The 288,358-nt window shown below is 41.2% G+C and overlaps 3 protein-coding genes and 1 non-coding gene across 19 annotated transcripts; 1 reads left to right on the plus strand and 3 right to left on the minus strand.

Moving 5' to 3' along the window:
• Nucleotides 1-9,163: 9,163 nt before the first annotated feature.
• Nucleotides 9,164-141,373, minus strand: NEK1 (NIMA related kinase 1). Of its 8 annotated transcripts, none has more exons than XM_061424914.1 (34): nt 141,283-141,373; nt 137,778-137,926; nt 137,265-137,361; nt 129,451-129,548; nt 128,503-128,586; nt 128,319-128,386; nt 128,112-128,198; nt 125,831-125,885; nt 123,367-123,567; nt 118,880-118,940; nt 115,217-115,368; nt 100,678-100,737; nt 100,386-100,445; nt 100,244-100,291; nt 100,003-100,077; nt 94,240-94,403; nt 82,717-82,819; nt 56,783-56,866; nt 56,281-56,364; nt 55,772-55,849; nt 54,789-54,884; nt 51,885-52,016; nt 49,936-50,001; nt 49,771-49,855; nt 47,042-47,194; nt 43,085-43,261; nt 38,685-38,805; nt 28,428-28,516; nt 26,993-27,240; nt 21,303-21,445; nt 15,938-16,149; nt 14,615-14,745; nt 14,312-14,444; nt 9,164-10,397 (listed from the first exon to the last, which is right to left on the minus strand). In XM_061424914.1, the coding sequence occupies exons 2-34, from the start codon at nt 137,892-137,894 to the stop codon at nt 10,384-10,386; spliced, it is 3,576 nt and encodes a 1,191-aa protein (XP_061280898.1). In that variant the 5' UTR covers nt 137,895-137,926; nt 141,283-141,373; the 3' UTR covers nt 9,164-10,383. The 8 variants fall into 8 exon arrangements, with proteins under 8 accessions (XP_061280898.1, XP_061280894.1, XP_061280895.1 ...); XM_061424910.1 differs by having other exon boundaries at nt 49,627-49,855; XM_061424911.1 differs by lacking the exon at nt 100,678-100,737 and having other exon boundaries at nt 49,627-49,855.
• On the minus strand, nt 90,363-90,469 carry LOC133253575 (U6 spliceosomal RNA). The gene has a single exon (XR_009738350.1). It is a non-coding gene; the product is annotated as a U6 spliceosomal RNA (small nuclear RNA).
• A 17,865-nt stretch (nt 141,374-159,238) lies between the features above and the next one.
• On the plus strand, nt 159,239-248,617 carry CLCN3 (chloride voltage-gated channel 3). Of its 7 annotated transcripts, none has more exons than XM_061424920.1 (14): nt 159,239-159,330; nt 169,945-170,120; nt 217,458-217,615; nt 220,603-220,702; nt 221,974-222,161; nt 223,245-223,367; nt 224,453-224,659; nt 226,673-226,753; nt 227,667-228,212; nt 229,648-229,834; nt 232,511-232,909; nt 237,962-238,178; nt 244,567-244,642; nt 245,992-248,617. In XM_061424920.1, the coding sequence occupies exons 2-14, from the start codon at nt 169,961-169,963 to the stop codon at nt 246,148-246,150; spliced, it is 2,601 nt and encodes an 866-aa protein (XP_061280904.1). In that variant the 5' UTR covers nt 159,239-159,330; nt 169,945-169,960; the 3' UTR covers nt 246,151-248,617. The 7 variants fall into 7 exon arrangements, with proteins under 7 accessions (XP_061280904.1, XP_061280908.1, XP_061280905.1 ...); XM_061424921.1 differs by lacking the exon at nt 159,239-159,330 and adding an exon at nt 159,452-159,542; XM_061424924.1 differs by lacking the exon at nt 244,567-244,642.
• Nucleotides 248,618-251,461: 2,844 nt separating this feature from the next.
• LOC133252379 (histone PARylation factor 1) lies at nt 251,462-276,791 on the minus strand. Of its 3 annotated transcripts, XM_061424926.1 has the most exons (9): nt 275,540-276,474; nt 268,880-268,996; nt 264,970-265,129; nt 263,079-263,268; nt 261,687-261,785; nt 255,832-255,982; nt 254,081-254,168; nt 252,600-252,772; nt 251,462-251,702 (listed from the first exon to the last, which is right to left on the minus strand). In XM_061424926.1, exons 1-9 carry the CDS (start codon nt 275,600-275,602, stop codon nt 251,571-251,573), a joined length of 1,173 nt encoding a protein of 390 aa, XP_061280910.1. In that variant the 5' UTR covers nt 275,603-276,474; the 3' UTR covers nt 251,462-251,570. The 3 variants fall into 3 exon arrangements, with proteins under 3 accessions (XP_061280910.1, XP_061280912.1, XP_061280911.1); XM_061424928.1 differs by lacking the exons at nt 268,880-268,996; nt 275,540-276,474 and adding an exon at nt 276,628-276,791; XM_061424927.1 differs by lacking the exon at nt 268,880-268,996 and having other exon boundaries at nt 275,540-276,467.
• Between the last annotated feature and the right edge of the window lie 11,567 nt (nt 276,792-288,358).

The following is a 288,358-nucleotide window of genomic DNA, read 5'->3' on the forward strand; positions in this document are numbered from 1 at the left end:
GCATACAATGACTATTTACCTCTTCCCTTTCAATCTGGAGACCTTTCTTTTTCTTATGTTTGCTGTGACGAGGACTTGAGTAATGGAAAATCTTAACTTTGATGTACTTGAATTTATCAATTTTTCCTTTATAATTAGTACTTTAAGAGTTGTTTAAAAATTCTTCCCTACCGTGAGTTTGCTTCTGAAAACTTTAGTTTTATTTTTCACGTTAATATTTTGCCTGGAATTGATCTTTGCATGGAGTAAATCAGGGTCCAATGTCCTTCCTCCCTCCATTTCGCTCTTCCTTATTTCTTTCCCTCCCTCCCTTTTGCTCCTTCCTCACTTCTTTGCTGTATTAGATACACTGTCCCAGCACCAATTATCTATGAGACTCTTCTCTATAATCCAGGAGTGATACTTCTATGAATTTCAAATATCCATATACAGATGAATCTGTTTCTGGGATATCTATCTTCTTCCACTGGCCTACTGATTTTTTTCTGCACTATAACCTCATATTTTAATCACTATAACTTTATAAGTCTTGACATCTGGAACAACTAGCCTCTTTTTTTGTTTCTAAAAGTCTCTTCACTATATCTGGCTTTTTCTATTTTTATATAAATTCAACAATGACCTTATCAAATTCAGATTTAGATTGTGATTGCACTAAATCGATAGATATATCAGTTCAGTAGGAACTGACATTTTTATCCTGTTGAGTCTTCTAATTCATGAATGTGGTACACTATTACTTTCATTTTTCTGACTCTTGATAATATTTTACAATTTCCCCCTTGAGGATTACATATCTTTTGTTGCTTAATATTTTTAATGCTATCATAAATAGAACTTTTTATTTTCTGTATTTTTCTTGATGATACACAGAAATATAATTTACTATTTTTTTTTAATCTAGGAGCCTAAAATCATTTATTCTAAAAATTTCAGTTTTGGGGTTTCCTATGCACATAAGGGTTTTATCTATGAAAAATGATTTTCCTTCTTTTCAAAACTTCCAATTTTCTTATATTATTGCACCAAGACCCCCCACCCAGTAAAATTCTGAAGAGAAACAAGAATAGTTGGCATCCAGTTTCTCTCTCCATTTATTTATGTCTTTTAAAATTTCTCTGTGATATTTTGTACTTCTCAGGGTATAAAGCTATTTACATACTTTGTCAGATGTATCTCTAAAGTATTTAAAATAATTTATGCAATTTAAATGGGCGATTTAAAAATTCAATTTCTGACTGTTGCTAGCATATTGGAAACCAGTCAATTTTGGTTTATTGAGCTCAGATCCTGCATTCTTTCTAAATTCATGTATTAGTTCTAGCAACTACTTTGTAGATCTAATCATGTTTTCTACGTGGAGAATCTTACTACTTGTTAAAAAAAAAAAGTTATATTCCTTCCTTGCAATCTGGATTATTTCTATTTTCTCTAGTGTCTTATTGTACTAACTGAAACTTGCAGTACAATGTCAAATGGAAACAAACATTACCATTTCCATCACATATCATGTTAGCTGTGGCCTTTTTCATAGATTTCCTTTATCGAGTTAAGAAAATTTCCTTGTATTTCTAGATGTTTAGATTTCTTATTAAGAATAGGTGGTGCATTTTCTCGAATACTTTTTCTGAGACTATTCAGATAACCATTCAATGTACTTTTAAAACTTTGTGTCTTTATATGTTCCATGGTGTATTTTCTTCATAGTTTTTGTGCATGAGGTTTGTTGAGTTTTTTGAATCTCTCTCTACAGTTTTAATCAAACGTGGAAAATTTTCAGCCCTTTCTTCAAATGTTTTTTAGTATCTCCTCCTTTTTCTCTTCTCCAGAGATTCCAATTAGACATAATTAGGCCACTTGGATTTGTTCCAAAGCTCCCTGCTGCTCTTATCATCACTACTATTATTTTCTCGGTTTTATTACTAGAAATCTAGTTTCCACTGCCATGGTTTCCTTCCTTTGCAATGTCTAACCTGCCATTTATTCTCTTCAGGGTATTTTTCATGTGACATGTGGTAGGTTTCATCAAGGTTTTCATTGGGTCTTTTATTTCTTCTAGATCTATTTTTTGAACATATGTAATATAGTCATAACAATTATTTTCTTTTTTAAATTTTTTATTTATTTTTGGCTGTGGTGATCCTTGTTGCTGTACACAGCCCATCTCAAGTTGCAGCATGTGGGGCCTACTCTCTAGTTGTGGTATGCAGGTTCCAATCGCAGTGGCTCCTCTTGCGAGCATGAGGAGCTTCAGCAGTTGCGGCTTGCGGGCTCTAGAGTGTGGGCTCAGGAGCTGTGGCGCACAGTCCCAGGTGCCCGTCTTCCAAGACCAGGGATTGAACCTATGTCTTCCACACTGGCAGGTGGACATCCGACCACTGGACCACCAGGGAAGCCCAATAACTATGTTCTAATTGAAATCTCTGAAGTAACTATAATTTACATGCAGTTTAAAGAAATAGAGATCCTAGATACATTTTATTCAGTTACACCAAATGTTAGCATTTTGCAAAACTATGGTACAATCGATATCACAACCAGGAATACTGGCATTGACATAATCCATCTCTTTTTCAAACTTCCCCAAGTTCTCATCTACCAACTGTGTATATCTCCAATTTCATCACATATACGTTCATGTATTCATCACCAGAGTCAAAATAAAGAACAGTCACATCACCACGTGCGTCCACCAACTCGCCTTTTTGTAAACACACTCATTCCTACTCCCTGACGAACACTGATGATCTTCTCTAAGTTTTTGTTACTTTGGAAATATTATGCAAATGGAATCATATAGTAACTAACATTTTGAAATTGGCTTTTAAAAAAAAATTGACATAATTCTCTGAAGAGTCATCCAAGTTGTTCTGTGTATCAGTAGTGTTCCTATCATTGCTGAGTAGTATTCCATGAGGTAGATGTACCAGTTTTATTTAACCATTCACCTGCTGAAGAAACTCTGGGTTGTTTACAGATTTGGGCTATAGCAAATAAATCTGCTATAAGCAGTTTGTACATGTTTTTTAGAAAACGTATGTTTTAATGGCTCCTTAGATAAATGCCTGATATATCTGGGTCAGTTGCATAGTAGGCAGATGTACCTTCATAAGAAACTGCCAAACTTACCTTCCCTTCAACAGGATATCCACAATCTGGTTTCTGTGCACCCTCATCAGCATTTGCTGGTGTCTCTATTTTTTATTTCATTGCTTCTGATAGGTGTGTGGTGACATCTCATTGTCAATTTGCATCTCCAACAGCTAAGGATTTTAAGCCCCTTTTCATGTACACATTTGATATTTGTATATTCTCTCTGGTGAAATATCTATCGTGTCTTCTACCTATTTTTAATTAGACTGATTTTACTGTTGAGTTTTGAGAGTTCTTTATATATTCTGGATATTAGTCCTCTGTTGGACTGTAGTTTTCTTGCAGTGTCTTTGTCTGGTTTTAGTATCAGGATAATGGTAGCTTTGTAAATTAATCTGGGAGCATTCTGTCCTCTTCAACTTTTTAGAATAATTCAAGAAGATAGGTATTAGATTTCCTTTAGATGTTTGCTACAATTCTCTGTGAAGCTGCATGGTTCTCAACTTGTTTGCTGGCAGTTTTTAAAGTTATGAATTAAATTTTACTACTAGTGATCTCTCTCTTCTGTTGTCTCTTTTTTCTTGATTTGTTGTTGACTGGTTGTTTTTTTCTAGAAATTAGTCCACTTCTAGGTTGTCCTACTTTGTGGCATATAACTGCTTACAAGCAGTCTCTCATGATTTTTTTGTGTCTCTGTAGTATCAGTTACTTCTTCGTCTCTTTCACTTCTTTTTTGGGTCCTCTCTTATCCTTGGTGAGTCTGGCCAAAGGTTTGTTAATTTTATTCTTTCAAAAAAAGAAAAAAAAAAACAACCCCAGCTCTTGGTTTTATTCAATTCTTCTATTATTTGTTTTGTATTATTTATTTACTCTCTGATCTTTATTATTTCCTTTCTTCTGGTGATTTTAGGTTTTGTTATTCTAATTGTTTTGGGTGGTAGGTTAGGTTGTTTACTTGGGATTTTTCTTACTTTTTGATGAAGGCCTCTATTGCTATGAACTTCCCTCTTAAGACTGCTTTTGTTTCATCCCAAAGATACTTATATGGCTATCACTGTCTCAAGGTGTTATTAAGTTTCCCAATTTCATTACTCAACCATTGGGTTTTTATTAACATGTTGGTTATTCTTCATGTAATCACTTTTTCTTGTTTCTCTTTCTGTGGTTTCTGTTTTTGTGCTGTTGCGTTCAGAAAAGCTTATTGAAATGACTTCTATCCCCTTTCATTTGTTCAGGCTTCTTTTATGCACTAGTATGTTGTCTATACTTGAAAAAACATGGGTTCTGTTGCTTGGGGATGTAATCTCCTTTAAAGTCTAACTGCGCTATTGTTTCATTTAGAATCTCTGTTGTTTTATTTTCTGCCTGGAATTCTGTCTGTTGAATGTCAGTGGAGTGTTAACATCACCTACTGTTATTGAAGTCTTATCAATTTTTCCCTTTAAGTCCATTGATACTGGTTTCATGTACTTTGGCTCTCCTATGGGGGGAGCATGTATGTTAAATAATGTAGTATCTTCTTCTTGTATTGATTAGTTTAGGATTATGTAGTGTCCTTTATCTTTATGACTTTAAATTCTGCTTTGTCTGACATGATTATTGCTACCCTCACTTTCACGTCATTTCCATTTGCAAGAAATATTGTTTTCATCCCATGATTTATATCTGACTCAGCTTGCTGTACACCAGAAACACAATATTGTAAATCAACAATATTTCAATTTTAAAAAATAAATGTTTACTTTCCAAATATTTGGGCATTTTACTACTTCTCTGTGTGACTCTCTTCATTCTGAAACTCTGTATTGCAAATTCTGGCTGCGTCCTCTCTCTAAATTCTAACTTCTACACTTTCAATTTAGGGAGATTCCGGAGTTATTTTTACGAGTCCCCTTTAAAGAGTTATTTGTATGACCTCCATCCTATTTTTATACGGTAACCTTGGGCAATCACAGGGTTTAATCATTTGTTTCCTTTTGTTGTCTGTTACCCACTGTCTGAGAAACACAGCTTCCCGTCTTTTGTCCAGTGTTTTGAGTTATTAAAGGTGGCAAGGTAAATCTCCTGTATTTTACTTACGGCTAGCAGTGGAGTCAAAATTAATTTTTATCCATTTATCAGACATCCTTATTATTTACATAATTTAGAATGACAATTATTTTCTTTTAGCCCACTGAAGGTACCATTTCACTGTTTCACTGCTACTGTTGAAAAGCCAAGAGTCCGTCTTTAACATTCCTTTGAAGCGTAGTACGTCTTTTTATTTTCAACTTCGTTTATGATTTTTCCTGTCTTCTATTTTACACGTTTAGTTTGAAGATACCCGGCATGCATCTTACTCTATCCTCCTTGAAATTCACTGTTCATCTGCAGTCTGTGGATCAGAGTTTTCCAGTAGTTCAGAAAAATGCTCAGCCTTTCTCTCTATGAATAACTTTACCCCTTTGTTTTTTCTAGGACTCTAATCAAACATACATTAAACATTCTCACTGAATTTCTTTCCTTCTCTTGTATACATTCCGTCTTTTTCTAGGTGTGCTTTATTATGGATAATTGCTTCCAGTTTGTTAATTCTCTTTCCTGCCATGTATACTGTGCTGCTAAGCATGTTCACTCACTTTCAAAACTTTGATTATTGTATTTTTCATTTAAATGAATTCTATTTGGTCCTTCAAATCTACTTCACTTTTTAAACACAGTAAGTATAGTTGTTTTACAACACATCTCTGATAATTCCACATCTAAAGTCTGTGCATATCCTGTTCCTGTAATTTCCCACTTACATTGCCTTAATTTCTTCTGTACCATTCTATCCTTAACTCTGTATTATTGCTCTTACATTTTTGTTTTACAAGACACAAAATAAATATGCCTTCCTTCAGAGAGCCGCTGGAATGGCTTCTGCTAGGTTCATGGACCACTAACAGTTGGGAACCACCACCAGTTGGGAACCACCTCAAACTATGTTTGAATCTAAATTCCCCAATCCACCCAAATTTTGGTGCTCAAGATACAAAAGCAATCAAGGGCTAGTCTGTGGCTACAACTTTGAGGGGATCTCTGGTCCTTTTCTCTTCTCCTCTGGCAGTCCCTGAGTTTGGGGGTCTCCTTGAGCTTTCTGGAGCCTCACCTTGACATGGAATTTCCTACAGGATCCTCCAACATGATGGATACTTGGCCTTACTTTTGCCCCTTTAATCTATGAGTCTGATCTACCCAAGAGTTAGGCACTGGACATATACTCCAGTCAGAAGTGCCCACTTTTTCTTAAATATTGTACTCATCTCTGGGTTGAGGCTTTCTTCAAAGTGCCAGCCTTTCAATTCATCATCTTACCTCACCTGTTTTCAAGTGTATATGAAACACACATATACATAAGCAGTCTTGAAAGATCCATCAATAAAGTTATAAAGGGTAGAGTACATGCTAATTTATGGATAAAAAGCCAACTTTATTTAGTTTTTTTGAATCAGTTCAGTTCAGTCGCTCAGCTGTGTCTGACTCTTTGGGACCCCATGGACTGCAGCATGCCAGGCTTCCCTGTCCATCACCAACTCCCGGAGTTTGCTCAAACTCTTGTTCATTGAGTAGATGATGCCATCCAACCATCTCATCCTCTGTCATCCCCGTCTCCTCCTGCCTTCAATCTTTCCCAGCATCAAGGTCTTTTCCAATAAGTCAGTTCTTCCCATCAGGTAGGTAAAGTACTGCAGCTTCAGCTTCGCCATCAGTCCTTCCAATGAATATTCAGGACCGATTTCCTTAAGGACGGACTGGTTGGATCTCCTTGCAGTCCAAGAGTCTTCTCCAACACACAGTTCAAAAGCATCAATTCTTCAGCACTCAGTTTTCTTCATGGTACAACTCTCACACCTATACAGGACTACTGGAAAAACCATGGTTTTGACTATACAGACCTTTGCTGTCTAGGGTGGTCATAGCTTTTCTTCCAAGGAGCAAGCATCTTTTCATTTCATGGCTGCAGTCACCATCTGCAGTGATCATGAAGCCCAAGAAAATAAAGTTTATCACTGTTTCCATTGTTTTCCCATCTATTTGCCATGAAGTGATGGGATCGGATGCTATGATCTTCGTTTTCTGAATGTTGAATTTTAAGCCAAGTTTTTCACTTTCCTCTTTCACTTAAGAGGCTCTTTACTTTCTCTTCACTTTATGCCATAAGGGTGGTGTCATCTGCATATCTGAGGTTACTGATTATTTTTCCCAGCATTCTTGATTCCAGCTTCTGCTTCATCCACCCTGGCATTTCGCATGAGGTATTCTGCATTTAAGTTAAATAAGCAAGGTGACAATATACAGCCTCGACGTACTCCTTTCCCAATGTGGAACCAATCCTTTGTTCCACGTCCAGTTCTAACCATTGCTTCTTGACCTGAATACAGGTTTCACAGGAGGCAGGTAAGGTAGTCTGAATTCCCATCTCTTTAAAAACTTTCCAGTTTGTTGTGATCCACAAGTCAAAGGCTTTAGCATAGTCAATGAAGCAGAAGTAGATGTTTTTCTGGCATTCTCTTGCTTTTTCTATGATCCAATGGATGTTGGCATTTTGATCTCTGGTTCCTCTGCCTTTTCTAAATCCAGCTTGAACATCTGGAAGTTCTTGGCTCACATATTGTTGAAGCCTGGCTTGGAGAATTTTGAGCATTACTTTGCTAGTGTGTGAGATGGGGAAACAGTGGAAACAGTGTCAGACTCTATTTTGGGGGGCTCCAAAATCACTGCAGATGGTGACTGCAGCCATGAAATTAAAAGACACTTACTCCTTGGAAGGAAAGTTATGACCAACCTAGATAGCATATTCAAAAGCAGAGACATTACTTTGCCAACAAACGTCCGTCTAATCAAGGTTATGGTTTTTCCAGTGGTCATGTATGGATGTGAGAGTTGGACTGTGAAGAAAGCTGAGCACCGAAGAATTGATGCTTTTGAACTGTGGTGTTGGAGAAGACTCTTGAGAGTCCCTCGGACTGCAAGGAGATCCAACCAGTCCATTCTAAAGGAGATCAGTCCTGGGTGTTCTTTGGAAGGACTGATGCTAAAGCTGAAACTCCAGTACTTTGGCCACCTCATGCGAAGAGTTGACTCATTGGAAAAGACTCTGATGCTGGGAGGGATTGGGGGCAGGAGGAGAAGGGGACGACAGAGGATGAGATGGCTGGATGGCATCACCAACTCAATGGACATGAGTTTGGGTGAACTCTGGGAGCTGGTGATGGACAGGGAGGCCTGGCCTGCTGAAATTCATGGGGTCACAAAGAGTTGGGACACGACTTAGCGACTGAACTGAACTGAACTGAGATGCATGCATGTGATTCTTTTAAACAGAGAGGTAAATTAGAATAGTGTGCTATTCCCAGAAACAGGACATTTCCATAGAGTTCTTTTATGTATTAATGCTAAGTATACTGCTTCCTACTGAATCTATTTCTTTTCACTCTTTAGAGGAGATAAATTTTAAAAGAATGTGTAACTAACAGCACAGGGTAAAGACAAGAAATGATCTGACTGTAGCCATCTATATAAGTGAATTTATTCATGTGACAATGCAGTGCCCTTGGATGTGAAATGCAGGTAACAGTAAATTATTCTGATGGCTATTGTTTGCTCTATCATTCTATGAATCTACAGATGCTTCAAGACTTCTATACCACCTACAGCAGACCATACTTAACAATAAAAACCCTCTTTCCCACTGGTACAGACATTTCTGTAATAACAGCCTATATCCACTCACTACCAACTGACTGAAGATGCCACATACCCTATTCTTTATTCCTATAGATGACATCTTTTGAAACATGCCGAAACAACTCTTTCTACTGTGTTATACTGCCACTTGCTTTTCGAGGTTAGGTTAAGAATGTAAAACTACTCATGCACAAATCATTCTTATCATTCATGACTGTAGAGAATTAAAGTACAGAATTCAGATATTCTTCTATTGAAAAAAAAAAGGAAATTTTTGGTAAAATGATTGAGAATTGTAAGTTCTTTGTAAAAGCACCCTATTGAATATAGTGTTAATAAATAAAAGACACCAACAGTGCACTTCAGGTTGATAATAAAAATTTAATAGTAACATCATAAAATAAACAAACATATAAAAATCAAATATTTAGTTCTGGATGTTAGAAATAATATACATAATAAATTCAGCAGAGTACTGATAGTGCTGCAAGATAAGATTTTATGGTTCAAATTACATATTATGTCAATCAGACTGTTTTGTTCTCAGGGTTTCCAATATGCTGCTTTTATTACAAAAAGCATCTGAACTTCAGACATCTCTAATGATGTATTACCTGGCATACTGCCACTGAAGCTGTGTGACCACTGTCTTAATGATCTAACTAAATCTCCTCATAATGTAATTAAAAGAGGTGAACATTTCCCCACTTTGGAATACTAGTTACCAAAACTGTCACAGTGTTAAAGTAAAAATGATTCCTTTCTCCTTTTGCATTTCAATTAAAAAGCACATGCATGAGAGAAAGTTGAAAACAAAAAGGGCAATTTTATGCTATATGCTAGGTCAGTGCTCAAGTCCACAGACTAAGTTTAAAGGTAAACTTCCTGGTTCTGGTCCTTAAGTAAAAATGGAACTAATGAGCCAACTTCGTAATTATCAGGAAATACATGTTAGCTATTCTTTCATAATCAAATCTTTCAATGATTTCTAAGACTCTTTTGGTATCCTGTTTTGGTTGAGCTAGTTCAGGAGACACACTGGTTGAAAAAGGATTGAGAAAACATGTTTTAAGGTTGGAAGGTCCATCTCTGAAAAATAAAGATTTAAATATAGCCCTTGAAAAGGTTATTTAACCCAGAATTGCTGGACATGACAAGTAGACAGAAAAAAAGAGTTATGTTTAAATGCATAAATAAAAAACTGTTGGTAGGTTTTTCAAAACAGAAGTAATTCTTCCAACTCAAAGACATCTGCTGAAAGTCGAAGTTACTCTGCTACATGATTCATCTTCTTCAAAGCCATTGAGTCAAGTCAGAATCACTGTGTCTTAAAACTTTGGTTGGATGACTTACATATTCTGTAAGAAGTAACTATAACTCAACAAACAAAATAGATATAAAACTAGAATCTTAATTGAAAAATGGCATGTTTCTCCATCATTTTCATATAGTCAGCATGCCCATCTGAAATCTAATATTTCATTTGTAAACACTGCTACATTTCCCACTGAAGCTTGTTATTCTGATGAACCAAAATTTAAATGCTTTCATTCAGTTGATAGTTAATGAAAGTTCTGAGGATTATTCATCATTATCTGTAGAAAAAGGAAAAAAATTTAACTCACTCGCTGAAAATCAAGCTCTATGTATTTACTTGGTAAAAAAGTCATTATTTGGTCATGCTAAAGAAAAACAGCCTTAATGTATGGAATTTTTATTATAATATCACACACTCCTTATAAAACATGCAAACAATATAATAAAGAATTAAGTGGGAAGCAAAAATCATCTATAAGCCAAAGACAACCAAGGCTAATAATTTTATATAAAACTTTCCAGACTGCTTTACTATGCATACGCAAATACGCTTAAAAAAATTAAACAATGCAGTTGTGAGACACAACTTTTTGCCTTTAAAACATGTAATGGATGGAAAGATGGATAAATAAGGGATAAAGGAAGATTATAAAATGCTAATGGCAGAATCTAGGTGTTGGACATATGTGAGGTAATTGTAAAACTGTTTCAACGTTTTCATATCATAAAAATTTTACAATAAAGCATTGAAAAAGAATAAATTATGGGTAAGTTCCATGACAGTTTCAATGGCTGTGTAGTATTTTTTGGATATAGTGTATTTAAATTAACCATTTATGTTTAAAGACATTGTGGTTATCTCCAGTTTTTCATTAGCCTAAAAAACACTAAGGAATAAATTAAACAGACTGCTTAATTTAACCTGAAGGATGAAGAGTCTGAATATGAACAGAACTAGTTTGATACTCTCCACAGATTCACTCAAATGCAATCATTCTTCTGGCCTCATGCCATTAACTTCCATATGCCATATGGAAAGGGCCCCACGAGATCCAAATATTGTAAAAGTTACTGAGCATGCTTTCAGTCTATTATAGGACTGTTTCATAAAATGGAGTTCATGATCTCAAATAAGTCAAGAATATACAAGTGTCAGATAATGTTTATATTTTCATTTTGATAAAAAATAATTATTTATATATAGAAAAAAACCACATGTTCCATAACAGTAATTCACAATGGACAGACATTTTCAAAGACTAAGACGAGTTTTTCACTGAGGTCTATGGACTTAGATTCTTGGAGTCTGAAAAAGTATTTTCCTTTTTAGAGGACTTCACATGTTACTTCAGTTGGAGGAACACTATCATAGTTTGCTCTTTTCAAGAATCACTGGACATTTTTCCTTGTTTCAATTCCAGGAAACACTGTCCTCTGAGTAACTGACACATTTTGTCTCAAGTAATTAATTAGGCTAATTAATTAGGTTTCCTGCTTTGCTACCAAGATCAGCACCAAACTGGTGCTGATTATCACTTTCCCAAATTGTAGAGATTCTTGGACTATGAGTTCGTGTTCCTACTTCAACTTGGCTTAATATTATATTGCTTGCACTCATTTGCCTAATATGTTGACTTTTCCAAACACTTGTTTTTAACTTAATTTCATCTTCTCTATGTATGTATGTGTATATATGTATATATATGTATGTATACACAGTGTACTATATATAATGTAGTCAAACCTTTTTTGGCTGAACAAGATAGAATATAAATAAATCTTATGAAAATTTCTATGGCCAAATTAAGCATCAACATTTTAAATCCTCAACTTCTGTCTACAAATCATACCTTTAAAGTAACAATATTAATTTTGACAAATATTTTTAGAAATGAATTCTTGTCCAAAATGGGCTTCCCTTGTGGCTCAGCTGGTAAAGAATCTGCCCGCAATGCAGGAAACCTGGGTTTGATCCCTGGGTTAGGAAGATTCCCTGGAGAAGGGAAAGGCTTCCCACTGTATAGTACATGGGGTCGTAAAGAGTTGGACATGACTGAGCTACTTTCACTTTCACTTTCTTGTTCAAAATATTCAGAATCAGTTTTTAAACTCACTATAAAAGTTAGGTTCATTATTGCATGGTAAGATACTTAAAACAAAAAGATCACATATTATTTATCTTGATTACCTACTTTATTTACTAAACTTGATTCCAAGTAACTTTAAGCTTTTCTCAAAAAAACTGAAAGCTCTCAGAATGGATGTGTATCAAGAAAGACAATCAAAAGAATATGGTATATAAGATGTCAGGGAATTTATGAAAGAGAAGTTTCAAGATATTTTGTGTAATGAAGTATCTTCATTAGAATAAGTCTGTATCTCTGCTTCGAAGACAGTAAATATTTATTTGGATAAGTACGTTCTTGTATTTTTTCCCCAAAGTGGTATTATTGTCCACTGACTTCTTTTTTTTAATAAAGAAGAGATCCCTTAAATTTCCATTGACAGGTTCCATAGCAATCACTGTGAGTATAAAACATGATTCTGTTTGTGCCTGTCTATCTGTGATAATTCTTAACTACTACATAATCAGGCACACAAGTAGCATGAACTATTATAAAGGAAGTTGGTTTACATTCAATTGGTTCCTTGCCACTAATGGCCTGAACGTCTCCCTGGCAGTTACTCTGTGGGCTTATGAAGAAAAGTAATGAAAATGCAGTGGGTTTTAAAGCTGTAAGACTACTTACTGTACCTGAAAGATTTTCTAGTTTTGATTTAACAATAACCATTGGAATTTTAACAAGACTTTTACCTCCATTAAAGTAATTCAAGAAAGATTTTTTGCTGAGCTTATAGTCAATGTAAATAAGTCTACATAATTATAAAGTTTCTCCCAAAATAAAATACTCTTGAATTCCGATTTTAGCAAACTTAATTTTTCATGAGTCCAAATACCACATATTTCAATAAAATCCTACCCCTGAAATATGTCATCTGAGCACTCCTCTGAACATGCAGTCCAGGTTCTCACCTCCTCATGCCCAAATACCTCTACCATTTCCATCAAGTGCTCCTTCCCATCTTGCTGCAGCTGGCAACACACGGCACCATGGCCAGACTTCTCACCACAAAGTGCTTCTTCCAATACATTGTCCTTTCACTTCTAAATCCTTCACTGGTTTCATCCATGTGTCTTAAACATGTCACACTGTCTCATCACAAAGACTAATTTTCCACAGGAAGCTCCTAGTATGGTCAGTCTATCCTAACACAGTAATCGCTGTTTTGTTCTTTTCCCCACAAGTCACATTCTCTATGTCTCTTTTCATTTCTCCCAATCCAACCTCCCTTCTCTAGCCCCTACTGCACTGAAAACATTTCAGGATGAGCATTTTATGTATGGCTTTACACCTTCTTTCCTATGTCTTTTTCCTAAGGAAATGGTACACAACATGTAAGTAGACCATGCCCTTCACTGGCCACAAAAATGAAGTGCCAGGCACCCAGGAGCCTCCATAAACACTCTGAAACATCATCACAGTGGAAGAGATGGGAAGTCACGCTCCATCTGATAGCAAATGAAACTAATTTGAGACAAAATAAATCACTTCCTGTTACATGACCAGCTTGTCATAGAATCGGGACTATAACTCTGGTCTCTAGATTCAATGCTTAGTGCTCTGCCATGACCAAGTGAATAAGAAAAAATATTCTTTAATAACTTTTAATAAAGTCAACACATTCTGAGTGATTCTACAAGTAAATATTTTTGAAATATAAAAACGGTTTACACTCAAATCATGATAGATGAACTGCACTTACTGTCAACAGAAGACATTACATTTGGTACTATTTAGGAGAAATTTTACATATGTGTCTAAAAATTTAATTCCACCTCCTTGATAAGAAAGTATTCTAATTTCCAGAGCTGTCCAAAAAGGAGGCTTTTTAAAAATCTCAATTCAAACGTTACTTGCAAATTATTGACTTAAAAAACAAGCCAATACAAGTTTATCCCAGAATCCAAGTAACTGTATCCTTATACAGTTAATTGCTTAAAAGTACTAGATATTAATATAATTCCAATACATATTTCACAAAATACATGTGATATAATCTAATCAGTTTACATTTGTCATTTCATTTTTTGCACATTTATTTAAAATATAAAGATGTGAGGAAATCTTACCTTCTTGATAGGCTCCATCTGCCATGACTAAATGAAGAATCTTGGCATAAAGATGCTGATGTTCATTTCCCAAAATATTCTGAACTATTGTTGAACAAATCTCAATATTTTCATCTTCATCTTCATGAACAGCCTATACCAAATTTCCAAATATAAATATTTGAATGTTAACCTTCTCTAATTGGAGGCTTTATTATTTCCAGTAAGTCTACTGATCAATAAAAATCACTGCCATTTCACTACTAATTCAAACACAGAAGATTTCAAAATTAAACTAAATGTTTTAGCTGACATTTTACTTGCCTTTATTTTTTCATAAACCTCAAAGAACTTTTCGAAGCCTATTTCCTGTTCCAGGTGAAGCCTCAGTTCCTCTAAATGATTAAAGACACTATCGTATTCACATTCACTAGTTATCTCCCCATCACTGTTATCTAAAAAACATAAATAAAAAGAAGACATTTCATGATTTAAAAGGCTGAATAAAATAATTCTTGCCATGACTGACTCTACTCCCGTGATTGGGATAGACTACTTGTACTTTCCATATAAAGTTTCTGTCACTATAATACTTGTCGTGTATATAGTTAACCAACATATGTATATATAAATGTCTTAATAACAATGATACTTTAGAAATGTTTTCTTTCACAGACATTAGCAGTAAATCATATTAAGAATAAAAACATTCTAAGAGATGTCAGCTACTTGAGTTTTTAAAAAAAGGAAAAAGCATACCCATATATTCTATACTGAGGCAACTAATCCTAACTACTATTTTTAAAAACTTGATATTAAATATGGGGCAAAACATGAAAGAGCATGCAGATGACCTAAGACACATATCATAAAACTTGGAAGACATCTAAAAAGGATTATAAGTGCTTTATAAGTTTTATCTCATGTACATGCTCAACCAAAGTAATCTGAAAAATTATAATAAAAGAAAACTTAATACAATATTATTCCTTTTCACATTATCTCTTCTTCTCAAATAAATCACTGTTTAAATACACAATTTTTCAGTGCATCTTAGGGTCAATGATATGAATAAGGAATGTTTTCAAATCAAAAACAAAGTATCAAGGCTTTAAAAACTGCGTTTAGTTTAATCCTGCTGGTTGAGCACTATATGTGGAAGCCCTTTGTAAAACACAAACAGCTAAGAAAATTAAGTTACCATTACCGGGAAAATAAATCAAGAAGTGAAGGATAACAGGATAAAAATGCTTCAAAAAAGCATTTCCATACTTTGTTGTTGTTATTGTTTAGTCACTAACTCATGTCCAGTTCTTTGCAACCCCATGGACTATAATAGCCCACCAGGCTCCTCTGTCCATGGGGTTTCCCAGGCAAGAATACTGGAGTGGGTTACCATTTCCTTCTCCAGGGGATCTTCCTGACCCAGGGCTGGAACCCACGTCTCCTCCACTGGCAGGTGGGTTCCTTACCACTGAGCCATATTTTAGTGGAAAAGAAATGGAGCAACGATGCATGCACACTGTGAGAAAGAGAGTGAACAAAAGTCAGGGATGCAGAGCAGAGTCAGCCTTATTCAAGGCTGGAAGTGGCTCATGTCAGAGGTCAGAGAGAGACACTCTGTTCGACGTCAGGGCCACCACGCACCCGAGTGCCACTCCTCATTGAGGGCGCTCTCGCTGCTGGGGTTGTCGTCCTCCTCGCCCGCGTCCGTGCCGTTGGCGGCCTGCTCGGCGTCATCACTGGTCTTCAAGCCCGACTCCTCCTCTTCGCTGTAGTCCTCCCCTGGCTGCTCCTGCAGCAGCTGCTCCATGGAGGCTTGGAGCTCCTGTAAGTCTGTGTCAGCCTCTTCAAACACACTGTAATTTAAAAACTACAATATCACCAAAACTTTTCTTTATTCTGAAATTCTACTTCAATTCAATATGCACACACTCCTTTCCACTTAAAATACTCATGATCTGGAAAACACCTATTAGTAGTATTTAACAAAGGAAGTAAGTATTCACACAACTGATAAATAAAGTATACAACACATGTTCTGGAATACATAAGCCAAAAGATGGCTTATATAAAGCTGTCCTGATTCATCAAAGAGAATCATGTAACTATCAACATTATTAATTCCTTAAGTTTTAAAAAATGTTTCAACATTTAAGGGCCAGACTAAATATTCTATTTTCATATAGTTTTAAAGGTTAGCAAAATCTTGGTGTGGATGTATGACAGCTATGCACCAACCTCACTGGGGTGGAGGTGAGAGGGTCGTGCCCTCTTTTACTTTCATTCAATTACAAATGTGGAAATGAACTGATTTACACAAGTAATACCGTACATTCATATAATGCCTTAATTTCTAAAGCAGTTTATCCTATTATTTAAATTTTATCCACACAAAACTCACTTTAGAAACATGAGAACTATTAATCAAGGTGCTCAAGTGACTTGTCAAAGCCAGACTGTCAATAAATGACAAATACGAGACTTAGTGCTAGGCCTTCTGCTCACTTCTTCAAGATCCCAGAAGCACTCAGCAGCTCCATTCCTGAGGAGCTGCTCTCTTTCCTTGAGGCGAGCAAATGGAAAAACCTGTAGACTAAGAGTTAATTCGAGTACTAGATGCACGAATTCCTCTGAAAGAAGAGGGACCCATATTGAGGATTTCAACTTGCAGAAAAGCAATATTAAACAGAACACAAGACTGATGAAAGCCTTTCTTAAAGTTTAGACTCTAATGAAATAAACAAGTATTTACTGAAGAACTAAAATAATATTATTATGAGACCTTATACAAAACTTTCATTAATAGAAAAATAATTTTTAATGCAGAAATATCTTTATTTTGTACTTATGTGTACAAACACCTATACTTTGACATTGCAGCAGCTACAGAAAAGCAAATGTCATGATCTCATCAGAATGAGGAAGACAGAGAGTGTCTAATCTTTTGGATCACCCTTCTCAGAGCATTTAGCTTAGCATTTCATTTTCATACTAACATATCACGCAAATCTGCTAGGTACCACTGCAGTCCAAGGGACTCTCAAGAGTCAATTCTTCGGTACTCAGCTTTCTTTATGGTCCAACTCTCACACCCATACATGACTACTGGAAAAACCATAGCTTTGACTAGACAGACCTTTGTTTGCAAAGTAATGTCTCTGCTTTTTAATATGCTGACTAGGTGGGCCTTAGAAAGCATCACTATGAACAAAGCTAGTGGAGGTGATGGAATTCCAGTTGAGCTATTTCAAATCCTGAAAGATGATGCTGTGAAAGTGCTGCACTCAATATGCCAGCAAATTTGGAAAACTCAGCAGTGGCCACAGGACTGCAAAGGGTCAGTTTTCATTTCAATCCCAAAGAAAGGCAATGCCAAAGAATGCTCAAACTACCACACAATTGCAATCATCTCACACGCTAGTAAAGTAATGCTCAAAATTCTCCAAGCCAGGCTTCAGCAATACATGAACCGTGAACTTCCAGATGTTCAAGCTGGTTTTAGAAGAGGCAGAGGAACCAGAGATCAAATTGCCAACATCCTCTGGATCATCAAAAAAGCAAGACAGTTCCAGAAAAACATCTGTTCTGCTTTAAAAAGCTTTCTGCTTTTTAAAAGCCTTTGACTGTGTGGATCACAATAAACTGTGGAAAATTCTTCAAGAGATGGGAATACCAGACCACCTGACCTGCCTCTTAAGAAACCTATACGCAGGTCAGGAAGCAACAGTTAGAACTGGACATGGAACAACAGACTGGTTCCAAATAGGAAAAGGAGTACGTCAAGGCTGTATATTGTCACCCTGCTTATTTAACTTATATGCAGAGTACATCATGAGAAACACTGGGCTGGAGGAAGCACAAGCTGGAATCAAGATTGCCGGGAGAAATATCAATAACCTCAGATATGCAGATGACACCACCCTTATGGCACAAAGTGAAAAGGAGCTGAAGAGCCTCTTGATGAAGGTGAAAGAGGAGAGTGAAAAAGTTGGCTTAAAGCTAAACATTCGGAAAACTAAGATCATGGCATCTGGTCCCATCACTTCATGGGAAATAGATGGGGAAACAGTAGAAACAGTGTCAAGACTTTGTTTTTTTGGGCTCCAAAATCACTGAAGATGGTGACTGCAGCCATGAAATTAAAAGATGCTTACTCCTTGGAAGGAAAGCTATGACCAACTTAGATAGCATATTCAAAAGCAGAGACACTGCTTTGCCAACAAAGGTCCGTCTAGTCAAGGCTATGGTTTTTCCAGTGGTCATGTATGGATGTGAGAGTTGGACTGTGAAGAAGGCTGAGTGCCGAAGAATTGATGCTTTTGAACTGGGGTGTTAGAGAAGACTCTTGAGAGTCCCTTGGACTGCTAGGAGATCCAACCAGTCCATTCTAAAGGAGATCAGCCCTGGGTGTTCTTTGGAAGGAATGATGCTAAAGCTGCAACTCCAGTACTTTGGCCACCTCATGCGAAGAGCTGACTCATTGGAAAAGACTCTGATGCTGGGAGGGATTGGGGGCAGGAGGAGAAGGGGATGACAGAGGATGAGATGGCTGGATGGCATCACTGACTCGATGGACGTGAGTCTGAGTGAACTCCCGGACTTGGTGATGGACAGGGAGGCCTGGCGTGCTGCGATTCATGGGGTCGCAAAAGTCGGACACAACTGAGCGACTGAACTGAACTAGGTTGGTCATAGCTTTTCTTCCAAGGAGCAAGTATTTTTTCATTTCATGGCTGCAGTCATCATCTGCAGTGATTTTGGAGCCCAGGAAAATAAAGTTTGTCACTGTTTCCACTGTTTCCCCATCTATTTCCCATGAAGTGATGGGACCGGATGCCATGATCTTCGTTTTTTGAATGTTGAATTTTAAGCCAACTTTTCCCTTTTAATAAGAAGATTAAGATCTTTTATGATATGAGCACTGAAAAAACTGTCTTGGGGACTTTAAAATCTGGTCCTGAATTTTCGTTTTAGTAGATTTTTTGGATAAATGACCATATAAAGTTTGGATCAAGAAATATGTTTCCCAAAGAAAAATGTCAAGTGAAATTTCCCTATATATATGGAGTAACTTTCTTGGAAAAAACTTAGTTTTCAAATTTTCAAAATAATATTAAAAGCTTCGAACTTTGAAAATAAAATTATCAACCAGTAATTAAAAGAATATCTGCAAATAAGCTATAGCTACTCAGATAGAAATTGATTACTTACAAAAATTTTTTGGAAAAATACTGTTACCCAGGATTTTGTCAACCACAGAGGTGCTGAAATGTTGCCCTGTTCTCCAACTGGCTTAAAAATACAACATAAAGTGCTTAATGAGCAACCATAGCCAAGCAGAAGCAAAGATAAAAAGGTGACTTTTCTTCCAAATTTTGAGGGTACCAGCTAAAATCTACAGAACTCTATATGAAAAAAAGTCAACTTTTATTTTTTGCTTGCTATGTTGCATGGCTTGTGGGATCTTAGTTTCCAACCAGGGATTAAACCTGGGCCCCTGGCAGTAAAAACATGGAGTACTAACCACTGGACCACCAAGGAATTCAAAAGTCAACCTTGAAAGATAAAGTCTGGTTAGAAATTTAAAAACTAACAGGGAAGCCTTAAGAAAAACAAAAACAGAAAACAAAATGCATCAGATACAGTGGTCTTGGCTCAAGAATTATAGGGAGAAAAATTGTGAGACTGATACCAAGCTTTCAATCAGATCAAAACATACATTCTTTCTATGGAAAGGCAGAGGTAAAAAGGAGAAACTGAAATTCCATGGGATCACAAAGAGTCGGACACGACTGAGTGACTGAACTGAACTGGCCTGAAATTTCAAAAGATCAAAAAATAAATAATAAAAACAGTAACATTTGGCAACCTACTTTCCTGATGACTTGAATACACTTCTCAATTTCTCTGGTTTTATTTCCCCAAAAGGTCAGCAGCATGTGTCAGATGCTGAGCAGGCTGACCGGCATCAGGGGAGGTGAAGGGTGTTACTGTCTAAGCACTGCCAGTTCCTGCTGCTTTTAGAAGTGTTGGTTAAATTTTCCTCCAGGCTTAAGTAAGATTCATCAGGAATCAATAAGGAGGGAATTTTGTGAAAGCAATTAAGTTACATGTAGAACTCACATGGGAGTATGTGTGTGTGTATGCATGCATACACACACACACACACACACACACACACACACCCCTATTCCACCTGCTAACTCCCCACTGCTGTGGATTGGAGTCACACCCAGCAGAGAAGTGTGGACCGAGCTTTCTGGCATCTCCCTGGGGAAGAGCAGTGAGTGCTTTCCAGTTTCCCACTGCAGTCCCTGCACCATGTGGCCTCACACTACAAACAGTCATCACCTTATTGACATTCACTCAGTGAAGCACCAGCCATGTCAAGCATTGTGATGGGTGCTCAGGGGCCAATAACACAGAGAACTTCCTGGTAGTCCAGTGGCTAAGAATCCACTACCAGTGCAGGTGACATGGGTTCAATCCCTGGTCCAGGAAGATCCCATATGCTGTGAAGCAACTAAGCCCATGAGTCACAACTAATGAAACCATGTCCCTAGAGGCCATTTCCATAATAAGAGAAGCCACTAAAATGAGAAGTACTCACACCTCAATGAAGAGTAGCCCCTGCTTGCTACAACTAGAGAAAGCCCACGTGCAGCAACAAAGACCCAGCAAAGGCAAAAATTAATTAATAAAATTAAAATTAATGAATAATTAAAATTAATAAATAAAAAATAAAACTAAAAAGAATAAAAATGGCGGAGAATACAATGGTGACCATGTCCTTACATTCCTCAAGTGAAGTTAAGCTACAGTATTTAGAGGCAGACACACATAACAAAGTTTACATCACTGTACTTTAAATACGTTGTAAAAAGTTAAAGGAGTAGTGAAAGGTCAGCTACAGATCATGCTTGAAAAGTGTGGCGGAGTCACCCTGTCTAGAACATGTGTACACTCAGAAATCCTGTTAGAGTTGGTATCTAAAGGCAATTGTGCTCACATGTCCTCAGAGTCCGACGGCCCTTCCTTAACATGCTCATCTTCCATTTCAAGATTGTCCTGACGTCCATCTCCCACAGTGGGGACATCCATCAGTGTTCTGAACAGTTTGGAGAGGTCTGGAAGTGAACATGTCCGCAACATCTGAAAAAAAGCAACAGATTTCTTATTAGGAGTGAGACAGTGAGAAAATTAAAATGAGAGGAAAAAATTAGAAAATTGGAGCTAGTAATAATTTTGTTATATATATATGTATCAACCACCCGTTTAGAGCTAAAAGCTTCTCAATCTAAGCTGAGAATCTACTTCTCTTAAACTTTAGATCAGTATTTTATCAAAGATGAAACTAAGCCTGTGAGTGAGTTCTGCTTGGGTTTCTCTGAGAAGTGGCCTTTACAAGTCACAGAGGGTCTTTATCTGGGGAGCACACATGGAGTGGAGCTGGAGCTGGGTCAGGACTTTCTCACTCACAGCTCTCCATCCCTCTGCCATGGCATGTCTGCTGATTCTTCCTTTCACTTTCTGAAAAGTACACTGTCCAAGATGCTCTGTGTGCTTTTGTCCAAACTGGCTAAGCACCATCCCACACAAACTGGTTACCCTTTCTATTACTTTATCTTACTGGTCAACACTGATTAAATCAGAGGCCTTCAATTAGAGCAAAGAAATTCCCACTATTGCCTCCCTGAGCAATGGACTGAGAGTGGTAGGTACCCTTCCCACCAGAAAAGACGGCTGGAAAGACAGGCACTTGATGTTCACGCTGAGAAGCACCAGGAGCAACGGGGTGAAGAGGAACTGAGCACACTGAGATGAGAAAGAACAGCACAGTGGAGGTACTTAAAATGTGAATTAGTGCTGCACATAGCCAGAATAATAGGAATAGCCCCTGTCCAGCACTCTCAACAATCAGAGTGAAGGACAGACAGGGCTATGATACACACATCTAGAGAAGTCAGTCTCAGGGCTGGGTCAACCCTACAGGAATCTGTAAGACCTGAAACATGACTGTTAAGGCCCAGATAAGATTCAAACACCAGATGGGAGACTGTGCAGAACACACAATGTTAACTGAGTAAGAAAAGGTATGTACTTGGCCAAATCTACTGGTACAAACTGCTTTTGATAATAAAAAAGAATAGATTTCTATTATTTGAAGATAATTTACATATTACAGCACACAAGAGGAAAAAAATGGTTATATGGTACAAGATGGTACAGATACATACTGCCTGGTTAAAGTATTTAACAATGGTACTGTCAGCAGAATTTACACTTGACTTCTTTGTTCTTCTAATGGTTTGAGCCACGTATATTAGAAACCCAGAGGCTGCAAAACATGCAGCCAGTAACAGTTTACCCAGATACATGCTGATCAATAAAAACAAACAGCATATATGCATTATATATTTAAATACAAGGGGACCACACAAAGGGATACAGTATTTTTTTAGCTGAAATAAATTTTAGCCCTGGTAAAATCACCTCAATTCTAGTTTCCTTCATTAAAATAAACTTCATTAAATAAACTTCATAGCCCAACACAAAATAACAGAATTAAAAGAAATTTCAAGAGGTATGTACCTCTCGGAACAGGTTTACACACTCATCAATCCAACAATTCCTATAGGTCCTGTATTTAAAATCCTAATATTCACAGTCTTTTCTGACAGACTATCAATGTTTCAGGTAGGATATTCATCTTCATTCATCTTCATACAGAAGAATTTTATATAAGAACACTTTCAGTTCTGTAATTCTGAGTCTACTAGATCTTTTTCATATTGTTTCAATAATATTCTATAGTTCTGACATTCACAGAAAGAAATCCTCCTGAAAATAGCTACTAATCCAGAACATGCTGCCTGAAATCTTACTTCATTTCTAGTTAGACTAATTTTTTCCACAATTTTTTGTAGCATAATTTATGCAGCAAACATTTGGTACCATTATAAATCCTCTCAGATTGTGAGAAGATCTCATCTTTATGGAAAGCAAAGTTTTAGAAAACCTCAAAACATTTTTTAAAATGCAGTTCTTTTAGATTTCTCATCCTTTGTTCTATTTTTTCTTGACAATGAAGACAACCATGTAAAAAGTGAATGAATTAAGTGCTAGCTGCACTAATTAGAACTTCACATGAAATGCTACTTAATTCTATCAACTCAGTTTTTCATCTATAGTATTTTTCATATAAAATTATGTATTATTCTCCAACTATACTACAAAATTGTTCATGATGAGCACATTTGTTTAATGTCTACCTATTGCAATTCAACTATAACACTAAACCCTCAAAATAGCTTCTACAAATATTTGCTCACTTCAACCCATAAACAAGGCTAAAAACGGAATTAAAACATCAAAACATCATGAACACTTAACAAAAGCAAAAATTATGGACATTATCTAAGAACTGATAGTTTAGCAAATCAAAAGAAGACATTTAAGGCACTTGTGCTCTTTGTGAACTGTACGTTAATACTTCCCCTGATTCTGTATTTGCTGTACCAAGGCAAGAAATTCTCAAGTTTTTATAGAAATCAGTCTTCCACTCTACTCCCCATTTGAGAAAGTATCAGTGGAACACATCTGGTCTCTCTTAAGCCCTTATTCACTATCCCATTAGATAAGGAAGGTCTAGTGGGAAGGACCGGAGAAGGCGATGGCACCCCACTCCAGTACTCTTGCCTGGAAAATCCCATGAGCCTGGTAGGCTGCAGTCCATGGGGTCGCTAAGATTCGGACATGACTGAGCGACTTCACTTTCCCTTTTCACTTTCATGCATTGAAGAAGGAAATGGCAACCCACTCCAGTGTTCTTTCCTGGAGAATCCCAGGGACGGGGTGCCTGGTGGGCTGCCATCTATGGGGTCGCACAGAGTTGGACACGACTGAAGCAACTTAGCAGTGGGAAGGACAAGTAGGTTTTCCACTGGGCAACCTAGTGTCTATCCTTATGTACCTCCGATTGTGAGAAGATCTCATCTTTCAACTACTTTTTCCTGACTCATTACAAATTTACCTTCAATAATCATTTATGTGTTACACTTTCAATTCTACTGATACTCTGTTACAACTGTCTTATGAAAGCCGCCACTTTATATATGGTGTTTCCTATCAGAAACAATGCAGCCAAGAAGACAGTCTAAGTCTAGATCTAGTGGAAATGCTCCTTCAAAGTAAAAGTAAAATTAAAATGTTTTAAAATAAAAGTTGAAAAAAATAAAATAAAATAAAATAAAAGTTGAAAAAAATTCATTACCAACAGGGCTTCCTAAGAGGCGTTAATGAATTTTTTAAAGTGATAGAAAAATAAAAAAAAGTGTGTATGTGCTCAGTCACTCAGCTGTGTCTGACGCTTTGAAACCCCATGGACTGTAGCCCGCCAGACTCCTTTGTTCATGGGATTTCCCAGGCAAGAATACTGGAGTGGGTTGCCATTTCCTCCTCCACGGGATTCTCCTGACCCATGTATTGAACCCAAATATCTTCAAATTCTACAGTAAGTGATGAAGAATGGTTAACATGTAAATATAAAAGACTTCCTGTCATAATTTTTACTTTCTCTAAAAGATAATGAATACTTAAAGCAAAAATATAGAAATGTATTATGGAATTTATCATACATGAAGAAATAAAATACATCACAATTCCAAAAAGGACAGGCAAGAGAGTGGAAATGGAAATGTACTGTTGTAAGGTTCTGATGCTATAAATGAAGTGGCATAATATTATTTGAATAGAGACTGTGATAATCTAAAGATGTATACTGAAAACTGAGAAGTCTACCAAAAGCAAACAGTAGAGATAAAACACTAAAAAAACTCAATCAAAAAGGGAGAATAAAAGCAAAAAAGGAACCAAAAAGAAATGAGACAAATAGAAAACAAATAGCAAAATGATAACTTTAATTCAATCATATTGATAATGTCAAAAATTACATTAAATATAAATGACCCAACCACTTTGATTAAATGACTGTCATATGGTTAATAAGCAAGACTCAACTACATGACAAGTACAAAAAATCTATATGAAATAAGTCTGATTAAAAGGAAAGGATGTAGGGACTTCCATCATGGTCCGGTGATTAGGAATTCACCTGCCAATGCAAGGAACACAGGTTCGATTCTGGTCTGGGTGGATTCCACATGATGCAGAACAACTAAGCCTGTGTGTCACAATTACTGAAGCCTGCCTGCCAGGAGCCTGTGCTGTGCAACAAGAGAGGCCACTGTAATAAGAAGTCTACGAACTGCAAGGAAGAGTGTCCCCACTCACCACATCTAGGGAAAGCCTGTGTGTACCAACAAAGCCCAGATCACCCAATAAGTAAATAAATAACCTTACACAAAAATAAAATTAAAAAATAAAGGATGTAAAAATCTGTTCCTTGTAAACACTAAGCATAAGGAAGCTAGAATGACTATATATTAAAACCAGGAGGCAAAGTGTATTTCAGAACAAAGGGGTAGGTCTAGGGATAGAGTGAGTCATTTCATAATCATAAAGGGGTCAATTTATTAAGAAGATATTATTAATTTATATTCAATTGACTGGAAATTTCAACAGTGCTTTCCCAGTAATTGATAAACAAGCAGAAAGAGAAGAAAGGATATAGAAGACTTGAATCACACTATCCCACAGAGAGACTTCCTAACAATAAATATATCAATTCATCCAGAAAACAGAACAAAACTAAATTCTTACTCACTCAATAACAGAGCTTCAAAATACATAGAGCAAAAGCTGACAGAACTGAAAGAAGAAACACATGATTATACTAGTTAAAAATTTCAATATTCTATTCTCAGCAACTAAGAGTTAATGTGAAAGTATTAAAGACCAAAAAAAAAAAAAAATCAGTAAAGACAAAGAAAGCATGAACACCAACACTGGACTTAATTCTTGACATTGACAGAACAATTCACCCAACGACAGAAGAATCTACACCCTCTTAAGGAGATCTGTTAGTAACAGTCAAGGAAAGGAAACTGGAGAGTGACACAAGATATGCCAGAAGGCAACAGATAAAATAATTATAAAAGAAGAGTATATTTCAACTGTTGAAAGAAAAGAGCATAGGAGATCTGCTGGTAAGGGATGATCTTGGCAGCAGCAGCTTCAAAGGAGGAGTGGCTCACGGCCACACTATGATGTACTGGGAAACGAGGGAGGGGAAAAAGCAAAGACACAACAAAAAGCTGTGGGGTGTGAGCTGAGGGGGATGTGAGCTCATGGAAGTTTACCGTTCACGATGGGAACCATCAGAGTGTGGGTGTGGATGGAATGGCCCATCTCAGAGAAAGAAGTTCACGACACAGGCCAGAGAAGAAAAAAGAGACAGCTTCCTCGAGAGGCTGAGGGAGATTAGGCTCCAAAGATTAAGAAGAATTTCCTTTAATAGAAAAAAGGACAAGCACAGAATGACTTAACATTGAAAAAAAAGAACTTTGGGGAATTTCCTGGCGGTCCAGAGGTTAAGGTTCCCTGATGCCCCTGAAGTGGGGCCCAGATTCTACCCCTGATCAGGGAACTAAGATTTCACATGCGACATGTCAGGGTCAAAAAGTAAAAAAATAAATAGATAAAAAGAAAAACACCGTCAATATTATAGTTTATCAAAGAAAAATAATAAATGTGAAATGCTATCAAATGGATAGTTTTCCATTTGAGGAGCATACTTGCCTTTGGGTTGTTTGCATCAAATAGACCCGTTGAAAGTCCAATCAGCAAGGAATTCTGTTTTTTATTCCTTGGTGGTGAATCAGAGTGAGATCGAAGTGGAAAGGATTCTTCTGGTGAACAGAGAACTGACTGAACCTGAGAAACTGCTTTCAGATGCTCAGAATAAACCACTTTATGGAAAAATGGTTCTGGTTGCATAGATTTATCTATATCGCGCTTAGAGGGTGGAGAATCATCCACTCCAGGTTCTGTGGAATAAAGGAAAGATTACATGAACAGTCTATACAATACTCAGCTTTCTAAGTGATAATGAAAAAGTTCAGTATTTAACATGAATTATAGGCAAGAAACTCCATGTCTATCAGAAAACCAAAATCAAAATATATATGTGATTTCACTACCTTACAAATAATCTTCAACCCCAGGGTACGTTTAATTTGTTAAATACTTCCATTATATCAGAAGTTAGAAAATGTAGACACAAATCCAAAGACACGTGAGAAAATACTGTTTAAACACTCATACTTAATAGTTCCAGTTCAACTTCATTTCTATAGGTAAGATATTAAAAAACTGTACTTCTTATATTTTAATTAATACTATTAGAAATAAGAAAACCACTTATTTAATGTCCTCAGATAATGGCTTAGCTTTGACAAGCAATTCTTTTTGTTTTGAACATTAAGTAAGATAACTGATCAAAAGCTTTCATTGCCCACATTGACAAACAATACAGGCTTACAAATGTAGAGTACAGCAACCATAAAAAAGATTGAAATTCTGCCACGTGCAGCTAAATAGATGGATTAAGACAATATAATGCTTAGTGAAATAAGTCAGACAGAGAAAGATTAATACTGTATATCATTATATGTGGAATCCAAAAAATAATACCAATGAATCTATATACAAAATAGAAACAGACTCAGAGACATGGAAAACAAACATGTATAAACCAAAAGGGAGACGGATGTGGAGGGACAAATTAGGAGTATGGGATTAATTATTATTATAATAATTATATAACTATTGTAATAACTATATAGTTATTAATATAGTGATATATTTTATCAATCATCAATAATAATTATTATTTATTTTGTATTCCGCACAAAATAAATAACCAAAAAGAACCTACTGTCTAGCACAGGAACAATTCCCAGTATCTTGTAATAACCTATAATGGAATCTAACCTGCAAATTAAAAAAATGAATCACTAGGCTATGCACCTGAAGCTAATACAGTATTATAAATCAACTATACCCCAAAAATGTAATAAAAAATAAATACAGAGTCCAATGCACTATGCCTATAACGTTTTTTAAGTGATTAAGGTGAATGGTAAGCAATGCTCTCTATTAACATACAGTCCAAACAGAACAGGTATGCTAACAACCTTTGAGAAAGTAATCAGGCCAATGCTGTGATGCTCACCTACATAAACCTCACTAAGGTGATCCACACTGCTCGGGGCTTTATCTTCAGAAAGTTCATTTTGCTGAATGGTGATCCTATCTTCCAATCTGCCATAGATAGATAGACCAGTTACAAAAGCAAAATTTACCTGAAATAAAGATACTCTCAAACACAGACAAGTAGAGCACAGGTCACTAGTGTCCTGTGATCCCACTTTCAAATATTCTTCTCACAGTTACAGTGGCCCTCACAAGCACATCCTACCCTGCAGTCGTTCAAACCTCCACCAGTCAGGCTCATTCACGACACCAGCCTCAACATTCTCACCACAATGGTTCCCAGAGTGAAGCCTCTAGATGCCAGTAACACATGAGAACTTGTCTGAAATGCAAATTCTCAGGCCTTGCCCTAGCCCTGTGTGTCAGGAGCTTTGAGGGATACAGCTGAGCAAGCTGTATCCCTTTACACCAAAAAGTATCCCATTATAGCAAAATGTTGTAATGATTAAGAACTACCACTTTAACTAATCAAAATGCCTCATAATAGCAGAAAACAGAACACAATTATAACATACTGCTGCTGCTGCTGCTAAGTCACTTCAGTCATGTCCGACTCTGTGTGACCCCATAAACGGCAGCCCACCAGGCTCCCCCAACCCTGGGATTCTCCAGGCAAGAACACTGGAGTGGGCTGCAATTTCCTTCTCCAATGCGTAAAAGTACCATGCAATATCTTGCAACTATTTAAAGGACGAAGTACAGATCTGTATAACCGGATATGCATCAAGGGTCAAGGTATATTATTAAGTAAGTAAAGTAATTTTCAGACCAAATGATATAAAATGGTATTAGATTTGAAACAATGCTGCTCAGCACAGTAAAATAAAAAGAGTTTGTACACAAATGTTTTAACTCTTAAAGGAAGTGAACTGATTTATGTAAAGAATTCACAATTTTTCTCTCAATAAATGTTGGGAACTAAATTCATGTACTATTTGTTAACAAAATTATAAAGACGAGAAGAGTATATTCCAAAAGGTACCAGTAATTTATTTCTGGGCTTTTGGTTATAGTTCAGTTTAGTTGCTAAGGCATGTTCGACTCTTTGTAACCCCATGGACTGCAGCACATTAGGCTTGCCTGTCCTTCAGCATCTTCCAGAGTTTGCTCAAACTCATGTCCACTGAGTTGGTGATGCCATCCAAACATCTCATCCTCTGTCACCCCCTTCTATTCCTGCCCTCAAACTTTCCTAGCATCAGGGTCTTTTCCAATGAGTTAGTTCTTTGCATCAGGTGGCCAAAATATTGGAGTTCCAGCTTCAGCATCAGTCCTTCCAATGAATATTCAGGACTGATTTCTTTTAGGATTGACTAGGTTGGTCTCCTTGCAGTCCAAGGGACTCTCAAGAGTCTTCTCCATCACCACAGTTCAAAAGCATCAATTCTTCAGCACTCAGCTTTCTTTATGGTCCAACTCTCACATACATATATGACTACTGGAAAAACAACAGTTTTGACTAAGCAGAACTTTGTTGGCAAAGCAATGTCTCTGCTTTTTAATATGCTGTCTAGGTTGGTCATAGCTTTGCTTCAAAGGAGCAAGTGTCTTTTAATTTCATGGCTGCAGTCACTATCTGCAGTGATTTTAGAGCCAAGTCCCTCACTGTTTCCACTGTTTCCCCATCTATTTGCCATGAAGTGGTGGGACCAGATGCCAAGATCTTAGTTTTCTGAATGCTGAGTTTTAAGCCAGCCTTTTCACTCTCCTCTTTCCCTTTAATCAAGAGGCTCTTTAGTTCCTCTTCACTTTCTGCCATAAGGGTGGTGTCATCTGCGTATCTGAGGTTATTGATATTTCTCCTGGAAAACTTGATTCCACCTTGTGCTTCATCCAGCCCAGCATTCTGCATGATGTACTATCAGATCAGATCAGATTAGATCAGTCGCTCAGTCGTGTCCGACTCTTTGCGACCCCATGAATCGCAGCACGCCAGGCCTCCCTGTCCATCACCAACTCCCGGAGTTCACTCAGACTCACGTCCATCGAGTCAGTGATGCCATCCAGCCATCTCATCCTCTGTCGTCCCCTTCTCCTCCTGCCCTCAATCCCTCCCAGCATCAGAGTCTTTTCCAATGAGTCAACTCTTCACATGAGGTGGCCAAAGTACTGGAATTTCAGCTTAAGCATCATTCCTTCCAAAGAAATCCCAGGGCTGATTTCCTTCAGAATGGACTGGTTGGATCTCCTTGCAGTCCAAGGGACTCTCAAGAGTCTTCTCTAACACCCCAGTTCAAAAGCATCAATTCTTCGGTGCTCAGCCTTCTTCACAGTCCAACTCTCACATCCATACATGACCACAGGAAAAAACATAGCCTTGACTAGACGAACCTTTGTTGGCAAAGTAATGTCTCTGCTTTTGAATATGCTATCTAGGTTGGTCATAACTTTCCTTCCAAGGAGTAAGCGTCTTTTAATTTCATGGCTGCAGTCACCATCTGTAGTGATTTTGAAGCCCAGAAATATAAAGTCTGACACTGTTTCCACTGTTTCCCCATCTATTTCCCAAGAAGTGGTGGGACCAGATGCCATGATCTTAGTTTTCCGAATGTTTAGCTTTAAGCCAACTTTTTCACTCTCCACTTTCACTTTCATCAAGAGGCTTTTCAGTTCCTCTTCACTTTCTGCCATAAGGGTGGTGTCATCTGCATATCTGAGGTTATTGATATTTCTCCCGGCAATCTTGATTCCAGCTTGTGTTTCTTCCAGTCCAGCGTTTCTCATGATGTACTCTGCATAGAAGTTAAATAAACAGGGTGACAATATACAGCCTTGGCGTACTCCTTTTCCTATTTGGAACCAGTTGTTGTTCCATGTCCAGTTCTAACTGTTGCTTCCTGACCTGCATATAGGTTTCTCAAGAGGCAGGTCAGGTGGTCTGGTATTCCCATCTCTTGAAGAATTTTCCACAGTTTATTGTGATCCACACAGTCAAAGGCTTTGGCATAGTCAATAAAGCAGAAACAGATGTTTTTCTGGAACTCTCTTGCCTTTTCTATGATCCAGCGGATGTTGGCAATCTGATCTCTGGTTCCTCTGCCTTTTCTAAAACCAGCTTGAACATCAGGAAGTTCACGGTTCACATATTGCTGAAGCCTGGCTTGGAGAATTTTGAGCATTACTTTACTAGCGTGTGAGATGAGTGCAATTGTGTGGTAGTTTGAGCATTCTTTGGCATTGCCTTTCTTTGGGATTGGAAAACTGACCTTTTGCAGTCCTGTGGCCACTGCTGAGTTTTCCAAATTTGCTGGCATATTGAGTGCAGCACTTTCACAGCATCATCTTTCAGGATATGAAATAGCTCAACTGGAATTCCATCACCTCCACTAGCTTTGTTCGTACTGATGCTTTCTAAAGCCCACTTAACTTCACATTCCAGGATGTCTGGCTCTAGGTCAGTGATCATACCATCGTGATTATCTGGGTCGTGAAGATCTTTTTTGTACAGTTTTTCTGTGTATTCTTGCCATCTCTTCTTAATATCTTCTGCTTCTGTTAGGTCCAAATCATTTCTGTCCTTTATTGAGCCCGTCTTTGCATGAAATGTTCCTTTGGTATCTCGGATTTTCTTGAAGAGATCCCTAGTCTTTCCCATTCTGTTGTTTTCCTCTATTTCTTTGCATTGATCACTGAAGAAGGCTTTCTTATCTCTTCTTGCTATTCTTTGGAACTCTGCGTTCAGACGCTTATATCTTTCCTTTTCTCCTTTGCTTTTTGCTTCTCTTCTTTTCACAGCTATTTGTAAGGCCTCCCCAGACAGCCATTTTGCTTTTTTGCATTTCTTTTCTATGGGAATCGTCTTGATCCCTGTCTCCTGTACAATGTCACGAACCTCATATAAGTTAAATAAGCAGGGTGACAATATACAGCCTTTCCTTTCCCAATTTTGAACCAGTCCGTTGTTCTATGTCCAGTTCTAACTGTTGCTTCTTTACCTGCATATAGATTTCTCAGGAGGCAGGTCAGGTGGTCTGGTATTCCCATATCTTTAAGAATTTTCCATAGTTTGTTGTGATCCACAGAGTCAAAGGCTCTGGCGTACAGCAGAAGTAGATGTTTTTCTGGAATTCTCTTGCTTTTGCTATGATCCAACAGGTGTTGACAATTTGATCTCTGGTTCCTCTGCCTTTTCTAAATCCAGTTGAAGTTCTCAGTTCATGTACTGTTGAAGCCTTGCTTGGAGAATCTTCAGCTTTACTTTGCTAGCATGTAAAATGAGTGCAATTCCGTGGTAGTTTGAACATTCTTTGGCATTGCCTTTCTTTGGGATTGGAATGAAAACTGACCTTCTCCAGTCCTGTGGCCACTGCTGAGCTTTCCAGATGTGCTGGCCTATTGACTGCGGCACTTTAACAGCACCATCTTTTAGGTTTTGAAATAGCTCAGCTGGTATTCCGTCACCTTCACTAGCTTTGTTCGTAGTGATGCTTTCTAAGGCCCACTTGACTTCGCATTCCGGGATGTTTGGCTCTAGGTGAGTGATAACACCATGTGGTTATCTGGGTCATTAAGACCTTTTTTGTACAGTTCTGTGTATTCTTGCCACCTCTTCTTAATATCTTCTGCTTCTGTTAGGTCCATACCACTTCTGTCCTTTACTCTGTCCATCTTTGCATGAAATGTTCCCTTGGTATCTCAAATTTTCTTTAAGAGATTCCTAGCCTTTTCCATTTTATTGTTTTCCTCTATTTTTTTGCATTCATCACTTACAAAGGCTTTCTTCTCTCTCCTTACTTCTCTTTGTAACTCTGCATTTAGATGGGTATATCTGTCCTTTTCTCCTTTTCCTTTTGCTTTTCTTCTTTTCTCAGCTACTTGTAAAGTCTCCTCAGATAGCCATTTTGCCTTTTGCATTTCTTTTTCTTGGGATGGCTTTTCTTTTTTTGATTATAAGGCAATTTTAATTTTGCTAGTACTTTTTCTGCTGCTGAGTCACTTCAGTTCAGTTGCTCAGTCGTGTCCGACTCTTTGCGACCCCATGAATCACAGCATGCCAGGCCTCTCTGTCCTTCACTAACTCCCGGAGTTCACTCAAACTCATGTCCATCAAGTTGGTGATGCCATCCAGTCATCTCATCCTCTGTTGTCCCCTTCTCCTCCCAACTCTTTGGAACCCCATGGACTGTAGCCTGCAAGACTCCTCTATTCATGGGATTCTCCAGGCAAGAATACTGGAATAGGTTGCTATTTCCTCCTCCAGGAGATCTTCCCGATCCAGAGATCAAATCCACATCTTTTATGTCTCTTGCATTGGCAGGCTGGTTCTTTACTACTAGCACCACCTGGGAAGCCCCATAAATGTGAACTCATTTAGTTCATTTCAAATTTAAATAATTTTTTACTTTTCCAGTTTTAAATTCTGAGTAACTCTTATTTTTATTTTAAAAAGTTATTTATTTTTAATCATACAAGTAATATATTTTTTCATTCAAAATGTAATGCTTGATTCCTCAGAAAGGGAAACATAAAATATCATTTGCTACAGCAATTCCACTCTGGATATATACTCAAAAGAACTCAATAAAGATGTGCAAAGACTTGTACACAATGTTTACAGAAGCACCATTCAAAACAGGCAAAAGGCAGAAACTACCCTGGAAATGACCATCATCATCTGCTGAATGCTATCAACTGCACAATGTATAAAAACATAGGCTATAGTCATATAAGGAATATTATTCATGAAAAGGAATGAAGAACTGATACATCCTATAACACAGACAAGCCCTGAAAGCAGTATGCTAACTGAAAGAAGGCAGATACAAAAAGCCACATACTGTGATTCTATAGGAAATGTCCAGAATAGGCCAATCCATGAAGACAGATCAGTGGTGGCAGGAGCTGGGGAGGTGAACATGAAGAGTGGGTGCTTATAGGTACAAGGGTTCCACTGGGGTCGAGGAAAATGTACTGGAACCATAGAGTATAAAACTGTACACTTCAAAATTATTAAAATGATAAAATGTATATAAATAAATATATTCATATATTTATCTCAATGAAAAAATTTTTTCCTTTTAGGATTTCCCCAAACAATGAAAATCCCAGTGGCTTTTACTATTATCAGTTTTATATACATCTTATTAAACTTTTCCCCTAAATTTATATACATTTATATATGCTGAGAAGGCAATGGCACCCCACTCCAGTACTCTTGCCTGGAAAATCCCATGGACGGAGGAGCCTGGTGGGCTACAGTCCATGGGGTCACTACAAGTCGGACAGGACTGGGCAACTTCACTTTCACTTTTCACTTTCATGCACTGGAGAAGGAAATGGCAACCCACTCCAGTGTTCTTGCCTGGAGAATCCCAGGGATGGCAGAGCCTGGTGGACTGCCGTCTATGGGACGGCATAGAGTCGAAGAGTCGGACATGACTGAAGTGACCTAGCAGCATATATACACTTAAGAACATTTTATAGGATTATCACAGTATTGTTCTAATATATGGAAATGCTTTTTATTCAATATCATCAAATACTCTGGACATATTTCTGTATTTATACAAGGAGTTGCATTTAATTTCAGTGCTGCATACTACCCATTACACAGTATACTTTGTTGTTGTGACTTTGTTAAGTCGTGTTCAACTCTTTGTGACCCCACGTACTGCAGCACACCAGGCTTGCGTGTCCTTCAGCATCTCCCAGAGTTTGCTCAAACTCATGTCCACTGAATTAGTGATGCCATCCAAACATCTCATCCTCTGTCGCCCCCTTCTCCTCCTGCCCTCAATCTTTCTCAGCATCAGGGTCTTTTCCAATGAGTCGGCTCTTTGCATCAGGTGGCCCAAGTATTGGAGTTTCAGCATCAGTCCTTCCAATGAATATTCAGGATTGAATTCCTTTAGGATTGACTGATTTGATCTCCTTGCAGTCCAAGAGACTCTCAAAAGTTTTCTCCAGCACCACAGTTCAAAAACATCAATTCTTCAGCACTCATCCTTCTTTATGGTCAAACTCTCACAACTGCACATGACTACTGGAAAACCCACAGCTTTGTCTAGATAGACCTTTGTCAGCAAAGTGATGTTTCTGCTTTTTAATATTTTATCTAGGTTTGCCATAGCTTTTCTTCCATGGCGCAAGTGTCTTTTAATTTCATGGCTGCAGTCACCATCTACAGTAATCCTGAAGCCCAAGAAAATAAAATCTGTCACTGTTTCCATTTTTTCCCCATCTTTACCATGATGGATGCCATGATCTTAGCTTTCTGAATGCTGAGTTTTAAGCCAGCTTTTTCCCTCTCCTCTTTTACTTTCATCAAGAAGCTCTTCAGTTCCTCTTCACTTTCTTCCATTAGAGTGACATTATATGCATATCTGAGTTTTCTGTTTCTCCCAGAAATCTTGATTCCAGCTTGTGATTCATCCAACCTGGCATCTGGCATGATGTACTCTGCATATAAGTTAAATAAGCAGGGGGACAATATACAGGCTTGATGTACTCCTTCCAATTTTGAACCAGTCCATTGTTCCATGTCTGGCTCTGACTGTTGCTTTTTGTTCTGCAAACAGTTTTCTCAAGAGACAGGTAAGGTGATTTGGTATTCCCATCTCTTTAAGAATTTTCCACCATTTGCTGTGATAAACTGTCAAAGGCTTTAGCATTGTCAATGAAGCAGAAGTAGATTTTTTAATTCCCTTGCTTTTTCTATGATCCAACAAATGTTAGCAATTTGATCTCTGATTCCTCTGCCTTTTCTAAATCCAATTTGTACATCTGGAAGTTTTTGGTTCATGTACTGTTAAAGCCTAGGTTGAAGGATTTTGAGCATTACCTTGCTAGCTTGTGAAATGAGTGTAATTGTACAGTAGTTTGAACATTCTTTGGCATTGCCTTTCTTTGAGATTGAAATGAAAACTGACCTTTTCCAGTCTTGCAGCCACTGCTGAGTTTTCCAAATTTGCTGGCATACTGAGTATAGCACTTTAACAGCATCATCTTTTAAGACCTGAAATAGCTCAGCAGGACACTTAGAACAGTGTTTTGAGCCACTTCCTTATTCCTGATCAGACTATTTCAAATGATTTCCTGTGACTCTCCTGAAATAAACATTCTTGCACATGCTTCTCTGTATCCATGTCCAAGTCCAGCCCACCTCCTGTTTTCACAGATAAAGTTGCACTGGAACAGCCACACTCACCTGTTTATGTGTTACCTATGATTGCTTTTGCAGATCAAAGGCAGCACCGGATAGCCACATCACAGAGCATATGGTCAACAGGGCCAAAAAAGTTCACTATCTGGCCCTTTACAGAAAACATCTGACAACCCTTGTTATGAGCAGAACAAAGGAATGAACTTCCAATTATTATTTTAAGAAGGAAGGTAACAAGAACACCAAAATATGACAGTGATTTCCCCGGACAAAAGGGAACTATAAGAGGATTCTCCCAAGTACTAATACAAAAATCCTGAAATTGTCATACTGAGTGAAGTAAGTCAGACTGAGAAAGACAAATATATGATATTGCTTCTATGTGGAATTCAAAAAAAAAAAAAAGGTACAAATGAACTTATTTATAAAACAGAAATAAAGACTCAATTGTAGAAAACAAACTTATGGTTACCAGGGGATACAGGAGGGGGATAAATTGGAAGACTGGGATTGACATATACACACTACTATATACAAAATAGATAAATAAGAACTTGCTGTATAGCACAGGGAACTCTACTTAATACTCTGTAATGGCCTATATGCGCACAGAATCTGAAAAAGAGTGGATATATGTATATTTGATTCACTCTGCTGTACAGCTGAAACTAATACATTGTAAATCAACTATACTCCAATAAAAATTAATTTTAAAAATTAATGGCAAAAAAAAAATCACAAAATGAAGTATTAGCAAACAGAAGTACATTAAAATTAGCAAACAGAAGACCAAGCAGAGTTTACTAAGGTATGCAGGATAATTCAATATTAGGTAACCTATTAATTTATTATGCTGATAGATAAGGGAAAACAATTACATGAATGGTTCCACTGATGCCAAAAAGTCATTTGATATAATACATTTCAGACTTTTTAGCCAGTAAAATGAGCAGACACTGCTTAAGCTAGAAATTATAGTCATGCCTAATGATGGTTAACATTAGAAACATTTCACTGAAGTTAAGAACAAGAGAGAGAACCCTATTTCCAATATTTAACTGTATAAAATGTACTAAGTGATGCAACTGGAGAGAAAGAAATGAGTGTGAAAAAAACTGGAAACACAGAAAGCCATCATTATTTTCATGATTGTGCATATGAAACATACAAAAGATTCAACTGAAAGTCTACATGAACAATAGTAGGATACCAATAAGAGAGTGGTAACAAAACAACACAAAGAAGGTGTAAGTTTTCATATATACCACCTTATAGTTATCATTAATAAAATAATCACAAGATGATATAGCCAGGAATAAGCTTACCAATAACAGTGCAGAGCTTACATGAAAGCTTGAATTGGGTGGGAAGGGGAGGCGACTATATTTATATACATGCAAAGTAACCTCACTAAAGGTTATCCACTGTAGCATCATCTGTCATAGCAACTAGTATAGGACACTAATTAGAGCTATGGTATATCCATATATTGGAACACGACGTAGCCTTAAAGTAGCAAAAAAGAGGAAGCCCTCTGTGTATTAATATGAAAAAATTCCCCAATTACTGACATAAAATGGGGGAAAAAACTCTGTGCCTTATAATGACAACTATATTTAAAAGTGAAGGTGAAAGGTGCTCAGTCGTGACTGACTCTGTGACCCTATGGACTGTAACCCTCCAGGCTCCTCTGTCCGTGGAATTCTCAGGCAAGAATACTGGAGTGGGTAGCCCTTCTCTTCTCCAGGGGATCTTCTCAACCCAAGGGATCAAACCCAGGTCTCTCGCATTGCAGGTGGATCTTTACCATCTAAGCCACAAGGGAAGTCCATTTAAAAGTGAGGGAGACTATATCTTCGCTTTTGCTTCTGTATATATTAATCATGTTTGGAAAGAGGACAGAGTGGGAATTTGCTGGGTGGGGACAAAAGTGGGAAACAGACCTTTTACTGTATATTTTTATACACTTGCTGATTTCTGAACCTCATGAGTGTGATACTTATTCCCAAATTAACTATTTTTGTAATTGACTTAATATTATGTTACTCCAGTATTTCCATGAAAGGCATGACATGAAGGGAGCAGGTGTGAAATGCAAGGGAAGAGGTGACGTACTCAACCTCCTCTGCTCCTTCTCTCTCAGTGACCCACATGTCGAGAACAGGTTGGGGCAAACCACCATCTCTGTCTGCTCCACTTGGCTCCTGCAGCACTTCTGCCTCCAAGTCATCAGGCTCTGCAAGGCAAAAACAGGGCAAGACAGGTCTCAAAGCAAAATCCACTTAGAGAAAACAAAGTAAATCTCTTATAAATGATCACACCTCGTTTCAGGCTAGTGTCGTAATTGCAACAAAAAATCAGTAGTTTATCTATAGATCCTTAATCTTACTGTCTTTACACTCTAGTTGTTTCTGAAATAACAGACTTCTCCTTTTGCATTTTCACTGCAATAAAAATACCCAGAAGAAATATAGTGTACTCTGTATTTTTCATTATTATCAAGAAGTTTTTCTTCATTAACATTTCAGTAATATACAAATTGCTTTCTAGACGACATAAAAACTTATAGAATTAACACTATCTATGGCCAGAAATATGGAAAGAAAGTAGAATATAATATGATTGATTAGTAACTGATGGGAAAGTTCAATCTTCAAAAAAAAAAAAAAAACCCTCTTACCTGGACTTTCACAGTGAAAAGGCGAATATAACTAGGATGCTAAACCTATTTTCCTAAACCCTCAAATAATTAATAACCAGGGAACTATCTCTGTTCTCTGGCAGTGGCTCATTTTTCACCTGAGTGATATTTCCCGAAAGTTAACAGCAATGAGAAGAGAGTTTCTCTCTTCGTTTGTTAATTTCTCTTTTTCCTGTCCAATTATCTAAATTATTAATACTTTCTTGTTTCAGCCACCATGGCCATTCCTTTTTTTCCTTCTCTATTTTAAAAGTTTCTAATTAGTTGTCCTGTTTTAGAGAGATGATTCGTATTATACCAATTCTTAAAATTTTTATCTTTTATTCAAATGATTTTTTGGTCACCCTTACAAGTAAGCACTTGGAGGAGGAATGTCCTGCTCAAAATTTTTTAAACGAGTAACTGTTCTCTGGCACCTTAAGCCACATCAATGTGACTCATTCCACAAACTAGATTTGTGACTGTACTGCCCACAAAGGCAACGATATTTACTACATGGCTCTTGCAGAAAAAGTGTCCCAGCTCTAATAGGCTATACAGTCACTATTATTAAATATACACCTAACAGGTTCTTTTTTTTTTTTTTTTTTTAAGAAAAGACATAAGATACCCATTAACTAAGATTCTAATGAACAAGAATATTTCACAAGACTACAAGGTCACACATGTGGCAGCTGTCCAGCCTTCCTCTCATCCAGAGAGGGCTCTGTTGTCCCAAGTCCCTCAGTCTGGATCAGCAGTGTGATTGCCTGGACCTGTGGGGTACAGCTGGAGTCCTGTAGGCCTGGCCACATCCAGCCTTTTAAGAGAATCAGCAGTTTCCACTTTGGAATCTGGAAGTTTAAACCACCAAGAAAGCAGTTTAAGGACCCTGGAGAGAAAACATGGCAAGGCCCTGAGACTTAAAGCACAGGAGTGGGACCCAGCAGCGCAGGCCCAGCTGAGCCGAGATGCCAGGTGTGGAGTGACAGCATCTCCCACCCAAGTAAGCGCAGCTGATGGCTCAAAACCACTGAGCGATACCAGTTGATGCCATGAGGAGGAGAAGGAATGTCCCAGTTCCTAATCCACAGCTCAGTTCAGTTCAGTCGCTCAGTCGTGTCCGACTCTTTGCGACCCCATGAATCGAAGCACGCCAGGCCTCCCTGTCCATCACCATCTCCCGGAGTTCACTCAAACTCACGTCCATCGAGTCAGTGATGCCATCCAGCCATCTCATCCTCCGTCGTCCCCTTCTCCCAATCCCTCCCAGCATCAGTCTTTTCCAGTGAGTCATCTCTTCTCATGAGGTGGCCAAGTACTGGAGTTTCAGCTTTAGCATCATTCCTTCCGAAGAAATCCCAGGGCTGATCGCCTTCAGAATGGACTAGTTGGATCTCCTTGCAGTCCAAGGGAGTCTTCTTCAACACCACAGTTCAGAAGCATCAATTCTTTGGCGCTCAGCCTTCTTCACAGTCCAACTCTCACATCCATACATGACCACAGGAAAAACCATAGCCTTGACTAGACAAACCTTTGTTGGCAAAGTAATGTCTCTGCTTTTGAATATGCTATCTAGGTTGGTCATAACTTTCCTTCCAAGGAGTAAGCGTCTTTTAATTTCATGGCTGCAGTCACCATCTGCAGTGATTTTGGATCCACAGAGTGTGAGATAAATCAAGACAGTTAAGTCACTAAGTCTGGGAAGCAAACTGCTTTGCAGTGAGAGATAACTGAAACAGAATTTCCTATCTGTAGATAGGGTGTTGACACAACGAAGGTTAGATATGTGCACTAGTTTGGGGACAGGCCAGCATCTGACACTGAAAGGTTTCAAGGAGGCTGTGGTGAGAGCCTGGCCCATGAAAGGCGGTTACTGGAGGCTGGAGGAAAGGGCATTCTTGTGACCTGGTGGCAGAAAGTGGCCCTGTGACATGAAAAAAGATGAAAGAAAATGCACCTAAGAGATTCAGTGACCGAGCTAAGGAGCTATCTGAGTAGACCATTTACAGTGCCAGTGAGATTCCTAAGGCAGCCACTTATAAACTACAAGGAGAAAAAGGTGAGTTGAAAAAAGATCAGTGTAGCTCATGAAGAGAACTCAGAAGAGGCAGTTTCTCAAGGGAAAAGATGCCTCCAAATAGACACTAACCTCAGGCAAAGTATGCCTGAGGTCTCAGGGCATGGTCTCAGGGCAAAGACAGAGGTCAAAAACAGAAGGCCGTAAGACCTTCTGCTGGGGCACAGAGGATTTAAAGGTCTGTCTTTCTGACTCTTGCTGTTGGACAAGAAGATTGCTGAGCATCTCAATTGCCTTCCTCACAGAAACTGCAGGTAGAGGGCACAGTCTCAAAAAAAACAAACCCAAACCAAATACCCCAGTGGTTTTTCACTAAATGTCAGTAACATTCATACAAAATTTACAAAATCATTAATACTTGCAGAAGCACTCCCCAGCGTGATTGAAAGGAAAGATATAGCCCAACAGAAGAGCCTTTGAGGGTACCAATGTTTGGTGGGAGGGAAGCAAGCCAGCCAAGCTACTCCTGGTGGGATCCCATTTCTATGTACCCACAATCTTGTACCTTCCCTATTTTTGACAAGGAGTCTCACATCCTCTTCATCACTGTTAGATTTATGAGTGAAAAAGCAAGTGAAAAGAACTCTCTAGGTCTTCAGATTGAAAGTAAATGTATTCAAAGAACTGCACCCAAAGAACCTCATTTAAACACAGACTTGACCTTGAGGACAACATCTGAGCCAATGTCATAATAAGATGTGGCTATGAAGAGTCAGTGTATTCTGCATGTGAGGGGATGTAAATAAGTTTGGTAAAAGGGCAGACATTAACATTAAAGATGGCTACAAAAACAAAGACTCTTGACAGTCCATTGGACTGAAAGGAGATCAAACCAGTCAACCCTAAAGGAAATCAACCCTGAATAATCTATTGGAAGGACTGATGCTGAAGCTCCAATACTTTCGCCAGCTGGTATGAAGAGCCGACTCACTGGAAAAGACTGTGATGCTGGGAAAGACTGAAGGCAGGAGAAGGGGACAACAGAAGATGAGATAGTATCACTGACTCAACTGACAGAAGTTTGAGCAAACTCTGGGAGATGGTGAAGGACAGTGAAGCCTGGCATGCTGCAGTCCGTGGAGTCGCAAAGAGTTGGATATGACTAAATGACTCAACAACAACAAAACATTTAACCCTTTTACCCTTGAGAGGTGTCTGTTTCCCCTCCCTCTTAATCCAGGCTTGTTTGTAACTACTTTGACCAATGAAGTACAGCAGAAGCAACCCTGTGCCAGTTTGGAGACTAGCTTCTACGAGTATAAGCAGCTTCTGCCTGTGTACCTGTGAGCCATGGAAGACGTCAGACCACCCTGTTGGACAGAGTACAGAGAAAGGCCTGGAGGCTGTATGAAGAGGAAGGGGCAGGCCTCACCATCTTTCAGCTGTACCAGTCAGGACACCAGTTAAGCCCTCTTGGACCCACGAGACCAGGTCATCACAGAGATGACAGCACATGCACTAGAAAAGTACGGCGGTGAGCCAGGGCTTGACTCAATTCCCAACACACAAAATGAGGAGACAGAGTAAAATTGGCTGTTGTTCTAAAACTGGGAGACAGAGTAAAATGGATGTTGTTCTAACACTACGTTTTGGGGTGATTTGCAATGTGGTGATAAAAAAAGACCCGGTACTGGAAAAATAGTGAACCTAATTTGAGATGAATCACCCAAACATAAACAAATATTTTGAAGGTTTATAAGGAAGACAATGAAGTATTATTAAACCAAATAAATCTTTTGCCCCATGAAAACATACCCTCCAAATCTCCTTCTGCTTTCAATGCTGTCTGTGGAGATGCTTCACTAATGTTTGGACTGTTTGTCTCAACAGAAGAATCAAGAGTAGCTGGTGGGTTCATTTCAAGTGGAATACATTTTACTTTTTCTTCTTCAGTAATTAAGGATTTGAAATTCTCGCTTTCAGGAGAAATCTCTGAAACAACAAAAATGAAAAATCATGCTATGTTCTCACACTGACTTGACTTTTATCTGCAATAGCATTTAGAACAAAGTTCACTCTCACAGCAGGTAACTACTAGTTAAGTTCTGTTATGTACTAGAAATTAATAAATGATTAAGGCACATGATAGTCAAATTAAATTTAAATTCAAAGGCATTTTTGTTATAAAGATACTGTTTTTCAGGTTTTTCAGATCAGTTAGAAAAATGTTTGACTTTACTTAAAAATCACAGCTCTCATTCAGTTTTTGAACTTAAGACGTTTCAGCATCAAAGCTGTGTATGACACAACAGTGTACGAACCTTTGTGAAGGACTGACACTTAGTTTAATGACTAATTTACTGTGTCTGGGTGTTTATGGTGTTCTCCACTTGAGAAACCAGTGATACTCTTTCCTGAGTACCTAGTTCTCTGTACATTCTCCTCTAAGCTCTGTACCTCATCTGTAATTACTGATGACAAGCAGAGCTATGAAGATGTATCAAACTGTACAACTGAACAGGATATTTTTCTAAAATTATGGTGTCATACACAGATGATATGACTGACCATCAAAACTCTTCTATTCACTGGGACTGGGTCTACATTATGCCTGTGGATAGACATTTTAATGATTATGAACTATACAAATTTCTTAAAATAAAATTTATTTCTTAAAATCTGCAAATATACAGAATGAAGTCATATCATTCATATGTATGTAGTTTTGTAATAATACTGTCAAATTAATAAAAATATTTCACCTTTGTTGTATGAATGTAATTTTATTTTTCAAAACCACTCATATATGGTTTTGTTGAGTGATTACATATGTATGCATAGGAATGCTTTGTTCAAATGTATTTCAGATTTTCAATGATCATAAACAAACCTTAACTTTTTGTATAAAAACCCTTTATATAATATAAAATGTATAATATTATATATAATACTCAGAATACAATTATTTTGGTAAGTTAGTTTGCATTTTTAATGTCTCAGTTGCAGCATTTAGTTATTTGAAACATACTGAAGCTTGACAATAGTTACAAAATAATACAGTTACTTGATAATAAAGCCACAAATACCAAGTGGTGAAAAAATTTAAAAATAAAAATAAATTTCTAAGGTGGTTAACATGGTTTATTTGCCTCTTCCTTTGGGTGAAACTTTTACATCTATACAGAAATGTCAGAATTACATACACACATACATATGTGTATATATATATCAAGGTGCTATCTTTAAAATTATGAACTCAAGTTTTTGTGTGTTTTTGTGGCAAATGCTCAGAAACTTTCCATCCTTTTCACTGCTGTCTGGAGAGCATGGATTTGCCCGAACAGCTCACTGCAATGACTGGAAGACACCCAAGTCAGCCACATCCACTCCTTGGAGATGCTGCTCTCCAATTCACTGCTGGGAGCTCCCACCCGGGTTCTGTCTTAGCTAACCTGCTAGATTTATGTCTACACCTTGAACAAGCCTCCCGGATCTGGGCTGGTCAATTCATCCCCATGATGCTTTCTTCCCCTCACCTCAGTCACTCCATGTTCACATCTTAGAGATCCTGTCACTAAACACAGCTCCTCAGAATGTTCAAAGTTAACTGTCCCACCTCCTAACCCCTAACATCCTGTATTCCCACTCATCACCCTCTGCTACCCCACCCAAACCCGACCAGGACTCACAACCCACTGAACCTACCACAGATACTCTCCTTACCTTCCTCATTAAAATTTAAGCAAGAGTCCATCATTAAAAACATTCTCCTCCAAAGGTCCTCAACCCACTGTATTTCCAGCAAACAATTCCATCTTCTGTCTGCCATGTTTGAGCACACGTGACTGAAGTAGGTGGGGAAAAGCAGAGAGCCTTGCTCACTGTCTCTGCTTAGTTCATCATCACTAAAGTCAGGCGGGCCCTCTTTGCTGCCCACAGTCCATCTGTAACCCTGGACCAGCAGGAGCTGCCTGGTTCAGTTAACCCCCTTAGGGAACAAAGTTGTGAACAGGTATCTGTGAGCTGTTTTACCTTACTTCTTCCTAGTCAACAAGAACAAAACTACAGTGTTGCTCAAGCTTTGGAACATTTTCCCTTCACCAAGCCTCATCAACAGTCTGACAGTGGCAGAGGTCACACCTGTGATCTGTTCAGTCTGACTCTTCTGCTATAAAAAAGTATCTATTAAAACCAGGAACAAGCACCATGAAGACTGAAGACTGGTCTACAGGCTTTCAAATGCAATGAGAAGAAAAAGAAATGATCAAATAAATACTGGACAAAAAAACTATTTCCAACTATTGATGATATAATCTACACATGTAACCAACCAAAGGAAAACCAACGTAATGGAAAAATAAGCAACACACTTGACTAGGCACTTCAAAAAAAGATTGTATACATCTTACTAAGAAATTTTTGGATAACACACGAAAGCATGAGCAACAGAAGGAAAAAAAAAAGAAAAACAAAAAGCGAGACTACATCAGAGTAAAAAGCTTCTGCACAGCAAAGGAAAAACCAATAAAATAAAAAGGGAATCTACAGAATAATAAAAACTATTTGTATACTATATATGTGATAAGAGTTTAACATAAAATATTTAAGGAACTCATACAACTCAACAGCAAAAAAAATCTGGCATATTAAATTTTTTACCATTATTAATTAATGATAGCAATTTTTAAGTGGGCAAAGAATAATTAACAAGGACCTACTGTATAGCACAGGGAGCTCTATCAATATTCTGTAAAGATCTATATGGGAAAGGAATCTAGAAAAGAGTGGTTTTCTGTATATATATATAACTGAAGCACTTTGCTGTACACCTGAAACTTCCACAACACTGTCAATCTATACTTCAATAAAAATTAAATTTGTTTTAAAAAGTAAAGGAACTGAATAGACATTTCTCCAAAGACATACAAATGGCCAACAGATATATAAAGAGAAGCTCAATATCACTAATAATCAGGGAAATGCAAATCAAAATCACAATGAGAGATCATTTCATTCTTGTTACCATAGCTATTATAAAAAAAAAGGAGAAAAGGAGAGACGACAAATACTGGTGGGGATGTGAAGAAATGGGAACCCTTGTGCACTGTTAGCGGGAATGTGAACTGGTGTAGCCCCTCTGGAGAACAGTACTGAGGTTCTTCAAACATGAAAACAGAACTATACAGCAATTCCATTTCCGAGTATTTCTTGAAAGAAAATTAAATCTGAATCTTGAAGGGATATCTGCACTCCTACATTCACTGGAGAACTATTCACAGTAGCCAAGACATGGAAAGAAACTGAGTGTACATGAACAAATAGATAAAGAAAATGGGGGATGTGTGTGTATATATATATACACACACACACAATGGAATAGTATTCACCCTTAAGAATGAAGGAAATCCATGGAAGATATTATTCTAAATGTTACAAATAAGTCAGACACAAAAAGATAAACACTGTATGATATATATAAATGGAATCTAAAAAGCCGAACTCACAGAAACTGGAACAGTGGTTGCCAGGGCCTCAGAGGTGGGAGAAACAGGGAGATGTCTCTAAGGGGTACAAGCCTTCAGCTGTTTACATTTATGTTTATGCATAAATTTCTAGAGCTCTAACACACAGTGTGGTTAATTACAGTTACCACTAAATGTACAGCTGCTAAGAGAGTAAATCTTAAGTGTTCAGGCATCACATACACAAAATGGTAACTAAGTATGTTTTTAACATTATTTCTAATATAAAAAAAATAGCTTCTCTGCTCACCATTTCTAATAGATGTGTTTTCCAGTAGTTCTGTCTGAAGTTGTAGTTCAGCTTCTCCAAGTATCCTCAGAACAGAATCTGTAGGACTTTTCCCCCAGACTTTTCTTGGAGATCCACTAGGATCTAATTTAATAACCTCTCCCACTGTATGTTCTAAAATAAAAAGATATAAAAAATTTCAGTGATAGAATCTAATAACAACATTGCATTAAAGGCAGATTCTAGTTTTAGGAAATATAAAAATGGAAAAAATGTAAGTTATGTTTCTATAACATTTTTACTTGAGAAAAAAAATTTTAAACTAAGAATAATTTGGGACAGTACAAAAATAGATAAAATATGTTAATATTTTGTTTCTATAAATTGCAGAGAATAGAAAAAAAAATCCTAAGACAAACGTGATATGGATTAAAAGTAGAGAAAACTACTCTAAGAAAATTTGTTTTATCTTCTTTAACCTAAGTAAGCAACTGACACTTCCTATTTGACAATAATAATTTGGGGTTAACCTTCTGAATAAAATTTTGCAAAGCAAAACAGAGAAAATCACCTACTGAAGTTTGAGTCTTCAGAACATTCGGTAATAATTAATACATGAAGCATATAGGTACCCAGCAGTAATAGACAGGATATACTCTCAAATATTATGGGGTATGTAAGTGATACCAACTTTCAACAGTGACCAAATACATGATACATATTTTTGTGTACCCGTCCATGAAAGTAAATACCTGCAAGTTATCAGACAATATTCGGTTTTGTTTAGGCAAAATGATTACCAGTAAGAAACGATTTTTAAAAGGATGGTTAAAAAGATCAAAGAACACTGAAGAGACCCATAACTTACAGCCACATGGTATCTGATTGAGGTGACAAAGCAATCTGAATGGGGCTGAGGGGCTGGAAGTCAGGTGAAGGGGGTGAGGGATGGAAGGTGGGGACCAGGGTTGTACACAGACAACACTGTGAAGAGCTCATGGAGGAATTCAGAAATGGGGGAAGGCTGAACAACAGGGTGAGGAAAGAAACAAGGAGGCCACCATGCAAATGACTTAAGAAAAGAGGGGAGGAGGGCCGTGAAGTAAAGTGGCTAGACTCCAGTGACACGAAGTGAGCGGTGAGGAGGCAGACAGGACAAAGCAAGTGGCATGAAAACCACAGGGAGCCTGGCTCAGGCATGGGAAAGGACACTGGATTTTCATGCTCCCTGAAACCAAGGTCAATCAGGTACTGAGAAGCATGGCAGGCTGTACTTTGACTCTCAGGCTCTTTTCTGTAAGGTTCCACCAGGGGGCACTGCATCCCTCCCTTGCCCTCACAGCTCAGCTTCCAGAAGGTGCTCCTCCCTCACCTTTTACTCACTCCTTAATCCCCAGATTCTACTTCTGCCCCCTGACCTCTAGCGACACTGCTTTCACCAAGGTCACAAGGCCTCCTCTGACAAACACCGTGCAGATTTTCTAGCCCTCATCTTGCCCTCCTCCTCTCTTCCCTTTAAATTCATATAACACTCTCAATTTTCCTTCCCTGATGCATCCTCATTTGCTTTTCAAAGTTATTCCTCTGACATACTCGTAGACTTCCCATGAAGCCCTTACAAGCCTGTGTGTGTGTCTGTGTGAGACAGTAGGACTCAATACATAACTGCCTGCTGTGGAGTCTGTGAACTTTGCTTCAGGGTATTAAAAAGAAAGAATTCTACCAAAATGGCCCATCAAAAAAACCACATAAAATAGCACTCAGGCGGTGATCAGATCAGCCACCTAAAAAGCGAACCCCCACCAGCATGTGTCTCATCAGTTCCCTGCTGCACTCCAGGGCCGGGACAACGTGAGACAAGGGCAGGGGCTCAGGAATCCTCGCTGAGCAAAGAAAGGGATGGCCTATGAGACTCTCCACAGGCCTGCTCAATACCGCCCCGACCTTCCCAGATTCTGCCCAAGTGCACTCTTCTGATTCTCACCAAGAATTACTCCTGGTAACAGGTGACTCTAAGGTGGGAGGAAGGGCTGGAGTAACACAGGTTACATGCGTGCCATTCGTTCTTGCTTTCACATCACAGATCGTTGGGAAAAATCCTCTCGTGGGATTTCCCTGCTGGCACAGTGGATAAGAATCCACCTGCCAATGCAGGAGACATGGGTCTCCTGGAAGATTCCCCATGTCTCGGAACAATTAAACCTGTGTGTGACAACTACTGAGCCTGCACTCTAGAGCTCATGTACTGCAACTGCCTGTAAGCCTGTGCACCCAGAGTCTGTGCTCCACAAGAGAAGCCACTGCACTAAGCCTGCACACCATACCAAGAGAGCAGCCTCTGCTTGCTACAACTAGAGAAGCAAAGCAACAAAGATCCAGTGCAATCAAAAATAAATAAAATGTTTAAAAAGAGAAAGCTTAAAAGGGTGTTTAAAAAAAAAAAAAAGGTGAAAGCCCTCCCACGTTGAAGCGAATGGTTTTCTCCATGTCTCACTTATTACAGAACCCCCTCCAGGCTCTCAGCCCCTCTACGTGGGGCGTCCTCAGTGTCTGGCCACACGGGGGCCTGGGTGGACCAGACGGCACCTGGGCACACTCATACGCACTTTCTGTCACAGAGAAGGAAGCGTCCAGGGCCAGTTCGTCCACAGGAAGCACAAGCTGGCCTCCTGTCTCCCATTTTTTTCGATCCGATGAAACTGACTTTTCTTTTTCCAGCTCTTTGGCATCTTCATGAACAGTTACTGTACCCGTTTCACGACGACTCTGCCTTCCCTTTTCATCTTCTTGAACTTTAAGATTTTGATTTAATCTACGTAGTATTTCTCGTTTACTCTGAAACAGTTAAAATGTTGTATTTTAATAGTGTATGATTAAGTGGAATGATTGACAGGAAATTTGAAAACTGTACCTACTGAAACAGCACTGTTACTCTTCTGCATTTCTTCTGAGGTTTCTTGGGCATCAGTTAGACTTTGGTCCTTTAAACACAGAGTAAGAAATAATGTTATTTTAAAGCATACCTTAAAATTTTTGGTATTTTTACTTTTTGTTTTTCATTAGCATTCCATGCTCCTTGTTTTTTTATTCCTGTAAAATGTTAACATAGCTTCCTTCATTATCAGCAATGAGAAATAATTACTTATTATCGTCTAATAGCTGTGATATATGCTAGAATGGCCAATTCTCAATTATTGTCACATTTCTGGGTTACTAGATCAGATATTTAACTATATCCCCTTCTTCTTATTTAACTATATCGTGTTCCACTGTGGCACCTGATTTTTGATAAATATAAATATATGGCAGAAATTTTTTAAAAATTAATTTTTATACTCAATTAGAATTAGGGATGTTTTGACAGATGAATAATCAAGAGAGTGTGTGTTGTTTGTAAGCTGTCTTTATGTCTCAGGTACATACATTGTTATTAAGCCATTCAGTTCAGTTCAGTTCAGTTCACTCGCTCAGTTGTGTCCGACTCTTTGCGACCCCATGAATCGCAGCACGCCAGGCCTCCCTGTCCATCACCAACTCCCGGAGTTACTAAACATAATTGAGAACTGGCTTTTCTCCCTAAGCAAAGAGTAACAGTAAAGAGTCCTATGTACTTTGTGCTAATGCTAAAATAAATTTTGTTTTCTGATTAGTATAATCAAAGTAATTAGACCAACTAATATATGAAATACATAAAAAAAGAAATTAGTAGTTACAGAAACCATGAAATCAAAGGTACCTGGAAGACTCAGGGTAAGGAAAAGCAGTTCTCAAAGTTTTAAGGAAGTGATATTTACCAAGAAAACCCATAAAGGAAAAGCATTTGGTTACATGGATTACCTCAAATTTTATTAAATAGTGGTCAGTTTCAGAGTTATACCTGTAAATCAGACAAAGAGCATTTTACCCAGTGAAGTGGCAGGAATTAGCAGTCGCTACAACCAGAGAGGTGAGCAGCTACATGGGGTGAGACTGGGACTGGGCAGGGCCCACACCTGGCATCTGAGGGGTGGAGTGAAAAGTGCAGCACACAGTCGTTACCAGAGAGGAGAGGAGATGAACCCTGCTGAGCAACAGTGCTTTCCTACAGGAAGTTCTTGAGAGTTAACCAAGACTGGTACTTCCTACATAATCTTATTTCCAAGATAAACACAGAAGTTTTAGAAAATTGGTGTGCCAATAATATCAGTGCTGTCTGCCAAAACTGAATGAAATTCAACAAATAATAGGCACAGACTTCAACAACCAGGAAAGGAAAGAATCAGGTTAATGTGTAACATGACTCAGGAGACTGTTCCTTGGCCCGCTGAGTTCCAGGCTAGAATTCCACATCAGGAGTCCCTTTCCCTCAACCTCAGAATAGAGTGCTTCCCATTTCATCCTGATGGATACCTGATATGTACTTCCAAGTTTAAACTTTTTACCTGCCCACAGTTCTTTGTTTTACACTCCATATGGCATGATAGAGATTCAAAAGTAGAAGCTTAAAGAAATAACTGATTAATTAAGTGAAATTATGCTGAGTCCTCTAACATTTGCTATACCAAGAAATGAACTTCTGCTAATTTTGACTGCCAGGGAGTAAAAGTGTTTTTTTGCATTATTTTTCACACATTTCTATATGTTCAAGAGTCTTTTAGAGTATTAGGGAATCATTTTAATATATTTTTATCTATCAGGTGGTCTTATATGTGAAACCTAAGAGCAGTGAGGCTCCAATACTCAAGAGTAAACCATACATGAAAATCTTAAGAATTTTTTTCCCTAGAAAAACCTAATCAGACATTAGGAATTTAGGTAATTTAATTAAATTTAGTCCCTTTAGTATTCTTTGACTTTGGGGAATTCTAAATTATAGAAAGCTTACCATACACACTTCCTTCAAAGCCGAAGTCACAGAAATAACAGGTCTCATTGGCTGCTTTGTTGGGGAACCCCCCATTTCCTGCTGCCCTGACGGCGGAGACACATCAGAGTTCTTTATTCCCTTGGCCACCAACTGTAATAAGAATGTAAGCACATTGGCCAATTTACATTTGCATGAAGAGACAAAGTGGTATACATATAAGATCACTGCCTATACACTCAAACCGCAAGAAGTTTTTTCATTCCTCAACTTTCGCTGTGCAAGGCAATGTACTAGGTGCTGGGGAAATATCAGTGAATAGACAGACACGTCTCTGGCTTCACATACACAGCCATGTGTCCCATGGTGCTAAATAACTCCTTTCCACCACATTAACAATGTTTTACAAATTGCCTTCTAAAAGATTAAACGTTAGTGCTCTAATTTCAACCCTTACAAAATCTGGCAAAAACAAAAAAAAGCTTACTTACTAATCTTATATTTCAAAAAGGATGCTTCTGCAAATTCTAAAGTTTGGTACAATCTTAACGTGAACATCAGTTACCCATCCTGAGAGCCCTGATTATAAAATGTCAACATAAATAAGAAAGGAAAATGTGCAAAGTACAGGTAGTAAGATTTACTTCACTGAAAATACCATTTGTTTTTTTCTCATGTTTTTGCTTTTATCTTGCCATGGAGACTCTGTAAACAATGTGAAATCATGTTCTGAACTTTCAGTAAGTATAAGGAAATGGCATTTCTCAGTCTGCTCACAGGAGCACGGCAGCAAGTCACTCCCAACTTCTCTCTCTCTTCTTGAAACAAGTAAATAAGAATTTCTGATGAGAAAGTATCAATATCAATATTTCAAACTAGTATTTATTGAGCATGTTCTAAGCATAAGATAGTAATCCAATTCTAGCATTTAGTTCTCTGATCTTTCATTTTATACCAACAACTATTCTGTTCAAAAGGAGATGGAGATAGCCAACATAAAACTGTAGGAGAAGAACTAAGTTGGAGGAATGATACTACTTGACTTCAAGACTTACTGAAAGCTGAGGTTATCAAGGCAGTGTAATAATAATGAAAACAGATCAACGGAACAGACCAGAGAGCCCAGAAACAGACCTACACAAATACAGTCAACTGCATTTAACAAAGGAGCAAAGACAATTCACTGGAGAAAGCACAGATTGCTTATCAACAAATGATGCTAGAACTACTGGACACCCACAGGCAAACACACAAACAACCTGACACCCTGACAAGTACTCACTCACAACTGATTACAGGCCTAAATGTAAAATTCAAAACTTTATATAAAAACCCCTAGAAGATAACACAGGAGAAAATCCAGATGACCTTGGGTTTGGCAATAACTTTTAGATACAACACCAAAGGCACAATCTATATTAACTTCGACCTTAAGAGAAAACTTAAGTTATAGACAAAAATACTTATTGATAAATGTTATGAGTTAAACAGGGCATGAGAACAAAGACCACCAAATTCAGTCCAGCAGGATCAAGATACAGGAGGGAGAGCTGTGACATTCTTTTCACACTACTCATCTTGGAAAAAAAAATCTTTTCTTTTAATCAACAGAAGGTATTTTAATGAAGAAAATGTTTCACACATTATTATTAAAAATCTACTCCATATTATACTAAAATCTATATGGCTGCCACATATATGGCTAATGCCTAGTACAGACAGAGTCTCTGAAGATATCTGATCCATGGTCTAAGAAAGTCACTGGCATCTAATAAGAAGGATCCTGAGCAGCCTCCAGGAAATGCTTACACTTTATGATCAAACATCTACTTGTCTCTCCCTGGGTCAACTAAACAGACATAAAGAACCTGAGATAACAAACAAGTAAAGAAAGGCAAATGAAATCTAAACCAAATAACGAAAACAAACAAAACATCCTCCTAACTCTCATAATTACTTTAAAACAAAACTAATTCAGTTATTAAAAAATTAAGGGTAATTCAGAGTAACTACTGAGATGTGGCAACACCACTATAAGCCAAGCAATACATTTATTAATACAGGAGAACTTGAGCCTTCTGTGTAAATATCATGGATATATTATTTTTAGACAGAAATGTTAATGCTATTCAACATTAACCAGACTGTAAGATAGAAGACCATCGTGTATTTTTTAATTTGTGAAAGAAGAAAACATTAGATTCAGAAAGATGATTGACATAAAAAAAAACCATAAAAATTAACTAAGTTAAGAAGAAAAGTTTCATAGACGAAAAATGTAAAACTTCAAAACAAATATAACTCAATTTGTTACAAATTGATTACCTGGCTAATTTTAGAATATCTACTTCATTCTAACAAGCTTTGTAAAAATTCAATCAAAGTTATTTTTTTTTTTTAATGTGCAAAAGGAATAAAACACTGATCTGAAAGTTTCATAAGTGAGGGTTAGGAAACAAGCTGCTTTGGAAGCTTTTTCCACTAGCTATTTTATCACCAGGTTAATACAGTCAAAAGACTTTTCTATACTGTTTATATCTTCACAAAAGGTTTTTAATTATCACTGTAAAACTGTTTCTGTTTTATCTGCAATTACACTAGTTGCTGAAAAATTAATTAACAATGACACCTAATGACAAAACTCAAAATTTCACCAAATACTGAGGCCAGATTTATAAACATATGAAATTATCAACTTAACTACTCTTGGAAGTATAGATAAATACAAATGCTATTTTATCTCACCTCACATCAAACACCAAAATAACTTCCACATAGATCATCATCCTTAAATGATGAAAGAGACAGAGACGCAGGAAAATGAATGAGAATAAAAACACAGAATCACAGGATTGTGGCTGGCACAGCTCCCTTGAGAGCTGGGAGGGTGGCAAAGGCAGGGTCCTCACAGGGGCCTTGGCTTACATGCTCCTCCCACACTTTCTTCTCTCTCTCATATGCCTCCTTCCGCTTGCGCTCAAGCTGCTCCTTCAGGACGGCTGCACGGGCACTTGCCTGGGCCTGGAAAGGAGGACAATCCACAAAATTAACGCCAGAAAGAAAGGCACGGGGTTTGCCTTTCTTTCCTGGTCTAAAAAGTATTTCCATATATGCTTACATACAAACACACATTAATCTTTTTTGGTTAGAGTTGTGTGTAAGTGTATATGTGTACAGGCTTCCTAGGTGGCTCAGTTGTAAAGAAATCATCGTATATGCAGGAGAGTTGGGTTTGATCCCTGGGCCAGGAAGATTCCCCTGGAGAAGGAAATGGCAACCCATTCCAGTATTCTTGCCTAGAGAATCCCATGGACAGAGGAGCCTGGGGGGGCTACAGTCCATGCGGTGACAAAGAGTCAGACACGACTGGGTGACTAAACAACAACAGTATATGTGAATGCATGTCTATGTGAGACAATGTGGCTGAGAGTATGTGTGTGTGTGTTGGTGGGGGGGGTGCCCCTCCAGAATACAAACAGGCTGCAAACCCGGCACCTAAATCAGGTGTCAAAACACAGCAGCTGCTCAATAAGTATCTCTGGAGTGAAAATAAATGAATGTACATTCAAAAGGAAATAAACATGGAAAACTTTTAAAACATGACGATTATGCACAAACTTGTCTTCACAGAAATGGACACTATGTTTTTCATTTTCACGGTTACCATTTTCTCTTTTTAAGATTACTTGTGTGATAGTTCCATGTATTTATGCCATGCTTTCATCAAATTGTTCTCCATAAATAAGATATAAAGAGAGAGAGAAATGCTACTTTTCAGAAACAAAGCGAGGACAAAGAAAAGTTAAGGCAAAAGAATAAGGTGATTTAACGATGAAAGACTTAAGAACACAATTTTCTATTGGGTTCCCTTTTCTCTAAGAAAACCCCTATCACCTTCCAGTACATACCTTCAGGGCTTCCACTTTTTTACGCCTCACATCGGCCTCCTCACTTCCTTCTTGATCTTCAGAGCTGTCAGTTTCCTTCTACAAAATAAGTAGTGAACACAGCAGCACTTAGGATAGAACTGCAAATTCACTGCAGAGTTTATATGAATAAATAAACATCTAAAAATGAAAAATGGTAACTTATTCAGAGCTACAACTTGAACTCTCCAGAACCATCAACTCCTATGGACACTGGGAAAAACAGATAAAAACAGAGTGATATAAAATGTCCCCTTTTATATGTCCATGGCTACTACTCACACTTTCCTCTCAGAATTCCTCTGGAACAACAGGTCTTATCAATTTTAAGTCATATAAATATGATTTTCTGTATTCCTATATAGTTTTTTTGGTCTTTGACTTTCACTGTCTTCATGAGATTTTATCTTGTGTTAGTGGCACAGCATTTTTAATCTCAATATATTATAATGTCATTCAAGTACTTTTTGAAAAATAGATTTTCAACCTGCCTTTTCACCACGAAGCTTGGCTCTAATCTGTTGGCGTTCATTGAAATTCTGCAATCTTATTTGTCTTAGTCTTGCCAAATAAACCTACAAAGAAAAAAAAAAGACAACATTTCAATTTAAAAAAAAACTACCAATATTTTTACTGCTAAAATGTTTTTAATTTAAAGAAAAGTGTTAATGGGAATATAAGAAATAAAATTTTGAGATCTGGTTAATGGAAATGTAATATTAGCTTTCAAGTGTTTAATTTAGATCAATTTATTTATGAAAAGAAATACAGTGACAAAAATTTTTAATTTTATTCAAAGAAATTGAAATCAGAATACGGAAAAGCAGTTATGGAGCAAAATCATAACACAGTATGTCAGCCAAGATATATTATTAACAGGTCCCTACAGACCTACAAATCCTCCAATCACCGTGAAGAACGTAAACCATGCAGGAAAGGAAGGCAATCAACTCAAAGTGACGGTGCCAGGCAGCGAGCATGCGGGAGGCGTACCTCTTCCTCTTTGTTTCTCGGCTTCCCTCCTCGTGAAGAGCTGGGCCTGCCTCCATAGAGAGCTGCCAGGTTGTGCAGGATGCCCTGTGCGTCACGTAATGTACTAAGTTTAAAGAATGACTATAGCTACAGCAGCATCTTACCTAGGAACAGCCTGGGGCCACTATTTTTGCTGGCAAGTACTGATCACATCTAGGTGATTACCTGATAAACAGAAAACAGACCCTGGCATTTTCCTTTATCAACTTAACCAATGCATTCATGGAACAGAAAAAAGCAATTAAATCCCAAACTTAGTCAATATTAACAGAGACCAGCTACACTTTTACTAGCCACTTAAGTGAACAGAGTTTTAAAAACTGCTTTGGAGGTCAGCTAAACTCCAAATCAAAATCTCTCTCTACAAAGGCCCATCATGTCTACATGTTTGCTTACATACTAAGCACACACACGACAGGGAACGTGCTAGCTGCAGTTCCCTGCTTGCAGGCTCGCCACATATCTAGACTGCAAGTGACCCGCCCAACCACATAGGGACTCGTGATCTTATGGTTTATCCCAAGGGTGCAATAAGCTCCTTGCCAAAATGACTTGTAAGGACCCCGCTCTCTTCCTGTAGCAGCAGTGGTGCTCCAAGAGCCTCCCAGCTTACTAATCAAAGCCCTCTTCCCTCTGCCCATCTTGCCTCTATCAGCTTGCTAAAAGTATACTTTTTGTATTTGTCACCTATATTTTTCTGCTTCCCATTTATGTGTTAATCTGCTGCACTTTGGGTTCTGATCCCACTATGGCTCTGAAAAATTTCCAAGGCTACCAATGGCCTCCAAGTTCACAGTGCAAATGTACCCTTTTGAGCAAATTATGCAATTACAATTTCTACTGGAAATTAGTTTTGATTGTATCTATTTATGTCAGTATCTTTTTCTCTCATAAAAATCATATAAGTTCACCATAGGAAACATATAAAATAAAGACAAGACATTCATAATTCTACCGTCTGAGAAAGTTTAACAGTATTTTCCTCCAGATTTCCTTATGTGCCTATGTAGGAAATATTTTAGTTTGAAATATTATAGCTAACAACAGAAAGAAGAAAAGGAGTGTACAGGGACGTCCCATGTACCCTTCATCCAGTCTCTCCGAACTGTATCATCTTGTATTACTGCGGTGCACTATCCAAACTGGGAAGCTGGGCCTGCATGAACCACAGGATTTCACTGCTTACACATGCACATTTTTATATCTGCAACAGACCATCTTATTACACACACAGCTTTGTTAGACCACCATCAAATCAAGATACTTAATTGTACAATTACTGTATCACTTCACAGCCACATTTTCTACTCTATCCCTGCCTGTCAACTGCTGATCTATTCTCCATCTTTACAATTATATTTCAACAACTTCTATATATATACACACAGTATGTATCCTCCTCCAGTTAACGGTTTTCACTTGATTTTACTCCCCTGCAGTCCATTCAAGGCAATGGACACAAGACTCAATGGTTTGTTCTATCTGAGTGTTGAGTAGTAGACTAAGGTATGGAAATGCTACGCTTTATTTAATCATTCACCTGCTGAAGGACCCTTGGATTTCCCGTTTTTGACTATTAAGAGTAAAGTTGCTAGTAACACTCATGTTAAAAGTTTCTTGGGCTTTCCTGGTGGCACAGTGGTAAAGAATCTGCCTACCAATGCAGAAGAAGGTTCAATTCCTGGGTTGGGAAGATCCCCTGGAGAAGGAAATGGCAACCCACTCAAGTATTCTTGCCTGGCAAATGCCATGGACAGAAAAGCCTGGTGGGCTATAGTCCAAAGGGTCCCAGAGAATCAGACATGACTTAGTGACTCAACAACAAAATGTTTCTTTGTGAAAATAAGTTTTCTCTGGGACAAGTAGAATTGCCTACTCTTGGTATTGCAGATCCATCTGCAGTTTTAAAATGGACTGCCAAACAGTTCTGCAAAGAGGCTATATCAGTTAACATCCCTACCAGCAATGTTTGATGACTCCCTTTTTCCACATCTTCATCAGCATTTGGTTTTATCACAATTGGGTAGGCAGTGATGCATTATTGTGGTTTAATTAATTTGCATTTCCCAAATGGCTAATAATGCTGAACATCTTTGCATGTGTTTATCTTCCATCTGCATATTCTCTTCAAGGAAAGGTTTAGAGTGTCTTCTGCCCATAGGTAGGCAGATTCTTTACCACTGTGCCAAACATATACAAAGTTTTATATAACTTTGTACAGTTAAATGTTGAGTTTTTATATGTTCTAGATACAAATCTTTTGTTAAACATGAGGTTACAAATATTTTCCTTCAATATATAACCCGTATTTTCTTCCTCTTAACAGGGTCTTTTGAAGAGCAAAAGTTTTAAATTCTGATGAAGTCAAATTTATCAAGTTTTTCTTTTATGGATTGTGCTTTTAGTGTCAAGTCTAAGAACTCTTTGTCTAGTCTTAGGTCTTAAATTTTCTTCTTTTCCTGTAAGTTTTACAATTTTCTCTTTTACATTAGAGTGCATGAACTGTTCTGTTTTATACAGTGTGAGGCTGAAGTCAAGGTTCATACTTTTGTCTAACAATGATGAGACATTTCTTGACTGGATTGTGATGAGTGACAAAAAGTGGGTTTTACATGACAACCAGTGATGAGAGCTCAGTGGTTGGATCAAGAAGAAGCTCCAAAGCACTTCTCAAAGCCAAACTCGCACCATAAAAAGGTCATGGTCACTGGTGGTCTGGTTCCCGTCTGATCCACTATGGCTTTCTGAATCCCAGTGAAACCATTACATCTGAGAAGTATGCTCAGCAAATTGATAAGATGCAGCAAAAACTGCAAGGCCTGCAGCCAACACTGGTCAACATAATGAGCCCAATTCTTCCCCACAACAATGCACAACTGCACATCACACAATCAATGCTTCAAAAGTTGAATGAATTGGGCTACAAAGCTTTACCTCATCCACCATATTCACCTGACTCCTTGCTAACCAACTAAAACTTTTTCAAGTGTCTCAACAACTTTTTGCAGGGAAAATGCTTCCATAATCAGCAAGAGGCAGAAAATGCTTTCCAAGAGTTCGTTCAATCCCGAAGCACAGATTTTTACACTACAGGAATAAACAAACTTATTTCTTATTTGCAAAAATGTGTTGACTGTAATTGTTCCTACTTTGATTAATAAAGATGTTTGAGCCTAGTCATAATGATTTAAAATTCACAGTCCATACCTGCAATTACTTTTTCAACCTAATTTATAAATTTCAAAACACGCTTGTCTAAATCTATTTTAAAATGTTTCTGAGATTTTAATAAGAATTGCAAATTTAAGAAGACTTGCCATTTTTTATTACACATTGAGACTTCCAATTAACGACCATGGCAAGTGTCTCTAAATATTTAACAATTTCGTCAAGATATTATCATTTTCATGGCACAAATCTTACATGTTTATTATTATACTTTTTCTCCCCACTTTGTTTGGGGCAACTGTAAATGGTATATTGCTGTTTTTTAAATATCAGTTTCCATTTCTTCATTGTCAACGTACAGAAATCAGTCGACTTTTGTGAAATGATCTTATATCATGTAACTATAATGAGTTCATTTTTTAGTTCTAGGAGTGCTTTGGTATACAGCCCTTGAGATATTCTATGCAGATAATCATGTCAACTGGAAACAGTAATAGTTTCATTCCTTCTTTTCAAATCTGTATGCCTTTACTCTCTTTTTTGTTCCTTACTGCACTAACCAAAACTGCCAGCTGCTGCTGCTGCTGCTAACTCACTTCAGTCGTGTCCGACTCTGTGTGACTCCATAGACGGCAGCCTACCAGGCTCACCCGTCCTTGGGATTCTCCAGGCAAGAACACTGGAGTGGGTTGCTATTTCCTTCTCCAATGCATGAAAGTGAAAAGGGAAAGTGAAGTCGCTCAGTCGTGTCCGACCCTCAGCGACCCCATGGACTGCAGCCTTCCAGGCTCCTCCGTCCATGGGATTTTCCAGGCAAGAGTACTGGAGTTGGGTGCCACTGCCTTCTCCAAAACTGCCAGCAGTATGATAATTAAAAGTGGTGAGAGTTAACTTCCTTGTTTTTTTCCAGACTGTAGTGGGAGAGCATTCAGTCCTCTACCTGTAAGTATTAAGTTACGTGTGAGTTTGTTTATAGATGTGCATTATGAGGTTGAGGACAATCCCACTGATTTTCAGTTACTGACAGTTTATATTATGTATGTTGATCTCTGTCAAAAGATTTTCTGCATCAATTGTTACGCTCACATGATTTTTCTTTAGCCTGTTGACAGGGTGGAACAAAACAGACTTGGGTTTCCAGACTAAATCCTACTTGGTTGTGGTTGGATTCAATTTACTAAAATTCAGGTTCTGGCCTACTTTTGTGGGCTTTACTTCAATACAAGTCTGGTATTCTGAACTCTTGTAACGTTACTCTGGTCTGCTTCACTACGCTGGTGCTGATGCAGCTCCTGCTCAGGCCCTTCTGTGAAGATGAAGCTGCTTTCCAGGTCACCTGCTGTTACTGAAGATATCCTGATGGGAGGCGGGGGCGGGGGGGTTGCCACTGAGCTTGGTCTCCTTGTCATTAGGCAGAGCATGGGGACACTTTGTGTAAACTGCTATGGATAGATGGATCACCTGCTCATGTACTAGCTGTTAAGTGGACTGGGATAGTCCAGGGCTTTGCTGCCACAGGTGGGTCAAACTGTCCTCCAAGTCACCTGCTCATGCTCTAGTTGTGGAATGGGGCTGGGACAGTCTGGGGCTTCATTGCTGCCCACAGTTTAACCCACCCACCAGGACCCCCAGGGCAGACAGTGGGATTCCTCTTTCCCAGTATGTTGGTGAGTGAGAGGATTTTCTTGTCTTTTGTTGTTGTTCAGTCATTCATCATGTCCAACTCTTTGTGACCCCATGGACTAAGCACACCAGGCTTTCCTGTCCTTCACCATCTCCTGGAGTTTGCTCAAACTCATGGCCATTGAGTTGGTGGTGCCATTCAACCATCTTGTTCTCTGGCGTCTCCTTCTCCTTCTGCCTTCAATACTTCCCAGCATCAGGGTCTTCTCCAATGAGTCAGCTCTTTGCATCAGGTGGCCAAAGGACTGGAGCTTCAGCATCAGCCTTTCCAATGAATATTAAGGGTTGATTTCCTTTAGGATGGACTGGTTGGATCTTCCCGCAGTCCAAGCGACTCTCAAGAGTCTTCTCCAACACCACAGTTTGAAAGCATCAATTCTTTGGCACTCAGCCTTCTTTTCTTGTTTAGTTTTGTTTTTTTATCTATGTCTATGGTAGATCTGGGAATTCCCTGGTGGCTCAGATGGTAAAGCGTCTGCCTACAATGAGGGAGACCCAGGTTCAATCCCTGGGTCAGGAAGATCTCTTGGAGAAGGAAATGGCAACCCACTCCAGTATTCTTGTGTGGAAAATTCCATGGACAGAGGAGCCTGGTAGGCTATAGTAAATGGGGTCGCAAAGAGTTGGACACGACTGAGTGACTTCACTTTCACGGTGGATCTGGACTGCAGGCATGTCCAACACTCAGTTCATGAAATATAGGAGAGGTGATTTCCAGAGTGTTACTGTATTTAGAGGGAAGAGCAGGAAAAAGTAGGTCCTGGAAGACTGGAGAAGTTATTTTTTAGTAGTGAGGGTACTACAATATACTCCACGGTAAGACTAGTACTGCTACTGCTAAGTCGCTTCATTTGTCCGACTCTGTGCGACCCCATAGATGGCAGCCCACCAGGCTTCCCTGTCCCTGGTATTCTCCAGGCAAGAACACTGGAGTGGGCTGCCATTTCCTTCTCCAGTTTCATATCATACATGACTATATATATGTACTTTGATATATGAGTATATAAAATTTAAAAATCTCTAGAACCATGAATATATTTAAGTTATGCCTTTAAATTTGTATTTATCCATTGAATATATAAATGTTAAATATGTACATAAATTTAAAAAATATATTAAAAAAATAGACTAGCACAGGTGACCCTTAACCACTGTGGATGTGAACTGTGGGTGGGTCCACTGATACAAAGATGTTTTTCAATAGTAAACACACAACCTGCGGTTGTTGAGTTCATGCATGGATGCTGAACTGCAGACCTGATTTGGAGGAATCACGTATACAGAGCATAGGTTTAAGTTACCTGCAGGTTTTCAACTGCAAGGAGAGTCAATGCCCTCATCCCCACATTGTTCAAGGTTCAACTGTGTACCCAGGTTCCAGAATTACCATATGACTATGTTTTAGTCTTTACAGCAACCCCAGAGGCAAACTCTGGAACAGAGGTTGTCAAACTACGGCTTACAGGTCAAATCCAGCTCGCCACCTATGTTTTTATGTTTTATACTCTAAGAATGGTTTTGCACATTTTTAAATGGTCAAAAAAACAAAAGTATTTCATGACCATATGAAAATGATATGAAATCCAAATTTCAGTTCCTAAGTAAAATTATACTGGACCTCAGCCATGCTCATTCATTCACACAGTGTCTATGGTTACTACCATGTGACAATGCAGAGCTAGTTATGACAGAGATATTATGGTTTGAAAAGACTAAGATATTTACAGAAAAATACCTGCCAATCCCTAGATTATGGAACAGTACACAGACCAAACTTAGTGTTCTACCTCCTGGGTCTATTATTTTGCTTGATAATTTATATATATTAAATATATTCTTTTCTATGTACCAAAAATTGTATTTGAGCAGGACAATGAAGGAATTTTTTAAGAGCTGAAAAAAATATCTTCTCAAAATAAACAAGTTAGTGATGAAGAACTAATTTGCTGCTAGGATACTCTACAACAAGAATGAGCAAACTACAATCCTCAGGTCCCATCCAGTCAGCTGACTGAAGGTTTCACCAGCACAGCTCCGCCAATTATTCGCTCAAGTTTTCTCTGCCACGCAGAGCTGAGCCGTTACTTAGGACAGCAAATGGGCTGCAAAGCCTAGAACACTTACCATCTGCCCTTTTACAGGAAATATTTGCTATCCCTGCATTACAAAATCATCAAGTTCACAAGTTTTACCTAAAGTAAAGCAAACACTAACATGGGATTTAGGAACAAACAGCAAAGCAAATTACTTGGAAGAATGATCTTGAAAGTCAGACATACTGGGTTTGCCCGCTGCCTCCAGATATATCAAGTGATCTTGGGCAAAACTACACATGACTCTGAGTCAGTTTCAAAACCTGTGACCTGGGAATCAAAACCCCCACTCCAGAAAATTCCTGTCAGGATTAGATTCTAAGTAACTTTAATTTTTATGAATACTGTTCAGAGAAAGACAAACCACTTGGCTTGAGGTCCTACTTGTTAAGAGTTTCCTTAACCTGCATTTTTTCTATTAATATTATGTGAAAAGGGAAAATTTTGAATTTGCATACAAACACATGGAATTACTCTGAAATACCTGGTTCCTTTAAATCACAATTCAACCTAAAAATTATTTATGTTCCAAATGCTTGTTCACAGGACAGAAATTTTGATTTCATTTTGCCACAGGAACAATGTTGTAATTCATTAGGATTATTCCAATATAAAGCAGTTAACAAAAGGTACTGATCAAATAATTTAACTACAGCAGTTTTACAACTTCAGAGGGTTAATCTTTAAGACTTAAAACTTAACTGTTTAGGTTTGATTATTTATAAAGAGATTTTAGTATGAGAAAACACATTTTAGGTTTCAGATGTGTATCTGTCACAACCTCTTTACAACTGCTTCTTTTTCTCAGCAAAATAGGCATTTTACAACTGGCTATAAGAATAAACCATAGTGTAAAGGTGTATAGATTTTCAAACTGTACAAACAAGTCATAAACATTAATATTTCTTAATGGAAAGATATTTATGTGCTTCCTTAAATCAGTGGTATTAATATATTTTTCTTAAAGAGTAAATAACCATCACTGTACTGTTCTGTAGGTATAGCTGTTACGTAAGTCTCAGAAGTTAGAATGCTGAATGCTGTCAGAGCCCCAAAATAAGCAGTAATGACCACTATGAATGTAGTCCCCAAATAATGTTTCTCCTCATTCATCACATCGAGGTCTCTGTTGATCAGTCTCTCTTGATTGTTCAACGTTGTAAACATCTGACAATATCAGCCAGTCAGTCGGTTCAGTCACTCAGTCACCATCAGTAGTGATTTTGGAGCTCAGGAAAATAAAGTCTATCACTGTTTCCATTTTTTTGCCCATCTATCTGCCATGAAGTGATGGGAATGGATGCCATGATCTTAGTTTTCTGAATGTTGAGCCAACTTTTTCACTCTCCTCTTTCACTTTCATCAAGAGGCTCTCTAGTTCTTCTTCACTTTCTGCCATAAAGGTGGTGTCATCTGCATTATCTGAGGTTATTGATATTTCTCCCGGCAATCTTGATTCCAGCTTGTGCTTCATCCAGCCCAGCATTTCTCATGATATACTCTGCATATAAGTTAAATAAGTAGGGTGACAACATACAAGCCTTGACGTACTTCTTTCCTGATTTGGAACCAGTCTGTTGTTCCATGTCTAGTTCTAACTGTTGCTTCCTGACCTGCAAAGAGATTTCTCAAGAGGCAGGTCAGGTGGTCTGGTATTCCCATCTCTTTCAGAATTTTCCAGTTTATTGTAATCCACACGGCCAAAGGCTTTGGCATAGTCAATAAGCAGAAGTAGATGTTTTTCTAGAACTCTCTTGCTTTTTCGATGATCCAACAGTTCAGTTCACTTGCCACTCAGTCGTGTCCGACTCTTTGGGACTCCATGAACCACAGCACACCAGGCCTCCCTGTCCATCACCAACTCCCAAAGTCTACCCAAACCCATGTCCATCGAGTCGATGATGCCATCCAACCATCTTATCCTCTGTCATCCCCTTCTCCTCCTGCCCTCAATCCTTCCCAGCATCAGGGTCTTTTCAAATGAGTCAGTTTTTTGCATCAGGTAGCCAAAGTATTGGAGTTTCAGCCTCAGTTCCTTCCAAAGAACACCTAGGACTGATCTCCTTTAGGATGGACTGGTTGGATTTTCTTGCAGTCCAAGGGACTCTCAAGAGTCTTCTCCAACACCACAGTTCAAAAGCATCAACTCTTTGGAATTCAGCTTTCTTTATAGTCCAACTCTCACATCCATAAATGACCACTGGAAAAACCATAGCCTTGACTAGATGGACCTTTGTTGGCAAAGTAATGTCTCTGCTTTTGAATATGCTGTCTAGGTTGGTCATAACTTTCCTTCCAAGGAGTAAGCGTCTTTTAATTCCATGGCTGTAATCGCCATCTGCAGTGATTTTGGAACCCAGAAAAATAAAGTCAGCCACTGTTCCCACTGTTTCCCCATCTATCTGCCATGATGGGACTGGATGCCATGATCTTAGTTTTCTGAATGTTGAGCTCTAAACCAACTTTTTCACTCTCCTCTTTCACCTTCATCAGGAGGCTCTTTAGTTCTTCATTTTCTGCCATAAGGGTGGTGTCATATGCATATCTGAGGTTATTGATATTTCTCCCGGCAATCTTGATTCCAGCTTGTGCTTCCTCTAGCCCAGGGTTTCTCATGATGTACTCTGCATAAAAGTTAAATAAGCAGAGTGACAATATACAGCCTTGACGAACTCCTTTTCCTATTTGGAACCAGTCTGTTGTTCCATGTCCAGTTCTAACTGTTGCTTCCTGACCTGTATACAGGTTTCTCAAGAGGCAGGTCAAGTGGTCTGGTATGCCCATCTCTTTCAGAATTTTCCACAGTTTATTGTGATCCACACAGTCAAAGGCTTTGGCATAGTCAATAAAGCAGAAACAGATGTTTTTCTGGAACTCTCTTGCTTTTTTGATGATCCAGCGGATGTTGGCAATTTGATCTCTGGTTCATCTGCCTTTTCTAAAACCAGCTTGAACATCTGGAAGTTCATGGTTCACGTATTGCTGAAGCCTGGCTCGGACAATTTTAAACATTACTTTACTAACATGTGAGATGAGTGCAATTGTGCAGTAGTTTGAGCATTCTTTGGCATTGCCTTTCTTTGGGATTGGAATGAACACTGACCTTTTCCAGTCCTGTGGCCACTGCTGAGTTTTCCATCTTTGCTGGCATACTGAGTGCAGCACTTTCACAGCATCATCTTTTAGGATTTGAAACAGCTCAACTGGAATTTCATCACCTCCACTAGCTTGGTTCGTAGTGATGCTTCTTAAGGCCCATTTAACTTTGCATTCCAGGATGTCTGGCTCTAGGTGAGTGATCACACCATCATGATTATCTGGGTCGTGAAGATATTTTTCATAAACCTCTTCTGTGTATTCTTGCCACCTCTTCTTAATATCTTCTGCTTATGTTAGGTTCATACCATTTCTGTCCTTTATTGTGGCCATCTTTTCATGAAATGTTCCCTTGGTATCTCACTAATTTTCTTGAAGAGATCTCTAGTCTTTCCCATTCATATCTGACAATATAATGCATGTCTAATACAAACTGACAAAGGAAATTATAAAACTTGCCAAAGATGAAAGGATTTCATGAAAATAATGATAGTGATGCTGGAAAATAATTCAAATTACATGAAAAACCATTTACAAATACTCAGTGGTTGAATAAGTTATGTGAATTTTTAAAAATGGCAAGGAATTATGATGTTGTTCCTTCAAAATAGTACTGGAATTAAAAAATTCAGAAATGATCTTTGGAGAACTGCTAAAATCTCAACCATTTCTTTAAAAAAAAAAATCGCCTTCTTTCATAACACAGTTATAAAAGTAAACCATACAGAAATTTTGAAGTGAAGGGTACACCATCTTTCATCAATCCTAACATGAAAATTTTTCACATTTTAACATCTCTGAAATGGTGTGCATCTTATAATCAATGGCATCTTCATGATCTGTTATAATCTTATAAACTGTAGGCCCGGTAGCAGTTATAACATAGGTGTAAACATACGAACTTTATTAGTTTTCTTCTTTCTTAGTGTCATAACTGGGCAACCTTAGTTCCTCAGTTTCAAGTAAAAAATTCACTTAGTGGCTTGTTCAAGAGGAAAACAGGAGCCTAGTAGTTACTGAAGACCTTCCACTGATTTCCTCTGATGACAACAAGAAAGCACCAGCACCAAAGCTTGCTGACTCTTGAAAGAAAATACCAGAAACAAAATTTGGGTCCTCTTAAGAAATGCTGAAATCTCAGTGCACGTGGTGGTACCGAGTTTAATATCTGGGAAAACATGAATAGCAATGACCCTTATTTTAAAAGGAATGACTGGAAAAACAAATTATGAATGTAAAGTAGATTTAGGAATGAACACCTTTACCAATTTATTTTATTCATTTTCCTTTTTACGAATGCTCAAGTATAATATAATAAAAAAAAATCAGAGAATTATTTCAACAAGTATAAAACAAAAAGTTTAAGTGATAAAAAGCACTGTATCAAGTTAAATCAGCAACTTTTTCTCTTTTAATCATGTATAACACTATGCCTTATAGTTGTAACTTGGATTTTATAAAAAACATATATTACTCATTATAAAATTCTATCTGAAAAATTATAATCCTTCTCAAGTTCCTTTCAGAATATAGACTTGCAAATATATACAAAATTCTGATAAATATAAGACAAAATAATTTTTTAAAGTGCATTTTTCAAGGTAAAATCCCAAACAAGCTTTTTTTTTCTCTCTTTACTACAAAATGTGGGGATTTACATTAAGCAGGTCTTTCCGGCATCAAAACTGCTGGGCTAAGGAGGGTTTCTTGCATGAGATGCAGGGCTGGCTGACTGTGCCTCGTGTGAGAGTCAGGTCCCAGGTTCCTGACTGTTTTCAGAGCAGCTTGCAAAGGTCTCCCTGAGATGTCTGCCACATGCCTCTCCTCAAGACTCCCCAGCTCATTCATCAGAGCTGATGAACTTGGGGAGAGACCATGTTTCCCTGTTTCAGCCCATGCAACATAAATATGCAGTACATACCTACAGCACAGGATCAATAGTTTTCTCACAGCAATAATGGAGTGTCTACTCTATGAAGATACACAAAGGTCACAGAATCAGAAAACTGTATGTAAACTAAGATGCTGCACAAATTAACAGTAACTGTTGCTACAGTTAACCACCATCCCTTCCTAAGCAGGAAATCAACACAGTGGCGGTAGAAGCATGTTTACTCTTGCCCTGGAATCTCTACCACATCCTCAGCCATAGCCCACAAATCAACAAGGCAACAGAAAGGAACCATGAGCTCTCTCCATGAAAATAAGCAAGATGGAATCTCAGGCAAAAACTAGAAACAGTGCCACCAGGGGAACTGCAAAGTCTGGTAATGCTGAAGTGTAAGGGATGAAGAAGGGAACAGGAGAATCAAGAGCAATAAGAAAGACAAAGGATAGAAGCCTCGTGGGAAGCTACCCAGGTGTAATTTACCCTATAAACACTAGACAACCACTGAGTAACTCTAAGCAGATGACCACTGTGTTCAATTTTGCTTTGTTAAAAGCCACTATATTATACTAATTTGTTACACAGAAAAACAAAAACAAAAGCCTAATACAAGGAACAAAAAGATTATATTTTGATTAAAAAAAAAGTCAATGCACCAAAAAAAACCAGTAATTTTAAATGTGCTCATGCTTTTTAAAAATAAAAAAATAGAAAGGAAAACCTCACAGAACTGAAAGGAAAAACAGATACATCTACAATTATATTTGAAGACTTCAACTCTCCTACCTTAATATCAAACATGTTGGCATACTGTCAGCACAGATCAAGAAGGACTGAAAAGCACCATTAACTCACTGTGTCTAACTGAAATACACAGCACTCCACCCAACGACAGCAGAGTACATATTTTTTTCAAGTGCATGTGGAACATTCATGAATACAAATCATATCCTAGGTCAAAGTACGAATCCTAACAAATGTAAAATGACTGAAGTTAGAGAAAGTATGTCCTCTGATCATAAAATACAACGGGGAAACAGTTACAGGCAAAAGTAGGAAAACATCCAAACACATGGAAATTAAACAACTCATTTCTAAGTAATTCACAGGCCAAAGAGAAATTTCAAGGGAAATCAGAATGAATTCTGACCTGAATGAAAATGAAAACAGAACACAGCACAATTTGTGGGTGAAATTAATGCACTGCTACCAATATTAGAAAAGAATAAAAGTCTCATCCTCAGCTATTTAAGCTATAACCTTAAAAAACTAGAAAAGAGCAAAATAAACAGAAATCAAGCAGAAAGAAGATAACACTGTGAATGTACCTCATGCTACCGAATTGTGTATTTTTAAATGATTAAGATAGAGAATTGTATGTTTTGGGTATTTTACCATAATAAAAACATTTTCTTTTTTTTAGATGGAAACATCCATCCTTCATGGATCATAGAGCTAAAGGTTAAAAGTAGAACTATAAAAAAATTTTTTTAAAGTAGGAGCAAATCTTTATGACTGTTGGATAGGCGGAAAGTTTTTAGACACAATAGCAAAAGCATGATCCATAAACCAGAAATCTGAAAACACTTTATCAAAGTTAATACTTTTTGTTCTGTGAAAAATACTGTTAAGAGAATGATAAGGCAAACTACCACTTAGAAAATACTGGCAAGTTACTTACCAAATAAAAGACTTATCCAGAATATAAAGAACACGCAAAGCTAAACAAATAACAATCAATCAACATCAACAAATTATTCAGACAGTTCTCTAAAGAGGATATAAGGATCACAAATAAGAACATTAAAAGGAATTCAACATTATTAACATTTTGAGAAATGCACATTAAATCACAATGAGATACCCCTATACATAATTAGATGGCCAAAATAAAAAAATAGTGACAATGCCCAATGCTGATGAGGATGCAAAGCAACTGGAACTCTTGTTTACTCCTGGTAGGAAGGTAAAATGGTACAAGAACTCCAGCAAATGGTTTGACTTTTTTGAAAACCCAAGTTAAATATACATGTACCATATGATTCAGTAAACCTACTCCTGGGTATTTACCCAATAAAAACTTAACACTTGTCCAAAAACTTGTAAATCAATGATACAACCAGCAGTACTTATAATCATCAAAAACTAGAAACAACCCAAATGTCCCTCAATGAGTGAATGAATAAACAAACCATAGCACATCCATACAATGGAAATCACTCAAAAATAAAAGAAAAAGTTACTGATAAATGCAATAGCTTGGATGAAAATGATTAAGGTGAGTGAAAGAAGTAAACCAATAAGGTTCATATATCATTATATATACCATACATATCTTTTTGCCTTTTCATACTTTCCAAACAAGGGAAACAGTGACAGACTATTTTCCTGGGCTCCAAAAACACTGCAGATGGTGACTGCAGCTACGAAATTAAAAGACGCTTGCTCCCTGGCAGAAAAGTTATGACCAACCTAGACAGCATATTAAAAAGCAGAGACATTACTTTGCCAACAAAAGTCCATCTAGTCAAAGCTATGGTTTTTCCAGTGGTCACGTATGGATGTGAGATTTGGACTATAAAGAAAGCTGAGCAGCAAAGAATTGATGCTTTTGAACTGTGGTGTTGGAGAAGACTCTTGAGAGTCCCTTGGACTGCAAGGAGATCCAACCAGTCCATTCTGAAGGAGATCAGTCCTGAATATTCATTGGAAGGACTGATGCTGAAGCTGAAAACTCCAATACTTTGGCCACCTGATGCGAAGAACTAACTCAATGGAAAAGACCCTGCTACTGGGAAAGACTGAAGGCAGGAGGAGAAGGGGACAATAGAGGATGAGATGGTTGGATGGCATCACTGATTTGATGGCCATGGGTTTGAGCAAGCTGCGGCAGTTGGTGATGGACAGGGAAGCCTGGCTGCAGTCCGTGGGGTTGCAAAGTCGGACACAACTGAGTGACTGAACTGAGCTGAACTGATACCACACATATATACCACATAAGATATTCTTGAAAAGACAACACTGTAGTCATGGAGAACAGACAATAGCTGCCAGGCTGTTGATGGTGTAGGGACAGCATGACTATGCTGAGAGACACCAAAAGAGTTTTGGAATTATGGAACTCCTATATCCTGACTACGGTGGTGGGTATGTGAATTTATACTTGTGCTAAAATTAATAGAACTGGAGAAGAAAAATAAAGTTGAAGTTATTGTGAAAGTTAAAGTTGCTCAGTTGTATCTGACTGTTTGCGACCCCATGGACTATACAGTCCATGGAATTCTCCAGGAAAGAATACTGGAGTGGGTAGCCTTTCCCTTCTCCAGGGGATCTTCCCAACCCAGGGATCAAACCCAGGTCTCCCACATTGCAGACAGATTCTTTACCAGCTAAGTCACAAGGCAAACCCATTATTGTATTATAATTTAAATAATAAAAGGAAAGTTATTGTATTATAAAAAAGTCATAAGAAAGTGGTATAAGAAAGTTATTGTATTATACATTAAATAATAAAAGGAAATTTAAAAATTAAGGTGCCAATGAAACACCCAGGAAATGATGTCCAGAAGGCAGCTAGACAGCATAGAAGTTAAAGAGTAGTCTGAGTAACTGAGACAGACTGTGAGGTCACTGGTCCCTTGTAGAATGAGATCACTGCAGGGTACTATTTATAGTGAGAAAATAACCAAGGACAGAACACCCCAGAAAATATCAGTCTTTAAAAAGTGAGCGGAAAAGAATCCTGTAGGAAAAGATATTAAGAAATAAAAAAAAACAGAGAAAGAAAAACAAGGAGAATTTGGTACCATAGAAGGTAGTGAAGAAATTTAGAAGCAGTAACTCATGAGACCAAATGTCACAGAAAGGTCAAGTAAGATAAAGACTGAAAATACTATATTATATCTGAGAAGATGGACAGTGATAACTTCTATATCAACAGGATTCTGAACACTGGGTGAGCAACAATGAAGAGTAGTGCTTCATTCCTTTGAGGGGCCAGCTGTGAAGAGGTCCTCCTAGGAGCAGAAATGTGAGAAACACAAATGTATTTATAGGCTATGCGAGGGCACCAGGGAAGAAGGAAATGATCAGGAGAGAGGAAACAAGTGATGGAGTAAGGAGGACCCTCAAGTAAACAGACAGTATGGCACAGAAAATAAAGCCATGAAAGCATGGGTTCTACAGTCAGAACATGGCATTTAAACACGCAATCTACCATTCAGTCTCTGTAAAACCCAAACTGTCATGTTAGCTTCTCTACTTCTGCCTCAGTGAGATGTAAGACTGGAACACTACAGAAGCCACCTCAGAGTGCTGCTGTGAGAAGTGAGTTAATACAGGTAGAGAACTCAAAACCATGCCTGACATATAGTAGTTCAGTTCAGTTCAGCTCAGTCACTCAGTTGTGTCCGACTCTTTGCGACCCCATGGACTGCAGCACGCCAGGCCTCCCTGTCCATCACCAACTCCCGGAGTTTACGCAAACTCATGTCCATTGAGATGGTGATGTCATCCAACCATCTCATCCTCTATTGTCCCCTTCTCCTCCCGCCTTCAGTCTTTCCCAGCATCAGGGTCTTTTCAAATGAGTCAGTTCTTTACACCAGGTGGCCAAAGTATTGGAGTTTTCAGCTTCAGCATCAGTCCTTCCAATGAATATTCAGGACTGATTTCCTTTAGGATGGACTGGTTGGATCTCCTTGCAGTCCAAGGGACTCTGAAGAGTCTTCTCCAACACCACAGTTCAAAAGCATCAATTCTTTGCCGCTCAGCTTTCTGTATAGTCCAACTCTCACATCCATACATGACCACTGGAAAAACCATAGCTTTGACTAGATGGATTGGCAAAGTAATGTCTCTGCTTTTTAATATGCTGTCTAGCTTGGTTATAACTTTTCTTCCAAGAAGCAAAGGTCTTTTAATTTCATGGCTGCAGTCACCATCTGCAGTGATTTTGGAGCCCCCCAAAAATAAAGTCTCTCACCATTTCCACTGTTTCCTCATCTATTTGCCATGAAGTGATGGGACCAGATGCCATGATCTTAGTTTTCTGAATGTTGAGTTTTAAGCCAACTTTTTCATTCTCCTCTTTCACTTTCATCAAAAGGCTCTCTAGTTCTTCACTTTCTGCCATAAGGGTGGTGTCATCTGCATTATCTGAGGTTATTGATATTTCTCCTGGCAATCTTGATTCCAGCTTGTGCTTCATCCAGTCCAGCATTTCTCATGATGTACTCTGCATGTAAGTTAAATAAGTAGGGTGACAATATACAGCCTTGACGTACTCCTTTCCCGGTTTGGAACCAGTCTGTTGTTCCATGTCCAGTTCTAATTGTTGCTTCCTGACCTGCATGACTTCTTAAGAGGCAGGTCAGGTGGTCTGGTATTCCCATCTCTTTCAGAATTTTCCACAGTTTGTGATGATCCACAAAATCAAAGGCTTTGGCATAGTCAACAAAGCAGAAGTAGATGTTTCTCTGGCACTGTCTTGCTTTTTCAGTAATCCAACAGATGTTGGCAATTTGATCTCTGGTTCCTCTGTCTTTTCTAAAACCAGCTTGAATATCTGGAAGTTCACAGTTCACGTACTGCTGAAACATGGCTTGGAAAATTTTCAGCATTACTTTACTAGCATGTAAGATGAGTGCAATTGTGTGGTAGTTTGAGCATTCTTTGGCACAGTACGCACCCAGTAAATTGACCAATGTCAACAGTTAGTAGCCTTATAATCATCAAATAGGATGGAATGGGAAGAATGGAATGGGAAGATTACTTCTGAACAGAAGAAATTATATCCTCCTCTGAGACTGGAGAAAACAAGCAAATACTGGGTATAATTATGGATAAATTTATAAGTATGGAGGGATAGCTCTGACAGCTCAGTTGGTAAAGAATCCACCTGCAATGCCCTGGTTTGATTCCTGGGTTGGGAAGATCTGCTAGAGAAGCAATAGGCTACCCACTGCAGTATTCCTGGACTTCCCTTGTGGCTCAATTGGTAAAGAATCCACCTGCAATGTGGGAGACCTGGGTTCGATCCCTGGGTTGGGAAGATACCCTGGAGAAGGGAAAAGCTACCCACTCCAGTATTCTGGCCTAGATAATTCCATGGGTTGTATAGTCCATGGGGTCGCAAAGAGTTGGATACGACTGAGCAACTTTCATTTCACTTTTAAATATGGGGGCAGAAAAATCTGATGAAATGTGGGGTGCATAAGCCAACTTTCTCTGTAATGATTATCTTCACAGAGAAGGAAGAAGGATGAAATCATTGAGCAAATGGACAAGGGGATAGGCTGCTGACCATGGAGATTTAACGGAGTGCTGAAAAGGACCACACTTCTGAAACTAGAGGCCATAAATCCATCTAACACTAGCCATCACAGCTGTCACTTTCTCCAGCAGTGTTCAGAAACCTGAGTTGAAAAATATTACTGAGTTACACATAATAGAGAGGGATATGCCAAGTCAGAAAGAAGGGCTCCCAGGAGCATGGGCTAGTCAGTTCAGTGACTCCCAAGAGTTTTCAAATCATCTCTTTTAGAAACCACATAAACGTCCATCAACTGAGGATTGAATAAACAATTTAAGGTATACTCACATGATGGAATAAGACTTAGGAATAAAAAAGAACTAAGGATACACACCACCCCAAAACCATATATACTGTAAGATATTTCTATATGAAATTCTAGAAGAAACAAGAGCACAGCCTATGGCTGGCAGCAGACTGACTGCCAAGAGGCAGGAGGAAACTTCCTCCTCCTGTTTAGTTGAGATATGTGTGTAGTTGCTAAGTCGTGTCCAACTCTTTGCGATCCCATGGACTGTAGTCTGCCAGGTTACTCTGTCCATGGGATTCTCCAGGCCAAAATACTGGAGCGGGATGACATTTCCTTTTCTGGGGGAACTTTCACCCAGGGAATGAACTCAGGTCTCCCACATTGTAAGTGGATTCTTTACCATCTGAGCCACCAGGGAAGCCTGGTTTTATTGAGATACAATTGCCATATAACATCATTAGTTTAAGGTGCACAAAATAATTTAATATATGCATACACTGAGAAAGGATCACTATGGTAAGTTTAGTTGTCATCCATCATATCACATTCAATTTTTTTTTTCTGATGGTGGTGCACAAAATAATTTAATATATGCATACACTGAGAAAGGATCACTATGGTAAGTTTAGTTGTCATCCATCATATCACATTCAATTTTTTTTTTTCTGATGGTAAGAGGAGGAAGCTTTTAAGAAATGATGGAACAGCGCTATCCCGTGACTGTGGCAGGGATTATATGACTACATACTCTTGTTAGCACTCATCCAGACACACACCTAACACTGGTGAATATCACTGTATTTAAACTTCATGTTAATCAACCAATTTTTTACAGAGCTCTGTCTGGACTCCTGGGTAGTGCTCTCCCTCAAGTATGTTGCTAAAGTCAGTTCCTCTACTTCACCTCATCCACTGTCCCTGACACACTCTCTCAAGTCAAAGGCAAAGGGACCATGGAGGGCAGGACTTGGAGAAGGCTCCCAAGGTTTCCTGACATTCACCTACTCCCCAGAATTGCAAGCCCTGCACAGATGATCCCCAGGGCTGGGAATACAATGGGGTGTACCCCCAGGACTGAGTCACATTAAATGGGATGCTGCTGCTGCTGCTGCTAAGTCACTTCAGTCGTGTCTGACTCTGTGCGACCCCACAGACGGCAGCCCACCAGGCTTCCCTGTTACTGGGATTCTCCAGGCAAGAACACTGGAGTGGGTTGTCATTTCCTTCTTCAATGCATGAAACAACTAATCTCAAAAATATACAAGCAACTCCTACAGCTCAATTCCAGAAAAATAAACGACCCAATCAAAAAATGGGCCAAAGAACTAAATAGACATTTCTCCAAAGAAGACATACAGATGGCTAACAAACACGTGAAAAGATGCTCAACATCACTCATTATCAGAGAAATGCAAATCAAAACCACTATGAGGTACCATTTCACACCAGTCAGAATGGCTGCTATCCAAAAGTCTACAAATAATAAATGCTGGAGAGGGTGTGGAGAAAAGGGAACCCTCTTACACTGTTGGTGGGAATGCAAACTAGTACAGCCACTATGGAGAACAGTGTGGACATTCCTTAAGAAACTGGAAATAGAACTGCCTTATGATCCAGCAATCCTACTGCTGGGCATACACACTGAGGAAACCAGAACTGAAAGAGACACGTGTACCCCAATGTTCATCGCAGCACTGTTTATAATAGCCAGGACATGGAAGCAACCTAGATGTCCATCAGCAGATGAATGGATAAGAAAGCTGTGGTACATATACACAATGGAGTATTACTCAGCCATTAAAAAGAATACATTTGAATCAGTTTTAATGAGGTGGATGAAACTGGAGCCTATTATACAGAGTGAAGTAAGCCAGAAGGAAAAACACCAATACAGTATACTAACGCATATATATGGAATTTAGAAAGATGGTAACAATAACCCAGTGTACGAGACAGCAAAAGAGACACTGATGTATAGAACAGTCTTATGGACTCTGTGGGAGAGGGAGAGGGTGGGAAGATTTGGGAGAATGACATTGAAACATGTAAAATATCATGTAAGAAACGAGTTGCCAGTCCAGGTTTGATGCACGATACTGGATGCTTGGGGCTAGTGCACTGGGACGACCCAGAGGGATGGTATGGGGAGGGAGGAGGGAGGAGGGTTCAGGATGGGGAACACATGTATACCTGTGGCGGATTCATTTTGATATTTGGCAAAACTAATACAATTATGTAAAGTTTAAAAATAAAATAAAATTTAAAAAAAAAAAAAAAAAAAGAAAAGTGAAAGTGAAGTCACTCAGTCGTGTCCAACTCTTCGTGACCCCATGGACTGCAGCCTACCAGGCTCCTCTGATGAGTGGCATTAAAACAGTGGGTTGACCATTAAGTGCCGAGTTTCCCTGGCTGGTTGAAGAAGCAGGAGGCAGGGAGTTGATCCACATGGAGTTCTTTGCTGCTGAGATTATGTGGCAAACAACTGAGCATGGTCTCAGTCAATCTCTCCAATAGCGAAGGCCTGATTCCCACAGCAGAGGGAGGGACGGCCTGCTGACACCATGAAGGCACAGCTGCTGACACCGCTACCTGGGCTTCAGGAGACGAGGGGCAGAGGACAATCACAATGTGCCAGAGTCCTGGCCTGGAGAAACAGTGGGTCATAAATCTCTGTTGCTCTTAGGCTCCTTGGTTTACGGTAATTTGTCACAAAGCATGGAAAAGGAGAGATCAATTTTAAACAGGCCCTCTATCTCATCATAAAAATGTTTCAATTTAGAACTCAAAATCTGCGAGACCTTTTCTCCCCACTCAGCCCTTGCTTCTGATTCTCTGGCTCGGTCTCCAGTGTACATATTCTTGTCTAACTCGAGACTCTAAACTACTCCAGAGACAAACTATGCCTGGTTAAGCTTTAATTAAGTAGTCTTCAATCAGTTAATTAACCTACTGTCCCCAAAATGTTTAACACACTGCCTTTGTTATTTAATTAGTGAATAAAACAATACACACCCAAATACACCAAAAGTAAAAATTCTTCACTTTTCTAAAGTTTTATGTATGTATATATATTGTCACCTAGGGAACGAAAAAATCCTAAATAGCTTAAAAAAATGAATCTTGAAAAGTCATATAAAAATCACTTATCTCTAAAGCAAAATTTTTTAAAAGACTTAGTTGGGTGCATTTATTTATTAACTGGCCATGTAGCATGTGGGGTCTTAGCTCCCGGACCAGGGATTGAGCCTGTGTCCCCTGCAGTGATAGCATTAAATCTTAACCACTGGACCGCCAGGGAGGTCCCTAAAGCACGTTTTTTTAAAAATAACACAACAAAGTGAAAATAACAATTTCTGACTGTAAGATGGACGAACAACACCATGGCCTCTCTTCCTGCAAAATTCTAGACTAGAGAAGTTGCTGTGTTAAGTGAATGCATATCAGCACTCAAAAACAAGCAAAACTCTGGGCAGTCCCAAGAATGGAAGGAACCCAGAGGTGAGGCAAGTACACAAATGGGTTTATGATGACAAGTGACACAAGCACAGCACGTGGGGCGAGGCCTCAGCGAGGGGGTGTGAAGGGGCCAGTAGCCACATGCTTCCAGAAGAGCTTGCCTGGCCCCAGCAGCTCCCTGAAGAACTAATGACAAGCGAGTTGGAGGGAAAGGCCAGGCCAGTGCTCCAGGTGACTGGTGATACCAGGAAGGAAGGGGCTCTCCAAAGCCCAGAAAATAAGCTGCCAGGGATGTGTCCCACCTGGCGTCTACTCTGACGGAAAACTGGGCAGAGGACTGAGCAGATCAGCATGTACCATCTCGCCAGGGGCCCACCCGAACAGAGGCAATGAAGAGTGAAACAGAGAGCTCCATACGTGACTACACCAGCAAGAACACCAACCGTGCAAGGAACACCAGTACCATGAAACAGGACACAGACTTAAAACACTGAAGACACCAACACTGCCAAGAGAGCACCAAGAACAAGACCCTACAATACCTAGAGTACTACAAGAGAAATGAGCACATGATCAAGGAGTCTTCAAGGAAAACTAAGTAGCTTCATGGACATGAAAATACAAGTTTCTAAAGTTAAGAGAATCTCATTGGATAGGCTGAAGAGCACAGCAGACAAAATGAAAGAATGTATTATGAGCTGAAATTTGGGCTAGGAATCCTTCCAAAACAGTAAGAAGGGAGGAGGGGATTAAAAAAAGAAACAGAAGAACAGAACAAAAGACATTTGAGGCAGAGGTTCCAATCTATTCATTTAATAGGAGTTTTGTCAAGGAGAAAAAGGAGAAGCAGCAATACCTGAAGAAATGGTAACTGAGAATGTCCCAGAACTAAAGGTGAGTGTTCAGACTGAGAGCATCTGATTAGCATCAAGTCAGGTCAATCAAAAAAAAAACAAACTGATAAATACTCAAGTGATTATTTCAGAATATGAAAGGTAGAAACAAATAGTCCAACATGCTTTCAGAGATGAAAATCCCTTATAGAGGAGCACAAAGAACAGCGTCACCATGCTCACGAGTCACAATGAGATGATGATAAGGCAGCAGCTTTAATGTGGTCTGGGGGAAGCCTGTAACCTGGATTCTTCATCCAGCAAACCACCACCCAAGACTTCACCTGCAGTCAGTAACAGAGACCAGATGTGCCCTCCCACCTTCAACAAGGAAAGACTGGACAAAGTATATGAAACGATTATTTTCAATCACGGGCAAATAGGCAGCACAAGACAGTGATCCTTGGGAGGAACAAGTGAGGTAAGCTCAGTCACTGCCCATTTCCAGGCTGCAGCACAGGGAGAGGGGGTCCCTGAGCCAAGGAAAGGGCAGTCAGAGTGTGGGAGGTGGAGGAGCACTAACATCTGCAGGAAGAGAGTGCTGGAAGCTGCAGAGGTTTCCTCTGAGTGACAATTAGCCTGACCTCACCAAATCCTGGGTCAGAAAGAGACCCTGGAGAAGGAATAGGCTACCCACTGCAGTGTTCCTGGGCTTCCCTGGTGGCTCAGATGGTAAAGAATTGGCCTGCAATGCAGGAGACCTGGGTTCGACCCCTGGGTTGGGAAGATCCCTGGAGGATGGCATGGCAACCCACTCCAGTATTCTTGTCTGGAGAATCCCCATGGACAGGGGAGCCTGGCGGGCTACAGTCCATGGGGTCGCAAAGAGTTGGACACAAATGAGCGACTGAGCAAAACACCAATTCCTCAGGCTCACTGAGGGCTGGGAACACGCCATGCTTCTAACAGCCAGATTGGAAAGGTCTTCAAGTCAACAGAGTATTGGAGGACACCAACATAGTATCACAGCACTAGGGCACTGCCTCAGTGGTGCAGCCAAGTGAGTCCTAGATCAATGGCTGTGCTCCACCTGCCCAGCAAAGTTTAGAGGCAAGCCCTGAAAGACTCAAACTACCTTTAACTAACAACACTGCACCCCAGGGTAAAGTCTCCACACAGTTAAATACAAAAAATCCAAGATAAAATACACAGTGCCTGGCATCCAACCACAAACTACCAGGTGGGTAAAGAAGCAGGAAAAGATGACCAAAATGAGAAGATAAATAGCCAACAGACTCAGAAATGACAAAGAGGGAAGAATTGGTAGACAAGGTGATTAAGAAGGCTATAATAATTACATTCCACATGTTCAAGAAAGGAGAGAAAAGCGTTAAGTATTATATAGACAGACATGGAAAGTATAAAAATGACCCAAATAAACTTTAAGAGAAAAAAAAAAGTATCTTAAAAATACATGTCTGGATGGGGTTAAAAGGAGAGCAGATTGCAAAAAGCAAACAAAAAGACTAGTGAACATGAAGATTTAGCAACAGAAGCTACCCAAAATGAAACATTGGAAAAGGACCAAAAAGAGATGAACAGAGCATCAGCGAGCTGACGTATAGGTGCTGAACACCCAGAGGAAAAAGAAGAGGAGAACAAAAAAAATTTTTGAAGAAATAATGGCTGAATTTTTCCAAGGTACATCATAATCAAGTCACTTTCAGTGATAAAGAGGAAATGTTAAAAGCCATTAAAGGAAAAGACACATCAAACACTGAGGAAAACGTAAGAACGCCAGCAGACTTCTGGTCAGAACAGGACTGCCAGGATGTAAGTAGAGAAACATTTTAAAGAATGGACAGAGAAAGAACTCTCAATGCAGAATACTATTTTCAGAAAAAATATTTTTCAAAAAAGAAGGCAAAATGTTTTTTCAGACATATAAATGCTAAGCAAATTCAACAGTAGACCACTACTACAAATTAACATTTAAGTGTGAAGACAAAATAAGTACATTTCCAACAAATCTTGGACAATTTCTCTCTGAAAGGTTCCAAGAGTCATCTCCATCATGAAGACAATAAACTCAGGGGAGGACAGTAGATGTAAGAAACAGCTCTGAGGTGAGAAATGTGTACATCTTGCTAAGTCTAATAATTGTTTGAAAATATTTCTAATTAATATCTGTAACTAAAATTCCAGATGCTGTTAACATGGGAAAAACAGGGCAAGGGAAAATAAAGCAGGTTCTCTTCTGTCCACAGAAAGGATACATATACATATTAATTCCAGATACTAGAAAAACAAGCTGATGGGTGTTAAAAATATAAAGGGGGTAATCATTAAAAAATTTACTATTTTTCAATAATATTATTTCAAAGAAAAAATATCCTAAATTGGAATAATTATATTAACTCGTAATGATGTTACTTATCAACTTATAGTAGATGTAACTATAAAAAAACATTTAACTATACAATTGGCCTATTTCCTACATAAGTGTGCTGCTTCACGGGGTGCTGAGCTAACAGAAAAAATCACCATTTGTTCTGTGGAGAAAAGGTGAAAAGGCAGTGTGCCACAATTGTGAATATGTGCGTATCAAAACCAACATCTACTAAAACGATCATTTAAAAACTGTTAGTATTTTCTTGAATACATGACTTATTCAGTTACCTGACTGAATAATTAGAGGCTTTAAAATACATTTGGTCCTAATTTGCTTTTGAGTAAATGCATAGTTACATGTATATCTATCCAAATGTTTGTTTCTCATTTTTCTTCTACAATTCTTTGCTAAAGGATTTAAAACAAAAAGCATCTAGGGCCAAAAAAAGCAATGTAAGAACTTATTTAACCTAAATATCTGGGTTGCTATACCTACTCTGACTCTTTTAAAAGGAAGAATGCAACTATGAACTTTCAATTAACTAAGGCAACAACAGAACTTCACACTTGGCATAAAAGAAATTGCACAAAGAGAGGTTTAACACCCTGCAAATGTTCAGAGGTAGTGTTTGAAAAGGATGGTGACTCTTGTCATTTATACCTACCTTGTTTCAGTTCTTCACTCTAAATACTATGTTCAAAAATCTCAAAAACAAAATCCTACCATATGCCCCTCGGCCCGAGCTTTGTTCTGCTTTGCTTCCCGTCTTCGCTGTAGAAACTCTTCTACTTGTTTTGCTCTTTCCATAGCTGGCTGCCCCTTCTGCCTGAGGAATTTGGACAAACAGCAAAACTAAAAATTCTGAACATCAAATATTACAAAAAGTTTAAAATTACACGGAAATATTTTCTTTAGAAATATCTGCAAAATATGAAGGCTGATATGAAGTCAAGTCTTCCTATTTAATGCATCAATAGCTACACACATATCAGTTATCAACTACCTAAATCAGTCACTATTATTTTTAAAAGGGGCAAAATCTACGCTACTATACCAAATCTTAACAAGTCTTCTTTTGTGTTTATTTAATCTATGCTACTTATAGACACATAAAATTATTTCAGACCATACTTATAGAAGACTCTCCATAGTTTCCAAGTAGTTAAGCTTATTTCAGAACTCTGCATCAAATATATTGATCAGTAGAAAAGTAAGATTAAAGCTGCAAAGTAGCAACTTCAAAGGTCATCAAAAATAATGAAAAGTTTGTGTGAATTTTAAAAATTAGGGTAAAAAGTGAAATCTGAATTCCTTGTATGTCATAACTATTAAAAAGTAAAATGGACAGATTGGGGGAAAATCTAAAAGCACATTTATTTGTTTCAATCTTTTCTGTTTATGTTTCTGTAACTTTCTCTGACAGCTACAAAAGAATGTAAACATGTTGGGCTTAGACAACAATGAAAAAATATCAGTAACATTTCAAGGTACTGAGAATAATCAAAATCACAAAAGTACCCCAACCCCCAGTTAGGGGTTGGGGGTTGGGAGTTAGCGTTAAATGGGGACAGACTTTCAGTTTAGGAAGGTAAAAATTAGGGAGATGGATGATGGTGAGAGTTGAACAACATGAAAGTACTTAGTGACACAGAACTGTACAGTTAAATATGGTTAAAACAGTATGTTTTATCGGGCTTCCCTGATGGTTCAGTGGTAAAGAACGTGCCTGCAATGCAGGAGACACAGGAGATGCAGGTTTGATCCCTGGGTCAGGAAGATTCCCCAAGAGAAGGAAATAATAACTCACTCCAGTATTCTTGCCTGGAAAATCTCATGGACAGAGGAGTCTGGCAGGTTATAGTCCCTGGGGTCACAAAGAGTCAGAGACAACTGAACATGCACGCACACATATGGAACTTTCCAAGTATTTCCTTGTATTTTCCAAGTCACATTTTGAACATCTAATACATACTATGCCTGTTACTGTGTGCTAAGCAAGAAAGATACAAAAATAAATAAAACCAACTCCCCGTAAACAAAGAACTCACTGCATAGCATCAACTGCAGTAATTTGTAAGTAAGGAAGAAAGATCAGGGAGTTATTAGCTGTGCATCTTGGATATTGGCTATGAAAGTGCACCAACTTCCTATAGTGTAGGACCATGTGTCTAGGACCATAATTATGTTCAGAAAAATACATGAAATAATGCCTTCTCTCTTCCAATAAACATTTCTGATTTTCATACCCCAGTCATTTCTTTTATATGTTAACAATTACAATTGACCATTGACCACCACAAGTTTGAACCACGTGGGTCCACTTATTATGGGTATTTTGCAATAGTAAATACTACAGGACTAGTGGCATCCTGTGGTTGGATGGCAATCACCAACTCAATGCACATGAGTTTGAGCAAACTCTGGGAGATAGTAAAGGATTGGGAAGCCTGGGGTTGCAAAGAGTCCAACACGACTGAGCAACTAAATAACATGTCCATAGTTGGTTGAATCCACAGATGCAGGGGAACCTCAGAATGGAGGGATGACTATAAGTATAAGCAGATTAACTCCTGTATTGCTCAAGGGTCAACTGTACTGAGATATATAAAAATTTGAAATGTGAAATTAAGCTGTAAAAATTTTAAATGACTCACCATAAAGCTATGGACGATAATGGCCTAAGATTCACTTAACTTATGTAGTGCTTAAAACAGATTCCTGTAAAATTTCACCACCGGAATCTTCTAGGACTAGATGATCTCTATACCTCATTAAGAGCCTTTCCTGGTTACTAATATTGCATTCTGAAACTTGAGCAAATTCTCTGATGAACTCTAGGAGTTTTTTGGTAGTGTTTTTAGGACTTTCTATGTATAAGACCATATCATCCATAAACATTGACAGCTTTGGTTCTCTTCCAATTTGGATTCCTTTTATTTCTTTTTCTTCTCTGATTGCTATGGCTAGGACAATGTCCTTCATATATATAGGCAAGGCTGTTACAGCCCCGTTTATATAAGACTGGCCTAAAGAGGGCAGATAAACTTTCAAAGAGTATGACACACAGACATGTCACCTGAAACTGTGTCTACTGATAAGGCTCTTATGAGGAGTCCTGGATGCTTACACAACTGCATACAATTAGACAGAATCTCTGCTTTGTATCCTGATGGAACTGACTTCATCTTTTAACCTTTACATAAGTAAAACACTGATAACATTTTTATGCTTGATTTCCCATCCTAAGATAGTATGTCCACTGTCAGTGTGGGCCTTCAACTGACATACAATAATTTATATTCACTGACTGATCTGATTCACTAAATCAAATAATTCAAATACTTTAGCAGAAACAAATTATTTTAATAAGAACATGACCACACACATAACAGCTTTGATTAAAAGAATGTTCACACCATTTATGTATATATAGATCTATTTTATTTACTTATGTAATCTATTTAAGTTCTGCTTTATTGAATGGCTTTTCCTAAACTAGTTTAAATGATCAAGTACACATAATCCACTGCTTTTAATCACACACTTAAAACCTGTAGTGATTTTTGCTTACTATTATTTCTTTTTTATTCTCATTTATCACTGAGTATCAACTATTACCAATAATGTATCTGTATCTGAAGATATAAAATGTATAAAATGGAATTCCAGGAATGCAGGGTGTGTCCAACATATAAAAATCTATCAAAGGAATTTTGTTGTTTTCAGTCACTCAGTTGTGTCCAGCTCTTTGCAATCCCACAGACTACAGCAGCCCAGGCTTCCCTGTCCACCACCAACTCCCAGAGCTTGCTCAAACTCATGTCCATTGAGTTGGTAATGCCATCCAACCACCTCATCCTCTGTCGTCCCCTTCTCCTCCTGCCTTCAATCTTTCCCAGCATCAGGTTTTTTTCTAATGAGTCAGCTCTTTGCATCAGGAGGCCAAAGTACCAGAGCTTCAGCTTCAGCATCAGTCTTTCCAATGAATATTCAGGACTGATTTCCTTTAGGATTGACTGATTTGATCTCCATGCAATTCAAAGGACTGTCAAGAGTCTTCTCCGACACCACAATTCAAAAGCATCAATTCTTTAGTGCTTGGCCTTCTTAACACTCCAAATCTTATATCCATATATGACCACTGGAAAAACCATAGATTTGATCAGATAGACCTTTGTCAGAAAAGTAATGTCTCTGATTTTTAATAAGCTGTCTACGTTGGTCATAGCTTTTCTTCTAAGGAGCATACATTTTTTAATTTCATGGCTGCAGTCACCATCTGCAGTGATTTTGGAGCCCAAGAAAATAAAGTCTGTCACTGTTTCCATTGTTCCCCCATCTATTTGCAATAAAGTGATGGGACTGGATGCCATGATCTTAGTTTTCTGAATGTTGAGTTTTAAGCCAGCGTCTTCATTCTCCTCTTTCACCTTCATCAAGAGGCTCTTTAATTTCTCTTCACTTTCTGCCATAAGGGTGGTGTCATCTGCATATTTGAGGTTATTGATATTCCTCTCAGCTATCTTGATCCTAGCCTGTGCTTCAACTAGCCCAGCATTTCGCATGATGTACTCTATATATATGTTAAATAAGCAGGGTGACAATACACAGCCTTGATGTACTCCTTTGCCAATTTTGAACCTGTCCATTGTTCCACGTCTGGTTCTAACTGCTGCTTCTTGACCTGCACACAGGTTCTCAGGAGGCAGGTAAGGTGGTCTGGTATTCCCATCTCTTTAAGAATTTTCCACAGTTTATTGTGATCCACACAGTCAAAGGCTTTGGCACAGTCAATGAAGTAGATGTTTTTCTGGAATTCTCTTGCTTTTATTATGATCCAATGGATGTTGGCAATTTGATCTCTGGTTCCTCTGCCTTTTCTAAATCCAGCTTGAACATGTGGAAATTCTTGATTCATGTACTGTTAAAGCCTTGCTTAGAGAATTTTTAGCATTACCTTGCTAGTGTGTAAAGTGAGTGCAATTCTGTAGTAATTTGACTATTCTTTGGCATTGCCTTTGGGATTGGAATGAAAATTGACCTTTTCCAGTCCTGTGGCCACTGCTGAGTTTCCATATTTGCTGGCATATTGAGTGCAGCACTTTCATAGCATCATCTTTTAGGATTTGAAATAGCTCAACTGGAATTCCATCACCTCCACTAGTGTTGTTCGTAGTGATGTTTCCTAAGACCTACTTGACTTCGCCTTCCAGGATGTCTGGCTCTAGGTGAGTGATCACACCATCGTGGTTATCTGGGTCATGAAGATCTTTTTTGTATAGTTCTTCTGTGTATTCTTGCCACCTCTTCTTAATATCTTCTGCTTCTGTTAGGTCCATACCATTTCTGTACTTTATTGTGTCCATCTTTGCATGAAATGTCCCCTTGGTATCTCTAATTTTCTTGCAGATATCTCCAGTCTTTCCCATTCTATTGTTTTCCTCTATTTCTTTGCATTGATCACTGAGGAAGGCTTTCTTATTTCTCCTTGCTATTCTTTGGAACTCTACATCCAGATGGATATATCTTGCCTTTTCTCCTTTACCTCTCACTTCTTTTTTCTTCTCTGCTATTTGTAAGGCCTCCTCAGACAACCATTTTGCTTTTTTGCATTTCTTTCTCATGGGGATGGTTTTGATCACTGCCTCATGTATAGTGTTACAAACTGCCGTCCACAGTTCTTCAGGCACTCTTATCAGATTTAATCCCTTGACTCTATTTGTCACTTCCACTGTATGACTTTAACAGATCAGATTTTGGTCATACCTCAATGGCCTAGTGGTTTTCCCTACATTCTTCAATTTAAGTCTGAATTTTGCAATAAGGAGTTCATGATCTGAGCCACAGTCAGCTCCTGGTCTTGTTTTTGCTGACTGTATAGTAATATACCTTATTAACAGAGGACAAAACTAGTTTATAATTGATTCTATGATTCCTTATAATATTTAGAAATCTATACTGTCTTCATTTTCACACACATTTCCATTTACTACTTAATATATACCAAAAAGAAGAATTCATACTCATATTCTTATCCCCCACTGATGTAGTAAAACAGTACTGAACTGTGAACACAAATTATATATGTGTACAAGGTTCCGAAGGATAGAGGGAAAAAATCAATGAGCTTCTTTACAGTCATTCTGTTCATTAAACATTATTAAGAATTTACATGTGCATATTCTATTTTAGACAAATTAAACAGACTATATCTCTTGAGCTCCAAAATTATTAACACTTATAATTAGTAGAACACTAATCTAGATTAAGAGTAAAGGAATGATTAACATAAATATTGTATAAGCCACAAATACACAGTAAAAAATTAGGAATTTGGAAAGTGAAATACAGACATTAAAAGGCTAAAAAGAAATAAACTCCTTTTTATCCTGACAAGAAAAAAAGGAGTAACTTATTTTCCATCTTATTATAAATGCATGCATAAGTGGGTCTGGGTAAAGTACCTCATATCTATGACTCAAAACCTTTACTGATACAGGAAATTTAAAAATTTTGAAGGATGATTAAAAATTATTTCAAGAGGTGAAAACATGAAAATAGGCAGCAATCTAGGTAACAGAAATAGTCTGAGTAATGAAAAATGAGTCAATATGGTATAGAAGAGTTGGGGGGTTCAGGGTTAATGAAATGAAAAAAGGATGCTGAGGGTGTATTCATTAAGCTTCCTCCTCTGTTTAAGTGCCATAATGTCTATCAGAGGAGGCAGAATTGTTGTCAGCTTTACTCAAATAAACCTATACAGAGAAAAGGGCTTGGGAAAGTAAAAGCTCAGTAAAGTACATATGTTACTTTACTCAAAATAAAAAACAATGGCACTCAAAATAAAAAAACAAAACAGGCACTCAAAGCTTTCAGAAGATGATCTCACATGATTGAGGTTCTAACTGTAAAAGCTAATTGAACCTAAGTTCACCAGTTGTAACAAAATACCACTCTGGTGGGAGAAGCTGACAAGGGTAAAGGGACAGCACATGGGAACCTCTGCACCACCCTCAGTTTTTTTTTTTTTTTTAAACTTTACAATATTGTATTGGTTTTGCCAAATATCGAAATGAATCTGCCACAGGTATACATGTGTTCCCAATCCTGAACCCTCCTCCCTCCTCCCTCCCGATACCATCCCTCTGGATCGTCCCAGTGCACCAGCCCCAAGCATCCAGTATCGTGCATCAAACCTGGACTGGTGACTCATTTCATATATGATATTATACATGTTTCAATGCCATTCTCCCAAATCATCCCACCCTCTCCCTCTCCCACAGAGTCCAAAAGACTGTTCTATACATCAGTGTCTCTTTTGCTGTCTCATATACAGGGTTATTGTTACCATCTTTCTAAATTCCATATATATGTGTTAGTATACTGTATTGGTGTTTTTCTTTCTGGCTTACTTCACTCTGTATAATAGGCTCCAGTTTCATCCACCTCATTAGAACTGATTCAAATGTATCCTTTTTAATGGCTGAGTAATACTCCATTGTGTATATGTACCACAGATTTCTTATCCCTTCATCTGCTGATGGGCATCTAGGTTGCTTCCATGTCCTGGCTATTATAAACAGTGCTTCGATGAACATTGGGGTACATGTGTCTCTTTCAACTCTGGTTTCCTCAGTGTGTATGCCCAGCAGTAGGATTGCTGGGTCATAAGGCAGTTCTATTTCCAGTTTCTTAAGGAATGTCCACACTGTTCTCCATAGTGGCTGTACTAGTTTGCATTCCCACCAACAGTGTAAGAGAGTTCCCTTTTCTCCACACCCTCTCCAGCATTTATTATTTGTAGACTTTTGGATTGCAGCCATTCTGACTGGTGTGAAATGGTACCTCATAGTGGTTTTGATTTGCATTTCTCTGGTAATGAGTGATGTTGAGCATCTTTTCATGTGTTTGTTAGCCATCTGTATGTTGTCTTTGGAGAAATGTCTATTTAGTTCTTTGGCCCATTTTTTGATTGGGTCATTTATTTTTCTGGAATTGAGCTGTAGGAGTTGCTTGTATATTTTTGAGATTAGTTGTTTGTCTGTTGCTTCACTTGCTATTATTTTCTCCCATTCCGAAGGCTGTCTTTTCACCTTGCTAATAGTTTCCTTTGTTGTGCAGGAGCTTTTAAGTTTAATTAGGTCCCATTTGTTTATTTTTGCTTTTATTTCCAATATTCTGGGAAGTGGGTCATAGAGGATCCTGCTGTGATGTATGTCGGAGTTTTGCCTATGTTCTCCTCTAGGAGTTTTGTAGTTTCTGGTCTTACATTTAGATCTTTAATCCATTTTGAGTTTATTTTTGTGTATGGTGTTAGAAAGTGTTCTAGTTTCATTCTTTTACAAGTGGTTGACCAGTTTTCCCAGCACAAAAATATGGAACGCTTCACGAATTTGCATGTCATCCTTGAGCAGGGGCCATGCTAATCTTCTCTGTATCATTCCAATTTTAGTATATGTGCTGCCGAAGTGAGTACCACCCTCAGTTTTGTTGTGAAACTAAAATTGCTGTAAAAATTAAAGTCTAAAGCTAATGTAGGAGGTGTGTTATTAAGACAAGGATATAAGCAAAGTTAGACTAGCCAAAGTAACTGATAAAAAGAGAAGAAAAATAACACGTAAAGAAGGAAGAAACAAATATAGGCTATCAAAAATATGAGAAAGATAATATGAATGAGTCTTAGAGGACTACAGATTTCAGTTTGCTGATTCAGTTTGGTCAGGGAAAAGAACTGACCAGGTAGGCCAATGACATACAAATTATAAAAATGGAAGTGAGGACAGTGTGGAGAAAATGCTCTGTAATGTCAATGATACAACAAAGTTCAAGCCAAAAGAATCATAATATTTGAACTGGAGGAGTCATACAACATATTTACTATTTATCTCACTTCATGTCTTCTGGAAATATGATAATTATATCCTGTGAGTATTTTTTCTATGTCCTCCTTAAAAATGAAAACTTTCAAGAAGACGTGCTTCTAAAACGTTTTAAGTTTGGACAACATCAAAATATTAACCAGCATTCTCTGAATATAATTCCTTAACCAATGACTAATATACCTGACAACCTTTATTTATATTTCTTCACCTTACACTGTCTACATTGAGACGCCCCGGCAACCGTATCCTTGTTGTTGTTCAGTCGTTTAGTCATGTCCAGCTCTTTGCAACCCCACGGACCGCAGCACACCAGGCTTCCCTGTGCTTCACCATCTCCCGGTGCCTCCTCAAACTCACGTCCATTGAGTTGGTGATGCCATCCAACCATCTTATCCTCTATTGTCCCCTTCTCCTCCTGCCTTCAATCTTTCCCATCATCAGGGTCTTTTCCACTGAGTCGGCTCTTCGCATCAGGTGGCCAAAGTATTGGAGCTTCAGCGTCAGTCCTTTCAAAGAATATTCAGAATTGATTTCCTTTAGGATTGAATGGTTTGATCTCCTTGCAGTCCAAGGCATTCTCAAGAGTCTTCTCCAACACCACAGTTCAAAAGCATCAATTCTTCATCACTCAGCCTTCCTTATGGTTCAACTCTCATATCCATACACAACTACTGGAAAAACCACAGCTTTGACTAGATGGACCTTTGTCGGCAAAGTAATGTCTCTGCTTTTTAATATGCTATCTAGGTTAGTCAAAGCTTTTCTTTAAAGGGACAAGCATCTTTTAATTTCATGGCTGCATGAAATTAAAAGATGTATCCTAATGAAGTTTGTATACTCTACTAGGTATCCAAGTAAAATTTTCACAATGCCTCTAGGCCAACAGAAATACCTAGCAGTTCCAGTCAATGACTAGTTAGGTCAAAGCTGCTAACACTATGCTCTACACTTTGACAGATACAGCTGTGTGTTCCTCAAAACTGAGAAATATCCAAGGCACTGTGATGCTACAGGTTGCCCAGTACAGTTTGAGAACTACAGTTCCAGTCTATAAATCTAAGAAGAAATAAAGGCTGTATCTGACAGAATCTATTCTCTGTGAATTTATACTGCACTGCGGTGATGACTGTTTCCTTTTAGGATGTTTGCAGGCTCTATTTGTAGTCTTGCCTATAATCAATATGGAGAAAGCTAGTCTAATTTATAGAATCTGCCTCTTGAAAATTATATAATACTTGATGAACTCCAGTTTTTTACCAATTCTTTCATGTTCTCAGAAAAAAATAAAATGAAATTCAATGAGTATACACAAAAGTTCATTCAGTATTTGAGATCATGGATAATCATTAAAGTATCCACTATTTAGAAATTTTATGACCAATGAAATCAATAACTGTTTCACCTGTTCACTAGTAGGATCTCAAGAAGCTGAGAAGTCCCTTGAACACAACAGTATTCAAGGAGCTGAACTCTATATGGAGACACACTTAGTGTAAATTTTACCTCCTCTGCTTACTAGTGGCCTGACCACACACAAGTTTCAAATCTCTGCAGGTCCTAGTTTCTTCATTTTGATTAAAAGAGTAATACGTAATTAAAAGGATGCTGTGATGAATAAATGTAACTTGATTTACAGTAAGTGTTCAATAAATAATATCTATCACCTATAAAAACAGGTTCAAAGCAATATAAGAGAATGTATACCATGTGTCTGAGTAATGCTAAGCCCACCAAAGCTGGCAAAAAGGAAATGACAGAGGATCTCCACAGCCACAAATGGTTTAAAAGCTGAAAATTAAAATAATGAAACTCAAACAAAGACTGAATGGAAGCTGTGTTCCAGCGGCAGAAGTAACTGAGATACACAGCCATTGAACACAATTTGAAACTCAAGTGTAAATATATGTAAATATTTCAAGGTTATATGGGCTGCCGCTGCTGCTGCTGCTAAGGTGCTTCAGTCGTGTCTGACTATATGGGAGCCTGATGCAAATGCAACAATCCAGTCCCTTGCTTGCCACTTGAACTGTGAAGAATCAACAAATGTGCTGGAAGATAAACAGTGTGAAGAAGCATAACACAACTTTCCCTATTTTCTTTTACATTATACACATGTATTTTAGGAGATTTGATTAAAATTAAAACAAAGCCATACAAATTATATACTAGAAAGACCAATAATACCCCAGGATAAAAACCTCACACAAAATCTTCATTATTATTTCATAAAAAATATGCACATGTGTAAGTCTGTAGCACTCTTTTCTCAAAAAATGTGTAGTATTTACAACTAGCTTAATACTTCAGCCTATGGTACATAATTCATAATATTAATTTATATGAACTTCAATTATTTACCTCTGCTCAATAACCTTTTAATAATCTTTTATAACTGGGAGAACCATAAAGATTTTTATCACAAAAAAATTCTCTGTAAAAATGACAAATTAAATTTTCATAAAATGATATGTTCTTCCTTTACCAGAATATTTTTATAGAAGAAAATCTAAAAAATTGAAATATGCATACTTTTTTAAAAAGGAATGGGGGAGCCTGGTGGGCTGCCGTCTATGGGGTTGCACAGAGTTGGACACGACCGAAGTGACTTAGCAGCAGCATACAAATTAAAACTTGAGTGCCACCAGATTAAATTAATTTTATGGAGAAAAAGGAAAAACCTAGCCAACAGGATCACAGTGAGTCATCAATCAGAGATGAACGTGAAGAGGAAATGACCATGAGAAAAGTGGGGTTCTAAGTGATGTGGAAAAGGAAGACTCAAAACATGCTTTGGAGTTCTGCATAGAATGCAATTCCATTTTAAATATATTCTGATTTATTTAAAGCACATAGATAAAGTTATTACAACCATACGCTGGTTCAAAGTTATCACGTTCCTTTAAATAGTATGTTCAGCCTATAACATAAATAAACTATAACATATATAAGCCATTAATTAGGCCTAAGTGAAGAGCTACATGTTTGTCACATGTAGTCAAGGGCCAAATTTGCACCGAAGAAAATGACTGTATTCAGATGGCAAAAGACAGTCTATGTATAATGGAGAAAACAGCCAGGAAGTGGTGTTATCCGGCTGTACACAACAAAAGACAAAATTATACCAAAGGGTGAATTTGTGGATCATCACACTCCAACACGTTGATACTAACTTGTTTAGACATCACCTTTAAACCTTTTTAAGTTTTTCGAGAGCATCAGCATCAGAGGGTTGGTGGTGATCTGTAGCCCTTTGGGAAATCCTAGATGTACCCCAAGGTGGGATTCCTCTGTCAATAAATATACACCATGACTTCCACTACTCCCTCTAAAGCAAAGCACAGTGACTTTTGCAGAACAGCCATACCTTTCTGGAAGCCTCTGGCCATGTATTTCTCCTTTCCATTTAGCTTCATTATCTTCTGCTCTTTGTTGCTGCATTTGATCAAAAATAGCGTGATAATGTTCATACTGTCCTCGAGAGGAAAAAGATGATGGAGCCATGGCCCCTCCACTGCCCAAAAAGGGAGCCTAGGAATCAAACAAAAAGCTCTCACATGCTTATCTCACAAGACCTCAAAGGTCTCTACTACCTTCAAAAGAAAAAAGTGAACCTCAACACTTGCGTCTTACAAAGCAAATTATCTAATTTAACATACTAATAAACACAGAGCCTAGAGAAAAATGTTTTCCTATTATAACCATTAACAATCAAAAGTAGTATACCTTGTTACTAACAGTAAAGCATAATTCAATATAACAAAAACATAAAATATCACTAAATGTATGTAACTGTGGGGGAAAAAAACTGGTCTTAACAAGTTTTCCAACAAGTTTCTTATATATTTTATGTGATCCCATCCTATTAAGTTTAAATATGTATAGTTTATACGTAAAACAAAGCCTGCTTTTTTAACACTCAAAATTATACCTAACAAAACATACAGCAATTAACATACTTCAAATCCAATTCAACAAGCAATGAAGATATAAACACCACTGTAATACACTCTAAGTGTAATTAAAAGAAGCAAATCAATATATCCATCCTTAAGCAGTTTACAGACAAACCGGGAAACAAAGTATAAAGCTAGAAAAACATTTCATTTCCAAATGAATGGCAACAGACCCTCGCCACAGCAGTAAGTACTGAGCAAATTTACAAAACACAAAAAAAAGAGAAATAAAAATACCCATAAAAAAGTCACTGGAGAAAAACACTCAACCCAGCCTTTAACACAAGGTAACACAGATAGATTAAATGATTAAATATGATCCATGGTATTAAAGTAAAAAAAAAAGGCAACAGAAGGTATACATTTAGATGTTGGCAGTAGGGAGATAAAGGACATATGAAGACGAAGGTAACTATGAGGAAGGCAAACAGGGAGTATTAATTACACTTGGTTAGAAAAGGTCACTACAGGTAACTGACCGACCAGGGTGTGTGAGTTCACATAATCAATAACAGAAAGCACAGTTACACTTTCTAGCAGGAAAAGTGCACTAAGACCGTTTTTAAGCAGGTAAGTCAAATTACACAGAAGAAACAAGAATAAGAGAGAGAACAAGGCAGAGAAACTGAGCGGAAGGCTGCTGCACTGATGCCAAGCCAAGCAGCCCGTGAGTAAAGAAAGGCAATCAGAGAAAAAGCCAGCATTACAGGGAACTGGTTCTCTGTGGGGGTAACACAGGATGAGGGCGAAGATGTAGGATGCAGCCTCAGAGACACACGCGCTCAAGCACATGGAAAACTCTCGGAAAACAGGTAGAAAGATGAGAGCTGAGTAAGCGCACAATGATACAGAGGCTCAGAGTGCAAGAACTACGGGGTGAAGAGGAAATTAGGACCCTCAAAGGCAAGGCCAACAGCACCGAAAGGAAGACAAACTGATGTGACTCAAGTGGAGGGGATGTGCTCAAACGCAGATGAGAGCAGAAGCCAGAACATTGACAGGAGATGGGGAGGAGCTATCAGGTGATGACATCCTAACGGGGAAGTCGGGCTAAGAAAAATATAAGCACCAAACAAAAGACATCTCAGTACCCAATGAGGTAAAATTTGTGTTAACATTTGGACAAAAGCAGCTACATACAATATTTTTTTTTTACATACAATATTATAAGAAGCCTAGATTTTTAAAAATTAGCTCAAGATAAATACAGATAACTGATTCAAGAAGCTTGAAAAGCAAGAAATGAAGGTTGTTAGAAACAAGGAAGATACTTAATTAGCCAGGAAACTCCATCAAGGTGATCTTCATACACATTTTCAAACCTGCATCTCAAGGCAAGATTCCCTGAATCAGAATTTTGCTAAGTGGTGGTCACAGGGACTTCCCCGGCAGAGCAGTGGTTAAGACCCTGTGCAGGGGGCACAGGTTTGATCCCTAGTTGGGGAATGAAGATCCTGTATGCCCCATGGTGCAGTCAAAATATAATAAAAATTATTTTTAAAATGTGCCAGCAGATCTTGTGTCTGCTGAGGTGCTTTAAAAAAAAATTATTATTAAAAAAAAAAAAGGTGGTCACAGCTCCTTTAAGACTGGGAGTTTAGTGTCTGGCACTAATATCACCTTAACTTTGAGGTTCAAGGTTTCTGTTCAGCAAAAATAATGTATATACACATATCTCTTAGGACATCTGCCTAGGTAAAGCATCTGCCTACATTGTGGGAGACCTGGGTTCAATCCCTGGGTCGGGAAGATCCCCTAGAGAAGGAAATGGCAACCTACTCCAGTACTCTTGCTGGAAAATCCCATGGACGGAGGAGCCTGGTAGGCTACAGTCCATAGGGTTGCAAAGAGTCAGACACGACTGAGCGACTTCACTTCTGAAGATATCTATACTCAAAATAATGCTGAAAACACTGTACTGGAATACTGAAACAATGGAATCTTTTAAACATCACTTTACAGTCACCAGGCTTCCCTGATGGCTCAGACGGTAAAGCGTCTGTCTGCAATGCAGGAGACCTGGATTCAATCCCTGGGTTGGGAAGATCCCCTGGAGGAGGAAATGGCAGCCCACTCCAGTATTCTTGCCTGGAAAATGCCATGGACTGCAGAGCCTGGTAGGCTACCGTCCATGGGGTCGCAAGGAATCGGACACGACTGAGCGGCTTCACTTTCACTTTATAGTCACCAATTATAAGCATGGACTGATGTTTTAATAAACACAGACACCCATGGAACCTCTACCACAATTGAAAGCATATTCATCACCCAGAAAAGTTCCCTGTTTCTCACTTGGATCCAAGGCCCCTCATTCCAGGAAACACTGATCTGTTTGTCACAGAGACTGGGTTTGCCATTTCCTACCATTTCATATAAATGGAATCACACAATATGCACTCTTGTGCCTGGCTTCTTTCACTCAGTACATTTTTGACTGACCCATGTCAATGCATGTATTAATAGACTATTCCTTCTCATTACTGAGTAGTAGTCCAACATAGTGTCAAACAACAGAATGTCTCTTACATGTCATGGTTATCTATGTAATCAAACTATACATAGAATATTTCATAATTTTTCTAAGAACACAGATTTATAAAAGATAGATAAAGAATGGATAAAGCCCTGCAAATCAACTGCAATTTAAAAAAGAGAAAAAAATACCTATCAGAAGAACCAAAGGAAAAAAATGGATAAAGCAGGTAAGTCCTAGATTTTGCAGACACTAAGTAATCAAAAAGTTGGTTATTTATACTGTGCAAAATGTCTGAATATTTAGAAGTATATAATAATAGAATGAACTCTGAAATATTTCCCTTCATGTTTATTTTTGTTTTATCTTTATTTTGGGGGATCTCCTTAACTTATTTCAAATTTTACTGAGCTTCCAGGTACTTATCAATAGTACAGAAATCAAACAGCCTAAGAAGTTAACTGTTACAAACCTCATGGGGAATAAGTACAGAAACTAGCACTGAATTTGCTATATGTCATGGAAAATAGTTTTACTAATCCTCACAGAAATCAGAATAGAAGTTTACGAAGCAAAGCAGAAACTTAATAAGCACGTAATATCTAACACTTATTATCAAACATTAATAAAACTGGACTTTAGGATTAAATACAGCTTTAAACATCACAGGAAAAAAGATGCTTTCTTGCATAAAGAAGACATATGCAAAGGGAGAGGAAAAACATGACCAAATTCTAAACACTAATCATGAACTTGATATAAAATACCTGACCAGATCTCAGGGCCTGTATCCTGGTAAGTTTTTATTCTCAGATCATAGAAGATATGGGTTAGTTATTTCAGAATGGGCCAAATCCTGATACTTCCTTATCATTCAGAGGGTAGTAAGTTCAATGTCACAGTACAGTGGATAGTACAGTAAAAATGTGTGTGTGTTAGTCACTCAGTCATGTCGGACTTTTTGCCACCCCATGGACTGTAGCCTGCCAGGCTCCTCTATCCATGGAGTTCTCCAGGCAAAAATACTGGAGTGGGTTGCCATTCTCTTCTCCAGAGCATCTTCCTGACCCAGGGACAGAACCTGGATCTCTTGCATTGCAGGCAGATTCTCAGATGAGAATTGTAGCCCTGGCTGACACCTTGGTTTCTGCCTGGTAAGACCCTGAGCAGGGGATCCACTATCCATGCCCACACACCTGAGACGACTTAAGGCACATAGCTGTGCCTTAAGCCATGGAGTCTGTGGTCATTTATCGCACAGCAGTAAAAAATGAATGTGTACGATTATTATATAGTATCATCTGAGCCACCAGGGAAGCCCATGTCTACATAAAACAGAGAAACTTTTATTCAAATCATAAATTTTAGGGAAAAAGAATCAAGTGAGAATGGTAATCAATTCTACTTAATAAATATATAATTGGTGCCTAAACATCAAGTTTATTGAGATGGGTCCCAGGAAGTCACAGTTTAAAGACCTTAAGTAATAGTTGATTGGATTATGTGAATTAAAAATTACAATACAGAGGAATAAGACTCCTGCTCAGGGTTTTACCAGGCAGAAACCAAGGTGTCAGCCAGGGCTGCAATTCTCATTTGAGGCTCAGGAACCTCTTCTGAGCTCACTGGTTCCTGGCAGAATTTATTTCCTTGTGCTGTCATGGCTAAGTTTACCATGTTCTTGCTGGCTGTCGGTCAGAGAGCCAGCAGACGATCTCCCAGAGAATCCCTACACTTTCTTGCCATGTGAATAAGGGCTTTCTTCCAGGCCAGCAGCTGTCCCCCTGACCTTCTAACCTTCCAGCTCGCCATGAGGGAGTCTTATAATAAAGCAGTGACGGAACCACAGCAGTGAATATAGCATCAGCAATGCCATAGGACACAGCCTGACCAAGGCGGCTGCTGCACTCCAAATTCAGTCTCCCCCACACTCCAGTGGAGGGGACAGCATTAGGTGTAATACCTGGAGTCAAGAATTTGTGGACCACCTTAGAATTCAGCCTACCACAGATTTGGAAAGGATGCTGTGAGTGCAAGAGAGGAAAGGCAAGATTTAGACTGGCAGAACAAAGAAGGGAAAAGGAAGTTAACAGGTGAGCCCTTGAGAGTCGAGCTCTGTGCACCACTCTTGAAATTTTTCATTTTTTTTAAATGAAGAAATTAAGGCTCAGAAAAGTGAAGTAACTTGTCCAAGGCTATATAGTCTGGATCTGCCCAAAGAAAATGTCTGAACTAACCTATCTAGGTCCATGGCTAGCGGGGTCACTGATCATCTAAGTAAATGCTTGGAGTGGGGAGTGGGAGTGGGGACTGGGAGTGGAGAGGGTGGGAGGGTGGGCAGGGGCCAGCAGGTGAAGAGAACACAAGTGTGGGGACGAAGCTGCAGCAGCCGTGTGCAGTGGGGAGACTGCAGTCTGGTCCTCAGCTCTGTGTGACTAGAGCACACAGCCAGGTATGTGATTTTAAAAAGATGGCAGAGGAATGGTGAATCACAGCCTTCTCAGCAAACTTTTTAAGCAATTTTAACTGTCACATACAAATTATCAGTACGAGTTACATAAGTACATGCAGGAAAACTAAGAAGTCCTAACAGATGCTGAAGAACTCTAGTAGAAACAAGCCAGGTGTATACATTTCACAGAGCAGGGTGAAACCGGAGTTAAAGAGCAGCAGTGTACATGCACGGGTACCCAAGACCTACCTTCATTTCACCGCTTCCACCAGCACTCAGCACATTTCTCCAGCCTTGTTCCCTGGCCCTATTTATTCTCTCCAACTTTGAGGGGAAAGAAACAAATAAAACACCATTTCAAGTATTTAATATAAAGTATATGAAATATACTTAGTAATAAAAAGGAAACCAGTGTAATCCTTTGAAAAAGGGGGGGCATGTGTGTGGGGAGGTGGTGGAGTGTGCTGGGGAAAATGAACAATCCTCTCACCCTTTGCTTTTCCTGTCTTTTCACCTGCTCAGCCTTCAGCAGACTAACCTGCAATAATTTTAAAGACAAACTTCTTAGAACTCTTAAAACAATTATCATCTCCAACTTGGCTGGAGAAGAAAAATAACAGTGAAATAACTACCTGATCCTTAGACTTCTTTTCTTTTTCAGTCAATTCCAATCTTCTTTTTCTTGGTGCTTCCTTAAAAAAAAAAAAATTATCAATAATAAATACTACTTTTTCTAGCTTAATCAGTAAAGTTAGCATACCGGTGGTAGACGTATATCCTGGAAGGTTTAAAAACAGAAATAAGTTAGAGGTATTTGTTTGAAAGAAATAAGGAGGAAAGGTTTGGAGGTTTTATAAAATTTGTTTCTTTTTTTCATAATTAGTTTTACAAAGCTGTGAAATAAGCACACAGATGTGTTTATACCTCAAACAGTTTCCTCCTTTCTTCTCCAGGATTCACTTTCTTCACTGGGGTTTGATGGGCCTGGACAGAAAGTAAAACTACAAATTAGATTAAGGATTTTGAGGTATCCATTTGAAAAATTCAAATGTATGGAAATTTAAAATAAGAAAAACGTAAAGCCAATACTGCCATAACCCTTTTTCAAAATACATTATCCTTCAAAAAAAAAAAAAAAAAAGAAAGGAACCACTTAAGTGTCTAATACACTATTTGTTCAAAAAAGAGAAACACGGGATCCAAAGAAACCATGGAAAAAGGGTCTTCCCTAATCATCCAGTAAAAAGCGTATTCAGGTAGAGATGCTAACTGTAAGTTCTCTAACGTTATGAAAACAGAATGTCATCTAGAAAGCCCAAATCTGAAGAAATTTTTCTTAAAAAAAAAATGAAATGAGTTAACACTTAACTTCTCTCCCTACCTCCAGATATAACCATTGTTAACATTTTCATAAATATCTTTTCTGAGACTGTTTTATGAACATGAATACACACAACTATATACATGTGTATATACATACACACATAGTCTTAGCTTTTTATACTTTTTACATAAATATAATAAACAATGTATTATGATGGGAAAATGTTTTTCACTATTAACAACATTACCTGACATTTCCACATTGTGGTAAACAATTTAACAATGGTGATATTCCAAACCATGGATATAATTAATTTATTCAACTACTCTTGAAGGAAGGACATTGTGTTGGTTCTAATTTTTCCCCATACTGTTAGAAACATTCTTGTAGGTACATTTTGTATCATATGCAAGTCTTTCGAAAGGGCAATTTCTAAATGGAATCATAAAGTAATAATGAAATTTAAGTGTTGAGAAAAACTGCCACCTCAAGAAGCTGCATCAATTTATACTCTCATCAAGGAATTCATTTTCTCATAACCTCACAAATAATGAGTATTATCAATGTCTTAAATTTTTAATATCTGGAAAGACTACTTTCCAGTATATTAGATAATTACATTTCTTCTTTAATATGCTAATTGTTCATCTTATTTTATAGTTGTTCTAATTTTATGGGCTATTTGTATATTATGAAAAATAAAGAGTATTTCACATTTGCAAATTTTTTTTACATTTTGTCTTTGAACAGCTGTTTATTGTATCTTAAACTGTACAGAAGTCTGTAATTTATATAGTTAAATCTGCCAGTCTTTTCCTTTATGATATCAGCATAAACTATTTTACGAAAGAAGACATTTCAGACCTCATTTGCTTCTGCCACTTGGATAGTTTCATTTTTATATTCAGAAGTTATATATAATCTAACTTAAATTTAGATTTTAAAATATTAAAGTTAGATTTTTATTTTTAGATTTATCTGGAATAAATTTTTGTTCATGGAATGAGTTGGGAATCTAATTTTTTTCTCTAGAAAATCCAGTTATCTCATAGCCATTTCTTGGCTGATACATCTTTTCCCACAATGGTCTGAAATGCCTCATTAATCACATAATAAATTCAAATACACATTAATCACATAATAAATTCCAATTTCTGGAATTCTCTATGTCATCTATCCATCTTCTTTTTTAACTATGATATAAAGCCACCTATAAAAAAGTAGATAAAGGAGATACACAGAGGTTAGCAAAAATAAAGGAAAAACCCAGTAACTACTACCCAAGTCAAGAAACAGAATAATGCCAACACACGGAAATCCTCCACATGTCCTTCCACAAGAGAGACAGCCACCATCCCCACTTTACTAATCACTACCTCACTTGTCTCTGTTGCTTTGCCACTTGGATACATGTTCCTAAACAATATAGTTTTGTTTTTTTTAAATGTTCTGAGTTCTATATAAATGGAATCATACAATATATATTCCTTTGTATCTCACTTCTGTTGCTCAACACTGTTTTCAGAATAACCCTTGTTATTATGTTTATTTATCTGCATTTGCTTTCTTCATTGATAAACAACATTCCACTGATGTGGAGTCCTTTCTTGCACAGTTATCCTGCACTTTTCACAGCAGGGCTATTCTATAGTAACTGAGGGAGTGTCTATTTCCTTTTCTAATTACTCACTGTCACATGCTCAACTTCTATCAGGCCACGTCACTGAATTCATTAACAGTGTTCTGCTTCTTCACTAGGAGTTTCTAGGTAGGGAATCATATCTGTAAATGTCTATATTTTCTCATCTCTCCCAATATTTATGTTTCTTATTTCTTTCTCTTTTTAACTTCATGGGCTAGGCTTCTGGAAAAACATCAAATGACAGCATCATTACAAACACCCTTGTCTTGTTCCTAACTTTAATGTAAATGCTTCCAACTTTTCATCATTATGTATAATGCCTGATGTAGGTTTCTGGTATATATAACTGGGTCAAGTTAAGAATTTTTACCTCTATTTCTTGAATCAAAGAAATTTGAATTTTTTTTAAAAAACTACTTTATTGAGGTATGATGGACATACAAAAAGTTATACATGGTTAATGTAAACAACCAAGTAAGTTTTTTTAAAGGGTTAAATTCTACTGAACTTTCAGTATCTACTGAGATAATTTATATATGACTTTTTCTTCTAATCTACTAACAGTGAAATTAACCAGTTTCCGACTACTGAACTATCTTTCCACTCCTGAAATGTATCCTATTTAGTAAGTTTTTAATTACTTTTTTGATAAATTGCTTGATTTAACTTAACTTTTTTAAAAAACATTTTTAAGGATTTCTGCATGTGTGTTCATAAGTATAAATGACCCATGGATTTCTTTCTTTTATATCCTGTGCTAGCTACTCAATTTTGTGATCAATGTTGAGCCTACTACAGGGACAATTTTCCAAACAATTCAAAGTACAGTTCTGAATATACCAAAAACAGATTAAAAGTATTTACAGAAAACTCTTAAGTTATGTACAATGCATCAGTTTTAAAATTTTCCAGCTACCTTAGGAAAAAATATATAAAAAGAAACACTGTATAAAAACATTCACCTGTTAGGCTTCAATTCAAAGGAAAGGAAATGTTACTTTAAAAAATTATTTCAGTGATCATTTACATTATTATTAAAATAACTCAGCATTTGATTAAATCAGTAAAGTATCTCCACTAACAATTCCATTTCAGTAGTGGCTGTATTTTGACAAAAGTCAATGTTATAAGAAATTACTTTCATTTGCCACTTACTGCTTCAATTTCCTAAATTTTGTTAAATGACTATAACAGATAAGCACTAAAACTCTAAAAGTGAATTCAGAATAATACAAAAAAAAATATGATCCACAATCAATATGAAATAAAATTAATCCCAACACATCACTGTTAAGATATATTATATAGCTTACAACATACAAAAAAGAAGTAGAAAGGGATCAAAAGCTTTCTTTCACTAAAACAAAAAAAGATATTTAAAATTTCTGCCCACTTTAGAAAGCAACATGAGACGGGTGGATGAACTGAGAGACTGGGGTTGACATGTACACATTGCTGCTGCTGCTGCTGCTAAGTCGCTTCAGTCGTGTCCGACTCTGTGCGACCCCATAGACGGCAGCCCACCAGGCTCCACCGTCCCTGGGATTCTCCAGGCAAGAACGCTGGAGTGGGTTGGCATTTCCTTCTCCAAGGCATGCATGCATACTAAGTCACTTCAGTCGTGTCTGACTCTGTGCGACCCCATGGACAGCAGCCCTCCAGGCTCCTCTGTCCACAGGATTCTCCAGGCAAGAACCCTGGAGTGGGTGCCATGTCCTTCTCCAACATGTACACACTACTGTGTATAAAACAGATAACAGTAAGAAGCTACGGTCTAGCACAGGAAACTCTCCTCAATGCTCTGTGGTGAGCTAAATGGGAAGGAAATCCAAAAAAGGGGACTAGTGCATACAAAAAGCTGATTCACTTTGTTGTACAGCAGAAACTAACAGCATTATAAAGCAACTACACTCCAATAAAAATTTATTAAAAAAAAAAGCAACATGATACATAATTTCAACATAACTTCCTCCTTAGGAAATGCAATTAATTTAATGAATACATTACTTGAGTACAATAAAACGATATTTAAACTATGTGATACCATTAAATGGGTTGATAAACTGGTAAGAGGAGAATAATGATTTTCTTATACTGTGTTTTATCATTTTAATTAAATGACCATCATAAAATATCCATTTTATAGATGTTTTAACTCAAAGTTACATTAGCAATGTGATAAGTGGTATTAAATCTCACACAATGACTATTAATAAATAGTAGCTTTGCTCCCTGACAAAATGACAGAAGCAATAGGTTCTCAGAACTATCCCACCTCCTCACTGTATTATTAGATCCCAACTCCTAACCAAACTTAGGCTAGTTATTTCAATTTTCACTTAAGCCAACCATGTATCTCACCACCTAACCCCATTAACACTAGGGTTAATGAGATGACAATAATACTGAAATACTTAAAGAACAGTAGCTTTCAAACTTTTTCTAAAAGCAACCCACAGTAAGAAAGATATTTCACATTTAGACCCAATAAAGATAAACACACACACATTCCATAAAATACTTTTACTATGTTTAACTAAGTCTGTTACTTTCCATTCTATTACTTAAAAAAAAGTCCCCGCTCCTCACTCATTAAAATGATTCTGCCACCTCTAATAGACAGCAACCCCCACTTTTTAAATAGTAGACTGCTTCTGGCTGAACTATTACTGAACTACAAGGAAAAAAAACCAGCTGTAGATAATGCTCTTCATGGTATTACAAAGTTAACGTTTCAAAGTACGTTTTATGTACATACAACTTAAACTAGTGGGGGACGCTACCTAGGAGCTTTGTAAAAACACATACTGCTTCCATACAAGAGAATTACCTGGCAATAAACAGACCACACACTGCATGACTTCATTCACATGACACATTCAGAACAAGCAAATCCACACGACAGAAGTAGACTAGCCCAGCGGTTGCCCAGGGCTATGGGGTTTGGTGGAGAACAGGGAGTGAACGCTAATGGAAAAGGATTTGAGGGGAGACAATGAAGTGCTCTAAAACTGATTATGGGGATGGTTGCACAATTCTTGCAAATCCATTGGAAATAATTTAATTTCAGACTTTAAATGGATGAATTATAGTACGTGAGTGATAACTTGATTAAGGTATTTTCAAAAAACATGTATCCTCAAGAGTTGCTGAATCGTAATTTCTGGACACAGAGCCCTGCATTTTGACAAGTTTCGCAGGTTAACACTTGCCTAACAAATCTAGCACTGGTCTCAACATCTGTGAAAACACGACACTCAAAATCTTAAAAATATTAACCTGAGTGATAACAGCAGCTCGTTATACATGACTAGCTTTAAACTAGATTATACAACCATCTGCAACAAGAGAAAGTTTAACTAAGACACCTATGTACTCTTAGGTAAGTCACATGGAGGGAAAAATTATCTCTCGGTGCACCAGACTGTCACAGATATAAGATGCTCAAATATTTGTGAAATAAAAATGCCAAAGGTGTTCCTCTGAGATCACATAGGTATTTTCAGAACACAATCTACAAAGAAGAGGAAATATGTAAAACATCCATACTAAAAGAAAATGTGTTGATTTGTGTTTTTTTGCTAAAATGAGAGCCAAAATACTGAAGCACATTCATGGAGCTCCCTCTGGTGGCTTAATAACCACTCCTTTTCTTTTAGAAAACAGCTGTAATTATTACAGGAACTGGAACAAAGAAAGTTTTCAGGACGTGCAGGGGCACTAGCAGTCTCAAACAGGAAAGGGCAACGATTGCCCTCTGCTGTCAGAGCTGCCCTGAGCCTGCTGAGTGCGGACACACTGAGGAGGGCAAGGTAGCCTGGCCCAGGGTGAGACTGAGTGGTGAGCAGCAGTCACAGACTCTGCAGGCAGGAGGAGAGGATATGATGGTGACAGTGACCAGGGGTCAGGAGCGATTCTAATAGTGTGTAGTGAGACAAGAACCCACAGCCTGGGGAGGCCATGCGGCCCGGCACGCACAGTTACACACAACGCACAGTTACACACACTGGCGCTGAGAAGCCCAGCAGAACCCCTTAGACATGCAAGGACAGGACAGGTCTGGAGCTCAGAAAAGGATTCCAGGCTCGAGATGCAGATCGGGGTGTGGGTTTAGAGGTGCTGTCAGAGAGTGAGGCTGTCCGGGGATGTCCACGGCTGGCCTCCTGAACCACTTGAGCATCTGAGTCAGGGACGTGTGGAGGAACTCACACAGGAGGCGAGAAGAGCAGGTAGGCAGTGAGGGAGACGATCAGCAGAGTGGGATACTCTGGACTCAAGTGAACAAAAAGTTTAAGAAAGGGTAACCAAGTGAACTGAAGCTGAGGCAGAGGAAGAAGATACCTGACCACTGGATGGAACCACTGGGGCTCCCAGAAGTCCTTGCCAGGAGCAGTGACCCAACAGCTGTGACAGAGCAAGCTCTGGGCAGAAGGGGTTCAAGAGAGAATGGGAAACAAGGAAGTGGAGACATTCAGACAAGGCTTCAGGAAGTTCTGCCATTAAAGGAGCAGAGATCCAGGGAAGTGGCTGGAGGGACACATGGGAGGGAAGGAAGGGCTTTCTTAACAAGACTGAAGATATGATATGGACAGTCACCCACCAGGCTCCTCTGTCCACGGGATTCTCCAGGCAAGAATACTGGAGTGGGTTACCATTCTTATCTCGAGGGGATCTTCCCGACCCAGGGATCGAACTTGGGTTTCCTGCATTGCAGGCAGATTCTTTACCTTCTGAGCCACCAAGGAAGCCCATTTGTTTGCTAACAGGAATGATTAAGGACAGAGGAAAAATATGATACAGAAGAGAAAGAGAAGTCCTTTAAAAGGCAAAAATAATAGTAAGAGATGGCATACAAACAGCAAGGTCGACTCTAGATCAAAACAGACAGATCCTCCAAGTATAAGGAAGAAAGCAGGAGACTGGCAACAGGCAGGACCGACAGGCAGGAGTGCTGCTGAGTGTGGGCAATTTTCATCTACTTGGCTCTTTTTTCTCAGTGAAATAGGAAGCAATGTTCATCACCCTGAGGGGATAAACAAGGAAAGGTAGGAGATAACCATCTAGAAAGTAGGAAAGGAACTGGCCCGCAGAAACATGATGGGGGGGTGGGGGCGGCGGGGGGCAGTGACAGTGCACACCTGACACTGTAGGTTTAAACTCAAGTGAGACCAGAGAGCTGCAGGTTTCCTCCAACCACACCCACTGGGTGGAGCAGTCAAAAGCTTTGGAAACTATTACAATGAGAGAACATGAAATTAAAGCTGGTAAAGGAAAATAAAAACAAAGACAGGATGAACAATGATAAAACCAGGAAAGATCCATGGATCCAAACAGAACAAACACGTTTTCAAGGCGGGTTCTCAGAGACTAAGCTGGAAACACAGGAAGCAGTGGTAAGAGCGGGGTCCCTGTAACTGAGACTAGGAAGTAGGTGTTCTTCCTGATGACAAATGTGATGGCATGCCATAGGGGAGAGATCCAAAGTGAAGCAGGAAACAAGATCATCAAAGAGAACAATCAGAAAACAAAAAGGCAGTGTACCACCAAAAGGACCATCATCTCAAGACACTAAAGTCACCAAAAACCGTGACATCGCCGCGAAGAGGGAGGAGCAGCATGTGACACAAAGCCTGGTGGCGGGGCTTAGGAAGCCAGGGCAAATCCAGCAACGACATCAAGGAACACAACGTGATCGTCCTCCTCCAGACCCAGCAGGACTGAGGGACCAGAGAGAAAATGGTCCCTGACAGAGCGGCACAACAATGTGTGTAACAAGCCAGGTTTTAGAGTAAAAAAGGTGCAGAGATCTTGACAAGTTGAGAACGCAGGGGATCTTGCTGACCATGGACTCGCTGAGGTCTCTGAGGAACAGTTCGGGCGCTCTGCAGAGGCAGGGGCTGGAGCACGGTAGGACCAGAGCCTCAGGGAGCTGAGAAACTACGTAATAAGGAGATGCCAGGAGTCCTGGGTGCTTTGTAGTAACTAAAGAAAAGAAGGCGAAAGGATATAATGGAACTCATCCATTTAGGCCTGATTGGAAGTGGTCAAACAAGAGATGGCAAGAGTGAATGTCAACATTCTAGGAATCAGCGAACTGAAATGGACTGGAATGGGTGAATTTAACTCAGATGACCATTACATCTACTATCGCGGGCAGGAATCCCTCAGAAGAAATGGAGTAGCCATCGTGGTCAACAAAAGACTCCGAAATGCAGTACTTGGATGCAATCTCAAAAACGACAGAATGAACTCTGTTCGTTTCCAAGGCAAACCATTCAATATCACAGTAATCCAAGTCTATGCCCCAACCAGTAATGCTGAAGAAGCTGAAGTTGAACGGTTCTATGAAGACCTACAAGACCTTTTAGAACTAACACCCAAAAAAGATGTCCTTTTCATTATAGGGGATTGGAATGCAAAAGTAGGAAGTCAAGAAACACCTGAAGTAACAGGCAAATTTAGCCTTGGAATACAGAATGAAGCAGGGCAAAGACTAATAGAGTTTTGCCAAGAAAATGCACTGGTCATAAAAAACACCCTCTTCCAACAACACAAGAGAAGACTATATGCATGGACATCACCAGATGGTCAACACCGAAATCAGACTGATTATATTCTTTGCAGCCAAAGATGGAGAAGCTGTATACAGTCAACAAAAACAAGACCAGGAGCTGACTGTGGCTCAGACCATGAACTCCTTATTGCCAAATTCAGACTTAAATTGAAGAAAGTAGGGAAAACCACTAGACCATTCAGGTATGACCTAAATCAAATCCCTTATGATTATACAGTGGAATTGAGAAATAGATTTAAGGGCCTAGATTTGATAGATAGAGTGCCTGATGAGCTATGGAATGAGGTTCGTGACATCGTACAGGAGACAGGGATCAAAACCATCCCCATGGAAAAGAAATGCAAAAAAGCAAAATGGCTGTCTGGGGAGGCCTTACAAATAGCTGTGAAAAGAAGAGAAGCGAAAAGCAAAGGAGAAAAGCAAAGATATAAACATCTGAATGCAGAGTTCCAAAGAATAGCAAGGAGATAAGAAAGCCTTCTTCAGCGATCAATGCAAAGAAATAGAGGAAAACAACAGAATGGGAAAGACTAGAGATCTCTTCAAGAAAATCAGAGATACCAAGGGAACATTTCATGCAAAGACAGGCTCGATAAAGGACAGAAATGGTATGGACCTAACAGAAGCAGAAGATATTAAGAAAAGATGGCAAGAATACACAAAAGAACTGTACAAAAAAGATCTTCACGACCCAGATAATCACGATGGTGTGATCACTGACCTAGAGCCAGACATCCTGGAATGTGAAGTCAAGTGGGCCTTAGAAAGCATCACTATGAACAAAGCTAGTGGAGGTGATGGAATTCCAGTTGAGCTATTTCAAATTCTGAAAGATGATGCTGTGAAAGTGCTGCACTCAATATGCCAGCAAATTTGGGAAACTCAGCAGTGGCCATAGGACTGGAAAAGGTCAGTTTTCATTCCAATCCCAAAGAAAGGCAATGCCAAAGAATGCTCAAACTACCGCACAATTGCACTCATCTCACACGCTAGCAAAGTAATGCTTAAAATTCTCCAAGCCAGGCTTCAGCAATATGTGAACCATGAACTTCCTGTTGTTCAAGCTGGTTTTAGAAAAGGCAGAGGAACCAGAGATCAAATTGCCAACATCTGCTGGATCATGGAAAAAGCAAGAGAGTTCCAGAAAAACATCTATTTCTGCTTTATTGACTATGTCAAAGCCTTTGACTGTGTGGATCACAATAAACTGTGGAAAATTCTGAAAGAGATGGGAATACCAAACCACCTGATCTGCCTCTTGAGAAACCTGTATGCAGGTCAGGAAGCAACAGTTAGAACTGGACATGGAACAACAGACTGGTTCCAAATAGGAAAAGGAGTATGTCAAGGCTGTATAATATCACCCTGTTTTATTTAACTTATATGCAGAGTACATCATGAGAAACGCTGGACTGGAAGAAACACAAGCTGGAATCAAGATTGCTGGGAGAAATATCAATAACCTCAGATATGCAGATGATACCACCCTTATGGCAGAAAGTGAAGAGGAACTCAAAAGCCTCTTGATGAAGGTGAAAGTGGAGAGTGAAAAAGTTGGCTTAAAGCTAAACATTCAGAAAACGAAGATCATGGCATCTGGTCCCATCACTTCATGGGAAACAGATGGGGAAACAGTGGAAACAGTATCAGACTTATTTTTCTGGGCTCCAAAATCACTGCAGATGGTGACTGCAGCCATGAAATTAAAAGATGCTTACTCCTTGGAAGGAAAGTTATGACCAACCTAGACAGCATATTCAAAAGCAGAGACATTACTTTGCCAACAAAGGTCTGTCTAGTCAAGGCTATGGTTTTTCCTGTGGTCACGTATGGATGTGAGAGTTGGACTGTGAAGAAGGCTGAGCGCCGAAGAATTGATGCTTTTGGACTGTGGTGTTGGAGAAGACTCTTGAGAGTCCCTTGGACTGCAAGGAGATCCAACCAGTCCATTCTGAAGGAGATCAGCCCTGGGATTTCTTTGGAAGGAATGATGCTGAAGCTGAAACTCCAATACTTTGGCCACCTCATGCAAAGAGTTGACTCATTGGAAAAGACTCTGATGCTGGGAGGGACTGGGGGCAAAAGGAGAAGGGGATGACAGAGGATGAGATGGCTGGATGGCATCACTGACTCGATGGACGTGAGTTTGAATGAACTCTAGGAGTTGGTGATGGGCAGGGAGGCCTGGCGTGCTGCGATTCATGGGGTCGCAAAGAGTCGGACACGACTGAGCGACTGATCTGATCTGATGTAACTATTAATAGTATGATTATATAACTATTAATAGAATGAAGTGGCTGGGCCAAAGAGGAAATGACACCTGTGGACATGTCTGGGGATGAAAGTAAAATCTGATGCTGTAAGGAACAGTACGGCATAGAAACCTGGGATGTTAGGTCTATGAATCAAGGTAAATTGGATGTGGTTAAGCAGGAAATGGCAAGTGTAAACAATGACATCTTAGAAATCAGTGAACAAAAATGGACAGGAAAGGATGAACTGAATTCAGATGACCATGATATCTACCACTGTGGGTAAGAATCCAACAGAAGAAATGGAGTACCCTCATAGCCAACTAAAGAGTTCCAAATGTAGTACTTGAGTGCAATCTCAAAAACAACAGAATGATCTCAGTTTGCTTCCAAGGCAAACCGTTCAGTACCACAGTAATCCACATCTATGTCCCGACCAAAGAAGCTGAAGCTGATCAGTTCTATCAAGACCTCCTAGAACTAACACCAAAAAAAGAAGTCCTGTTTATCATAGGGGACTGGAATGTGAAAGCAGGAAGTCAAGAGATAACTGGAGTTTGGTCTTAGAGTATAAAATGAAGCAGGGGAAAGGCTAATAGAATTCTGCCAAGGGAACTCACTGGTCATAGCAAACACCCTTTTTCAACAACACAAGAGACGACTTTACACATGGACATCATCAAATGATCAATACTGAAATCAGATTGATTGTATTTTTTGTAGCGGATGATGGAGAAGCTGTATATAGTCAGCAAAAACAAGACCTGAAGTTGACTGTGGCTTAGATCATCAGCTCCTTATAGCACAATTCAGGCTTAAACTAAAGAAAGCAGGGAAATTCATGAGGCTAGTCAGGTACAACTTAAATCAAATCCCGTGAATATACAGTGGGGGTGACAATAGATTCAAGGGATTAGATCTAGTAAACAGAGTGCCTAAAGAACTATGGACAGAGGTTTGTAACAGTGTACAGGAGGCAACAAACAAAATCATCCCAAAGAAAAAGAAATGTGAGAAGGTAAAGTGGTTGTCTGAGGAGGCTTTACAAATAACTGAGGAAAAAAGAGCAACAAAAAGCAAAGGAGAAAGGGAAAGGTACACCAATACTAAATGCAGACTTTCAGAGAACAGCAAGGGGATACAAGAAGGCCTTTTTCAATGAACAATGTAAAGAAACAGAGGAGAAAACAGACAGGGAAAGACCTGAGATCTCTTCAAGAAACTGGAGATATCAAAGGTACATTTTATCCAAAGATGGGCACAATAAAGGACAGAAATGGTAAAGATCTAATAGAAGCAAAAGAGATCAAGAAAAGATGGCAAGAATACACAAAAGAACCATTTAAAAAAGACCTTAATGACCCTGATAACCACGATGGTTTGGTCACTCACCCAGAGCCAGACATTGTGGAGTATGAAATTAAGAGGGCCTTAGGAAGCACTGCTGCCAATAAAGCAAGTGGAGGTGATGGAATTCCAGCAGGCTATTTAAAATCCTAAAAGATGACATTATTAAAGTGTTACACTCAATATATCAGCAATTTTGGAAAACCCAGAAGTGGTCACAGGACTGAAAAGTTCAATCTTCATCCCAATTTCCAAGAAAGGCACTACTAAAGGATGTTCAAACTACCAGACAATTGCACTCATCTCCCATACTAATAAGGTTATGCTCAAAATCCTTCAAGCCAGGCTTCAGCATTATGTGAACCAAGAGTGTTCAGTTGTTCAAACTAGGTTTAGGAAAGGCAGAGGAACCAGAGATCAAATTGTCAACATTCACTGTATCATACAGAAAGCAAGAGAATTCCAGAAAAACATCTACTTCTGTTTCATTGACTATGCTAACACCTTTGATTGTGTGGATCATTAAAAAACTGTGGAAACTCTTAAGGGGATGGGAATACCAGACCATCTTACCTGTCTCCTGAAAAACCTGTTTGCGGGTCAAGAAGCAATTGTTAGAACCTTATATGGAACAACAGACTGCTTCAAAATTGAGAAAGGAGTATGACAAGGCTGTTTATTGTCACCCTGTTTATTTAACTTATATACAGAGCACATCATGTGAAATGCTGGGATGGATGAGTTACAAGCTGGAATCAAGATTGCCAGGAGAAATATCAACAACCTCAGATATGCAGATACCACTTTAATGGCAGAAAGTGAAGAGGTACTAAAAAGGTCTTCTGATGAGGGTGGAAGAAGAGAGTGGAAAAGCTGGCTTAGAACTCAATATTAAGAAAACTAAGATCATGGCATCCAGTCCCATCACTTCATGGCAAACAGAAGGGAAAAACATGGATGCAGTGACAGATTTCCTCTTCTTGGGCTCTAAGACTGCTGCAGATGGTAACTGCAGCCATGAAATAAGAAGACAATTGCTTCTTGGCAGGAAAGCTATGACAAAAAAAAGTGTATTAAAAAGCAAAGACATCACCTTGCCGACAAAGGTCTGTATAGTGAAAGCTATGGTTTTTCCAGCAGTCATGTACGGATGTGAGAGATGGATCATAAAGGAGGCTGAGTGCCAAAAAATTGATGCCTTCGAATTGTGGTGCTGGAGAAGACTCTTGAGAGTCCCTTGGACTGCAAGGAGATCCAACCAGTCCATCCTAAAGGAAATCAACCCTGAATATTCATTGGAAGGAGTGATGCTGAAGCTGAAGATCCAATACTCTGGCCACCTAATACGAAGAGACAACTCATTAGAAAAGACCCTGATGCTGGGCAGGAGCTAAAGGGGGCGACAGAGGATGAGGTTGGATGGCATCACTGATTCAGTGGGCATGAACTTGGGCAAACTCCAAGAGATAGGGAGGGACAGGAAAGCCTGGTGTGCTGCAGTACATGGGGTCACTAGTGTTGGACACAACTTGGCAACTGAACAAAAACAACAAACACAACAAAAAAGTAAAATCCACAAACCCAGGGTGCCAGCTGTCACAGTGCCCTTCAGCTGGAAATTTACCCTTCACTGCCCTGCTCAAGACCCTGGGGCTGGACAGTGCACACATCATGCATGCTAAAGACAAAGAACTCCCCTACTGTGAGGTTTGTCTTATAGCACACCTATGTACCGAAACTTTTTTCTGAGCATTTGTGTACATGTATGTGCAGACACAGAGCAAAACCAACAGGTCCCATATTCCAGAGAATACAGCAGCTACAGACATGGAAGAAAAATGACAAATTCTTGCAACTAATCTATGTTTTTAGGCACAGCACCTAAATGCTACAGGCCTTAATTTTCTTTTGAAACATGACAGACCACAAGGTCATATCCCTCCACATATTTAATTATCTCATATGAATCCTTAAATTCAAATTTTTCCCAGATCTTTATGATGTTTATCTCAGATGTTTATTTATTTTATGCACAAAAACAAATGGTTCTGCTTAGGTTATTCAACAGTGATTTCATTTATAATGTCACTTTCTTTTTAATGCACCAAATACTTTACTTAATCTATCTACTTAATGTCTCTTCATGACTTCTGTAAGTGTCCTAAGTTTTAGAAGACTGGTGAAGCAGAGAACAGCAATGCTCTTTAATAACTCAATAAAAACAATCCTATAGACATAAAGATTAACTGAACTGAGCTGCAATAAAATAAGGTCAAATTGAACATTACTAATATACAGTTTGTAATATCATCACCACATCATACCTGTTTATATTTCTGGAGTGGCTTCCTTTCATGCAATTTTTTATCTATATATTTCTTATTTGTTAACGGTATTCCATATTTAGCAGCAGGCTTTGTAATTTTCTGAGCAGACATAATAGAAGCCAAGCTTTGTCCTGAAGCTGGTCTTTTAGCTACATGAGAAAATAATACAAAGAATTATTTTCAGAGTTCTTAGTGTTAAATCTTCAATTTCAAAATTCTTCAACACAGAACTTTTTCATGTTCATAATCACTGACAGTGTTCAGTTTGAGACCCTTCACTAAACATCTCCTTCACTCCTTACCACGTGTCAATGCCTTCATAGTGACTATTTTACACTAAAGCCACTTTCTGAAAGAAGCAAGAAGCGACACTCCTCTAAGATGCTGAAATTTCTCATATAGAAAAAGCACACCCCTAAAACTGATGGTGGATGATGATTGTACACGTCTGTGAATATACTAAAGCACACTGAATCATTGACTTTAAATGGGTAAACTGAATTTTATGTGGGTTACATTTCAATAAAGACGTTAAAAATAAATTTTATAAAGAATTTTCCATATCTTAGAAATTACTCTCAAAATCAGAACATAAACTTCAAGAGCAACTGTTAAACAATAATTCCATCACTATGAGAATTAATATTTGCTTCTTATATAGTCTGAGTAATGCCTGCACCTACAGACCCACTGAAAAACAGGTACTTTAAAAGAATCACTATAGCTTAGGGTCCCAGGAAACGAGTACATTTATGCACTGCTGGTAGGTGTAGAAACTGGTCAAGATGTTCAGAGAACAACGTATATCAAGAACAATGTTTACAGGGGCTCTGTATCAATCTAGAAGGGTGGGATGGGGAGGGAGGTGGGAGGGAGATTTAAGAGGGAGGGGATATCTGTATACCTATGGCTGATTCATGTTGAGGTTTGACAGAAAACAACAAAATTCTGTAAAGCAATTATCCTTCAATTAAAAAATTACAAAAAGGACAATGTTTATTAATTGATGTCAAAAAACTAATCAGAGAACCACAAAAATATATACACATTCAGCATTATATATCAATATTAAAGTTTTACTGAAGCCTAGACAGGGTTTAGTCTTAGAACAATGGCAAACTGAAGATAAACTGTTAAGACTAAAGTAATGAAAATGGAAGTCTACACTTCACATTCCTCAAAGAGACTGCTGCTGCTAAGTCGCTTCAGTCGTGTCCGACTCTGCGACCCCATAGACGGCAGCCCACCAGGCTCCCCTGTCCCTGGGATTCTCTGGGCAAGAATACTGGAGCGGGCTGCCGGTTCCTTCTCCAATGCGTGCATGCATGCTAAGTCGCTTCAGTCATGTCCAACTCTGTGCGACCCCACAGATGGCAGCCCACTAGGCTCCCCTGTCCATGGGATTCTCCAGGCAAGAATACTGGAGTGGGTTGCCATTTCCTTCTCCCTCAAAGAGACTAAAGGAGGTCAAAGAGTCCCAGCTGCATTAAGGAAAGTGAAAGTGAAGTCGCTCAGTCGTGTCCGACTCTTCGAGACCCCATGGACTGCAGCCTACCAGGCTCCTCCGTCCATGGGATTTTCCAGGCAAGAGTACTGGAGTGGGATGCCATTAGGTCTTCCTGAAGTCCTTTCCTCCCTGACTCCTTCTCCCTGCTCAGCCCTACTCCCCACCCAGTCTGCCCTCCACCCCAGGGTTATACCCTGTCTGAGAACCACGTGATCGATCTCTGTCAACCACTATGCTTCTTCTTTAGGAGGGGAATGGAGAAAAGAATTTAACTAGGAGTTTACAAGGAAATACTACCATTAAGCTCTGTTCTTCAAAGAATGTTTAACTGCATTAGAAAATGATCAAGATATAATATTGTGAATTAAAAAAAAAAATCTTTCTTTATAACACAACCCCAATTTCCAATCATTATGCATCTGTTATTGAAATATATATACCAAATAAATGTATTAAGAGTAATTTTTATTTCTTCTTTTTGATTTTTATAATGACATATTACTCAATTTAGTGAATGCTTATAAAAATAAAAGCAACATTAGCCATTTGACTGGCAGTTTATATTCACAATTAACATGTGTAGAAGACCTGAGAATAAGTTTTTCTAAACACATACTTCAATTGTAATGTGACAGGAATTAGGAAATGTGAGGAAAAAAATTTTGCCTCTGAGAATTGTAAGCTTCTTTTTGAAGACAGGTACACAGCCACACCACTGGAACCTGGCTGCATATATTAACATAACCACATGCGTGCCAGAAAAGGGGCAAGAGGCACCAAAGCACAAACAGGAGGGGTCCCAGGAGACCACAGGAACAGTACCCTGCACCCCCTAGAGAAGAAGGAGGGCTACTCAGCTCTCATCTGGCTTCTGAGTATTCCCCACTTCAGAGGTGCGCCTCCCAGGAGGAGGAAGCTTCCTGCCAGGAAGGGAGTCCACAAGGGGCTCGACAGCTCCTATGTTAGCACCTTGAGTCACACACTCCTCCAGCCAGCTCCTCCCACTAGGGTACCCCGCTCCACTGCCTGGGAGGCTCACCCACTGGGAAGACCGTGCTGACCCAGGGATTCCTGTCTGTGTGACAAGGAGGCTTTGATGAAGATGTGACTTGTCATGAGACAAGAGCGCCAGGAGGGACATGCTGACCCTGCCTTGTGTCTGTCTCATGAATGTGGTTCCTACTGGGCTGACTGTCAGGATGGCCAGCTTCTGTCGGCTTAGAGGTGTTTAAGAAGAGCTGACACATCTGGCCTTCCCAAGAGCACACTGCCACTCCATGTCCAGCTGTTATGGACTCAAGCTTTATGATATGGAATTCATTTTTATTAATGTATTTATACTCACAATGGAGTAAGACATGCAAAGCATTATGCTTAAAAAACCACAATCTTCAAGTCTTAATAACTTCCACGGATTTCAGAAATCCATCTGAAATCATTCCATGGGGAATAAATGATTTCCCTCTCAAAAAGATATATACATAAACAATATATAACCATGCTGACAATCCAAAAAATACTCCACTGCTGATGTCCCATATTTAAAAGAATAATTATCCTTGCTAAGGTGTCTGACTTCACACCGATTTACTTTTAAAGTATTTTACAATATTAAATATTTCTTAAAGAAAATTATTTTACATAAAGATTTGCACTGGAGCTTCCCTGGTGGTACAGAAGATAGGAATCTGCCTGTCAATGAAGAGGACATGGGTTTTATCTGTGGTCGGGGAAGATTCTACACACCTCGGGGCAACTAAGCCCATGCTCCACAACTACTGCTGCAACTAAAGCCAGTGAGACCCAGTACAATCAAAAACTTAAAAAAAAATTAATTAAAAAAAAGTATTTGCACTTAGGGCATTATATAACATTTCATAACAATATTCTCAGAATATAAGCTGAACACTTGAATAAGAAATAAGATTTCAAAACAGAATTCATTTAAATGAAGGCAGATAAAATGGAAACTTTGTTATTAACTCATCACATATAATTAAAAATTTTTAGATTCATTTCCTCTGGATTAGATTTATCATACAACTACCCCAACTTATTTTATCTACAAATATCTCCAATATAATTAGTATCAAACACATACTGTATTTGATTATCACAAACACAGGAAAGGATTCATGTTAAATTCCACTTACCTGGTAGAGGTTGTGCTCCAAACTTGGAAAATGTTTTTAGACAAAATTCTTCTGCAATAAGCTTAAATTGAAAGAGGTGGGGGGAAAGTTAGAAAAGACGTGAAATTTTCAATTAAAAAAATACCTAGCCATTAATCAGAATACATTTTTTTTCTTTTTCAGTCACAATTATACTGCCAAATAAACTGTACTAAAATCTAAATTGTCCATTCATCAAATTTCTCTTATGTTAATTTCTTCCCAATCTTACCAACTTATTTATCATTTCTCTGGACAAGCTTTCTCCTAGAATTAATCAAATGCAGATATATAGCAGAAAAATCATAAGAAGAACAGAACATTTCTGGTGAAGAATGAAATCTAAGTGGTGGGTACATAACGAGATACCACTTATTTACTAAGCATGTCTGTCAAACACTCTTGTTACTAGTAGCCATCATCTGCCCTCTTTTCTTTCCATGTTACATATTCTATGTATATCAGGCTTGAGTATTTTCTTTTGTTGCTGGCTAGCTAAATTCCTGACTCTTTGGAAAAGACCCTGATGCTGGGAAAAACTGAATGTGGGAGGAGAAGGGGACGACAGAGGATGAGATGGTTGGATGGCATCACGGACTCAAAGGACATGAGTTTGAGTAAACTCCAAGAGTTGGTGGTGGACAGGGAGGTCTGGCGTGCTGCAGTCCATGGGGTCATAAGAGTTGGACACGACTGAGTGACTGAACTGAACTGAGTTGAATTCCAGTGCTTCAGCCTTGAGACTATCTATTTGTCTGTCCTAACTGTTGGTATGGGAAAAAAGAAACTCAGAGAGATTGACTGAAGTCATTCTTTCTTCGACTGTGTGGATCACAATAAACTGTGGAAAATTCTGAAAGAGATGGGAATACCAGATCACCTGATCTGCCTCTTGAGAAACCTGTATGCAGGTCAGGAAGCAACAGTTAGAACTGGACATGGAACAACAGACTGGTTCCAAATAGGAAAAGGAGTACGTCAAGGCTGTATATTGTCACCCTGCTTATTTAACTTATATGCAGAGTACATCATGAGAAACACTGGGCTGGAGGAAGCACAAGATGGAATCAAGATTGCCGGGAGAAATATCAATAACTTCAGATATGCAGATGATACCACCCTTATGGCAGAAAGTGAAGAGGAACTCAAAAGCCTCTTGATGAAGGTGAAAGTGGAGAGTGAAAAAGTTGGCTTAAACTCAACATTCAGAAAACAAAGATCGTGGCATCCGGTCCCATCACTTCATGGGAAATAGATGGAGAAACAGTGGAAACAGTGTTAGACTTTATTTTTCTGGGCTCCAAAATCACTGCAGATGGTGACTGTAGCCATGAAATTAAAAGACGCTTACTCCTTGGAAGGAAAGTTATGACCAACCTAGACAGCATATTCAAAAGCAGAGACATTACTTTGCCAACAAAGATACGTCTAGTCAAGGCTATGGTTTTTCCTGTGGTCATGTATGGATGTGAGAGTTGGACTGTGAAGAAGGCTGAGCGCCGAAGAATTGATGCTTTTGAACTGTGGTGTTGGAGAAGACTCTTGAGAGTCCCTTGGACTGCAAGGAGATCCAACCAGTCCATTTTGAAGGAGATCAGCCCTGGGATTTCTTTGGAAGGAATGATGCTAAAGCTGAAACTCCAGTACTTTGGCCACCTCATGCGAAGAGTTGACCTATTGGAAAAGACTCTGATGCTGGGAGGGATTGAGGGCAGGAGGAGAAGGGGACGACAGAGGATGAGATGGCTGGATGGCATCACTGACTTGATGCACATGAGTCTGAGTGAACTCCGGGAGTTGGTGATGAACAGCGAGGCCTGGCGTGCTGCAATTCATGGGGTCGCAAAGAGTCAGACACGACTGAGCGACTGAACTGAACTGAACTGATTCTTTCTTCTCCAGTAGCTGTCAAAAACAATAGCACACTGCACCATAAATTTGTGCTTGAAAATGTTATTTGTAACAAAGGAGTCTTGTAAAACACCCACACTTCAGAGGTTGTAGCTATGTCCTATATTAGTGGCCTTTAACTGCCAATTTTTAACTGGCTTTCTTGCTTACTAATGTATTCTCTTGGTAGTAACAGTTAAATCCACATCTCTGTTTCCTTAAGATTATTTGCTCATATGGATATTCCGTTAAAAGTCAGAGGATATATGACACTTCCCTCTCATCTCATGAACATTTAAAGTAATAAAACTATGATTTTGCTAGATATCTGATTCATAGAACAGTTTAACAGTGATCATTTAAATCAACAAAGGCACACAAGTTATATAAGATAATTCCACTTTCAGGTGACCATGCTGCTGCTGCTAAGTCATTTCAGTCATGTCTGACTCTGTGCGACTCCAGAGACGGCAGCCCACCAGGCTCCCCGTCCCTGGGATTCTCCAGGCAAGAACACTGGAGTGGGTTGCCACTTCCTTCTCCAATGCATGAAAGTGAAAAGTGAAAGTGAAGTTGCTCAGTCGTGTCCAACTCTTAGTGACCCCATGGACTGCAGCCCACCAGGCTTCTCCGTCCATGAGATTTTCCAGGCAAGAGTACGGGGTACCAATACTAATTGACTTGAGACAGATTTTTGATAAATCGTGTTCAATTAAAATTCAACTCAACATGGGGAGGGAGGAGGGAGGAGGGTTCAGGATGGGGAACACATGTATACCTGTGGCGGATTCATTTTGATATATGGCAAAACCAATACAATATTGTATTGTTAAAAAATAAAAATAAAAAATAAAAAAATTCAACTCAACAAGTATTTATTATACACCTGTATGCAAGTAGTAGAAGAGGAATCATGAGTCAGCAATCTATTATATATACATATACATGCCCACACACAGTGGTTTGCAATCATCTTCTACTACAGAAAGAGCAATTATAAAGATAATATACTTATATTAGCATAGTAAAGTGATATATTGATAATACTTAACATATATTGGGTATACTGAGTACTTAATAAGTATTATACACTAAGCACTTCACAAGCATTATCATTTTTGACTCTGATTACCACTTCAAGGCATTATTAATTAGATACATTTATAATCCCATTGTTCACAGGTGAGGAAAGGGAGGCAGACAAATGTTGAATAGTCTTACCATTAGAAACCCAAGAAGACAGAGAATATAGAAAGATGGATACCAGGGGCCAGGGCGAGGTGGAGGGGAGTTACTGATTAATGGGTATAGACTCAGTTTTCTAAGAGGAAGAGAGACCTGGAAATGGATGAGGTGACAGGTGCACAGAACTATGAACGCATTTAATTGTACACTCAAAACTGGTGATATTAATAATTTTATCTTATATCTATTTTACCAGAATTAAAAAAACAAAACCAGAAAACAAAACAACAGAAACTGAAAAGACAGAGGAATAACTTTGTGATATTTTGACTAAGAAATACATACTTGGTAAGCACTCAGTTTCTGGCACACAGCTCCTAAAATCCTTGAAATTTCCTTAGTGGGAAGCACATAAAGGTGCCTTTTGTTGTTCAAAACAAGCCCTTTTGAGACACACCAAAATTTTGTTAATGCGATGACATTTGGAAAGCACCTAAAGATGGAAGCTGGTTGCCAGGGAAACCAACTCCCTGATTAGAGGGTTAAAAGCTCCAATGTCACTGCCCTCCCCTAACCAGGACAGGAAAGAAGCTGGAACCAATCACGAAGGACCAAAGATTTACTAATCATGCCTACTAATGAAGACTCCATAAAAAACCAGGGAAAAGGTTCAGAGAGCTTCTGAAATGGCAAACATTCAAGGGGGGACCCCAGTTCCTGCACTTAGGATGACTCCAGACCTCACCATTATGTACCTTTTTTCCTGGCCATTCACCTACATGCTTTATAATAAACTGGTGAGTGGAAGTAAATTTCTCCAAGTCTTGTGAGCTGCTCCAGCAAGCATATGTTTTACTATATGCTTTATAATGAACTGGTGAATGGAAGTAAATTTCTCCGAGTCCTTTGAGCTGTTCCAGCAAGCACATCAATGGAACCAGAGGTAGGGGTCATGGGAACCTGACACATAAACCGGATGGTCAGAAGCACAGGTGACAACCTGCCACTTATGGCTTCTGAAGTGGGGGTGGTCCTGTGGGAGAGACTGAGCCCTTGAACTGTAGGATCTGATGCCACATCCGGGTACATAGGGTCAGGACTGAACTGAATTCTGCCTGATGTATAAAAACTGCTATACACATGGTGACGAGAGGTGTCAGAAGTTATGCAGTGTTAAGAGGAAACAGAGGAGGAATGCAAATGCACAACTGGAAAGCAAACAGGAAGGGGAAGAGTAGCAGGAAAACAGAAAGGAAAGTGACTCCAGCACAGCTGGGAAAGGCACGCACCCCCCAGAGCTGCAAAGAGCTCTCCTCCAAACAAAAGAGGCCACACCCCAGTCAAGCTCCACAACCCTCCTGCTCAATTTAACTACAAAAAAAAAAAAAACATACCTGAGGGGAGAGAAACTTTTCAATGCGTTTGGCTATAAAACCTTTCTCCAATATGGAGTTGACTGATGGTCTATCCCTAGGATTTCTTTTAAATAACTGAGAGAGTAAACTGCGGAGATCGTAAGAATAATGCAAAGACACGGGTGGAAAAGATCCAGATATTATCTTCAGTACCAGGTTCTTCATATTGCCAGCTTCAAACTAAAATTGAGAAAATAAATGAAACATATGAAACATAAGTTGAAAATATGAGTATCAACAATGAGAAATAGAGTTTTTCCTATTAACAAACAACAGAACTGCAACCTTCTTTCTAATATTTTAATCAGCACATGCTCTCCAGAGCAAGATTCACTTGGTTATTTACAAACACATTTAAAAGAAAATACCAGTTTTCATGAAATGGTATAACCTGCTCTAAGATTAACTTTTACATATTCAAAAAACTGAAAGATGGAAGACATCATTAATCCCAGCTGTACTAATCAGAGTAAAGGGTTTATAAAAGATAACAATTACCAAGGTGGTAAAACAAGCAAACCTGGTACTCTTCATTTAAGATCTGCCTTTCTGTGCCCCTGCTGTAGCAACTAGAATAGGAAATTAACTAGAGAACTAAAAGCCTTCGGGGAAAATGAAATAAATAAAGGTATTAATTAATTTCCTTTTATACACTGCTCATTATTATTATTAAAAACAATTAAAAAATTGTGTGATGCTCCCAAAAGCCATATGGAGTCATCAACATGGCAAGTATTCCAAAGGGGAATATAAACCTTATCAATGGAAACATATATTTTAGGATTAAACACAATATAAACTCTAACTGAAGTGGGGGAAAAAAAGGTGGGCAGTTTAAAATCTAAAAGGATTTTAGATTTTGAGAGTAAAATTAAGCTTTTGAGATTTCAGTTAAAATGGTATAGAACAGTTGTACACTTACGTTAAAATAGTATGAAGTAGGCAATGGTAATTATACAAAGTATAAAAGAGTTCTCTTAAATGTTGAGTTCTCCTAGCACATAAAATATGATATTGTTTATTAAGATGTGAGTACAATTCAATCGTCTAGAAATGTCTATGTACCTAAGAAGGAATCCTAAATGCAGAAACAGGTTATTACTCTATTTCTTCACTACAGTGAAATTTCGCTTATCTCTCAAATGATAAGCTCTTCATAAAATAAAGATTAATGATTTACTGAGCTTCATGTGTCCACTTAAGGGTAAATAACTCCAAAATACAGAAGCAACAGTGACAGAACAATGCAAATGAAAAGACTTTTTAAAATAGGTTTAGGGAATTCCCTGACAGGTCCAGTGGTTATGACTCTGCATTCACAGCCATGAGCCAGCGTTCAATTCCGTGGTCAGAAACTAAGATTCCATAGTGGCAAGGTGCAGCCAAAAAAAAAAAAAAAACCAAATAAATAAAAATATATAGATTTAGACCTAAATCACTATATGTCACAGAAAAACTGACCAATTTTTTAAAATGTAGATCTAATATCTACCACGTCATAGCACTTTGGCAGTCTATGCTCTTTTCCTTAAGAAAAATAAAATCTTAAGGTAATACAATGGGAGACAATGCAACCATGAAAAAACACAGCAAAAAAAAAAAATTCAAATAACATCAGGCAATAAAGATAGGCTAGAAAATTGCTTATACAACACAACAAAACTTATGAAGGAAAAAAAACAAAAATGGAACTCATTTTATAAATTATTCTAGAAGAAAGTTGGGAAAGAAACAATTTACAAGCAGACATTACTGACTAGAGCAATCACTTCTGATATTTATTCACTTCCTTAGGGTTTTATTTATTCCCTTAAGTTTTCTGTAATAAAAATGTGTTACTATTTAATCAGTAGAGGAAGCATTTTTAAAAAGCAAGATTTTAATATGGAAAATGATTAAAACTGAACCTACTTAAAATAAGAACTTCCCCTTTTTGGTAAATTATGTGCCACCTAAAAAGTAAAAATTTTAAAATACTCTGAATTAAAGACTACTTGCATCAGTAAAATCACCTCTCCCTAAATATGCTGAAAACTGTTCTTTAGATAATTTCAATTCTAAAGTCAAATAATTTGGATGTTTTGAGAAAAATTACTAAAATGAAATTAACAGTCTGTTAAGCCAAAATATCAAATTCATTATGCAAGTTTAACATTTAAAAGATAGCAGATTTGTCTTTAGAAATACTTTTCTAGAATGAAGTATGATATATGATATTATAACAACATATATAACCATGCATATGTGATATATGCACACATGTTAAGGGAAAACTGATTTACATTTACACCTCAGAAAATACTGAGAACTTTACAAACCAACAGAGAAGAGTAATTCCTAGTACAAGTGGGTCATCTGATAGATGGCAAATGAGTTTTTTTAAACAAATATTATAGGGTTTTTTTTACATAATTTGTAAAATAGTTCACAAACTTCTACTTACTGCATGTTTAAGTGTGCACATCTCATAAAGGACACACCCCAGAGCCCAAATATCACTAGAAAACAGAAAAATGAGAGATCTCCAAGAATCAGAAATTACTTTAAAAGATTTTCACTTTAAGAAGACAAAGCAGCTTGAAAATATTTTGCAAAAATACAGGTTCCATAAAACGTGTTCTTTCAAACTTAAAATTTCAACCATAACTAATGACAAAAGCAGTTATCCCGGATTAGAAAAGTAAGTTGCCTAAATAATTACTTTAAGTATCATTAACAAAACAATATTTAAACAAAATCAGTAAATTTCAGATGTTTCAGTTTTCTTATTTTGCAAAAAATCAAAATGCTTTATTTAATCATTTGCAAAATACAATTTCTTAAATATTATAAAGTAAAATACTGCTTTAATGAAGAAAATATTCATTTACTAAAAGTAAATCTGAAACAAATCTGTGACAACCAACTAAAAAATATTAAAGAGTAAATACATTAATTTATTTTCTAATTTCAAGACTTAGTTACAGTATCATCTTTATCCACAGTCTCTTCTGCTTTTTTATCTTAAATAAACAGATATTTTTATAACTAAAAGACTATTTCTATTTTTAAGAGAGAAAAAAAAAAAAACCCTCACAATTCAGAGCCACAAGTCAAAAAAACCAAAAACCACTGCTCTTGGAAGTTGAATGTACTGGAAAAGAATAAAGCCCATTATTGAAATCCTAAAGTTATCTACCCAATCTCTCACAAAAATCTACAAAGTCAAAATGTAACCCCAAAATCTGTTTAATTTTAAGATTTCACTAAAATAAAAAAGTAAATGTAAAAAGCCTTTAGTAACTTGAACATGTTATAAACTAAAAGCTATAAATAAAAACATTAATGCTGCTGCTGCTGCTGCTAAGTCACTTCAGTCGTGTCCGACTCTGTGCGACCCCATACACGGCAACCCATCAGGCTCCCCATCCCTGGGATTCTCCAGGCAAGAACACTGGAGTGGGTTGCCACTTCCTTCTCCAATGTATGAAAGTGAAAAGTGAAAGTGAAGTCGCTCAGTCATGTCCGACTCTTAGCGACCCCATGGACTGCAGCCTACCAGGCTCCTCTGCCCATGGGATTTTCCAGGCAAGAGTACTGGAGTGGGGTGCCATTGCCTTCTCCGAAAAACATTAATGATCTTATTAACAAAATTCTTTAAGAAACATCTGGGAAAATATGAATTTACAAGCATAATTAATGATGTTTATCCACTACAGTTTTAAAGCATTTTTTTCATAAAATCAATTTTATATAAAATTCTCCAAGGAATGATTAAATCCATTTCAAATTTAAAGACTAATATTTTCATAACTGAATCACCCAAAAGACACTGAAACAGCATTAACATGTAAAATTACTTTAGCTCAAAGAAAATGCTGCTCTCCTTTAGAATATCCACTAGTAAAACACTCCATGGACTTGACTGATCATCGTAACTGATTTAAATACATTGCTCAGATGATGCTCTCATCCCTTCTGCTCAGGTCTGAAATACAGTTTACCTACCCTCAAAAGAAAAGGGGGGCAGGGTGGATAGCAATCCTGAATACATGCATTATTGCCAGTCACCACCTCCTTTTAGCCTTGTAGGGTGCTTTCAAAACTAAGGTGAATGTTTCTGGGTTGGGATTTTTAAATGTGTGTGTGTGAGAGAAAAGAAAAGGTAACTGGAATTCAGTGGCAGAATTCGTCTTCCTGACACACACACTATTCAATCTGTTAGCCATACATATTACTCAGTGATTAGGCATTTGGACTTGGGAGTCAGATGCCTGGGACTATAAAGTCACATCACCTCTCTCTGCATTTGTTTTCCTTCTAAGGAAAGAAGGAATGACAAATACCTACAACTCACAAGGCTACTGTGAAGATAAAAAGAGTTAATATATACAGTGCATTTAAAACAGTATCTGGTATATAGCAAGTGTTCAATAAATATCAATTATTGTAATTCAATAGGAGGTAACTATTATGAAAAGAAAGACAAAGAAAGCACTGTTTCCCATTATAACTTAGATAAGAAAGTAATTCTTTCTATAGTTCCTTCAGCAAGAGAGTGAAATAGCTTCTTTACAATTCCCCTCATTATACATTAAAAAAGTATATATACATATGAATACATACATATGTGGACATATGTCCCTTAATGATTTTAGAATAATATTCTGAAACCTAATATAGTATAACAACGAAAGATTTAAAGAAAATATTATACGACATGAAATAAGTATCATTTTAAATACCTTTTATTATTATAAGGTTTATTTTCACAGATTTCAGGTGACAAGTAGTATGGGGTCCCTATGCAAGTTCGAGCCAGCTCTACAGTACTAGAACAAAAAGAGAATTATTGGAGAAACTTAAGATACTTAAAGATATTATAAATTATCACAAGTATACCACCATGGATTAAAACTTCACTGAAGACATTGTATCAAACCAAAATTTACCTATTAAGAACTCTAGCGATTCCAAAATCTCCAAGTTGTATTGTTCCATCTCTGGTTAAAAATATGTTCTGTAAAAGAGATGGAAAAAAAACAGAAATATTGTTACAGTCCAGTCTTTGCCCAAGACAATGCTGACCCAATGTCCGAATCTACTTAGAAGTTAGTAGTGACAGAAAAAACATACCTGTGATTTTATGTCTCGATGAAGAATTTTTCTATCATGTACATGTTTTAGGGCCAAACATATCTGTACAAACCAGTCCAAAATCTAGGGGGGATAAATCAGATTATTTCTTTAAAAGTTTATATTTCACATTAGTCTTTCCTTGTTCATTAAAAGAACTCAGGAATATCTGGGGAAGAGAGGATCTAAATCCTTAAAAAAAAAAGTTATAATTTTTAATTTCATCATAATTAATGTCATTTACATCAGGTAGATATTCAAATCAACAGTCACATTACATGCAGTACACACACTCCATTTAAATGTAAGAACTGCTCCTAAAGCATATTTTATAAATCAGAATTAATATGGAAAGAAATTTTCAGAGAAGAATGAAAAATGGAAATACTTTATATTTTAGGATAGTATGATGGTGAGTGACTTTTCTTTGTTGTTAAATATACCACTTTTCTACAAAAGTAAAAATCACGAGAGGGAAAAAAATCAAGCTGGACTACTGGAAGACACCTCTGACTTCTTTCTCACCCTACATTCATCACATATAAATACACACTCTGCAGCTGGCCACTTGAAAGTAAAAAAGCTGTATTTCTACCTCGCTTCTAACACCAAAAAAACAAAAAAAGAAAATCCAAGTAGATGGCACTTTTAAAAATGAAAAAATTAAAGTACAAAGTGAGGAAGAAAACAGAGGCTGATTTTCTATATCTTTGACTGACACAGGACTCTCAAAACATGATACCAAACCCACAAGTCACAAGAAAAGTTGCCAACATAAATTATAAAACATCTCATGAGAGCAGAAATATGACTGCAGTGCTGGAGTATGCAGCCAAAACTCAGTCAGCACCTGTAGTTATAAAGAAACACATGTATAAAAAATAAGCTTTGAATGACTTCTCAACAACATTCGTGGATTAAGACCCAATCGCCTATATGCTAACTCACCTGGTCCTCTTGAAACAAAACGCCCTTCTGAGCATTTATTCTTTTGAACAGATCCCCTCCTTCACAGTAATCCATTACAATGTAGAGAGAGCCATTTTCTACAAAATATAAACATTACATTTCTTTTTTAAAATGTTTATTGAAAGCATAGCTATATTAAAAGTACCTAAAGGTTAACTGAACTGTGGTGTTGGAGAACACTCTTGAAAGTCCCTTAGACTACAAGGAGAATCAAACCAGTCCATCCTAAAGGAAATCAGTCCTGAATATTCATTGGAAAGACTGATGTTGAATTGAAACTCAATACTTTGGCCACCTGATGTGAAGAACTGACTCATTAGAAAAGATCCTGACCCTGATGCTGAGAAAGACTGAAGGTGGGAGGAGAAGGGGATGACAGAGGATGAGACGGCTGGATGGCATCACCAAGTCAACGGACATGAGGTTGAGCAAGCTCCGGGAGTTGGTGAAGGACAGAGAAGCCTGGTGTGCTGCGGTCCATGGGGTCACAAAGAGTCAGACACGACTGAGCAACTGAACTGAAAGGTTTAATAGAAAGCAGCAATTAATTAAATGCGTTCCACTAAACTAAAAACAGAGACACAGAAGAAATGCAAAAGGCAAAGTATGTATACTGGTTGTATAGACTGTGTGATAACTTGAGTTAACAGGCAACTCCATCATTAATGATTTTTCTACCAAGAATACACCAATCCAGTGGAGATCACTGGATGTCCACACTGACATAAACATATCTGGAATATGTACAAAATGCAGACAGATATATATGATTTCACTTAATAGATATAACTTCTTAAACATCATCTTAAAAAAACAGATTTTTCCACGCATTTGTCAGAAATAGGTAATCTTGGTTTCCAGTTGACAATTACTTTTCACCTTTGTTTCATGCACTTAATTAAATGTCAAATAAACACAGTAACAGATGCTATGACTCAAACGAAAGACAGTCTCTACGCCCAGGGAACTCTCTTTTTCTACCTCTGTGAACAAACATAAAGATGGGGCACTTCCCTAATCACCTTTATGCTTTAGTCCACAGAAAAAAAGACATCCATGACCCTTCCAGGGGTAGACAGGACAAGAAGGACACCTCTCATCCTTCTCCCCTCTTTCATTCTTCCACAGGAATAGGACTACAGGACCTTTTCCCCAGCAGGAGGAGCGGCCAGGGTCACTTGTCACAGCTCAAGGTCAGCCCTCTTGGAGCTCACTTCTCCTGCTGCCTCAGGCTCATAGCCTTACTCTCGGCAGGCTTGGGTGCTGGTCTTTTTACTTTCCATGCCCACATTCTTCCTGGATACACTGCTTCTAATGTGCCAAGGGCTGGGAACCTACACGAAGGAGCTAATTAAGCTGTATAACTGTTTACAATTGATATGAAAAGATCATCCAAATACACATATGAGAAGTCAGTATGTGGAAAAAAATGCAGAAAACCTTATAATCAACTGCTTATAAGAAATATGTATAGAATGTCACCATTTACACAGCATGAGAAACATACATAAAAAATTAAGCATAGTGTGCTATGACTTACATATGCTTAACATTGCTTAGAGTACGTGTGGAAGGAAACTCAAGACAGTAGTAACAATGGGTACCACCAAGAGGTAGAAACAGGTAACTTAAAGAGAAGTAGAAGGCAGACTTTTTACTGTTATGTAACCTTTGAATTCTGTACATTATGCATTTATCAAAAATTAAAACTATTACAAGATTAAAAAAAAAAAAAGATGTATCTGTGTGTGACAGACACAGACAGACAGACACAGAGACAGAGAGGACAGGTTAAAGAGGACCTGAGAAAGGAATGGAGAAGCAATCCTGAAGGAAAATACCTGAGTTCTGTAATATTTTCTGTTGCTTAAACATTTACTATTTATTTTGGGATAAATACTAGTTAAAGCTAAGGTTAACAGAGAAGTCTTTTCTCCATGAGGGAAATACTAGTCTGTTTTGTACTCCATCATTCAAACATCTGGGTACCAACTATTAATATGTGGCAGGCACTTTGAGTGAGATGCCAGGGATACAGAAATATAAAACACAACCCCTGTCACCAAGGGACTCACACAGCACTGAAGAGACACCCTCCAAACCCCCCCACCCCCAAAGAATGAACACCTACAAACTGCCTGAAACTGAGGCAAAAAGACTGTTAAGCAAGTGACAAAGCCTTGATGCCTATTAGAAAACAACCAGGAGTTTAACAGAGAACAGGAAGCTTGACCCCTCAGTGAGCACACCTGCAGGAAGGCTAACCTCAAAATTCTAATACTTTTCTCCTTTCATTGCCCCTCACTTGAGAAGCTGAAAATAACCCCAGATCCCCTAACTCCCAGTCTTCCCTAGTACTGAAGTAGTCAGTGACCCCATTTTGCCCACTATGATCTAAGAGGAAATCTGAACAAGCGCTTGTGAGAAACCTGGCTTGACTGGTCCCAGGAACAGACTGCTCTCAGTCCGTTTCTTCAGCATCTTCTGGATGCAGGCGCCGCCTGGAGCTGCTAAGTGTCATCTCAGGACAAGGCTCAGCATTAGGCCTAAAAACGTGTGTATTAAGGATGCCAGAGTAGAAATCAGACAGAGTCTAACCTGTCATATACTCTCTATATGCAGGACTGCCCATCTGTTAGATTTCCTGTTAGGTGAGATCATTAAATATCTTTCTCACTTAACCCAATATTGGCCAGATTTTCTATTATTATTACCCACAGCAAAAAGCAATCCAAATTTAGCCTGAAAGAAAAGGGTTCTTTAAGGAACTAGAGAAGTTGGATTTTGACAGCACCAATGGGGAACAAGTTGAATGCCAACACTCAGCTCCATATATGAGGCTTTTTCATTAAAGATACAGGATAAAAAGCAAAGACTGTAGGAAAACAAAGACAAAAATATGAAACCAATTAGAAGATGATAGCTGCAGACAACTAAAGATAGATAGCAATACATGATTCACAGAGTAAACAAACGTGTAACACAGATACCCAAATATACAGTGACACAAGACTTTCTCAATGATAGCATCAATTTTTAAAATTTATAAATGTTAGGAATATAGACCAAAAGTATCTATTTATCATATTTAATATTAAAATTTAATTATAAATTTATACACTTGGAAATACTTTCAGCCTACTCTCCAATTTTACAAAAAATTTTATCCAAAATTTTCACATTTCTCATCAATATCAATGTCTTTATTGATTCACCTATGTTTTCCCAATACACATGATCTTCATTAACTTTTAACTGAAAAAGAGCACTTTTAAAATGTTTCTGTTGTCAGCGGAATTTTTTCTGTGTCCTAATCCCCATACGCAAAATACTGGGACTTCAAAAATTCATCCTAAAGAATTCATATGCATTATTGTTACAACATAATCATACTGCCATTTGAGTGATTTTAGAAGACTTATAACAGTATCTGATATCTGCAATTATGACACCAATATTAATTTCTTTGATGTCTCTTTTAAAAACTGATTCTGCTGAGGTCCTCTGCTGCTGCTGCTGCTAAGTCGCTTCAGTTGTGTCCGACTCTGTGTGACCCCATAGATGGCAGCCCACCAGGCTCCCCCAACCCTGGGATTCTCCAGGCAAGAACACTAGAGTAGGTTGCCATTTTCTTCTCCAATGCATGAAAGTGAAAAGTGAAAGTGAAGTCGCTCAGTTGTGTCTGACTCTTAGCGACCCCATGGACTGCAGCCTATCAGGCTCCTCCATCCATGGGATTTTCCAGGCAAGAGTACTGGAGTGGGGTGCCATTGCCTTCTCCGGAGGTCCTCTATAAGCACTCAAAATTAACTCAGTTTAGTCTTCTTCCCCAAAAACATTTCGCTATGTAACGTTCTTTAAAAAATTTGAGAGCACATCTTGTAACATGAGAGACTTTACAAGAAAGAATTCATTTGTAATATGACAAATTTTGGAATGTCCTTCCTCATTTTAAGGTATAAACGGATTTTTTAAAAAAAATAGTGAGATGAAAACTTTCCTGAAACAAAGGAAAACCACAATCTGCAGGCAGAAAGGGTTCAAAATGTTCCAAGGAAAATGAATCAGAAGTATTAATACTAAGTCATATTCTGCTGAATTTAATTCTGAAGAAAGAATTCTTTGAGAATCAAGAAAAGATAAAGCAAATTATCTTCAAGAAGAAGAGAAGCTTTATGCCGAAGTCAAACTTTTCTATAGAAACATTCAATACCAGAAGACATAATGTGCTTGTGAGGAGGAAAGTATCATTAAAGATACCTATCATGTATAAAAACAAGAGTTAGACACTCTAAGAAATGCAAATAGTAACTGCTTTGAGGGAATACATCATCCATTTGCTCATCATGAAAAAAAACTGATGAAATCCCGACAAGTAGGAGATAAATATCTCTGAAAAGGGGTAACTAAAGTATAAAAGAATTAACAATAAGAATTCACTCTGTCTAAACATAGAATCAAGGCCAAAACAGTCTAAGAATTAAAATTTCAGAACAAAAGATTGTTAGAGATTATGATTTTATTTCAAAATGCTCAAACTACCGCACAATTGCACTCATCTCACACGCTCGTAAAGCTCAAAATTCTCCAAGCCAGGTTTCAACAATATGTGAACCGTGAACTTTGAGATGTTCAAGCTGGATTTAGAAAAGGCAGGGGAACCAGAGATCAAATTGCCAACATCCTCTGGATCATTGAAAAAGCAAGAGAGTTCCAGAAAAATATCTACTTCTGCTTTACTGACTATGCCAAAGCCTTTGACTGTGTGGATCACCACAAACTGTGGAAAATTCTTAGAGATGGGAATACCAGACCACTGGACCTGCCTCCTAAGAAATCTGCATGCAGGTCAAGAAGCAAGAGTTAGAGCTGGACATGAACAACAGACTGGTTCCAAACCGGGAAAGGAGTACGTCAAGGCTGTATATTGTCACCCTGCTTATTTAACTTACATGCAGAGTACCTTATGAGAAATGCCGGGCTGGATGAAGCACAAGTTGGAATCAAGATTGCCGGGAGAAATATCAATAACCTCAGATATGCAGATGATACTACCCTTATGGCAGAAAGCAAAGAAGAACTAAAGAGCTTCTTGATGAAAGTGAAAGAGGAGAGTGAAAAAGTTGGCTTAAAACTCAATATTCAGAAAACTAGGATCTTGGTATCTGGTTCCATCACTTCATGGCAAATAAATGGGGAAACAGTAGAAACAGTGACAGACTTTATTTTGGGGGACTCCAAAATCACTGCAAATGGTGACTGTAGCCATGAAATTAAAAGATTCTTGCTCCTTGGAAGAAAAGTTATAACCAAGCTAGACAGCATATTAAAAAGCACAGACATTACTTTGTCAACAAAGGCATGACTAGTCAAAGCTATGGTTTTTCCAGTGCTCACGTATGGATGTGAGAGTTGGACTATAAAGAAAGCTAAGTGCCGAAGAGTTGATGCTTTTGAACTGTGGTGTTGGAGAAGACTCTTCAGAGTCCTTTCGACTGCAAGGAGATCCAACTAGTTCATCCTAAAGGAACTCAGTCCTGAATATTCATTGGAAGGACTGATGTTGAAGCTGAAACTCCAATACTTTGGCTACCTGATGTGAAGAACTGACTCATCTGAAAAAGACCCTGATGCTGGGAAAGATTGAAGGTGGGAGGAGATGGGATGACAGAGAATGAGATGGTTGGATGGCATCACTGACTCAATGGACATGAGTCTGAGTAAACTCCAGGAGTTGGTGATGGACAGGGAGGCCTGGCATGCTGCAGTCCATGGGGTCGCAAAGAGTCGGACACAACTGAGTAACTGAACTGATGTGATGATTTTTACTCTGTCAAGATGAACAAAAATCAGTGGGGAAGAACTCCAAAGATAGTAATTTCCTCATCTTTCATAACAGCCATTCAAAACAACATCAGAATTCTACTTTTTTAAACAACTTGCTCATTTTTTAAACAACTTGCTCAAGGTTTAAAATGTTCATTTTTTTTTTTTTTACCATTTTAGAGAAAAATGAAAAATTTGTTGTTTCAGGGCTCCCACAAGGTCTGTAAGAAACCAAAGAGGCCCATGATAAAATGAGAAGATGGTTCAGATGAGGTAGAAAAAAGGAACTGTGACCAAATGAATAGACTCACCAGATAAAATTACATCTTATAAATTTGATAAGCCAAGGCTGGAGATTCTGTGAGACACAGGAACTCTCACTCCTTGTAGTCTAGCAATTCCATTCCTAAAATACAGCCACAGGACAGATACCTAGACAAGAATGTCCAGTATAATTCTGCCTGTGACAGTAAAACTCTAAACACAACCTAAGTATTCATAACAGGAAATGGGCTAAACAAATTGTGATAGAGCCATAAAGTGCACACACTGAGAAATGCTGCAATGTTACAAGAAAGTTGTAAAGAATGGGCACAACAATACACAGTGACATGGGAAAACGCCCACGAGATATTAAGTGAAAAGAACTAGAAGCAGACATACATACATATGATCCCACCTGTTGCTTTTTTTTTTTTTATTCCACCTGTTCTTAAACATCAAAAGCTACATACTTGTTTGTTCCACAAAGGCACAGAAAACACAGTAAGGAATCAACATGGGATTATTTTCAAAGCTTATCCTTAAGGAATGAGAATGAGCAGAGTGGAAGGAACAGGGAGCTTGGGGTCCATGCACGTGTCTACTCCTGAATACACTTCCCATGAGCATTTACTCCTTTAAAGCTAAATGGCGGTAGTAATATAACCTTATTTAAAGGCTGTGCCATCCCTTCTGAACCATTCAGATGTTTCTAAGTAAAACGTCTGAGAGAATATTTGTTGACATACATTTAAACCTTTTCTCTTGAAATACTAAGATCCTGGTGATGAAAGCAAAAAGAAACTAAAAGGTAGATACTAGGGGAAAGATAAAGGAAATTCAAGGCCCTGGGAAGGAAGAGATGGTTAACATTGTACTCTTTACCATGAGCTATAAAGCCTTACTTCACTGTCATCATAAAATAAACTGAGTACTTTATGACATAAGGTGTTAACTGATTCATGTATTTTTTAAAGTATATTCTACTTTAGTAGATAACTTTATTTGGGAACAAGGATACTCTAATTCAGATGCTAAAATTTGTATGTAATAAGAGCCTGAAATGGTCATTTAAACTATCTTCTACTTTCAAGCTAGACTATTTTTTTATTTTGCAACTGACAGAAATTTCTGACAATAATGGGAATGAATAAACCACCTTGACCTCCCTTTAGAGAAGCTTTGTCTTACCTTAGTTCCTGCATTACCAAATATAATGGTAGATATTTCCAAAATAGCAATATTTTGTAATATTTTAAGAACCTGAGAATACTTTATATATAATACACATATATATTATATACAAGGTGTATTTAATACAGTATCTCAATATTATAATAATGATGTATACAGGAGAACACTAACAAGCGGGGTACTTTCTAAAATGACAACATTTTCTCAGTGGCAGTGGTGGCAGCACTTAAAGGGAGTTTAGTTTTAAAAGGTGAAGATGACTGTTCCTGCTGTGTCTAAATTTCTGTACTTACCACACTGCCTCTTTACAAGCAACCTCAGTGACTTGACTCAGTACTAAGCTACAAAGGGACAGGGTGGCATTAGTACTATCGGAGAAGAAGGCTGACACTCATATGCATGTGTATTCAAGCAGAAATAATATACTTTTCTTTCTGAGAATAATTCACAAAAAGATCCTTAAAAGGAAAGTAGGCAGCAGTCGTCACAAGGCTTAGGAGTCTGTATCTGACCTTCAAATGATTCTCTATACTGGACAATGTTTGGATGCCGCATGTTTGCTAGCACTGCAACTTCTCTCCTTGATTCTTCCCTCTCTTTATTGGACATCTGAAATAGAAGGGGAAAAATAGTAAATTAAGTAAATAAATGATATAAAAGTCCAACCGAAAGAGAGTGGTTAAAAATAATGTTACCATAAATCACACCCCAAGTAATAAAATATAGCCAGAAGTTAAAAAGAATGAGTTGAATGCACAAAAAGATACATTTTAAGATGTTCAAATCAGATTAAGTTATAGAGCAGTACATGATGTATCTTTTTTAAACACATAAACACCAGCACATGTCACAGAAAAAAGTCTAAAAGGATTCATAGACTCTTCTGAAGTGAGTGGTTTTCTCTGCAACTACAACAGTCTCTCTTTATGTCATATGTTGCCATACTTTTTTTTTTTTGTCTCTAACAATGAATCTGTTTGTAACCAGACTTCTGCTTGGATAACCAAACAAAAAAATACACTTACCCTTGAGATATTAATTTCTTTGATGACATATTGTCTGCCATCTTCTGTAGATCTGACAAGAATGGCTTTTCCGAATGAACCTTCTCCAATCTTCTGTACTCTAATGTATTTCTCCATGGTTCTTTTTCTAAGGCATCTTAACAGATATGCTAGACATACAAAATAAAAATAGTATCAGTTAATACTCCAGTTCTTTGGCCACCTCATGCGAAGAGTTGACTCACTGGAAAAGACTCTGATGCTGGGAGGGATTGGGGGCAGGAGGAGAAGGGGACAACAGAGGATGAGATGGCTGGATGGCATCACTGACTCGATGGACGTGAGTCTGAGTGAACTCCAGGAGTTGGTGATGGACAGGGAGGCCTGGCATGCTGCGATTCATGGGGTCGCAAAGAGTCGGACACGACTGAGCGACTGAACTGAACTGAATTGATCTGAATAGAGATAAACCATGACATCTATAACAATTAAAATGTTTAATTCAAATTCTAATGCCTCAGTGACTATTTTTCTTTAAAAATATATATATATAAAATCTACTTGAAGTTAAATAAACCTTACCTCACTTTTACTCATGCAATGTAGGAATAGCTAAAAGGATAAAACTTGTGATATTTAAATTCTATAAGAATACTTTGAAAAGTCAAATACTACATAGACTTGTCACATATGGAGAAAGAAGCTGACTTTTTCCTACAGTAATTATTGTCAGGATTACTTTACTACCTGCAATAAGAATACAAGTTTAATAAGACTACTTCCTAAACTTATTTGTCTAATCCCCTCTCATTAGACATTTGTTTCCAGTGTTTGCTCTTATAAAAGAACTTCAGATTAAATTTCTGCAACAGAACAAAGCCTGAATATAAAACAACAGCCTTAGGCGCTAAGGAGAAAGCAGTCAAAGTTTAGGGCTGCAAAAATCCTAAGGAGGAGGAAAAAGAACAGAACTAGTCCAAAAATGTGCATGTAAATGCCTCTCCTGTTAGACAGCCCACTCCTAAGCTATGCAACACAAGACAAGACCAAAACAGATTAGTCCTCACAAATGACTCAAAAATGGAGTTATCAGCAGGAGACTTCAAATAACCTTGATTAATATGTTCAAGAAAATAAGAGGGAACAATGGATAAGTGATTTTTTTTAAAAAAGGAGAATTTCAACGAAGACCTGAAATGTATCTTTACTAAATGAACTCCTAAAAGTAAAATATAAAATATCAGGAATTAAGAACTCATTGCATGGGTGTTACAGCCATTACAGCCAGCAGGATTAAGTAATCTGGAAAACAAACCATCAAAAAATATTGAGGACAGAAAAAATACAGAAGAAACAAAAAGACATGGAAGGAAAAGAAGATTCAATATCAGAAAGATTTTAATTCTTAATCTTTAAATTTAATGCTTCCCTAATATAAACATAAGCTCTGGGTGTGAGGGTGATCAGACAAGCTGATTTTTAAAGTTAACATGAAAAAAAGAGCAAGAATAGCCATAGAAAACTTAAGGGCTCCCCTCATGACTCAGTCAAGAATCTGACTGCAATGCAGGAGACCCAGGTTTGATTCCTGGGTCAGGAAGTTCCTCTGGAGAAGGAAATGGCTACGGACTCTAGTATTCTTGCCTGGAGAATCCCATGGACAGAGGAGCCTGGCAGGCTACAGTCCATGGGGTCAAAAGAGCTGGACATGACTTAGCTACTAAACCACCACCACCACAGCCATGGAAATACTGAAAAAAAAAAAAAAAAAGAACAATGAAGGAAGACTTGTTTACCTGATATCAAGAGACATTAGAAAGCTAATTATGAAAGAGGCAAATCACAGGGAGTCTAGAAATACATTAAAAAATTTTTTTTTTAATTTGGTGGATGACCATGGTTACATTTTAAATCTGAAAGCAAAAGATGGATTTTGAAACAAACAGTATTTTAAAAACTAGGGAACCATGTGGCAAAAAAAAAAAAAAAAAAAATTAAATCCATTTTCTTCACTTTATACCAACACAAACTTCAGATGGTAAAAGTTAAATGTCCCTCAAATTTTTCTATATGACATCACTCTTTTTAAGTATGTCAACTATGTTCCAGAAAAAGCAGTCTGTTAGTTAAGTTAGACATCTTTCCTCACATGTTACAAGAACATCTTTAAGTCATGAATGTTTAATAAAATGATGTGCACCAAATGTGAAAAATGTTAACAGTATATGATGAAAAACTGTATCCTCAATAATATGGAACTTGAATCAAGCCTTTTCAGCTGCTTCAGCTATTTGACGGACAAGCAAGTTGTCCTAAAGGGAAACACTGGTGAAGAAATGTCAACAGCTTTCAAGAACTTACGGTACTAACTGCAACTATGATCCACACATATAGTTCTCCCAAAATAATAAATCCCATTTTAGACTGAAGGAGAAGGTCAATTTAACTCCTCAATGAGGAAAGGCCCTGTCTCATTTCTCATAATTCAAAAAAGCTGAAGACAAAAATGGGATTCCTACTAGAGCTGGTTCAAAATAATCTCCTTCTCTGAAGTCTAGTCCTCTCTGTAAGACTATTCAGACAATAAACAGTTTCCCTAGTGGAAAGTATGAACATGTAAATGGTTCATATTCATGAGATAATGCCATGTCCACGGGATTACAGTTAAGATTTACCTGGAATACAGTATCAGTGCATTATGAAAATGACCTCAAAAGAACTCCCCTGGCCAAGTTCCATAACCTTTACGAAACTCCCAATTGGTGACTCTTAATGTACAAAGAGTATCACCAAAGGAAAAAAAAAAAGTGCGCAATCTTGAAACAGATCTGTGGATCCTCTAATTTCAGACAAATCTAAAACAGAAACAAAGAACTACTCTCTCCACATATGGCTTCCCTCCATGGTCTCTATAATACTGCTGCATCATAAGAAAAGCCCATTGCTGGCAGAGATTGCCAATTATTTTTAATCCTTCAAGGTATCTCCGATGTAATTTACCATGGCAAGAACAACAAAAAAAATCTCTATGTTTTGGGGCGGATCTTACAATAGAGAATAAAAATTAGGCCTATGTATTTTTTTTAAAAAGCCTTATGAACTCTAAAAGTATTAGAACTTTCAATGCCATACATGTAGACTGTTTGAAACTACGGGAAGTGGAATGTAAGATTACGAGCTAACCAGTTAACTGCTACTCGTTTTCTAATTAAACCGTGTATGCAATTTAAGACTGGAGACAAGAGATAAGCAACGTAAATGACTTGCTATCGATAACAACACTTATAATATTACTTTAATTTCATGCTCACTATCGCTTTTCTTTTTTATATCGCCTATTAATAACGTCCAAGGATTGCTTAGTAATGCTGTTCCTTAGAGAATTATCATCTCAGTGAGATGAGGCTATTTCCGTGCACCTCAGGGCAGGAGTCCGCAGCCTCCCCAGAAGGAAGTCAGGGCGAGGTCTCCCGCAAGAGAACAACCTCTCAGTTCTGCACGTCACGCCTCCCAGAGCGCCGCTCACCTCAGGACTCAGGCCGTGGGCACCTTCCGGGCCGCCGCCTCCCCCAGGGCTCAGCGAGGCAGAGCCGACCTTCCGCGGACCAGAAAGCGCATCGGGCCGCAGCCTGCGCCGCCCGGGCCAACGCCCCGGGACACGACTCCGCGTCTCCGGACCGAACCAACCGGTTTCCGAGCCCCTGGCAACGGCGGCAGGGGGAGTGCCCCGGGCGCCGCCCCCAACTTCTCAGCGGCGGCTGCCAGCGGCCTTGTGGGGCGGGCGCATTGGGTCTGGGGGCTCCTTGACGGTTCGTGCCCCCGCCTCGCCACGCGGACACCTGATAGTCGGGCGACGTGGAGAAGCGCTTAGAAGTCCCGCCTCAGGACTCCTCACAGGACGCCCCAATACCTCACAGGAGGCAGAGCAGCGGGCGGGGCGCCTCGGCGCGGGCATGTGACGTCAGCGCGCGGACGCGGGCGCTGAGCGGAGGCGGCCGGGAAGGACCTCGGGGGCGGGGCCAGGGCGGGGCCAAGGCGGGGCCGGGCTCCGGAGGTGTGGGCGCTGCCGGTGCCGCGGGCTGCGGGAGGAGGGGAGGGAGGCGCAGAGGGACAGGAGCGTCCTCATTCACAGGAGTGAGGCCAGGCGGCAACGGGACCGCTACGCAAGGTGATGTGGAGTAAAGCCTGTTGTCGTCCCACACATATGCAAGGGAAAAGGGACTTATTTAGCTTTGTTAGAGATGTCACATTTTTAATAATTATTTGGCTGTTTTGAGTATTTCTTGCTGCATGGGCTTTTCTGAGAGAGAGAGCGGGGGCTACTCTCCAGGTGCAGTGTGCAGCCTTCTCATTGCGGGGGTTTCTCTTGCTGGGGAGGACGAGCTTTAGTAGTTGTGACACAGGGCCCAGTTACTCCGTGGCTTGTTGGATCCGTTCCTCACCAAGGACCTATCTCCTGCACTGGTAGGCGGATTCTTTACCATTAAACCACCAAGGAAGCCCAGGGATGCCACATTTTGAAAACTGATTTTGCTTTAAAAAGCAAGACAAGTGAAATAAATCAAAGACATATACTGTAATGATGTCACATGTGGAATCTAGAAAATAATGTAAACTAGAGAATATAAAAGAAAGGAAACTGATGAAAACAAACTATTCATACTAGTTATCAGTGGGGAGAGAAGTGGGGCACGATAGGGATATGGGATTAAGATGTACAACTACTATGTATACAATAAATAGTAAAAGATACATATTATACAGCACAGGGAAACATAGATATTGTTGGTTAAAACTATAACTGAAATGTAACCTGTAAAAAATTTTAATCAATATGTTGTACACCTGAAACATATGTAATATTGTACACTGGCTGTACCTCAATAAATAAATAGAATGTTTTTAAAAAGCAAGACTAATCCTACTATATTTTGGATGATTAAAGCAAAAGAGTATTTTTAAGTCTTGAATTTTTAATATAACATGGTTTAAAGAGAAAATTAAGAAACAAAGAAAAAACAAATAAGTATAACGTGCTTTTCCACACCTTTACATCTGCTGAGTGTATGTGTTTCTTACTGGTACACTGAAAGGTTCAGTGGTCTAAGTACCCTCCTCCATTGCAGGAGTTTCAAAGATGGAGACAGATTTTTCTGTAATAAGGGATCAGGTTCGGTGTAGTCCTGAGTAGCCCTTTGGCTAACTTGCCTTTCTGAGAGTAGCCCAGGATACTGGAGAATCCAAACTTGAAGCTGAAGGAGGATGGTGGTGTGGCTGTCTTAATTCCTCTCCAGGTTGTACCTTTCATACGTGCTGTGTGTAACTGGCAGAGACACCACAGATTTTGCCAGAGACCTCACATGTAAATGATTCATATATTTGCTTCCAAGAAATCAGTTTTCTTCCCCTCATGTCCTCCACAACACACCAAAGTCTAAGCCTCTCTGGGTTCTCCTTCAGTGTGATTGAGCCCTGCTTGTATTAATGAAGCACTCTATTGCTAGCATGGAAATTGAACGTTTTTTGGCTTCTTTGCCAGAAGATGGCACTGCAAGTCATCCAACCTGGCAAGCTAGGCAAGTCACCATTGGTCTATCTCCTCTCTTCCATCTCCATGTGAAACACTTGTTTTCCTCATTTCTGAACTTTTCAGCTAACCTCCTGTGACCCCTCCCACCCCCAGTCAGTAGGAATTTTGGTGTCTGAATGCACAGTGACTCTGGCTCTACCCACATCCCTTTGTTCAGCAAACAATATGAAAACATTGCCAATTACTAACATAAGTAAATTCATTTTGTCGTTTTCATAAAGAATGCTTAGTCAGCTCCTTCTTTAGACTTCTGTCATAAACTATTGGTGAGAACATAAACTGCTAGAGTCTTTGCAGAAGGCATGCTAGCTATAGGCATACCCTAGACAGCAAGTTCACTTTTAAGACAAAGCAACCATTGTTTATAACCAGAAAAACTAAGAGGAATGTAGATGTCTAACAATATGAAATTGACAATACATTACAATGAAGTCAAACAAAGGAGTATTCTGAAAATATTAAAAGAGTGACTGAGAATTTTTTGACACAGAAAGTTGCCCTTGATGTTGTTGTTATTCAGTCACTAAGTCCAACTCTACAATCCCACGGACTGTGGTATGCCATACTCCTCTGTCCTCCACTATCTCCTGGAGTTTGCTCAAATTCACATGCACTGAGTCGGTGATGCCATCCAACCATCTCATCCTCTGCCGCCCGCTTCTCCTTTTGTCATCAATCTTTCCCAGCATCAGGGTCTTTTCCAATAATCTGGCTCTTCATAGGGGCTTCCCAGGTGGTGCTAGTGGTAAAGGACCCACCTGCCAATGCAGAAGGCATAAGAGACACGGGTTCAATCCCTGGGTGGGGAAGATCCCCTGGAGGAGGGCAGAGCAACCCACTCCAGTATTCTTGCCTGGAGAATCCCATGGACAGAGGGTCCTGGTGGACTATAGTCCATGGGGTCACAAAGAGTCGGACACGACTGAAGCAACGTAGCACACACTCAGGCATGGCTTTTCATATCAGGTGACCAAAGTATTGGAGCTTCAGCTTCAACATCAGTCCTTCTAATGAATATTCAGGGTTGATTTCCTTTAGGGTTGACTGGTTTGATCTCCTCGCAGTCCAAGGAACTCTCAAGAGTCTTCTCCAGCACTACAATTTGAAAGCATCAATTCTTGGTGCTCAGCCTTCTTTGTGGTCCAGCTATCACATGCGTATATGACTACTGGTAAAACCACAGCTTTGACTGTATGGACCTTTGTCAGCAAAGTGATGTCTCTGCTTTTTAATATGCTGTCTAGGAGCAAGCATCTTTTAATCTCATTGCTGTCGTCACCATCCACAGTGATTTTAAAGACCAGTTTTTGTTTCCACTTCCCCTGCTATTTGCCCTTGATGTATTGTTGAGTAAATAAAGCAGTTTAGTCTTTACAATGATGGGATGAAGATCAGGCTCTCGCGGCACAGAAAGCTGAACTCGAACTCCGGAGGCACAGAAAGGCAGGAGTTTGCAGCAAAGGAGGCTTTATTGGAGGACTGACTCCAAGCAAGGGGGTGGAGACCAGCCTTAGAGCCACGCCCCCTTGCTGTCTGAGTTCGGTTTTTTAAAAGGTAAGGACAAAGACGCTGGGGTCAACCATTGTGTTTGACATTTCTTAATCGTGGTTTCAGGAGTCAAGACGTCTCTGGTTTATCATTTTCTAGCCAGGTGGTCCATGGCTCGGGGGTCTGTGAGCTCATCTTTCCCTGGAGCAAGCACCTGAGTTGTAGTTAATGATGGTGTCTATAATAGCAGTGTTAGTGCTTGAACTTCCCTTGTGGCTCAGCTGGTAAAGAATCCGCCTGCAATGTGGGAGACCTGAATTCGATCCCTGGTTTGGGAAGATCCCTTGGAAAAAGGAAAGGCCACCCACTCCAGTATTCTGGTCTGGAGAATTCCTTGGGCTGTATAGTCCATGGGGGTGGCAAAGAGTCAGACATGACTGAGTGACTCTCACTAGTATTTGAACGATGTTCTCAACAGCAGTTTGAGTCATCTGGCTGATGAGTGTTTGGTGGGCACAGAACTGAGGTCAGAGGAGACAAGAAGGGGGATAAAATTTGGGTTAGAGAGATAAATCATAAACTTGGTTAAGGGAACTCGGTTTTAGGGGGACTTGTTTTCATAACCTGAGTTAGAAGGATTATCTGATTATTTCCCTTTCTGATTTACATACCTCTGTAATTTTTATTTCTTTGACAACAAGAATGTGTCTGAGTTTCTTTGATTCTTTTTATTTAAAATTTTTATTGGTTTTTTTTCTTTCAAACAACCAAAAAGTCTTTGTTCTCTGCAACAACCTCTAGACATAAACATGCAAGGTAAAGTCCACATGCAGTCTGTTTCCAGAACTCCCCAGAACAATGAAAATTGTTAATTTTCATGCATATAATCTACATTTTTCTCTAAATTCATGAAAACATAAATGAACTCATGTGCATATATATTAGTTTTAATCTTTTAACAAACGAGATTATAGTATAAACATTATTTTGCAACCTGAATTTTTTTTTTTTTGTAACCTGAACTTTTTAACAGTACATCATGAACATTTCTGCAGAGATCAACTAATTCTTGTTTATGGTATCAATACTCCATGAGATGGATGTACTGAAATCTATTTAATTAGATCCCACTCAACAGACTTAGAGATGGTTTCCAGTGGCACTGTTCTTTATCTTCAGAGACTCTGAAAAGTGAGCTTGCTGGGTCAAAAAGTATGCTTTAAAAAAAAAAAATTTCACTTTAATAGGTACTCCTGTGCTTTGGTCATATTTCTCTGTGCAACAAGCCACCCTAAAGCTTAGTGGCCAAAGGCTCAACAGTGATTTCTTTTTTCTCACAATTCTGAGGCCAGGAAGTCAAACAGGGTTCTTGTGGGTGGTGCTTTTGCTCTTTGTGGTTCCAGCTAGAACCACTCACTCAGTTTCCTGCAACTGCAGACCGTGCTGCCTGGCAGCTCTGCTGCTCCCCTATGTGGGGCGCAGGACACATACAGCCCTGCAGTCTCAGGAGAGCCACACCCCTTTCAGAACAGCTGCCCTCACAGTAAGGGAGAAGTAAACCGTGTGCTCAGTCGTGTCCCACTCTATGCACACCATGGACTGTATCCCGCCAGGCTCCTCTGTCCATGGCATTCTCCAGGCAAGAATACTGGAGTGGGTTGCCATGTCCTCCTCCAGGGGATTTCCCAACCAGAGATTGAACCCATGTCTCTTGCTTTGACAGGCAGATTCTTTACCACTGAACCACCAGAGAAGCCCATAAGTTAGAAATAGACTCTGCCAGTCCTTTTAAAGGTGAGGCCAGGAAAGGGCGAGGTGTCACTTCTGCACATTCCTGGTGAAAGCAGGCTCAAGGCCAGTCACAATTTATAAGAAGGCAGGGAGTCAAAAGTGGCTGTGTTTGCAGACCATCTACCACTTCCTCTGGATGTTTCTTAATTTTGCAAATTTTTAAAATTTCCTCCATGGGTCTGCCTTTCATACCACTTGCCCCTTTTTCTATTTGAGTATCTTTTTATCAATTTATAGGTGATATTTGTAAAATGTGGAAATTAACCATTTATTATGGTCTGAAACAAATATTTCTGGCAGTTTCTCACTGGTGTTTTGATAGTTTTTATGGTATCTTTGACCATACAGAAATTTGTCAATTTGTAGTCAAATTGGGGGGCCCTGTGCCCCCAAGATCTATCAGTCTTTTTATTTGTCATTCACGTTTTTCATCTTGCCAAGCCAGTATTCCTTCACCCCAAAGTTAGCTGAATAATCTCAGTGTTCTTGTATTTCAATTGTCTAATAGATTTAATGCATTTGAAATTTATTTTTATATATGAGTAACATAGGGAGAATGACTTTGTATTCGTTTGGAGGAAATCTAATAATGCCAGAATTATTCATTAAATGTGATTTCCTTTTCCACTGATTTCAAATGTCAACTTTATAATATATTACATTTTCTATCTGTATCTGTATCCATTGGTGGATTTCTTTTCCATTTAACTATTGATTTGTCATTCAATGTGTCTGTTTTAGAAAGAATCAGTTGTTTTAGTAATCAAAAAATTCTATAACAACATTACCAAACCAAACTAGGGTCTGGACACCCTTGCTCTGTGAAGCCAGGGTGCGAGGAGGGAGAGTGCAGAGTTCATCCCAGGACATGGAGCCAGGAGGAGGGGTAGCTAGTGATTCAAAGACCTGATCTCCCTGCCGGCCTGGCCTTCAGGAGGGTTTTGAAAGGCCAGGGGAAGGAGGGGGTTGAAGACAGTGTGATCAGCTTATGTACAGACTGGTTGATGCTGAGCTGACGTGGTAGTATTCCAGGAAACTCAATTATCAGTTTTCTGGCTCCGACCAGTCTGGGGTCTGATGCTCGTGATCAGCACACAGTTAACTTCTGACAGGAAGGGGTTTTAGTACTGCAAAACAGTTCAAGGGTATGGCTTAGGAAATCATCTTCAGCCATTGTTGTTCGGTCGCTAAGCTGACTCTTTGTGACCACAAGGACTGCAACACACCAGGCCTCTCTGCCCTTCACTATCTTCCAGAGTTTGCTGAAACCCATGTCCATTGAGTCGGTATGCTATCTAACCATCTCATCCTCTGCCGCCCCCTTCTTCTCCTGCCCTGAATCATTCCCAGCATCAGGGTCTTTTCCAAAGAGTCAGCTCTTCACATCAGGTGGCACAGTGTTGGAGCTTCAGCATCAGTCCTTCCCATGAGTATTCAGGGTTGATTTCCTTTAGGATGGGCTGATTTGATCTCCCTGCTAGAGATTATCTCTAGGAAATTACCTCTAGCCACTGAGGAGGAAGTAAAAGTCCTTGACTTTATTTTATGGGTAAACTCTTATTTTTCCATCTTGTTTGAGTATTTTCCTTTGTGTATTTTCTAACTTCTCTGATTAAATTGGCTTTTTGGAACTTGGGAAAGGCCTAGGAGGCTGAAGTTTTTCTACAAACAAGAGGCAGGGGACATGGTTTGGGGAAGCAGGGGGTCTGTCCCCAGGAAGACCCCACAGTATCCTGCTTGGTTTCAACAATATTTCCATTTGAAGAAAAAAAAAGAAATGCCAACACTAAATTCACTTTTTTTAACCCTGCCATACAGCTTGTGGGATCTTAGTTCCCTGACCGTGGAGATTGAACCTGGGCCCATGGCAATGAAAGCGCCAAGTCCTAGCCACTGGACTGCCAGGGAATTCCTAAATTAATTTTTTAAAATTATGATAATAAACAGAACTTCTATCTTAAATAGAGTTATAAAGTTATACTTGTAGATCTCTTTCTGGTAGGAAAAAAAAATGAGAATTCTTTCCACCTTTATTAATAGTGGTATATCCCTGGCAGGCTACAGTCCGTGGGGTTGCAAAAGCATCAGACACGACTGGGTGACTAAACAACATCTAACAAGGCAAGGGGAAAGGGGGCGCTTTCCAAAGTTCTCTTCTATTGAGGTTTTTCAGAAATACACCCAGTCATTCATACACAGTGATTTAAGTGCCATGCCAGATGATGGGGTATTGTGGTTCATTCTTTCCAGAAAGCAGGCAGCAGTGAAACAATCCGACAACAAATCAGAGCAGGTGGCCGGCGGTCCACTTACACTGAGTACCTTCCCTTTGGGAGTTTATTAAAAGGTCATGTGTTTATGTAGGTGTATGTACTGGATCAAACTATCCTGACACACCAGCCATCTTTTGTTGGGGAAGAGAGACCTAAAGCCTTAAATAGGAGCAAACACAGTCTCTAAAATTGAAAACATGTGACGCTCAAATCTGAGAGGAAAAAAAGGTCAGTGTCTGCACACTCCGTTTTTCTGTATTCTAAGGTGGGAGCTCTCAGTACTGAGCCGCACTCCTAAAGGCCTACTCTGGCCTTGTGCTGGGTGTGCGGCGTGAACTAAGCGTTAGCTGGAGGGTGCTCGGAGTGAAATGGCAGCAGCATGCTGCACGTGCGGGTCTTAGTCTAGAAGGCCTAGCTCGATATGCAAAGAGGAAACATCCAGTCAGGTCTTGGGTTTCTTGCTTTCTGGGTTGGAAAAGGGGGAGCTCTGAGAAGGGAGATCACAGTCATTTCTAGGAAGAGTAAAATAAAACACTGAGCCCTGAGCCGTGCAGCACCTGAGAGAAGAGTCTCACCATGAGACTGAACTGGGGACGGGCTTGGTTGACTAGCTCAGAGAATACTGTCAATTACACAAGGACACTTGCCATGGGCGCTCGCCATCTGCCTCTCCAAAGATTAAGTCACGTGCTGCTGCCGCTGCTGACCTTCAGCACTCCCTGAAAAGGAGTTCCAGGGGGAGAGCATGAATGACACGCTGGGTGCCCAGGGGAGAAAAACTGGCAAGACAGGTCTTCAGAGAGTTAGTCTCAGGAGTCGACTTTATGAACCCAATTCTTGTATCTCCTCATATCTAGAACAGCACTAAAATCCTTCATGGTGACGTCTGTTCCCTGTGGCTGGCAAATCTTCATGAGACCAGCAGAAACTTTCTGGAAAAATATGTGCTTCATTGCACGTGTTCCCCCCTTCACCACAATCATGTATATACTGACTTCCCCTGCTGCTTTGGAGCAGTCTCTCTGAGCTGTCTGAGGTGCTGTCTCCTGGGCTGCAGTCCTCATTTTGCCTCAAATAAAATTTAACTCACAACTCTCACACTGTGCATTTTTTCCTAACTCAACAGTGTCAAGTTCCAGGGAGGTTTAGCTAGGGGATCTGTAGGAAAGAATCTTGGGCTTCTCTGGTGGCTCAGTGTAAAGAACCCACTTGCCAATGCAGGAGACACAGGAGGTATGGGTTTGATCCCTGGGCTCGAAGATCCCCTGGAGGAAGAAATGTCAACCCATGCCAGTATTCTTGCCTGGAGAATCCCAGGCAAGAGAAACCTGGTGAGCTACAGTCTATGGGGTTGCAAAAGAGTTGGACATGACCTGAGCATAGATAAGCACAGGAAAAAAATCATGAAACTGGAAGACTGTCAGCAAAGCCAAAGCCTTCAAAATGTAATTAAGACTGCAAATCTATTCATTTCACGTTCTTCCTTAGGGAAAAGGCCAAAGACAAGAAAAGGCCATTTTTCAACTAGTTCCCCGATACTGGTGATATCAAGAATTTCCAGACTAGAACCACACCTCCATTTTCCTAATAGAATATCTCAGCTTCTTTCTCTCCCTCTTGCCCACGTGCCTGAAACGTAGGCGATAAAATCGAAGTTCCTTTTCTGAGAGAGCTCACAAACGTATGAGGTACATCTATACGACCTTGTTCATATCTCTGATTTTCTGTGGAACATTTTTTCTAATGTATTTTTAATGTCTTTATGGCAAACAATCATATCTTCAGGTTTTTTTACTTCAGGAAAAGCTCAGAGCAATTTGACTGGGGCCAGAGAGCAAGAATCTAGGAAGAACTGAAATAGGATTCCCCAGTGTTTTTCTGACTTCTCTTGCTAATCCTATAAAATAGTACGTTCCAAACTGCCTCTTCCAGAAGGACAGAAGTCCTGGCAGGAAGGACTGGCTGCCATCACAGCCACTGGCTGGCAATGCCTACCCTGCCCTGGATATACCAGGGCACCAGACGTGGCTGGAGTAAGTACACTCTTAGCACTGCGAGTTACTCTTTCACTTTCCTTGGGAGCTTAAAGGTTGTGTTGGTTGGTCAGTGGCAGAGGAATAGAGCTAATAGAAGTCTTGGTAGAGCTCTTTTTATTAGTGCTTCAGCTCAGTTCTCACTAGAAACTATGATTTAATGTACAGGAGCCTGGCTTTATTCACGCAATGTATTCTGCTCTGCCTCCAAGTACTTCCTGTGGACTGATAGGCTTTTGTCAGTTTTTATTCCTTGGTTTGGGTTTGTCCAGTTTACTGAAATGTAACTGATGTACAGCACTGCATAACTTCAAAGTGTACAGTGTAATGATTTAACTCACATATATTGTGAAATCATTACCACAATGCTTAGTTAACATCTGCCATCTCATGTAGATACCAAGAAAAAAGGAAAACCATGTTTTGGTTTTTTTTCCCCTTGTGATGAGAACTCTTAGTATCTGGTGTCTGAACAATATTCAAATATACCATACAATTAACTATAGTGGTAACTACAGTTCCTCAGGGTGGATATGATACCACAGTTATATGGCTCTGACTATTGTCTAGGCTCAAATCTGAGCACCTCTCCCCATATTAGGCACCATTATCTGCAGTGAGAAAAGAAAACATATGTCTGTAAATCTCTTGAAAAAACCCACTTAGTTTAGAAAAGTTTTCGATTACTTTCCAACATTTTTTCTGAAAAAAGAACCTACAAAACTTGTCCAAAAGAGTCCCAAGTAAAATAAGAGAAAACTGTGCTTAGATATGGGCTTCCTACGTGGCTCAGTGGTAAAGAATCCACCTGCAATGCAGGAGACTTAAATTCGATCCCTGGGTCGGGAAGATCCCCTGGAGGAGGAAATGGCAACCGACTCCAGCACTCTTGCCTGGAAAATCCCATGGACAGAGGAGGCTGGTGGACTACAGTCCATGGGGTTGCAGAGTCATGCACGACTGAGTGCCTGAGCATGCATGGATGCATGTGCTTAGATATAACCATGGTTTCACGCATTCTATCATGATACCAGCAATGAAAGAGTCCTGAGAAGTTGGACTGTGTTGTGGGCACTCCCATCACCACAGGGGCACCATACAAGCCCTGAAACCCAGGACTGTGTCGTTTGAGAATATTCAATTCTGCCTTGGAGAAAAGAAATAGGACAGACTAAGCTCGTGGACAAAGCACAGATGACGCAAATTACTCAGCTGTGAGGCATGGTGGACAGGTCATTAGGGCCTACCTAGACTTGAGAGCTGAGATTGAAAAAGTTGGAAGGACCAGGAGATGTGACATGTTCTCAAGGCACTAAACACACAAGACCCATCAGACATGTATCAAGCCCCATATATTCATGGCACACTAAATATCCACAAGACACCGGCATACACGGGTCTTAATCCTGCCACCCAGCGGTAACACTCTGTGTCGCACGTGTCCTGCCCCAGAAGGGCTCAACAGGTTAACCGGCAACCTGGGCTATGCTCAGGCACTCTAGCTCTTGCTTCTCTCCGATGGCGTGTGTCATGGGCCTGAAGCACCTTCCATTTCTGGACTCTTTCTCAAAGCTCACTTCTAGTTCTAACTACCCCACAATCCATGGGAGGCCACAAAGACAGATAAGACATATGTATGCTGCATGACCACAGCCTTAAATCTTTCCATTCCAGTTGCAGCCTATCCTGAGTGTGTTTCTTTCTTCCCCCCTGGCTTCTCAGGGTGTGTTGGCTTTCCCTGACCTCTGGGACAGCTTGTCTGCCTGTGCATTTTGAGGGTACCACTGCATTGAGAAGAGGGAAATGGCAACCCACTCCAGTATTCTTGCCTGGAGAATCCCATGGATGGAGGAGCTTGGCAGGCTACAGTCCATAGGGTCGCGAGTTGGACATGACTTAGCAACTAAACCACCACCACTGCATCGAGGTAACCTCCTATACCACACTATGCAGGTAATCTCCGGGTGAGATACAGAAAAATACACTCCGATCAGGTATTCATTACTCTCTTGTGCTTTCCCTAGAGGGCCCCCAAAGTGCATGTAACCAAAACCAGTGTGTGATACAGAGTTTGATGCAACTTGGTCTGGAAGCAAAGCAGCCTCTCTTGCAGAGCCTGTTGTACAAAGCTTGACAGCTAACTCTCCTCCAGCACTTACCCCCACCTTTTCCTGGTCAACTTGCTCCTTCCCCTCCCTTTCTTCTCTCAAAAGGAAAACAAACTCCTCTTCTAGGAACCAGCTGAGACACATCTAGGATTTCCTACAGGTGGCGCTAGTGGTAAAGAACCTACCTGTCAATGCAGATGTAAAAGACCAAGGTTCAATCCCTGGGTCGGGAAGATCCCCTGGAGGAGGAAATGGCAGCCCACTCCAGTATTCTTGCCTGGGAAATCCCATGGACAGAGGAACCTGGTGGGTTACAAGTCCATAGGGTCACACAGAGTAGGACACAACTGAAGCGACTTAGCCTGCCGGCACCCTCTAAACACTGCAAAAAGTCTGACCAAGCCAGTTCTCTTAACAGGGCTTCTGGTGAATAGTTTCCTCCATCATTTGACGTATGTATCAACAGCATCTTTGTAGTGCCTAAAATGTCCCTGAAAAGACAGGCAAGATATATTTAATAGTATGTTTTTGAGCACTGAGGTTGGTCCGGTTGTACAAGGACTAAGTTAGCTTGCATAATTTTAGACTTTCTGTATTGTTTCCAAATGTTTCAAGCCATTGCATTAAGTTGGCCAAAAAGTTCAGTTGGGTTTTTCCATAACATCGTATGAAACATCTGAATGAACTTTTTGGTCAACCCAATATTAGTTTCCTAAGATTGTTGTAACAAATTACCATAAACTGGGGGTCTTATAACAATAGAAATTTATTCTTGCACCTTTCTGGAGCCCAGAAGTTTGAAATCAGGCTCTGGAGAAGAGTCCTTCCTTCTTCTTCCAGCTTCTGGTGCCCCAGGAACTTCTTTGTCTGGACTGCATAAGCCCAGTCTCGACCTCATCTTCACGTGCCCATCTTCTCTGTGTCTCTTTTCTTTTGATGACGTCACGCATGTTGGATTAGGGCCCATCACCTTGAACACACTTGTAAAGACCCTATTCCCAAATAAAGCGTGGGGTGGGATGTGGGAGGATCTTCTTTGGGGACATGGTCAATCTATACACACCACGATTACTATTATTATTGAAAAACCAAACTGTTCATCTTGCAACATTCTTTAGGCAATTTGTCTGGTCTCTTTAAAACATCAGTGTTATGAAAAATTGCAGGGGACTGTTGAAGAATAAAAGAGATTTAAGAAACATAACCAAAATGCAATGTTTGAAACTTGATTGGATCCTGGTTTGAAAAAAAATCTGTAAAAGACTCTTTTCTTGTTGACAACTGGTGAAATTTAAATATAGCCTAGCTATCAGATAATATTAGGGATTTACTGTTAATTTCCTAGCTGTGATATTGTGATTGTGTTGGAAAGGTTGTTGCTGCTGCTGCTGCTAAGTCACGTCAGTCCTGTCCGACTCCTAGACACCCCATAGACGGCAACCCACCAGGCTCCCCCGTCCCTGGGATCTTCCAGGCAAGAACACTGGAGTGGGTTGCCATTTCCTTCCCCAATGCATGAAAGTGAAAACTGAAAGTGAAGTTGTTCAGTTGTGTCTGACTCTTAGAGACCCCATGGACCGTAGCCTACCAGGCTCCTCCGTCTATGGGATTTTCCAGGCAAGAGTACTGGAGTGGGTTGCCAGTTCCTTCTCCAGGAGAGGTTGTTGCTGCTGCTGCTGCTGCTGTTAAGTCACTTCAGTTGTGTCCGACTCTGTGTGACTCCATAGACAGCAGCCCACCAGGCTCCCCCGTCCCTGGGATTCCCCAGGCAAGAGTACTGGAGTGGGATGCCATTGCCTTCTCCAGGAGAAGTTGCTACTCTTTTCTAAATTAATTAATTAATTATTTTTTGGCTGCACTGGGTCTTCCTTGTTGCTTGTGGACTTTCTGTAGTTGTTGTGAATGGGGGCAACTCTCCAGTTTTGACACACGGGCTTCTTGATGTGGTGGTTTTTCTTGTTGAAGAACACAGGTTCTGGGGCACACCAGCTTCAGTAGTGTGGCACATGGACTTAGTAGCTGTGCTACCTGGTCCTAGAGCACAGACCCAATAGTTGTGGAGCATGGATTTAGCTTCCAACAACACAAGAGAAGACTCTACACATAGACATCACCAGATGGTCAACACAGAAATCAGATTGATTATATATTTTGCAGCCAAAGATGGAGAAGCTCTATACAGTCAGTAAAAACAAGACAGGGAGCTGACTGTGGCTCTGATCATGAACTCCTTATTGCCAAATTCAGACTTAAATTGAAGAAAGTAGGGAAAACCACTAGACCATTCAGGTGTGACCTAAATCAAATCCCTTATGATTATACAGTGGAAGTGACAAATAGATTAAAGGGATTAGATCTGATAGAGTGCCTGATGAACTACGGACAGAGGTTCATGACATTGTATGGGAGGCAGTGATCAACACCATCCCCAAGAAAAAGAAATCCAAAAAAGCAATATGGCTGTCTGAGGAGGCCTTACAAATATCTGTGAAAAGAAGAGAAGCGAAAAGCAAAGGAGAAAAGGAAAGATATACCCATTTGAATGCAGAATTCCAAAGAATGGGAAGGAGAGACAAGAAAGCCTTCCTCAGTGATCAGTGCAAAGAAATAGAGGAAAACAACAGAATGGGAAAGACTAGAGATCTCTTCAAGAAAATTAGAGATACCAAGGGGACATTTCATGCAAAGATGGGCTCGATAAAGGACAGAAATGGTATGGACCTAACAGAAGCAGAATATATTAAGAAGAGGTGGCAAGAATACACAGAAGAACTGTACAAAAAAGATCTTCACGACCCAGATAATCACGATGGTGTGATCACTCACCTAGAGCCAGACATCCTGGAGTGCAAAGTGAAGTGGGCCTTAGGAAGCATCACTACGAAATAAGCTAGTGGAAGGTGATGGAATTCCAGTTGAGCTGTTTCAAATCCTAAAAGGTGGTGCTGTGAAAGTGCTGCAGTCAATATGCCAGCAAATTTGGAAAACTCAGCAGTGGCCACAGGACTGGAAAAGATCAGTTTTCATTCCAATCCCAAAGAAAGGCAATGCCAAAGAATGTTCAAACTACTACACAATTGCATTTATCTCACATGCTAGCAAAATAATGCTCAAAATGGAGAAGGAAATGGCAACTCAAGTCAGTACTCTTGCCTGGAAAATTCCGTGGATGGAGGAGCCTAAGGTTACAGTCCATGGGGTTGCAAAGAATCAGACACGACTGAGCAATTTCACTTTCTTTCTTTCTATAGTTCCTTTTGGAGAAGGAAATGGCAACCCACTCCAGTGTTCTTGCCTGGAGAATCCCATGGATGGAGGGGTCTGGTGGGTCTATGGGGTTGCAAAGAGTCGGACACGACTAAGCGACTAACACACACACACACACTGCTCAAAATTCTTCAAGTCAGCCTTCAACAGTACGTTTACCGTGAACTTCCAGATGTTCAAGCTGGATTTAGAAAAGGCAGAGGAACCAGAGATTAAATTGCCAACATCCATTGAATCATAGAAAAAGCAAGAGAGTTCCAGAAAAACATCTACTTCTGCTTTATTGACTATGCCAAAGCCTTTGACCATTTGGATCACTGCAAACTGGAAAATTCTTAAAGAGATAGGAATACCAGACCACCTGACCTTCCTCTTGAGAAATCTGTTTGCAGGTAAGGTAACAACAGTTAGAACTAGACATGGAACAACAGACTTGTTCCAAATCAGGAAAGGAGTACGTGAATGCTGTCTATTGTCACCCTGCTTATTGAACTTATATGCAGAGTACGTCATGAGAAACGCTGGGCTAGATGAAGCACAAGCTGGAATCAAGATTGCTAGGAGAAATATCAAGAACCTCAGATATGCAGATGACACCACCCTTATGACGAAGAACTAAAGAGCCTCTTGATAAAAGTGAAAGAGGAGAGTGAAAAAGTTGGCTTAAAGCTCAACATTCAGAAAACTAAGATCATGGCATCTGGTCCCATCACTTCATGGGAAATAGATGGGGAAACAGTGGAAACAGTGGCTGACTTTATTTTTCTGGGCTCCAAAATCACTGAAGATGGTGATTGCAGCCATGAAATTAAAAGACGCTTGCTCCTTGGAAGAAAAGTTATGACCAATCTAGACAGCATATTAAAAAGCAGAGACATTACTTTGCCAACAAAGGTGCATTTAGTCAAGGCTATGGTTTTTCCAGTAGTCATGTATGGATGTGAGAGTTGAACTATAAATAAAGCTGAGTGTGGAAGAATTGACACCTTTGAACTGTGGTTTTGGAGAAGAATCTTAAGAGTCCCTTGGACTGCAAAGAGATCCAACCAGTTCATCCTAAAGGAAATCAGTCCTGAATATTCATTGGAACGACTGATGCTGAAGCTGAAATTCCAATATTTTGGCCATCTGATTGGAAGAACTGAGTTGTTTGAAAAGACCCTGATGCTGGGAAGGATTGAAGGCGGGAGAAGGGGACAACAGAGCATAAGATGGTTGGATGGCATCACCGACTCAAAGGACATGACTGTGTGTAAACTCCGGGAGTTGGTGATGGACAGGGAGGCCTGGTGTGCTGCAGTCCATGGGGTCGCAGAGTTGGACGTGACTGAGTGACTAACTGAACTGATGGGCTTAGCTGCTGAGAGCCATGTGGGATCTTCCTGGACCAGGGATGGAATGGCTGTTCCCTGCATCGCAAGGCTGATTCTTAACCACTGGACCACCACAGAAGCCCAGAGGCTGTTATTCTCAGGAGATGAAACTCTGGGTAGAGTTTTATAACGTCCACATCCTACTGTCACAAACTTCAGGGGAAAAAAATTACACCTCAATACAAATGAAGCTAACACAGCAGAATTTTTGAATCTAGGTGACTGATCCTGTCATGCCCACGATTAAAACATTTCCCTGTCATATGCAGTTACTGTAAGTTGACTTTAGACTTCTAAAACATAAAATCTTAGAGTATTTATCATATACCTTAAATAAGTGAAAAACCATTTATGAGTTTTCAATGAACTCATTTCATCTGTCAGGTTTTCTGGGTTTGAAACTTTTCATAGAAAAATTTGGGGAAGAAAAACTACTCAACAACAACAACAACAACAACAAAGGTTTCCAACAGCTGCCAGTTATCTGGGATAAAACACAAAAATCGTGGGCACAATGGCTGACTCCTGCATCTCCCCTCCTATCCCCCTCCTACCTACAATCAGGTAACACCAGGGTATCATTCGCCTTTACCCTTCTACCTTTCTTTGCCACCAGGTGCTGTTGACCATCCCCTCTCCCCAGCTCCAGGTCAGAGGTCACCCTTTGAGATTCAGGCCATCCCTACTCCGCAGAGCCCCATACCGGCCTGTCCTTGAGCGGCCCTCCCTGCTCTTGGAATCCGCACTGGCACACCTAGGAGTTCCTCAACCGTTTGCCGAGAGGAAGTCCATTCAGCTCTGCCATTCAAATCCTCCTCAGGTTGCGTGTTTTTTCCAAAATAGTCACTTTCCAAGCATTTTTGAGAATTCGCGACGGCTAACCGGGTGCCGACGCGGTATCGGGGCCACCTGTATGGGCTGGCAGGCTGGCTGTCTCCAGAACCAGCGCTCTGGCCACTGCAGGCTCGCCTGCGGGGGCCGCAAGGTCCCCCAGCCCGGGGCTCGCGCAGCGCCCTTCGGCGCGTGCAGTCAGGTGCCGCCTCTGTCCTCTCGCGAGGTCACCACCAGGAGGACCCTACCGCCTGCGGGACGTGACCAACCACCTCGGAAAGGTCACACCTCAATCGGCCCCGCCCCAAGGCGCCCGAGCCCCGCCTCCTGCCTCCACACGGCCCGCCCACCACCCCTAAGGCCCGCCCCTGCAGCTGCACTCCCGCCCCCTGTTCCCAACAGGTCCGCCCTTGTTCCCACCTGATTCTCCCACTCCCTCACGACCCGCCCACTGCTCCCACAAAGTCCGCCCCCTGCCTCCACAAGCCCCGCCCACTATTTCCACAAGTCCCGCCCCCTGCTCCCTCACGGCCCAATGGGCACCGACGCGGTTCCAACCGGGCTGGGCGCTGAACGGCCGCTCACGGCTACGCGGTGACGTCAGGCGCCGACGCACCTGTCGGCCCTGCTCTAGCCGCTCCTGTCCGCTTCCCGGGGTCGGTGGGTCGGACTGGACGATTCGGAACCGCAGCGCTTCCTGCGGTACCGTCAGCCTGTGGCCGGAGTTGGGCCGGGTGCCGAGGAGGGGTGCTGGCGGCCGGCCGCTCCAGTTTCTCTCCGAGTTGGAGCATGGCTGCAGCTGTGGTCCCTCCAGAGGGAGGTGAGCTTTAAGGCGGTCGTGTTTGATTCGGGGCAGCAGCGGGTCGAGTCCAGGGCTCCAGAGCCGGCGGCTCCAACCTGATGCGGCTCCCGCCTGGCTGAGCCCGTGGGTCGCGGTCGCTGTGGGGCTGGGCGCTCCGGCCGCCCTCAAATGCGGAGCCCGCCGGCGGCGCAGGACGCGGCCCCGGGGCTGCTCTGCCTCTGAGCGGCGAGGTGAGTGGCGGCGGCGGGCGGGGGCCGGGAGCCGGCGGGGCCGGCGTCTCTTGCCTCGCCATCCAGATCTTGGGACGGGTTGGCCTGCGGGACGCTGACCCCGCCAGCGGCAGGTGAGGCCCGAGACCGTTCTTTTAAGCTTGCGCCTGCTTTCTTCAGGAACTGCCAGAAGACCTTTGAACAGAGTGGACGTAGTTGCCAGGAAGAGATTGTGGGTTTCACTTTGGTGAAATTTGCCCAAATATAAACTTACTGTTCAGTGTCACTTTTTAAAAAATTTATGTGTATATCAAACCATAGTTTGTGTGTATACATAGCATTTGTGTTTTGATCTTAAACTTGGACTGGAAACCACCGTAGACACAGAAATTGACTTTCTATATAATGTGGTTTATTTGCACAGCATTTTAAAACTGGAGCTCATAGAAGACAATTAAGTACACCTTATGCATATTAGGGGCTGGAATTTGTGTTTCCTTTGGAAGAAAATTCTTTTTTATGAGATAAATTTTTTTATGAGTGACTACACTTTGTTTTTTTTTGATAATTCAGAAGTTCAGTTCTGCAAACTATAAACTTTTTGAGCCATGCATTTCAGTTCCTGCAGCATCATTGTGGTTTATGTGGTTTATTCAACAATCAAAGGTTGTTGAGTCTTTACATAAATAATTTGATGTCAGTCTATTTTACTTGCTTTGTGAGTCACTAGAAAATGCTGTGTAGCAGGGGAGGACATGCAGGAGTTAAAATGCTCCTGTATAGATGGTTGATTTTCACCTTAAAAGAAAGTGCCAGTGCTGATTGTTCTTTTGTTACACAATAGGGCTTAAAAGCCAGGTGTGTGCCGTGCAGATGTTTACTCAGATTAAGCCTGCAGTTTATGACCTCTGGTTGATAGGAACAGCCTATTATTGGCAGAACCCAGAGCAGATTGCATCTCCTCCCACACCTTACCCCCCACACTCTTCAAAGACTGATTCTTTGTTTGAAAAACACCTGAAATTATTTTAAGAGGTCAATATGAATGTATAGTACCTACATCTTTAGTTGGAACTTGTGTTTTAGCATATATTTTCAATCATATGCAAATGTCCTAGCTTTGAATAGATCCAGTTCAGGGGAAAGATTTGCTCGCATTATGGTTTTGTTAGTGAGTTGGCAGTTTTCCAGCTCATGTTGGTGATAGGCTTTCCATTTCCTGTTGTGACCTGTTGGTAATAATTTTCAGACTGCTCAGGAAGCCGGGTTTGATCTCTGTGGTGGGTCAGCTGCTAGAGCAGTGTCCTGGGAAGCTGGGCCACTGTCACTGCTTTGTGGAACTTTCAGCTTAGTTTCTAGTCAAACTTTTCAGCAGGGACCTAAAATATGATAAGGGTTAGCATTTACTGAGCAAATTCTGTGGTTCAGGATCTTTCTGAAGTGGTTCTGTATATTATCTGAGTTCTCATGTCAGCTCCTTGGAGTTGGTACTTTGCTGCCCTTCAAGGCAAGTAAGACTCAACAAAATTCTGGAAGAAAAGGTAGGGTGAGAGATGGTATCATAGGTCCATTCATTCTTCAATATAAAAGTAATATAAAATCATAGAAGCTCTGGAGTATCCTTTTTTAAAATTCTTCTTCCATGACTCAATAAACTGTTGTTTTTTTTAAAATTATACTTTCACATGTGTATTTAAACATAGTAGCTATGATACATTTTGATTCTTAGAGATCATTGTTCTTCAGTTAAGAATAAAATGAAAGGTGAATCTACATGGGGAAACTGTCCGTTTGCATTGCTGAAATATAGAGAGATTTGATCTGCAGCTTTGATTGGAATGAAGTCAGGTAAACATATTTCTTGCCCTCATGGGAAGTAGTTGAACAGTTTCTGTCTTATAAAGTCATGAAAATTAGCTTTCAAAGTGTACATCTTCCACAGCATCTTATTGTTGGGTTGTTTACCTTTTTGCTTGTGATAGTCTGAGCTTTATACTTGTATGTGTGTTTTTCCTTTTAAAATCATCTGGCATTTAACTTTTTTACTGGATCTAAAAAATATTTTGAATCTAGGAAATTTTCTTCAGAATAGATAGCCACTTCCTCTAGCAGGTTATGCATTTAGTAAAGGTGCAGTGATTTAGACATGCAACTATCTTAATGGACAGTAGGATAAAATATCAACAAATGTTACATTGGGAAGAAATCAGTTTAATTATTGTCGTTTCTTGTAAGTACTGACTATTTGTATCAGGATACATTCTTTAATCCGGTGATGTTTTGATGTGATCTACGTTTCATGATGTTGTAAGGGATGGAGGAACCGATCCTTTGTAAAATAGATTTGAGAAACTGTTAATAAGTTTTGTTTTCTCAAGAACCTTGCTCATGCTCTTAGCCTTGACAGTTCTAGGGGGTGTGTTTTATTACCCAAACTTATTTGCCCATGAACCTTGGGCTGGACCTGTGTTCTGTGCATAACTCTCTTTCGTAAATGTCTTTGTTACCCTCTTGACTCCATAGCTTGATTCATTCTAGTGCTTTTGCTTCACCTGACTAACCTCTTCTCTCATCTCTGCCCCAGTGAGGTCCGACCTTTTTTTTTTCATCCAGCTGTGTCATGGTGGCTTGTGAGACATTAGTTCACTGCCCAGGGTTTGAACCCAGGTCCCCACCAGCACTGGAAGCTCTGAGTCCTAACCTCTGGACCGCCAGGGAATGCCCTCTCGCCCCATTTTTAAGATCCAGGTCATGTATCTCTTCCAAAGAATGCTCGTCATCATCAGCTACAGTGGGATGTGGTCTTCTCTCTGAACTCTTCAAACAGTTCTGGTGTCTACGTGTGTCCCCTTTTGTTATATTTACAAACTTACAAATTTGTAGGAAAAAGTTGTCATATCCCTGAGGACAGTAGGAAATGTAATTTATGCCATCAATCAATAAAAATTTTATTTGTATTATATTTTATTTTTTTACAATTGCTTCAGTAAAGGAATAAGTGATTCTGTTGAAATTCATGGTCACATTTTAATCTTGGACTAGTATCTTGCTCATTTAGCTCCTGCGATGTTCCTTCCAGAAAGCTCCTTGGGGCCAAGTGATAGATCACTCAGGAATCCCCCCTCGCCGCTGTCATCAATCCTGAGACTCTCGTTCATCTCTCTGGTTGCGGACACCCGGAATTTCCTTTGCCCCTCTCTGGTTGTGCCTGCTGTTCTCAGACAGCTGACAGACATGCCTTGGAAGCTTAGCCGTGGTCCTCAGCCCTACCCAGTTCCCTTGATGAGAACCCAGAGCCTTGTTGGAATTCTGAAGACTCAGTGTGCCTCCCTCAGCTCTGGGCCCCTGAGCCGCATGTCCAGTCTCCCTTGTTCTGCTCCCCAGCCCCCCGTTCTGGGCCGCACTGCTCAATGTGTGCAGTCTGGGGACCACACTGGTGCTCAGAGTCACCACCCCCTTCTCTAGTCTGGCCTTGATCCTACGTTTGGAAAGCACGCTCTGGTGTTCAGTCCTGTAAGCTTCAGGAGACGACGCTTTGCTTCTTCCAGCTCTTTTGAATCAGTTAATAAAGTCAGAAACCAAGCGGGAATCTAGATTTCCCTGCTCCCTTCCTCGGGTGTTGTTGGTTACATGGCCTCCTCCGCGGTCCTTACAGCCCTTTCTGCGCTGTCATGTCACTGTGACTCAGTGCAGTGATGCCCTCATTGTGTTATACTCAAGGTTGTGAAGGGTCTCCTGGAGTAAGGGCCCCCGGACCCCTCCCCAGAGCTGGTCTTCAGTCTCCTGCCCTTCTTGTCTGTCCTCCACACTGCCGCCGAGGTTGGCTTGTTACAGTTCGCTTCCGATCAGGTGACTTCTCTTAAAGACTTTGTGGTTTACCATGTGTTGACATGAGTGAGTGAATTGGTTCCTCAGCAGAACCCAACAGCCTCTTTCTGCTTCTGGGCGCCTCCCCAGCTACTCTCTAGTCCCCACCTCTTACTGAGCTGCCCGAGCAGTTTGTATTATGTTGCTTTTCCCCCTCATCAGCTTGTCGCCGCATGGTTGGCCTAGCTAACCCATCCTAACCCTGCAGCACTGTGTCCTCTTTCGGTGTTTGCAGACTCTCCCAGGCAGCAGCTTGTTCCTGGCATCGCATGGACTTGCTGTGCCCCTCTCCTGTGTGCCTCTCCTACCGTGTGCAGTTACATGTGTGTCTTGCACCTTCACCACCTTGGGAATAGGGACCTCTTCTTACTAAGGACCCCCAGCACATGCTGGGTGCTCAGCAAAAAGTTTGTCAAATACATTAATCAGTAACTCGGAAAACTGACTTTGCCTACTAGGTAAATGGTGGTGCTGTAAACTGAGATAGTGAGAGGGGGAGGACAAGTGGGTTTGTTTTCAGCTTAGGTCTCGTTGAATTTCAGTTCTCATACATCATCCAAGTACAGATAGATCAGTTTGTTATTCACACCATAGTTAACTGATCCAGGAAAATTCTGTAGATACAGATAGACTATTCTAAAATAAATATGGGAAAGCAAAGGAACTAGAATAACAAAAACAATTTCGGAAAGTAAGAATCAGGTGTGAGAAATCAATCTCTCCAATGTCAGGAGCTCCAGTAGTCAATACTGTGTGTTATTGCTGTAGGTGTAGAAACACAGATCAACGAAACAGAACAGAGAACTCTGAAACAGAACAGAGTTTTTTGAAATCTTTGAAACAGATTCACACAAATAAGCCCAACTAATTTTTAACAGAGGCCCCAGAACAATTCAGTGGGAGGAAGATAACTTTTTTGGCAAATGGCATTGGAGCAACTGGACATCCACACATCCAGAAACAAGCTTCAGCCTGTGTCTTACAGCTTATACAGAAATTCACTCAACGTGGACTACAGTTGTAGTTCAGTCACTCCGTTGTGTTCGACTCTTTGCAGCCCCATGGACTGCAGCATGCCAGGCTTCCCTATCCTTCAGCATCTCGTGGAGCTTGCTCAAACTCATGTCCATTGAGTCAGTGGTGCTATCCAACCATCTTGTCCTCTGGACTAGAGTTAAGTATAAAATGTAAAATTATAAAAATTTTAGGAAAAAAATTTGGGAGAAATCTTTGGTAGTAGATTTCCTAGAGTTGATGCCAAAGCATAATCCTTCAGGGAAATATTGATAAATTGAACTTCATCAAACTTTGGCTTCATGATAGACCCTGTTAAAGGGCTTCCCTGATGGCTCAGTGGTAAAGAATAGACCAGCCAATGTAGGAGATACAGGTTCGATTCCTGGGTCAGGAAGATCCCCTGGAGGAGGAAATGGCAACCCACTCCACTATTCTTGCCTGGGAAATCCATGGACAGAGGAGCCTGGTGAGCTACAGTCCATGAGGTAACAAAAGAATAGATACAACTTAGCAACTAAACAACAAACAAGACCCTGTTAGAAAGAAGAAGACCAAGCTACAGAGTGGGAGAAAATATTTGCAAACAACACATCTGACAAAGGACTAGTATCTAAGATACATATTCTAAAATATGAAACTCAGAAGGAAAACAATTCAGTTAGAATTGGCAAAAGATATGAAGAGTCATATCGCTGAGGAGGATATGCAGGTAGCAAGTAAGCACTTAAAATATGTTCAACATTAGCTGTTAGGGAAACCACGTTAAAAGAACCATGAGATACCAAAACACACCTGTCAGAATGGTGAAACATATATACCACCGAGTGCCGGCTTGGATGTGGAAAACCAGGCTCACCAGACATCGTAGGGAGGGATGTTAAATTGACGGTTTCTTTAGGAGCCAGACATGCAGTTAACATATGGCACAGTAATAGCAGTCCTTGGCTTTTATCCCGGAGAAATGAAGACTTTAAGTTCACAAAGAAATCTGTACATGGGTATTTATTGTGGCTTTGTTTGTGATAGCCCAAACCTGGAAAGAGCCAGATGTTCTTCCACAGGTGAATGGCTAAACAAACATACGTGGTGTGTGTGTCACGGAGCACGACTCCGCCATAAAGAGGGGCGGACTGCTGACAGACCCCAGCCCTGGACGGCTCTGCAGAGCCCTGCCGGGTGCCGAGTGGACCCGTCCCCAAAGGCATGGACCACACGACTCCATTCGTGCAGTGCTGTTGACGCGGCAGAGTTACAGAAATAGAGAGCGGGCTGTAGGTCACCAGGGGTTAGGAGGCGGTGCTGGGGGACTGGAGGAGAGTGCTGTGGCTGTAGAGGCAGCAGGAGGGTCCTTGTGAGGGAAGGCCCTGGGTCAGTGTCACAGCGTGACCGTTGGGGATGCTCAGGGGAGGCGACGCAGGAGCTCTTTGAATTCCTTACCGCAGCTGCGTGCGAAATCACCGTTGCCGTTCTGTCGCCCAGTCGTGTCCGACTCCTTGCGACCCATGGGCCACAGCAGGCCGACCTGCCTGTCCCTCACCATCTCCCAGAGTTTGCCCAAGTTCATGTTCATTGCATTGGTGATGTTGCCCAGCCATCTCATCTCCATTGTCTCCAAGTAAAAAGTTTAAAAAAGTGAAGCCCTCTTAAGCACATGGTGCTGTGCAGAAATGGGCGCGGCCAGGCCTTGTGCCGCCTTCCGGGGGGCAGACAGCCGTCAGTTATCCCACGAAGCAGGGTGACACTGCATCTGGGGCGTGTGCCGTCAGGGGAGGCGGGGGACTCACCGTGTGCACTGGGCCTGGTTGGGGCAGCCAGCCCAGGTGGACGGGTGCTGAGGCAGCTTTCGTTACAGCACACGACTTTGCAGTGGTTACTACAGCTCTTCGTGTGTCAGTGTCCTCACCTGTGAAATGGGGATGACAGTAGAGCCTTTGGGGCTGTGGTTGTGGTTAGTACAGATACTAAATGAGTTTGTAATGTGCTTAGGGTGGTGCCTGACATATAAACTCTGCTGGAGAGTTTGTTCACTGACTAGAGGGTTCTTGAGGTAAGAGCTGAAGGATACATGGGACTGTCACCTCCATGAAGAGGGGAGGGCCCTTTCCACGCCCAGGGAGCAGCTGAGCCTGGGCAGGCACCGGGGCAGCCTCGTAGGGCCCAGAGGAGGGTGTATGTCTGGGAGAGGCGGGAGAGGCCTGGCTGCACGGGCTTGTCTGCTGTGTTGATTACTTTGCTGGCAAAACGTGGTGAGAAGTGATTAAGGCCTTAATACATGGCATGGGGAGAGGTGAGCATCAGGCCTGCCCTGGGAAAAGATCATGCTGGCTGCAGGGTAGAGAAGAGATGCGAAGGGCCAGGGTGACGGTGCACAGATCACTGAGGAAGTCACTGCAGCGAACCAGTTTTCTCCCTGGGGACTTTTCTCGGATTAGCTCTACTCTTCATAGCTCTATAGGAGTATACTAGCAAGTCACTGTGTCTGTTAAAATGATTTGAAATGGTTTTGAATATGTTTTTAACAGTTTAAAAGGAAAAATAAGACTGTAGTAATCATTTTTTTTTTATATGCAGAATTTCAGTTGCTGTATTACGGTTTAAATACCCTTTTGTGATCAAGCCTAGGGATGGAGTTTAGAACCTGAAGCGGTTAAACACTGGTGTCCAGATTCCTTCTGTGTACTTACTTTATGCTTTCATAGATTCTTGACTATTTTATAGCGGTGTTGTGCAATAAAAACACCTGTGCTGCAAATCAAGCCACATGTATAACTTTCAATTTCTTAGTAACCGTATTAAAAAGAAAATGGTGAGATTAATTTTAATGATATATTTTATTTAACCCATTATATGTAAAGTATTATTTCAGCAGACACGTGCGTGCTTAATCTTATATGACTCTTTGCGACCCCATGGACTGTGGCCTGCCAGGCTCCTCTGTCCATGGGATTGCCCAGGCAAGAATATTGGAGTAGGGAAAAAGAAAACAATACTGGAGTGGGTTGCCATTTCCTCCTCCAGGGGGTCTGCCTGACCTAGGGATGGAACCTGTGTCTCCTGCATTGCAGGCAGATTCTTTACTGCTGAGCCACTAGGGAAAGCCCATTTGTTTCATCACGGAATCAATATAAAATTATTAATGAAATATTTGGCATTCCTTTTTTTATGAAATCACAGGAATCCAGTAGATACTTCTCCTTAGAACCATATTTCAGGGCTAGTGGCTGCTGGTTAGACAGTTCAGCTCTACAGGTTTCTAGGTTAATAAGAATAGTTTTTTAAAGTTATTGAATTTATAGAAATAAGAACCCACACAGACCTGATTTTAACAAACTTTGAAACAGAGTTGGTTGCTCTTGTTACAAAGAAAGCTGTGAAGTTTAGATGTATCAGAGGTGTTCATGAAATGAAGTTTTTTAAACACTGCGAAAGGGTTAAGTTACAAGTTATCACTAACAGTTTTTGAGAGACTTCCAGGGACAAAATGGAGGAGCTGTGTTGGAACTTGCTAATGGAGGGCTCAGGACACAGTTTTACTTGAGCGGGATTTCTTGGTGTTGTACAGCCTCTAGCAAATTAATGTCCATTGACGCATGTTATCACAAGTATTAAGCGCTTCCAGTGTGACCGTCACGTAAAGAAGTGAAGAATAGTGTCTGTGTTCTTTGCAAACCCTTAGTGGACGTGCTTTGCTACATCAAAATGAAAATGACTTTTGAATTGTTAATGCTTTTTTTTTTTAAAAAAAAACTTTTAGTTCTTTACTCAAGAGCCACAATATTTAATTTTATCACCTTTGTGGACACTGCAAAGTTCTTAGTATGAACAGTTATATTCATACTATTTTAACATTTACCTTGAAATAAAACTCTTGTTTTAATTAATATATTCTAACAGATCTCTGTATAATAGACCATTTTTGGTAGAGGTAATCATGAAACATCAGTAAAGTTGAAAAGCAGTAAATATTTAAGATTTTCTTTGTAACTTAGGTACTAGTTTTTGGTTATTTTACCACGACCAGATTAGCACTGTTGTCGAAAGGCCTTGTTTATTGAACACTGAATACATCTCTCTTTTTACCTGCTTGATTAAGTCAACAGTCTGATCACTGTTATCTGTGTATTATGTTCTACTTACTGCGTAAGATGTTCAGACCAGAGCTCTCCAGCTCCACCTTCTCTTAACTTCTCTTTAAATTAGGTAATTGATACATCTTTTTAAAAGTTGTTGTTGTTCAGTTGCCCAGTCAGGTCTGACTCTTTGCGACCCCGTAATTTTTAATTAGAGGTTACTTCTCCCCCACCCCACCCCACCTGGCCAGAGGAAAATATCCTGAGGACTGGAGAGTGTTTTGACCTTCAAGTCTTGTGCACTAGATTCCAGCACTGAAAGTGGACCACGCGTAGTCCACTCGCCTTTACTCGTGTGTGCTCATCGTGACAGAGCTGACAAATCTCGTTTTACCAGGCTTACTGGATGAACTGCTCCTGCGATTATAGCTTTCAAGTCCCACCCCTAAACCTTTTAAACCTCTTGCTGGTATCTTGCTCACTTGTTTTGATGTTGAGCACGTAGGTAGATGGATTTACAACACCAAGCTATTCAGGAGTTACATTGTTCTTAAAGCACGGAGTAAGAGCCTTGAAAACATGTTCTTGCTTGTTAATTCTCTTATGGAAAGAAATGCAAATAGTGACCTGTTACCATATTTTCATGGCTGATATTTGACTATGGGCTTTGAAGCTTTAAATTTTAAAGTGTTGAAAGGAGAATGGAATTTTACAGATGTTTAAATGACATTACTTTAACATTAGTATTGGCACCTGGTGAGATATCCAAAAGGTACGTAGTGTCTCCCGTTCATACCTGGTGCGTCAGCCACTGTCCCTTTCTCCTGTGGGCAACTTTCTTAGAACTCTTTCCAGAGGTGGTCTGTGCACACACAGCCAGCTACGTGCTGCAGGTCAGCCTCTACCACAGCCCCCTTTCTTTGGGTGGAAGCCCCACACATACTGTGGTTGTCACTTAGTTGCTAAGTCGTGTCCAACTCTTGTAACCCCATGGACTGTAGCCCGCCAGGCTCCTCTGTCCATGGGATTTTCCAGGCAAAAATACTGGAGTGGGTTGCCATTCCCTTCTCCAGGGCATCTTCCTGACCCAGGGATTGAACTCTGGTCTCCTGCATTGCAGGTGGATTCTTTGCCATCTGAGCCACCAGGGAAGCCCTTGCGTATACTGTAGTATATTGTAAACACTTCTCTGTACTTTGTATTTTGAAACAATGGATCTGAGAGACTACTTTATACCATTACCTGAAGAAGTTCTTCATTCCTTTTTACAACTGCTTAGTGAGAATAGAATTATTAAATGATCCCCAAAGACTTAACCCAATAGAGTTAGCTATTGTTACAGTAATGAAGTTAGTATTTTTTTTTAATATGAGATCAGAAGTTTTCTTTACATTGTTAAAGTAGATGGTTTTTATTATATGTTGGGAAAATGTTAAAGCCATTTCTCCCCCCCCACTTTTTTTTTTCAGATAACCAGACAGCTAAATGGAGTCTGAGCAGCTGTTCCATAGAGGCTACTGTAGAAACAGCTACAACAGTATAACCAGTGTGAGTAGTGATGAGGAGCTTTTAGACGGGGCAGGTGTTATTATGGACTTCCAGACTTCTGAAGATGACAATTTGTTAGATGGTGACACAGCAGTGGGTAAGTTTGACATTATAGCTCTTAATATTTGTCATCATGAATTGTTTTAGGCATTGTTTTATTGAGGTTAAGTTTTGGGATGGCTTTTTTGTTGTTTGAATTTTTACTTATTTCTTTGGCTGTGCTGGGTCTTAGTTGCAGCATGTGGAATCTTTAGCTGTGGCATGTGAACTCTTGGTTGTGGCATATGGGATTCAGTTCCCTGACCAGGGGTTGAACCTTGAGCCCCCTGCATTGGGAGCGTGGAGTCTTAGCCATTGGACCACCGGGGAAGTCCCTGTTTTTATTTTAATTGCAGTGATTCATGTAACCATTTTAAAGTGCACAATTCATTGGAATTTAGTCCATTCACGCTGTTGTACAGCTACCACTGGTGTCTGCTTTTCATTTGTTGTTTCGTCACTCAGTTCTGTCCAACTCTTTTGCAACTCCATGGACTGTAGCCCACCAGGCTACTCTGTCCATGGAATTTCCCAGGCAAGAATACTGGAATGGGTTGCCATATTCTTCTCTAAGGGATCTTCCCCAACCTGGGGATAAAACCTGAGTTGCGTGCAGTACAGGTGGATTCTTTACCACTGAGCCACCAGGGAAGCCCAAAAGAAAATCTCATATATGGATAAACTTAAAAATTTCAGTATAATATACTGCAGAGAGGTACACAACTGTAGTTGAAGCAGAAAAGCAAAACTTATGGGGTATATATTATATATGGAGAGAGACAGAGACATATAGAAAGAGATTTATTATGAAAGATTGGCTCATGTGATGGCAGAGGCTGAGAAGTCCCACCAGCTGCCAGCTGCATAGTGGGAGCTCAAGAGAGTTGGTGGTGTGGTTCCAGTCCAGATCCAAAGGCCTGGGAACCAGGGGAGCCAGTGAGTTGAGGCCCAGTCCGTACTTGAGGGCCCAGGCCCCATGGTGCTGATGTCCAAGGGCCGCTCCAGCAAGAGCAGAGTTTTCAGTCTGCCAGTTCAAATGCTCATCTCTTCCGGAAAGGCCCTCGCAGACACACTGGCTATCTGGGCATCTCTTTGCCCAGCCTCGTTGATACATAAAATTAGCCAGCACAATAATCACCATGTCACAAGCATGGAAATGAATGAATTTCTACAAAGTAGTTACACTCATATACCTCAATTAAGAAATAAAACGTGACCAGTTTCCCAGCAATCCGCCCGCATTCCCCCTTCCAATTTCAGAGGTAACTGTTATTTTGATTTCTGTCACCACAGATTACATTTGCAGGTATTTAAACTTTATATAAAAGGATTTATACTATATATACTCTTTTGAGTCTGGTGCCATTTACTTGTGTTTTGATTCATGTATGTTGTTGAATATAGCAGTAGTTAATTTATTTTCATTGCCATGTAGTATGCCATTTGTAAATACACTTCAGTTTATCTGTTCTATCCGTCATATGTTGTGAAACACATTTAGGTTTTTTAAATTAATTTTTCTTAGATTTTGGCTATTAACAATCATGGTGCTGAGAATTTTCAGGTACATGTATTTTAGTGCATATCATGTACGCAGTTGTGTGGGATTTATCCCTCAGGATGGTCTCTTGGATGACAGGTGTGTGAATGTCAGATCCTGTGAAAGGCGGGCACAGTCTGGACATTGTGTCAGCAGTGTGTGAGCTCTGCTTGCGTCACGTCTTCACTAATACTTGATGTCGGTTTAAAAATTTTGGCTCTTTTGATGTGGGTGCAGTAGTCTCAAATTTTGGGTTTGATTTACAGTTGCCTAATGGCTTATGAGTTTAAATGCCTTTTGTGTGCTGTTTGGCTTTTTAGATAGCGTCTTTTGAAGTGCCTGTTCAGTCATTTTGCCTAAGAGGTCTTTATGCATTCTGATTGAGTCCTGTGTTAGATTTATGTATTGCAGATGTCTTCTCTTGCTCTTAGTAGAATCTTTTGATGAAGATACTGTCAATTTTAATGAAACGCAGTTAATGTTTTCCTTTATTCTTTATACTTTTCCTGTTCTGTGTTAAGATAGCTTCCCATACATACCTCAAGGTCAAGAAGGTATTCTCTCCTTGTCTCCTAGAAGTTTTATTTTTTGTGTGTCTCTTGCATTTAGTTTTATAATCTAACTGCAGTTAACTTTTATATGTGATGTAAGTGTTCAGATTCATTTTTTCCTATATGGATAACTATTCGGCCCATATATTGGAAAATCTTCCATTTTCCAGTGCGTCGGAGTGACCTGTTTCTCATCTATCAAGTGGATGTATTTCTATAGGTCTGTTTCTGGACTTTTTCCTCTGTTACGTTGAATATTTGGCTGTCTTTGTACCACAACCCAGGTGGTGCTAGTGGTAAAGAACTGCCAGTGCAGGGGACATGAGTTTGATTCCTGGGTTGGGAAGATCCCCTGGAGGAGGGCATGGCTACCCACTCCAGTATTCTTGCCTGGAGAATCCCCATGGACAGAGGAGCCTGGCGGCCTACATCCTTGGGGTCGCAAAGAGTTGGACACAATTGAAGGGACTGAGCACGCATGGACGTACCGAAACCCAGCATATATATGAGTTTCGTTTCTCGCGTTGGTTTTATGTAAATGTGGTCCGTTTACATTTAATGTAACCACTGATATATTTAGGTTCAAGTCTACTGTCTTTCCATTTCTGTTCTATTTGTCACAGTTGGCTTTTTTTTTCCCACCTTGCTTCCTTTCTCTTCCCTCCAATACTGTTAGTTATGCATTCCCTTATATTTTGTTTGATGGGTTACGCTAGAGATTAAAACATGTATTCTTATTAGTTCTACTATAAATTAGTACTTTTCTTTCTTGACATATTTGTTGTTGTTATTCAGTTGCAAAGTCGTGTCTGACTCTTTGTGACCCCATGGCCTATAACCTTCCAGGCTCCTCTGTCCATGGGATTTCCCAGGCAAGAATACTGGAGTGGATTGCTATTCCTTCCTCTAGGGAATCTTCCTGACCCAGGGATCGAACCCACATCTCCTGCATTGGCAGGCAGATTCTTTGCCACCGAGCCACCAGGGAAGCCCTTTGGACATATAGTTGGTACTTATTTATTGAATGAGTGAATTAATTACAAATAAAATGAGTCATCAAGCTTGGTTATATGCCTTCATTTCATTCATGACAGCTGAAGGATCATATAAGTCATTTGACAGAGTTAAAATAGTGGAAGAATTAGGATGAAACTTGAAGTTAGTGGATTCCTTCCAGTTTTCATGGTTGGGGTGGTATAAATGAGTGCTTTTACCAGTTTACGGGAAATGTAAGGGCCTTAGGATATTTTAGCCCCTTTTCTCCCCTCCTGTTTTTTGTGCTATTGTTGTCTTTTAATTCTTTATATATTTTAAACTGCACAAGACGTTGTTGTATTATGTTGATACCTGTTTAGGTTTCGCAACTTTACTTTTTCTGGTGCTCTTTATTCTGTCCTGCATTTTCGTGTTTTTATCTGGGATAATTATTTTTCTGCCTGAAGAACTCTCATTAGTATTTCTTTTAATTGCAATCTGCTAGCAGTAAGTTCACCCACTCCAGTGTTCTTGCCTGGAGAATCCCAGGGATGGGGGAGCTGCCGTCTATGGGGTCGCACAGAGTCGGACACGACTGAAGTGACTTAGCAGCAGCAGCAGTAAGTTCACTTAGTTTTTGTACAAGCCTTTGTTTCATCTTTATTTCTGAAGGATATTTTTGCACCTGTATTCCAGATTTACATTGATCTTTTTTGAACACTTCGAAGATACAATTCTCATGGCATTTGCCTTCTGTTGAAAAGTCAGTTGTCAGTTGTATTTTCCCCCCACTCTGGCTTCTTTTATGCCTTTTACTTTGTCTTTGGTTTTTCTGAAACTTAAGCTTAGTCATAGTGTGCCTAAGTGTAGTTTTCTTATTGTTTATCCTGGCTGGGGTTTAGCACTTCCTGAATTGTCACCTGTTTTTTTTTTTTTTAATTTCATTTTTGGATAATTCTGACCTGGTGTCCTCAAGTATTGTTTCTAGTATTCCCCCTCTGCTTTCGTTTTAAGACGCCAATCACATTTGTTACATCTTTTCACTTGTGTCTCTTATGCTTTCTTCTATATTTTCTTTTTTTAATTTGGATGTTTCACTTCATTGGGGTAAATAGCAAGGAACGTGATAGATAGGTGGATCAAGTATTGTGTGTGGTTTTATAAGCAGCAGCCAAAAGTGGCTACACCTGTTCGCTCTCCCACTCTCCGTGACTGAGAGCTCCTGCTGCGCCCGTTCTTGTTGGTGTTTGATGCTGTGTCCGTGCTCTGGAGGCTGGCTTTTGTCACAGGTGTGTAGCGCTGTCTCATTATTTTTTGTCAGGTTTTGAATTTCAGTTATTTATCAGCCATAGAATTCCCACTTGATTGTTTTTAAATAGACTTCTGTACTCTGGGAGAAATTCTCTGTGGTTTTTGTGTATGCGTGTGCTTTTTTTCACCTCTGTATTAATCACTTGTTTAAAAGTTCATGTCTGAGTCTTCTCATGTCGAGGTCACCTGTGAGTCTGTATCTCTTGCTCTTTTCCTCTTGGTTTCTGTCTTTTGACCTTGACTGCAGATGGGTTGGAGAAGGCAATGGCACCCCACTCCAGTACTCTTGCCTGGAAAATCCCATGGATGGAGGAGCCTGGTGGGCTGCAGTCCATGGGGTCGCTAAGAGTCGGACACGACTGCGCGACTTCACTTTCACTTTTCACTTTCATGCATTGAAGGAAATGGCAACCCACTCTAGTGTTCTTGCCTGGAGAATCCCAGGGACGCGGGAGCCTGGTGGGCTGCCGTCTATGGGTCGCATAGAGTCGGACACGACTGAAGCGACTTAGCAGCAGCAGCAGCAGCAGATGGGTTCTGTAATTCTTATTGAATGCTGAATGTTGTATGCAAATACTTACAGGTGCTCTGGTGAAGGTGACATCTTCACCAGAGTGTATTTAGAGTTTCTGGCAGACGGGTAGTCTGGGAGCCAATTGCAATGATCCCATCAAAGATGGAGAGAATTTGCAGCCTGGTTTCAGGCTTCCTGAGGTTTAGTCTGTTTTTGGCTCACTTTAGTTTTAGGGCAGAGCCCCTGAGGGTCTAGGAGAAAGCCTGGCATGTTCATGAAGGCTCTCGGTCTCTGTGTGCCTGGCTGAGACTGATGGCGGCTCTGCTCGCTGCTTCAGGCTCCAAACCGCTGCTCTGTGCTTGGTTTCTCAGCCTCTCTCTCCTGAAGTCTAGGAATTGTAGCTGTTTGAAGAGAAAGGTCAGTTGGTGATGGACAGGGAGGCCTGGTGTGCTGTGATTCATGGGGTCGCGAAGAGTTGGACACGACTGAGCAACTGAACTAAACTGAAGAGAAAGGTATCCTGGTATGAAGTGTTGTGTCTCATTTCTCCAGGATGCTGGCCCCTTCGAGTCCACTCCCGAGTGCTTTTGTCTCTGTGGCCCCAGGAGATGGGTGAGAGCTCTCAGCTGGAGGGCACCGTCATGGTGCTGCTGTGAACCGGAAATGGCTCAGGGTAAATAGACGAGGCTGTCCGGGAGTACCTGTTTGACTTCTTTTCACAGTGTTGGCAGTTCAGGTTCTCGCTGCCTTGTATCTTGAATGTTTGATTTAGAAAAGCAACAACAGTGTTTTGCTGTTATTGGTCATTTGCTCTCTTCCTTGTTGGTGGATTTTTTTTACCCTAATTTTAATTACAAAGTTACAAACCAGATAAACACATGTATTCATAATTTGAGAACATACCCATTTTTCTGTGTTTAAGTAGCTCCCTGGCCCTTTATATGAAGCGCTTTAGAAACTGAGGGTCGTAGAAAGACATAGGAGGACCAGCTCTTTGCATCTTCCCAGGATTGGTGATGTCTCCATTTATAGTTTTCCACAGGAGAGTGTGTCAAGTCAGAAGGAAGGAACAAGGGAACAAAGAAGAATTTTCTTTTGTTATTATTATTTTTTTTAACCAGGAAGGATATTTTTCAAAAACCCCATCAGTAGACTTCCTCTTCCATCACTGGCCAGAACTGAGTTACATGCCCACACCTAGACTGATCACTGACTAGGAGGATTGCTGACTGGTTAGAACAATCTTTATTTGTTCCCTGCGGTTAGGCACATTACCAGCCACACAAAATGAAGGTTCTGTCAGCGGGAGAAGCTGGAACGACCTGGGGTGAGCGGCTCTCAGTGTTTTCCACGAGAGTCTGTGCTCAGAAGTGCCTGGTTGAATGTGCAGGTTGTGGAACAGCAGTTGGCAACAGCTATGTCAGTGTAAACTTCGGGGGTTACAGGTTCTAAATGTTACATCTTGAAGAAAGCATATTACTATTAATTTTTAGAAGCTTTTTGACGTGGACTATTTTCCAGTCTTTATTGAATTCATTACAACATTGCTTCTGTTTTATGTTTTTGTTTTTCGGCCATGAGTCATGTGGGATCTTAGCTTCCCAACCAAGGATCGAACCCACACGTCCTGCATTGGAAGGCGAAGTCCTAGCCACTGGGCTGCAGGAAGTCTCCAAAAGGATACTATTTTGATACCTGTTTAGAATTGTGAAGAGTGTTCTAGAACGGGAGATAATGCATGAAGGCCCAGTTGGGAGAAAAGGGATTATGTTGTGAGACAGCGAATGTAGCTGGTAGGATTGGTGCTAGCTCTTCTCTCAGCAGAGCGGACGTGGTTCTCTTCACAGTAGCTGGGGAGGGCTGTCTGGAGGAAGTCCTGGTCTGCCCCAGGGAGACCTCCCCATCTGGGCCGGGACAGGTTTCTGAGGGCAGAGGTCATCTCTGAGTCTGGAGCATGGAAGTGGACAGTGGGACACGCGGTTGAGTGTTAAATAGTCTTTGACTTAATTTCTCTTTAGAACACCAAAAAGTCATCAATCACTAGAGAGAACTGTTGGTGTTTGGCTTGTGTTGGATAGAAACCTCATGTTCATTGGCTCTCCAGTTGCAGACCTGCACTTACATCATGGCTCTGCCAGTTATTAGCTGTGGAACCCCAGCCAGTCGCTTTGCCGTAGAGCTTTCCTCTGTAACTCATAGTGGTTCTTCTCTCTTCTGTGTTCCTTCCCCTTTGGGTGCCTTAGGCTCTATCCCCCAACTTGACCAGTTTCCTTTTAATTTAGCATTCAGGTAAGATGTTGGGAACATTCCTGGTAGTATCAAAAAGAAATGTAGCCCTATTTAAAACTGGAATATGACACTGGACTAGGATTTAGGTTGCAGAGATAAACCACTGTGGAGTCCCCTGACTCCAGTGAATAATCGAGTTACTTACATGTTGCTTAGCTCTTGTTTTGAAAATAGCTTAAAAAGATGGACCCATGGATCTCAAAGATGAGATCAGCCTTATCTGCTCAGAGTGAATCCTAAATGATACAGAATATGCTGTGATTAAAAAATAGAGCTTATCCATAATGATAATGATGACTAATTGGTAGTATCAAAAGTCTATAAACTAGTGAAAAGCTGAAAAATTAGACTTGATATGTGTTTAAATATATTGAGTGAGTCACTTTAGTCTGTAATTCAAATTCTGTGGAGAATGCAAAATTTTTCATTACAAGTAGCAGGAAGAAAGGGCCAAGATTTTGTTGTCTGAGTTGTATTCATTAAAGAAAGCCATATGGTTCTTGATTCGTTGAAAATGAAACACACATGCGTTCCTCTGCACAACGGCACGTTATTCTTAAATGTACTGGCCTCACTGGGAGTAAGAAAACTGAAAACTAGAGTCAGCCACTGTTCAGCAAAGTAACTCTCAATGATTAGTTTGTGTTGATGATGGTAATGAGTTTAAAGTTTAGTTTCTTATGTCCCTTTTTATATCACACATGAAATGTGAATAGTGCAGCTTACTTGCTGTGTCAGGAGTCCCTTCCATGTTTCTAGATTGTTTGTGAATGGTAGTGTCACAGTCCAGAGAAGGCGATGGCTCCCCACTCCAGTACTCTTGCCTGGAAAATCCCATGGACGGAGGAGCCTGGTAGGCTGCAGTCCATGGGGTCTCTAAGAGTCGGACATGACTGAGCGACTTCCCTTTCACTTTTCACTTTCATGCATTGGAGAAGGAAATGGCAACCCACTCCAGTGTTCTTGCCTGGAGAATCCCAGGGATGGGGGAGCCTGGTGGGCTGCCATCTATGGGGTCGCACAGAGTTGGACATGACTGAAGTGACTTAGCAGCAGCAGCAGCAGCGTCACAGTCCAAGGGAAAGTGTGCTAGGAGCAGAAGCATCCAGAGGGCTCACTCCTGACCCCTCCATGTCTGTTGTTGTGTGGTCGCTAAGGCATGTCTGATGCTTTGCCACCCCGTGGATATAAAGAACCTTAAACATTTGGAAATACTAGATTCAAACGTAAGCTGTTTTTTTTTTTTTTCCCAAGACCATGGGGCACATAATGACAGGGTCTGAAATGCAGAGACACCACATGTTAACAGATTGTTGTGTTCTCTTTCGCGTGTATACCACAAGCTGAGCCTCAGGACTCGGAGAGCCACATAGCGCACGGGACTGCAGGGTGGACTGTCTGTCCTGGTCTTGTGACCTGACCACCTCTGCTGGAACTTCCCTTCCCTTCTGAGCTCTTACAGAGAGTCCAGCATTTCATTTGAATAGATGTAGCTTTATTCAGAATGTTTGTGTTTGGGTCTCATGTCCCTCTGGGTGGCACGTTCACCAGTACTGTCTACACGAGGGATTTCAGGGCAGGAGGCCTGGGAAGTGGAGGCTGAGGGGCCAGGCCAGAAGCTGGCTGGCCTTCTCCTTGGATGCCTCTCAGGGTTTGGCAGACCTCACAGTCCAGGGTCCAGGCCTTAGTCCTGCAAACCTGGAAGCAGGGCATTAGCCCCGCCAACTGAGCTGTTGCTTAGAAGTGGATTCATATTAACCAGGATCTTAGATCTTGTTAGATGAAAACTGCGAATGTATTTACAATGAGTAAATACATTAATCACTGATGTTTTACGTCTTTTGAGAGAAAAGACGTAAAGCAGCATGTAAAGACACACAGAATTCAGGACTTAACTATGTTTTTGAGAAGGATGGAGCAAAAGGAAAACAGGTTGAGATGCAGGAAACCTAGAGATGAGTGTTGGTGAAAGCTTAACGGCTACGTACTTTCTGAGGGGAGACTGGGAATTTGGCTCTAAGCTTTGTAGTGGTGAGTGAAACTAGGAAACCTGTTTAGTTAAGTGATTCTTGGTGTTTATGAGAGAAAAACTCAATCAGTTTCTCAGCGGATTCCCTGTTACTGATTTTAAGATAATCCGTTTTTGAGCGACATGATGAAACGATTCCTTTCTACGCGCTAGGCTGGTTTTCAGGACTGTCATTGCAGTAAACAGCAGTGGTTTTCACAGGGCTTTCTTTTGTAATAACATCCATTAACATCACCGGCTTGAATCCCAAGGCCTGATTCCACGAGGGCCCTGTTACTATATGGTACAGGCATTGATTATTTATGGTGTTCTGGCAGGATCCATAGATATAATTCAGACTGTTTTGAAACAGGTGGACAGCATGGAGTTTCAGAAGTCATCAAACTGTATCACTATTGTCATTTTATTTTTTTTGCTGGAAGGTTTTATATAACATTACATAGCAGTGATTTTAGAATTATATTTTGGAATTATAACAGCTACGTACTTATATTCAGCTCATTTTCCTTAAGCATTTGAAGAGCCTAACAAAACCTAAGACTGATTAGAAGGCACTAGAAGTCCCCTTAATGAAAAGTGGAGGCTGTACTCATGGGCAGGGTCAGGGGCCTTTCTTGAAAATCATTTTGTATCTACCGGAAGATACAAGTACATGATGAACAGAAGGTCCAGAACTTATATTCCATGTGACAAGGTCACAATGATTCCAGCTATGATAAATTTGAAAGGAAGTAGCTACCCATAGACATTTTAAAAAGAAAAAAGCTAAAACAAAACATTCTTTCATGTATCCACAAAATGCCTGGCTTTGACTAATTTACTCAAGTATGTCTCTTAAGGCAGTAGTCCTCAGATCTTTTGTTTTCAAGATCTTTTTCTATTCTTAAAAGATTATTGAGGACTCTAACAAGGTGTTTTTTTTTTTGTTTTTTAATTTTAATATAGGTTCAGTTCAGTTGCTCAGTCGTGTCCGACTCTTTGCAACCCCATGGACTGCAGCACGCCAGGCCTCCCTGTCCATCCTGGAGTTTACCCAAACTCATGTCCATTGAGTCAGTGAAGCCATCCAACCATCTCATCCTCTGTTGTCCCCTTTTCCTCCTGCCCTCAACCTTTCCCAGAATCAGGGTATTTTCAAATGAGTCAGCTCTTTGCATCAGGTGGCCAAAGTATCAGAGTTTCAGCTTCAACATCAGTCCTTCCAATGAACACTCAGGACTGATCTCCTTTAGGATGGACTGGTTGGATCTCCTTGCAGTCCAAGGGACTCTCAAGAGTCTCCTCCAACACCACAGTTCAAAAGCATCAATTCTTCAGCGCTCAGCTTTCTTTATAGTCCAACTCTCACATCCATACATGACCACTGGAAAAACCATAGCCTTGACTAGATGGACCTTTGTTGGCAAAGTAATGTCTCTGCTTTTTAATATGCTGTCATATTAAAACTGACAGGTTGGTCATAACTTTCCTTCCAAGAAGTAAGCATCTTTTAATTTCATGGCTGCAGTCACCATCTGCAGTGATTTTGGAGCCCCCAAAATAAAGTCAGCCACTGTTTCCACTGATTTCCCCATCTATTTGCCATGAAGTGATGGGGCCAGATGATTACAATATCAATATTTACCATATTAAGAATTAAAATCAAAGTATCAATCCTCTTAAATTCATTAAAAAATAGCAAAAGTACATTAATAACTTTTTTAAGCTAAAAATTAGCTTTATGTTCAAAAGTAAAAATAAACTGAGAAGAGTGACGTTGTTTCATGTTTTTACAACTATGTCTAATGTCTGTTTCATAGGAAACAAAACATCTAGATTCTTAGATCTGTTTCCCCACTAAGCCTTGTGATGTGTTGTTTGGTTGAAACATCTGAGAAATATTTAAGAAAATTTGGCCTTATACAAATATTGAGTTGGCTGAAAAATTCATGCAGATTTTTCCATTACATCTTATGGAAAAACTCAAACAATTTTTTTTTTGCCAACCCAATATATAGTTAGATAAAAAAGAAATCATTTAATAGCCTTTTCAGATCATTGTGGATCTCCTTCTTTGATACTACACCCAAACTCAACAGATGATAATTTCCTAAAGGTTAATTGCAGTATGGCAACTGAACCCATAGTGATGAAAGTTTTGCATTGTGTTAATTAAAATCCATGAGCCCATCTTGTGCTTTGAGTGACTCTGTCACCCATGCATGCATTTGTAATCTGCGTAGCGCTCAGTCGTGTCTGACTTGGTGAGCCCGTGGACTGTGGCCCGCGGGGGTCCTCTGTCCGTGGGATTATCCAGCCAAGGACACTGGAGTGCTGGAACTTCCCTGGTGGGCTAGTGGCTCAGACTCTGAGCTCCCAGTGCAGGGGGCCTGAGTCTGGTCCACGGTCAGGGAACTAGATCCCCTGTGCTGCAACTAAGATCCGGTGAAGCCGAATAAATAAAAACAAATGCTGGACTGGGTTGTCTTTTCCTTCTCCGGGGATCTCCCTGACCCAGGGATCAAGCCCGAGTCTCCTGCATCTCCTGCATCGGCAGGTGGAGTCTTTACCACTGAGCCGCCTGGGAAACCCCTGTAACATGCGTTAGTCACTTGGAAGTTGTCACTAGTTTATTAGTTTGCTAGGGCTGCCTTAACACAGACTGGGTGCCTTCAACAACAGAAATTAATTTCCTCACAGACCTGGGAACTTCCCCACAGTTCTAGAGGCTGAAGGCCTGAGACGGAGGTGTTGGCGGGGCTGTTGGCTTCTTCTGAGGCCTCTGTCCTTGGCTTGTAAGCGTCTGTCTCCTGGTGGTGTCCTCATATGGTCTGTGTATATCTGTGGCCTGATGGCATGAGTTTACTAATCCTCCTGGATTAGGCCCCGCCCCAGTGACCTTACTTAACCTGAATTACTCTTATAAAGGTCACATTCTGAGGTGCTGTGGCGGGGGGCGGGGGGGGGGGCAGGGTGTTTTTGTACCCATTTGGTGGGGCACAGTTCAGCCCATAACAGATTTCTTTAGATCTTGCTAATAATGTTCACATTATTTTATTACACAAAACCAGTGAGTCATGTTTTTCAGTGTGGCCACCAATAATCCCACAATCCTATCAGAAGTCTTCATCTGTTGGGAAGGTGTCAGGCCCCTACTGGTGAATACATCTTTCCCAAAATTTAATATCTGCTTTTCCTCAAGATGACACCATTGCTGAACAGTCTATGCAAAAGGGTTTTGTGTGTTCTTTCCATTAAAAGGATGTCCACTCAAGAGTTGCACTTTCATAAACTGAATAACCTCCTGTTTCCTGAGGGGCATTTGAAAGGGAATCAGGCTTTTATTGTCTAATGGTAATGTGGTGGTAGAGAATTCAGTGCCCGCCAGTCTGTGTTGGTGCCACTTGTGAAAGTGAAAGTCACTCAGTCGTGTCCGACTCTTTGTGACCCATGGACTATACAGTCCATGGAATTCAGGCCAGAATACTGGCGTGGGTAGCCTTTTCCTTCTCCAGGGGATCTTCCCAACCCAGGGATCGAACCCAGGTCTCCTGCATTGCAGGTGGATTCTTTACCAGTTGAGCCAGCAGGAAGGTTCTGGTGCTACTGGGATTTGTGCTGAACGCCAGCCACTACCTACTACTCCTTGCTCTCGCGCTATGAATAGAGTGAAAAAGAGAGTCTTGTGGAGGCTGAATAATCTCCCTCCCCCACCCCTGTGATTGATTCCTGGAGCCTGTTAATATGTTACTTTACATGATAGAAGGGACTCTGCAATTTGAATAAGTAAAGAATCTTGAAATGGAGCCATTATCCAGGATTATCTGGGTAGCTCCATTGAAATCCCAAGCATCCTTAAATGGAAGGGGCACGAGGATGAGTCTGAAACCGGGGCTGGCCAGCTGAGAGAGTTGCAGGAGAAAGCCAGTTCTGACCCCATGTTGGAAACTGTTTCTTTGACTTGCTTTCATCATACTCAATGGCTTGCCTGGAGAACCCTGCCCCTCTGCTTGGCTGTAAACTAAAGCGCCTTTGTTCAGCTCACGGAGAGAGTTTGTCCCTGCCCACCTGTGAATAGATGAGATAAACACACCCCTTCCAAAGGCTGGCCGCTCCCTTGAAGATGTTTTGCTAGACTGAAGACCCTTTCACTGTACTTCCCCACTGCATCTCCCGTTCCTGCCTTTTGACTTTAGTTCCTCATTGCTTCTTTCTCTCTAATCTATACAAGACACCTGGCTTCCACACCCCAGTTAGATGGTTATTTTGAGGCACTAGCCTGCCATCTTCTTGGGCTGCTGGCTCTTCCTTGCCTCAGCACGTCTCAGATTCATTGGCCTGTCATGTGGCGAGCAGAGGGAGTAACAAGAGGAAGGGGCCATCGGCCAGGGAAGGAAGCCGAGCACAGTGTGGAGGTGATTCTCCCTTGGGGCCTCCAGAAGGGGCTCCCCCGCAGACACCTGGACTGTGTACTTCTGACTTCCACAAGTGGAAGAGAACACATCGTGTCCTTTCAGACCACCGCACCTGTGCTCGTCTGTCACCGTTGTGGTAGGTGGCCCGCGCAGAAGTCTCATCTCAGGAAAAATGCTGCGGACCTTGGTGTCTCCAGGGCTCTGTGACCGCACTGTGGGAGTTCTGACTTGAGATAAGCCAGCTGCAAAATGCACATGGGGAACTGAGTACGGCGCCTTGCTGTCTGGTATTTTATAAGCTATGTGAATGGAAGGGCTTATATAAAAAGGGCAAAATCTGCGTGTATAATGTGATCCCAGTTCTCAAAATACTGAATACACACACGTACACACACCCTGCACACATTTGGTGGGAGATAAACCAAAATAGTGATTTTTCTCTGGATGATGGAATTTTTTTTAATGCTTTACAATTATTTTTGTTTGTTTATTTTTGGCTGTGCTGAGTCTTTATTGCTGCGGGGGCTCTGGTTGTGACGGTGCGGGTTTCCCACTGCGGTGACTCCCCTTACCGTGGAGCACACGCTTTCCCTAGGCGTGTAGGCTTCGGAAGTTGCAGCGCTGACTGAGTTTCACCGTGGTGTGTGGGATCTTCCCAGGTCAGGGATCAAACCTTCGTCTCCTGCGTTAACAGGAAGATTCTTTATCCATTGAACCACCAGGGAAGCCCCTTGTTAATGCTTTCTGTTGTTTTGCAAATTGTCACCAATTTGTCTGCAGATTTATAAAACGGTGAGCCAAAACTTCCAACTGACTGTAAGGTGTATTTGTCCACATAGAAAGATCGAAAGTGTTTTCTGAACAGTTTAACTTGAGTTATAACTGAAATGTTTAGCCATATGGCAAACATTCTGTGACGTTCTCTCGCTGGGCCTTGCGAATGTTAAAGTTGAGCTTGTGCCTGGCTGGCTGAACTCCAGGTCTCTGCACACCTTTCCTTTGCCTGTAACGCCTGTCATTACCTGTGCCTTGCTCCTCAGGTTTTACCTCACGCCCCTGGAAAGCCTTCCCTGACTTCTCAGGTGTGGGTTAGACCCTCCTGTGTCGTGAGCTACGTTGCTTCTGTTGTGTTTGCTTTCTTGGCTTTTCTTATTTATTTTGGTTATACCTTGCCTTCTTCCTGGACTAAGCTTGCCATCTTTCAGTATATTTATCCTTTGTTTTTCTGTCTGCTTTGTTCTATTTAGGGCTGATCCATTATGTACTAATGGCATTTCTTAACTCTTGATGAGCAATCTTATTTTCTTTATTTCTAAACTTTGTGGCACTGGGATATTAGTCAACCATGGTCAGCCATGGGTGTGGTTTATTTCTCCCTTCTCAAAATGTCTAATATATTGGCATACATTCCAGTAGAAGCTTGTTAAAAGTTTACTGCTTTATAAAATATTCATTCTGTTTAACATATTAGCTAGGTTTACTTTATAATGTTTAGGAGTCTTGTTTTTTCCTTTTTTATTTATTGAACTAATATAGGTGTATTGAGAAAAGTTTTGGTTTAACTGGACACATAAGGCGCCAGTGGAGTGGCAGGAACTGTCACACACCCACGTTGTCACAACAGTATCACACGGGGGCCCCAAATGAAGAGTCATCAGGAGGGAAAAGCCACAGGATAGAAGAGGTGGGCTACGGTATATCCAGCGCCCTGGGGTTAGTCGTGCCAGCACTTGCGTTTGTCATCTTTCTTATCTAAAAAATGAATGTGAAATATCTAGTCTACTCACCCAACTCAGATTAATCTTGGAAACAAAATAGAACAATATAGTAGAAGACGTTGTGGAAATGTTACTGTTACACGTCTGAGTCCTTTGTGGCAGTTTTGGCCTGGGTTCTCAAAGGCTATCTGTACTTAGTCAAACAGATTACATCATGACATTCACATAGGTTATCCTGGATTCATAATAATCTCATACAGTTAACTGCAGGGTTTAGTGATGACTTGGGTTGCCTTGGAGAAGTGCTGATTCTAGACCTGGGGCAGGGAAGATACAAGGGGTGTAGTATGAGAAGGAAGGAAATGCTCAGAAACAAAAAGATCAGGACGGTCAAAGGAACACTGAAGGAACCTGAGAGAGCACCTTGTGGCCAAACCTGGAACCACTTGAGCACAAAAATAAGGCAGAAGGAAATGGCAACCCACTCCAGTGTTCTTGCCTGGAGAATCCCAGGGATGGGGGAGCCTGGTGGGCTGCCGTCTATGGGGTCTCACAGAGTCGGACACAACTGAAGTGACTTAGCAGCAGCAGCAGATTATATCCAAAGTGTAAGATCAATGTAAATGAGTTCATTTATGCAATGTAAATGATAGGAACTGATATAAATGACTGAACATTTTATAAGTGGGGGAGAAAAGACAAGTCTCCTGGATAATTTGTGTAGCTGTCCATCCTTGACGAGGAGGAGCTGCCTTCTACCCTCCTCCCTTGATGATGGGCTGCATGTGGTGGCTGCCTCCCAAGACTAGAGCCTGGGATGCTAGGAACTCCGCAGTGGAGGGAGCTGGCCAACACCGTCATACCGGATACTGGAGGTGCCACTGCCAGTGAGGCCGTGTGGACATCGCATACCCCCAGCATGTGACAAGAAGACCACTTGCCTTGGTGACACTTGCCTTTCCAAAGACTCATAACCCCAGTCTAAGCACAGGAGGAACTGTAGACAAAGCCAGACTGATGGGGACAAGGTCATGACAAAGAAGGAGAGACTGAGAAACTGTCAAGACCAGACGAGTTGAGAGATGCGTTGCCTAAATGCAGTGTGGTGTCCTGGATGGGACCCTGGGGTAGAGAGAGGACAGTGGCAGAGGCTGGTGAAGCCAGAGAATGTCTGGGCTTTCCTTAGTGGAAGTGTGCCGATGTCAGTTTCTTAGCTGAGAAGAACATGCCCTGAACACACAGGACATTGTGAAAGTGAAGGGAAAGTGAAAATTGTTCAGTCGTGTCTGACTCTTTGCAACCCCATGGACTATCCAGTCCATGCAATTCTCCAGGCCAGAATACTGGAGAGGGTAGCCTTTCCGTTCTCCAGGGGATCTTCCCAACCCAGGGACTCAATCCAGGTGTGCATTGCAGTCAGATTCTTTACCAGCTGAGCCACAAGGGAAGCCCAAGAATATTGCAGTGGGTAGCCTATCCCTTCTCCAGCGTATCTTCCCTACTTAGGAATCAAACCAGGGTCTCCTGCATTGCAGGAAGATTCTTTACCAACTGAGCTATGAGGGAAGCCCACATAGGATATTAACTGAGAATGAATATTTGGGATGGTAGTCTGGGAAGCTGAGTGAGAGATACTCAGGACCTCTTTGTACAGTCTTTGCCACTGTCTTACACATCTAGAATTAGTCCAAAGTAATGTTTATTAAAAAAAAAAATGAGTCTAAAAGCATTAACTTATAAATAATAAAAGCAAAATGTGCTTATTGTAGAAAATGCGATTGATAGAAATTAAGCATGCTAAATTAAGATCCCTCATAATCCTGCTACCCACAGGTAACTGACAGTTTTGGTGTATTTTTTTTAGACTTCTATGTATTTTCCATCCAGCAAGTAATTGTTAGGCTCCTTTATGGGCCAGGCACCACACCAGGTGCTGGAGATGGAGCAGTGAACAAGAGTGATGCGAGTCTCTCTCATGGAGTCTGGGCTCTGCTGAGAGAGAGAGCACCGCTGAAATAAATAGTAACCCCACAGGAAACAGTGACAGTGGTGTTAAGGTGAATGCTGTCAAGAAGCAGTATGGTTGTGAGGACACATAAGTGAGGGAATCTAAGATGCATCATTGGAGGTGAGAAGTGAAAAATGAGGAGTCGAGCAGGTGATGGGAGCAAGGAGTGGGGTGCTGGGAGTTGGGGTACAAGTGTGGGTACAGTCGGGAGATCCTTGGGGAGGATGGAGTTAGGGGCTAGAGTGGGAAGGGACTGTGGCTGGAGGGGTGGTTAAGCAAGGTTGAAACTCTGCATTTTAAGGTGTTGGGCCTTTTCCCTGAAGAGTGATGGGGGAGTTAGTATGGTGATAGTAATTTTAGAAGATTGTTCAGCTGCCATGTGGATTGGAAGGTAGTGAGAGCAGGGAGGTGAGTGTCGTAGGTCAGAAGGCAGCTGATGGGTTCTCTGATGGGCAGAGTGACCTGCAGAGCAGATGGAGTCAATAGAGAATCCCAGGTGAATCAAGCCAGATGTGCTGACGGGATGGGGGCTGGGGGTGCAAGGGAGAGTTCTGCGTTATTAGTATGTGAAGCTGGTAGTGCCATGTACAAGGTGGAACCTGGGACCTTTTTCAGTTAATGTTAAAAACATTGCCTTATGTTACAAAAGCATACCTTAGCTTTAATGGTTGCATAATATTTGAATACATGAATGTGTTCTAAATTTCTGGAAAAAAAATATTGGGAGAATGGCATTTATTAACATTAGTTAATGTATAGTGAATACATTTTGAAAATGGATGGTAGAATTGTTGCTAAAAACTCTAAATGCTGCTAAGATGATTGGAGTTGGTCAGTTTCTGTGAATAAGAATAATGAAGTTTATTTGGTATCAGCTGCAGGGAAAACACGTTAATAACATAATCGAACAGTAATTTTTTAGTAAACTCGGTATCCTCGCCTGGCAATTTGTAAGCAGAAACAAATTACTGACGGTGTAAGATTATGGTACAGCTCAGAAATCTAAGAAATGTAATCTGAGTTAGAATAATTTGACTGTGCTACAGCTTTTCAGAGGTTATGTTTGTGCTTGAGGTCTTCAGCAGGTGACAAGTTGATTTTAATTTCATCCGGCATCTCCCAATAACATTGGTGGCATTGTTCTAATGAGTGAGGCGTTTGCCTTTAAAGTTGAATTTGGCAACATAGGCTCAACCCTTTAAAAGAACGTGAAATGGCTATATCATGAGTCCTCAGTAAAAGGTTTTTTAGAAATTCTTAAAGTTCATAATAAAACAAGGCCACTATCATTTAATGGCTGTCTGTCGGGAGAAGGTCAAACCTCTTTCAAACACTCCGCTCAGAATTATTTTTAGAAATGAGCAAATAATTCTAGGGTTCATCTGATACTCATTCTAAGCACTGTCATGTTCTTAATACATATGACACCCTTCAGATTCTGTTGCCAACCAACTTGTAGATTTTCTCTGCACCTGAATCTCCTACCTAATATACGTGGAGTAGGGGACTTGCTGAATTTATGTGCACGGATATAGGTAAGGTCACGTGTTTAGGGAGAGCTACCCCATACTAAGTTTATGAAGTGCTGTAATTCAAGATGTTACTAACAAACTAGGAAAAAGAAGTTGGTCTGCTAAAGGGGTGCCTTAATGAAATTAGTCTGTTATAGCAATGGCAATCAAATGGTGGTTGGGTATTCTCAGAAAGATCATTGGGAAGATGTGAGCTTAGTTTTGATTATCATCTATAGAACCTGATGGTATTTATCTCAGATGTCACCTGTAATTATTGTAAATTGTTCTACAGAAAGAAGTCCATTGAAAGTTACTGAAATTACTAGGTCAATAAATAATTGTTTAATATTATACTCTACCTCTCATTGGAAAAGACTCTGATGCTGGGAGGGATTGGGAGCAGGAGGAGAAGGGGACGACAGAGGATGAGATGGCTGAAAGGCATCATTGACTCGATGGACATGAGTCTGAGTGAACTCTGGGAGTTGGTGATGGACAGCGAAGCCTGGCGTGCTATGATTCATGGGGTCGCAGAGAGTTGGACATGACTGAGCAACTGAACTGAACTGAACTGATACTCTACCTGGAGAAGGCAGTGGCACCCCACTCTAGTACTCTTGCCTAGAAAATCCCATGGACGGAGGAGCCTAGTAGGCTGCAGTCCATGAGGTCACTAAGAGTCGGACACCTGAGCGACTTCACTTTGACTTTTCACTTTCATGCATTGGAGAAGGAAATGGCAACCCATTCCAGTATTCTTGCCTGGAGAATCCCAGGGACGAGGGAGCCTGGTGGGCTGCTGTCTATGGGGTCACACGGAGTCGGACTCGACTGAAGCAACTTAGCAGCAGCAGCAGCAGCAGCAGCATACTCTACCTCCTTACCCTAATGTCATGATATAATGAATTATTGCTCTGTGCATGGAGACCATTACTTATGAACTGTTCTTGGGAGAATTGAGAAAACAGTCAGTTAAATTCCTGTTTGTGCAGTGGCTCCAGTTAAGAATTGAAAAAGGCTTCAGTAGTTATGAAGTAAACCTATAAAATCATCAGTTGAGGTAAATATTAATACCTAAAATCATAGGGAGTCAGTGGACTTGTTTAAACAGTTCTAAAACACTAGCATTTAGAGGAAATTCCTTGAAAGAATCTATGCTTAGAACAAATGAAAGTCAGAATAGATTATTATGAACCTGTCAGTGTAGATCATTATGAACCTGTTACTTGTAACTTGTTTGAGACTGTAAATAAGATTCGATTAGAGGGGATTAGGATAGGGAAGAAAAAAGAATAATAAATTCACACTAAATTCTAATAGACTCAGAAATGGCAGGATAAATTTCTAATTCAAAGACTTTTGAATTGTGACTTATAACACACATCATAAAGATGCGTAAAGCATACTTGTACAGAATGAGTTACTACACAGCAAGCACTTTTGCAACCTGCTCAGATTAAGGAAATAAGCATGATTGCACTCTAGCAGCTTCCTGACCACACCCCTTTCCCTTTCCCTAGAGATAAATACTATTATCTCTTTGGTCACTTTGTTGCTTTCCTTTATGGTTTGATCATCTAGGTATGCATCATCGGGATTGTCATGTAGCATACCCAGCTTTTGAAGATTAAATAAATTGAATCATACAGTACATATTCCTTTGTTTCTTGCTTTTACAAAGCATGATTTTCAAGAATCTTCTTTGTTGCAGGGAGTAGCTGTTGTGACATTGCTCAAGACTATGTCACTCTTTTTTGTCAATATACCACAGTATAGATATTCATTCTGCTACTGATGGGTCTGCTAGTTCTTAACTGTTTCTGGTGGGTACAGACACTGCTGTTTTAAATACGATCCATGTATCCTGGTGGGTATGTGCACATGTTTCATTGGCCTGGGTGTGAACTTGTCAGGTTGTAGGCTTTATTTTTTATAGTGTTGATTCAGTTTACACTCAGGTGAGCATGTATGACAGCTCCACCTTTATCAACTGCTTGGGGTTGTCTGACTTTTGCTGTTGTCCATCTGCTGACTGTGTCATGGATTCTGATTGTGGCTTTAATGTGCATTTCCTTGGCATCTTTTCATGCTGATGGACTATTTGAAGAAAATTTTTTGAAGTACCTATTGATTTTTCCATCGACCTGTGTGTCTTAGAGATATGTAACATTAGTCGTTTTATATATACAGGCTTCCCATTACATGAGTGTAAGTATCTTTTATTCTGTGGGTGGTGTCTCATTCTCTGTCTTAGTCTGTTTGGCCTGCTCTAAGTCTGTTGTTCCATGTCCAGTTCTAACTGTTGCTTCCTGACCTGCATACAGATTTCTCAAGAGGCAGATCAGGTGGTCTGGTATTCCCATCTCTTTCAGAATTTTCCACAGTTTATTGTGATCCACACAGTCAAAGGCTTTGGCATAGTCAATAAAGCAGAAATAGATGTTTTTCTGGAACTCTCTTGCTTTTTCCATGATCCAGCAGATGTTGGCAATTTGATCTCTGTTTCCTCTGCCTTTTCTAAAACCAGCTTGAACATCAGGAAGTTCATGGTTCACATATTGCTGAAGCCTGGCTTGGAGAATTTTGAGCATTACTTTACCAGAGTGTGAGATGAGTGCAATTGTGCAGTAGTTTGAGCATTCTTTGGCATTGCCTTTGGGACTGAAATGAAAACTGACCTTTTCCAGTCCTGTGGCCACTGCTGAGTTCCAGATAGGAAAAGGAGTACGTCAAGGCTGTATATTGTCACCCTGTTCATTTAACTTACATGAAGAGTACATCATGAGAAACCCTGGACTGGAAGAAATACAAGCTGGAATCAAGATTGCCCGGAGAAATATCAATAACCTCAGATATGCAGATGACACCACTCTTATGGCAGAAAGTGAAGAGGAACTAAAAAGCCTCTTGATGAAAGTGAAAGTGGAGAGTGAAAAAGTTGGCTTAAAGCTCAACATTCAGAAAACAAAGATCATGGCATCCGGTCCCATCACTTCATGGGAAATAGATGGGGAAACAGTGGAAACAGTGTCAGGCTTTATTTTTCTGGGCTCCAAAATCACTGCAGATGGTGACTTCAGCCATGAAATTAAAAGACGCTTACTCCTTGGAAGGAAAGTTATGACCACCCTAGATAGCATATTCAAAAGCAGAGACATTACTTTGCCAACAAAGGTTCGTCTAGTCAAGGCTATGGTTTTTCCTGTGGTCATGTATGGATGTGAGAGTTGGACTGTGAAGAAGGCTGAGCACCAAAGAATTGATGCTTTTGAACTGTGGTGTTGGAGAAGACTATTGAGAGTCCCTTGGACTGCAAGGAGATCCAACCAGTCCATTCTGAAGGAGATTAGCCCTGGGATTTCTTTGGAAGGAATGATGCTGAAGCTGAAACTCCAGTACTTTGGCTACCTCATGCGAAGAGTTGACTCATTGGAAAAGACTCTGATGCTGGGAGGGATTGGGGGCAAGAGGAGAAGGGGATGACAGAGGATGAGATGGCTGGATGGCATCACTGACTCGAAGGACATGAGTCTCAGTGAACTCCGGGAGTTGATGATGGACAGGGAGGCCTGGCGTGCTGCGATTCATGGGGTTGCAAAGAGTCGGACACGACTGAGCGACTGATCTGATCTGAACAGAAATAGCACAGTCTGGGTGGCTCTAACAGCTCTAGAGGCCGGCAGACTCCTTGTCTGGTGAAGAGGGGTCACTTCTGGTTCCTGGTCTGCCATCTTCTCTGTGACCTCCAGGGAGGTCTGTTATAAGAGCACTAATCCTATTCATTAGGGCTCCACCCTCATGACCTAATCACCTCCCAAAGGCCCCACCTCCAGATGGCACCACACTGGTGATTATTTCTCTCTGTATACATTTTGGTGGGATAAATACATTCAGTTGTAACATTCTCCTAATGGACAGACCCTGTTCATCAGATGTTGTTAATTGTAATATGGTCCTGGATAATAATGTTTTGTGTTATGACTAATGGTTTTTGTGTCTTTATGAAAAATTTCCCTGCCCTCAAGTCATGAAGATATTTCTCCCTGTTATTTTGTGAGAGCTTCATTGGCCTTCCACATTCAGGTCTATAATCATCTGAGCAATTTTTGTAAATGTGTGTGGATTAGGGTATATATAATTTTTGTTTTTTTTTTTTTCATGGAAATAGCCAGTGGTCCAAATACCATTTATTTAAGAAAACCACTGCTTACACAGTCTTTTATGGTGCCACCTCTGCTATATATCAAGGATCACATATAAAGGAGGATCTATTTCTAGACTCCCTATTATGTACTTTTGGTTATTTTCATAGCTTTATGTCAAAAGCACTCTGTTTAAATCACTATAAGCCTATAAATAGTCTCAGTGCCTGGTAAATAAAGCAAGTCTCCCCTGTTCTTTAAGAGTGTCTTAATTATTCCCAGGCCTTTTTATTTCCATGTAAGTTTTAGCAGAGTTTGCCACAAAGAAATCTTATTTTTTTAAAAAATATAGTTGATACACAGTGTTGTTAGTTCCTGTTGGGATTTTGACTGTCATTTTATTAAGTCTGTAGATAGGTTTGAATCTTTCAGTTCATGAACATGATATACTTCTCCATATACTTGTCTTTTTAAATGCCTTTAGTCTTCCTATTGACTTTTGTCTTCATTCTTTGTTACACTTGTTTCTAGGTAATTTTTAAATGCTATTGCTATTTAATGCAATTTTTATTTTAAAATTTAACATGCTAACTGCTGGTATATTTTGAAGTTCAGTTGTTCGTTGAATATTGATTTTTAAAAATTTATCCACTTTAACTCTAATTCTAATGACTTATTTATGAAGTCTTGACAATACAGTCATATCATTGGTTAGTAGTGGAAAATCGAGCCAACCTCTGCACTGAGGTCTGTTTTAACTACTGCTCTAGGTAGTGGTGGTGGTTTTTCTGTATATATTGCATTATGTATGTGTAAAAGATGATTCTTTTAAAGGCTATGACATCTAAAAAATAAGTAATTCCTTATAATTAGTGATCTTGTCTATTTCACATTTTCCCAATTGTTTCACAGTTGTTACATTGAAACTGGTTGATAAATCCTTTTAATCTTTTTAAAAAAATTTCTACAGGTCCCTCCCCCCGGCCCCTGTTATTTATTTTTCATTCATTTGTTGATGAAGAAATCTGGTCATTTGTTTCCCATTTTGGGTTCTCCTTATTGTGTTCCTGAGCTCTCACTTAACATGTTTCTATGTTTTTTTGTTTCTGGTAAATTGGTAGTTAGATCTAAAGGCAAAAAATACTTTTATTTTTAAAGTACTTCTAATGTAGATTTTTTGGGTCCTGTGGGTTAGGAGGGGCTGAAAGATCATATATAGCTATATATGTGTGGTTATAGTATACGGTTACACACTATCCTGTGTACACCTGCCTCCCTGATTCACATACCTCCAGACTCCCACATCAGTTTGAGGGTAGAATCAGGGCGCGTTTGGAAGTAGAGACACCTTCTCCCTTTGAAGTTTTAAGTCCTTTTATGTGCTCTTAATTCTTGGTTTTGGTTCTTCAGAGGTTTTGTCCCGAGTGTTGACTTAAAATGCACAGTGTGAGAATTGTGGGTTAAACTTTATCTGGGGCAAAATGATGACTATAGTCAGGGAGACAGCACCTCAGATAGCTCTGAGAAACTGCTCCAAAGAGGTGGGAGGCAGGGAGGTGAGTATGTGATTGTGGTGGTGAGGGTGGGAGGACGGGTGAGGGTCATCAGCAGGCTCATGGTTGGTCATGAGGAGCAGAGGTCACCATGGAGGATTTCAGTGCTTTTCTAGATAAGAAGAGATGTGAGAAATGGGCTCATAAATTTGGCTTCTGAAAATACCTAACCCTCTGAAGACCTGTCCTGCCAGTTTTCCCAGAGCACAGAGTGCTCCGTTCCTGCTCTCCACCCTGAACTCTTTTCAGGGGGTATTGAAGGTCAGCAGCTGCAGCGGCTCAGAATTTGATCTCATGTAGAGGCAGATGGCAAGTGGCAGTTTGTAGCTGATCTAGGCATCCCCCCACCCCACCCCAGTGCCTTGGAATTCTTGAATGTGTCTTCTCTCTTTAACTGTAATTCAGGTTCTTAGTCTGATAATACCTAATCTGTGCCAAAGTCCTCTTTGGCCACACCTTCCAGTTTACCTTGTCCTTTTTTCTAAAGTATAATTAGAAAGCACCTGAGCCTAAATAATGCTTTTACTGGAAGAAAATGTGGCAGCCATGGACCCCATAAGCATAACAAATTTGTTTACTTCTGAAATTCTTTAAATTTTCAGATTATTTTAAAAGATTTATTTCAAAATTAATGAGTAATGTATTTGTTTTTAAAATTTTCCACAATGTAGAGCTATATACAGTAAAAACTGAATGTACCATCATTTAAAAATATTCATTTTACTCAGGCTACAAAAATGTTTACCTATGCAACGCCATCAGTGTATTTTATAGGGAAAGTATTCTCCCCCCTTTAGTTACTGCTGGCTAGCGGTCATTTTTAGTTCTCCTGTGTGACTAAGTTGTAAATCAGAAGAAACAGATTAAGAGAGTGCCTCCAAATACCAGGAAAACTTGTAGATAGCTTTTCATCTTATAACAAGTCAGGGAAGAATATAAGTAGTATAAAACAAAATTATTTCTAAATGCCATATAGAATGCATTTTTAAAAGTCTTGTAATAGTAGAACTTGACATACCAAAGTACCAAAAAGGACCAAATTTACTCTTGGTTAATTTAGCAAAGTTGGCTGTTTGTTTAAAAGTTAGATTTCCTTGTTTAAAAAAATCATTTCAGAGGTTGTGGGCTGGGACAGGACAGGATCGTGGAGGGGGAGTAGGGTGGTGGGTGGGCTAGGCTCTCATGCCTTTCTCCATGAGGAAAAAAGGGAAAAAAAAAATCATTTCCAAGAAAATATGAAGAAAACAGAAAGAAAAAGCCACCCATAGTCATATCATCAATGCTAATACCAGAACCAGAGAGAATTAGATAGAACTTTCCTGTGGCAGTAACTTGTCTATATTCCTTTCCCAGAACGCTTTTACTCACAAATCCCAGGTGGGGTTTTATAAGAAGGTATGTCTTTCTGAGGTTCAAACTTTTTGAAATAAAAAAACTGATTTAATCTAACTTTTAAAAAGTTCCCAAATTACTAATAATAACTAAGATGTACTAGACAAATGGTTTTTCTAGTAGTCATGTACAGATGTGAGAGCTGGACAGTAAAAAAGGCTGAGCACCAAAGAATTGATGCTTTTGAACTCTGGTCCTGGAGAAGACTCTTGAGAGTCCCCTGGACAGAAAGGAGATCAAACCAGTCAATTCTAAAGGAAATCAACCCTGAATATTCACTGGAAGGACCGATGCTGAAGCTGAAGCTCCAATACTTCGGCCATCTAATGTGAAGAGCCAACTAATTGGAAGAGACCCTGATGCTGGGAAAGATGGAAGGCAGGAGGAGAAGGGGACAACAGAGGATGAGATGGTTGGATGGAATCACCAATTCAATGGACACGAGTTTGAGCAAGCTCTGGGAGGTAGTGAAGGACAGGGAGGCCTGGCATGCTGCAGTCCACGGGGTTGCAAAGAGTCAGAAACGAATGAGCAACAACTAGACAAGCTGAATATCTCTTTTCTATCTTTACTGCCTTCTGAGTCCTTTCTTTCTTCTCGTGCCTGCAATTCTCATATGAAATCATTGAATTGGAGTAGACCTTAGGGTTGGCACATTCAGTGCTTACAAAAATACATTTTACAAAACCCCCGAGCCCTGTGGAACAGCTTCTAATGAATTTTTGTTTAGTGGCATTGCCCCATCATAGCTATTTCATAAAAAGAATCTTGTAGTCTGGGGAGGAATCACCTGAGAGGCAGCTGTAAAAATTTGAACTCGGCTTAAATGAGTGTGAGCTTTTTTTTCTTTAGGAATGACAGTTTGAAACGAAACATACTTTGGTATGTTAAGTTCTACTCTTAAAAGACTTTTAAAAAATGCATTCTATATGGCATTTATAAATAATTTAGTTTTATACTACTTACATTCCTCCCTGCCTTTTTATAAGATGAAAAGCTTTCTGCAAGTTTTCCTGGTATTTGGGGGCACTCTCTTAACTTGTTTGTCCTGATTTACAACTTGGTCATACAACGAAAAATAAAAACGATACACTTTGAAAATAAAAATGATACATTTTGAAATGTTCTGTAGCCTGAGTTCTCTTATTTCTAAATTTCATAAAATGTCTAGTAAAGAGACCATTAGAGAACACGTTGAGACATATTTCACTAAAGCCCCATCCCCCCACTTTTACAAAGCACAACGAAAATCTTTGTGAGATAGGAAAAGTAGAAGTCAGGAGAGAGGAAAATCTCCCAGCTAGTAAGTCTCTTTTTGAATAGTTTGACAACTAGCAAAGTTACCTAGGATGTTAAGTTTCTTTCTTAAACCTCGATGTCTTTCTTAACTAGCTGGTTCCTGAAGAAAGGAGGCTGCTGAAGGGGATTAGTAATGGTCCAGTTACTGAAGTGTTGAAGCCACAGTAGAAGTATGCATTAGTACGTTTTAGATACTTAAGCATAGACTTTAAAGCCAAGTGTCTTGAAGACTTTGGTATCTTCTGTTTCTTTATCTTTATGATTCACGTGACGTGGTTACATATAAATTTGTGTATTTATACGGTAAAATCACGTGGCCTTTTTAGCATGTCATTCCCACTTACCTACATTGGGAATGAAAAGGTTCATTCCTTGTGTACACGTATAATTTCTTTGCACAGCTCTGTATTCAGAAATCGAGAAGTAGGTTTCTGTCGCCTTGCTGTAGTTGCCCCCTTGCTGTGGAGGCTGTTTGGTCTGTCACCCCTGGGCTTAGTCACCATCATACGTAGCGGGGCCTGATTGATGGGGAGGCGAGCCCGTCGCCCTGGCAACCGTGGCGCCTGGGTGACGTCAGCCCGCGAGGCTGCGCGCGCCGACAGGTCGGGCATGGCGACTACCCAACCTGCTGCGGCGGGGTTCCGGGGCGCGCGCGGGCGGTGAGCTCGCGAGCTTTCCCTCGGCTTCTGCGGACCTCGGCCATGGACGCTCCCTCCGACCCCTACCTGCCCTACGACGGGGGCGGAGACTGCATCCCCCTGCGGGAGCTGCACAAGCGAGGTAACGCGGGCTGTGGGGCTGGTCCCGGCCGCGGTGAGGCCGATGGAGATCCTGGTCGGCGGTTCCCTCCGTGCGCAGCGCGGCCGCCGTCACTGCGCGCACAGGTCCTGTCGGGGGGCGCGGGCGGCGGTGCTTCTCCTTAATTCAGGTGCCACTGGGTTTCAGCTGCTGTCGCTTACCGTGGAGCTCTGCACCCCGAAGTCAGTTCCTAGGAGAAGCTCTACCTGCTTAAAGAGAAACACATTTTCATGTCAATATTTTTTATTTAGTGTGCTTTCAGCTGAGTGACTACATTGTCTTCCATAGGTATCTGGTAAAAATTAATGGAATGATACCAACATATGGAATCATTGTCACACATCAGAAAAAATAATAGTAGTTTGTAAAAACCAGAAAAGCGCCCAGCATTCATGTAAATCTTTCGGCAGGCACTGCCAGAACAGATTACATGTTAATTAAACTGCCCTTTTTTCATTTTCCTTAAACTGATTGTTCTATTTAGAAAAAAAATTGAACCTCAAAAAAAATCTCTGAGCTAGATGACCTGAGCCGTATTAGTTTGAATTTATAAACTTCATATTATAAACTCACTTTTTAAAGTAAGGAAGTCATGATTTTCCTGAGCGTATAAAATATAGTTTTTATTCTGATAACGCCTTCTTTTGGTATTAAGTTCCATTAAGATTAAAAAAAGGTAATATATTTAACAAATTTATTGAATTGTGTCTTCTAGACAATATTTTAGGCTCTGAACAGTTGTAACATCCTGTGGTATTCTGTTGTTAATAAAAGCATGCTTGAGAACATGAAGATCATGTTACATATATTGTGCTTTTCTCTCAGTTACCTTTTTAGTAAAGTATGTATATGTTTATGTGTGTATATACATATATATATATATATATAAATTATTTTAGAACATTTGGGGAAATACCTAAAAGCATAAAGAAGAAAATTAAATTTTCTCATGGTCTTTGCACCCGGAATTGTTGGGATTGTTTTTCCAGTTCTAACATGTTCCTCCTGCTCTCCTTTTTCCTATGCTCTCATCATCCCTTTTCTGGTAGGAATTTCTTTAAACAGGAAAGGATGTGAATGAATGTGACTGCTCAACTGTCACAGTATTTGCTAATCAGCAATTAAACTGTGTTTTCTTTGAGCTGTTTCAACATCCATTTGTTGATTTATAATGTATAATAAACCAGGAGACATGCGGTTTTGGGAAATTTAAATTCCCCATGATAGGCTTGACAGTCTTTACCGTGGCTTAGGTATGGACCTCACCTCTGTATAAGATATGCAAGTAATAATAAGTCAGCCAAAGCTTATGTGCAAGTAGGCGTGGTTCCTGATGTGGTTATTACTAAAGGAGAAGCTTTTTGTTTCTATTATGTTTTCACAAATAGTCCTTTAGAAATCTTGCCTAAAGTCTAAGTCTCTTCCACTGTTTGCATCACAGATGGGTTCCTAGTCCCTTAAGGAGACCTTTCCCAGCTAACCTAAGCCAATGTTTTCGAAGTAACATCGTGTCATTGTAGTAAAAATCAGTTGGTTATTAGGCTTGCTTGACTGTTCTGCAGTATCCTAGTATCTATGGATACGAGGTTTTCCTTAATTTATGACCTTTTCTAACCCTGGGTCAAACAAAGGAACTGGAAGTGGAGAAATATAAATCAGGAAAAGAGTCAGCTACTCTAGGAGGACAAAATGGCAATGACCGGAAAGATCTCTTGGGGCTGGGAAAGAGTGAAGAGGCAGATAACCAAAGTATAAAATTGTGAAGGATATCAATAAAGCAAATGTGACTGTTTACTGAATTACTGAGTGCTGGAATTAGGAATTACCTGTGTGGAGTAAATTAAATTTAATGTTCCTTGTCAAGGTGAGATGGTAAATGATGAAGGTTCCAACTTAAATGAATAATATAGAGGCTAGAAATGTATGAAGATATAAAAATACAATTAGTTAATGTATTTTTGATGGATTAGAAATTAAGATGACATTTTAGAAATAGTTATCTTTTGGGGTATATTGCCTTCCTATACAGACACTATTAAGTTCTTTCATAAAATATCTCTTCCATCTTTGAAAGTGAAAGTGAAGTTGCTTAGTCGTGTTGGACTCTTTGCAACCCCGTGGACTGTAGCCTACCAGGTTCCTCCCTCCATGGGATTCCCCAGGCAAGAATTCTGGAGTGGGTTGCCATTTCCTTCAGGGGATCTTCCCAACCCAGAGATTGAACCTGGGTCTCCCGCATTGCAGGCAGACGCTGTAACCTCTGAGCCACCAGGGAAGCCCTCTTCCATCTTTTATCAGGGGGAAAAAAAAATCTTTAGGTTTTTTTGATTTTTTGATTTGGATTTGGACTGCTAGTTTTATACTCTTGACTTCCTGAAGTTTAGGTAATTTGGAGGTAGAATTCTTGTTTATTCTAACAGGCCCTTATAGTGGATTTGATCTTTGGGATTTTTAGCATTATTTGAATACTGTTTCATTCAGAGTTTTTGTTGAGCTCGTGTGTGTGTGTGTGTGTGTGTGTGTGTGTGTGTGTGTGTGTGTGTGTGTAAGGCACTCCTGGGTGCTGGAGAACTGGAGGTGGTTGGCTTAGTGATACACCTAATAACTGAGAGGTATACTGTTGCCGTGCTGGTGGTGAAGAACCCGCCTGCGATGCAGGAGACACAAGAGATGCAGGTTCAGTCCCTGCATCGGAAAGATGCCCTGGAGGAGGAAATGGCAGCCCACTGCAGTCATTCTTGCCTGGAGAATCCCATGGACAGAGGAGCCTGGCGGGCTACAGTCCATGGGGTCGCAGAGAGTCGGACACGACTGAAGCGACTTAAGTGCTTTATCTTTACCAGTTCCTTGATGTGTAACAAGCCATTTTAATCTTCACAGACTGTGGAGTAGGAACTGTTATAATCCTCATTTTCCTGTTGATGAGACTGAGGTACAAAAATGTGCAAGAAGAGTCAGGGTTCGAAGCAGATGATGGGATTCATACTCTGGTCATAGAAACACTGCTTTGCGTTGTGTACGTCCCTGCAGTAGCTTGGCATGTGCAGCCTGGTAGGGACATAGGAAGGCTTCCCAGTTTTTAAAAACACAAAACCCAAGGGAGTTAACACATTTCTCATGAATGATACAGACTGCATGTTCTGTGAATCTGTTCACACGTGGCAGTGAGGGAAGAGATGAGTCTCCTTTTGACGAGTGTTGTCAAAGTTGGCACATCCACAGGGGATTTGATGTAGGAGGATAGGCTAGTAAGTGGTAGGTAGGCTAGTAAGTGACCCAGTGGGACTGAGTGCTGGTTAGTGCTGTGGTGTCATGGGGTCAGTCATAGGGTCCTATAGGAAGGTGGTGGGATGCTGGGTCCCAGCGGACCTTGAATGCCAGACGAACCAGTTTTAAACAGTAAGAGGTATACCTTTCCTTTATAAGTTTGAGTGTTTTTTTTTTAGGCGGGGGTGGGGTGCATCTTGTGGCATGTAGGATCTTAGTTTCCTGACCGAGGATTGAAGACCCGGCCCACAGTAGTGAAAGTGCTGAGTCCTTATCACTGGAGCAGGGGGATTCCCAAGTTAGTTTTTTTAGTTTGTAACTGAAGTTGTTTCTTGACATCTATTAGCTCAGAGACAAATTTAAGTAAAGCTTTTTTCCTTCCTTTTGTAACAGATGAATTTGTCCATTTTTATTCCCTCCTGAAAGTATCAGTAGTTACATTCTTTGCTCATTATTTGAATATTCATGTTCTGGATGATGCTCTTATTGCCATAGGGATGTTCTGTAGGTTCTTTTGTAAAAATGGTTTTAGAATTCAAATCCTTATTATATGTCTGTTGCCTTTAATCTTCTAGCCAACTAGAAAATTAAATCTCTTCTTACAGATTGGTTCATTGGAGTGTAAATTACAGGAACAAATAGAGATTGTTTGTGTGTGTTTGTGCTCACTCACTCAATTGCTGACTTTTTGTGACCCCATGGACTCTAGCCCACCAGGCTCCTCTGTCCATGGGATTCTCCAGGCAAAAATACTGGAGTGGGTTGCCATTTCCTACTCCATTTCCTACTGACTCCTACTTCCATTTCCTACTTCGGGAATCTTCCTGACCCAGGGATTGGCCCTGCATCTTTTCGTCCCCTGCACTGAAAGGCGTATTCTCTACCACTGCGCCACCTGGGAAAGCCCAGAGATTCTTTTCCTGATGTCAAAAAGTGTTTCTGTTATAAAATAATAGTATGAAACAAAGCCTGCCTTTAAGTTTATTTTGCACACAGTATATGAATTTAAAATCATCAGTAAATGTATTTCATATTACTGTGTCTGGCTCTGTTCTCTAAAACTGACACTTGGTATGATTAATTTTATTCCATCTCATGACTTGTAAATTAAAAATGCTTTGTATTTCTAGATATTAAAATGTGAGAAGTCTCTGGCCCCATACTTTAGGTTTATGGTTTTGGCTGGTTTACCAGCATTGAGATTACTGTTTTGTGCTGACATGAAGCCACAGGAGACTGGTGGCTTAAATTGTATTTTAAAGTTTTGTGTCTGTTTTTTAATAAACATGTTTAATTTATAGTTTTTTGGTAGTCCTTTAAAACCTTAATAGATCAAGAATGGAGATTCACTTTAGTTTGTCAGTTTATTCTTTGCCATTGGAGAGAGCAGATTTCGTGGATTTTATTATTCACATGATATGCACATATCTTACACACAGAGAATAAATGAACACAGAACTTTTCCAGTCATACAGATGTCTTAATCCCCACTTCATCATCCCTACCTTCAAGAACTTGGCTTTTTATTTAGAGGTGTCAGTAGAACTGAGAAGGAAACAGTGAACTGAGTAATGTAGCATCTCTACTGACTGGTTGTATCTTCTGTCAGTTTCTTTGGGATTTGGTTTTAATTTCCAGGTTTTTGCAGTTCAAACAGATGGCAGCTAAATATGACTGGATGGCAGAACAAATGTAAAGAGCAAATACTTTATCATATTTATCCAGCGGATGTTTAATTGACCACCTATTAAGTACTAGCGTTGTGCTTACCATTACGTCTTTAATCTTTCGTTTGGAAGTCTGTTAAGATTCTGGAACTTCCACTATCAACTTAGAGCATTCACTTTCCCTTCCCTCACCAAAGTGACCGTTTTTTATCAGTAATGTCACAGAGGGAAGAAAAAAAATGTATTGGGACTAGACTTCCTGCTCTTATTTAAGGGACACATGATACTGGGTTGTAGGAAACGTGCAGAATTTTAGATTTCTGTCTGCCTTCTTTCATAATTTACAATAACAATGCATATGTTTTATGTGTGTGTGTGATGGATAGTAATCTGCCTCTGAGGTTAAATGGCAAGGGTCACTGCTCTCCCATCTTTGAGATTGACTCCAGAGATAATAAGTATTAGTCTTAGTAAGCAAGCATATACCTGCTTCAGCATGCAGGGCTATTATTTGGATGGGCTTCCTTGGTGGCTCAGACAGTAAAGAATCTGCCTGCAATGCAGGACACCCAGGTTTGATCTCTGGGTCAGGAAGATCCCCTGGAGAAGTGAATGGCTACCCGCTCCAGTATTCTTGCCTGGAGAATCCCCAAGGGACAGAGGAGCCTGGCGGTACAGTCCCCGGGGTCACTAAAGAGTTAGACACGACTGAGCGATGATGCATGGTATTTGGATGTTCCTTTTAGACTGCTAAAGGTGTATGACGGTGAAATTTACTGGTTAATTAGTTCAGTTTAAGATGTAACAATTACATACCATTTTTAGCTCAGTTCAGCAAATACATATTGAGGACTAGTGGGTGGGAATATAAACGTTTCTATTGGTGGGAAACCAGATTATAATAAATGTCTGTATTTCTATTGTTTATTTTTTGTCAAATTACAAGTTTCAACATGTTGGGTTGTGACCAGTATTTAAAAAAAGAAAAAAAAAAAAGAAGGAAGCAAATAGTAAAAGTATGCCAACTAGTAAATATGCTAAACTTTGTTTTTACTTAGGGTACATATCTGTACACTATGTCAGAAATGTTTGTAGCTGTGACCAAGAAAAATAGTGTGGTAACCGGGTTATGAGTAAGTCCCTGTGGAGGGTCAGTTGGCTTGGCTTCCTGTGCCTCAGATGAGTCTGGAGCAATCTGAGGATGAGAATGCGATGTGTTATTGTCGTTGATCTCTGCTTAAGCACGGGGATCTGAGTGGCAGGACCAAAGCAGGGCCCGTGACAACTGTTGCAGCCACCTTGGTCTGGAGCCAAAGGCAAAGAGGGCTGGTGATGTGAAGTCCTGTTAATTGTCTGAGCTCAGTGCACATGCATGTTTTGGGAGAAGGCACCATCAACAGTCTTAATGGCCTCTAGGTGGGAAAGACTATTTTATTTCTGTTGTAGTCTCATTTATGTTTTTTTCTTTTCCACCTGTGCGTTGGAATTTTATCTGCAAAGCTATTACCACATCCAAGGTCACAAGGACTTACTCTTCTCCCTTTTTTTAAAGAGTTTAATAATTGTAGCTCTTACATTTGGGCCTGTGATCCTTTTTGAGTTAAGTTTCATTTATGGTGTGAGGTAGGTAGGGTCCAACTTCATTCTTTTACATGTAGGTAGCCTGTTGTTGCAGCATCATTTGTTGAAGACTGTTCTTTTCCCATTGGTGAAAATATTTATTTAAATAATAATATAACCAGAAAACTACTAGAGCTCATTAATGAACTTGGTAAAGTTGCAGGATGCGAAATTAACATGCAGAAATCTGTTGCATTTCTCTACACTAACAATGAAAGATCAGGAAGAGAAATTAAGAAAACAGTCCCATTTACTATTACATTAAAAATAATAAACCTACATGAGGACACAAAAAAAACTGTATTCCAAAAACTATAAGACTCTGATGAAGGAAATTGAAGATGACACAAAGAAATAGAAAGGTGTACTGTGTTCTTGGATTGGAAGAATCAGTACTGTCAGAATGACATAGATTTTGATGATGGCCATCCTGACCAGTGTAAAGTGATCCTCACTGAAGTTTCAATTTGCATTCCTCTAATAATTAGTGATTTTTGTTGTTCATTGGCTAAGTCATGTCCTTCTCTTGGCAACCCCGTGGCCTGCAGCACACCACACTCCTCTGTCCTCCACTTTCTCCCAGAGTTTGCTCAGATTCATGTCCATTGAATCGGTGATGCTATCTAACCATCTGCCACCACCTTCTCCTTGTGCCTTCGGTCTTTTCCAATTTGTGAGCATCTTTTCATTTGCTTTTCCATGCGCATATTACCCAAGGCAATGTACAGATTCAGTGCAATTCCTATCAAATTACCAGTGGCATTTTTCTCCGACCTAGAACAAAATATTTTACAATTTGTATGGAAAGACTCCCAGCCCCCACTCCCACGCCAAATAGCTGAAGCAGTCTTGAGAAAGAAAAATGGAACTGGTGGAATGAGGCTCCCTGACTTCAGAGCATATCACACAGCTACAGTAATCATGACACAAGAACAGAAATACAGATCAGAAGTAAGGAAAGAAAGCCCGGAGATAAACCCACTCACATAAGGGCATTTATCTTTGACAGAGGAGGCAAGAATAACCAAAAGAGAAAAGACAGTCTCTTCAATAAGTGGTGCTGGGTACACTGGACAGCCAGCCACATGTGAAGTAATGATATTAGAACATTCTCTAACACCTAACACAAAAGCAAACTCACAGTGCCTAGCAACTTCTAGAGGAAAATGTAGACAGACACTCTGACAACGGTCACAGCACTGTCTTTTTGAATCCACCTCCTGGAGTGATGGAAATGAAAATAAACAAATGGAGGCTCTTTAAACTTAGAAGCTTTTTGCAGAATAAAGGAGAGTCAACAAAACGTAAAGACAGCTTATGAAATGGGGGAACACATTTACAATTGACACGACTGACAAGGGATTAATCTCAAATACACAGCTTTTGTAGCTCAATATCAAAAGAAACAACTTAATAAAAAATTTGACATTTCTCCAAAGAAGACATACAAATGGCCAAAAAGCACATGAAAATGTGCTCAACATCACTAATTAATAGAGAAATGTAAATCAAAACTACAATGAGCTATCACCTCAGACCAGTCAGAATGGTCATCATCAAAAAATCCACAAACAATAAATGCTGGAGAGGATATAGAGAAAAGGGAACCCTACACTGCTGATGGGAATGTAAATTGGCACAGCCACTCTGGAGTATGGAAGTTCCTTAGAAAACTGAAGGTAGAGCTACCAAATGATGTTACAGTCCCATTCTTGGGCATATTTCTGGAAAAAACCATTATTCGAAAAGATCCATGTACCTCCAGGTTCATAACAGCACTATTTACAATAGACGAGATATGGAAGTAACCTCAGTGTCCATAAACAGATGAATGGAGAAAGACAATGTACATACATACAGTGGAATATTACTTAGCCATAAAAATGAAATAGTATCATTTTCAGCAACATGGATGGACATAGAGATCATCATAGAGAAGCATTATGGACAGAGAAAGACAAATATATGGTATCACTTATATGTAGACCATAAAAAAATAAAATGGGGCTTCCCTGGTGACTCTGGTAAAGAATCTGCCTGCCAAAGCAGGAGACACGTGTTCAGTCCCTGGGTCTTGAAGATCCCCTGGAAAAAGAAATAGCAACCCACTCCAGTATTATTGCCTGGAGAATCCCTTAGACAGCAGTTTGGTGGGCTACAGACCCTGGGATCACAAAGAGTCAGCCATAACTGAGCACACACACACACACACAAGTAAAATCATACAAATGAACTTACATACTAAGCAGAAATAGACCCACAGACATAGAAAACAAAAGTTATGATTACCAAAGGGGAAAGGGGTGGAGAACGATAAATTAAGAATTTGAGATTAATATATACACACTACTATATATATATATATATATATATATATGTATGTATGTATGTATGTATAAATATATAAAATAGATAACCAACAAGGACCTACTGTATAGCACAGGAAACTATACCCAATGTTTTGTAATAACCTGTAAGAGAAGAGACTCTGAAAAAGAACAGATACACATGTATAACTGTACCACTTTGCCGTGCACCTGAAACTGACCCAGCATTGTAAATCAACAACGTTTCAGCACAAAAAACAACATAAATAACATAAATTGAAAGTGGAATTTTCCTGCAGATAATTTAAAAACTCTTTGTTTAGGTTACAGGTATTAATAAAATGTGTTTACATTGGAATGCATGAATATTATAAACTATTGTGTCTGGGGAAAAAAGACAAAAGTCCTCTTATAAATAAAGTTATTTTTGCAAGAAAGCTCACTCATTATGCAAGAAAGCTCACTCACTAATTAGAATCAGTAACACTAAAACACATCGTATTTACTGATACTTGAACTATGAAATATTGCTGGTGATATTTAAATTATAAGATGTCTGTTTTATGGAAAGGTTGGTCATTTACTGTGCATTTTAGAGATTTGTTTTTGTGGCCATACCAGGTATAATGAATTAAGTTATGTTAAAAATCTATAGGATTTTGCTCAGTATATAGTTCTAAGAAGAAATCATTGCTCGTATTTGTAATACAATTTTTTTCTTCTGTTCGTCATATTGTCAGTCTTTTGGTTAATATTAATACCACGTGAGTAATATAATAAGCCCATTTTAAGTTCCAAAATATTTGAGCCGAAGCAGTAACTTGTGTTTATTGATTTCCTACTGTTTGTCAGATATAGTATATAATAGTAGGTATCTTACACGGCTTATCTGCAGTTCACATACCACAGCCTACAGGTAGGTGACATTGCCTAGGTACCTGAGAGATTAGTAGGTAGTTCCTGCTGGCTTATGTGGCAGCCCTGGGATTTGAATCTAGGTCTTTCTGACCTCAGAGTGCATTAGGTCCTGGGATTTCTCTAATGGGCCATGCTGCAGAGAAAGTGATCTTTTCTCTAGTTTCATTGTTTTCCAGCCATGGGCAGTAGAAGGATGGTCACGGCATCTGACATCAGACCCCCAGGAAGGTTTTTGTGTTAAATCTGGGAGCTCCTGCTTTCAGATCATGCTTTCTTATACACTCTAAGATCTGGGACTGTCCTGTGTCCTGTTATCCTTTTGAAGTTCAGGTGTCAAAAAAAAAAATAGACTCTTCTGTCTGTATATCACTGTCAGTGAGTCAACAGTCAGTTCAGCTGCTCAGTCGTGTCTGACTCTTTGCGACCCCATGGACCACAACACACTGGGCCTCCCTGTTCAACACCAACTCCCGAAGTTTACTCAGACTCATGTGCATTGAGTCGGTAATGTCACCGAACCATCTCATCCTCTGTTATCCCCTTCTCCTGCCTTCAATCTTTCCCAGCATCAGGGTCTTTTCAAATGAGTCAGTTCTTTGCATCAGGTGGCCAAAGTATTAGAGTTTCAGCTTCAACATCAGTCCTTCCAATGAATATTCGGGACTGATTTCCTTTAGGATGGACTAGTTGGATCTCCTTGCAGTCCAAGGGGCTCTCAACAGTCTTCTCCAACACCATAGTTCAAAAGCATCAATTCTTTGGCGCTCAGCTTTCTTTGTAGTCCAACTCTCACATGCATACATGACCACTGGAGAAACCACAGCCTTGACTAGATGGACCTCTGTTGGCAAAGTAATGTCTCTGCTTTTTAATATGCTGTCTAGCTTGGTCATAACTTTTCTTCCAAGGAGCAAGGGTCTTTTAATTTCATGGCTGCAGTCACCATCTGCAGTGATTTTGGAGCTGCAAAAAATAAAATCTGTCACTATTTCCACTGTTTCCACTGTTTCCCCATCTATTTGTCATAAAATGATGGGACTGGATGCCATGATCTTAGTTGTCTGAATATTACATTTTAAGCCAATGTTTTCATTCTCCTCTTTAACTTTCATCAAGAGGCTCTAGTTCTTCTTCACTTTGTGCCATATGGGTGGTATCATCTGCATATCTGGGGTTATTGATATTTCTCCCAGCTATCTTGATTCTAGTTTGTGCTTCATCCAGTCCAGCGTTTCTCATGATGTACTCTGCATATAAGTTAAATAAGCAGGGTGACAATATACAACTCCTTTTCCTATTTGGAACCAGTCTGTTGTTCCATGTCCAGTTCTAACTGTTGCTTCTTGACCTGCATACAGATTTCTCAAGAGGCAGGTCAGGTGCCCTGGTACTACCATCTCTTTCAGAATTTTCCAGTTTTTGGTGATCCACACAGTCAAAGGCTTTGGTATAATCAATAAAGCAGAAATAGATGTTTTTCTGGAACTGTCTTGCTTTTTCCATAATCCAAGGGATGTTGGCAATTTGACCTCTGGTTCCTCTGCCTTTTCTAAAACCAGTTTGAACATCTGGGAGTTCACGGTTCATGTACTGTTGAAGCCTGGCTTGAATTTTGAGCATTACTTTGCTAGTGTGTGAGATGAGTGCAATTGTGTGATAGTTTGAGCATTTGGCATTGCCTTTCTTTGGGATGGCAATGAAGACTTTTCCATGCCTGTGGCCACTGCTGGGTTTTCCGAATTTGCTGGCATATTGAGTGCAGAACTTTCACAGCATCATCTTTTAGGATTTGGAATAGCTCAACTGGAATTCCATCACCTCCACTAGGTTTGTTCGTAGTGATGCTTTCTAAGGCCCACTTGACTTCACATTCCGGGATACCTGGCTCTAGGTCAGTGATCACACCATCGTGATTATCTGGGTCATGAAGATCTTTTTTGTATTCTTGCCACCTCTTCTTAATATCTTTTGCTTCTGTTAGGGCCATACCATTTCTGTCCTTTATTGTGCCCGTCTTTGCATGAAATGTACCCTTGGTGTATCTAATTTTCTTGAAGAGATCTTTAGTCTTTCCCATTCTATTGTTTTCCTCTATTTCTTTGCATTGATCACTGAGGAAGGCTTTCTTATCTCTCCTTGCTGTTCTTTGGAACTCTGCATTCAAATGGGTATATCTTTCCTTTTCTCCTTTGCTTTTTGCTTCTCTTTTCACAACTATTTGTAAGGCCTCCTCAGACAGCCATTATGCTTTTTTGCATTTCTTTCTCTTGGGGATGGTCTTGATCACTGTCTCCTGTACAATGTCATGAACCTCTGTCCATAGTTCATCAGGCACTCTATCAGATCTAATCCCTTGAATCTGTCACTTCCACTGTATAATCATAAGGGATTTGATTTAGGTCACACCTGAATGGTCTAGTGGTTTTCCCAACTTTCCTCAATTTAAGTCTGAATTTGGCAATAAGGAGTTCATGATCTGAGCCACAGTCAGCTCCCAGTCTTGTTTTTACTGACTGTGTAGAGCTTCTCCATCTTTGGCTGCTGAGAATATAATCAGTCTGATTTCAGTGTTGACCATCTGGTGACGTCCATGTGTAGAGTCTTCTCTTGTGTTGTTGGAAGAGGGTGTTTGCAATGACCAGTGCGTTCCCTTGGCAAAACTCTATTAGCCATTGTCCTGCTTCATTCTGTACTGCAAGGCCAAATTTGCCTGTTACTCCAGGTGTTTCTTAACTTCCTACTTTTGAATTCTAGTCCCCTATAATGAAAAGGACATCTTTTTCGTGTGTTAATTCTAGAAGGTCACGTAGGTCTTCATAGAACTGTTCAACTTCAGCTTCTTCAGCATTCCTGGTTGGGGCGTAGACTTGGATTACTGTTATGTTTAATGGTTTGCCTTGGAAACAAACAGATCACTCTGTCGTTTTTAAGATTGCATTCATTCAAGTACTGCATTTCGGACTCTCTTGTTGACGGTGATGGCTATGGTTTATTTCTTCAGGAGGTCGATTCTGATGAGAATGGTGAGCTGGGGTTGGGGCGGGGAGGGAAGTGTGAAGATGGTTTGACTGACTCTCCCACCAAGTCTACATGCCCTGAGGAATAGAAGTTTCCTAAAAATAATGTGTTCTGTTTCAGAAAGAAGGGGGAAGGGTTTCGAGGTAGGCAGAGACAATGAAGCTCCATCACATAGATACTAATCTAACCTGAGGACAATACTGGGTAATGTAGTTATTTTCAGTTTGGAAATAATGTAGTTATTTTCAGTTTGGAGGTACATCTGGTTGTTAATATTGAATATCTGGACATAGGGTTGGGAAAGAAAGTTAAGAACAAGAAAAAGGTTAAAATTTTAAAAATTAGTTAGGAAAGTGGATGACTAAGTAGGTACACATATGTTCATTATATATGCTGTTTGTAATGCAAACTAACCTAAATGATAGTGCATCATAGCAATTAAATACAGCAGTTTGAAGTCCATTGAAAATGATGTGCCGATGCATTTAATGACCTGAAATGGTTTTTACAAACTGTGTTGAGTAGTGAAAATATGCTAAGTAATGGAAAGCTTATAAATACATGTGGCTAGTTTGATTTTACCTCTTTTTCTTGTAGAAAATGTGGAAAGGTGAAGCCAGTTGCCAGTTTAACTGTTTTAACTCTCTTCTCTACTCAGTTCCCTCTCCTTGCTTCCCCCGCAAACCTTACGTAACTGTATAGACTTGCTTCTCATCTGTTCTCTTTGCAGTCCAAGGCTTATTGCAGAAACTCCTTTTTACTTAAAACATTTTGAAACCCAGAGTCCCATTGCTTACAACTCAGATGTACTGCCATTTAAGATTTTGCCTGTTCTTTTCGGTTTCAGAAGCCTGAGTTTGAAACTGAGGAGCTGTAGTGCTGAATCTTGTACTCTGATTTTCCCTGTGGCGGAGGGCGTTTCCTGAATTGGTGGGAAGCATGTGCACCGAGGATGAGGAGATACTGTTGGACAGAGGTCTGATGATTTCCAAAAGGTGTCCTGGGGTGTCTGCGTCAGTGAGCGCTGCACGTTCTTGGAGAGAAGTCCAAGTAAATGGTGTCACTTTGTATCCCCCAGCTCTAAGAGGATTTGTCAAGGAGGGCAGGGAGAGGTCTTATGAGGGAGTGCGGCCTCACCACTTGATTTGGAAAGCCCTGTTATAATTTGCTAATTTCCCGGTCCTTGAAATAGTATTTTAGGAAAGAAAAGGAGATGCGCTTTGCCTGTGAGAGAGCTCTCACTTGTGCTTGTGGCATCGCCTCTGAGGTGTGTGCTGTGTCACGCATGAAATGGAGTGGGGTGATGGCGCTGGGTAACTTACACTCCTGCTTACAAGGATTTTATTAACACAGAGATGTAAGTCATTTGTGTTTGTCTCATTTTATCCTTTGTAAGGTAAACTTTAAGTGAAATATAGATTGCAGTGAACTGTACACAAATAATAATTACGAATATTTAAACATCATTGTTACTGTTAGGAAACGTAACGTCTTTGAAATTACTGCTAACATGCAATGATGCGTAGGCATTTCTATGATCCTGTGAGAACGAATGTTCCTATCCAGTTTGGAGTAGGACCCAGGCTTTCCTTTTCTTCTTCTTTGAACTACTCAGATTTCCATGTTTGGTAGAACAAAGTATAAAAGAAAATATGTGAAATGATGTCACACACATACTGAAGTAAAAGTTTGAACCCCCCCCCCTTGTTTTTTAATAGCCAGGTAATTCTTGAATTTTATCTAGCAATCCTAAAGCAGACTTTAAATTGTAAAACTACGTTGATTGATTTTGCATTGAATATGATAGATTTTTTTTTTTCCAGTTGTCAGTTACAGCCCAGTAAGAAGCAGAATGCAAGGAGACAGGTTAAAGCCAGATTGGACTGTCTGCCTTTCTCTGCAGATGCCTTTTCATCATGTTTATCAGAGCCAAAGAAATACTCTAATCAACTAGCAAAAAGTTTTTATTTTCATACCAAAACCGATCTTTGTTAATTCCAAAACCAATTTGATGTCAAGAGTCACAGAAGGACTCAGACTTCTTTTAGGAATAATTAGAGGGCAGACAGTGAATCTGAATAGATAAACGTGTGGGCTCCCCTAAAGCAGGAAGACCCATCAATTCTTCTGTACACTGTCACTGTGTCCGGCGGAAGCAAATAGGCCTGAGGGGACAGGCTGACCTCCCGGAAGTCTGCTGGGCACACAGACTGACAGGCCAATTCTTTGAAGTGTCAAGGGATGCCCAGACATGAAATGTTGGTACGTGGGGTGCCCTCGTGTGAAACGCTTGCATGCTTTATTTCTGATTTTCAGGAATTTTTAATTACTGTGCAGTTCTGTATGTTCGATGTTGGGGTAGTTTCTACAGACTAGTGACTGGAAAGTCACTGAGGCAGGACACACGGCTTCTGTGAATGTGTGGGGGACTAGGCCTGTGCTGCCCCTGAAAATAAGAACACTGGTCTCTGCTCTCTCCTCCCTAGTTCAGAAGCCTGTTGGGGATACACGCTTCATTTGCTTAGTATCTTCATGCTGCAGGCGGCTGGGAATTCTTAGCAGCTGCTAATTTACTGTGTCAGTGCATGTTAGGTGGTACAGAAATTTTGCTTTGATTTTTTGTGTAGAATAGTAATAATTAAGATCAGTAATGCGTGTCTCCATCTCTACCCAGATAAGAGTGAATAGGGCAAAGTTTGAAGTTTGCAAAATATATCACAGTAGTCTTAAAAATTCTTTTTAATTTCAGACTTAGAGATGTTGAAAAATAGTGCAGAGAGTCTCATATGCCCTCCCCCTAGATTCCTGAGTGTTAGCGTTTTACCTCATGCTTTCATCCTGTCTCTTTCTGTAGTGTGTGCCGTTCCCTGTCACACACTGCACACACTGTTAATTGTACATATGGGATGCACCATGTTCTTCTTCCCTGAACCCTGTAAGGGTAAGATGCAGACGCGATGGGGCTTCTCAGGTGGCTCCATGGTAAAGAATCTGGCTGCAATGTAGGAGACGTGGGTTTGATGCCTGGGTCAGGAAGATCGCCCGGTGGAGGGCCTGGCAACCCACTGCAGCACTCTCGCCTGGAGAATCCCATGGACAGAGGAGCCTGGAGGGCTCTCTTTGGGGTCACAAAATGTTGGACGCGACCGAGCATGCGCACATACAGATGTGATGCACTGCAACCGCTAAATACTTCAGTGTGTGTTTCCTTATGAAAGGATATATAGCTCGTCCATAGCTTCAGTACAGTTTTCAAAATCAGAAAGTTGGCGCTGATCATGTTATTCAGTCATTATTCCGACGGTTCTCCAGTGTACTGAGTGTTGCCCTGGCTGTCCCGGTCCTGCGCTGCCCATCCCAGGCACAGACTGAGTTCGGTTGCGCGTCTCTGTGGTCTCCTTTTATCTAGTGCAGCTGGTCTTTCGTGACTGACATTTTTGAAGATCGCAAGCCACTTACCTTGTAGAATTTCCCTCAGTTTGTTTTGCTTATGCTTTGGGGGCAGACTACCCCAGACGTCTTCCTGAGTGGTATCACAGAGGCTTTGATGCTTCCCTCCAAAAATATCTTCAAAACCACCATTTTTAATATTATCATACTGAAGGTGGAGCCAGAGATGCGGAAATTTGTCAAGGCAATATAAATGCTGTCATTGTTTTTACTCTCCAGTCGCTTTTTCTTAAGAAAATTTATGGCCTTTCAGTTAGTTTTGACAAAGTGGAAACTACTGAATAAAATCGGGGGAGGGGGACCTGGAGCATGTCAAGGTTGCCGTGGAGGGTTTAGGGCTTGTGTTTTACGTGAGCAGGCATGGGCCATTGAGGAACTGGGCCTTTAAACCTTAGCCAGAATGAGAAATTATTTATCCTGGAGTGCTTCTGCCAAAACTCTGAAGTCAGTACGCTACTCACTCTCCTGTTAGAATCTTATACCTTTCCAGGCCGAGCATTCAAATGTAAGTGGAAAGGAAAGAGGGACTTTGTTCTATCTGGTAGAAGTAAAGAAATGCTAAGTTCATTGTAGAATATTCAGTATTTGTTGTTGTTGAGTGGCTCAGTTGTGTCTGACTCTTCTGCGACCCTATCTGGAGCCCTGCCAGGCTCCTCTGTCCATGGAATTCTCCAGGCAACATTACTGGAGTGAGTTACCATTTCCTCTTTCAGGGATCTTCCCAACCTACAGATCAAATCCATGTCTCCAAACAGATTCTTTACTGCTGAGCCACCAGGGAAGCCCAGTATTCAGTATTATATCATTTGAAATACTAATAACCCTTTCTGTGATAATGCTTGTTTCAACTGCCTCTTTGAATGATCAAAGAACAGAACTTGCAGCCGGGTATAGTTTATTTCCTTCTATCTGGACGGTAATAAAAACGAGTCCTTGTACGGACGTGGGGGCTCCAAGCGCCTCTCCCTCCCGCTCCTGGCTGATTGAGGAGCCTCTCCTGCTCTAGCCTGGCATTGTTCACAGTGCTGGGCAAAGTGCAGGTTCTGGCTTTGCCAGGGTCGTTTTTTGTGAATGACTGAACATTTCCGATAGTTTCTTTGTAAACAAAAGAGGACAAGTTCGTTTAAACCATCAGACTGCAAGAGTAGTCTGAGAATTCTGCTGTTTGGAATTTTGGTTTTCCATAAAACCACAAAATAAACTAAATGGGTTTCTTGAGTCTCTTTTTATGGTGTTTGTTTAAACATGAGTATAGTGCCACTCCTTATATTCTGTATCAATTCGTACATTGATTTTAAACCAACATAGTTTTAGACATTTATTTTTTGGCATAAAATCTATTACTGCTGCATAATTTGAAGATGTAATCTGTAATCAATTATGTTAAGATCACCTGTTTGAAATTATGGGGGCTCAGATGAAAAAGAATCCACCTGCAGTGCAGGAGACCCGGGTTTGATCCCTGGGTTGGGAAGATCCCCTGGAGGAGGGCATGGCAACCCACTATAGTATTCTTGCCTGGAAAATTCTGTGGGCTGAGGATCCTGGCAGGCTACAGTCCTTGGGGCCGTAAAGAGCCAGACACAACTGAGCACGTGCACATATGTATATTTGGGTATAGATACACCTGTGACAGCTATGCAGAAAATTAAAGTTCCCTTCTCTGCCTTTTCTAACAAATCTACTTCCCAGAGGTAACCATTATTAACATGTTGGTTCATTTTGCTTCATAGTATTTTCTCTGTATTTAAATATACCATAACATTTAAGCCAAAATAAATTGAACCAAATAATTTTCCAGTTAAACTTGCTACACTGCCTTTGAAAATAGGGTCAGGCATTAGGTGAAATCTTGCTCTTCTCCTGTAAATAAACTGTTACTGAAACACAGCCATATTCACTCATCTGTGTGTTGTTGGGACTTCTCTTGCACTGACATGGCAGACTTGGACTCAGCATGGCAGAGCTGCATAGTTATGACTGCTCGGCCTCCAAAGCCTAGCAGATAGACTCTTCGGCTCTTTTGCTGACCCCAGTTTTAGACTGTGAGCACTTTGGCATTCGTTTGCTTCGCTTTCTTCCTAGAGCTCTAGTGCGGTTCTGTGCCCGCACTGCACAGTTTACGGGCTTACACAAGTTTAAGTGCAGGAAGAGTTCCCGGACTTGGCTTGCTGGGCTGGACAGCATGTGTGCAGCTTTCCCTTCTCAACGAGCTTGCACCAGTTGATACTGAACCTAATGATTTTGTTCCAGGACCTCTTTTCCCTGTATCTTTGCCAACTCAGTGCATTGGCCAACTTTTTAAATCTTTACCAGTCTGATAGAGGAGAATGATACTGTAGGTTTGCTCTGCGTTTCTTTTTTGTGTTAGATTGAATTTCTTTTCAAATTTAAGAGCCAGTTGTGTTTTTGTGAATTGTCTTTCAGTCCCCTTCCTTATACCTTCAAGTCTGTTGCATAGTGGACGCTGGTCAAATAGTATATATTGAGTTCTAGCGAGGGAACCTGCTTGCTGACACAGCTGATGTAGAGGAGGCTTTTCAAGAGGGAGAGAGACATTGTCAGGGAGAGGAAGAACTTCTTCCTGGGACAGAATCTTGACCGCACAACCCACACCTCCACTGAGCATTGTCTTTTCTCCTGGACAGAATACAGTTGCCTTTTTGCTAGGGCAGTTGTAATTTTCTTCAATGTATCCACCTTCATCTTCAATGTATCCATCTTCATCTTCAATGTATCCATCTTCATCTTCAATGTATCCATCTTCAATGTATCCTTCGGTGTATCCATACATTTCAGTGTATCCATCCTCTGCCCCATGTTCTCACTTTGTGGACTCTGTGCCCTGGTGGGTGGTAACCAGGAAGTCCTGCAGAGCGCCCTTCCCCAGGGCGTCCCTCAGATGACTTAGGAAGGTGGCTTTTCATGCTCTAGTCCTTTTCCTTACTTCCAAGTTTCAGATGCATTTTTTTAATGCTTTCCTTCCTCTGTTGATTGTAATTACTTCAAGTGATCCTATTTCTTTAGGAATTACTAATGAGCCGCATAGCTCTCCATTGTCGCTCACAGAACACGCTCATTGTTCCTTGTTGGCTCTGCAGGAACTCACTACACAATGACCAATGGGGGCAGCATCAGCAGCTCCACGCACTTGCTGGATCTTCTGGACGAGCCCATCCCCGGGGTTGGCACCTATGATGACTTCCACACCATCGACTGGGTGCGAGAGAAGTGTAAAGACAGAGAAAGGCATCGACGGGTACGTTTGCTCAGTAATCTTTACAACAGCAGTGCACAGAGAGATCCTTGAATAATGTTGTCTTTCTGCCATTGATCTCAGGCTGCCAAAATGTTACAAGTACACTTAAGTAAGGTTCCACATATTATAAGTAATACGGTTTTTTCTCTATAGGTTTTAAAAGTTTATTTATATCCTTTTTCTTTCTGGAAGGGATTTGAAGCAGCTTACAATCAAAGTAGAAGAGGAAGACAGAATAGGAGGGAAAGGCAAAGGCCTAAGAGTTGAGGAAGATCAAGCCAAGTTCAGGAGGTAGCAGTCAGCATGGCTCTTGACTTTGAGCATCAGGCCAAAGAGGAAATGTGTTACATAATTTCAGTTGTTGGAAAAAGAAGCAGCTTACTGGGGAGATAGTTTCCTGGGGCTTTGCTATTTTATCTCCTTTCTTGGTTTTAAATCCTGAGCTATTTCTCAAATTGAGTCCTGTGTGGACATATGGAATGTTGGTGTAAAGTGCTAATAATAAAAGAATGGCTTTTGCTTAGAAACTACAACGTATGTTATCTTTTTTGTTGTTGTTTGTGGCTTATTGATAGTGTCATTCAAAAATTTTAAGAGAAAAAAATCTCTTGAAAATAAAATTCCAAATTCTAAAAGGCCATTTGCAAATTTGAGCTCTGAAGTTAACTCATAAATGTAATAATTGCTTGTACAAATGAGTTACTACCTTTCATAATAATGTTTATATATCTATTAAACCTGAAATTGGACTTAGATTATATTGTTTATGCAAAGTACTGCTTCTCAGATTCATTAGTCAATATTCACCCTTCCTGGAAATAAGACATGACACCATATTAGATGATAAAACTGAGAAATTTCCAAAACATACACTTAAAAGTAGCAATAACAAGCTCATTACGTGTTAACACAATGTTTGTATGAAAAATAGCTATTTTCCGAGATAAAAAATGCTCAGTGAGAGAGCGGCGCTGGACTGCATCTTCATGAACCTCACTCGTTACTGTCTGGTCTCCTGAGAGCCGCTGGGTTTTCTTACCTGCTGCTGCAGACTGCTGGGCGTTTCGATTGAAGTACATGAAGAAAATCCAACCTCACAGCCGCGTAGTTGGAAAAGCCAGGAGTATTTTAATAACCTTTTCAGGTCATTGTGGATTTTCTTCTTTGATACTGCAAGACAGTGACAGGGACATGTGGTTAGTTTCTTAAAGGCTAGCTGCAGTGTGTGACCTAAAACTGTATCAGCGAAGTTCTTGTCTTTGGTCACATTAAAATCCTTTGGTTCCCCTTGAACTTTGAGTGAACGATTTTGTAACATTATGCTGTGATCATTTGGCAAATACTGATTCACTGATTCATGCAGTTCTCTGAATAGTTGACATGTTCATTGTACCGTATCAGTATACAGTATCAAAAAAAGCCACATTCGTTAATGTCAACACTAATCTCCTCGGAAAAGTCTTTAACCGTTGGTATCTGTCATTCTTACAGTAATGGATATAAGTTCTTTAAAATTCTCATTTTTATTTTGAAGCTCAAAATCTGTCATTGGAACCAAATACACATTTTACTTTAAATGACAGGCTTACTTGGTTCGTTTTTTGAGAAAAATACCTCAAAAGATTTCCAAGTCTGAAAAACCATAGTTGCAGTATTTTTTGCTCAAGTAAGAATGGCGCTCCGTGAAAGTGGCTTATGCTGCAGCTCAGAGAGACCACACAGAGGCTTTTCCTCAGGCCTCCTCCTTCGCGGCGTGTGAGAAGCGCTGTGTGCAGTCTTTACACATAGTCTTCAGGAGTTGCGCTTCCAGTGTCACGTTGTCCCTTTATTTTTTAAAAATACAATCATATGTATTTATAGACTTCTCTTAGATAAATGGTAGCACCTGTACACGTGGAGGCCGTGCTTTTCTCCCCCACGTGATACTGCATTTATCTCATTCTTTTTTAATGACTACAGAGTTTCTCATGACATAGATGTAACTGCAGTTTTTTGGACCAGTACTGTATTGATGAATGTTTAGATGACTTTCAAATTTCTGCTTAATATTGTATTTTATTAAACATTACAGTTATTAAGAAAAAGCAATGCGAGGTTTATTATTTTTGAAAGGAATGATCTACCTTCAACCCTAAAGCAAGGTGAATATCTGTAATTGGTTGCTTATAACATAGGAGGAGTAAAATTGCCTCATTCAGCCTTTTGAATGTGGCCTTGTGGCTTGAAATAGACCAGATGTTTGAAAGGGATCAGATCATTGAATTCTGGCTGTAGCCCTCTCATGGGACGGTGGGGCAGGGAATGCCTGGCCTGAGAGTGTGGCATGTGGAGTAGCCAGGCAGCAGGACAGGGAGGGGTGGGCGGTTCCGGGGGCTTCTTGTGAAGCACATGCTGACTGAGAGAGCAGACTGGCCCTGGGCGTCTACGGGTGAGAGCTGGCGTCACGTCTGTCAGCATCCTCTGCCTCACACAGCGACAGCACCCCGCCTGTGGCATCGGCACACTGGCACGCTACAGGCCTGAATGCTTCAGCAGCCCCTTTATTCACAGGATTGTGTGGTACTGCGTTTACGGGCACAGTACTGTTCGTCACTGCCCTTGCCTTTTAGGACCACTACATGCCACTTAACTGCTAGAACCAGAGAAAGAGCAGGGAGTGACAGCCGCTTTGAGCGGTAATGTCTTATTTCTGTCACATAAAAGGTGTATGCCAGCTAACTTCGGTGCAGTCTGAAGCAATCTGGGTCAGCGTCTGTGTGGATGGTGGGGCCCTTGCTCTCATTCTGAGGCTCTGGGTCGATGCTTGTCATCTGGTTCACAGGCGCGGCAGCCGTCTGACCTGCTGTTTCTGCCCCAAACTCACTCACTCTATTGTTTAGTTGAGAAAGTACTGTTCCATGTATAGTAACTGAGGAAATTGTTGGATTCTAGAATTGTGGCTGCTACTCACAGTTTGAAGAATGAAGCATGACCGTTTCTAATTTCAGATCAACAGCAAAAAGAAAGAATCAGCATGGGAGATGACAAAAAGCCTGTACGATGCGTGGTCAGGGTGGCTCGTGGTGACGCTCACAGGGTTGGCATCAGGTAAAGAGGACTGTTCGTGCAATGCTGCTCTGGTTAGCAGGACGATAAATAGTTCTCCCCTCCTACCTGCAGTTTTTTTTTTTCCCCAGAAACTTTCGGATTTTTAGAAGCATTTGTTTTGTTTCTTTCCTTCAAAAAAATATCCTTAAATGTAAGAGTGGGAGGCAGGAGGCTCAGAGCTCTGGGCTTGGCTCGATCACCTTAAGTGTCCAGTTTGATCTTTCTCACTCATTGTCTTTATCTGTAAAATACTTAGTCTGCACCAGATGGTCGGTAAAGTGTATTTTAGTGTTTACATCATAATAAATAGGTAATATTTATTGAGTGCTTCCTATGGGTCATGCCCTGTCCCAAAAGCTTTGTGTGTGTGTAGACCTCATGGCAGTTCCATGGTCTGACTCGTGCAGATGGGGGGCTGAGCACAGAGAGGTTAAGCGACTTGACGAGGTGTCACAGCTCACGAGTGGGCAGGCCACGGCTAGGGCCGGACTTTAGGCTCCAATGGGCCGCAGAGTGCTCAGTAGCCCTGGGCGCGACTGGAATAGCAGTGGAAGATGTACAAACCAGCAGGAAGGGCTGCTTTACTGACATTTGAGCTTCCACCATGGAAGGGTATGTCCTGAAGAGCATGACAGAAAAATATACAATTGTGGAGAGAATAGAGGGAAGTCCTGAGATTCTGAGGTGTTTATGTGACCCGTTCACTTTATATGAGAAGGACTTAGATTTTGACCATCAATTTGTGTATTCTTTGTATTCTGTTTGTAATATGATCTTGAGATGTTTTATTTTTCTGTTAAAAGAAAAAACCTGATTATTTGTCACAGTAATTCATTCCTGCCTTGAGTTTCACTAAATCTAGTGGTTATTCCATTATAGTGAGCTTAAGATCCTTTGTAAGTCTATGAATTGGGTTTCCAATTAAAAAACACCAGTAAAAACTCTGATGTCACAGCCAGAGATGAGGCTCTTCTGCCAAGGGACAGCCTTTGAAAGAGTCAGACACATTTAAAAAGTTACAGTCAATTTCAGTGACATTAACTAGTTTTAATTTCAAAGAAGAACAATTCTAAGAATAGCTATTTACGGTTGTTAAGTAGTGTAAACGTACATATAGTAAGATTTGAAAACCTTAGGTTCATAGGTTTGTGCAGTATTTCCCATATGACCATTTATTGTAGGGCGTCCCCAGCTCTCTTTGACCCTGTAAGTTGACAATTTCAGATGCCCCAGAAGTGGACCGTCTTCAGTGTCTCCAACATCTTTTGCAGGGGCACTGGCTGGGTTAATAGACATTGCGGCCGACTGGATGACGGACCTAAAGGAGGGTATCTGCCTGAGTGCACTCTGGTACAACCACGAGCAGTGCTGCTGGGGGTCCAATGAAACCACGTTCGAAGAGAGGGACAAGTGTCCACAGTGGAAAACGTGGGCAGAGTTGATCATAGGCCAGGCTGAGGTGAGTCCTGCCCTGTGTCCGAGTGGGTTAACAGTCAGTACAGTGAAGCTGGTCTCTAGTTCACTTAACAAGCTAGAGGACTGCACCTGTCCTAAAGGGGAATAGAGAAGTGTATGAACAGGGTAGAATGGAAAATATGAGACTGCATTGCTGTGAGTAGAATTTAAGTATTGTTTCAAAAGCTCTGGTATTAGTTAACTGCATAATCACTAACAAGTCTACTGCATTATGATGTAAACTGTGTTTTTATTGTGGAAATGAAGTGCAGTAGGAGCTGTATAAACACAGAGGTTAATATGAAGCCAAGTTATCAAAACTGCTCATTAACATTGTTATATCACAACTGTTTGGGAAGTATAGGTTATCAAGAATTGTAAAATAAGTCTTGTAACTGGAGATAATTTTATAGAAATCCTTAGATTTTTCAGGAATTGTAAAGTAAGTCTCTTAACTGGAGATAATTTTATAGAAATCCTTAAGATTTTTCCTTGGGGCGTTACAGTGTTTACATGATTATTTTACTGTTGATATTTTATAAAGAACATTTAAAAGTCAGAATGTCATATATAATATATATATGAAGAACATTTTAGAAGTTAAAATAGTATATATATATTTTATATATATATATGTTTTTGAGGAGCTGTGGATATGTTTTTAGAATTTTCTTGTAGTTGAATCTTAGAGCTGGAAAGAATGACATGGGCAGTTACTGTCTCCCACTTTATCTCCAGAATTGCTACAGATGAAAGCTGAGTGTGAAGGCAGTTTTGTCTTCACCAACTGTTTTCAAAAACTGGTTTGTGGGTTGGCAGAGATTGAAGTGCAGCTGAGATTCTTGGCAACAAGACTTTGGGGATCAGAAAGCAGCTAGGGAAAATATTAAATAGATTGTCTCCTTCTATGTATACAAATATGTTTTAGGTTCTACTTAAATAGTGTGCTCCGTAAAGCTGTTACAGTTGTGGCAGTAAACCACAAGCCTTTGCAGAGTTTGCCGCAAGTTGCTTAGGTGGCACGCACTGGGATTAGCAGTGCCCATCAGTAGTTAGTGAGTTCGTTCTGTTGACCCTTTGGTTTCAGGGTCCTGGCTCGTACATCATGAACTACATGATGTACATCTTCTGGGCCTTGAGTTTCGCCTTTCTTGCCGTCTCCCTGGTGAAGGTGTTCGCACCGTACGCCTGTGGCTCTGGGATCCCAGAGGTAAGCCTGCAGTGCTCAGTGTCTTAACATTTTGTGATCCTGATGCTTAGGTTTTTGCCCGTGGGAGGCGAGATAATGGTTTTGCTGGGGAAACAGTTGGTCTGTCATACAAGAAAGAAAATTTTTTAAATGTCCACTGATAGTAGACTTTGTTGAAAGAAATCCTTCCCCAAAGTCATTTCATTGTTTTCTGGAGAGGTCAATTTTTTTTTTCTTCTCACTCTAATGTAGTACATAACTAAACAAATATCAGCACTCAGTTAAACACCAAGAACTTGGAAAAAGTCAGCCTAAAATTCTTTGGTGAATTAGTTGATGTTTTTTTCTTATGAATTGGATTTGAATATATTTATTCTCTTTTTATAACTTTTTTAATTAGATAAGATAATCCTTGAATTTGGCAAATAATATTTATAATGATTTTATACTTTAAATATTTGATCATAGTATAAAGGTTGAGGTTTTATATTTTATCAGTAATAATGTTAAGAATACATGTAGGATTGAACATGAACTTACTTCTTTTTCCTCCCCATTATTATTTTTCTGTCTTTAGTAGGTTACTTTTTCTAGTGCAATGTTTTTAAAAGCAATGTTTGTGATCGTAAAGCTATATTAAGAACATCTTTAATACGGAACAATACCATATAGTATTCACCAGTTGTCACACATCCTTCTTAATATATAAGAAAATATTACACGTAATTACACATTCTACTCTGAGAAGATATAACATCTTTAAAGGCAAAATACCTTTATTTCTGACACAGAGTATCTGAAATGTATCTAACTGTATTATATTTCTCTAGTAGAAATATTGTGATTTACCATTAACTGGTTATGTAATTGTACCCCCTGTACTGAAGCCTGTAGCCCCTTATCATGGCCTGGTATTTCAGTTTTGTTCATGAGCTAGGGCTGCCTCCTACCCTTGCAGGGGAAGAGAGTTAGAATACGTTACAGATTTATTATATAGAGCATAATAGTTCAGACTTTCAGAAAATGAATTGTGAGTCTTCCCATTGCCCACTGAAATTTGCAGTTTCTTAAAGGAAATTAAGCTGCTTTGATCTTTTCCTTTGTAGATTAAAACTATTTTGAGTGGATTCATCATCCGAGGCTACTTGGGAAAATGGACTTTAATGATTAAAACCGTCACATTAGTACTGGCTGTGGCATCAGGCTTGAGTTTAGGAAAAGAAGGGCCCTTGGTCCATGTTGCCTGTTGCTGTGGAAACATCTTTTCCTACCTCTTTCCGAAGTACAGCACAAATGAAGCTAAAAAAAGAGAGGTAAGTGTATTCTGTCATTTATTTAACAGGTGAATATCCATTACATACACCTAGTCCGTGAACAGTTTCACATATTTTACTGTCTACTTTTTGGGTAAGTTCTGTACTCAGATTCAAATTGTAACATGAGACTTCCTTGTACTCCTTCCCCCTTTCTGAATGGCCTCTGGAGTTGGCCTGGTGTCTGTTGGTTTCAGTAGGATTTCAGAAATATTTTCCTTTGCTTTTGCTTTACCTTACACCTTTCCTTCTCTGACGTGTTTCCCAAACGTTGCATCGCTTTCTCTCCTGGTTCTCCCCGTCAGAGTTTCTTCTGGGGTGGGGCATCTCACCAGCTGTTTTCCTTTGGAGGAGGGGTGCCACCTCAGGGAGCTTGCGGCTCCTTAGGGAACCCAGAGGGCGTCAAACCACCTGAAGTTCTACTGGTTCACAGTGAAGGGCATGTAGCACCCGCTCTTTACTCGTTTTTTTAGGGCAGCTTCCTTTGCCCTTTGTTTAGGTCATCCTGAGATCGTGGAGACATTGAAACCTGATGTTTCCAGGTTGCTGTGGATATTTTCTAGAAGAAAAGTGGGCTCCTTGCACCTTCTTATTAGCTCCGGACTGTGGGAGCCCCGTCCCTTCGTACTTCCCTGTCTAGTCTGCATTTGTCAGTTCACTTCCATTACTTGCTGTTGGACCTTGACATTGTAGGGGAAGATTTGTTATTTGTTCATTATAAGTGCAAAAATTACCTTATTAGGTAATATTATAGAAATTAACTTTACCTGGATTTTGGTGTAGACACATTGTGATGTTTATGACATAACTTAATTCTGACACCTTGGAATCTACATGGCTGGCTTTCACGTTAATTGAAAGCATTTAGGCCTCATATTTTGATTTTCTTCCTTTGCCCACTTCTTTTGATATGTTTAAATGATTCTTAGATACTTATATGGAACAAAGTAAAACATCTGTGAGTTGTAGATACATAGGTGCTAGCTTGATTATAAATTCTGTTAAAGGTAGAATCAGAAAATTCTGTAAGGTGTGTTGTCTACAGTCGTGTTGGTGGGAAAAAAACACTGAAATGGTAGGTTAGACTTGCTCCTCTGTGTCAGAGTCTGCATTCTGAGGCCAGGTACAGTTTAAGTAAAACAAGTATCTGTTCATTTTTAATTTACCAACTAGCAACCTGACTATGGAGTTCATGCTCATAACACTTAGAATTTAATTTTTTATTATTTCAGATTTCTCTTTCAAAGATGTACAAATTCAGCATTTGAGGAAATGCATTGGTAGCCTCAGATATTTGCTGGAGTCAAGTAGTAGAAGGAATAAAGCCTCTTCAGAAAAGTGGTTAATTATGAGTAGATGCCCAGTGACTTTGTGTGTGTTTGGCTTCATGCTGGTGGGAGCTGGAGGGGGACCCTGAGTTCTGTTCCTTCCTTCCCGTGGCCTGTGTGCTGGGGTTTGGGGCGGTCAGCCTGAGCCCTCGGGGCAGCTGGGGTTTGCACCTTCACATGAGGCTCCCGTGGTGGCAGCAGCCATCTCTTCAGAGGACTCAGTTGACTAAAAATGTAGGGAAATGGGATGGGTTTGCAGTTCCCTGGTCATTTCACTAGGATGTGGACTGAAGTAACGATAGTGATGAAGCAGTGAGCCCTGAAATCTGAAGAAATGATATCCTACTTAAAAACAAACAGCTCTCCCTGAGCCCCAGTCCTGGCTTGCTGGTCTTCTCATGCAGGCATCTTGATGCTTGAATTCATTGCCTTTTCTCCTTTACATCCTGTTTATGTTGGTATATCTCATGCAAATGTGTTTTGACTGAGTATTGAGTATTTGAATGACTTTTAAAGCAGAAGAGAAAAAAGTGTTTTTAGAAGAAATATTTTGTGTTTGCTTGGAGAGGAAGGTGACATGTGAGTTAAATTTGGCTGGGGATGTAGACACTCTTGAGTACACGCAGACACTGAGTTTGGCCTGCTGAGTCTGTAAGCGTATGAAACGGCTGCATCTTCTTCGTAGGTGCTGTCGGCTGCCTCCGCTGCAGGCGTCTCTGTGGCTTTCGGCGCACCGATCGGAGGAGTGCTGTTCAGTCTGGAAGAGGTGGGTTAAGACCACAGCCACCAGCAGCAATAAAGTGAAGCACAAGCACCATGACGTGTGTATTTTGGCGCACTTCTCAGTCTTGTTAGCTGGTGTGATAGATACTTTGTTTTTGAGTTTTCAAATTTGTTTCATAGTTGCTTTTCACTCTTTCTTCCATTAAAAAGTCAAAAAAAGTAATATGTATGTTCTTTATTGAGAAGTCTTAAAAAATATTATCCATGTATGTGGTTATTTAAAATTTAACCTTTTTGATATGATTAAAAGTAAGCACAAATGAATTAGATTTAATAGAAAATATTTGAAACAGTCCTTATTTGCTAAATTATAGCTTTGTTTTTATTTAAGATTTTTAATCAGTTTCTTAGTCATCTTTTTAACTTTTGTGTGTGATTACTTCTGTGGCCCTTATTGATGTTTAAGGAAATAATTCTAGTCACTTAAGGGGAATATTTTGTTTTTGTTCTCTCATTGGTGCTTAAGAGTTTTTACACAAAATTGTGACTCAGAAATGGTTTAAAATTTACTTTTCTCCCCGAGTTGTTTACGTTTTTTTGCTTCAGTAGAGAGGAGGGAAATTTAATCCTTTTTTTGTGAACTAACAGGAGCGGCAATGGTAGATTTATTCTTAACTAACACGACTGAACTGGGGTGAAGCTCATTTTGAAAATAACACAATGCTAGGTATTTTAAATGGTTATTAGACATTTATAATCAGTCGATATTGTGAATTTGTAATGGTGTGATAGCCAAGGTTACTAAGATAGTGGTGTTTTTCTTACTGCATTAAAATCCATTATGTATAAATTCTAGCTGCAGAAAAATTTAGAGCGTTGATATTTACTGCTCAAGTTATAACCTGTCAGAACAGTTTTCTAAAATCACAGCATTAATTTCTCCCTTGGTTTCCTAGGTCAGCTATTACTTTCCTCTGAAGACTCTGTGGAGGTCGTTCTTTGCTGCTTTGGTGGCTGCCTTTGTTCTGAGATCCATCAATCCGTTCGGTAACAGCCGCCTGGTCCTCTTCTACGTGGAGTATCACACTCCATGGTACCTGTTTGAACTGTTTCCCTTTATCCTCCTGGGGGTGTTCGGCGGGCTCTGGGGAGCCTTCTTTATCAGGGCCAACATTGCCTGGTGTCGCCGCCGCAAGTCCACCAAGTTCGGGAAGTACCCGGTCCTCGAGGTCATCGTGGTGGCGGCCATCACCGCTGTGGTCGCCTTCCCCAACCCGTACACGCGGCTCAACACCAGCGAGCTGATCAAAGAGCTGTTCACGGACTGCGGGCCTCTGGAGTCCTCCTCCCTGTGCGACTACAGGAACGACATGAACGCCAGCAAGATCGTGGACGACATCCCCGACCGTCCTGCGGGCCTAGGGGTGTACTCCGCCATATGGCAGCTGTGCTTGGCTCTCATATTTAAGATCATAATGACTGTGTTCACTTTTGGTATCAAGGTAAGTGTCCATGTGAGGGGATCCTGAGGTAACCGTGGCGGGTCCAAGACTTGTACGTGGCAAGAGAAACGAAGGTTTTATCTGAAGATGAGTCAACAAATACAGACAGAGAAAGCTGTCTTTGGGGTTTAATTTTTAGTTGTGGGAAAAAGACTTTGTTAGGATGTCTTGTTGAGCATGGTGTCTGTTGCTGTATAGCAGCTGACCCCAAGCCCAGCAGCTTAAGAGAGCTGCTCGCTGTGCTCTCGCTGTTGGGTCAGCAGGAGGGGTACTCAGCAGTGAGGCTGTGTGTGGTCAGCTCTGCGGCTGTCCGCAGACATGGTGCGGGCCGGGCATCTCAGAGCCACCTGTATGTCAGGCAGCAGGGCTGAGCAGGTTCTGACAGCTGGGATGGACCGCCAGGGCTCCTGCCCTATCTGTCCCTCTGTCTGTCTCTCTCCTGTCTCTGGCTTTTCCTACATGGTGGCCTGGGTGGGGTGTGGGTGGGTGAGGCTGGTAGGTGCCTCTCGTGGCAGCTCAGGGTCCCCACAGCGAGGGTCCTAAGAGGACCGTTTCTAGCCCAGCCCAAGCTGTCTCCTGCATATGCCGCCTGCTGTGTTTTTTTCTCTGCATATGGTCACCAAGGTCCTGGGTTCTTGGGAGGACATACTCTCTACTTCGGGGGTGGTGTCAGAGTTGTGATTATGTGTTAAAGCCACTTATATTAGCTTCCTATTGCTGCTGTGACAAATCACCACAAAATCACACACATTTAATACAATCACAGAGATCAGAACTCCAAATTGGATCTCGCTGGGCTGAAGTTACCATGTACACGTGAGTGACGGAGGTTCTGGGGAAAATCAGTTTTAATGCCTTTTCCAGCCTCCAGGAGCCTTGGCTCATGGCCCCCTTCCTTCTCTTCAGAACCAGTGTGTCTGGTCATATCTCGTTTTATCTCTGCATTCTGACACAACGCTTCTAAATTTTTCTTTCACCTTTAAAAAGCCTTTGTGATACTTCAGGCCCATCCCCATCATCCTGGATAATCTGTTTTAAGGTCGGCTGATTAACACCCTGAATTCCTCGTTGTGTACTGCAGACCAGATTCCCAGGGAATAGGGTGTGGCTGCCCAGTGTGGGGAGCCCCAGCACGGCCTCCTGTGTCACTGCAGAGCAGGCCACTAAGACCCCCCATCCTCCTCCACCCTGGCTGAAGCTCTAACATGCAGGAGAATGAGATGCCTGTTTGGTCCCTTCTAAGGAGACGTTTTGTTACCATCTCTTTGGGCTGGAGAAGGTGGTTTGTTACTCTGTAACTCAGTTGGGATTGTTAGGTAGACTGTTGCCAGGGTTTGCTGCAGCTTTATTTTTGCCCTGTGAGAGGAGAGTCCCACTACTTATGCAGGGCAGGTGCGCAGAGAACCCGTCTCACTGAGCATCTGCCCTGTCGCAGGTCCCGTCTGGCCTGTTCATCCCCAGCATGGCCATTGGTGCCATCGCCGGCCGCATCGTGGGCATCGCGGTGGAGCAGCTGGCCTACTATCACCACGACTGGTTCATCTTTAAGGAGTGGTGTGAGGTCGGCGCTGACTGCATCACCCCCGGCCTGTATGCCATGGTCGGTGCGGCTGCATGCCTAGGTAATGAGACTGGGGGGGGAAGGGGTGTGTGTGTGTGTGTGTGTGTGTGGCTTGGAGAGGAGTGGGGTCAGGGAGAAGGGCCCAGCGGGGACATCAGCCTGTGTAGAGCTAGTTTTCACTTTACCTGTCCCTGAGCACGCGTTTGGAGAAGGCAATGGCACCCCACTCCAGTACTCTTGCCTGGAAAATCCCATGGATGGAGGAGCCTGGTAGGCTGCCGTCCATGGGGTTGCTAAGAGTCGGGCACAACTGAGCGACTTCACTTTCACTTTTCACTTTCATGCATTGGAGGAGGAAATGGCAACCCACTCCAGTGTTCTTGCCTAAAGAATCCCAGGGACGGTGGAGCCTGGCGGGCTGCCGTCTATGGGGTTGCACAGAGTTGGACATGACTGATGCAGCTTAGCAGCAGCAGCAGAGCACGCATTAGTGCAAAACTGTAGGTGTGGTTAACTTCATTTCAATATCGTGTACTACTTTATGACAGCAAACATCTCGGATAACATAGGCTTGTCTAGTCCTGTCCGAGGAGTTGCTTACTCTTTGCTAGGCTTACCTGTGACCTCTGGCATGGTTCCTGGGTCCACACTCCAGCAGAGCTCCGAGCACCTTCGCCCCAGCTCTGCGGTGATGACTGTGAGCCGTACTAAAAGATTTCTTTATCAGGCTGCTTCTGCTTAAGGTGCGTCAATAGCAGAAGGGGAAAAGATAGCTTCTGTTTTAATGAAAAGAAAAGCAAAATACTGGCATTAAATTCCTAAGAATCTATTTCTTATCCTCTTAAACATGAAAAATTGTTACTTATTTTATATTTAAAATGTCAGCATAATTTTGGCTATATTTAGTTATACTTGGTATTTTGACTTAGTTCTGTTCAGTGAGTTAAAATTGTGTAGTTACTGATCTTCAGGTGTGTTGTAGATGAAAGTGACAGAGAGCGTGGTTCTCTCTAGAGAAGCAGGTACTCATCCGTGCCATGGGGAAGTGAGGAATGACACAGAAAGAAGTGTGAACGCAGGCCCTCCTGCCACGGGGGCAGCAGAGCCGCGAGGTGAGCGGGTGGCAGGGGCTCGGCCCGGGTGGGCGTTCCCTTTGTGCCGAGAGAGGCGCGGGCTTGGCAAAGGGCGACTTCGTTCACGAGGCCAGGAATGTGCAGACAGCAAAACTGGGATGCTGGGCCTGGCGCTCGTGGGGGCGGAAGAAACTGGCCGTGTTGCAGGAGAGAGCACTGCGGGCACCTCAGGAAGTGGAGTTGTGTTGGTGAGGAGGAGCGTGATTCTTATCAGGATGAGTTTGTGTTTGGAATCGGTCAGGTCTGTAGCAGGGTTGTGGCTTTGCCACTTTCAACGTGAAGACTCTGGGAAAGTTCCTTTACTTCTTGATTTTTTATTTTCTTCAAAATGGAAGTAGTAACTACTTGTCTCTTGCTGTTGGGGGTTATATACAATGGTACGCATATAAAACTGTTAGCATAATACCTGATAAAATGTGCGTGTAGTTAAAAATAATAGAAGCTTTTGTAAACTGCTTGGGGCATCCATAGCGTAATGCAGATACATCATATATAGTGGGTTCTTTCTGCCTTCTGTTCTTAGGCTAATAACAAAAAGAGTGAGGTTAAGCTTGATACTGTATAGACTGCGATCCCCTGGTAGGGTGTTGAGCAGAGAGGCAGCGTGGTAGAAGTAGAGCTGAGGAGAGGCTAACCTGGGAATGCGGCCGGTCAGGTGGGTGGAAGGTAATGGGGGCTGCAGTCAGCAAGGGAAGACAAAACGACTCAGGTTGAGAAACAGAGTCCTGAGGGCTGACTAGGCTGGTAGGAGTGAAGATACTGTGAAAAGGACCCCTGCACAGAGATTTGCAGAGCAAATCTGAGTGGACGAATTGAGAGTCTTGGTGCCCGAGTAAAGGGATGAATCAGGAGTGGCCACTCGGTTGTCAGGAGCGACGTGGTGCCTGGTGTTGGCATCAGGGAGGTTGCATGGTGAGCTCTTTGGAGAAGAGGAGGAGTTTAGTTTTGAGTGTGTGGTGGTTTCTGCACTAAGGGGTCACCTGAGGTCTTCACAGTTGGAAATGAGTCAAGCAGGACTGTAATAAGATAAGGTATGAGTAGCTGGAGATGGGGGGCAGACAGCTCAGTGGGTGGAGAGGCCTGGGTCAGGGAAGGGTGGGTCCCTGTGGTGGTCTTGTGGACACGGAGAATGGTTCAGAAGGGCTTTCTAAGGGGGTATTACAGTATTAACAGAACTCACAAGGTGTCCAAACGTTTTCACTCATCTTGAAGAGATTTAGAGGACAGATGCATTAATTTAATATTCTACCCACAGCAGTTTAATTTGTAAGTGGGTGGTAAATAAGTTAGCTATGATATGCTTCACTAAACTGTTTAAGAATTAACCATCAGCTTTCATAGGGGTGAGATTATGTCGCTATTAAACCAAAACAGCAGACCGTTTTAGCTGGTCAGCTGTGTTTTTTTTTTTTTTTTATCTGAAGTATACCAGGTTTGAAATGTTACAAAGTAGATGTGCGTTTCTCGGGATCTTACCACAATAGTCGTGGTTCTCTTCACTAAGTTGTGTTCATAGTTTGGGCTCACCCGCCTCGTGGAGCAGTTCTGCCGCCGTGGGTTGGTGGGGCCTGTGCTCCCTGACGCGGGCCCTTCCTGTTTTTCAGGCGGTGTGACGAGGATGACCGTGTCCCTGGTGGTTATCGTCTTTGAGCTCACGGGAGGCCTGGAGTACATCGTGCCCCTCATGGCTGCCGTGATGACCAGCAAATGGGTGGGCGACGCCTTCGGGAGGGAAGGCATCTATGAAGCCCACATCCGGCTGAATGGGTACCCCTTCCTGGATGCCAAAGAAGAGTTCACCCACACCACCCTGGCTGCCGATGTCATGAGACCTCGGAGGAGCGACCCCCCGCTGGCCGTGCTGACCCAGGACAACATGACGGTGGACGACATAGAGAACATGATCAATGAGACCAGCTACAACGGTTTTCCTGTCATCATGTCCAGGGAGTCGCAGAGACTCGTGGGCTTTGCCCTCAGGAGAGACCTGACCATTGCCATAGGTACCCTTTTAAAGAAACCCACACACACAGACACACGCCCATCTCTGACTGGCTGTTGGTATCTGGGTACCTAGGTGGCCAGATATAAATATATAATAGATTTCTGAAAGAAAGGGAAACTGGAAAATATAATCTGTTGAGTTTGTGGGGGCAAGTGGTATATTGTGTATCTCTTAATCTCTTAGGATTTTTTTAGGAAAGGCATTTATGCTTCCCTGGGTTGTTTCCCACCTAAATATTATTTGAACTTTTGATTTGGTATTATTTCAAGTAGAGTCAGACTCTACTTGACCAGAAAAGTTTTGTTGACAGTTTTCATAATAACATGAACTAGCACTATGAGGCTTTAGTAAGTGTTGAGGTATTCAGCTAAATACATTCTCATATTTGAATGCAAGTTATTGAAAATCCCATCATCTTTGGTCTGTTTCATATCCAATCCACAGGGTGTTGCTTTTTTTGATTTTGGAATTTAGATTTATACTACTAATTTGTAATGTATAGTTTCAAGTGAAAAAGATAATTGAGATTTTATTATTGGTTAAGTGCCAGGATAAAAAAGGAAGTCCTTCTGTATTCTGTGCTGACATTCTTGAAAATGTATTGGTAGTTTATTAGCCATCTGTGTTATTTTTTGGAGATAAACCATTTCTGAGGAGGAAGCCAATTTTGTTCTTCCAAAATGTATTTATCCCCTTTCCTTGTAGTCCTGCAGTATTGATGAGGCTGGTAAGACTTCTGCATAATCTGACTCCTTTTCTACAGTCTGACTGCTCTTCCCAAAACCCCAGAGGTGACAGAGGGTATTTTCGTCCAGCTGTTGCTTTGATACTCACTCCCAGTGTTCAATAGAGGACTTGGAGCTGAACACGCAGACCGTTCAGCCTGTCCCCAAAGGTCATTCCTGTGAACCTGGCGCCTCCCTCCAGCTGACCTCTCTGGCTGCTGCAGAAGGGTTGTAAAGTATTTGAGTTCTTGCACCATTTACGAGGGAAGGCTGGATGGTGTGATGAGCAGTATTTTTCAAGTCAGACTGGAAGCTGTCAGCTACAAAAGCTATTCACGCAGAGACAGGAGAGCAAGTCTTCAGATCAGCCAGTTCAGCTGCGGAGATAGAGCCTGGAGGTCTCCACAGCCCAGCGGTCCTGGCGCTGCGAGCTCTGCTGGAGGCCACGGAGTGCGGGTTCCAATGTATGTGGCATCAGGGCTACGCACAGGTGCGTCCACCTCCGGGCCGCCACCACGGCTGACGTGCCACCAGAGAAGAGCTTCCTTCTTTACTTTTTTACATTGTAAGCTGTAATAGTAAATGAAGAATAAAAGGGTCAGAATTTTGGTGTTAGAAATTTAAAGGAAAAAGCCCAGGTTTTTAAAAGATAAGACAGTGGTAAAGTTAAGAATTATTTGTACTCCCATTGATTCTGTGGATATATTTTAAAATATTTTTTATTACTGTCTTGGGAAATAAAATATTGGCATGACAGGTTTCAGGGACTCGAGGGGCCTTAGGTTCTGTGAGTTATCAAACCCTGTTGTCAGAAAGCTTGGTTACATTGTGGTCTGTTGTACCATACCTTAAATATTCATGCACATATATTTTGCTGAAGTTTTAGTTTTTGAATGGGAAACATAGACCTGTGCACTAGGTTTTTTATGTTATAAACAACATATTATATATGATATAATATGTAGTTTATGTATATTTATATAAACCATAGTATGTAGTTTATATTTATGTAAGATATAGTATGTAGTTTAATATATTTATATAAGATATAATATATTGTCTATATATATTTACATAAGGTACTTCTGAAAAGATATTAGCAAGAAAGAATGCTGAAGTCAGTCATGAGCTGTCTTGTGTCTGGAGATGGGAAAACTCAAGATTCAAAAGACCACTTTTCCCCAGATTTGTTTATAAATTCCCCATTTTTATGTTATTTTCATTAAAACTTTTTTTAAGTCTATGTGTAGACAGTACATACACAAAGTTCAAAGTCAAGAAGGTTAAACATACAGTGAAAACCTCTCACCCGTGACGCCATAGTCACCGGTTACCTCTGCACGCAGGCGCTTGCGTGCTCCCACCGTTTCTGTGGGCAGCATTCTGTACTCAGGTACATCAGTGTATGTGTTTTCCTTTTTTTTCTTCAGCAGCAGATTGTATCGTGCGCTGTTGTGTCTCGCCTTTCCCACTGGACAGTGTGTTCTTGCGCCTCTTTCCAGACCATGTTATCTCAGCAGCCTTAGTGCCACTGGGTGGGGGTGCCATGGGATCCATCGTGATTATAAGTCAGCTTCCCGCTGAGGGGCGCTGAAGATGTTTCCCTTCTGCTGTGATAAACACTGCTTCCTCACACAGCTGATAACCTCACGCAGTTGATGTTTTCTCTGTGCACAGAAGTAGGCAAATACTAGAAATGGAGTTGTTGAGTCAGAGGGCGACACGTGTAATTTCGTAAGATATTTTCAGACTCTAAGTCGTGGTTCTGCCACGTACTCTCACCAGGAGTGAACAGCAGTTTACTGTGTTCAAGTTTAGTCCAAATGGAGAGACACGCCTCCTGCCTTTCTGGGTCCAGATGTATTAGTAAGGCATGATGTTGTGTGTTTCTTTAAAATGAAGCACAGGACTTCTCTGGTGGCCCAGTGGTTAAGACTGCATGCTGCCAATTCAGGGGGCCCGGGTTCGGTCCCTGGTCAGGGAACTAGATCCCACATACCCTGTGGTGTGACCAAAATACTAATAAAGAAGTAAATAAAAAGCAAACTGTTTTCACTTTCATGCATTGGAGGAGGAAATGGCAACCCACTCCAGTGTTCTTGCCTGGAGAATCCCAGGGACGGGGGAGCCTGGTGGGCTGCCGTCTATGGGGTCGCACAGAGTCAGACACGACTGAAGTGACTTAGCAGCAGCAGCAGCAGCAGCAGCATAGTGTGAATGGAATTGTCTTTTCTGTTTTCCACCTTAGGGTGTAAAAGTGGACCTGCTCCTTTCTGTTTGTGTACTAGGAACTGTGGGTTTTACAGGGAGACTGTTCATGTGTGAGAACTTGAATGCCGTGGTCAGAGTGACCAGGGTCAGAAAGGTGGGCCACAGGGGCAGGCTTCCCCCTCGCCGCATGGCTCTCCTGCCCCCTCAGGAGCTTCTGTGCCGAGTAAAGCTTTAGCACACCTGGGGGAGACCCTGCTCAGGCTCTCCCCACAGCAGGGTTACCAACCCCAGACTGTGAAAGGGTGCTTACTCAGGAATCCAAACGCTGGTTGGTCCCTGGACCAGTCTCTCGTGTATCTCTTTGTAGGAGTTAAAATGAGCCTTGTACCTGCTCAGGTAGTTGAAACACCATGCTGTGAATATAGAGACCTGTTGGTTTCCTAAATTAATACAAGTAAGCCCTTCTCCTAGAAGTGTAACTCTTCATCTGCATGCACTCCTTAAAAAAAAGTGAATCATGTCAAAACTCAGATGATGATTTCTGCTTCAAAGGCCTTTGAATGACATTCAAAAACAATTTATTTTTTTCCAAAAACCAAATCTAGGAGATGTCCTGGCACTTAGTACGTGTTCAGTAAATGTCCTTGTGTCAGTAATGCCGGCCTTCATATAAAAGTGGTGTTCTTCAGACAACACATTCGAGTCCCAGATGGACTCCTAGGCGTGTGCCTCTGTCCCGTAGTAAGGGCTGTCTCCTTGCTTGTGCAGGTGTAAAGGCCCATAGTTCCAGGAAAAAAGTAAATGAGTTACAGTCATCAATAGCGTTTTTCTAGACTCTTCTGGGATTGTTTTATCGTTGGATGTATATTTAAGCAGTCTTTCTGCTTGTTGCACTGATGGTATAATATGTGCTCAGTTAAGGTTTCAGGTTGACCATTGGGGTTAGCTTTCTAAAAGCACTCAAATGACTGTCATTCATGGTGGGCCAGTAACCTGATGCTTCCTTGGGCTGACAACAGCTCAACAAGCAGTTTTCAGAAGTCATTTATGTCAGTTGCTGAGGGGCTTTCTTCTCCCCTGTCTGCCTCATGCTTTCGAGGTGTGCTCGGGAGTCCCAGTGTTAGAACCCCACTGGGCGTTACCGCACGGTGAAGCCGGGCCTTAGTGATCAGAAAGAGTGGAAAGGGTTGCAGCTTGTGTCTATGAGCTGTGCTCACTCTTCATGCAGGACTGATGCTTAGTATGTTTGTTTAAATGTTTTTGTAGCAAAATTTCTGTGCAAAATAATGTTCAGTATGACAGATACCAAATGTGTATGCAGTTTTGAATTCACACTGACTCAGCAGCAGGAACACGAGCGTTTTCATTTTCCCTGTGTATGCTCTCCCTTTTGTGGGTTTCCTCCTCCCGCCCCGTGGCCTGCGTTCTTCCTCGGCAGTGCTCTGCCTCCTGGCCACATCCTGTCTCGCACATTGAGAGGTGGCAGAGGAAGCAGACACAAGGCCGGAGCACCGGCAGCGGGGCCCCAGGAGCAGGATTTCACGGCCTTCACAGATAAGCCATGAAAGTTGGCCGGTGTCCTTCAGGAACGTGACTGTGTGAATAGTTTCACCCCACCTCACGGCTCACTGGGAACATTAAGCTTGAATGTCAGAACGAACTAGCTGGTTCACAGCAGGGGACAGACAGCGCGGTCCTGTCAGGAGGCTGGAGTTCTCTGTGGATCTGGCGCAGGCGGGCCCTGGTGGGGAGGCTCCCTTAGTGAGGGCTGTCCCATTGCTTGTGCAGGTGTCAGGTCCCATGGTCCCAGCACGCTTCCTGGTCTGTCAGTGTTAGACAGCAGCAACAAAAATCATGCCATGCTAATGACGACACCAAAAATATTTTATTTGCACAAAGACGATTTGTTATTAGTGGATTCTGATTCTTTTGAGTACAGGAGATCATGAAATAGCTTTTCAGTGGGTTTTTTTCTTGGTTAGGAAGAGAGGAAAAAATGAAGAGGTCAAAAGGATATGTTTGTTTATCATTTTAAGTCTGTGAATAAGCAGGTCGCCATTAAAACAGAAGGAGCCCTGTCAGTGTGTAATGGGTGGTCTTCTCTGTCTCTGCAGAAAGTGCCCGGAAAAAGCAGGAGGGGATTGTGGGCAGCTCGCGTGTGTGCTTTGCGCAGCACACCCCGTCCCTGCCGGCCGAGAGCCCCCGGCCGCTGAAGCTCCGCAGCATCCTGGACATGAGCCCGTTCACGGTGACAGACCACACACCCATGGAGATCGTGGTGGACATCTTCCGGAAGCTGGGCCTGCGGCAGTGCCTCGTCACGCACAACGGGTGGGTGTGTCCCCCTCAGGTGCGGGGCCCTTGGGGTCGGGTGGGGGGCCCCCGGGGGAGGTCTGCCGTTCAGGATTAGCCCCTCAGAGTCCCACTTACCAAGGGTGGGCAAAGTGTTGACTGCCAGGTCTCTGCTGAACCAGGAGCGCTTCAGGGCTGCAGGGAGGTGATGTGTCCTAAGGGGTTGCAAAGGGACTGGGGGGGCCTCCAAGCTGACGGGTCACTCTTGGAGAGCAGTGGACCCCACTGCATGGAGCACTGCAGCGGCCTGTTCTTGTAGATATTTCATGGTCAGAGTGTCTGTCTCTAGGACAGTAACAACTTTCTGAATAGCTGGCTGTTTACTGTTTGATTAATTGTGTGGTGAGGGAAATTGTGTATAATTAGACAAAGTTGGTGGACTAGCTGAAAGCCTTTTGCAAATGCTCTGTTTCCATTTTCCTACAGTCTCCATCTGCAAATCCTGTGGATACAGTCTGGCAGATAAACACTTATGTATTTAAAATGCACACATTGGTTTTCTGCCCTTTGCACATAACCTGGCCGTGTTTCTCCACGTGGGGGTTTGGGGAAGTATGGTCTGGTGGGAGTTGGGGAGCAGGGAGACACTGCGCCTCTGGCCCTGACGCCAGCCTGCTGCCTGGTGCTGCTCCCTGCTCCCGGGCCTGCAGCGTGCCTCCCTGCCGCCCTTTCTCTCCGGTCCCCTGGTTCCTACCACGCTGCTCTTTGTGCTCGGAGCCCGCACCTGAAGGCTGAGGACAGTGAGGCTGGGGGGAGTAGGTGGGGCGGTTGGCCCACACCATGTGAGACTGCTGGAGGCCTGTGCACGGGAGGCCCCGGCGGCCCCACAGCCGTCCTGCGCAGACAGGACAGGGAGGCCCTCTCTAGGGGACGGCAGGAGGTGGGCGCCTCTGGCTGCAGCCCTCCTGCGGCCCCTCTGGATGGAGGTGGTCATCTATGTGGGAAGCTGTGCCCAGGCCCGTGGTCAGCACAGGTAGTCCAGGGAACAGTAGCCTCCCAGCTCAGAAGTCCTGCCTCTTGCTGTTTGATGTGATTGTTGACCAGTAGAGTCTGTCTCTTTCTTTGTGATTTCTTTTTTTGTTTGTTTTTGGCCATACCGTGTGGTATGTGAGATCTCAGTTCCCCAACCAGGGACGGGACCCATGCCCTCTGCATTGGCAGTAGAGTCTTCAACACTGGACCGCCAGGAAAGTGCCGTGATTTCTTGGACAATGTATTAGCCCGTAAGGGTCTGGAATACAAATAGAAGCTAGAGAGTGTGACTCATGGCTAGTATTTGCACTGTGCTAGCCACTGAAGGTAACTCCAGGAAGCAGGGAGGAATCGATGGAGGGATGAGCTCTTGATCAAGGGCAGGGAGTTCTCTTTTTATTTTTTCCCAAGATAAGCGTTTTCTTTTTATTATATGATAGAGTCCAGGTACTCTTGCCAAGCCCAGCAAGGTAGTTGCTGGGAGTGGTGGTGGGTTCAAGGTGTCCAGAACAGAGTCCCGGGGCTTCCTTGGCTCTCTGTGGTTGCTCTGAGCTTGCAGGACGGCTGGTCAGCTCAGGGCGTTTCAGGCTTACCGGTGCCATCTCTGTCGGCTCTTCCTCCGAGGAGTTCTCCACAGAGATCTACCCTGCAACTTCTGCATACATATCGCCCCCCAGAATGGTGCTGCGTGGCCTCTAGATGCCAGCGTCGTCGCATAATTTAATATTTAAAACTCTCAGAGTGTGCTAATAATAGAAAGGCTGAGAATTGACATCGGGTAGTCTAGACTCCTTGGGCGACTAAAATACTCATCTGTGCACACTCTTCCTGCCACATCGTAACCCTTATCCTTCTTATGAAAGAGCTCCATGGTCTTCCTCAGCCACTGCACCTGGCTTGATGTTCACAGTCCACAGTGTCTTTAGCCTTGAAGGAATGTTCACCGTTCTGGAAACCAAAGGGCAAGTTTTCTGGTTCAAATGCCCTCAGACTGCATTGATGAGAAATAACAAAACAACCACAATAATACTGCTCACGAAAGGGGAGAACAGGAAATAGGTAGTAGTCAGTGTGGTAACAGTGAGCAAATGATGGTGGGCAGGATGCCGAGAGCTTACAGCTTTGCCAAGGGTTATGATCAGTTCATTGTCCTGCCTTCTAGTTGACTGTATCCATTCTCTTGAATTATACTGTTACAAAGAATATTCAGTGAACATTCGTATGTACTGATTCACATATGCATATCTGAAGAATATGCAGGGAGAAATAGCTGAGAGAAATATCAATAACCTCAGATATGCAGATAACACCACCCTTATGGCGAAGAACTAAAGAGCCTCTTGATGAAAGTGAAAGAGGAGAGTGAAAAAGCTGGCTTAAAACTCAGCATTAAAAAAACTAAGATCATGGCATCTGGTCCCATCAGTTCATGGCAAATAGATGGGGAAACAATGGAAATAGTGATAGACTTTATTTTCTTGGACTCCAAAATCACTGCAGATGGTGACTGCAGCCATGAAATTAAAAGAAGCTTGCTCCTTGGAAGAAAAGCTATGACCAACCTAGACAGCATATTAAAAAGCAGAGACATTACTTTACCAACAAAGGTCCGTCTAGTCAAAGCTATGGTTTTTCCAGTAGTCGTGCATGGATGTGAGAGTTGGATTATAAAGAAGTCTGAGCGCCGAAGAATTGATGCTTTTGAACTGTGGTGTTGGAGAAGACTCTTGAGAGTCCCTTGGACTGCAAGGAGATCCAACCAGTCCATCCTAAAGGAAATCAGTCCTGAATATTCATTGGAAGGACTGATGCTGAAGCTGAAGCTCAAATACTTTGGCCTCCTGATATGAAGAACTGACTCAAAAGACCCTGATGCTGGGAAAGATTGAGGGCAGGAGGAGAAGGGCATGACAGTTGATGAGATGGTTGGATGGCATCACCGACTTGATGGGCATGAGCAAGCTCCGGGAGTTGGTGATGGACAGGGAAGCCTGGCATGTTGTAGTCCATGGGGTCGCAAAGAATCAACACGACTGAGTGACTGAACAAAACTGATCTGAAGAATAAAGTCCTAAAAGTGAAAAATTTGAAAGTTAATGCATTGAAAATTTAATAGATATTTTCACATTATCCTATAAAATAATTTACCTCAATGTTAAAGTGCTCAAGTGTCTCTTTTCAGTATAAAGAATCTCTTGGTCCCATGTGTGACATGATGACACTTACAGTTTCTGTTGTTTATCACATAGTGATATTGCTGCATTTGAATGTTTGAATTTTAGGTTTTAAACCAGCATCCCATGTTTGCAAAGCCATGTTTGTGCGTGTATATATACGATGACTGAGTTGACTCATTTTGACTTAGTAACTAGTTGTCAAATATGACTGAGTGGACTGCTAAGGTTGGTTTATGTGCCTCATACTTGAGGAGTCGTGGCACCAGACCATGAGCTTATGTAGCTGCAGGCATGTGGTTTGGCCTCCTAGGCTATTTGGCACTAAATTTTGCACATGGTTGGTTTTCTGCAAATATTAGTTGATTGTACTTTTCATGTTCATGATTAGTTACTTCAAATTAAGGTTTTTCTCCTCTCCAACTCCCTGTGGGGGAGAAAAGCAGATTCTCACAGCTTTCCTCTTACATCCCTTCCCTAAAATGAGACTTTTTGAGGTTTTCTAAGGATTATTTTTGTTCCATTTATTTTAGTGTAACCATAGGGAAATGAGAAAGTAGGGGGAAATCCTCCCACTTGTGGTTTCCTCCAGTTAATGGGCATCAGCTGGACTGGGGTTGAGAGTAGCAGTGGCTCCAGAAAGGCTGGGACAGGAAGGTTGGGAACTGGGGTGAACTGCATGTTGGCTGTCAGGGGACAGTGTAAACCTGGGTTTGTTTATGTGGGGCGTATCTTGTAGTTACTGATATGTCGTCAGAAATCTGGATTTTACGTTACATTATTTTACAACTAATGAGAGATAAATGGTGATCGACCAAACAAGTCTATTTGGTGTGAGCCTCCAGGTTTATAACTGGTGTGCAAGGCGGTTTTACCCTCAGGCTTATCTTCAGTGATGGGCAGGGCGTTGGATGATCAGATATCACAGATACTGATGGGAGAAGAGATGTATGTCAGCAGAATAGCTGTTTTCTTTTGTTTAGGGTTGTTTAAAGAGTAATGGTACCAAGCATCATTGTTTAAAAGCTTAATAAATAGATGCTAAATGGAGTACCTTTTCGAAAGCTTTACGGGTGGGGGTCCCTTTAGTAATGCACGGCTCAGTTGGAAGCCAGGCCGGGTCATCCTCAACTCTGACCTGCTCCGTGCTGCTCTCTGTGCCCCCCGTGGCTGGTCCTCCCCAGTCGTGACAGTGGGCGTGTCCTTGCGCAGTCCTGGTGAAGCACGTCCCAGGCCCTGGCATTCGTTACCGCCGTGCACTCTGCTGACAGTGCCAGGTTGTTGAGCGGCACAGGCGCTAGAGAGGAGTGAGTGGAGGGCGCTGGTCAGGGTGGACAGCTCAGGTTCTCGCTTGAGCCTGCCTTTTCACAAGAGAGCTTGGGGTGGGAGGTGCCGTGATTACATTTCCTTTATTTTTGTCCTTTAAGGAAAATAGGTTGATATAAGAAGAGCGCGCGTGTCTTCTGCATTTTAGTGGTGAGTCTAGTGGTCAACATGTTAGGGTTTCTTACTGAGTCCTTAGAGGTGGAAAACAGCTGTGTGTTTGGGGGAAGAAGACTTGAGGAATCCAGACGTGCAGATGAAAGGAGAAAATGGGGTTGGGGGGAGGGTCTTGCCCATGTTTCGTGTTCTGATAAGCAGAATCTCTCAGAATCCTACAGCTTTGGTGGAACCAGCAGGAAGTTCACAGGAACTGCTCAGAACGAGTTCTGTGGCCGTGTGGGTCAGGAAAGTGTTGGATCAGATGCTGTAGAGGTTTCTTTACTGTGGAGCTTCGCACACGGGACGGACAGTAAACATGGTTTTCCAAACATGCACCTTTGGGGGAGGAAGCCGGGGGGCAGAGGGGCTCCTGGGCCTGGTGTTTCTGGACACAGATACCTTGGGGCAGGGTGCTGGTCGAGCTGTATTGCTCTTACAGAGTTGTGCACCCCAAGGAACAAAATCATCTTTTACGGGAGTCAGATTTTGCATTGATTTTCCCCAGACTTCTGAAATTAATAAAGCGGTACTGAGTTTGTCCTTATTACTCTGAAATTGCTTTTCTCCAGTAACTAAAGAGAGGAAACATATGTATTTCCTCCCTTTATGGCTGTTACTTTGTAAATACAAAGATTACTTTATAAATGTATAAGTTTGCCATTATGTCCTTAATAAATTCATGACTGACCTCATTGCGTACGTACCTTGAGGTTTGGCAGAGCTTAATAACTTACTAACTGAAATTAATCATTGTATGTAATCAGGTAGAGAAGAACGAGTAAGAATTAAACTGGGGTTCTTTTAATGTCAAGATGCTCAGTTTTCTTGATTCCAACTATATATGCAGGTGAACTGGTGATTGTTTCTCTTAGAACTGAGTGGGTGCTTATTTTATGTGGGGCATGTTCTGAGCTATTGGAGGGAGAGGTGCTCCCACGCTCTGAGAATTGTTCAGCTTGTCTTTGTTCTTAAGGATAAGTGCATTGTTGTAAAAGATGAGAAGACATTTGCAAAGAAGCGGTTTTTGCCTCTCCCAGGCCCTTCCCTGCCTGCTTCCTGCCCATCCCTCCCCAGGGGCCTTCCCTGCCCCGTGACTGACCGCTGTATAAGCAGCCTCCTGGGGGCCCAGAGCCCTTGACTGAGCAGGTCCCCTGCTGAAGTTCGTTCTTCAGGAAGCCGGGGTGGTCTGAGGCAGTGCGACACAGAACTGACCTAGCCAGATGGCAGGGTGTCCAATCACCCTGCAGAGTGTGCTGGACGGGCTTCCAGAATTTAAAGATGAAAGCTTTTTAAGGTTCTCAACACCCATTGTGTATACCCCCTGAATTCATTGACTTCCATTATAAAGGTGGATGCAGTGAGGAGGGCCGGGGGCTGGCCCTTGAGGAATGAGAAGCACTTTCCTCTGTGGAGAGAACTTGAAGCTGTAGTTCAGAGTTGTGCAGCTCTATATTGATGGCGTTTATTTGTACTTTTTTTTTGAGTCATTTTCATTTTGAGCTTTTATAATCTTGATTTTTAATTTAAGAAGGACAGCTACCTACCAGTATTTAAAGTAGGATTGCGTCACATGCAAAAGCCAGTAGAGGTAATGCAGTGGTACCTGGGGTTTCAGAGCACTTCTGTGTGTATTTTTCTGAAGCCCATCACGTTTTAGCTCTTTCTAGCCCTCTGTATCATGATGGTAGGACCCCTCCCCAAGTCCCCCGCAGTCATTAGCATCACGTGGTCTGTTGCAGGAGCCTCTTGGGGATCATCACCAAGAAGAACATGGTAGCACACCTGGAGGAGCTGACGCGGCGCGCCGAGCCCCTGGTGATCACGCGGCTGCTCCCCAGACCGGGCGGGGGGTGGCTCCGTGCCCTTGCCTCCCCCGTCAGCTTTGTTAGACCTTTCCTCCTCCTCACACGGGGGTGTGTGCACACCCTGCCCTGGGAAGCAGCAGGCCCACCTCCTGGCCACCAGAGCCTCTCCTTGGCTTTAGGACTGTAGGCAGTGTGGTCTGTACAATATCCTACAGCAGATACCCCCACTCCACCCAGGAGCTCCCCCAAGCCCGTCCCTGTCTTTCTTCCCTGGTCTTGGCTGTGTCGTGGGGAGTCTAAGCCCACGTGTGCACACGTGGTGTTACCCAGCTCAGCAGCCCGCCCGCCCCATACACCCTCAGATCCTGGGGCCTGGGCTCCAGCACCCTCTGTAGGCTGTTTCTAGAGTGTGGGCAGCAGCTGAGGGTCACGTGTGGCCGTGGGTCCCAGTGGAGTCGTGACTAAAGAGGATTTCGAGTTCTCTGATAAGTTGTCTGGCTCTGGCAGTCTCACGCTGGGCTCTTTTGCCTGGTTGTCACCCCTCCATGAGGCCTGTCCCTGTAGACTTCAATCTAGCACTGATCTCCATGCATCCTTTTTGAAGAAACCACTGGCCAGAAAAATAAGTAACTATTCATCCCTTCTGCTTTCTGCTTCGTCTGTAATAATCTTCTAGGACTGCTTCTTGATTTTTTTTTTCACCTATCTTTTAATGTAAGCGTTAACAACTCAGACTTTCATAAAAGCACTGTACCTTTTTTGACTAAAATCAGAAAAGGAAGACATTGATGACTGTAGTAGAAACTCGGGTCATCCTAGAGATTTATTCTTGGGGTTCTGAAGTTTGGGATTGAAATTCTGTGTCGACCATTTTAAGTGCATTTTACCTGAATTGTATGTGCTTTCATGAAGATTCGGCATACAGCTGGGCACTCTTTAAGTCAGTTTTTTTAAAGACAGTTAATTTTGGCTTTAAAGAAAAGTGCACTCTAAAGGGGACTTGGTCATTATGTTTTCTTCTCTCTCAGCCTGGTGGGAAGGAGCTGTTCTCCTCAGGCGGGCTCAGCGCCCCTTCTTGTTCTGCATTCTGCTCTCTCACGCGCTGGCTCACGTGACTCAGAGGCTCTGCCTCCGCAGTCCGGTTCTCAGTCTCAGGGACACTGAGCGGTTAGGGGCGTCATGCTCGATACCTCCGAGCATGGCTGCTGGATGTTGAGTTACTTGACCAAGATACTGTTTGAAAATACAGACTCGGGCTGATTGCTTTGCTCTCCTTCTGTCAGCCGAAAGGATTTAGCTGTGGGTTTAACTTCTCCTTTCCCTTCCTTTTAATGGCAACCTTCTGCTTGTCCTTTTCAGACGCCTCCTTGGTATCATCACAAAAAAAGACATCCTCCGTCATATGGCCCAGACGGCAAACCAAGACCCCGCCTCCATCATGTTCAACTGAGCTCCGCGGCGGAGGACGGGGAGGAGGCCGGGGAGGAGGCCTGCCTGCTCAGCAGCAGCTCGCTCTGACCCGGAGCCAGCAGGACCGGCGGCGGCGGGCTCCTGCGGCTGCTGTGGTGGTGCGGGGAGGGGCGGTGGAGGCGGCCGGGCCTCCCCGCCGGCGCCGGCGAGCCGCGTGGGGCCGTCCCAGCCGTGCGCTCAGCGCTGGAGGCGGCCCTGACCGGACCCCGTCCTCTCTGGCCCTGCAGAGAGGCCGGCAGGCCCCCTGTCAGAAGGGATCCCTCTGAATTGAGCCATCTCTAAGACTGTAAGGTCTTGCCCTTTTTTTTTTGTTTGTTTTTGTTTTTTAAATCAAAACTGTTGTGTTTAACTCCTGAACTGTACAGGTAAAGCATTACCTTTCTACATTCCGGACGAGCTTCTTCCTCTCCTCTCCCCTCCCCTGCGAGCTGTCACCAAGCCTCTGAGAGTGGTGTGCACGTGGGGAGCAGTCCTTTCTCATATTGAGATGTGCGTGGTCGTACCGGGGTCTCGTCACAGGGAGGGGAGCGGGTGCTGTGTCCCACACGAGGTGCTTGGGGCAAGCCCGGTACCACAACCCGGGCCGAGGCGCCGCGGAAGCTCTGCGGGGGGAGGGGTTCAGCATCCACCACAGGGGACTTGACTGATAAGGATGGACAGTGTTCTTCTTGCTTTTCTCACCCTCTCTGACTTGATGGATAATGTGAACTGGTCTTAACGCAGATTTTTCTGTTTCTAAAACTCCTATAACACAAGTACCATTGAGCGTAAGGAAATGATGCTGCTTTGATAGTGACAAGAAGGAAGTGTTGTGTCGAGCTGCACCTGCTATGAGTTGCATGTTTAAACACTGGAAATTTTCTTTTTCTTGAAATTAGATCAGTCTGTTTGTTTTTTTTTTTTCCCCTTAAGGTATTTTACTGCTGACACTGAAGAAGAAATGTAATTCATAACTTGCACTAAATGTATATTTCTTTCTTAAAAATTTACCATTCTTATTTATATTTTTATGGATTAAAATTTATAAAATACAGATCAGTTAATATCACACTTAAATACTTTTACCTTTTTAATGTGATTTTTATAGACTAACTCAGACTTAGAAATATGGAGATATGAACAAAAAAAGTTTACAGTGGGAACGAGGGTCTAAGATGTGGTGTGGTTGTTTCTTTGTGATCACACGTGTATGGAAACCTTTTCTCATCTCTCACTGCCATCCTCTGGGTTGTGTTTCCAGCTTGTCCATTTTGACTCATTAACTGGAAGCTGAAACACTATGTATCGTTTCGCAGATTAAAAGTTAAATAATGTTAACCAGAAAAGAAAACAATAGAATGGCAGAGGTAGCAGTTAAAATGTTGATCTGAACAGAACTTGTGAACCTTCGTGGAGGTCACGTCCAGGTGTCCAGTGACATTTTGAATCCACGCTGCACTTTCTTGCACAGTGGGCTGAAAATGTACCGCATGTGTTTGGAATTTGGGGTTTTGGAAAATACCTGTCTTAATCATGGTCTCAGTTCACATCAGCGAAGGCAGTTCACTTGAAGCACTGGCCTGAAAATTCTGGATTATGCATCTTGGGAGGCAAAATGAATTTTTAGAGACAGACATTTTTCTGAAACACATCTTGCAATGAGCTGTTTTTATATTTTGGAAGTGATTGTTCACCTCTTGATTCTTAATAAACCTGTAAGGTCTGGGAGATCACAGAAGATTTTATGATGCTGAGGATTTATAAGATCTCGAAGCCATATGAGAACGACCACTGAGAGGTGAGCAGACGTTAGGAATTCCACGACACCTGAGCTCTGCTCTGCCTGCAGTTAGTGTTGTGTCCTGTTTCCCCCTTCCGGCCACCTCCGCACTTGCTTCCCAGCGTGTGGAGACAGCCCTTCCTGAACCAAGGTCAGCTGGTCTCCTCTCAACCTCTCGTCTGTGCGTTTGCCCGAGGCCCAGTGAGCGTGCGGGCTCCGTGGCCGCACTGCGTCGCACGTGGCGTCACATGTGGCGTGTTTTGTCTCCCTCGTTTCCTTTCCGATTTTGGGTCCTGCTTCACACTGACATCTCGGGCGGATGCCAATTCTCTCCTCAGTGTGTGCCCTTCCTGCTGAGATGCAGGGGGCGGGCTGTGCCTCCAGCATGCTTGTGGTTGTGTCTGTCACTCCATTCCACTTTTCCTTTTGGTGTGTGGGGTGTCTGCGTGTCAGCCCGACGAGGGGAGCTGGAGACCATGCGGTGGAAGTGCCCGGCCCAGTGGAGCGCAGGTGGAGCCTCATTGGAGTGCCTTTTCTGAGAAGGTATGATGAGAATGGGCAGGGTGTCAGCATCTCTTCTCCTTAATAACTGTGTTCAGTTCTGACTCATGAATGCCTAGTTTGTTCATCTGCGATGTTGCCTAGAGCTGTATTTATCTGTTTATTTATACTAGTGTAGTAAAGCTGCATATCATTACAGTACAAATGGTGACTGTGATGAGTCAATCAGAAAACCTATTAAAATCTCTATGACAACGTGTGGTTTGGCCTTTGATTCCCTCGGTCAGCGTGCCCCGGGGTCACGGCCGCTGTGTGTCGTGTAGCATGCAGCCTCCCGGGGTGTCCCGCGTCTCTTGGGCTGCGAGGCCGTGCTGTCCTTGGCAAGCAGGAGTCGTGGGGACCCGGCAGACCCCAAGCTGACAGCAGGGTGTGTGCAGCAGCACGGGTGTGGGTGCAGGGACCACACACCTCAAAGGAGACAGGTAAGTCCCCTGCAGACTGTGTTTCTGAGAACAAGCACAGAGGTTTGCAAACTGCCTCCGGGGAGGGAGACACACAGTCTGTGGAGCCATATCTGTGGCGTCCAGGGAGTGAACCTGGTCCTGACACGCCCAGGACACCTTGTTTTGTTGTTCTCGTGCTGTTCACTCGACGACTGAGCACAAGTGTGCTCCTGGGACTGCTGGGCACGAGCATCAGATGCTGGTACATGTCATGAGTTGGTGTCATGGTTGTTGAGCACATGTGTTTATGTGATCCTGGGCAGCCTCATGCTGTCCTGGTCAGTGTCCGGGCAGAAATCCCCCAGCCGGGGGGAGAGGGGCACGACGTGGCCTCGGGGGTAGGGATGCTGGTCATGGGTGACGAGGGGGGTGAGCGCACAGCGGGCTGACAAGGCTTCCCGTGGGAGGGGCAGGAGCACCTGTACCCCGGTGGGACCCACTGCCAGGTGTGAGAACACCAGGTAGGTCTTGGCGCTGGAGGGACGAGGGCAGGGGCTTGGCAGGGTTGGGGTGTCAGCTGGCTTGTCTGCATACACAGGACCTGCAGGTGCCAGGGAGCAGAAAGCTCTGCGCTGGCGACACGGGGTGAGTCCATGTGGACACAGATGAGAGCACGGTCTTGGGTGGGGTTTCACCGCTTCCACTTTTTTCTTGGCTGGATCATTCTATATGTGCTTAAGAAGTTGTATGGAAGACAGTTTGTAAGCTCCAGGTGTGAGCTTAGCTAAGTCTGAGTTGGGTAACGGTTTTGTTAAATTGGGTGAAGCTGCTTTTATTTATGAAAGAACCCAGGTACTGGGTGAAAATGAACAGGCAGGCAGGTGGCATCCGGGAGCCACAGCAGCCACTGGAAAGGACCTGAAAATGTCTGGTGAGATTTCGAAGGACCAGGCCTCCAGTGCAGGAAGGAGGTAAGAAGGGGAGGTTTGGTGTCGGGCTGGCAGGAGCTCGCTCTTGAACGAACAAGTCTCAGTCCTTGGAAGGCTGGCCCCTCCCAAAATGTGTGACCAGCCCTCAGACACAGCTGCTGGGTGTGGAGCCTGGAAGTGTCTTCACAAGCCTGTTCTCAGGAAGCTCTGCTCATAGCTGTAGTCTTCACATTGTAACTGCCATGTTCTTGGCACTGGTGCACAAACCCTGTTTTGGTTCCGATATACCAAGCCTTCTGATGATATGCACACAGGTGTGTGAGGAATGGATGGTAAGCTTTTTTTTTTTTTTTACCCTTTCATTTATTCCTTGATAAGCAATCCTGTTGAAATCTGTATTACTGAATCACAAGAAGGCAAATTTAGAAAACTTACATTTGAAGTGGTTGTATCAACAAGCAGCATGGTTAAAGGAATCGAGAATTTGTAGCCAGCTTGCGTGGTTTTAATGGAAGGTACACTTGAGATTAAGGTAAACGCAATAGCAACTATTTCTAAATACTTCTGCAATATTAACAAGGACCTTAGAAATTAAACAAATCTGTGGAAAGAGCTCAAGTGCTGCTTCAAAGGTTAGACTGTTTTAACACACACTGTACTGTGTCGGTTTTTTAACACAAATCGCTTGGCATTCGGACGTGCCTGGGCCCTGCAGGTAGCGCTCAGGGAAGGGACTGCATCACAGCCTGGGCCCTCTGTCAGCACGGGCCAGTGCTGGATGGAACTGAGGCCCCGTGTGCTGCGTCTCAGTGGCTGTGGCGGGAGGCCCTCTGTCAGCACGGGCCAGTCCTGGATGGGACTGAGGCCCCGTCTGCTGGGTCTCAGTGGCCGTGGCAGGGGGTGGCGGGGGGGCGCAGTGCTGGACATGGGCTTCAGCTGAGGGGAGCTGTGACTTATGGGCGTGTCATCTCCAGCAGTGCTGGGGAGACTCCCCCTGGCACCCAGTGAGGGGCACCGTGTTCACCAGGCGCACATCCATTTGGAGGCTCGTCTGACTCCAGGGCCTCCCCGGGAGTGTGTCCTGCTTCTGCCGTCCCGAAGACTCCAGGTCTTGGGACTCAGGAGGCGGCGACACAGTAACTTTGGAGAGTTCCGTGGGCAGGCCTAGCTGGTCCTACAAGATGGGGGTGAGCCAGGTGACCTCAGGGGGGAAGCTCTGCTAATGGGCCTATGGCCCATCCACAGCTTGCTGCTTTGCATCTGACCGTGAGCTCTGAGTCTGTAAGGTGAGGGATGTTTTGTCAGGTTTAAAAAGGATCTGCATCTGGTGAAACACAGCTCCCCTTGGGCTGCACTGGGGACCCAGTGCATACTTTGTCGTGGAAAACCCTCCTGGTGTGTTGAGCACAGAGTGTCTGCATCCTGTGCTATACTGACACGCCGAGCCCTGGGAGCAGTGCCGGAAGGAATGGACCCCAGGGGCTGAGTAAAGGCTGTCCACCTGAAGCTGGGGAGGGCCTCGGGTGGGCCCCAAGGCCCTGTCCTTGTGCCTGCAGCTCGTGTTAACCCCTAGTCTCGGGACCCAACTCCTTCGGGCTCATCCACAGGCGCTGGGCATGGCCTGCTGTTGAAGGGGACAGTGGGGCTGAACCCCCTCTTCCGTAGGTGAGCTGGGCATCACCGTGCAGGTTACCCAACTGTCTGAAAGAAAAGCAGGCCACCAGAGCTTTAGGAAAGTAAAGTTGCCATCCATTTATTTCCTGTAGTCCTTAAAAACAGAAGGACACGTTTCACACTAAAGCTCTGCAATCCTGTACACCAGAGAGGCAGCCCCACTCATGCTGCGAGCTGGTCCACGTCCTCTTGGCTCCTGTTTGCTAGATGAGCTTCAATAATTTCCGCAAAGAGATTCCTCTTCAGCAGATTATATGCCAGAGGTAAAAGCTGGCCAGCAACTTTATGAAAATACTGAAAACCAAAGAAGGTGACATCAGCCAGAGAGCGCAGCAGGTACTTGTTTAACAGAGCCCACGTCCCGAATGCAGACCCTTCACCTGTCTGCAGGTGCCGTGGCCGGGAAGGACAGACTGCGGCCACAAGCAGGACAGAGGGTCGGGGAGCGCTCCCCACACTCCCACGGCCACTGCTGGGAAGACAGGACTTGAGGCAGGTGACAGCCCCGGAGTCACCGTATCACCTGCCTCCCCGACCCTGAAACAACTAGAGCTGAGGTACCCCCTGCTGGAACTGAGTGGGTGTCTCCTGTTTAATGAGGAGGTGTTAATGATAAAACATCGGCACTGAGTCTTAAAGATTTTAAAGCATATTTCCAAATAGCATTTGCTCTTCATCTAACACAGAACAGATCCCCTATGGAGAATGAGATGGAGCCCAGGAAGGTGTATGTGTCACACCGAAGCTGTATATGTAGCTAATAGATCACTTGAACATTTGTTGTTGAGTTTCTAAGCCATGTTCAACTCTTTAGAGGAATGCAGCCCGCCAGGCTCCTCTGTTCATGGGATTCTCCAAGCAAGAATACTGGAGTGGGTTGCCATTTCCTCCTCCAGGGGATCTTCCCCACCCAGGGATCAAACCTGCATCTCCTGCATTGGCAGGTGGGTTTCTTTACCGCTGAGCCACTTGGGAAGCCCCATGTTAACATATACCTGAAGGCAAAAAAGTCTTGGTCGTTCACCTTGGCCAGAAACATAAGATGAACCTCAAATAAGAAATATTCTTAGAACTCAAGAATCTTTCAAGAATCTGCTTAAAATAATTTCAAAAAGTTCATTTTGAAATTCCAGCTGAGTCCATACCCCACGCGCGTGTGTGTGTGTGTGTGGGGGGGTGGTGCTCACTCACGTGGGAGCCATGGCAGAAGAGGTCCAGTCCCAGCTCCAGCCCCATCCCATAGTCGCACTCATCGTTAGCAAACTGCACGTAGGTCATCATCTCCTGGACGGGGGCAAAGGCCTGCAGTCTGTCGGCATCACTGGGGGCCTCCACAATTGTCCCGCAGATTCTCCTGAGGCTGGCTGAGAGAACAGGGCCGCAGCGTTACCTGTGAGCACCCACGCCCCCCGTGACACTGTCCCTGGGGCCTCCTGCCTTGGTGCTGTAACACATCAGCCGTTTTACTTTAGCCATTTTTATGCTTGAATCTTAACAAAAACCATTTCTTGTTCCAGCAAAGTGGTTTCTCCATGAGTCTAACTACAACCAGGAGTCACACCAGCTTCCAGATTTTCCCTGGGCTAGTCCAGGGTGCACAAGCCTGGCCCACCTGTTTTTAACTGTCCTCAAGATAAGAATGTGTTTTCATTTTTAAATGGTTGAAAAAAATCAAAAACAGTATGGAGACCGAGCATACACAGAGCCCCACTCTAGGCTCATCCACACCAGAAGCTGGGTTAAAAAAAAAAAAAAAATCCTAATAGTAAAGTGTGCTCTTTTTGCCTTTGTCTAACTTACTTTTAAAAAGCAGTACAGAAAAATACGAGAGACAAATCACTGTGGAATTAAACCTTTACCAATTCCTTTACCAACGTGGGGGTGTGGGGCCACAGCACAAATGCAATTTGAGGTAAAATAGAGAAAACTGCTTAACATTTATCCACATTAGAAAAAACAGTGCTTTAACATTTCTGATCTCGATGCCCTCTTGTTTGCACGCCCCACTCCTCCCCTCCCAAGGGAGCCAGATGAAGGCGTGTTCCCAGGAGAAAAGGAAAGGGGTAGGGCAGGGGACAGGCAGAGCGCTCATGAGAGATTTTATCCTCCTTTTCAACAAAGCAACAGTTAGATTTTGCGTATGAAAAGTCCATTTGCAAAGAGTGCTTATACTTACAGAAGAAGTAACTCAGGATGGGCTTCTAAAAGCTAAAAAAACCTACATTCAGATGGAAAACTGTCCACAAACACATGCTGTTTCAGTAACTACTATAGTGTAAGTTGACCGTAATGTCAAAGGTTGTGAAATAGTAGAAAAAGTCACCTAGACCATAGGCTCGTATTGTTTAAACTTGTAAAAACACTGTTCCAAGTGCTGTTAGGCAAGCAGTGCATAAATAATAAGCACCTTATGTATCGGGTTACTCCCAGACACCCCTATGGACGGTACTCACCGCCACTCACCATGTGACAGATGGAAGATGTCGTTTAATAAAGTTATACAACTGGTTAAGGCCACACAGCTGCAAACCCAGCTTCAGTTCAAGCCTCCCTGACCCCAGAGCCTGAGCCCTTCGTCACTGCAGGTGGGTGGGGAACTATATCCACCTATTCAACACAAGGAAACTCCCCCCACACATTAACACATGCTCATGGCCACATAAATACCCTACCATCCGTTTCAGGGAGCTCTCTGTATCCAACATCATTTTTATCCACTGGGACAACCAAGCCTGCCCCATGAAAGGTCTTTGTCACCACCTTAAATAAAACAAAAATAACATGGAAAATAGACGAAAACAACAAAGGGGGCACATAAAGCTCATACACAAACCCTTAAGACTTCTGCCAAAATATAATTTGTGCCTTTTATTTCAGTAGATTTGGACCCCAGGGCAGAAGTTAACTATTCTTTCCTTTAAAATCAGGTAGAAGTCAAGTACTTGAAATAATTACAGAGCAGTGCAATGAATGGCCTTTACTAACTGTCAGCATAGGGAAGTCATCCCCGTGTGTCCCGCCGCAGAGGCAGGGGGTGGTGTCAGTTCAGTCCACAGCCACAGCTGCTGCGCAGAGAGCCAGAGGCCCGCCCAGCAGGAGGGGATGTGGCCAGAACTCCTGCCCGTCTGCGAAACACAGGTCCCCAGGAGCATTCAGACTTGCCAGCAAACTTCCCCTAAGTCAGGCAGCTTCTAGTTTGGGGGCACCCTTTATGGAGGCAAATGACATAACCATTATCACCATGGTTGAAATCATGGTTCTAAGGTTTTTTTTTCTTTTTATGTGTTTACCAGGCTACGTCACAGTGGGGTGAGACACGCTCCCCTCCCCTCACTCTAAGGTGGGGAAAGGCCCCTGGTGAAAACTGGAGAGGTAAAACAGCAGCATGAAATCTTAGAGCAGGGAAATGCCCCCATGCAGGGAGTTTCATGCCATGGACACTTTTAGAAACTACTTCCTGACCTCCAGGACTAAAAGAGCTGATAAGACAGGGACTCAGTGACTACAACTTACCTGAAAGTCACCCACCCCTGCGGCTGAGTCAGGATCAGAAAATGAACTGGAGTAGGATTTTTAATAACTAAGCTAAAGTACTTAGTTACCAGTACTGGCTTATTCAGGGCTGACTAGTACTCCATTTGGCTGAGAATGCACAGATGAAGCAGCCACATGCAGGAGACCCTGCTCAGAGGCTGGAGGAGACTGGGTGTCCAGACTCCAGTAATAAATGTCCCTCCTCAGGGGTTATCAGGACGGACTCAGAATTCTCATTTGCTCCAAAGCAGAATTCTTTCAGCTTCTCTGTTACCCAGGCAGGTGCCAAGTGAAAAACCCGAAGGATCCCAAACCCAGAGGTATCTGCTATTTATGAAACTCCACTCACACAGCAGGCGCAAAAGGAAGGCCGGTGGGCTCAATAAAGCAAGGAGAGACGACTTCTCACACCAATTCCTGGAGGAATTCGCACACCCCAGTACACAGCTCAGGAACAACGTCGCCCATATGCCAACTACCCTCAGGGCTGACTATATAAAGCCCGTAAGGCAGACCTTTACAAATCTACCCAAAATCACCTGGCATGAAACCATCCAGCCTTAGCTATTAAAAAAAGAAATGTAAGCAAGTGTGAGGTACAAAGCCGCTCTTCTACTATGAGATGAGTGACTGGTAGGTCAAGACTAAAGAGAGACTGGGCTGGCCTGGCCTGAGCTCTGCAACCACAGCGAGGGTGCCCTGTCTCGTGCCCACCACACCGGCAGGACTCTTCCAGTCCAGCCCCCGAACCACCCTGGAGCCAGCTCTGTGGGAGGCGGGGACAGCTCTCCTCAGGAGGGGAGGGGAGGAGATGCAGGTGAGCGGGAACCCACCCCTGCCGCCCCCCACCCTGAAACAGCAAACAGAGACCGACAGATGGAACTCATACTTTCTTGTCTCTCTGCTTCATCCTCACAGTTCTCTGCTCCAGGGAGAACCCCAGTTCTCTGGCTGCTTCTGTGAGTTTCTCATCTATGGTTTTCAAGAGACTACTTTTCTTCTTATCTGTTACTTCTTTAAGTTTTTTCATCAAAAATAATCTGAAAAAGAAGTAAAAGCCCTCATTAGTATGTAGCCCTCGTTCATATGTACCCTACTGTACTAAGTGCACCGACCCTGGGAAGTTGAGGGGAGCCAAGTTACAGATATCAAACCCCGAGAAATAGAAGGCAGAATAACCACCAACGTTCTCTCAAAGCCCCTAACAGATTCTTCAGACAAGAGAAAAGCAGTATTAATAAATACCTACCAGTCACAGAAACAGCAAACAAGATCTGTTTATCCCTGTGATGTCTACAACCAAGACGCAAGGTACTTAAAAAGTGAGGTTAAGCCAAGTTTATGTTGCATCACTTGATGCTAGGATCTGACATACAACCTTGCAGAAGTCTGATGTAACAGGAGAAAAGAATGTGGAGACTCCAAAAAACGACTTTCCACTTGTGCAGAACTGGAGGACCTTTATAATACTTAAACATCAGCAAATTCTTTTAAATGTTACCTTCAAATCTGTGTTAAGAAATTTTAAAAATGTAAAGGAAAGCAAAACTATTTTATAAGCTAATACAAAAGCACAATTCAAAATAACTTTTTTTAAAAGTAACTTAATTTTCACTTTTATTTTTTTGGTTGCATGGTAAGGCGTGTGGGATCTTAGTTCCCCCACAGGGGATTGGACTCATGCCCCCCAACAGAAGAAGCACAGAGTCTTAATTACCAGACCGCCAGCGAAGTATACAAAATAAATATTAAAGGTATGTGAAATAGTACATTATTGCCAGTTATGGAAATAATTTTAAGAATGCATGAGAGGGTGTGGAGATAAGGGAACCCTCCTACACTCTTGCAGCCACTATGGGGAACAGTATGGAGGGTCCTCAAAAAACTAAGAACAGAGCTACCGTACTCCTGAGCATACACTTGGAGAAAACTATAATCTGAAAAGACATGTCGGTGCACCCCAGTGTTCACTGCACACTATTCACAACAGCCTGGACATGGAAGCAACCTAGATGTCCATCAACAGAGGATGTTGTACCTACAACTTGTAAAGAAGATGTGGTACCTACATACAATGGAATACTACTCAGCAATAAAAGAACGAAATGATGTCATCTGTGCAGCATGGATGAACCCAGAGACTATCATACTAAGTGAAGTGAGGAAAAGAATCTTAAAAATAGGATACAAATGAATTTATCTACAAAACAAAGATAGAGTTATAGATGTAGAAAACAAACTTACGGTTACCAGGAAGTAAAGGATAAATTGGGAGATTGGCACTGGCATGTACACACTATATAAACAGATAACTAATAAGGACCTACTGTATACAGCACGGGGAACTGTACACAATAGTCTGTAATGAGCTACATGGGAAAAGAATCTAAAAAACGGGATATATGTGTAACTCATGCGCTGTACAGCAGAAACTAACCCAACATTGTAAACCAAGTATACTGCAGTAATTTTTTAAAAAAGACTTCTACCGCTAGAGCAGAAAGTCAAGAGTGCAAGAGCAAGCTGGAATTGGCCCAGTCCCCTTCCTGCAGCCACTGCCAGGCTCGCGGGAGGAAGCCGCTCCTGCCCAGCACTGACGCTGGGCAGTGCCCGCTGGGGCATTGTTCTCATCCCCATTTTACAGATCAGGAAGCTGAGGCAGAGGACCACACCGTACCCAAGCTGAGAGAATGAGTGTGCGCTGGTTAAAGCTGAGACCACCAGGATCAGAGTCTCCTAATTACAGCAAAGTCCCAGCACACCTCGTGTTGCCTCAGCAGCCGCGAGTCAGGAGGTCGGTCTGTCAACACGACTGCACAGCACACTGCGGCCCGGGCCTGGGGCCCCTCCCCACACTGCCCCTCCCCACGCGCGCCTCCTCCCTGCCTCCCGCGGGCCCACGGGGAGGGCCTCTCGGGGCAGGGCCCACCCCTACCGGCGGCCCTGCTGCCCGGCAGGACCACTTCCGCTCTTGCTTGCCCAGCTCCATCTCAGCTTCAAACCTGTGCTGACACCGCTCTGCGGTGCTCCGCTCCGGGCGGAGATGTGCCCGCGGAAAGAGCCAGAACGTCCTGTGCTGTTCCACGAGCCGTGAGTGAGCCTGGACCTCGGGAGACTCCTGCGGTGCTCGTGAGGAAAAGATCAGTTCACTAGGCTATAGAGCGCTCCCCCAGAGTGAAGCTCGCCGTCACACCAGACTCCCCGTCCCGTCACGGTAGGGGACACCACAGCCACAGCACCACCCATCACAGTAGCAAAGTCTTCAGGAAGTGAGCGGCTGCCATGCTCACAAGGCTGGTTACAACTTACAAGATTTGCTTTTCAAATCTTGAATTTTTAGAAATGACAGCAGTCAATTGTCTTCATCAGTTCATTTGAGAAAACGTCTCCCGAACACTCAGGTCGGAATACCCGGTTGTGTGCCGGCCACTCTCTCCAGTGGAAGTGGAAAACAGCTGAGCTCAGCTCTTGGTCCCACAGGGCCTCTCTCACTGAGACAGACCCTCCGCACTTCCCACCCGGCGCCCAGCCGCAGGGCCTGATTCGTCCTTCCAGCTCCGTCGGCAACCTGGGGACGGTGCTGACACTCGCGTCGTGGCCGTGCTGTGACGACACCGTCCGCCGATCAACCGCTGCCGCCCGCTCGTCGAGGGGTGAGAGAACACCCCCACCACCACCCAGAGCGCCCCTCACGGCCCCTGAGCCGGCGGGCAGGCTCCACACCCCACTGTCTGATAGCCGCCGTTCAGTTCGGGTTCCGGAGCTGAGCATGCATCAGAACCTCCTGGGTTCCCAGTTTCAAGGATTCTACTCAGAGCCACTGCTTGAAAAGTCATGGCCTATGAGAATAAGTCTGCACAACACAGGACAGCAAGGCGGGGAGGCAGAGGACGACCGGGCGCAGGGGAGAAGAGAAGAGGATATTTAACAGTGCAACTCGACCCAAGACCTAACACTCTGGCCGTATTTAGAGAAAGCAGCAAATATTTTAAATGGTCTTTGGGCCCCAATCGAAGTACGCACCCATTAAACATCCACTGAAATGAATGTTCGTTGAATTAAAGTTACAGAAGTGCACCTCTGGGCTACACTCAGATTTACCTGTAATACGTAGTTTTAAAAAATGTTCCCGAGTCCTGCTCTGGAGGAGCTGAGGAACAGCAGCTGAGGTGAAGCTCCCATGTGAGGGTCTCAAACCATTAACTCAGCATCAGTGCCCAGAGCAGCCTGTGTACCCCACGGTCTCTGAGACCTTTCAGGAGGTATGTGAGGTCCAGATACTGCTACAATTATTTTAGGGAAAAGAAAGAATAAAGAAAATAACTTCTAATTTTGTTGTATAAAGATATGAATTTTAAAACCTCCAGTCTACCCGGATTTCTGTGTGTGTTCCAGGATGTGAAGCGGGGACCTTTCCACACCATTCTGTTACATGACCTCCTCATGCAATGTGTCCACACCTTCCTAAACTGATGGATCAATATCCTGGTGCTACACTGCATGGATAGTCTCTGTTTACTTACCTAATTTTCTCTACTGCTGGAAATGTGCATTTTTTCCAACTTTTCTTTTTTATAAATAACCTGCAATATATACAGATATCTGTGTACAAACCCAAAACTTCTTCAGATAAGGAGCTAGGAATGGAATTGCTAATTTAAGGTGCAGCACAGTACCTGGCAACCTTCATTATCTGTGAAGAAATCTTTGAAAAAATATATAAACAGCCGTATTCCAACTGCTCTCCATAAACGTTTTACCAATTAACACAGAGCACAAGGATTTCTTACACCGTAAACACCACTGGGCATTCAGTTCAGTTCAGTTCAGTCGCTCAGTCGTGTCCGTCTCTTTGTGACCCCATGAATCGCAGCACGCCAGGCCTCCCTGTCCATCACCAACTCCCGGAGTTCACCCAGACTCACGTCCATCGAGTCAGTGATGCCATCCAGCCATCTCATCCTCTGTCGTCCCCTTCTCCTCCTGCCCCCAATCCCTCCCAGCATCAGAGTCTTTTCCAATGAGTCAACTCTTCGCATGAGGTGGCCAAAGTACTGGAGTTTCAGCTTTAGCATCATTCCTTCCAAAGAAATCCCAGGGCTGATCTCCACTGGGTATTACCACTCTTTAATTTTTACTCACCTTTGTTAGCCGAATTTGCATTTTCTTGGGCTACTATTAAATCTTACGCAAAGAAAACTAGTTTCCCTAGGCATAAATAATTTGTTTTTAACAAATGGTCTGCCTGAAAACACCTTACTCAGGCTGATATACAAATTATTTTAATTAACTGATTTCAATAAAGTCTCAAAAATTATACTAAATATACACAAAGTTATAATCTATAATAAATGAAAAGTATTATAACCTATAGAAGTATTATTAATACTTTATCAAACATATGTTTGATATAAATTACCGAAGTACAAAACATTTTTTGAATAACGTTAGCTACTCAAATCCTTGGTGGTCTTCCCCTAAATTATAAATTTATCACCAGTGAATTTTTGTTTTCTTTCTTCTGTGTTCTCTGATAAGCTAAAAAATGCCAGAACAATCTTGTATTATTTTAGATAACAACTGAACTTTCTTTTTAATAAGACCAGTAGGACTGAAGGAAACGTGGTGGTTCTGCTGTCAGAGTTTGTGGAAGGAATGCCTGACTCACAGAGCAGGCGCCGCGCACAGGAAAAAGCCTCTCTCCCATGAACCCACACATCAGCGCAGGAGACGGACAAGGAAACAAACAACGAAGGGTGTGAAGAACCATATAAAATATGAAGAGCAAGCCACACCTTCTGTAACTTCAGAGCTGCCAGGAGAGAAGGGAGCCTGCCGGGAGCCCTCCGCCCTTCGGACGCAGCGGTCTGCACATGCAGGGGCCCTGCAGGCTCACCGACAGACTTGAGTCCGAGTCCTGTTTACTGCCAATCTGTGCCATGCAAGCACAGGGAATCAAAGTCTTTTTAAAAGCAGGTGATTAAAAGATGTCACACAAACATGATCTACTTAGCGAGTCAGATGCCTTCTTCATTTTATTACAGTCCACTGCACACGTGCTGCAGACGGGGCCTGCAGCTGCCCAGGACAGAGCAAGGTGCCCCCGCGACGCCCACCCTGTGCTTCAGCTCATGCCGCTCGCCCCCCTGCCCTACTGAAGACGAGGCCCTGATATCAGAGCGTGGAGACCTGATCCAGCCCCACTGGCTCGTAGAGGCACATGACCGTCCTGTCCCGTCCCCAGTGTCCAGGGACGGCGGGCAAGGGGCTCCCTCTCACTGGCCCAGATCCTGACAGACAATGTAGTCCCGGAGCCCCACTCCCCAGCTCTTCCCTGGGGGTCAGAGACCACCCACCACTGAGCTGAGTCAACAACACCCCCCCACCGGTCCCTCACTCCCACCCTGCCCCCAGGATGTGCGGACTGCCTGCTTCACGACACTCAACCTCCTGTGTGAATCACATTCCACGTAATGCAGCTGCTCAGTACGAGCTCGCCATGACTGTGTTTAAAGTCAGATGCCTAAAAATCCTGTGACCTTGCCATGGGACAAACAAGGTCAAGTTTAAGTAATATTTTCATTAAGTAGTCAGAAAAGAGTCTATTGTTTGGTGAAAAGATGAAGTGTGTATGCAAGGGAAGTCTGCAAAATTCATGGAAATGCTCTAAAAATCAGAGAGACTGATACGGTATAAAAATTGTAAACAAATATCAATAGGAGAGGTAGTGAAATATTTTCTTACTTGACTGCAGCAAACACATTATCTCCACTTTGAACAATTATACAATTTTTCTTTGCTTCGTTTGTACCGACAAATACAGGAAGTTCATCAGGAGAATCCCTGTTTAAACGAAAGGTAGTAAAAATTTAGCTGCCCATAACTTATCAGAAGGGAGGATTTTAGGTTTGAAAATAAGAATTTATATCTGCATGTCTTTTAAAAAATTGCTAATGAATTTGCTAGGTTTAAGTTCTAGGCTTCTTAGGAATATCCACAACAAATCTCATTTATATAACAGAACCTAAAATTAAGATTCTTAGGACCTAGTTACTTTTACACCTAAATACAAAGAAAGGGGGAATAAAGCTTGTCAAAAGGAGGTGAAATTACATACAATCATCCCACCCAAGTTTTACAGTCTGTGAAAAACAAAGAAGGTGGAGCAGCAAAAAGAAACGAGACAGGAGGACCACAGAATATTTGCGGTGAAAGAACTGGAAGCATATCGACCACCAAGTCTCTTCACTGTATGACTAGGAAACCACACAGAGAGACCAGGTGACTCAGCTAAGGTCCTGGACGGGCAGTGGGAGGCCAGCGGGTCAGGGCCCGACTCCCAGCCCTGGGTGCCCACAGCATCCCTACGTTCCCTCCATGTTCTGTCCCTCACCCCGCCGTCAACGACAGCACCTCTCAAGTGGACAAGGGATCCCCACCTCCACCGGCTCTATTTCTAAAAGTCTGAGCATCTTGTATGTATCCATTTACCCCCAGATATTCTTGTTAGGTGTGTGGAATGAAAGTGAGTCACAGAAAGTCACGGGTACAGGGGACTGGTACAGGGCCACCCAGACAATAAACAAGAGGACCAGTCTGCTTCAGAGTGCGTGCTTAGTTCCACGGCCCTCGGAAGCACATGCCTAACTTAAGTCACAGCAGCTGCTCCGAATTACCTTCCCTGGGCAAAAAGAGCTCTTCTCAACCGAAAAGAAAAAAGTTTATAAGCACAGCAGAAAAACTGATGAGGTTGGCCTAACAAGTTCATCCATTCCAGGGTAGGTCAGTAAGTTAGAACACCACCAACAGAGGGTACATGCCCTTCGCCTTGGGGAGGCCAGTGAATGTCTGCTTGCACTCATAAAAGGGGCAATAGCTGTATTTTGGGAGAAGTAAGGGCTCCCCTTGTGGCTCAATGCTAAAGAATCCGCCTGCCAATGCAGGTGACTCAAATTCAATCCCTGGGTTGAGAAGATCCCCTGGAGGAGGGCATGGCAGCCCACTCCAGTATTCTTGCCTGGACAATCCATGGACAGAGGAGCCTGGCAGGCTACAGTCCACGAAGTCACAAAGACCCAGATACAACTTAGTGACTAAACAAAGACAAAGCTGTATTTTAGAAGAAATGACCCTTACCTGAAATACCCCATGTGGAATTGAGTTTTACTGTCTCCAATAATAATGGTCTGGAACTCAGGAGGATCATAGTAAAATCTCCAGTGAAGATTAAAATTCAAGCTTGCTGATTTTTCCTTTATTTTATGTTTTCCGGCAAGGATATCATAAGGACCCACTAATCGAAGTCCAAGGCTTGCAGATAGTGAATCTATAAATTAAACAAGTTTACTTAGAAGAAGCAGAAAATAGTACCTTTCATTCAGAAAAATGTTTCTAAGCAACCGTCTTTAAAAAGAGCTTTTAAAGTAAAAGAAGTCTTCAGTCACTTGAAGATGTCTGCTGTAAACACTCTATGGAAAAGAAATCAGAGCAATGAAGATGTGGCCCTTACATTTAGGATTTCCTCGTAACTTTACCACTGAGGACCTTTCAAACACTCCTGCTGTTTCTGACTTTGGCCCAAACAGGACAGTTCTGTGTTCCTGGGGGCCTATTAGAGCTGCAGACGTTTAGCTTGTCTCATTATTATGCAATGCAGCTGTTGCCTCAAATATTTGAGCACACCCAGACCAAGGGAGAGGCAAGAGGGCTAGCCCATGAGGACAAGTAATTTAACTACAAACGTGTTTAATTAAAGTACTTCCTCCCTCCCCCCCTCAACTACTGATCAGTCTCGATTCCTGGCCTCCTGGGCGCTCAGTCTGACTCACCCTAACCCAGGCTGAATCCACTTCCTTCTCCAGTCACTGATCAGAGTCGCCAGGTGTGCACGCTTACGACAGACAGGCCCCTCTGCTTCCCGCAGAGGCAGGACCAGGGCCCAGGATGCCACGGAGGGAGAACTCTTGCAAGGGCCAACAGTGAGAAGGGCATGGAGATAGTTGACTTGGAGGGAGGAAAATAACATCCCCCTCCATGAACAGATATGAGATAGGGCTATAAAGGGAGATCTTGCTGTTTGTACTCTGCTTTTTAGTTCTTCATCCTGTTCTCACTTAAATCCTCTGAATAGTTTCTCAGGCTACTAAATGTTTCTTTAAAGAAAGAGGACGTCTACTCTATTGATAGGCATTTACTGTTTGTTACATTTTCATTCTAAACACTGCTTCAGTGGCCATCTCTGCCAACACGCTTGTACATGTCTGTGAATACTTGTAGACAGGTTGCTGCTGCATGGTTGAATGTGTGGATAACACGGCCCAAGCCCAGCTCTCTCCCGGTGTACGTTCCTGTCTACAGTCCAGGCAGTGCTTCCCCGCACCGCATGAAGACACTCCGTCAGTACAAAAGGGTAACAGGGAAAAGTAACTGCTGCAACGTGACCCGTTTTTGGTGTACCTTCCAGGGACAGTATGCTCACAAAGTATACAGGGATGTGTGCTTCTGTCTGTGTGTGGTGTGTATCTGTGTGCGTGGCTGTGTATGTTCCTGACGTAATACTAATGCAGCAAAAGCTATACACGGTCTCTTTTTTCACTTAAAATATTCCAGGCACGATGCTTTATAACTGCCTGCAAATCTGCCGGATTCTTCTGAAACTATACATACAGTCCACTGAACAGATGTGTGACTGTGAGCACATACGCTGTTTCCTACTTCTTGTTTCACTGCTGTTGAACACAGGTTTGGGTTCACTGCGTCCGTACAACAGGCTCCTAGAAGCAGCTGCTAAGTCACGCTCACAGTCAGAGTGTGCTCTCGTTTTCCCCCCAGCCGCTCATCAGAGTGCACTACGGGGTGATGCCCCTCTGCTAGTGTAACAGGTCACAGTGACACCATTACCTTCTGCTTCTCTGATTTCACACCTCTTTGGGGAAGCTCCTTTTCTGTGAACTGTTTAGATCCTGAGTCCAGCTTCCTACTGCCTTTTCCACTGGCAGCAGCAGGAGGAAGGTTCTGGAACACTCACCAGCTGGCTGTTCAGGGTCAAGTCCTTCGCAGAACCTCCAGAAGTGGTAGAAATCTTCAGGCAGAGGAAGCCTGTAATGGCTTTCCACCTCTTTTCGAAGGTCACTGGGCACGTCAGCTTCACAGGACTTACTCTTCTTCACATCGACCGGTTTTTCACACTGAAAATCAGCACACAAAACTTAGTTTCTCTAAAAGTAATTTGCTTATCTTATTCACCCAACTCTATGAGATACATGCATTTTCTTTAAAACTCTATATATGGTGTTTGAGTAAAATCTGGGGATTCTTTTGGGCAAGGAGAAAAAGAACAGTAATTGGGTCAGGAGGGGCACACACAACAAATATCTAAACACATGTCTCTAAGATAATGGAAACGTAGAAAGCAAAAAGCCAAAATGGATAAAAGAAAAGGTAAACAGCAGGAAATGAGGAATAAGAAAAGGGCAGGGTTTTATGACATGCAGCAAAAGCAGTTTTAAGACAGAAATTTATGGCAACAGAATCTTACTTCAAGAAACAAGAAAAATCTCAAATAAACAACTTAATCTTACACCTAAAGCAACTAGAGAAAGAACAAAACCTAAAATTAGTATAAGGGAAGAAATCGTAGAGATCAGAGCATAAATAAAGGAAACAGATACAAAAGGAAACAACAGCAAAGATCAACAAAACTAAAAGCTGGTTCTTTGAAAAGATAAACAAAATTGAAAAACCTTTAGCCAGATTCATCAAGGAAAAAAGGGAGAGGACTCAAATCAATACAATGAGAAATGAAAAAGAAGAAGTTACAATGGACACCATAGAAACACTCAGGATCATGAGACTACTACGAGCAATGATACGCCAATAAAATGGACAACCTAGAAGAAATGGACAAAGTCTTAGGAAGACGCAGTCTCCCAAAACTGAACCAGGAAGAAACAGAAAATATGAATAGGTCAATCATGAACTCTGAAACTGAAACTATGTTTATCAAGAAACTCCCAACAAACAAAAGTCCAGGACCAGATGCCTTCACAGGTGTGTATGCTGCGCTAAGTCATGTCCAACTCTTTGGGACCCCATAGACTATAGCCCACCAGGCTCCTCTGCCCACAACATTTTCCAGGCAAGAATACGGGAGTGGGTTGCCATTTCCTACTCAAAATGATCTTCCCAATCCAGGGATCAGACCTGTATCTTCTGCATTGCAGATGGATGTTTTACTGCTGTGCCACTTGGGAAACCCCAGTGTGAGCTTTAAAGAGAAACAATTCATAATTTACTGACAGCCCATTCAACTGTCATTGTGAAAGACTGCAGCCCCTTCCAAAGACCTTCCCCTCCACTTCTGTAAATTCCAAGATCAGGTTCACCAAGCTTATGTCGCCATATACTGTAGAGAAAGGAACACTTCCAAACACTCTCAATGAGGCCACCATCACCCTGGACCAAAACCAGACAGACACCACATAAAAAAGACAGTTATAGGTGAGTATCACTGATGAATACAGACGCAAAAAGCTTCAACAAAATACCAGCAAACCAAACCCAACAATGCATTAAAAGGATGATACACCATGAGCAAGTGGGATTCATCCCAGGGTAGTAAGGATTTTTCAATATTTGCAAATCAGTGTTATGAACCATATTAACAAATTGAAGAATAAAAACATATGATCATTTCAACAGATGCAGAAAAAGCCTCTGACAAAATTCAGCTGTTTACAATAAAGACTCTACAGAAAGTAAGCACAGAGAGAACACACCTCAACATAATAAAGACCATATATGACAAACCTACAGCCAACATGCATACTCAGTGATGAACAGCTGAAAGCATTCATCTAAGCTCAGGAACAAGACAAGAATGCCCACAAGGATGTCCACTCTCACCACTTTTATTCAGTATGGTTTTGGAAGTACTAGCTACGGCAATCAGAGAAGAGAAGGAAAGAATAGGAATCCAAATTGGAAAAGAAGTTAAACCGTCACTGTCTGCAGTTGACAGGACAATATACACAGAAGATCCTAAAGGTGCTGCCAGAAAACTACCAGAGCTCATCAGTGTGTCTGCTAAAGTTGCAGGATGCAAAATTAACTCAGAAATCTGTTGCATTTCTGTACACTAGCAACAGAATATCAGAAAGAGAAATTCAAGAAACAATTCTACTTATCATTGTATCAAAAAGAATAAAGTACCTAGCAATAAACCTACCCAAGGAGGTAAAAGACCCATACTGTGGAAACTAAGACACTAACAAAATAAATTGAAAAAGATATAAACAGATGGAGAGATATACCATGATTGTGGATTAGAAGAATCAATATTGTCAAAATGACTATATTACTCAAAGCAATCTACAGATTCAATGCAATCCCTATCAAATTACCAATTTCTCACAGAACTAGAACAAAAAATCTTAAAATTTCTATGGAGACACAAATGACCCCAAATAGCTAAAGCAGTTTTGAAAAAGAGAAACAGAGTTGGAGGACTCAGGCTCCCTGACTTCAGACTATACTACAAAGCTACAGTCATCAAAACAGTATGCCCTGGCACAAAAATAGAAATATAGATCTATGGGACAGGATAGAAAACCCAGAAATAAACCCATGCAACTATAGCCAATTAACCTACAACAAAGGCAACAATACTACACAATGTTGGAAAGACAGTCTCTTTAACAAATGATGCTGGTAAAACTGGACAGCTACTTGTAAGAAAATGAAATTAGATCATTCTTTAACACCACACACAAAAATAAACCCGAATAGATTAAAGACCTAAATGTGAGACCAGGCACTATAAACATTCTCTGACATAAATTGCAGCATATCTTTTTTGATTTGTCTCCCAGAATAATGGAAACAAAAACAAAAACAAATGGGACCTACTTAAACTCAAAAGCTTTGGCACAGCAAAGGACACAATAAAAAAAAAAATGAAAAGACAACCCACTGACTGGGAGAAAATACTTGAATGTAATATGACCTATTGGAGAAGGCAATGGCACCCCACTCCAGTACTCTTGCCTGGAAAATCCCATGGATGGAGGAGCTATAATGGACTAGTCTTCAAAATTTACAAACACTTCATGAGGTTTAACAACATCAAAACAAACAACCCAGTCAAAAAATGGACAGAGGAGTTAACAGGCACTCCTCCAGAGAGGACATACAGATGGCCAAGACGCACATGAAAACATGTTCAACTTTGCTAAATAGAGAAATGCAAATCAAGATTACAATGAGGTATCTCATCTCACACCAGTCAAAATGGCTACCTTCAAAAAATCCACAAACAATAAATGCTGGACAGAGTGTGGACAGAAGGGAACCCTCCTACACTGTTGGTGGGAATATAAACTGGTATAGCCACCATGGAGAACAGTATAAAGATTCCTTAAAAAAACTAAAATAGAGCTACCATATGATGCAGAAATCCCACTCTTGGGCATGTATCTAGAGTAAAACGTATCTGAAAGGATCCATGTACCTCAGTGTTCACTGAGGCACTGTTTACAATAGCCAAAACATGGAGGCAACCTGAAAGTCCATCAAGAGAGGAATGCATAAAGATGTGGTGTGTATATATAATGGAGTTATTACTCAACCATTAAAAAGAATAAAATAATGTCATTTGTGGCAACCTAAGTAGATCTAGAGATTGTCACACTGACTGAAGTCAGACAGAGGAGAAATATCCTTTGACATCCCTTATATGTGGAATCTAAAAAGAAATGATACAAATGAACTTATTTACAAAACAGAAACAGACTTACAGACTTGAGAGAATGAACTATGGTTGGCCGTGGGGTGGGGGGGGGTTGAGGTGGGGAAGGATGCAGGAGAAGGGATAATAAGAGAGTTTGGGATGGACATGAACACACTGCTACATTTAAAATGGACAACCAACAAGCACCTACTGTAGAGCACAGGGAACTCTGCTCAATGTTACACGACAGCCTGGATGGGAGGGGAGTTTGCAGGAAGAACGGATACACGTATATGTGTGGCTGAGTCCATTCACTGTCCACCTGAAACTATCACAACATTGTTAATTGGCTATACCCTAATACAAAATAAAAAATGAAATAAAAAAAGAAAGAAAGAAAAGAGCAGGTTTCGCCTTGTTTGGGTAAACAGGATGCCATCATGCCTCTTGTTTAAACAGACTAAGCAATCATACCGGAGGAAATTGTCAGATATAACTGGATATGAGAGGTTAAAACAGTTAAAAAATTATTTCAGAAAAGGTCCTTTAATGCCAGATTGGTTATAAAACTCCCTCCAGCATCTCTGCAATATAAGTGTATTTTGTAAGTAGGCTAGGCTTTCCAATGCCCCTTAGATACCCGGCCCATTTCTGCAGAGATAAAATTCCTGGTCAAAGGTTACGTATCTTCAGTCTCTGAGAAGTGGTAGGAACTTTCCTTCCTGTCCTTCCATTCCCATCTACATCAGGGTTGTTCCACTTGAGCCATCCTGCCTCCAGGGGGACACACTCAGCAGTGTCTGGAGACGTTGTTGGTTGTACAAATTTGGGAGGGAGCGTGTGCTACTGCCACTCTGGTGGGTGGAGGCCAGGGACGCTGCTAAGTGTCCTACAACACAGGAGAGGCCCTTTAAGAGAAGCTTAATTAACTGGCTCAAATGTCCACAGAACCAACACTGAGAAATCCTAAATTTCAGGATCAACTTGACCTTGTAACTTTAGGTATCATTTAAAGTCTGCAAAGCGCATTTATGAACCAGATGATATACATAGAAAGGTACTGTTTTATGAGTTGAAAATAGGACAAATGAAAATGCCTATTGACAGGAGAATGGTTACAGGATTTTCAAACATTGGAGTTTTCAGTTCAGTTGCTCGGTCGTATCCAACTCTTTGCGACCCCGTGAACTGCAGCACGCCAGGCCTCCCTGTCCATCACCAACTCCCAGAGTTTACTCAAACTCATGCGCATTGAGTCAGTGATGCCATCAAGCCATCTCATCCTCTATCGTCTCTTCTTCTCCTGCCTTCAATCTTTTCCAGCAACAGGGTCTTTTCAAAGTTCTCCTCATCAGCACTAAAGTATTGGAGTTTCAGCTTCAGCATCAGTCCTTCCAATCAATACTCAGGACTGATTTCCTTTAGGATGGACTGGTTGGATCTCCTTTCAGTCCAAGGGACTCTCAAGAGTCTTCTCCAACACCACAGTTCAAAAGCATCAATTCTTCTGCACTCAGTCCAACTCTCTCATCCATACATGACCACTGGAAAAACCATAGCCTTGCCTAGATGGACCTTCATTGGTAAAGTAATGTCTCTGCTTTTTAATATGCTGTCTAGGTTGGCTTAACTTTTCTTCCAAAGAGCAAGAGTCTTTTAATTTCATGGCTGCAGTCACCATCTGCAGTGATTTTGGAGCTCCCCAAAATAAAGTCTCTCACTGTTTCCACTGTTTTCCCATCTATTTGCCATGAAGTGATGTGACCAGATGCCATGATCTTAGTTTTCTGAATGTTTTAAGTCAACTTTTTCACTCTCCTCTTTTACTTTCATCAAGAGGCTCTTTAGTTCTTCTTCACTTTCTGCCATAAGGGTGGTGTCATTTATATATCTGAGGTTATTGCTATTTCTCCTGGCAATCTTGATGCCAGCTTGTGCTTCATCAAGCCCAGTGTTTATCATGATGTACTCTGCATATAAGTTAAATAAGCAGGGTCGCAATATACAGCCTTGACGTACTCCTTTCCCTCTTTGGATCCAGTCTGTTGTTCCATGTCCAGTTCTAACTGTTGCTTCCTGACCTGCATACAGGTTTCACAAGAGGCAGGTGAAGTGGTCTGGTATTCCCATCTCTTTCAGAATTTTCCACAGTTTATTGTGATCCACATAGTCAAAGGCTTTGGCATAGTCAATAAAACAGAAGTAGATGTTTTTCTGGAATTCTCTTAATTTTTCGATGATCAAACAGATGTTGGCAATTAGATCTCTGGCTCCTCTGCCTTTTCTAAATCCAGCTTCAACATCTGGAAGTTCACGTACTGTTGAAGCCTGGCTTGGAGAATTTTGAGCACTACTTTACTACCATGTGAGATGAGTGCAACTGTGCAGTAGTTTGAGCATTCTTTGGCACTGCCTTTCTTTGAGACTTGAATGAAGACTGACCCTTTCCAGTACTGCAGCCATTGCTGAGTTTTCCAAATTTGCTGGCATATCAAGTGCAGGACTTTCACAGCATCATCTTTTAAGATTTGAAAGAGTTCAACTGGAATTCCATCACCTCCACTAGCTTTGTTCATAGTGATGCTTCCTAAGGCCCACCTGACTTCGCATTCCAGGATGTCTGGCTCTAGGTGAGTGATCATACCATCCTGATTTATCTCGGTTGTGAAGATCTTTTTTGTATCGTTCTTCTGTGTATTCTTGTCACGTCTTCTTAATATCTTCTGCTTCTGTTAGGTCCATATCATTTCTGTCCTTTCTTGTGCCCATCTTTGCATGAAATGTCCCCTTGGTATCTCTAATTTTCTTGAAGAGATCTCTAGTATTTCCCATTCTATTGTTTTCCTCTATTTCTTTGCACTGATCACTGAGGAAGGCTTTCTTATCTCTCCTTGTTACTCTTTGGAACTCTGCATTCAAATGGTTATAACTTTCCTTTTGTTCTTTGCCTTTTGCTTCTCTTCTTTTCACAGCTATCTGTAAGGCCTCCTCAGACAACCATTTTGCCTATGTGCCTTTCTTTTTCTTGGGGATGGTCTTGATCTCTGCCTCCTGTACAATGTCATGAACATCCACCCATAGTTCTTCAGGCACACTGTCTATCAGATCTAAACCCTTAAATCTATTTCTCACTTCTACTGTATAATTGTAAGGGGTTTGATTTAGGTCATACCTGAATGGTCTAGTGGTTTTCCCTACTTTCTTCAATTTAAATCTGAATTTGCAATGAGTTCATGGTCTGTGCCACAGTCAGCTCCCGGTCTTGTTTTGCTGACTGTATAGAGCTTCTCCATCTTTGGCTGCAAAGAATATAATCAGTCTGATTTCGGTGTTGACCATCTGGTGATGTCCATGTATAGAGTCTTCTCTTGTGTTGATGGAAGAGGGTGTTTACTATGACCAGTGCATTCTCTTGGCAAAACTCTATAAGCCTTTGTCCTGCTTCATTCTGTACTCCAAGGCCAAATTTGCCTGTTACCCCAGGTGTTTCTTGACTTCCTACTTTTGCATTCCAGTCCCCTATAATGAAAAGGACATCCTTTTTCAGTGTTAGTTCTAGAAGGTCTTGTAGGTCTTCACAGAACCGTTCAGCTTCTTCAGCATTACTGGTTGGGGCATAGATTTGGATTACTGTGATATTGAATGGTTTGCCTTTTAAATGAACAGAGATCATTCTGTCATTTTTGAGACTGCATCCAAGTACTGCATTTCAGACTCTTGTTGACTATGATGGCCACTCCACTTCTTCTAAGGGATTCTTACCCACAGTAGTAGATAATATGGTCATCTGAGTGAAATTCATCCATTCCAGTCCATTTTAGTTTGCTGATTCCTAGAATGTCGACGTTCACTCTTGCCATCTCCTATTTGACCACTTCCAATTTGCCTCGATTCACGGACCTAACATTCCAAGTTCCTATGCAATATTGCTCTTTACAGCATCGGACTTTACTTCCATCACCAGTCACATCCACAATTGGGTGTTGTTTTTTCTTTGGCCTCGTCTCTTCGTTCTTTCTGGAGTTATTTCTCCACTGATGTCTGGTAGCATATTAGGCACCTACCAACCTGGGGAATTCATCTTTCAATGTCTTATCTTTTTGTCTTTACATACAGTTCACGGGGTTCTCAAGGCAAGAAAACTGAAGTGGTTTGCCATTCCCTTCTTCAGTGGACCACGTTTTGTTAGAACTCTCTACCATGACCCGTCCGTCTTGGGTGACCCTACATGGCATGGCTCATAGTTTCATTGAGTTAGACAAGGCTGTGGTCCATGTGATCAGACTGGTTAGTTTTCTGTGATTATGAGTTCAGAGGGCTCAAAATGGAGTATTACTTAGTGAAAAGGAAACAGCCACACACAATATGGATCAATGTTAACCACATTAAATGAAGAAAAAAAATCCCCAAAGATTATATACAGCATGACAGCCATTTTATGAAGTTCAAAATATAGTTCAGACAGACATAATAACCTCATGGGTGATAAAGGTAAAATAAGAAGACAAAGGAAAAACAGACAGTTGAGGATTGTAGCTGCACTGAATAAGGGCGACAGGAAGGAGCTGGGCAGAAAGGACAAGTGAGGACCGTGAGGATGGAGAGCTGTGGTTCTCCTTTCAGTCCCTGGGCTGGGCAATGGCTTCCCAGGTGTTTGTTCTATAACTAAACAAATGAGGTCAAAGTGGGCCATGATCAAGGATAACAGTGGATTATGCCAAAGATTACAATGTGTCACAGGTCATAAAAAATTAAACTGAACAAAAAGGCTGTTCAAATTGGATCAAAAAATTGATGGTGTCATCGTGCACGCTAAGTCGCTTCAGCTGTTTCTGCTCTTTGCGACCCCGTGGACTGTATCCCACCAAGCTCTTCTGTCCGTGGGATTCTCCAGGCAAGAACACTGGAGAGGGTTGCCATTTCCTCCTCCAGGGGATCTTCCCAACCCAGAAGCATCTAAGTCTCCTGCATTGGCAGGCTGGTTCCTTATCACTAGCACCACCTGGGAAGCCCCAATAGTGATACTAACAGCAATAAAGATGACAGTAAACACTGTTAGTGATAAGTACTTGTTATGCACTTACTACAGTGCCTGCCACTGTTCTAAACACCTATAGATGGAACTCATCTAATCCCCAGAAGTACCTCATGAGCTATTAATAGGTACTACAAGTGCTGCACTCAATATGCCAGCAAATTTGGAAAACTCAGCAGTGGCCACAGGACTGGAAAAGGTCAGTTTTCATTCCAATCCCAAAGAAAGGCAATGCCAAAGAATGCTCAAACTACCGCACAATTGCACTCATCTCACATGCTAGTAAAGTAATGCTCAAAATTCTCCAAGTCAGGCTTCAGCAATATGTGAACCGTGAACTTCCTGATGTTCAAGCTGGTTTTAGAAAAGGCAGAGGAACCAGAGATCAAATTGCCAACATCTGCTGGATCATGGAAAAAGCAAGAGAGTTCCAGAAAACCATCTATTTCCACTTTATTGACTATGACAAAGCCTTTGACTGTGTGGATCACAATAAACTGTGGAAAATTCTGAAAGAGATGGGAATACCAGGCCACCTGATCTGCCTCTTGAGAAACCTGTATGCAGGTCAGGAAGCAACAGTTAGAACTGGACATGGAACAACAGACTGGTTCCAAATAGGAAAAGGAGTACGTCAAGGCTGTATATTGTCACCCTGTTTATTTAACTTCTATGCAGAGTACATCATGAGAAACGCTGGAGTGGAAGAAACACAAGCTGGAATCAAGATTGCTGGGAGAAATATCAATAACCTCAGATATGCAGATGACACCACCCTTATGGCAGAAAGTGAAGAGGAACTAAAAAGCCTCTTGATGAAAGTAAAAGTGGAGAGTGAAAAAGTGGGCTTAAAGCTCAACATTCAGAAAACGAAGATCATGGCATCCGGTCCCATCACTTCATGGGAAATAGATGGGGAAACAGTGGAAACAGTGACAGACTTTATTTTGGGGAGGTCCAAAATCACTGCAGATGGTGACTGCAGCCATGAAATTAAAAGACGCTCACTCCTTGGAAGGAAAGTTATGACCAACCGAGACAGCATATTCAAAAGCAGAGACATGACTTTGCCAACAAAGGTTCATCTAGTCAAGGTTATGGTTTTTCCTGTGGTCATGTATGGATGTGAGAGTTGGACTGTGAAGAAGGCTGAGCGTCAGAGAATTGCTTTTGAACTGTGGTGTTGGAGAAGACTCTTGAGAGTCCCTTGGACTGCAAGGGAATCCAACCAGTCCATTCTGAAGGAGATCAGCCCTGGGATTTCTTTGGAAGGAGTGATGCTAAAGCTGAAACTCCAGTACTTTGGCCACCTCATGCGAAGAGTTGACTCACTGGAAAAGACTCTAATGCTGGGAGGGATTGGGGGCAAGAGGAGAAGGGGATGCCAGAGGATGAGATGGCTGGATGGCATCACTGACTCGATGGATGTGAGTCTCCGTCAACTCCGGGAGTTGGTGATGGACAGGGAGGCCTGGCATGCTGCGATTCATGGGGTCACAAAGAGTCGGACAGGACTGAGCGACTGATCTGATCTGATCTGATTAGCCACACTCTACAGAGGAGGAAACCGAGGTTAAGTGACTTGCCCTGGGTCTCCACCTAGAAAGTGAAGAACCGCACTGAACCCCAGGTGGGCCAGCTCCGGGGTTGGGGCGGGGGGGGGGGGCGGGGTGGTGCTCAACCACTGCATGCTGCCTCTCCAACTGTAAACAGGCAACAGCAGGAACTCATCAGGACCTGACCCACCCTCCCTCTTGTTTGTGTAACAGCCTTTGGTTAGACTTTCAAAGACAGGCGCAAATCTAAGATGTTATAAAGAAGAGCCTTTAAAAATACTTCCATAAAAGGCAGTTTTGCATACTGGTTAGGCTGCTCAGGGAGATTCTTGACTCTTGCCATTTCCAGCTCTGTCACCTTGGGTGAGTTATCTAACCTCTGTGCCCTATTTTCTCAGCTACAAAAAAGGTCTGTGTAGTACCTATATCATAAGGCTGTGACAATAAATTATTTGTAGACACAGACAGAACAGTGCTAACACAGAATACATAACTGCTACCTATATTAGGTTAACCGTAGCCTCTGTGGACTCCTCTTCATTTCTGAGACTTTTTTCCTAACACTAACACTCTGTCAGAGCAGTTCACTGCCCCTTTAAAAGGAGGAACGAGCGTTTCAGCGCTGCCTGAGCTCACATGCTAGTTCAGGATCCCCCAGTTCTCAATAACTAGAGTTCAGGACTATACAGTACCTGTCCCCCTCAGGGCTGCCCTTATCCTTTATTTACCCTTGTATTTCTAGAAAGCGCGACCGGGGCAAAGGCCGCCCAGAACTTGGCCCTCCGGCACCGTCTCACCCCAACCCCGCCACCACCTGCACCCCAGCTGACAGCGCGGCTGAAGGAAGTTTTGGAAACCCTCCTTTACTCTTTACAGCCGGACTCTTTCCTGTTCTTGCAGTGCTGACTCACGTAAGATGCAAGAAAGCCTAAGCAGACGGCCCCTCCAAGTGAGCGCCCCTCTTCCCTATCCCGAGCGCCCCGGACCGAGCTCGGCGCTGCGCCCCGACACCAATCCCCCGAGTCACCCGCTTCGGGGACGGCTCCACGGGAGGGGCCCCACACGCCATCCTACGGGTGGGACAAGGAGGGTGGTGTAGGGGGAGTGGGCTAAGTCAGCCCGCGCCCCAGGGGAGGTCCGCCAGGCCGCGCCAACCTGACCCCGAGGACCCCGGGCTGTGGCCGCCCCAGGGCTGGGCCCCGAGACTGTAACCGGCCTTGAGCTGTCAACGCGCCCCCGAGGGACCCGGAGACGAGGCGCGGCGCCGCTCTCCGCTCCGACCGCAGCGCGCGGCCTGCCCTCTAGCCGAGGACAAACGCGCCGCGCGATCCTCGGGCCCACGGCCGCCCTCGGACCTCAATGCGGTACCTGCGGCCCCTCTCCGCGGAGTCTACGCTTCGCGCCACCGCCCACCATCCTGCAGCAAGAAGCTGCAGTGCCAGCCGGTCCCGCCGAGAGCCCGCGCGCCGCCAACCACTTCCGGTTCAAGGGCCACCAATCGTTTCCCCTCGCCGCCGCGCGCACAGAGAAAAGGCACCGCCCCCAGCCCGCCTCCAAGCCCGCGAGTGGCCGAGGCCCCGCCTACTCCGCCTGCCGGGCAGGTGCGCCCTCCGCAGGCTGACCCACCTGAGCATCTGGTTTTCCTTTAAAGAAGTACTGCATTTTAAAACGTTTCTATCAAATTATATGTAAAAGAAAATATATAGGCCTCATTCTGTAGTATTCTAAAGAATGAGAATTCACACATTAACTACCAGAACCATATAGCGACACATAAAATCAGTTGTAGCAGTTGGGGTTGCATACTTGAAGGTTCTCAGACCCAATAAAATGCTACAATAGAAAAGTACAGGTCAAGAAAACCTGTACAATAGAAACAAAAGCACAACAGAAAACAAAAGTACAGTAGAAAAGTACAGCTGATCACAGTACAGGTTGAGAAAACACATACTGCAACAATAATAGTTACGAAAAGTCACTGGGTTTACTATTTAGGGGATAGATTGTTAATGAAACAGATTAATAAAAGACAATGGAAATGGGATCAAGAATTCCTACGTATTCCTGAAGAGAGTGATTGATTCTAGGATTCACCTAACTTTAAGCTCCTGATCCAAGATACAATTTTAAAAAAGATATTTATTTCCAATCTTTTTCATGCGTTCAAGACAACAGATATCACATCTAGCCTCTGAAATAAACACTCCATTATTTGAGCTGCTGCAGACAAAAGACAGGGAGGGGGCGCTTCCCTGGTGGTCCAATGCAGGGGGTCCAGGATCCATACCTGGTCAGGGGACTAGACCTCACATGCTACAACATGATCCTGCATGTCTTAAAGAAGTTCAAAGAATCCATGTGCTGCAACTAAGGCCTGGGGCAGTCAAAGTAAATAGCTAAATAAATAGTATAAAAAAGACAAGACAAGACAGGATGTACTTGGAATTCCAGGTCCTGGGATGCCGCCACACTCCTACTGAAGCAGAATGAGGCCCTGGAAGTGTGAACTATTGACTCCAGCAATCAGGAGTGAGCCCCTGACGAGGCATGTCCCAACCCTGGATGATAGCACCAGTGCTGAGAAGGCCCACTGCCCCTAGGGCACTCAGATTCCTGGTGTGTCCTGGCAAAAAGGACTTCTTGTAGAATCTGTTGATTGTAAGGGACCTAATTAGGGAAAGTCAGGTGACTCTGTTTCATCAGAGCACAGGGAGAGGTGGGCAGGGTCCACTTTCATCTAAGTTTCCAGACTGAAAGTCAGAGGCAGCTTCAGACAGAGCTGGTCCCGGGAGCCACACTGATGGGCGGCAGATGCACTGTCCTGTGAACCTTTGACGCTGCATGCTGCCTGCCCCCATCTGTGATCACTGGACCCTGGCAAACTGCCTGACTCAACAGTGACCAACCTCCGCCTGGTCTACCCAACTATGCTTAATCGGGATCAGGAGCCCTGGGGCCACTAACCTTCAGTCATCGCTAGTGGGAGGATCCAAACACCTCTTAGGAAGGCTCCACAGATTCCTAAATCTTCACATTTACACTGGAAGACAAGTCTGCAGCAATCCACAGGTTCCTGAGTCTTCACATTTACACTGCATGATACACAAATCCACTGTTCCTTCTGCTACAGTTTCGGGGAATCTAACTCCAAACACAAAGTGGCACATCACGGCGCTCAATAAAATAGTAATTGACTGGCTGATCTCCATTAGCAAAAATCGATCACCACCACTGAACAGTTACTCACTCCTCCTCATTGTTAAGTGCCAAGCGTGTATCAGAACATGTTAGGCACTGGAAAGGCCAGACGATGGGTGCTGCTCTCAAGGAGCTCTCTTTCTCAGGCAACTGACAAGTCTTGTGAACGTGGAGACTCGGTGCCCCTGCAGCCACATGAAGAGGCAGAAGCATCACACTGTCTTCATCACTCTCCAGCCTTCCAGACACACTGCTCCAGGTCAGCCTCCTTCAGAGAGCTGCTCCAATCGTTTCATTCTTAGCACAGAGGTGATCAGACCTGAAATCTGAGCAAGCGGTGGGTGTGTTATTACCAGGATATGACAGATGGCATAGCAGCAAACGGCAGGACTGTTCAGGGTACCGAGCTCAGCTGATGGAAGGAGTTTACCAGGGGATCTTATGGGGACATCATAAGCAGTCACAGATCAGTAATGGGGAAAACAGCTGTGGAAACAGGATATGGAAGCTCAGGGAGAGTTCCTGCAAGGATTCTCCCAGATTCTGTTGACAAATACTGTCCTGTATGAGATCATTCTCCTTATCCACCAATTTTATGTTTAAATTTCTGAAAATATGGTACTAATGTTTAATTTTAGAAAGTCTGAGTGGTATGAACAAATAAAGAAATGATCACAGCCCACTGAAATGAACCAGGACCTCATGGTCCTTGTCTTCCATGTCCTCTGTCAGACTTTTGTCTGTGGGAAAACCTTAGCCAAAGAGTAAGTTTAATCAGGGAGTTAAAAGATGAAGAAACAAAGGAAAACAGGCCAACAGGAAAAGGGATAATAGTCAGTAAACATGGTGAAGGACCTTTTGTTCTTCCTCAAGGGCTATAGACAATATTCTGAGCCTATCCTGTGAACAGTCTTAGAGATACTGAAACTCCCACCAGGTGGAGAACTTAACTACATGATGACCAGACTGTAGCTATGACATCAGATGCCGCAATTCCGAGAAATGTCTTCAAAGAAATGGGATCAAACCAACCCTGGAACTGAAGACTAACTGTACTTGAAACAATCAAGGTGACACTAGTCAGACCACTGATGACCAATTTCAAGATGACTGTTGGAGCTTACTGTGCTGTTTCTGCATTGGAGCTCCCTCTCTCTGTCTATAAAAGCTCCCGTACCCTGGCTGTCAGTGGAGGGGGGGATCAGCCTTTAGACAGGAGTTTGCCCTCCTGTGCTCCCCCACCACTTGCCAGCATCCAAAACAAAACAAACTTTCCTTTCCACCAACCCTGCCTTTTGAGCTACAAGCAGCTGGATCCCACTTTTGGTCTCACCACCATCTACTGGAGAAGGAAATGGAAAACCACTTCAGCATTCTTGCCTTGAGAACCTCATGAACCGTATGAAAAGGCAAAAGATATGACACTGAAAGATGAACCCCACAGGTCAGTGGGTGTCCAACATGCTACTGGAGAAGAGTGGAGAAATAACTCCAGAAGGAATGGAGAGGCTGAGCAAAGCAGAAACAACGCCCATTTGTGGATGTGTCTGATGGTGAAAGTAAAGTCCAATGCTGTAAAGAACAATATTGCAGAGGAACCTGGAATCAAGGTAAATTGGAAGTGGTCAAAGAGGAGCTGGCAAGAGTGAACATCCACATTTTAGGAATCAGTGAACTAAAATGGACAGGAATGGGCAAATTTAATTCAGATGACCATTATATCTACTACTGTGGGCAAGAATTCCTTAGAAGAAATGGAGTAGCCCTTATAATCAACAACAGTCCAAAATGCAGTACATGGGTGCAATCCAAAAATGACAGAATAATCTCAATCTGCTTCCAAAGCAAACCATTCAGTATCACAGTAATCCAAGCCTGTGCCCCAACCAGTAATGCTGAAGAAGCTGAAGTTGAATGGTTCTTTGAAGACCGAAAAGACCTTCTAGAACTAATACACAAAAGAGATGTCCTTTTCATCATAGGGGACTGGAATGCAAAAGTAGAAAATCAAGAGATACCTGGAGTAACAGGCAAGTCTGGCCATGGAGTACGGAATGAAGCAGGACAAAGGCTAACTGAGTTTTGCCAAGAAAACCTGCTGTTCATAGCAAAAACCCTCTTCCAACAACACAAGAGACAACTCTACACTTGGACATCACCAAATGGTCAATACTAAAGTCAGATTGATCATATATTTTATGTAGTTGAAGACAGAGAAGCTCTATACAGTCAACAAAAACAAGACTGGGAGCTGACTATGACTCAGACCATGAACTCCTTAATGCAAACTTCAGACTTAAATTGAAGAAAGTAGGGAAAACCACTAGGCCATTCAAGTATCAGTTCAGTCCAGTTCAGTTACTCAGTCATGTCTGACTCCTTGCGAACCCATGAACTCCAGCATACCAGGCCTCCCTATCACCAACTCCCGGATTTTGCCCAAACTCATGTCCATTGAGTCAGTGATGCCATCCAACCATCTAATCTTCCACTGTCTCCTTCTCTTGCCCACAATCTTTCCCAGTATCAGGGTCTTTTCAAAGGAGTCAGCTCTTCGCATCAGGTGGCCAAAGTATTGGAGTTTCAGCTTCAACATCAGTCCTTCCAATGAACATTCAGGACTGATTTCCTTTAGGATGGACTGGTTGGATCTCCTTGCAGCCCAAGGGACCCTCAAGAGTCTTCTCCAACACCACAGTTCAAAAGCATCATTCTTTGCTGCTCAGCTTTCTTTATAGTCCAACTCTCACATCCATACATGACCCCTGGAAAAACCATAACCTTAACTAGATGGACCTTTATTGACAAAGTAAGGTCTCTGCTTTTTAATATGCTGTCTAGGTTGGTCATAACTTTCTTTCCAAGGAGTAAGCATCTTTTAATTTCATGGCTGCAGTCACCATCTGCAGTGATTTTGGAGCCCCCAAAAAATAAAGTCTCTCACTGTTTCCCCATCTATTTGCCATGAAGTGAAGGGACTGGATGCCATGATCTTCGTTTTCTGAATGTTGAGCTTTAAGTCAACTTTTTCACTCTCCTCTTTCACTTTCATCAAGGCTATTTAGTTCTTCTTCACTTTCTGCCATAAGTGTGGTGTCATCTGCATATCTGAGGTTATTGATATTTCTCCCAGCAATCTTGATGCCAGCTTGTGCTTCTTCCACCCCAGCGTTTCTCATGATGTACTCTGCATAAAAGTTAAATAAGCAGGGTGACAATATACAGCCTTGACGTACTCCTTTCCCTCTTTGGAACCAGTCTGTTGTTCCATGTCCAGTTCTAACTGTTGCTTCCTGACCTGCATATAGGTTTCTCAAGAGGCAGGTAAGGCGGTCTGGTATTCCCATCTTTTTCAGAATTTTCCACAGTTTATTGTGATCCACACAGTCAAAGGCTTTGGCATAGTCAATAAAGCAGAAATAGATGTCTTTCTGGAACTCTCTTACTTTTTCGATGATCCAGCAGATGTTGGCAATTTGATCTCTGGTTCCTCTGCCTTTTCTAAAACTGGCTTGAGCATCTGGAAGGTCACAGTTTACATACTGTTGAAACTGGCTTGGAGAATTTTGAGCATTACTTTACTAGCATGTGAGATGAGTGCAATTGTGCGGTAGTTTGAGCACTCTTTGGCATTGCCTTTCTTTGGGATTGGAATGAAAACTGACCTTTTCCAGTCCTGTGGCCACTGCTGAGTTGTCCAAATTTGCTAACATATTGAGTGCAGCACTTTCACAGCATCATCTTTTAGGATTTGAAAGAGCTCAGCTGGAATTCCATCACCTCCACTAGCTTTGTTCGTAGTGATGCTTCCTAAGGCCCACTTGACTTCACATTCCAGGATGTCTGGCTCTAGGTGAGTAATCACACCATCCTGATTATCTGGGTTGTGAAGATCTTTTTTGTACAGTTCTTCTGTGTATTCTTGCCACCTCCTCTTAATATCTTCTGCTTCTGTTAGGTCCATACCATTTCTGTCTTTTATTGAGCCCATATTTGCATGAAATGTTCCCTTGGTATCTCTAATTTTCTTGAAGAGATCTTGTCTTTCCCATTCTATTGTTTTCCTCTGTTTCTTTCCACTGATCGCTGAGGAAGGCTTTCTTATCTCTCCTTGCTATTCTTTGGAACTCTGCATTCACATGGGTATATCTTTCTTTTTCTTCTTTGCTTTTCTCTTCCCTTCTTTTCACAGCTATTTGTAAGGCCTCCTCAGACAGCCATTTTGCTTTGTTGCATTTTGGAGATATCTTTAAGAAAATTAGAGATACCAAGGGGACATTTCATGCAAAGATGGGCTTGATAAAGGACAGAAATGGTATGGACCTAACAGAAGCAGAAGATATTAAGAAGAGGTGGCAAGAATACACAGAAGAACTGTATAAAAAAGATATTCACGACCCAGATAATCAAGATGGTGTGATCACTCACCTAGAGCCAGACATCCTGGAATGTGAAGTCAAGTGGGCCTTAGAAAGCATCACTACGAACAAAGCTAGTGGAGGTGATGGAATTCCAGTTGAGCTATTTCAAATCCTGAAAGATGATGCTGTGAAAGTGCTGCACTCAACATGCCAGCAAATTTGGACAACTCAGCAGTGGCCACAGGACTGGAAAAGGTCAGTTTTCATTCCAATCCCAAAGAAAGGCAATGCCAAAGAGTGCTCAAACTACCGCACAATGGCACTCATCTCACACGCTAGTAAAGTAATGCTCAAAATTCTCCAAGCCAGGCTTCAGCAATATGTGAACCATGAACTTCCTGATGTTCAAGCTGGTTTTAGAAAAGGCAGAGGAACCAGAGATCAAATTGCCAACATCTGCTGGATCATGGAAAAAGCAAGAGAGTTCCAGAAAACCATCTATTTCCACTTTATTGACTATGCCAAAGCCTTTGACTGTGTGGATCACAATAAACTGTGGAAAATTCTGAAAAGAGATGGGAATACCAGACCACCTGACCTGCCTCTTGAGAAATCTGTATGCAGGTCAGGAAGCAACAGTTAGAACTGGACATGGAACAACAGACTGGTTCCAAAGAGGGAAAGGAGTACGTCAAGGCTGTATATTGTCACCCTGCTTATTTAACTTCTATGCAGAGTACATCATGAGAAACGCTGGAGTGGAAGAAACACAAGCTGGAATCAAGATTGCTGGGAGAAATATCAATAACCTCAGATATGCAGATGACACCACCCTTATGGCAGAAAGTGAAGAGCCTCTTGATGAAAGTGAAAGTGGAGAGTGAAAAAGTTGGCTTAAAGCTCAACATTCAGAAAACGAAGGTCATGGCATCCGGTCCCATCACTTCATGGGAAATAGATGGGGAAACAGTGGAAACAGTGTCAGACTTTACTTTTTTGGGCTCCAAAATCACTGCAGATGGTGACTGCAGCCATGAAATTAAAAGACGCTTACTCCTTGGAAAGAAAGTTATGACCAACCTAGATAGCATATTCAAAAGCAGAGACATTACTTTGCCAACAAAGGTCTGTCTAGTCAAGGCTATGGTTTTTCCTGTGGTCATGTATGGATGTGAGAGTTGGACTGTGAAGAAGGCTGAGCGCCAAAGAATTGATGCTTTTGAACTGTGGTGTTGGGGAAGACTCTTGAGAGTCCCTTGGACTGCTAGGAGATCCAACCAGTCCATTCTGAAGGAGATCAGCCCTGGGATTTCTTTGGAGGGAATGATGCTGAAGCTGAAACTCCAGTACTTTGGCCACCTCATGGGAAGAGCTGACTCATTGGAAAAGACTCTCATGCTGGGAGGGATTGGGGGCAGGAGGAGAAGGGGAGGACAGAGGATGAGATGGCTGGATGGCTTCACTGACTCGACGGACGTGAGTTTGAGTGAACTCCGGGAGCTGGTGATGGACAGGGAGGCCTGGTGTACTGCGATTCATGGGGTCGCAGAGAGTCGGTCACGACTGAGTGACTGAACTGAACTGAACTGAAAGGAACCAGAGATCAAATTGCAACATCTGCTGGATCATCGAAAAAGTAAGAGAGTTCCAGAAAAACATCTATTTCTGCTTTATTGACTATGCCAAAGCCTTTGACTGTGTGGATCACAATAAACCATGGAAAATTCTGAAAGAGATGGGAATACCAGACCACTTTTCCTGCCTCATGCAAAATGCTGGGCTGGATGAAGCACAAGATTGCCAGGAGAAACATCAATAACCTCCTATGTGCAGATGACACCAGTGTAATGGCAGAAAGTGAAGAGGAACTAAAGAGCTTCTTGATGAAGGTGAAAGAGAAGAGTGAAAAAGATGGCTTGAAACTCAACATTCAAAAAATGAAGATTATGGCATCTTGTCCCATTATTTCATGGCAAATAGATGGGGAAACAATGGAAACAGTGACAGACTTTGTTTTCTTGGGCTCCAAAATCACTGTGGATGGTGATGGCAGCCATGAAATTTCTTCCTCCTTGGAAGAAAAGCTATGAGCAACCTAGACGGCATATTAAAAAGCTGAGAGATTACTTTGCCAGCAAAGGTCCATCTAGTCAAAGCTACAGTTTTCCCAGTAGTCATGTACGGATGTGAGAGCTGGACAATAAAAAAGGCTGAGTGCCAAAGAACTGATGCTTTTGAACTGTGGGGATGGAAAAGACTCTTGAGAGTCCCTTGGACTGCAAGGAGATCCAACCAGTCAATTGTAAAGGAGGTCAGTCCTGAATATTTGTTGGAAGGACTAAGGCTGAAGGTGAAGCTCCAAGACTTTGGCCACCTGATTCAAGGAGCTGACTCATTAGAAAAGACCCTGATGATGGGAAAGATTGAAGGCAGGAGAAGAAGGGGACAACAGAGGATGAGATGGATGGATGGCATCACCAACTCAATGGACATGAGTTTGAGCAAATTCTAGGAGATGGTCGGGGACAGGGAAGCCTGGCGTGCTGCAGTCCATGGGGTATCAAAGAGTTGGACATGACTGAGCAACTGGACACAGAATCCATCTAGAAGAAGCATCAGCTAATATTTAATATAGTCAGTAGTTTTCTACTTGCTTCTTCTTTTGAAATTTTTAAAAACATTTAAAAAAATTATTGAGATAATCCTGATCTTAAAATTTTATAACTTGCTCTAAAACATAAAGCTTCCTAAAAACATTGTTTCAGGACTTTCCTGAGTGGTGCAGTGGTTAAGACTTCACCTTTCACTATAGCGGGTGTGGGTCTGATTCCTGGTCAGGGGGCTAAGATTCCACATGACTCACAGCCAAAAGTCCAAAACATTAAAAAGAAACAATACTGAAACAAACTCAATAAAGACTTTTAAAAAATGGTACACATCAAAAAAATCTTTTTAAAAAACATTATTTAATACTTCATATACTTTTCAATGGCTACATAAATATGCCATTGGACAAATGTTTAATAATATAATGAATGATTCTCTCATTAATTTGTTTTCACCATTTCCTTAAACTTTTGTTGCTATAAATAACTCCGGGCTTCCCAGGTGGTGCTAGTAGTAAAGAACCCACCTGCCAATGCAGGAGGCATAAGAGATATGAATATAATCCCTGTCTCAGGAATATACCCTGAAAGAGGGCATGGAAACCCACTCCAGCATTCTTCCCTGTAGAATCCCATGGACACAGGAGCCTGGTGGGCTACAGTCCATGGTGCTGCAAAGAGCTGGACACAAGTGAAGTGACTTACCACGCATGCACACATGCACCTAACTATATTCAACACAGAACATTTTGGAGTATTATCTTAGTGAGGGTTCTCAGAAGGCTTGCTGGATCCCTTGACATGAAGAACTTAGGAAAGAACATCCCTAAGACATGAGGAACTTAGTATCATAACATGAATTGCCAGATTTCTTTCTAAATAAAGCACTTTGAAGTTGCAACAAAAAGTGTTTTATCACTTAGAAGGAGTCTGTGAAAGTGCTCTTTTCGAAACAGCATCGGGCTGTTATTCTGAAATATTCTGAATAATCTGAAAACAGATTATTCGCGTTAAAAATAATCTTTGCTAGGACTTCCCTGGAGGTCCAGCAGTTAAGACTCTGCCTTTCCAATGCAAGGGGTGTGAGTTCGGTCCCTGGTCAGGGAACTAAGATCCCACATGTCATGCAACACAACCAAGAAATAAAGGAGAATAATAAAATAATTTAATAAATAATGTTTGCCAATTGTTTTGTATTTCTTTTGAAGTTAAACAACAGAGATGGTAGCTAGTAACAAAAAGTCTGTGCTTACCTTTCCTTTGCGTGAGTGTGTGCTAGGAAGGAGGCATGGTCCAGGCAGGGCTTCCGTTCCCAGCCTAGCCTGTCTGCAGTCTGGGTATCTAGTGAGGCAGTCCTGCTGATGGGCGGTGGGCAGAAGAGCTGCGTGTCATGTCCAGGACAATTTTTCTGGAGAAGCCCATGTGCCTTCTCCATTTCCTCTTCCTTTGCTGTCTGGATGAAGAGGGCACTGCGGCCCCAAGGGATGGTAGAGCCACAAGGCAAAAGAACCCGTATGTGTCAACCCACCTGGGAGGAAAGCCACGGACAGCTAAGGACACTGCTTCATGAACAGGAGATAAATATGTATTAATTACCCCGTGGAAATGCTGGCAGCCACTTCTTACAGTAGCTGACTATCCACCCCATCATAGGTATCCACATAAAAGATGACCAGACAGAAAAGACACCAAGTGCTCCTTTATTTTTATTTAATGGAAAACACCATAATTTTTGCTCGTTTTTCAGTCACTAAATCGTGTCCAACTCTTTGCAACCCTAAGGACTAAAGCCTGCCAGGCTTCCCTATCCTTCACTGTTTCCTATATAATGGCATATACATGGTAGTTCAGTTGGTAAGGAATCCACCTGCAGTGCAGGAGACCTGGGTTCGATTCCTGGGTTGGGAAGATCCTCTGGAGAAGGGAACGTCTAGCCACTGCAGTATTCTGGCGTGGAGAATTCCATGGACTGTTGGTCTATGGGGTCGCAAAGAGTCGGAGACAACTCAGCGACTTTTACATGCCATTATGTGTATCGGAGAAGGCAATGGCACCCACTCCAGTACTCTTGCCTGGAAAATCCCATGGATGGAGGAGCCTGGTAGGCTGCAGTCCATGGGGTTGCGAAGAGTCGGACACGACTGAGCGATTTCACTTTCACTTTTCACTCTCATGCATTGGAGAAGGAAATGGCAACCTACTCCAGTGTTCTTGCCTGGAGAATCCCAGGGACGGGGAAGCCTGGTGGACTGCAGTCTATGGGGCCGCACAGAGTCGGACACGATTGAAGCGACTTAACAGCAGCATGTGTATATATATATACACACACATATATATATGTCACAAAATTCTTTTTAAAGGTAAAAACCATATATACACACACACATCATATATATATGCATACACATCACAAAATTCTTTTTTAATATTTGGGACATCTGAGTCATGCGCATAGGTGGTCTTCCTTCTTTCAGGCACAAATACTGTTACTGTTGATGCAGCTCCTAATTCCACAGCCTTCCTGTTTCACCATGAAACTGATGAGAGTGGCTTCAGAGATCGCCCACCAAGTGGGGAGGTGACCTCTGCTAGTTCTGTCCTCAGGCTTTACTTTCTTTCTCTGTGGAAATCCGTATCTGTCGTGGGGCCGTTTATTCCCAGGCCTTTCAAAGTATCTTGTCATGGCTACAGGTCCACGGAGCCTGCGTCTTCACATGCTTTTCAGCTTAGATCAGGGAATCACTGTGGCATTAAATCAGTCACAGGAGAGCTCCATCGCAGTTTCCAGGGGGGTTGGGGGGTGTCTGCAGTTATACTCTCCTGGCACGTAACTGCATCTGTGCAGTTTTCAGTGGGTCATATCTATTTATACAGGTGAGATAACAGCCAGGGCAGGGGGCTCAGTTACATTCAGAATGTTCCTTTTAAAAGTCC

Source organism: Bos javanicus, chromosome 8 (genome assembly GCF_032452875.1).
Source record: "Bos javanicus breed banteng chromosome 8, ARS-OSU_banteng_1.0, whole genome shotgun sequence".
NCBI lineage: Eukaryota > Metazoa > Chordata > Mammalia > Artiodactyla > Bovidae > Bos > Bos javanicus.

What these genes read in the sequence shown, in the direction of transcription:
- NEK1 (XM_061424910.1), bottom strand. Translation starts at nt 137,894, where the DNA reads ATGGAGAAATACATTAGAGTACAGAAGATTGGAGAAGGTTCATTCGGA. An exon ending in GGCCAGAGGCTTCCAGAAAG is followed by an intron (nt 82,820 to 94,239) that starts GTATGGCTGTTC and finishes CAAATTCCTCAG; the next exon opens with GCAGAAGGGGCAGCCAGCTA. An exon ending in GAAGGAGCAGAGGAGGTTGA is followed by an intron (nt 28,517 to 38,684) that starts GTACGTCACCTC and finishes TATCTATGGCAG; the next exon opens with ATTGGAAGATAGGATCACCA.
- CLCN3 (XM_061424919.1), top strand. Translation starts at nt 183,594, where the DNA reads ATGTGGCGAGCAGAGGGAGTAACAAGAGGAAGGGGCCATCGGCCAGGG. An exon ending in ATGAAGCTAAAAAAAGAGAG is followed by an intron (nt 224,660 to 226,672) that starts GTAAGTGTATTC and finishes TCTTCTTCGTAG; the next exon opens with GTGCTGTCGGCTGCCTCCGC. An exon ending in TGTTCACTTTTGGTATCAAG is followed by an intron (nt 228,213 to 229,647) that starts GTAAGTGTCCAT and finishes GCCCTGTCGCAG; the next exon opens with GTCCCGTCTGGCCTGTTCAT.
- LOC133252379 (XM_061424926.1), bottom strand. Translation starts at nt 275,602, where the DNA reads ATGGCAAGAGTCAAGAATCTCCCTGAGCAGCCTAACCAGTATGCAAAA. An exon ending in AGAGTTCCCTGTGCTCTACA is followed by an intron (nt 265,130 to 268,879) that starts GTAGGTGCTTGT and finishes GCTGATTTTCAG; the next exon opens with TGTGAAAAACCGGTCGATGT. An exon ending in AATGTGTTTGCTGCAGTCAA is followed by an intron (nt 255,983 to 261,686) that starts GTAAGAAAATAT and finishes CTTCTTTTTCAG; the next exon opens with ATTATTTTTGATGAAAAAAC.